Raw genomic sequence first — 288,358 nt, 5'->3', positions numbered from 1 at the left:
AAAAATGTCGGGCACAAACCCTCCTCTCAACACTTCGTTCAAAAGCAATTTAAAAATAATGCCCAAAAAAGGTCAAAAACACACATAAAACTCCTTAGGCAGTCCGTCCAACCCAGGTGACATGCGAGAAGGCGATCTGACAATAAGGTCCTAGACACTGGCACACTGAATAGCGTCTAAACACGCAGCACCATGAGCTGGTGTAAGTCTACGATCCAGAGCCTGAACAAATAATTTGGATGACGTAATGACAAGAACGGGTACCTCATACACCCCAACACAGAAGTGATGTAGTGCATGCAGTATGCCCTTTTATGCCGTCACAACATTGCCATCCTCTGTCTTGAGAGAGGTGATACCCGCAACACTAAACCACAGGTAGATCACTTATTATATCGACCTCTAAATGATAATAAATACTCGCTAAAACATTGTAAAAGCTTTTTGTATACTTTATATCTTTAAACGTGAAAGATATTGTGTTAATTTCGAGCAGACTTCACACATTTCGCAAGAATGGGCGGAGGATCATGGAAACAGGATATTTTAGAGAGAAATCCGATCGGTTCTTAACAAACGATATGTCGCAGCAAATTATTTTACAAGTGTAAAAGCACTAGAACGGCAACAGATAGAAATATATCTCAAGATATGTATAATGATGCTGTAAAAATGAAGGCCTATAAATTTATTGCTCGCATCTCGTGGTCGTGCGGTAGCGTTCTCGCTTCCCACGCCCGGGTTCCCGGGTTCGATTCCCGGCGTGGTCAGGGATTTTCTCTGCCTCGTGATGGCTGGGTGTTGTGTGCTGTCCTTAGGTTAGTTAGGTTTAAGTAGTTCTAAGTTCTAGGGGACTGATGACCATAGAAGTTAAGTCCCATAGTGCTCACTTGTCAGAGCCATTTGAATCATTTTTTATAAATTTATTTTGTTTTTCCTTTGCATCGTGTAACAGCTCTTTTTCTTCCAAATACGTCTACCATCTCCTCCCACATTTTCAGCTTGAAGGCTTCATATTCCAGATGGTTAGACGATTTTTCGTGCCAAAATTAAGCTTTACCATGTCGATATCCATAATGATTGTGGCAAAAGTCAGGCGCAAATGAGGCCACGTTCGGGGTCTCCCGTGGAAGTTTGTCGACAACCACATCACCGCGTAGTCTAAAAGTTTACCGCGAGCGATAGCGTTGGGCGTGAGCCCACGAGGTTAAGCGGCGTGAAATTAGGAGCCTCTTACCAGCCAACTGCCGCGGCACGCGGCCAGTGCCTTGTTGCCCTAAATGGCGCAGCCCACTGAAAAAATGGTGATACTATGCGTCAGATGTTTTAGCTCCTGTACCACCACAAGGCCGACTTATGTACCAAAAATCAAGGTAGAAATGAGGAAACGGAGACAATATTAAATTCGTGAACTTGATGTTTTCGGGGCGATAACTGAAATTATATCGCCAACGATAGTATTTTCGTATTGAAAGTACAAAAAATGGTTCAATTGGCACTAAGCACTATGGGACTTAACATCTGACCATCAGTCCCCTAGACTTAGAAATACTTAAACCTAACTAACCGGCCAGCCGGAGTGGCCGTGCGGTTCTAGGCGCTACAGTCTGGAACCGAGCTACCGCTACGGTCGCAGGTTCGAATCCTACCTCGGGTATGTAATGTCCTTAGGTTAGTTAGGTTTAATTAGTTCTAAGTTGTAGGTGACTGATGACCTCAGAAGTTAAGTCGCATAGTGCTCAGAGCCTAGCTAACCTAAGGACATCACACACATCCATGCCGGAGGCAGAATTCGAACCTGCGACCGTAGCAGCCGCGCAGTTCCGGACTGAAGCGCCTAGAACCACTCAGCCTCAGCGGCCGGCTTGAAAGTACCGTAATAACATAAATGAAGGTAGCGATATTGGAAACAGTCATTACTGGGTGGAATATTCTCAATAATGAAGGTAAGGTTGTAAGGATGTACCTTGAGTTGGTCATGTGGTTCATGTATCCATAATTGCTTTTACAAATGTAGAATAATATTAGCCTTATTCTCATTACATCCCTCACTGATAAAATGCTTTTTGGGAAATGTGTTAGGAAATTATTCCTACTTATCGTCGAAAGCACACGTGGCTCCAGATTCGTCGCACAATTCAGTAAATATACTGAGGCGAAAAAGTCATGGGAAGCCTCCTAATATCGTGTTGGACCTCCTTTTGCCCGACATAGTGAGGCAATTCGAAGTGGCATGGACTCAAAAAGTCTTTGGAAGTCCCCTGAAGAAATACTGATCCATGTTGCCTCTACATCCGTCCATAATTGCGGAAGTGATTCCGGTGCAAGACTTTGTGAGCGAACTGACCTCTCGCTTATGTCCCATAAACATTCGGCGGCATTTATGTCAGGCGGTGTGGATGGCCAAACCATGCGTTACACTTGTTCACACCAACTGCGAACAGCTGTTGCCGGGTGGCATGGCACATTGTCGCCCATAAAAATTCCATCCTTATTTGGGAACATGAAATCCTAAAAATGGTTCAAATGCCTCTCAGCACTACGGGACTTAACAGCTGTGGTCATCAGTCCCCTAGGACTTAGAACTACTTAAACCTAACTAACCTAAGGACATCACACACATCCATGTCCGAGGCAGGATTCGAACCTGCGACCGTAGCAGTCGCGCAGTTCCGGATTGCGCGCCTAGAACCGCGAGACCACCGCGGCCGTCATGAAATCCTAGAATGGCAGCAAATGGTCTCCATATAGCCAAACATAAGCATTTCCAGTCACTGACCGGTTCAGTTGGACCAGAGCGCCCATTCCATTCCATGCAAAGACATCTCGCACCATTGTGGAGCCACCACCAGCTTGCACTGTGCCTTGTTGATAACGTTGGTCCATGGAGTCTGTACCTCCTTCGAACCCTACCATCAGCTCTTACCAAGTGAAAACAGGACTGGTCTTACCAGGGTATGTTGTGCAGTTAGGTACACGCGTCGGTCGGCTGCTGCCAAATTGCATTAATGCGAAATTTCATCAGGCTGTCCTAACGGATACATTCCTCATGCGTCCCACATTGACTCTGCAGTTACACTACTGGCCATTAAAATTGCTACACCAAGAAGAAATGCAGATGATAAATGGGTATTCGTTGGACAAATATATTACATTAGAACTTACATGTGATTACATTATCACGCAATTAGGGTGCATACATCCTGAGAAATCAGTACCCAGAACAACCACCTCTGGCCGTAATAACGACGCTGATACGACTGGGTATTGAGTCAAACAGAGCTTGGATAGCGTGTACAGGTACAGCTGCTCATGTAGCTTCAAACCGATACCACAGTTCATCAAGAGTAGTGACTGGCGTATTGTGACGAGCCAGTTGCTCGGCCACCATTGACCAGACGTTTACAATTGGTGAGAGATCTGGAGAATGTGCTGGCCAGGGCAGCATTCGAACATTTTCTGTATTCAGAAAGGCCCGTACAGGACCTGCAACATGCGGTCGTGCATTATCCTGCTGAAATGTAGGGTTTCGCAGTAATCGAGTGAAGGGTAGAGCCAGGGATCGTAACACATCTGAAATGTAACGTCCACTGTTAAAAGTACCGTCAACGCGAACTAGAGGTGACTGAGACGAGTAACCAATGACACCCCATACCAACACGTCGGGTGATACGCCAGTATGGCGATGACGAATTCACGCGTCCAATGTGCGTTCACCGCGATGTCGCCAAACACGGATGCGACCATCATGATGCTGTAAACCGAACCTGGATCCATCCGAAAAAATGACGTTTTGCCATTCGTGCAGCCACGTTCATCGTTGAGTACACCATCGCCGGCTCTCTTGTCTGTGATGCAGCGTCAAGGGTAACCGCAGCCATGGTCTCCGAGCTGATAGTCCATGCTGCCGCAACCGTCGTCGGACTGTTCGTGTAGATGGTTGTTGTCTTGCAAACGTCCCCATCTGTTGACTCAGGGATCGAGACGTGGCTGCACGATCCATTACAGTCATGCAGATAAGATGCCTGTCATCTCGACTAATAGTGATACGAGGCTGTTGGGATCCAGCACGGCGTTCCGTATTACCCCCCTGAACCCACCGATTACATATTCTGCTAACAGTCATTGGATCTCCACCAAAGCGAGCAGCAATTTCGTGATACGATAAACCGCAATCGCGATAGTCTACAATCCGACATTTATCAAAGTCGGAAACTCGATGGTACGCATTGCTCCTCCTTACACAAGGCATCACAACAACGTTTCACCAGGCAACGCCGGTCAACTGCTGTTTGTGAATGAGAAATCGGTTGGAAACTTTCCTCGTGTCAGCACGTTCTAGGTTTCGCCACCGGCGCCAACCTTGTGTGAATGCTCTGAAAAGCTGATCATTTGTATATCACAGCATCTTCTTCCTGTAGGTTAAATTTCGCGTCTGTAGCACGTCATCTCCGTGGTGTAGCAATTTTAATGGCCAGTAGTGTATATCACGCAGTGTTGCTTGTCTCTTAGCACTGACAACTGTACCCAAACGCCGCTGGTTCGGTTGTTAACTGAAGGCCATCGGCCACTCCGTTGTCCGTGGTGAAAGGTAATGCCTGAAATTTGGTATTCTCAACACACTCTGTACACTGTGGATCTCGGAATATTGAATTCCTCAATGATTTTAGAAATGGAATGTAGCATGTTTATAGTTCCAACTACCATTCCGACTTCAGAGTCTGTTAATTCACGTCGTGCGGTCATAATCACGTCGGAAGCCTTTCCACGTGACTCACGTAGCTTACAAATAACAGCTCCGGCAATGCACTGCCCATTTATACCTTGTGTACGCGGCAGTATCGCTAACTGTTTCTTTGCATATCACTGACCCAGACTTTCTTAGCCTCGTTGTATTTATACTATTACGGATCAACTGCAGGTTAGTGGAAACGTTCATACATATTACGCTACATTCTAGCTATAGCCCCACTCAAGCGGGAATGCGTCAATGCTGTTGTTAAAACGAAATTCTCTGCCATTTACGCTGAATAAAGTCGGCTTTCGGTAAGTTCTGTAACTCATAGCTTGTCTGCATTTAATGTTAATTGCAAGTAGTTGAATTTGGCTTTGGAAACAGGAAACAGTTATTGTCCATTGTTAGCAGGGCTATTGCTTGGGATGCACCTTCATGGAGTTTCACGTTATTTCCACTTAACAAACAACCAAACAAACAAAAAATTCTGATACAGAACTCATCAAGGAAACACAATGAAGAATGCTAGACATACTTGATCCGTATTTTGTTTAACATGGTTCTTTTTGTATGTTACAAAATACTCCATTGTAAGAGACTAAAGACATGTTAATAATTAATAAAAACCACCTCAGCATCTTATTACACATTTATTGCGTTACGACCGGTTTGGTTTGTTGAACATCTTCATGTTTCCGAGCTGTGCGTAAGTGGTGATATAAAAGGTCTGATTGTCTTTAATATTAGCTGCGACAACTAGATTATTTTTGTGTCACAACTTTAGCAAAACTCGACAACCTGAAAATGTTCGATGAATGAAACCAGTTGAGGTGCTTTCTGTTAATCGTTAACATCACTGTCAGCTGTGATCAGCATGGTCAAGAATAAACACAGCTACTCAAAAAAAAGTTTCAACAAAAGATCATTACCCGAGGAAATGTTGAGAATTGTTTCATTCACTGTTTTGCGTGCCTAACGCAAATTTGACGGCACAGCAAGAAGAAATGAAAATAAATGCGTTTAATTTCGTCATCTATTTGCTGTCCAGTTCTTTCTAGGAACGAGTTTAATTCTTGCATTTGGTTAATGCAAATACTATTTACCGGATAGCCTTACGATGTACTATTATGCTGCGATCTACAGCGCTCGCAGTATGGTCTTGTGGCTAGCATCGCTGGTTCAAGCCCGGCCACCGGCTTTATATTTAACGTTTCTAGAACGTTCTTGAAATGTCTATTGCCTGTATCGTTGGTATATTCTAGAAAATCGGTGGTCCTATAAATACAAGCTTTCTAGAATATTAGATGTTTGTATAAATAACAGCTTTATCCACCCAGGACGTCTACTCTGTTCTAGCTGTATGTCGGTGTTAGTCATAAAAGCGCTTTCAGCTCTATACAATGTATTTCACTGACGATCCTGCCTTTGGATTCGGAATTGATAGTGATTTCGACGTGACGCTATTTGCTGGAGACGCCAGGTACTTCAAAACATCTACAACACCGTGACTCCAATTAGGCAGCATTGACGTAATCGCCTACACGGTCAGGAACCGGAGTAATAGCAGTCCGTCGTTCCTAAGATTCGTATATTCAGGAGACGGATGGATTCTGTAGCAGCTGGAAGTCAGCTGCACATCAGGCATTCACCAGTGATTCCCAAAGACGCTGGTCAGTATCCGATGAAACGCTGAAATGATTCTACTGAGTCACCAAATACAGCAGATTGAATGAAATAATGCGTCTGGAAAATATGTGCTTTTACTTCGACGGCACAGCTCAACAGTGAATCGATAACAACGAAGGAAAGTTTAATATCTGGAACAAATTCCAAGCCCAGGTGAAGAAAACACTTGCCAGAAACGAGCAACAAGTCCGCTCATCGGAAGAAAAGTTGAACAGGACCCAGCGTCACGGAGAAAAGACACAGGGATTCAAACGGGATATTTGGGCTATATGCCACATCGCGAATCCTAACAGGACAGAAGCCTACTAAATCTTTTAGTTGAAATGAATGGCAGAAATATACCAAGCCCTTCTGATGAAGGATGTCACCGTGATAGAGGAATTTGTCAAGTGACGAAGAATCGAGGAAATGCAGTGGAAAAGAGTTCGACGAAAAAGGTATCACCTACTACCGGAAGTTGTTGCTTTGGCAATTGTGGAAGACCACCATGACACGCCTCTTTTTCATACTCTACAGAAGAAGAGAAAAGATAGAGAAGCGTATGGCAACAAGAAATGGCTATGTACACAACAGGTAACAGCCTTGAATGGTGATCCGATACGTCAGGAGGTAACAGAGAATGTCGAAAGAGAGGTGTGTCGGTCTTTAACACCAATCTCCGTCACCAGTCGAATGCGCCAGAAGATTGGATTCGGCCAATTCGGACTTCCGCTACCTCCGTTAAACGACAATCAAGCATCAGGCCAACAGAGGTACAAAAACTTCTCCACAGAGTAAAACTCTCTGTATTACAGCATAAGGGTAGAGGACAACACGGCTTTCTCTTTTCACTGACGATGGCACGGACATGTTATGAACTACTGCAGAAAGAGATGACGATTGGGCCACGACTATTATACCACAAGACTTCAACCACAGCAACAGTCTTATTCACACCAGTGAACTGCATGTAATTACTGTAGAACTGTTGGCCGAAGCTCATCGTCGTAAGCTGGACGAGGTCGCTTCCCAAAATGCTGTAGCCATTCCTATTCGCCGCACAGAGGTAGCAGGTTCACCCAGCCGCCCATTTCAGAAAAGTGAGCGAAGTAAACATCTACGGAGGTGACACCACGGATGAAAATCCTCCAAGGACGACAGGTTCCAAGATGACAGAAAATCTTATTGCCGTCATGGTCGACGGCTAATCTGCCTGGGCGGTAGTCGACTCAGGGCCCCTTTTCTATAACGTCGGACGCCTGTCGTTGTCAGATGAAGAAGACTAAGTTCCTTGAAATGAAGGTGATTTGCTGAAAGTTGCAAATGCGAAATACGCCCAGGAACATGTACTGCAGGAATAATTGTCAATGAGAGATGCAGTACCTCGAGTTCGTCCTTGTAGCAGAATACAGTCATAATGTTATTTTTAGATGGGGCATTACAAGCCGTCATAGACGGTGGAAGACGAGAATTCCAGACTGACGAAGCCATTCGAAGAAACACCCATAGCGAAGATTCCTCTGAGCGATTGTTGGGGGGCTAAAGAAGCTTTTATACCGCTATCAACAACGAGAAAAGTTCTAGTCGTCAGTCGAGATGCTCATTTAAACTGTGGAGCTTTTGTCGACAGTAAAAAAGCTACTCAGTCTCACAAAATAAATGTACATGCCAGTGGCGATAACAAGCTTGTAGGTCATGAAGGATAAATTTGGATCACTAATTTTCACGAGCAACAACAATCTTCTCTTCAGGTGTGTGCTTACGGACAGTCGAAAAAACATCAAGGAAGAGCAGCTTATTGCCCTCGACAAATAATCGTACTCCACTGAGACTGCGAACAACGCATGGGAGGAAGCTGATGTCGAACTGAAAATACGATCTGGTCTGTCAGGAACTACGTCGGTAAATTCAAATGTTCAAATGTGTGTGAAATCTTATGGGACTTAACTGCTAAGGTCATCAGTCCCTACGCTTACACACTACTTAACCTAAATTATCTTAAGGACAAACACACACACCCATGCCCGAGGGAGGACTCGACCCTCCGCCGGGACAAGCAGCACAGTCCGTGACTGCAGCGCCTGAGACCGCTCGGCTAATCCCGCGCGGCACGTCGGTAAGTGATAACTGTTACGCGTCAATTTTCGGAGCCTTTGAGATCCGGAGTGGACAAAAGACAGACCCCACAGCCCATTATATAACACCGTATCAACACTTGCACTCTTGCACTATGTCACCAGCTGAACGATGGAACAACCTGGGACGAAGTGGTAGCGATGCAGTAAGCTGACATTACTGAACACTCGGACTGTCACTGGTCCTCTCTTATGATTCTTGTGAAGAACGTAGGCGGAATATAGATTTTCTGTCTCGACTACCGATGACTGCACAAAATCACAAAGGAGGAAGTATATCCATTGTCGCGCATTAAAGACACCATAAACTACTTGTAGGAACAAAATATTTCTCAGGTATGGGTATGCAGAGAGGCTTCTGTTGCGAACAGACTTGCTCGCTGAGGACAAACCTTGGTCAGCCTTCTATAACTTGTACCCCTCTCCCCCCCTCGCCCCTCCCCGACAAAAAGAAAAACTTCCGGCCATCACCTAATTACCATTACTTGATGTCTAAGTATAATTCTGTATTTTAGTCAAGTTGTGGCATAACTTTTTTCTCTGTAGTTCCTTTCATTGGATCCTCATTAGTTTATCCGATCTACCTGTCTAAACTTCACAATTTCTTTGTAGTATCACGTTTAAAAATTTCTGTTTTCTTCTTGTCTCTAACGATAACGTTTACTCTCCAGACAAACAAATTTGTAAAAGAATCTCTAACTTATAATATTAGACATAACGTACATAAATTTCTCCTTATACAGGGTGGTCTAATGATAGTAACCAGGCCAAATATCTCAGGAAATAGGCATCAAACGAGAAAACTACAAAGAACGAAACTCGTCTAGCTTGAATGGGGGAACCAGATGGTGCTATGGTTGGCCCGCTTGATGGCGCTGCCATAGGTCAAACTGATATCAACTACGTTTTTTTAAATAGGAACCCCCATTTTTACTACATATTCGTGTAGTACGTAAAGAAATATGAACGTTTTAGTTGGCCACTTTTTTCGCTTTGTGATTGATGGCGCTCTAATAGTCACAAACGTATAAGTACGTGGTATCACGTAACATTCCGCCAGTGCGGACGGTATTTGCTTCGCGATACATTACCAGTGTTAAAATGGACCGTTTACCAACTGCGGAAAAGGTCGATGTCGTGTTGATGTAGAGAGGGGTGACCGGCTACGACAGAAACGTCTTTTCATCATAGATAATTACGCTTTCGAATTTTTTACGACACATTATCCATCACCGTTACTAGACATTTGACACTGCATATGCACACCCCACTACCATGAAGATCACTAAGCATCGGCATGTCAAATGTAAAAATATGTACTAAAATAAAAATACCTATATTGCACCTATTGCTACAAGCTGACAGTGAACACGAACACTTGTAATCGACGCAATATACACAGACGGAAAAAAACGGAAAAAACATCGCAACACCAAGAAGGCATTTTGCGACATACACGAGACACGCTAGGCGTGTTTCTACATCTGAAGGACGATGTTTGTTAGGATTTCGCACCAGTCGCATGAGAGTGGCACTACTAATGTCACTATGAGAATGCAAGTGAGGTCTGATTTAAATACACACTGCAACGATCGTGAGCGTTAGTCACCTTTGAGATTGGACGTCGTGAGCTGACGTTTGTCCAGAATACCTTTAAAGCGAAAAATACGTCATTACAACACCTCACTGAGTTTGAAAGAGATCGTGTAACAGGGCTACGAGAAGCCACATGCTCATTCTCCGATACTGCAAAAGATTTGGCACGAATGTAGCCACTGTGCATGATTGCTGGCAGCGGGGGTCACCAGAATATCAAGCAAGAGATCATTGTTGGGCAGGATGGAGACCAGCTGTCTTTCCTGATAAAAGCTGGTTCTGCCTCTGTACCGGTGACGGCCGTGTGTTGGTTGCAAGGTCAGTTCAGGGCCTGCAACCAACCAGCGTCTGTGTCTGGGCACGGGACCTACACCTGGAGGTATGGTCTGGGATGTGATTTCGTATGGCAGCAGGAGCACTCTCGTTTCCCCACGCATCCCGACTGCAATCTTGTGATTCGACCTGTTTTGTTGCCATTCATGAACTGTATTCCAGGAGGTTTATCCAACAAGATAACGTTCGCTGTTGTAAACCAACATGCTCTACGGAGTGTCGACATGTTGCCTTGGCCTGCTCGATCACCAGATCTGTGTCCAAAGGAACACAGACAGGAAATCATTGAACGGCAACTCCAGCGACGTCCACAAACAACATTAATCGTCCCTTCATTGACCAACCAAGTCCAACAGGGATGGAATTCCATCCCACACACTGACATCCGGTACTTGTACAAAACAATGCATGCCCGTTTGGATGTTTGCGTTCAACATTCTGGCGGTTACACTGGGTATTAATGTTCCGCCGTTTCAGATTTGCAATGGCTTTTTTCGCGCTACCATTAACCAGTGATCTAGCAAGTGTTAGTACATTACATGTGTTACCCAGATAAATGCGTTCCCGAAATTTAATTACTGTACATTATTTATTTTTTGATGTTGCGATTATTTTTTCGGCAGTGTAGCTACTTTCCTGTTTCTAATTTTTACGTTTCATATGCCAATATATAGTGGTTTCTGTGCTACGGGGCTGTGAATATGCACTGTGAAGCGACTTGTAACACTGATGGATGTGTTGTAAAAATTCAAAAGCTTAAGATATAATGAAGGTAACACAGCGTTGTCAAAAACCGGCATTCAATAACATTATGAAACGACCCCTTAGAAAAATTATGAATTATTGTGCTACGTTATTTGATACAAAGACAGCTGAGTAAAACTGAACATACTCAGACAGTTCTCTCTTTACTTATTCTGATCATCACTAAACTGACACACATTATTATTATTATTATTATTATTATTACTGTTATTATTATTGCGCAACGCAATTTGGCTTTCAATAATCCCTACAAAAGAATGGCCCTGACTAACAATAACCTATACCTATCATGAATCACTTACCTTACAAAAATCTTCGTTACTCGAACTACTGCAATACAGCGAGCGCCACTACTGCCAGCTAAATAAAAGATTCTAAGGCACTAACTTATATATATATATATATATATATATATATATATATATATATATATATATATATATATATATATATATATATATATATATATATGGCGCTCGCTGTGTTGCAGTAGTTCGAGTAACGAAGATTTTTGTAAGGTAAGTGATTCATGATAGGTATAGGTTATTGTTAGTCAGGGCCATATATATAAATTTGTTTAATTGGATGTCACAAAATTATATATATATATATATAATTTTGTGACATCCAATTAAACAAATTTCCTTTTTCTGATGGACACACGTCCAGATCGTCCGCTCAAAACTCTGGCATCTCTCTCTCCAGATCCACCACTGCTGGCGTCTCACCTCCAACCGCACAACGCTACGCGCTATTCACATCCAAACTACCCAACACTACACAAGAGAATATTCCAACAATGAGTCCAGGCAGCCACAGACTGCACACAGCACAGTCAGTTTCATACAGAGCGCTACGTGGCGTTACCAAAACCTAAACAGCCTACTTACAAAAATGGTTTTTTAGCGATCTTTGTTTGTGAAGTTTTCTTCAGTTACCAAATTTCTTCTTATCTGTTATGCTTTTCTTGATGGTGATAGTCTATGTTTTACATGCTGCCCAAATAAACTGGCATAGAAAACTTAAAAACAAAAGTAAATTTTGCATGATTCATTACTGCCACGTGATATAAATCGATGCAGCTGAACCATCGACAGAAGGTACGGGAGCAATTAACTGAAAGAATGACACTTTTATTGAAAACAGTACTTACGATGAGGTCACCGCAAATTAGAATGGTCCACTGGAAGGCGGAAATTATTAATAGGGTGTGCGATCATGACGAACAGCAAAGCATGTCTCGTAGCGTTCTCACACAAGGTTGGTGAGGAGTTCTTGAGGTAGAGCGTTCCATTCCTCTACCAGCGCGGCTGACAAAAGCTGGGGGCTGGTGAATGTGGACATGTTGTACTACTTCTCCCCAATACATCCCACATGTGCTCGATGGAATTTAAGTCGGAAGAATGGAGAGGACAGTCCATTCGCCGGATATTTTCTTGTTCCAAGAGATCCTCCATCTGCGCAGTTAGATGCGGTCGAGCACTGTCATCCACAAAAATGAACTCATTATCGAATGCCCCCCTGAAACGTCGCATGTGGGAATTTTGAGGCCGTAGGCCCATGTAACATTATGATTCCACACATCGTAACACGTGGACTACAAAAACCATCGTGTTAAACAATATTCTGGGTGTTTTACATGCCCTCACTCTCGCCATGAGGGTACGACCAGAATCACTACTCAGACTGAACCTGCTCTCATCCGGAAAGAGCACGCGACACCTCTACTCATTGATCCAGTCCCTATGCTCTTGGCACCATCGTAAGCGGTGCCGACGATGTGCAGGCTTATCGATCATCGAGCAAAGAGACCGCCTCAGTGCAGTCGCCATGCCACTGTGGAGCCTGACATTGCGAGCCTTGAAGCCCTGTGAAACGTGGTTTCAATTACACACGCTATTCGACGAGGGCCATTGCCTGTGGCACAGCGAAGAAGCCATTTGCAGCTGTAGTTGACCGTGACTGACCCCTTCGCCGCGCGGGATTAGCCGATCGGTCTGAGGTGCTGCAGTCATGGACTGTGCGGCTTGTCCCGGCGGAGGTTCGATTCCTCCCTCGGGCATGGGTGCGTGTGTTTATTCTTAGGATAATTTAGGTTAAGAGGTGTGTAAGCTTAGGGACTGATGACCTTTGAAGTCCCATAAGATTTCACACACATTTTTGAACTGACCCCTTCTTCAGCAGTGCTAGTGTTTCGATCCGCTCCCTATGCCTGTAAAACAATGCTAAGAGCTATACCAAGCTCTTTTGTTAAATACCTGACACTTTGTCCTTCATAAAGGTTCCGAATGATTCTTTCCGGTAGTAGTCACCCGAAAGTCGTCGCCTGGCCACGTTGTAATTAAGTCACCAGCACAGTGCACCGTTGTTACTCGCTGATTGACACGCACTGCCTTTTCCCCTTCCTTCAACTGCCTCGAGCTGCAGGACCAGCTCCAAATGGCGATATAGTTGCGCTGACCTGAATGCCATGTGGCGTCTAACCTTCTGTGTACTCAGGCAACACGCTGCTGCATTTGCATTCATCTTTGCCCAGTAGTTAATATGTTATGTTACTTTCTGTATTTGCCCCCACGTTTTGCTGTGAAACGTAGCAAAACTCATCTGCTACTTCTACTACATTTAGTGTCTCATTTCCTAGTCTGTTCTCCTCAGTATCGCCTGATTTATTTCGGCTACGTTTCTATACCTTTGTTTTACTTATATTAATATTTCTTACTGTTACTATTTTATAAGGTACTGCACATAAACCAAAACTGTTCTTGGAAGTAATTTGCCGTGTCTGTCAGAAACAAAATCTCATCAGAAAGTTTCAAAGTCTGTATTCCTTCTAGCTAAACTAATTCCTTTACCTAATTGCTCCTTGGTTCAATTTGCTCACTGCCCAAGCTGAATAAGATACTGGATATGCGACGAAACCTGTCTCGCTCCCTTCTCGACAGCTGCTTTACTTTCATGGTTTCAGACACTTATAACTGGAGTTTGGTTCGTTTGTAGGCTGTAGATATCCATTCGCTCCCTGCACTTTTGCTGACATAAGGATTTCAAAAAGAATGTTCCAGTCAACGCTCCGTTCTCTGTATCTACAGCTACTACAATATTAAGTTTACATTTATTCATCCCGTTTTCAAAGATAGGAAATAGGGTCAGTTGACTAGTGAGCTCCTTCATTTACACGGAGACCCAAATTTACCTTCTCATGGTCGACTGCTACCAGCTTTTTTATTCTTCAGTAAGTAATTCATGTCAATATTTTATAACCAAAGCGTATTAAACTGATAATCCTGTAGCATTTCAGCTATCAACACCTTGCTACCTCGGCATTAGGTTAATTATATTCGTCTTGAAATCTGGGAGTACTTAGCCTGTTCCATATATCTCACGTACTAGGTGTAATATTTTTCTCATGGTGGCTTCTCCCAAAGGTCTTAATAATTCTAAGGAAATGTCTAACCCAAGTGCCTTGTCAGAGAATATCTTTTACTGTAGCGTGTAAATTCTCTCGCATAATATATCTCACCGTCTCGTCTGCATATGCTTCGTATCGCTTTACCATTCCACCCTTCTCATGGTCTTGTTCTTTGTACAACCATTCTACACGTACCTTCCACCTTCGGGAGTTCCCATCTTTGCGTAGCAGCAGCAGCTTGCTAGCTTATTTCTTGACCACAGTACAGCTTTTATTTTCCCCCAAGATGTCTTTCAATTTTCCTATAGGCGGCTTCTATAAATTCCATAGTCATGTTCGATCCTACAGATCTTCATTTCCCCTCTAGCTAGGCGTGCTTTGCAATGGACAGGAAAATTGCCTACAAGTATAGCCCAGTGGATGAGTTTTAGTGGAGTATGTTGTATACAAATAGCATATGGCAGTTGCACAAACTATAACTTAGTCGAAATGACGTGTTGGTAGTAGGATAATTAAGGAATTAATAAAACGATCCGAACAAAAATTAACTTTCAGATCATACTGTTTAAGTTCAGTTTCTCGAGCGGGACGTACGACAGGAAGACGTTGGACGTACGACAGGAAGGCGTTGGACGTACGACAGGAAGGCGTTGGAAAATACTGGTGCAGTGAAGGATACTGCAGCATGGCTAAAACAGACTATGTGTCCCAGAAAATCGAAAGAACTTATGTCCCTCCACTTCCTATTGAAAATACTAGCGCGACAGAGTTTACGATGAACAGCTACATCTCCCTTCCGGTGTGAATATCATGAGTATCTACGATTGGAGATTACTGTCTGAAGTTTTCTCCTGGACTAACAAACATATAAATCTGGCACGTCAAGTAAACTTCTGCTGCCTTTAGCTAACATAATTTGTGCGCTTCCAAAGAAAAATGGAGGAATTAGTTTATATGCTTTACAGTTAATCAACTGTGTGTGTCAGGCAGTTATGTACCGTAGATATCACAGTTAATCTAATTGTAATGGAATAGAATGAACTCTAATAATTCGAAAAACACTTCTGCCAATCTTTCCATGTAGTATCTTTAACTGCTTTATGGCAACAGTAAATACTATAGATATCCGAATGACTTTACTCACCCGAAGATATGATAAAAACCTGTAAACGGACATACTAACTATTCATGGCTTCGCTCACTTGCATAACAGTGGCTTGTGTTTCATGACTGTCCTTCACTTGTTTTCTGGAGAAGAGTTACTGACCAGAAAACCGATTTATATCAAAATAAATACAGCTTGTATACTCACATCTGGTGTGCTTTTGATAGTAAGTTGTAATATAACGTATTACATTTAACGCACTAAAAGCCGCAAAATAAATTTTTAAGACTACTGATAAACTATATTTTGTTGCTGGTTCTTGTGAGAAATATTTCGTATTTGTAGTCAGTATTTGTGGAAATTCTTATATCAACTGGGGCGTTATCACCAAGAAGTTTGTCAGAAATGGCGACATCGTTAGTTGGATACAGCGATCACGAATCTGTTTGTAATTTTCTTATTCGAGCGGAAAGTACTTTTATTAACGTATGCCAATCCCAGCGCCTTATGCACCATCATCAGAGGTAAAACTCTTGCCGGCGAATAGCACGTCAATGGAAACTGCAGTAAGATAAGCTGTTATTGAATAATGCATTGAAATCAGTCAAATGTTAATCAGAATATATCACGAATCATGAAATTAATCCACATTTGGTGAACAGGTTTTACCGTCAGACACTCGTGACAAACGAAAACTTGTACCAGACCGGGATTCGAAACCGCACCCTACTGCTTGTCATGGGCTGTCGCCTTCAGAACTTCGGCTATCAGAGCACGCCCCCACTGCCCCGGCCGGTAAAAAGCCCTCTATGTCATGCAGTTACAATCCAAATGCTCGCACATTCGTAAAACTAAGGATAGGGAGACAAATGTTACTTTTGTTTCGTCCTTTTAGCCAAACCAGGCGTGATTATAATCATTAATGGCGACAATGTCCGTGTCTACACAGCAATTGCATTTTATTGCAACACATTTAATTACTATAGAATACAGACATACATGTCTAAAGGACATTGTATTCTAATAGAGTATAGTTGCTGCATAAACAGACACTGTCGCCATCAATTATAGACTATATTGCGATCGAGACAAGAAAAACTGTTACTAACAATATACACACATCACAAACACTTTCGCCTCACCTTGAATCCGAGATTTCCGGAACCTGTACAGAAAATTGGGATAGATATCAACATAAACATCATTTCCGCCCTTACTGCTCATGAAAACCTCACATTGCATGTTATACCACCATACAGCGAGACCTTCAGAGATGGTGGTCCAGATTGTTGTACACACCTGTACTTCTAATATCTAGTTGCACGATACATGCCTGTAGTCGTCATGGAATAATATCCATAAGTTCATCAAGATACGGTTGGACCAGATTGTCCCACTCCTCAACAGCGATTCGGCGTGGATCCCTCAGAGTGGTTGGTAGGTCACATCGTCCATAAACAGCCCTTTTCAATCTATCTCAGGCATGTTCGATAGAGTTCATATCTGGAGAATATGCTGGCCACTCTAGTCGAACGATGTCGTTATCCTGAAGGAAGTCATTCACAAGATGTGCACGTTGGGGAAGCGAATTGTCGTCCATGAAGACGAATGCCTCGCCAACATGCTGCAGATATGATTGCACTGTCGGTCCGAGGATGACATTCGCGTGTCGTACAGCCATTACGGTGCCTTCCATGACCAACATCGGCGTACGTCGGCCCTACCTACCTCCACCCCAAAACATCAGGGAACCTCCACCTTGCTGCACTCGCTCGACAGTGTGTCTAAGATGTTCAGCCTAACGGGTTTGCCTCCAAACACGTCTCCGACGACTGTCTGGTTGAAGGCATATGCGACACTCATCGGTGAAGAGAACGTGAGGCCAATCCCGAGCGGTCCATTCGGCATGTTGTTGGGCCCATCTGTACCACGCTGCATGGTGTCGTGGTTGCGAAGATCGACCTCGCCATGGACGTCAGAAATTAAGTTGCGCATCATGCAGCCTACTGCGCAAGGTTTGAGTCGTAACATGATGTACTGTGGCTGCACGAAAAGCATTATTCAACATGGTGGCGTTGCTGCCACTCGAGTGGTTTATGCGTTACTAGTATAACATGGAATGATACATTACAACTAAATAAATTGTCTCCGAGACCTACTTATAATTCCTGCAATGCTAAGTAGCAAATTGGGCAACATATTTCCTCCATCGATCTCGATAAGCTGGCAGGTTTTCAGACTCCTCCCAGATTATCTCATTGAATTGAGGAGCCCTTGTAAACATTCACTTCCAGCTCTTGCTGTAGTTCTGTCTCCATCCCTTGTTTGCACAACAGTGCCGATTTGGAGATTCTTCCATCTTTCATCCGCAGAACGTACCTCGCAAGCCGGGGCCTTTTTTCAGCAGCGATTCTATACAGACTGCCTAGACACTTCCCTTCAGCATTTCATCATTTGAAACGTGGCTGCAATAACTTATCTTCAGAATCCGCCTAAAGCATCGGTGCTGATACACACTGAGCTTGACTGCCAATTTTACTGACGTTTTTAATATCTCACGCGCATAATTGTATATGGCCATCGGCAGAATGGCAGAACACCACAGCCGAGGCTTTACGGACATACGAATTGCATCCGTTGGAAGACTGCAGCATCTTTCTCAAATTTGTTGCTCAGATCTGAATCGAAGTCGCTATTATCACAGATACGGCTGCCGAGGTTTGGAATTCGGTCAACAGTCTGTGGTATCTTCTGTTGCACTATAATTTGAGCAAATACTCTTCCACTTGTTATGCGCATTGTGTTTCTCTTATCACCATTTACTCACAGACCTACAGAACTGCCCATTCTATCTAACTTGGGGGTCATTAGTTAGAAACTTTGAGCTCTGCAACATCCAAGTACTAATTTATATTTACGTGACGAACCCTATTTCTAGGGATATATTTTAATTTTGAGAAATGGATCTATGCCGACATTTGTAAAAACGGCGATGGTACATTAGTCCATACTTATGTAAAATTGCCACCTTCTGAAGAAGACAAATTTAAATTTGTTGAAACCTAGGTAAAGAATTCTTTATCCATTGCAACTGGTCGGCTGTTTATAATTTTATTACGTGGAACCGTTGCTGTTGTGCAGCTATGTTTAAAATACTGAAACTTTGATATTTTTCTGCCAGAAGAACAACGTCATCAGCAAAATCCAGAGTGTGGTCTTTCCGACGGGTGACAATTTTGGAGTTTTAGTTAGGTTTCTCCCTATGAAATCTATGACAAATATGAAAAGGGATGGTGACGTAAGCCAACCTTGTCCGACACGTGCCAAAATGTTAAAGAATCTTCTGTTCTTATGTAGCAACTAGAATCTAGACACAGGTTTCTGAAAAAAATCAACTAGACAGTCAGCAATTTCTTATAGGCTTACTACATTCCGCATTGATTCTCTGCGTGCACTGTCAAAATCAGAGAATCGTAGCAGTCTTTTTAGGTCGAAATTAAAAGAACGAGAGAATTTCGTAACTTTGCTGGCCGTGAGACCCCAAGGCGCATATTTTTTTCGTTCTCGCGCATTGGCCCCTTTCCTCACAGTGTATTGAATATGCTTGAATGTAGTCGATGTGTGCGTAGAGTGGTGTCATAAAAAAAAATACTTGTTCCCTCGAACAGCACCAATGGGACCGTCGGTTCTAACACCCAAATGTGATTGACGGATCCCCTCAACAGTGTCCTACACCTTAATTCCATGAGACATTGCGGAGGTGTTTGGAATTTAATGCAGGACATTGTCGCGAAGCTTGGTGATCACGCCACCATTTTTCCCACCCCTTGTTGGCGATGTGTAAGATAGCGAAGCGGTATTGTAATGCAATCTTTTATGGGTTATAGCTTAGTCTCTGAACTGCGTGTGTGCGTTCATGAATAAATGTTAAATCTTGATTCACTGACACTAAATCATAATTAATTGTGCCCATACACTATGCGGAATAATTATTTGGGTTACACTGCCACGCACACATTTAATTTATTTTCTGTTTAACTTAGCACAACCCCATGTGTTTTGTGCATCTCCAGATATGTAAACGTACAGGGGTACTGATTATTTAATGACAACATTTTTAAATTAACTTAAATCAGTACATGAATAGTATAGTTACACTTTCGTACACTGTTCTGCTGATGGAGAAGAAGTGGGATGATGGGCTCCGAAGGTGGTGGTGGGAAGAAGTTGATTAGTGGTGTGGGGAGTGGCTCTATTCTGAGAGAAAGCGTGGTAGCAAGATGTATCTCGATGTCTACTGAGCTAGAAAACGCAGAAATTTCGTCTTTCCTTAGCTACAGTCGCACTGTATTTCCTTCTTGTACACTAGCAATCCTATTTTGTAGCATCACACCATAGCACTGACACAGACTTTGATGTGTTTCTCTGCGCAACACGCATTTACATGAAAGTAATGCTTAATTTCATTACACACTTACATGGAAATGCACAAAACAACTTAGATGGAAGTAAACATTGGTCCCTTATAGCTAAATACACAACGCTCTTTTAGATGGAAGTACACATTACATATTTACAACAATATGGCGGCGTTGCACTATATTGTTTCAGAACACATCGATATTCGCGATGGTAACCGCTAGGTAGCCGTCAGTTTACTACTGGAGCTCTTAAATCTGTTGCACTAGAACTAGCTTCTTCACCTACACATACGCCGCTAGCCACCGTATGTGGCACAGCGGAGGGTTTCTTGTCATATCCTTTCCTGTTCTACTCGCAAATAGAGCTGGGGAACGACTTTCGATACGACTCCATAAGAGCGCTAATATCTCATATTTTTCTCCAAGGTCCTTAAGCGAAATGTACGTTGGAGGCAATAGAATCGTTCTACAGTCAGCCTCGAACGCCATGTAACACTACAATCAATATTGTTAGTAACATGTATTGATTAATTCTGCATAATGTCAAGTGTATATTCTTTACTATGTGATGTCTTTGATCTACTGTAAAGAAGTGGAAAGGTAGTGTGACATGTTCACTCTTTGCAAATTAAGTTCTTTGTATTATTTCGAAGGAAGTGGTATTTAATTATGTGTATGTGTCTTACTGGCAACTATGTAATAATTGGTTCATACATAGGGACTTCGTATTGTATAAAGAGAAAGAGATAGTAGTTCCCTTCTGCAACGGAAGTGGAAAAGGTGGATGTGGCGCTCAGTCTGGGCGGCAGTGAGAGAGTACAGTAGTCAGAAGGTAGCAAGTAACTTACGAGGAAACAGCACAGGTGCCGAGTGAGACTTACAGTATAGCAATTAGAATGGAATGGCCTTGGATTTAACACGCGGCTGTAAAATGATGCTCTCGATTTGGGAAAATCTCTAAAAATGATATTAACAACGCCAAGAAGAGGTAAATAGAGCTAATTATTGCCACTGGAGAGACCACCTAGCCACCACATGCTCGCCACTACGATTGCGCAACCAGTTCGTTACACATACGAAAGGTCAGAACTGTGTTACTGTATGAACCAGTAATGTTGTGTTTGGTTCTGTGAAAATACACTCCTGGAAATTGAAATAAGAACACCGTGAATTCATTGTCCCAGGAAGGGGAAACTTTATTGACACATTCCTGGGGTCAGATACATCACTTGATCACACTGACAGAACCACAGGCACATAGACACAGGCAACAGAGCATGCACAACGTCGGCACTAGTACAGTGTATATCCACCTTTCGCAGCAATGCAGCCTGCTATTCTCCCATGGAGACGATCGTAGAGATGCTGGATGTAGTCCTGTGGAACGGCTTGCCATGCCATTTCCACCTGGCGCCTCAGTTGGACCAGCGTTCGTGCTGGACGTGCAGACCGCGTGAGACGACGCTTCATCCAGTCCCAAACATACTCAATGGGGGATAGATCCGGAGATCTTGCTGGCCAGGGGAGTTGACTTACACCTTCTAGAGCACGTTGGGTGGCACGGGATACATGCGGACGTGCATTGTCCTGTTGGAACAGCAAGTTCCCTTGCCGGTCTAGGAATGGTAGAATGATGGGTTCTATGACGGTTTGGATGTACCGTGCACTATTCAGTGTCCCCTCGACGATCACCAGTGGTGTACGGCCAGTGTAGGAGATCGCTCCCCACACCATGATGCCGGGTGTTGGCCCTGTGTGCCTCGGTCGTATGCAGTCCTGATTGTGGCGCTCACCTGCAAGGCGCCAAACACGCATACGACCATCATTGGCACCCAGGCAGAAGCGACTCTCATCGCTGAAGACGACACGTCTCCATTCGTCCCTCCATTCACGCCTGTCGCGACACCACTGGAGGCGGGCTGCACGATGTTGGGGCTTGAGCGAAAGATGGCCTAACGGTGTGCGGGACCGTAGCCCAGCTTCATGGAGACGGTTGCGAATGGTCCTCGCCGATACCCCAGGAGCAACAGTGTCCCTAATTTGCTGGGAAGTGGCGGTGCGGTCCCCTACGGCACTGCGTAGGATCCTACGGTCTTGGCGTGCATCCGTGCGTCTCTGCGGTCCGGTCCCAGGTCGACGGGCACGTGCACCTTCCGCCGACCACTGGCGACAACATCGATGTACTGTGGAGACCTCACGCCCCACGTGTTGAGCAATTCGGCGGTACGTCCACCCGGCCTCCCGCATGCCCACTATACGCCCTCGCTCAAAGTCCGTCAACTGCACATACGGTTCACGTCCACGCTGTCGCGGCATGCTACCAGTGTTAAAGACTGCGATGGAGCTCCGTATGCCACGGCAAACTGGCTGACACTGACGGCGGCGGTGCACAAATGCTGCGCAGCTAGCGCCATTCGACGGCCAACACCGCGGTTCCTGGTGTGTCCGCTGTGCCGTGCGTGTGATCATTGCTTGTACAGCCCTCTCGCAGTGTCCGGAGCAATGATGGTGGGTCTGACACACCGGTGTCAATGTGTTCTTTTTTCCATTTCCAGGAGTGTATAATCCTAATGTTCAAAATGTGTTCGAACAATGTGTCCATCCTAAGAACTTATCCAAGTAGGATCCTCTCCTTCAAGTGATGAAATCCGAGAGTGTCCTTTGCATAAAAAGCATTAACAGCTTTGCAGTGCACTTTATTCATGAGTGGCAAGCTATGCCAGTACTCTTAGTGTACAGGGTAAAATTTACTTGTTTTTAATACACATAAAAGAGACTATTTATGTTTGAGTATTTTGAAACTTAACTAGAAAATGAACTTGAATAATAGTTTAGGAAAGAGTATTACTTGGAAAACAAAAGTGCTCTAATGTTTGTTGCTTTAAAGTTGCTTTCGAAACTACTTGCTTCACAAGAGGTATCATAACACTTCATATTGAGGTTACTTGAAGTAAAATTTTACTGGAGATTATCTCTGATTTGTAGAGGTTATTGTCAGGGTACAGAGTGTTAAATTAGTACAAACTTAATGATCTCAGATGAAATAGTAACCCTATTCTACCTTAATGCTACATAATTCTGGAAGTGTGTACAGCGTTGTTGCTACAGTAAAAGGGATAGTTTGTGGGACCATATTTCTATTGCATCATAACAAGAAAGGATAAATTAGATTAGTCAGTTTCTAGCTAATGATTCTTGAAGTGATTACTTAAAAGCAAAGGCAGAAGGTTTGTATGCTGTGTCTCCTTATTGCTTTTGTATAGTAAATGTGTGTATTAATTCTACTTGACTATTATTATGTTCTATCTTGTCTTGTGTGGGTTGTGAAGAGCAAATTTAGAATATATTACTTAAAGGAAAAAGTAATGATTAAAGTAAACAAGAGAAAGGGCTCATTTGAAAATCTTGTGACTGCTTTACTGCTAAAGCGACAACTGCTGTTATTCACTGTGTAATTGGTCCATTTGGGTGTGTTCGTTGCACTTCACAGAACAGTATTTAATGAAAGTTCGTTTTGAATTAGTAAAAATACGTTATTTATAAATAGTGTTTTTACATTATTATGCCTAATCAGGCTGGCGGCCGTATAACTATTTCATTTAACAGTAATCAGTTGCTGTTACTTCTTGCAAAATTATTTCTTTCTGCTGTCTACATACAGCTATTATTACGAAATTAAGGTTCGATACCAATCTTTCCTTTAGGTCAACTCGATCAATTTTCTAAACTTCTCTCAGAGGGTAACATTTACTGCAGGTTTATGCCATATTTAGCAAATTTTCTACCGCAATAGTGTTATACGTGGCTGACTTGTGACAGAAATAAGCCTTATTGTCACTAGGTAAACTGCATGCCAGTATAACGAGCGAAGCACTAGTGTTAAACGCGGCGCGTCGTGACAGGACGTTCGTTTTACTGTCAGAGACAGCAAAAAATAGAAGTATTAGGAGTATAACAAAGGCAGAACGAGTAAGAAACGTCCTGTGGCACAAGTCTGCAAAATATTAGAAGAAAGTGTAGATAGAAATCTTCCTAGAATAGGGAGATGAAGATGCCAATTTGCTACAGAATATAAAAGATGGACAATAGGGCGAAAACAGGTCAAGAGGAACGGGACGAGGCAGCACAGAATGCGTTAGGTGGCAGTTGGTCACTAGATCTAGTAGGTGGCCCCACAAGACACCAGCAAGCCTACACAGAATACCACACACATGTAAATGAGCAAATCAATATAATGAACGTATCACAGACAAACAAAGTAGGTAAGAGGACGTGAGTAAAGATAGTGGATGTATTGACGAGTCAATGGATATGTTTGATTCGCCAAAGGTCAAAAGAGAAGTGCGTGAATCATGAGAAGTAAAATTTGAAGAAGAAGACTTATCAGAACAGGAAAGCGAAAAATCACCAGATATGACAGAACTGTTACAAATGTTAGCCACGCAGATTGCAGCACAAGGCCAACAAATTAATTGCACGAATTGCAGGACAGGGTCAGCAAATTGAAATGCAAGGGTCCAAAACTAGTAAACAAATAGATGCAATAAATTCGAGAGTAGGTGTTGTGAGTAACGCTATCAAGGATTTAAAAAGTAAAATTAATGTTAGCAATGATAGTATCGCCAATGTACAATAAGAAATAAACGACATTAATGAAAGATCGGACACTGATGGTTCAATTCGCTCTGCGCACTTTGGGACTTAACTTCTGAGGTCATCGGTGCCATAGAACTTTGAACTACTTAAACCTAACTAACCTAAGGACATCACGCACATCCATGCCCGAGGCAGGATTAGAACCTGCGACCGTAGCGGTCGGGCGGTTGCAGACTGTAGCGCCTAGAACCACTCGGCCACACCGGCCGGCTTTGACACTGAGATAGTGAAGATTCACGTCCAAGTAGAGCCTTTAATAATAACCAAAGTTGATGAAATAGTATTCGGTCTTAAATCCGAAATATTAACCAAATACAACACCGAGTTTGCTCAAGTGAGACAATCGGTGACAGAAACTGAAAAAGAATTATGTTAACAGATAACTACATGCGAAAAAAGTGTGAGCATCACACTTTTCAAATCCAAGGCGAAGTATGCGACTTGGAAAGAAAAATGAAGGAAAGACCGACCAACGTTACGGAAAGAGTCATTAGTAGCAAACTATTAGAGGGCGAAGAAAGGTTAGACCCTACGAAAAGACACAGTGGATGGCATCCTCTTGATTTCGTAAAGGACTGAGAAAGGAATGTTCCTGAATATCTGACAGAACAGGACAAGATTAATGCAATTATTAGCGCCTTAGCAGACGATGCTAAAAGATGGGGGCTAAATTTGGAAACAGATAGGATGTCTTTTGATGAATTTAAACAGAAATTTGTCGAAGAATATTACTCTGAACAGAAGAACGACTATCTGTGGCGCAAATTTATAATGGCCAGGATGTACGACATCAGAGGCAGGCATTCTATGAAAGAATTCTGTGAGACCTGGTATCTAAGGCTGATCTAGACAGAAAAAATCAGAAATAATGCTAGGCGCAAATTGAGACGCGTATAGCACGTGTGACGTGACACGACACTACACCGCGACACGCACGTGCCGCACGAGTCGCGCGGGTGCAGCGCGTATTGCGACGCGTACACCATACTTCGCACGCGCCGACTGGCGACGCTCTGCGATGACAGAACCGAAGCGCGCGCAACCTGTTATCGTTCTCATAAGATTTTACAGAAACTATTCACTGAAAATATTTGATTTTTCCCTTACTTGTAGCGTTATATGTCAGCTTCGTGGCGAAGTGCCCATCATCTCGCTAATGACCATTCTTACTGTGATGTACACATTTTAGTAAGACCCTAAGCAAAACGCAAAAAGTTTGCAACGAAAATTAGGCGTTTGGTGGGTATTACACCATATGTTGCTGCGTATGAAATTTAGCTAACATGTTGAATTTTTGTTTAGACTTGGGAGGAGGTCTCTATCTGCCTCAGATCTCGAGAAAATGGATCCCATGCAGCGCGCTCACTTCCTATCTCACGCCCGCAATAATGAAATACTCGCAACATCTCTAATATCTCCTAAATCGCTAGAGACATCGAAACGAAAGTTTGGCGAATGATAGCACACAAGGAGGACAGTGTTTTGCCAATTCTTAAACACACGGAAGTTTCTTATCTAAGGTGATATATCAGTACTTATACATCCCTTTTTATTTATTTTACTCCAGTGACTGTAATTTTTTAAGAGTTATCGACAGCTAGCGAAACAAGAGCTTCCTAGTACGAAAATAAACATGAAATTACTTCTTTTTTAATGTTACTGAAAACCGACACTATGAGGTTTCTCGTAAGTTATTGAGCTCTGTGATTGCCAATTACTTGTTTAATGAGGCACTTCGTTTCGGAATTCTGTCGCAATAGCTGCTGTGAGATGAGTTTGGCAAATTACACTGTGACAAAGGAAATACAATTGAACAAGTCACCAAGATAAATGTGGACGTTACTCACAAACGGTGATGCTTCTTCGAATGAGAAAAGGTTAATAACTCACACAAAAATAGATTGCAAGTTCTGTTGGAATTTTGGTGGAATCCCCGTAACCCATCGTATTTTTAACACTGAGCGACTGGAATGGAAACTTGCCAGAGGATTTTATTCCTTCTCTTGATCTGAGCAGTATTAAAATAATGACGACCGTTCCTTCAGGCGGAATGATAGGCACATGCCAGACACTGGTTATTCACCTACGGCTTGCCAAACTGACAATGTGTGATCGCGAATAAAGTAGTTATTATCGAGAGAAATAAACAATTGATCTGTCGCACAACACAATGGTCAGTGCATTGTCAGCAGCGGAGGATTATTCGCACGACAGGAGTGCACAAGCTAGCCACGTGTACCTTGTGAGTTGGAGTTCGAAAAACATTGTCATGAAAGTAGATCTGCCTTTCTCAGCAGAACATTTCAAAAAATTAAATATATCTAATCATAACACTCTTTTAGGATATTCCTACTTTCGAAATAATACCCACCATTTTCTTCATTTGTGCAGCCTGTTGTATAATTAGTTTGTTAATGCTGATAATGTGCATGCAACAATTGAAATGCTTTTTCTCATCACGGCGAACCAATTAAAACATTGTTATTTGTGATCGCTTTTCGACTGTTTCTAGCTTGAAGTGGAAATGTGATGTTCACGTGGATGTAGTACAGTGTGTCGTATTACATTATTACATCCATATCCAAGTATTCACAGTGAGACATCTATACTTCAGATCTTGGACGCTTTTTACCAGGAGCACAAAGGAATCACACCTGTGGAGATTATCCCTTTCTAAATTTTTGTAACAGATCGTACGGATACTGCAGCATACTAGGCAGCGAGAAGATAACCTTGTTTTACTTTCCTGCCTCGCTTCTTAATCACATGATTTTATAATATTCCTTGCTTCCTTATTCACTACCCTCTGTCCCTTCTTGCGATCTGAAAACATCGTGAAGAAAGATGGAGCGTTTAAATGGCGAAAAACGAAACTCCACCCAAAGGCAATGAAAATTAGTACACAGTAAGGCAAAATTTATCGTATGGGCAATACTACCACTGCTCATGTGCGTCGTTCCGATGTGAGCATATGGCTGGGCTACTTTTCCGCTCCCCGCCTCAAATTTCCCACGGTGCTAGCGAGGCACGCGCGACGTGCGGCGCGAGAAACTGTGCCTCAACCACAATGCCGCGCGACCTGGCGCAGGCGCGTGTCGCGTCCCAGTCGCGTCGCGTCACAATTTGCGCGGTCTCATTTGAACCTGTGATGTTACAAAAACGCGCGCTGCGCTGCGTAGCGCCACACGCCTAGCCTAAGGCTAGGCGCAAATTGAGACGCGTATAGCACGTGTGACGTGACACGACACTGCAGTGCGACACGCACGTGCTGCACGAGTCGCGCGGGTCCAGCGCATATTGCGACGCGTACACCATACTTCGCACGCGCCGCCTGGCGACGCTCTGCGCTGACAGAACCGAAGCGCGCGCAAGCTGTTATCTTTTCAAACGATTTTACAGAAACTATTCACTGAAAATATATTATTTTTGCCTTACTTGTAGCGTTATACGTCAGCTTCGTGGTGAAGTGCCCATCAACTTGCTAATGACCATTCTTACTGTGATGTACACATTTTAGTAAGACATTACGCAAAACTCAAAAAGTTTGCAACGAAAATTAGGGGTCGCTATGATTTTGCGTTTGGTTCGTATTACACCATATGTTGCTGCGTATGAAATTTAGCTAACATGCTGAATTTTTGTTTAGACTTGGGAGGAGGTCTGGTCTCTATCTGCCTCCGATCGCGAAAAAATGGATCCCATGGAGAGCGCTCACTTCCGATCTCACGCCCGCGAGAATGAAATAATCTCAACATCTCTCGTATCTCCTAAACCGCTCGAGACATCGAAACGAAAGTTTGGCGAATGATGGCACACAAAGAGGAGAGTATTTTGCCAGTTCGTAAACACACTGAACATTCTTATTTATGGCGATATATCAGAAATTGTACTGTATATTTTATTTTTTGCACTCCAATGACTAATTTTTTTAAAGATTTATCGACAGCTACCGAAACAAGAGCTTCCTAGTATGAAAATAAACATAAAATTTCTTCGTTTATGTTACTGCAAACCGACACTATAAGGTTTTTCGTAAGCTATTGAGGTCTGTGATTGCCAATTACTTTTTTAAAGAGGCACTACGTTTCGGAATTCTGTCTCAATAGCTGCTGTGAGGTGAGTTTGGCAAATTACACTGTGGCGAAGGAAGCACAATTAAACCAGTCACCAAGACAAATGTGGCCGTTACTCACAAACGGTGACGCTTCTTCGAATGAGAAAAGGTTAACAACTCACACAAAAGTAGATTGCCAATTTTGGTGGAATCCCCGTACCCCATCGTATTTTTAACACTGAGCGACTGGAATGGAAACTTACCAAAGGATTTTATTCCTTCTCTTGATCTAAGCAGTATTAAAATAATGACGAGCGTTCCTTCAGGCAGAATGATAGGCACATGCCAGACACTGGTTACTCACCTACGGCTTGCCAAACTGACAATGTGTAATCGCGAATAAAATAGTTGCTATTGAGAAAAATAAACAATTGATCTGTCGCACGACACAATGGTCATTATATTGTCAGCAGCGGAGGATAATGCGCGTGACAGGAATGCACAAGCTATCCATGTGTGCCCTGTGACTTGGAGTTCGAAAAACATTGTCATGAAAGTAGATCTGCCTTTGTCAGCAGTACTTTGCAACAAATTGAATATATCTAATCATAACACTCTTTTAGGATATTCCTGCTTCCGTAATAATTTCGACCATTTTCTTCATTTGTGTAGCCTGTTGTATAATTAGTTTATTAATGCTGATAATGTGGATGCAACAACTGAAATGCTTTTTCTCATCACGGCGAACCAATTAAAACATTGTTATTTGTGACTGCTTTTCGACTGTTTCTAGCTTCCAGTGGAAATATGTTGTTCACATGCATGTAGTACAGTGTGTCGTATTACATTATTACATCCATATCGGAGTTATCACAGTGAGACTTCTATACTTCAGATCTTGGACGCTTTTTACCAGGAGCACAAAGGGATCACACCTGTGGAGATTATCCCTTTCTAAATTTTTGTAGCACATCGTACAGATACGCCAGCATACTAGGCAGCGAGAAGATAACCTTGTTTTACTTTCCTACCTTGATTCTTAATCACATGATTTTATAATATTCCTTGCTTCCTTATTCACTACCCTCTGCCCCTTCTTGCGATCTGAAAACATCACGGAGGCATATGTTACAATTCCAGCGGCCATTGGCTCATCAGTTACTGAAGTATGCATTTTTGTTGACAGAAGAAAAACAAAACAAAACTATACAGATATAAATAACAGAAAAGTATAATGTACTAACGAAGAAAGCCGGAGCGTTTAAATGGCGAAAAACGAAACACTACCCAAAGGCAATAAAATTTAGTACACAGTAAGGCAAAATTTATCGTATCGGCAATACTATCACTGTTCATATGCGCCGTTCCGATGTGAGCATAGGGCCGGGCTACTTTTCCGCTCCCCGCCTGAAATTTCCCAAGGTGCTATAAAGGCACGCGCGACACGCGGCGCGAGAAACTGTGCCGCAACCACAACGCCGCGCGACCTGGCACAGGCGCGTGTAGCGTCCCAGTCGCGTCGCGTCGCAATTTGCGCGGTCCCACTTGAACCTGCGAAGTTACAAAAACGCGCGCTGCGCTGCGTCGCGCCACACGCGCTATACGCGTCTCAATTTGCGCCTAGCCTAAGAGGTATGTGGGAAGCAATCATAAAAGCTTCTCGTCATTCTTAGAGAGGGTCGAAGACAAAGACCATTTGAAGGGAAATCGTGACCACCGTCCGAGTAATAATAATAGAATGACAGAAAGCCCTGATCAGTGTGAATGAAATGAAAATGAGAGATATTGCGGAAATTATATTAGAGCAAGGAAGAGGTAGAGGACGTGGGAGTGTTGCATTCCGTGACAGACGGTATGCAACCTCGAAATTTCCAACACAGAGACGACACAGTAGACTAGTGCCCGTGTGTATTATGGGCCAGATCTGCGCAGATAACGAAAGCGAACATAGAGGCTAAAGGGAAAGGTCCCGAGTTCGTGTCTCGGTCCGGCACACAGTTTTAATCTGCCAGGAAGTTTCAGTCCTACTCCCGTTATACCATTTTATGCTGCTGTTGATGTTATCCTTTACTCATCTGTCCAGAAATCCTTGCCTTCTTTACAACTTCACTGATCCCTACTATATCTAGACTGAGCCTTTGAATTTCCCATTTCATATTTTGTGGCATCCTTACCACGTTCAAACTTCTGACATTCCAGGCTCCGACTCGTAGAACTTTCTCCTTTCGTTGGCTATTCAATAGTTTCCTCACAGTCACCTCCTCCTTGGCAGTAATCACCCGGAAAATCGAATGCGGATTTAGTCCGGAATGTTTCGCCAATGGAGAGATAACCGTGACACGTTTTTAGTTACAGGCCACATGTCCTTTGGATACACATTATGTGTGGTGTCACCGCCAGACACCACACTTGCTAGGTGGTAGCTTTAAATCGGCCGCGGTCCATTAGTACATGTAGGACCCGCGTGTCGCCACTGTCAGTAATTGCAGACCGAGCGCCACCACACGGCAGGTCTAGAGAGACGTACTAGCACTCGCCCCAGTTGTACGACGACTTTGCTAGCGACTACACTGACGAAGCCTTTCTCTCATTTGCCGAGAGACAGTTAGAATAGCCTTCAGCTAAGTCCATGGCTACGACCTAGCAAGGCGCCATTAGCCTTACAGTGCTTGTATTTAAAGACTCTCAATTGTATCGTCAAGAGCGATGTACCACAATGATGGAATAAAGTTAAGTATTCGAGGAGCTACGTACTTTTCTTTATAGCATTCATTAAGTATCCTGTTTCAGACCTCACGCCAGCCGGCGTATGTGTACGCGTGCCTTTCGGTTACCCGTCACGTGGACTGGCTGTCTTGTCAGTCCACAACATTATGTGTCTTTAAAGCAGTGCTTTACGTTGCCTTATGCATTCTCATGCCATTGAGCATTGCCGATTCTTCCTCCTTTAGAGGCAGTTTCCCACCCCAAAGGCAAGAAGTGTCCTAAACCACTGTCTGCTCCTCCGCCCTCTTTGACAACGTTATTGTCTGAGTGAGAGTGACCGCTTCTCATGATGATCTTTATTCTAAATTGAAGCGGTGGCAGAGTTCGAACGCGGAACCGATGACACTTCCTTTTCTAGGTAAAAACGCTATTCGTAGAGCATCCGTAATTAATCTTTTTATGTCTGTCACTGACTGTGACTCTTATTCAGGTTTTAAATTCTCTTGGTTTTCGTTCTCTGCAGTGTTTCTTCTTTTGTTTTCAGCAGATAGAAAAGATGCGAAGTGTTATTTTTTGTCCCGTCGTAAACAGAATCGTCACAATGTTGACGACGATTCAGAATGTCAGATGAAGAACTGACAGCAGATGGCAAGTAATACTCTCAACGAGGAGCAGATATGCAGCAGATCCTGAAATAAATGGTTCAAATAGCACTAAGCACTATTGGACTTCAGCTCGTGGTCGTGCGATAGCGTTCTCGCTTCGTGATGACTGGGTGTTGTGTGCTGTCCTTAGGTTAGTTAGGTTTAAGTAGTTCTAAGTTCTAGGGGACTGATGACCATAGATGTTAAGTCCCATAGTGCTCAGAGCCATTTGAACTATTGGACTTAACATCTGAGGTCATCAGTCCCCTAGACTTAGAACTACTTAAACCTAACTAACCTAATGACATCACACACACCCATGTCCGAGGCAGGATTCGAAACTGCGACCTTAGCGGTCGCGCGGTTACAGACTGAAGCGCCTAGAACCGCTCGGCCACAAGGGCCGGCTCCTGAAATAACAAGATTATTACAATAATATGCGCGTGAACTTCTGTGAAGTTGGGAAGGCAGGAGATGAGGTACTGGAGAAAGTAAGGCTGTGATTGCTGGTTTCGAGTCGTGCTTCGATAACTTATTCAGTCGGTATAAGAAGAAAAATCTGAAAGGAAGTTTCACTTAAAACAAAAATTTCCGAAAAATTAAAACAATTGCAATAAATTAATTTTTTTTCTACAAAAACACATATCATTTGCAGACCTTTAACAAAAGGACTGACATATTATAGTGGTTACAAATGTAATTTAAGCATTGTTCGTTACCAGTTTCCGCAGAATACTGTCAGGTTTCAGGGACAGCAGCAGCACGTTCAACTGGCATACATAATACAACATCTCAAAATAGCACTAAGATGTTGAAATTACTAATACTGGCTGGCAAACAAAGGTTTCATAACACATGGAAGAAACTCTCTTTTTCTGCCGGCTGTTAAAATATCTATTGTACACTTCTAAACCTTTCTTTTCTTTGTCTAATGAACGACTCTGTAATATGAGCTATGATTATCACAGATTCGCTGAGTCATGTTTTATTCCGGAGACACCGATATAAAAGTTTTAGTGCACGATTCACATACACTGCACTTTATTTTTTTTTAAAAAAAGAAAAGAAGGCATTGTTCACTTGAACTAACATCACGATTCTCACAACAGTCACTCAATAATTTTAACTAACACCCACATTCAATACATGGATTCAATGTTTTTAATGAACTTCTATGGAAGAGCATTTCGCCCATGTAACGTGTCAGTGTGTCATGGGCTTCATCTCAATTGCAGTATGTGCCCCCAAGTCGGTCTTAGACTGGCGGTGATCTTGCGACAGCTGAGATTTTGCAATTGCTACCTGCGAAAAGAGAAACATTGGTCAACATTAGTAGGCGCCGATCTGCACAGGATCTTTGACGTAATTCTTAAATCCAATCACTAGAATATACATTTTTCTTAGCACTTTCGGATTTTTAATTACTAACGAATAGATATATTTAAACTGTCAGCTGATATGCGGTACATTGAAAAGGAGAACTTTGTAACGAAGAGTATTTACCGAACCCTCTTAAGTCAGATGCAGACACAGCTGATCGTCAGTAATCATTTACAATGAAACGAAGCCAAAAGCTACCTTCATGTAACGAATAAATAATTCATGTAGCGCTGTACCGACTTTCAGTGTACTACGAAGGAAGACATTTTAAAATTTCACAAACTGGCAACGAATAGAAGTAAATATGACAATAATATTAATACTTCCAGGGGGCACATTAAATGAATGCAGGGTTTCCTTGGGAATCCAGATTGTCGTACAACTTTACTGAAGTCTAAGGGGGAAGAAGACAATTTTCCTATAGGTAGTAGAGACGTACAATGGAAGAAAGTTTCTGTTCCAGACACTCCTCAGACAGATTTGAAGACTACTGAGGAAATTGGAGTTTTATAAATGTAAATAATGAAGGGATTTAGATATTCCAGTGTCAGACTTATTCTTTATAAGGGAACCCAAAGTCACACAGTTCACCTTTTATTGTGATTTGAGATCCTCCGTTGGTTTGGGATCATTATCAAGTCAGAGGAGGTGTCTGTGTCACTTAGCAAGGAGTGAGTAATGTTTCGTCCAGTGCGCTTATTTATACTGCTAGAAAGTGAGCTGGAACGAGAAAATTAAAGAACTTGTTCACAGATATTTTGTCGCTATCGATCATATTAATTTGGGAGTTTTTCATTTGAATGGGATGATGTGAACTTTCATGGGAGTTCAAGGCTTCTACACCAGTCAGAGATTAACGCTGCAAAGCATAATACATGAAAATAACTCAGTTGAATTTAAAAAAATCCCTGACCAAGAAGCCGCAAAATCTTAAAGAAAGACGCAATAACAGACCAGCCAAGAAACGTAGTTTACCAAAGTAACTTTTCAACAGATTGTAGTTGACTTAATCAGGAAATACCTGACCAAAATTAACAACATAGAGAATTTGAGACTTTCTAAATATTTTTGAGATAAATGGTGAACATTGTTACGTTAAGCCCATCATTCACCATTGTCAGTGACCATTGTCAGTTTTCGTCGGACATTCTGTTCTGTAGACATTACTAAACAGATCAGAGGTATCTCACCACTGACGAAAAAGCCACGTGATCAGTTCTCGTCGTTGAAGGAATTTTCTGGACCTATCAGTTAATATGCATGGTTGACTAAGAGCTTCGTACTTATGATCCTCAGGCAAAGGTTTCACATGAAGACGATGAGGAGGAAACACGTACAAAAGTTACTTCAATATCATTCATCTCTGAAACTCACCAAAAAACCCTCCACACTCAAATAACCGTGACGTCTAAATCACATAATAGGCAATTATTTCAGTTGATACTCAACTTCACATGCAAACTTTCATGAGTAACATAGCAGCTCAACTTTACCAATACAAATTCACTATGTTATATATCTTTAGTAGTGAGTGACACCATTGCTTATTGTTTCATTATGAAATAATGTAATTAACTTAATATGGACTCAGCAGGCAATACACATCAACAAAGTTTATGATGATCGGCACACCAACCACAAACACAAGCAAATAAAGGCACACATACACACACACACACACACAGAACGAAACTTGTCTAGCTTGAAGGGGGAAACCACATGGCGCTATGGTTGGCCCGCTAGATGGCGCTGCCTTAGGTCAAACGGATATCACCTCCGTTTTTTAAAATCGGAACTCCCAGTTTCTGTTACATATTCGTGTAGTACGTAAATAAATATGAATGTTTTTGTTGTACCACTTTTTTCGCTTTGTGATAGATGGCTCTGTAATAGTCATAAACATATGGCTCACAATTTTAGACCAACAGTTGGTAACAGGTAGGTTTTTAAATTAAAATACAGAACATAAGTACGTATGAACATTTTATTCCGGTTGTTCCAATGTGATACATGTACCTTTGTGAACTTATCGTTTCTGAGAACGCATGCTGTTACAGAGTGATTACCTGTAAATACCACATTAATGCAATAAATGCTCAAAATGATGTCCGTCAACCTCAATGCATTTGGCAATACGTGTAACGCCATTCCCCTCAACAGCGAGTAGTTCGCCTTCTGTAACGTTCGCACAGGCATTGACAATGCGCTGGCGCATGTTGTCAGGCGTTGCGATGGATCACGATAGCAAATATCCTTCAACTTTCCCCTCAGAAACAAATCCGGAGACGTCAGATCCGGTGAACGTGCGGGCCTTGGTATGGTGCTTCGACGACCAATCCACCTGTCATGAAATATGCTATTCAATATCGCTTCAACCGCACGCGAGCTATGTGCCGGACATCTATCATGTTCTAAGTACATCGCCATTCTGTCACGCAATGAAACATCTTGTAGAAACATCGGTAGAACATCACGTAGGAAATCAGCACACATTGCACCATTTAGATTGCCATCGATAAAATGGGGGCCAATTATCCTTCCTCCCATAATGCCGCACCATACATTAACCTTCCAAGGTCGCTGATGTTCGATTTGTCGCAGCCATCGTGGATTTTTCATTGCCCAATGGTGCACATTATGCCGGTTTACGTTATCGCTGTTGGTGAATGACGGTTCGTCGCTAAGTAGAATGCGTGCAAAAATCTGTCTTCGTCCCGTAACTCCTCTTGTGCCCAGTGGCAGAACTGTCCACGACGTTCAAAGTCGTCGCCATGCAACTCCTAGTGCATAGAAATATGGTACGGATGCAATCTATGTTGATGTAGCACTCTCAACACCGATGTTTCTGAGATTCCCGATTCTCGCGCAATTTATCTGCTACTGATGTGCGGATTAGCCGCGACAGCAGCTAAAACACCGACTTGGGCATCATCATTTGTTGCAGGTCGTGGTTGACGTTTCACATGTAGCTGAACACTCCCTGTTTCCTGAAATAACGTAACTATCCGGCGAACGGTCCGGACACTTGGACGATGTCGTCCAGGATACCGAGCAGCATACATAGCACACGCCCGTTGGGCATTTTTATCACAATAGCCGTACCTCAACACCTTTCCAGCAATTTGTAAACGGTGCATTTTATAGCGGGTAATGCATCACGAAGCAAATACCGTCCGCACCGGCGTAATGTTTCGTGATACCACGTACTTATCGTTTGTGACTATTCAGTGCCATCTATCACAAAGTGAAAAAAAGTGGTCCAAGTAAAACATTCATATTTCAATACGTACTACACGAATATGTAATAAAAATTGTGGGTTCCTATTTAAAGAAACGCAGTTGATATCCGTTTGACATATGGCAGCGCCATAATAAATATATACACTCCTGGAAATTGAAATAAGAACACCGTGAATTCATTGTCCCAGGAAGGGGAAACTTTATTGACACATTCCTGGGGTCAGATACATCACATGATCACACTGACAGAACCACAGGCACATAGACACAGGCAACAGAGCATGCACAATGTCGGCACTAGTACAGTGTATATCCACTTTTCGCAGCAATGCAGGCTGCTATTCTCCCATGGAGACGATCGTAGAGATGCTGGATGTAGTCCTGTGGAACGGCTTGCCATGCCATTTCCACCTGGCGCCTCAGTTGGACCAGCGTTCGTACTGCACGTGCAGACCGCGTGAGACGACGCTTCATCAAGTCCCAAACATGCTCAATGGGGGACAGATCCGGAGATCTTGCTGGCCAGGGTAGTTGACTTACACCTTCTAGAGAACGTTGGGTGGCACGGGATACATGCGGACGTGCATTGTCCTGTTGGAACAGCAAGTTCCCTTGCCGGTCTAGGAATGGTAGAACGATGGGTTCGATGACGGTTTGGATGTACCGTGCACTATTCAGTGTCCCCTCGACGATCACCAGTGGTGTACGGCCAGTGTAGGAGATCGCTCCCCACACCATGATGCCGGATGTTGGCCCTGTGTGCCTCGGTCGTATGCAGTCCTGATTGTGGCGCTCACCTGCACGGCGCCAAACACGCATACGACCATCATTGGCACCAAGGCAGAAGCGACTCTCATCGCTCAAGACGACACGTCTCCATTCGTCTCTCCATTCACTACTTAAACCTAACTAACCTAAGGACATCACACACATCCATGCCCAAGGCAGGATTCGAACCTGCGACCGTAGTAGTCGCGCGGTTCAGGACTGCGCGTCTAGAACCGCGAGACCACCGTGGCCGGCAGAGTATTCAGGAAGAACATATACGGAAAGAAATGAGACAGGTGAGTACTAAATAATGAAGAGATACGGCTGAAGCTCTCTGAGGCTACAGATTCTGTGACAATGCATATCTCAGCAGGGAGTTCAATTGAAGAGGAATGGACGTCTCTAAAAGGAGTAATCATACAAGGAAGGTAATGGCGCGAAAACTATGGGTAACTCAGCGTATTGGATGAAATTAAAAGCATGTGAGCTAAGACTGCGATGGTAATTCCAGTGTTGGATGCGGAAGAGAGAGTGAATGGGAGGAAAGAGTAGATTGAAGGGCTCTATGTGGTGGAGGACGTGTCTGTTGGCGATCTGGAAGAAGAAATAGAAGTCGATAGGAAAGTTAGACGGGATCCAGAATTAGATTTGGACTTCAAAAGAAGTATGGAAGACTCAAGATCTAATAAGGCTGGAGGCATAGATAACATTCCATTCAAATTTATAAAATTTACGAGGGAAGTAGCTACAAAACGACTGCTCACAATGGCACGTAAAATGTATGAGACTGGTGCCGTATCAGCACAATTTCGGAGAAACATTACCCACACAATTCAGAAGATAGTAACAGATGACAATTGATAACGTTATCGTCAAATTAGATTAACAGCTTACACATATAGCTGCTGACGACAATAATATTCAGAAGAATGCAGAGGTAGTTGGGGATCTGTTAGATGACGATCAGTTTGACTCTAGAAAAAGTAAAGGCACTAGAGAGGTAATTCTGACGTTGCAATTGCTAGTGAAAGCAAGACAGAAGAAAAATCAAGATGCGTTCATTGGATTTATCGAAATCGAAAAAGCGTTCGACAGTGTGAAGTGGCACAAGATGTTCGAAATGCAGAGAAAAATTAAGGTCAGCTATAGCCAGCCGGGTAATATGCGATATGTACAAGTACCGAGGAGGTACAACGTTAGTGGAAGACCAAGAACGTATTCCTCTGATTACAAATTGTGTAAGACAGCGATGTAGCCTTTCGCTCTTACTGTTCAATACGTTTATCGAAGAAGCAAAGATGGACATAAAATAAAGATGGAAGAGAGGGATTAAAATTTAAGGTGGAAGAATATCAATGATAGTACTCGCTGATGACATTACTGTCCTCAGTGAGAGTTGAGAAGAATTACAGGATTTTCTGAACGAAATTGACAGTCTAAGGAGTACAAATTAGGAATTGGGAGTAGATTGAAGAACGACGAAAATAATGAGAAGTAGCGGAAATGAGAACAGCGAGAAAATTTAACATCAGAATTAGCGATCACGAAGCAGATGAAGTTAAGGAATTCTGGTACCTAGATAGTCAAGTAACGCACGAGGGGCCGAGCGAGGAGGACATAAAAGGCAGACAAACACAAGCAAAAAGAGCATTTTTTGCCAAGAGAAGACTGCTAGTATAAACCATAGGGCTCGGTCTGAGGAAGAAATTTCTACGACCGTACACTTGTATGTTAGTGAAACATGGATTGTGGGAAAAACGGAACGCAAGACAATCAAAGCACTGAGATGTGGTGCCACAGAAGAGTGTTGAAAATTAGATGGATTGATACGGATTGAGGAAGTTCTCTGTAGGAGCGGAGAGGGAAGGAATATACGGAAAACACTGACAAGAAGAAGTTGCAGTATGATAGGACATCTTTCAAGACATCAGGGAATGCATTCCATGGTACTAAAGCGAAAAGTAAATAACTATGGACGTACGTAGGAACTGGTACTTTGATATTAAAGGGTTGGTCAGGGGAAGAATTCGTGGCTGGCCCCATCAAACCTGTCAGAAGAATTATGACACAAAAAGCTGGAGACTGGGAGGGGAGACGGTGGAAGAAGTGACGAAAGTAGTAGGTGGTTGTATGTGGCCTTACGGTAGTAGTGGTTTTGTTATTTTGTTCATACAGTACACAAATGTGTGTGTGTGTTTATGTGTGTGAGAGAGAGAGATAGGGAGAGAGAGAGAGAGAGAGAGAGAGAGAGAGAGAGAGAGAGGGAGGGAGCAGAGAGAGAGAGACAGAGGCAGACAGAAAGAGGAAAGCGATCGAGAAAGGGAGTGAAGGAGAGATGACAGTGTTTCACCAGATTGTGTCTAAAATAATTGAGTGATGAAAATACATGACTGGTAGTTCAAGTTAAACGTATGTTTCCTTTTGAATACTAAATTACGTTGTGATCTGGAAATGCGACAGACTTCACAAAGCTGTTCAAGGATTTTTCTGAGTATTACAATGGACGGTGGCTCGTTACAGAGTAACGCAGTTATGATTTTCTCAGTTGGCTAATCCAAATAGCTATGTTTCTGTGAAAATGCGTTACTAATAGTCGAGTAGCCTGTAATATGCAATTACCAAGATGTACAAGAGGAAACAAAGTAATGCAACAACCCTCAGACGATAGACGTGTCGTTTTGTCACAGTGCTTCAATCAGTTCTGTCAGTGTACAGTTGAGTGCGTAAAAAAATTAAGAGAGCTCTTTGTTATACGTAATGTTGGCATAACTCTGCTTTACGATATTTGCGATGTGGGGTCGAGAGTTGTGATGAACCCACAGCATCCACTGCCGCAGTTTTCCCGGAAGTGTCGCCTTAATTGCACGCCGTATTTTCTCCAGCGTTGCTCTGTACCTTTCCACGGGGATGGAGACACCAGTTTGTTTGAAGTCAGTAAGCAACAGGCCTCGGTAATTAGCACGTTGGTTCTGTTTCGACGCATTGGGTAATAACGTTGCCATTATTACGTTTTCACATTTACCCTACTCACGTCGGAAAGATGCAAATACCGCAATAATCACTTGATCACATGTCAGCGCTTATACAGGGTGGAGGACAAATGCCTCGAGGTCGGCATGCGGTTTCTCATCTAGATTCAAGACAAATGTTTATCTAGTGAAATCACATAGGGTGCATTTTGAAAACACTTATATGAAAACGAGGAGTTGGCAGAACTGCCGCATCGTTGCTTTATTTGAAAAGGTCAAACTTGCTCCAAAAATTGTACACTTTCCAATTACCAATTCCGTCCATATCTTCAGATCATAAAAATATTCTGGCTTGGTATTAACGTCATAATCTGCATACCTTCTACCACAGTAAGCACTTACCATGTACATAAATATATCGATTTTGACGTTGGTATCCAATAAGAATATTTTTATGATCTGAAAAAGGCACTGGCCGAAACCGGTAATCATGAAATGTACAATTTTTCCCTGCAAGGCGGATCTTTGCAAATAAAGTGCAATAATGTGATCGCGGACTCATCTGCATACTCTATGTGTTCAGCCGACTGTCGCATCGTGGAGCACATCGAAATGTACAAAAGAATGTGTATCACCCCGCACTATCTTACCAGACGTCGTATCTCACTGAATAGTATGCTGGAACGTCAAACCCACATCCACCATGGCGCTATGGTTGGAGCCCTTTTCAGGTTACTTTTTTAAGTCTTGAACATCCGTTCCCTAGTTCTCGCTGTTTATAAACACGACGTCGTTTTATCACACGACAATAGCCTACCACACGACGTTTTTAGTGCTGCGTGGATCGGACAACCAAGCTACTGCTGCTGCTCTTGCGTATGTTGCTCGGTAACCCCAAAGGTGCCATCGAGATAAAAATATTTCTCGTTGCTTGCACCAACGCTGTCGAGAAACCGGTAATCGTCGTTCACAAGTAATAGACAGCAGTCATCCAGGGACTAGACGTGCTCCAGAAACAGGAGGCGCGGTTCCTGAAAACAATCACTTCGGAAAAATGCCCGATATAGCAAGGCACTTCCAGATATCTCAAAAACTGGTTGTTGGAGTGTTGCACGATGAAGAACTGTATTCATATCATTACACGTTTGCTCAACGCCAGCGGCCAGAAGACTACATTCGATGAGTACAGTTTTGTGAATGGTTTTTGCATCATGTGGAAGATAACGAACATTTTATGAATTATGTGATAGGGACTGAAGAATGTAGATTGACTCATGAAGGTATTTTCAACATCCACAAAAGCCATTATGGTTCGGAACACAACTCACATGTCATCCTGTACATGGCTTTCAGGAGGCTTAGGCATTAACGTGTGGGCTGGAATAGTGGGTGGAGTGCTTTTCGGGCTTTACCTAATGACAGACAAGTCGAATGCGTCCCTGTATCGTACGGTTCTTTGCAACACTTCGCCCAACGCATTTGAAATCGTTCCGTTTGGTGTTCGATGACAACCATCGTTTCAGCATGACATTGCACCGCCATACTTTGAAATAAATGAAGCGTTTCCGGTCGTGGAGGTGCAGTGTTACGGCCTCTATATTCCGCTGGCTTAATCTACCAGATTTTAACTTGTGGGGACGCTTCAAGGAAAAAGTTTATAGTACTCCACCCACGGATGTTCGTAACCTAATAGTTTGCGTACATTACGCTTCGGCAATGGTAGCAGAAAGTGTGTTGCATAGGGTCCAGCCAAGTATAATCCAGCGAGTGGCGAAGTTTTACCAACGTAATGTGATCGCTTTTAACGTCTTCTCCAAAGTAAACGTTGCTCGTACGTGTACGAATCGGCTCTGTGAAGATGAGGCTGCACGGTAAACGTACGAAACGGAATTGTAGTGCGTAGCATAATGTACAATCCAGTGAAGCCTGCCTACTGTGTTTTGTACCTCACTGGATCCAGATGATGTTACTGTATCCACCATTATTTTCTGTTGGCTTTATATGTGGATCTTACTGTACCCACCATTATTTTGTGTTGACTTTGTTTGTGTCGTGGACGAAACAAAATGGTGTGTGTGTGTGTATGTGTGTGTGTGTGTGTGTGTGTGTGTGTGTGTGTGTGTATTGTACCAGGGACCTAGAAACGATGGAGAGGCTTCGTCCCGGCGTAGCCCTCAGACGTTCACAACCCCACAACTGGCCACTGCAGTCCACCCACCCCAGCTACCGACCCACACTAAACCCATTGTAGTTGTGCGGTTCGGTCCCCAGTAGACGCCCCCCCCTCCACCCCCCACTCCCCGGGAACGTCTCATACCTTACCAGTGTAACCCCAAATGTTTGCGAGGTAGAGTAATTATGGTGTACACGTACGTGGAGGCAGTTTTTGCGCAGTAATAGCCGACATTGTGTAACTGAGGTGGAATGAGGGGAACTGGCCCGAATTCGCCGAGGCAGATGGAAAACCGCCTTAAAAACCATCCACAGGCTGGCCGGCACACCGCACCTCGACACCAATCCGCCGGGGGGATTCGTCCCAAGCACCGGCACGCCTTCCCGCTCGGGAAGCAGCGCATTAGACCGCGTGGCTAGCCGTGTGCGGGCAAGCAGATTGGTAGTTTACATCCATAAGAACTTCTTATAATGTTCTAATGTTTAAATACACTCCTGGAAATTGAAATAAGAACACCGTGAATTCATTGTCCCAGGAAGGGGAAACTTTATTGACACATTCCTGGGGTCAGATACATCACATGATCACACTGACAGAACCACAGGCACATAGACACAGGCAACAGAGCATGCACAATGTCGGCACTAGTACAGTGTATATCCACCTTTCGCAGCAATGCAGGCTGCTATTCTCCCATGGAGACGATCGTAGAGATGCTGGATGTAGTCCTGTGGAACGGCTTGCCATGCCATTTTCCCTGGCGCCTCAGTTGGACCAGCGTTCGTGCTGGACGTGCAGACCGCGTGAGACGACGCTTCATCCAGTCCCAAACATGCTCAATGGGGGACAGATCCGGAGATCTTGCTGGCCAGGGTAGTTGACTTACACCTTTTAGAGCACGTTGGGTGGCACGGGATACATGCGGACGTGCATTGTCCTGTTGGAACAGCAAGTTCCCTTGCCGGTCTAGGAATGGTAGAACGATGGGTTCGATGACGGTTTGGATGTACCGTGCACTATTCAGTGTCCCCTCGACGATCACCAGTGGTGTACGGCCAGTGTAGGAGATCGCTCCCCACACCATGATGCCGGGTGTTGGCCCTGTGTGCCTCGGTCGTATGCAGTCCTGATTGTGGCGCTCACCTGCACGGCGCCAAACACGCATACGACCATCATTGGCACCAAGGCAGAAGCTACTCTCATCGCTGAAGACGACACGTCTCCATTCGTCCCTCCATTCACGCCTGTCGCGACACCACTGGAGGCGGGCTGCACGATGTTGGGGCGTGAGCGGAAGACGGCCTAACGGTGTGCGGGACCGTAGCCCAGCTTCATGGAGACGGTTGCGAATGGTCCTCGCCGATACCCCAGGAGCAACAGTGTCCCTAATTTGCTGGGAAGTGGCGGTGCGGTCCCCTACGGCACTGCGTAGGATCCTACGGTCTTGGCGTGCATCCGTGCGTCGCTGCGGTCCGGTCCCAGGTCGACGGGCACGTGCATCTTCCGCCGACCACTGGCGACAACATCGATGTACTGTGGAGACCTCACGCCCCACGTGTTGAGCAATTCGGCGGTACGTCCACCCGGCCTCCCGCATGCCCACTATACGCCCTCGCTCAAAGTCTGTCAACTGCACATACCGTTCACGTCCACGCTGTCGCGGCGTGCTACCAGTGTTAAAGACTGCGATGGAGCTCCGTATGCCACGGCAAACTGGCTGACACTGACGGCGGCGGAGCACAAATGCTGCGCAGCTAGCGCCATTCGACGGCCAACACCGCGGTTCCTGGTGTGTCCGCTGTGCCGTGCGTGTGATCATTGCTTGTACAGCCCTCTCGCAGTGTCCGGAGCAAGTATGGCGGGTCTGACACACCGGTGTCAATGTGTTCTTTTTTCCATTTCCAGGAGTGTAAAAGTAACAGTAACAGAAAGATACCGTACTGTGGAGGTGTAAATTAGATACAATTTGATGCCTTAACTGAAGAAAAGAATTTCGGCGTGAGCGCGGCTTGAACGTCGGTGCGTCTGATATCCCTTTTCCGTGGCAATGATTCGTCTCACCGAGATAATAGGACAGCTCTAGAACAGGGTAGAGTTCATGCTACCTGTACTTGGCCACGCTGCACGCAGTTACACCGTTGCCAGAGCCTCCTTTTTAAATCGCCTTTATGTTAAACCTATGTTTTGTTAGATATGATTTCGTCGTGAAATGGGTTGAGGAATCGTATGCCGACTGCCCAGTGAGTCTTTTTTTTCTTAATCCTGTATACCCGCATCGGAGTCGCCCTACGTTGCATATACGCCGCAGCAAAGCACTCAAGCGGAAACGTTTTGATCGCCCATTATACACCTGGTTCATGTTCACAGTAAATGAATAAATATGCCCAAGTCATTGTACTAAAAATATCCAAAGACCTTACATAACCGGCTCCGGACTGAGCTACACCCTCCAATCATTGCATGTATAACGCCTCTTTGGATCTTTGGTGATCTCGACGCCTTCCATCATTCGATAAGAGGCAAAAGTCGAGACTCGTCAGATCATGCCTCCAATCTGCTGCTGACGGGTTTTGGGTTTTTTTTTTTTTGCCACTTAAGACGTAGATCTTCATGTGTCACTCATAGAATGGGCTTGGGAGGTACCCGACCCCAAAACCCCATTGAACATAGTTCCGACGTTCGCTCGGAAACTGGTCGAGATGGGTCAGCATTCGCTAACAGCAGCAATTTCTGACGGATCTGTACGTTATCGTTCAAACAAATTTCGGGCTTGTAGCCTGTCATTGTTCAATACCTTCCACAGTATTTGAACTTCCCACCTGCCCGACGTCCTCAAGTGTGTCATCGATGATTTACGAACTACATTTGACAGTTTATGTTTCGAAAGACGACATCACAGTTACAGGTAGTCTGCGTAAACCAGTTCTTCGCCTCTGATGCAGCGTACATATGAATCGTCATAACCGCTTCAGCATCAACTAAGACCTGAAGATGGTGCAGTGAAGTGCCGAAACTGACAGCTACACAATAAATTACAACATAATGACTTCTGTAGGCGTTTTACTTTCTTACAAAAAGGAAATTGGTGCCATTCCATAATGGGCGCCTGGTACAGAAAGGTGTTATTAATTTATTGAAATAAGACGGTCTCGGTTGCAAAATCTTTTTCAGTTACAGAAAATGACGCGTTTTGCCCTTTTGGGCAACCAGACTCTTGTTGATACTACATCCACGACCTGCCTTAGCGGTTTTATGACACTGTTGATTTTAATAAAATAAATAACTATGAAACACGGACTAAAGTATCTCCCAGGTTATATGTCATATGTAACAACAGCATCTAACCAATAAATAAAGTTTTCAATTATGTTTCTGTCGAACTATCGAGCTTCCACTGAGATCTAGTGACGGCTGAGGCTATTGTCTTCAAGACGGGTATTGCCACTGTATTTTTTCTCGCAATACGAATTAGAGTCAGCTTACCGCGATATCGGCATTTAATGTTTGATTAATTTTCTTCATTGTTTCATCCGAATGTAGCAATTTGAAGTAAATCGGCCAAGAACTTTGAAGTAAATCGGCCAAGCACTTTCTAAATGTTTGGTAACAACTTTTCCCTATGTCCGACCATATGTTCATTAGGGCATCGTGCAGAAATTTGAAATAAATCTGCCAAGAACTTTTAGAGGTATCTGATAACAAGGTATCCGTTTTACATACTACATACATTTGTGTTTCAAGTCAGATTACAGAATCTTATGTAGACGGTTCAAGTGGTTCAATGCCTCCGAGCACTATGGGACTTAACATCTGAGGTCATCAGTCCCGTAGAACTTAAAACCACTTAAACCTAACTAACCTAAGGACATCACACACATCCATGCTCGAGGCAGGATTCGAACCTGCGACCGTAGCGGTCACGCGGTTCCAGACTGAAGCGCTACACCGGCCAGCTTATGTAGACAGTGATCTTCCTCTTGTCTTGAAGGGAAAATGTGCAAAATTTCATCAACATCGGAATAAAACTGTTTTGAAAACTGTAGATCTGAATGAATTAAAAACAAACATACAAACAGACAAATGGACACTGTTTCTGTACATATGAACCAGTTGTTACCAGTGGCTACACACGCATATGAGGAGTTTTGTTATAAAGAGTCTTAGTGAAGGAATATGTTATTGTATGTGCGGTAACGTTAGCTGCCCTCACGTGTCTGCCTATTTATGTAAGCAAGGATCATGATGTGCGTGGCCGATGCCCCTTCAAAAGCTGTCACAACGCACGGTGCAGCAGCATGTGCAGCAGCATGTGCAGCATCGCAGTCATGCAGTGCATACAGAGGGGCATGGGCAGGAGCATTCATCGATGCACTGTGCAACTGAAGTAGCTATGCATTGTGCTAAGTGTACATTATGTAAAAATTTTAATAATTATTTTAACACTGTTCGTGTTCACTGGTGTAAAGAAGAGATGCTCCATTCCCTATTTCATGCTTTTAGGGATCGACTGTTTTCTTTGAATTAGCCTATATCCTTATGTCCTTCCCCAGGCTTCAAGCTATCTCTGTACCAAATTTCAGGAAATCGCTTCAGCAATGAGCCGTGTCGGCTTCCTTACCTTTTACGAATTGCCCGCATCGTCCGTATGAGTTTGTGGGCGTGGTATAGAGTGCGCTGTTTCTATCAGGGGTCTTTGTGGAGGTGTCGTGTTCAGTGAAGCGATTCTTTGCCACAGGTAACAGTGAGCTGGAACCGGTGTTGCTTGGGTGACAACGTCCTCGTCTCTCGGTGTTAATGGGGTCACGTGCCTCGACTTTGTGGCGCGGTGTACTAACTTTGGGATGTTTGGGTGTGTACAACCACTTTCTTATTATAGAGCTCACTCAAGACTTCCGTGACAATTTTCCGTGTGGTAATCTAGTTGCACAAGGTAGCTGATTGGCAGCTGCAGAATTAAGTCCCATTGTTGCTTGTTCGCAGGTCCTTGTGGCCGAGCGGTTCTAGGCGCTGCAGTCTGGAACCGCATGAACCCTACGGTCGCAGGTTCGAATCCGGCCTCGGGCATGGATGTGTGTGATGTTCTTAGGTTGGTTAGGTTTAAGTTCTAGGGGAATGATGACCTCAGATGTGAGGTCCCATAGTGCGCAGAGCCATTTGATTTGTTGCTCGTCCCGCCTAGTGAGAATTTAGGATGCAAGGAACCTAGTTCTTGTCTGAGCGGCTAGATCGAACTTACACAGGTGAGCGTGATTGTTCCGGCCATGTAAAAGTCTCGCCACCACGCCTGTCCCGGTGCGACGAACCAAGTTGGTTTGCAAATTTCTTGTCATTTAGGTGTCTTAGTCCATGCTCGATAGTTTCTGGAATTTTTTTTTTATTCTACCACGTTTTGCGATACTCGCAGCGCTTAATGCTGTAACTGCGGTAGTGGTGAGCATGTAGTGGTGGCCCAGACTTAGACGGGCCTTTAGTCTCTGCCAGCAGCATGGACGGTGTGGTATGCCACCTTATGGGACTCTTGGACAGTAGTGCCTTCGCAGATATCACCCTACACGCCGGCCTGGCAGTTTTGTATCTTTGTTTTAATAGTCTAATGTGTTTTTAATCTTGGACAAGATTTTTATTGTTACTGGAAGCTACTTCTTTTATTAGCTGCCCATTCTTTTGGTTTAGTGTTTTATTTAATGCGGCATATTTGATGTGAATAGTGTTGCCTGCAAGAAAAAAAGCGTCAAGGAAATGAAAAGGCCACAGTGCCAAATACAAAATTAGTTCTTCACTCATTAATTTCTAAGATTAGCTATGGCGCCAAAAGTTTTTTTCTCGCTGGAGATATAGAGGCACCGCCTAGTCCTAATATTTCATGTTCGTTATTTTTCTTTTTTTTATTCTAAAATTCAGGGGATTGCGCCTTAGTTTCATGGTTGTTCAAATGGTGAGTCAGCCTATAAAGGCAAGTTTGTTGCCTCAAAAGTAACGAAAAATTGCATTTAAGTTGTTTTCACCCATTACTATTTTCCCATGATGTGCTCTGTTGGTATCCAGACTGTTGTTCCCTTGGTAATTACTGTTTACATTGAATGTTGCTGTTCTCTGTAATCGTTTCTCGTGGTAAATATATAGTGTTTTTAATGGTGATAAAGTTTGTTCAAAAATGTGTGTGAAATCTTATGGGACTTAACTGCTAAGGTCATCAGTCCTTAAGCTTACACACTACTTAACCTAAATTATCCTAAGGACAGACACACACACCCATGCCCGACGGGGGACTCGAACCTCCGCCGGGACCAGCCGCACAATCCAAGACTGCAGTGCCCTAGACCACTCGGCTAATCCTGCGCGGCGATAAAATGTGTCAAGTGGTGAATAACGTATGCTTAAAGCCCTGGCTCTGTCCTTTCAGGTTTTTATTTTGGTTAAGCAGCTCTCTGAAAGGTGGTATTTCACGCAGTTTAGTCGTGAAAATGTAACACGCAATGTTACTTTCGCATTTATAATGTTATGGATAAACTTTCAATTAAGATATCTTTTTTTCTGTGATTGATTTTTAACGGAGTTAAGCATATATGTCACACCAACACACACTCAAGTTCCTTGTGAAAACCCGGCGAAAATTCGTATAGTGATTTTGGAGATTGGCATTTTAAAACAATCAGACAGACATGAAGAAGTTCGATAAGAAATTTAATAGCGGTAACTGCTGTTTTCTTTTTCCGGTTTTAATGAAATGAAGCCTGTACGTTGACCCAACTACGCTCAAGCTACCTACGAAAACCTCTTGAAAATTTGTCTGGTAGTCAAACAGACAGACACGATTCTTTTACAGTTTTATTTTTAGTATAGATGATTTAGATTTCAGTTACTGAATAATTATCTTCACTGGTAAAAATACGAGAAAATATACAGGGATCAGTAATTGAAAGAGGTAAAATAAAACCACATTTTACATAGTAGCTACGAAGGTAAATTACCGTAGAAACCGAGTGATATGGACCCCTAAATCTTGTGACATCAGATGCTGCTATACGACTTCAGCATGTACAGGTCCTAGCTGAGGCTGCTATTTACAGAGCAGCAGCCAGAGCGTATCTCATATGGGTAGAGGAACACTCCGCACACCACTAATTATTTCTGTTACTGATTCCTGTACATTTTCTCCTATTTTTAGCATTGAAGATAGCTAGTCAATAGGTGAAATCTAGATCTGAATAAAATACAGATCGCATTCGTGACTGAATGCTGAAATTCTTTACCTTTTCTTGATACTGTGTGGGAGCTATGTCTAGAGCGATTAATAGCCGACCAGAATCAAAGGAACGGTCAGTAGAGTGAAAGTCGAAAGAGAGTTGGAAAAGTGGGTTGATGTGACATTTTCCAGACATCGAATGTCTGAGAATGAAGCTGTGGCCGATTTAAGGACTAAGAGTTAAAAGGCGCGACAAAGAATTTGTGATGGATAAAGCTGGGATAAAGACCGTATGATTGGAAGTAATGAAAGTTATTGAGATTCTGCAAACGATTTATGTGGTATGTGAGCTACAAAACACGGAAGAATGTGGTATTGTTAAGGACTGTTTAATCAGTAAACAATGCTTTCAGGTTATAGTTGTCGAACTTCCCCGGATGGGGCCTCAAGACCAACAATGTCACACGCTCATTTATATTTATTTATTTATTTTTTGTTTTAACTGTCTTTTCATTTAGGCCACTTTGAGGTCATAATTGTTTTAATTGGTCACTTTGAAAACATAATTGTTTTAATTATCTTGTTTCTTACTGATCAATATTAAGGAGTGTTTAATCAGTATACGATATTTTGAGATCATAATTATTTTAACTTTCTTTCCCCTTTGATTACTTTGAGGTCGTAATTGGCTTGACTATATTTTCTCTTTGATGTATGATTGCCCACCAACAACTATACAACAGGGATTGCGATTAAGTACGACAGTTGATTAAATATGACTGTGAGTAAATTGAAAATGTCAGTGTAATCTCAGTATACACTAATATATGGCTCTGAATATATTTTCTTTTTTCATTAAACCTATGTGATTCAAGATAGTTAGTTGCCTAAAGCTATTCATAACTATTTTAGTGTGTACTCCAATAACCGAGAGAGGTGCCACGCTATTTTGGCAAAATTAGCGAAGCAGAGACTTCAGTATCAGCCACCATCTGCATATGCCCTCAGCTGGGAGACAATTCGTTGCATATATATTTGGACAAAGAAGTAACTGCAAAGAAACCATGGGTAACAAAAGAAATACTTCATCTGATTGATGAAAGAAGGAATTACCAAAATATTCAGGGAAATTCAGGAATATGGAAATTCAAGTTGCTGAAGAATGAAATAAATAGGAAGTGCAGGGAAGCTAAGACGATATGACTCAGCATATAGGAAAGTCAAAACAATCTTCGATGAAATTAAAAGCAAGAGTCGTAACATTAAGAGTGCAACCGGAATTCCACTTTTAAATGCAGGCGAGAGAGCGGATAGGCGGAAAGAGTACATTCAAGGCCTCTGTGAGAAGGAAGATTGTCTGATCTAATAGAAGAAGAAACAGCAGTAGATTTAGAAGAGGTTAGGGGATCCAGTATTAGAATTTAAGAGAGCTTTGTAGGAATTAAGGGGTAGATAATATTCCACCAGAATTTCTAAAATCATTAGGGGACCTGGAAACAAAGCGGGTATTCATGTTGATGTGTAGAATGTATGAATCTAGCAATATACCGTCTGATTTTCGGACAAATATCTTCCACAAAATACCAAAGACTGCAAGAGCTGACAAGTGCGAGAATTATCGTACAATCAGCTTCACAGCTCATGCCTCCATGTTTGCTCAGAAGAGTAATATACAGAATAATGGAAAAGAGAATTGAGGATGTGTTACATGACGATCAGCTTGGCACTAGAGAGGCAATTGTGACATTGCGGTTGATAATGGAAGCAAGACTAAAGACAAATCAAGACGCGGTGATACGATTTGCCGACTAAGAAAAAGCATTCGACACTGTAAAATGGGGCAAGATGTTCGAAATTCTGAGAAAAATAGGGGTAAGCTATAGGGGGAGACGGGTATTATACTATATGTGCAAGAACGAAGAGGGAATAATAACAGTGGACAACCAATAACGAAACGCTCGGATTAAAACCTTGTAAGATTGGGATGTAGTCTTTCGCCCCTGGTGTTTAATCCGTACATCGAAAAATCAATGAATGAAATAAAGGGAAGGTTCACGAGTGGAATGAAAATTCAAGGTAAAAGGATATCGATGATACCATTCGCTGATGACATTACTATTCTGTGTGAAAGTGAAGAAGAATTACAGGATCTACTGAATGTAATGGACAGTGTAAAGAGTACAAAATATGGACTGAGAGTAAATCGAAGAAAGACAAAAGTAATGAGAAGTAGTAGAAATGAGAATAGCGATAAATTTAACATCAGGATTTATGGTCACGAAGTAGATGAAGTTAAAGAATTGTGCTAGCTAGGCAGAAAAATAACCAATGACGGACGGAGCCAGGAGGACATCAGAAGCAGACTGACACTGGCAGAAAGGGCACTCCTGGCCAACAGAAGTCTACTAGCATCAAACATAGGCCTTAATTTGAAGAAGAAATTTCTGAGAATAGGAGTTTGGAGCACAGCAATGTAAGTTTCGGAAACATGGAATGTGGGAAAACCCCAGCAGAAGAGAATCTAAGCATTGAGATGTGGTGATACAGGCAACTGGTTAAAATTAGGTGGACTCATAAGGTAAGGAATGAGGAGATTCTGCGCATAATAGAAGAGGAAAGGGATACGTGTAAAACACTGACAAGAAGAAGGGACAGGATGATAGGACATCTGTTAAGACTGCATGGGAACGTCAAGGCAGGCGTTCACCTCTTCAAGACTCCGTTCTACCACGTCTGACCATCACAAGGATGGCTGTATTGTGGAGAAAGCACATCGTAACCCATTCGCACCTCCGCCTGCCATCCGAGAACAAGTAATGGACTCTTTGCAACATTCTGTGTCATCCATTACCGTTGGTCGGAAACTAGCAACAGCCCCACGTGAAGTCTTCCATTAACCCACATTACGAACTTCTGAGTTTGGAATGATGCCGTGACTGTGAAAGATGCGCTTCGGATGACTGGCGTCGCACTGTTCAATGACGATTCGTGTTTGTGTGTCAACAGTGTTGACCTAAGAGGTCCCATTCTTCCAATGTTTTGGATGTTTACAACGGTGTTACTCCTGGTGTAATGGTGTGCGGAGCTATCGACTATGACTCCAGGTACTGACTGCGGTAACTATGATGGCAGAACGATACATCATGGACATAGTGCGTCCTCTTGTGTTATTTCTTATGCAACAGTATTGTGATCATATTTTTAAACAGGACAATGTCACGTGTGTCTATGAGGTGTCTGCGCGATATTGAAGTACTCACGAGGGCAGAAAATCATCAGATCAGTCCCCGATAGAAGGTGTGGGTCCAGCTTGGCCTGAATTCCGTCCATGTGCCAGTGTGCGGTATGTCCATGACAAGTTACACAGTTGTTGGACAGTATGCCTCAGAAGAGGTTACAACAGCTTTATGGCACCAGTCTGAACCGAATCAGAGCAGGCCGGAAGAGGCAGAGAGCCATGCTGATCACCGAAGTTACACTGCCGAGGTCTTTCGAAATTTGACTCGAATTTGTAATTACTAAAATAACATTACATAGCCTCTCCCCTGTCCGGTGCTTCACTTATTTTGGCAGGCATTGTGCCTATCGGCATGCAATATTTCAATTTTAGTTTGTAGAAACTAGGATAAAACAGGAAAAGACAGTCATACATGGAAGACGGCCAAAGACAGTAGTTCTCCAACTCCCCGCTTTAGAGCGCTGCCGGTCACTTGATAGTGAGTTTTTGTCGCGAGTGACGTATTGATGCTTCCTTTGATTCTTTATTCAAAAAAAGACGAGTATTTTTAATGGTTTAATACACCTTAAAACATACCCATACTTTTCGATATTTCGGTACATTAGACTGTTGGGTAGTTATGAAAACTTACATTTCAGGGCTCTGTAGGTCTATCTGCATCCATCACGTTGTTTCTCTTTGTGTTCACGTCCACTATGTCTGTTGACACGCTATGACCGTCTCTCTCCCTACCGATTGGGAGACGTGGTCTTACCATCTTCGGATTAGTTATTGAAGCCGTAAATCATTCTTCAGTTTTTAGTTTTGATGTGAATTCTTTTTTTTGGGGGGGGGGGCACGCCAAGTAAGCACGTTTCCAAGTAAGTACTTAAAGCAGACACAAAGAAAATGGTTTCTAATTGCTATAAGTAAAAAGTGACACTTATTCTGTCAGATAAGATCCTAGAGAGTTTAGCACTCCAAGGAAAAGAGCGAAAAGTAGAAACCACTTGCGATTTAAAAACTGCAATGGGTACAGGTTCTCATTTGTGTTTAGCCAAACAGGAACGACTCGCGTGATTTCCTACGATTTTCTCAACGAAACTTACCTGTAACAAGCAGTTCAATAACAGCATGTTAACATTATTAGGTGCTCTTTTAACACGATTTCCTCTTTGTTTTCAAAGTATTTTGCGAGCTGGACACCTATCCCTTGCGTCTCTGGCAGTCTAACCCTGACAGACAGGTGAGAAGGCCAAGTGTTACATTATTCTACAAAAAAAGAAGAAAAAGAAAAATCGTACTTAATTTGATATTTGATGTAACTTCCGAAACGAAGCCTTATTTTGACTTTTATTAATATTTGCACTGATGAGATAGAGGTAGTGGGATACCGGAATGCACTTTTACAGTTGGCAGTAATACCGCATCGACGAGGTATAAAAGGGCAGTGCGTGTGCGGAGTTGTCATATGCACTCAGGTGATCCATGTGAAAAGGTTTCTGATGTATTTTGTAGCTGCACGACGGGTATTAACAGACTTTGAACGTGGAATGATAGTTGGACATAGAACCATGCGACAACCCATTTTGAAAATGGCTCTGAGCACTATGGGACTCAACATCTTAGGTCATAAGTCCCCTAGAACTTAGAACTACTTAAACCTAACTAACCTAAGGACATCACACACCCATGCCCGAGGCAGGATTCGAACCTGCGACCGTAGCAGTCGCGCAGTTCCGGACTGCAACGCCGGAACCGCGAGACCACCGCGGCCGGCCTTTTGAAAATCATAAAGCAATTCAGTATTGCGAGACCCACCGTGTCAAGAGTGTGCCGAGAGTACAAAACTTCAGGCGCTGTCTATCGCCAGGGAAACGCAGTGGCCGACGACATTCAGTTAATGACCGCGAGCAGCGGCCTTTGTGTATAGTTGTCATTGCTAACAGACAAGCAACAATGCGCTAAATAACAGCAGAAATCAATGTGGGACGTAAGATAACCGCATCCGTTTGGACAATACGCCGGAATTTGTCGTTAATGTGCTATGGCAACAGACGACCCACGAGAGTTCCTTTGCTAACAGTGCGACATAATCTGCACTGCCTCTCTTCGGCTTGTGGCCATATCGGTTGGATCCTAGACGACTGGAAAATGTAATCTGGTCAGAAGAGTCCAAGATTGAGTTGTAAGAACTGATGGTAGGATTCGAGTGGACCCAAGTTGTCAACAAGGCACTGTGCTAGCTGACTGTGGCTCCATAAACGTGTGGACTGTGTTTACATGTAATGGACTGGCCTTTCTGGTCCAACAGAAGTGATCATTGACTGGAAATGGTCATGTTCGGCTATTAGGAGACCATTTGCCCCCATTCACGTACTTCATGTTCCCAAACAATGATGGAACTTTTACGAGTGACAGTGTGCTATGTCAACGGCCACAGTTGTTCACGATTGGTCTGAATAACATTCATTACAATTCGAGCGGATGGTTTGGCCACCCAGATCGCCCGATATGAATCCCATTGAAAATTTATGTGACTTAGTCGAGAGGCCATCTCGAGTAAGAAGTGCTACACCTGCAACTTTCGCTACGGTGGACGGCTATGGAAGCAGCATGGCTGAATATTTCTTGGGTGGTAAGAGGGGGGTTGGGGTGGGATGGGGGGGGGGGAACCACCAAAGACTTGTTGAGTCCTTGCCACGTCGCGCCGAGTTCCCGCACTACGCCGGGTAACAGCAGGTCCGACACCACACTCGGAAGTATCTCATGACTTTTGTCACCTTACTTATAAGTAGGCTGTTTAGGTTTTTGTGTTGGTAACGCCACGTAGCTGTCTGTATGAAAATCACTGACTGTGCTGTGTGCAGTCTGTGGCTGGTGTGCATTGTTGGAATATTTACTATTGTAGCGTTGGGCAACTGGATGTGAACAGGAGGTAGCGTTGCGCAGGTGGAGGTGAGCCGCCAGCAGTGGTGGATGGGGGAAGAGAGATGGCAGAGTTTTGAGAGGGGGCGATCTGGACTGGTGTCCGTCAGAAAAACGAAATTTGTAAGAATGGATGTCATGAACTGATATATATATATATATATATATATATATATATATATATATATATATATACTATGACTTTTGAACACTATTAAGGTATCTACATTGTTTGTTCTCCACCAAAATCTTTCATTTGCTGTTGTTGTTGTTGTTGTGGTCTTCAGTCCCGAGACTGGTTTGATGCAGCTCTCCATGCTACTCTATCCTGTGCAAGCTTCTTCATCTTTCATTTGCTAACTGTGCCTATCAGTAGTTAGTGCCTTCAGTAGTTAGAATCTTTTATTTAGCTGGCAGTGTTGGCGCTCGCTGTATTGCAGTAGTTCGAGTAACGAAGATTTGTGTGAGGTAAGTGATTCATGAAAGGTAAAGGTTATTATTAATCAGGGCCATTCTTTTGTACGGATTACTGAAATTCAGGTTGCGTTGCGCTAAAAAAATTTAAAAAATTAAAGAAAAAAGTTGTCTGTCAGTTTAGTGTTGATCAGACTAAGTAAAGAGAGAAGTTGCTAAGCTGTTTGAAAAACAAATAACGTAAGAGGTTTACCAGCACAGTAATTCATAAATTTTTCTAAGGGTATGTTTCATATAGTGTAAAGTAATACATGTAATTTTTCCAGTGTTTTTTTGTGTATTACGGTTTGATATTAGCATGTGAAAAGGATCGTGGTCATCTGTCCTTGTTTTAGCCTATAATTTTTGTGGAGTTTTCGAGGTGTCTAGTGTTGTGTATTCGTATGCATTTCGTGTCAGCGTGGTGAACGTGATTTAGCCGTCAAAATGAAGACAAATAGTATGCAAACTTTTGGAAGAGAAGAAGGTAAAATTGAAATAGACTGTATAGTTAAGGAGGACGTACACCACGTGGGAGGCAGGGGCTGGGGGCGTCTCCCAGGAGGCCGTGCAGGGAGCCGGCGGCGGCGGCGCGCGCCCGCCCGGCGTCGCGCTCCTTGCCGCGGCTGGCCGCGCCGTTGTTGTTGTTGGCGGCGAGGCTGAGCGACGTGCAGGAGGTGCGCGAGTAGCACGAGGTGCGGTGGTGCGCCGCCGACAGCCGGCCTCCGCCCAGCACGCCGTTCATCGCGCCGCCGCCCCTGCCGCCGCCGGCCCTGCCTCGCCGCCTCGACCACCACGAGCACGACTTGCTCAGCTCCGTCCCCACTTCAGCGTTCAGGAAGCAGTAGAGCAGTGCTACGAAGAAACCCTGAAAAATGGAGCATAGCTGTAGTCATCACTTAACTCTCCTATCAGCACCGAGGTCAGTATCACCCAATAGGCGCATCGGCAATGTGCAGGGTAATCAGAAACAATGATAATTAAATCGACACCCTAGCTGCAAGCAGGCAATGATATACCGGGGATCAAAAAGTCAGTATGAAATTGAAAACCGAATAAATCACGGAATAATGCAGACAGAGAGGTACAAATTGACACACATGCTTGGAATGACATGGGGTTCTATTAGAACCGAAAAAATACAAAGTTCAAAAAATGTCCGACAGATGGCGCTTCATCTGATCAGAATAGCAATAATTAGCATAACAAAGATGATGTTCTTTACAGGAAATTCTCAATATGTCCACCATCATTCCTCAATAATAGCTGAACAGCAATGTAAAGCATGTCCAGAGTTGTGGTGAGGCATTGGCGTCGGTTGTTGTCTTTCAGCATCCCTAGAGGTGTCGGTCGATCACGATACACTTGCGACTTCAGGTAACCCCAAACCCAATAATCACACGGACTGATGTCCGAGGACCTGGGAGGCCGAGCACGACGAAAGTGGCGGCTGAGCACATAATCATCACCAAACTACGCACGCAAGAGATCTTTCACGCATCTAGCGATACTTTCTTTTTCTTTTTGGTTCTAATAAAAACCCATGTCATTCCAAGCATGTGTGTCAATTTGTACCTCTTTATCTACATTATTGCGAGATTTATCAAGTTTTCAAATTTATACTGACTTTTTGATCACCCGGTACAACATTGGGAACATGTTGACAATGTGTGCCCCGACCGGGACTCAAACCCGAGATCTCCTACCTACATAGCTGATGCTCTATCCATCTGAGTCACCGAAGGCACAGAAGATAGTGTGCCTGCAGGGACTTCTCCCTTGCACGTTCCCCATGGTATCTGTTCTTTCAGGAACAAAAAATGGTTCAAATCACTCTGAGCACTAAGGGACTTAACATCTGAGGTCATTAGCCCCATATAACTTAGAGCTATTTAAACCTAACTAACCTAAAGACATCACACACATCCATGCCCGAGGGAGCATTCAAACCTGCACTTGATATCAAGGAGTACGGCGAAAATGATATAATATTATGGCGAAAATAGGTGTGTTCTTGTAATCCCAGAGTCTGGAGATGGGTGTAGAAAAGCAAGCAAGCAGGCAGTTCTGAAACTGACACAGTAGTGCATTTCTACCGAGGGGAAACGAGCCTGTCTTTGCACATAAGTTCTGAGAGTGATTCGAGTGAGTAAGGACTTTCTGATGTAAAAGAGGTGATATCTTAAGGTAAAGGATAGGAATTCAGGGTGCACTCAGCCCTTGTGAGGCAAACTGAGGAGCTACTTGATTGAGAAGTAGTGGCTCCAGTCTCGGAAACTGACATATGGCCAGGAGAGGGGTGTGCTGACCACATGCCCCTCCATATCCGCATCCAGTGACGCCTGTGGGATGAGATGACACGGCTGCCAGTCAGTACCTTTGGGCCTTCATGGCCTGTGCAGGAGGAGTTTTTTAGATAGGAATTGTATGTTTACTACATCGACACGATATGCGTTGATATATTGCTGAGTTGGAGATCGGTTTCACACACTAATATTCAAGCTCCTGGGACAAGTGGGAGGACAGTGTATATGAGTTGGTGTCTTTAGTATTTGCCAGTATGTATGGCATTTTGCGAGGTTTAGTTGTCGGTGCAATATGGCGAACAGTATAAAATAGTTTATTGCAGCTGAATGTCACGTCTGTAGAAAGAAAGAAAAGGTGGACAGTGCTTTCCAGGAGTGGGTAGCATCGTGACAAATAACCTGTGTGACTGTAGGCATATGATAATTTTTTTGGTGCTGTACAGATATAAAAGATAATTGCACTGTTTCTGCAAAATGTGTATATATTGTATTGTAAAGTTACTATCATTTATGTTATGACACGACTAGAGAGAATGACTGTGCATCCTATCATGAGGGACGTATAGATTCAGCACATCTATAACAGCGAGAGATTTTTTACATGGAAAATTATATGTGCTATAGATACTGAAGCAGAGTCATCAAGAGGAGACATTAACTGTACATTGATCAGTGTCAGACTATAGCATGAATAGTAATATTTAATTGTAGTTACACTGGTAAATATGTTCCTGTCTCCAAATATATTCTTGTGAGTCTAGGATGTATTTTATGATCTGTAGATCGTGCAGTTCCGGACTGAAGTGCCTCGAACAGCTTGGCCACAATGGCCGGCTTTTGGGAACAGATACTACCTTCATATATAGTTAAAATATGGCTACCCGGCCATTGACCTTCTTGTGCGAATGCACACGCTATGCCCCAACTCGTATGGGAGTTGGTAGATTAATCTCCTACAAGTAATGAGTGTGATGGGCTAACATCTATTAGGTGCACTACGGATGTAGCGGTGTAGGCATGCTGGAAATGTGGGTCTCACAAGGAGTGTGCAAAGGGTAAGTCCCTGCAGGCGCCTTATCCTCTGTGCCCTCGGCGGCTCAGATGGATAGAGCATCTGCCATGTAAGCAGGACATCTGGAGTTCGAGTCCTGGTTGTGGCACACATTCTCAACATGTCCCCAGTGATGTATATTAATGCCTGCTTGCAGCTTTGGTGTCGATTCAATTATCATTTCATTCTAGAGAAGCTGCACGCTCATCGATGGTGTCTGTTCTTTCGGGAACAGATACTACCTTCATATATAATCAGAAACAGTATGGAACGCTTCGGAGTCGTAGGGGAGTTTGTGCTAAGAAATAATTGTTTAAAAAAAGCATTCCGTACGTTGCACTGCTTCCAAATTAATTAGCATTGATGTTAGACTGTCAGGCCGCTGATCATGCAAATTCAAGCGGCCATACAGTTCCGACATGATCTTCATTTGTTTTTCTCATAACTAATAATGACGCAAAAATTTTACATGGGACGGTAGTAAGGATCGAACCAGAGCCAAATGCTGAGATGTTTCATATGCTGTCACCTACATTATAAGGAGAACTCACAGTAACTGTATCTGGCGAGCAGCTAAAAATTTCGCATGCAGGTGAAATAGCACCCCAGACAGTCACTCTGGTTGACGGGCCGTATGGTGGGTGAAAGTCAACTGCTTGTGGAGCGTCTTCAGACACGTCTTCGATGGTCATCGGTGCTCAGTCCAAAGCGGCACTCGTCACTGGAGATGATTCTACTCCAGTTAATGGGATTCCAGGTCTTGTCTGGAGACAACCCAGGGATGGGTAGGTTACTAACCAGTCCCCGCCGTACGACTGTACAACCTGGCGTGATAGTGTGGAGTGCCATTTCATTTCACAGCAACACCCCTTTGACTTTCATCCACAGTACCCTTATAGCAAACCGTTACGTCGGCGATATTCTAGGCCACGTTTTGTTGCCCTTCTTGGCAAACAATCCTGGGCTTACATTTTCGGCAAGATAGCCTAATACTGGCCTGCACACGGCGCGAGTTTCTGCTACTTGTCTTCGTGCTTGCCAAACCCTACCTAGGCCAGCAAGGTTGCTGGATCTCTCCTCAGTTGAAAATGCTAGAAGCACTAAGGCGGCGCCCTGCAACTAGCTCGGGATTTTGACGATCTAACACACAAATTGGGCAGAATGTGACACAATATCGCTCAAGGGGTACCCAACAACTCCGTCAATCAACGCCATGCGAATAACTGCTCGCATAAGGGCCGAAATGGACTAACTAGTTACTGACATGTGCCATTTATTTGTTAAGCTCTTTCTCTTGAAGAAATCATCCAACTACAACACATTGAAACATTCTCCAGCAGCAGCAGTAGTTTTATACATTATGGCGCAGTACCGTACCCGGAAAGCCTTTATGTCGACATTAAAACTTAATCACCGTTTTTGCACTTAATTTAAAGGTTTGTTTCTTGATTGCAACACTTATAAAAATAGAATGATGAATGTTCCGTTTGAGAAGCTGTTATAGGAAATGCAGTCCGAAAACAAAGGAAGTAGGTTACAGAACACTTGTTCGCCCACTGGTTGAATACTGCTCACCAGTGTGGGATCCGTACCAGATAAAGATGATAGAAGAGGTAGAGAAGATCCAACGGAGAGCAGCGCGCTTCGTTACAGGATAATTTAGTAGTCGCAAAAGCGTTACAGGAATGATAGATGAACACCAGTGGAAGACTCTGCAAGAGAGACGCTCAGTAGCTCGGTGTAGGCTTTTGTTGAAGTTTTGAGAACATACCTTCACCGAGGAGTGAAGCAGTATATTGCTCCGTCCTACGTATATCTTGCGAAGAGACCATGAGGATAAAATCAAAGAGATCAGAGCCCACACAGAGGCATACTAACAATCTTTCTTTCCACGAACAATATGAGAGTGGAATAGAAGGGAGAGCCGATAGAGGTACTCAAGGTACCCTCCGCCACACACCGTCAAGTGGCTTTCGGAGTATGTATGTAGATGTAGGAAACACCTGCAACAATGAAAATCTTGTTTCCTGGTTCTTGTTGCACCCATTGTTAGCGTTTCTTGCATCAGCTGTTGTACGAGGTGCATTCAAGTTCTAAGGCCTCCAATTTTTTTTCTCCGTACTGGAAAGAGATAGAAACATGCGCATTGTTTTAAAATGAGGCCGCGTTCATTGTCAATACGTCCCGGAGATGGCAGCACCGTATGGCAGATGGAATTTTACCGCCAGCGGCGAGAATGAGAACTGTTTTAAATACTTAAAATGGCGACGTTTTCCTTACTTGAACAGCGTGCAATAATTCGTTTTCTGAATTTGCGTGGTGTGAAACCAATTGAAATTCATCGACAGTTGAAGGAGACATGTGGTGATGGAGTTATGGATATGTCGAAAGTGCGTTCGTGGGTGTGACAGTTTAATGAAGGCAGAACATCGTGTGACAACAAACCGAAACAACCTCAGGCTCGCACAAGCCAGTCTGACGACATGATCGAGAAAGTGGAGAGAATTGTTTTGGGGGATCGCCAAATGACTGTTGAACAGATCGCCTCCAGAGTTGGCATTTCTGTGGGTTCTGTGCACACAATCCTGCATGACGACCTGAAAATGCGAAAAGTGTCATCCAGGTGGGTGCCACGAATGGTGATGGTCGACCACATGGCTGCCCATGTGGCATGTTGCCAAGCAATGTTGACACGCAACGACAGCATGAATGGGACTTCCTTTTCGTCGGTTGTGACAATGGATGAGACGTGGATGCCATTTTTCAATCCAGAAACAAAGCGCCAGTCAGCTCAATGGAAGCACACAGATTCACCGCTACCAAAAAATTTCGGGTAACCACCAGTGCTGAAAAAATGATGGTGTCCATGTTCTGTGACAGCGAGGGCGTAATCCTTACCATTGCGTTCCAAAGGGCACTACGGTAACAGGTGCATCCTACGAAAATGTTTTGAAGAACAAATTCCTTTCTGCACTGCGACAAAAACGTCCGGGAAGGGCTGCGCGTGTGCTGTTTCACCAAGACAACGCACCCGCACATCGAGCTAACGTTACGTAACAGTTTCTTCGTGATGACAACTTTGAAGTGATTCCTCATGCTCCCTACTCATCTGACCTGGCTCCTAGCGACTTATGGCTTTTTCCAACAATGAAAGACACTCTCCGTGGCCGCACATTCACCAGCCGTGCCGCTATTGCCTCAGAGATTTGCCAGTGGTCAAAACAGACTCCTAAAGATGCCTTCGCCGCTGTCATGGAATCATGGCGTCAGCGTTGTGAAAAATGTGTACGTCTGCAGGGCGATTACGTCGAGAAGTAACGCCAGTTTCATCGAATTCGGGTGAGTAGTTAATTCGAAAAAAATCGGTGGCCTTAGAACTTGAATGCACCTCGTACTCTTCCTAATACCTCTGGGGCCAAATAACCTCACAAGTTAACTGGAATAATAGATCTTCCCTTTTTCCCTTTTTCTTCTCCCTTTGAATCACTTGTATCTGGCGATACGTTGCTCAGTTTTATATTTACAATACAGTAAAATTTGTTAACGATTACTGTACTGAGTGTCACTGGCTGCACTAACATCCCAGTCTAAATTTCATTTTGTTTATTTAATGTAATACTGTAATCATAAAAATAGAATTATGATTATGACGCCGAACATCTGTAATGCCTGTTTTTATCTTACATCGGTAAAATACTGCCAATATATCCCCTGTAATCAACCTGGGGTGTTTATGACCACAGTGGTACTCAGTACAACCAAAGTATCTTGGAAGTGAGAGTGTTAGCCTTCATGTGCTACTGCCAGACCATTCTGTTGAGTTTGTAACACTACATGTCAGGACGCACTCGTGTCCGCCTGAGCTAGCCTCCAGACGAACAAATAAAATAGTAATAATAAAAAATTATACAATCTCATTACAGAATGAGATTTTCACTCTGCAGCGGAGTGTGCGCTGATATGAAACTTCCTGGCAGATTAAAACTGTGTGCCCGACAGAGACTCGAACTCGGGCCTTTGCCTTTCGCGGGCAAGTGCTCAACCATCTGAGCTACCGAAGCACGACTCACGCCCGGTACTCACAGCTTTACTTCTGCCAGTACCTCGTCTCCTACCTTCCAAACTTCACAGAAGCTCTCCTGCGAACCTTTCAGAACTAGCACTCCTGAAAGAAATGATATTGCGGAGACATGGCTTAGCCACAGCCTGGGGGATGTTTCCAGAATGAGATTTTCACTCTGCAGCGGAGTGTGCGCTGATATGAAACTTCCTGGCAGATTAAAACTGTGTGCCCGACCGACACTCGAAGTCGGGACCTTTGCCTTTCGCGGGCAAGTGCTCTACGAACTGAGTTACCGAAGCACGACATGTACATATACATGTACATCATATGACACTTTTGCAGTAAAATACGTTTTTATTCAAGAAAAAATAACAGTACAAAGAAGTAATACGAGAGTCATAACTTTTCCAGTTAGAGAAAAGGAAAGCACTACAGGTAATGGAATAAATAATTCTAACATAGGCGTACCTGGAATGAGGTAAACAACTGGTTTATAAAAAGTGCAACCATTTCTGTTGTACTTTCAGGTTCTGAATATAAGTGAAAGCCCAGGAATACTACGTAGTGCACTCCAAATAACGGTATAAGTACGAGTGTAGATTTCGCCAGACGTCTAGAAAATAAACAAAATAATGTTAATTAGCCTGTCATTTTATTAATACCGAATTAATTTGTAGCTGTAGCGCCAATATATAACAAACAAAAGGTTTACCTGTAGATTTTTGTCTCCTCACACACCGATGATCGCAGTTTCCTTAATATAACCCACACAAGGATTACAAATAATATGAAACATATCTGAAAAAAATGTTTAGATATATTATCACTGGATAAGTTTCTGTAGTTACAACAAATTACGATGAGGATGTTATACACAGTTGAGCTCTTTAAAACATGTGTCACTACTACTGCAGAAGCAGAGGCAAACTTATGGAGTAAGTAGAAAATACAAAGTATCTGGAAATAAATGTTTTAAAAATTTTCTTGTTAACTTATCTGAAAAAACTGAATTTTTTAGTGCAATAATGTAAGAAACAAGAATTAAGTGTTTCCTCTAACTGCAAACGAACTTTTAATTCGCAATGTGAACTTTATGCTGAGAGAGAGTTTCTCGTAATTAAATAATCATGTATGTAATATCATCTGAACATTTATTAACACGGAAGTATTGAGGCATACCCATGCAGACATGAATGTATATAATTAAAGTATATTTATTTCCTACTTACGATATTCGAGACTGCTATAGGAACAAATATTATCCCAAACACAATTTTATTTCTGTTTACAGTCCAACATAGATCATCCTCTATGTAAATCCTGCATACAATCCAGGGGATGACACAGAGGAGTGGCAAACCTGGGGACAAAGAGCAAAAATTAAGGCTTTCCATTTACTTTTCTCGCTAGTATGTTCGTTGTACATATAAAGTAATAATAATTACTGTAGTAGAAGAGAAATATGTGATACAAAAGCACACAGTGGGAGTAAATATGATATGTTCTTCAGCTTTTCTTTGATTCTGGAGTATTTCTCAGATCTCTGAAACATTGATGTGGCTTGTCAGATACATGGAGATCTTTCCTAATACGTACTGTTTACAACCCTACACATCTTATTTTTCTCTAGAATGTATTTGCATCTGATGGTGACTGGTACTAACCTTACAACCTTGTAATTCACTTAGATGCTCTTTTGTTTATTGATTTTGAAAGTACATCTTCATCTAAATGATTACTCTGATATTCACATTTAAATGCCTGGGAGAGGGTTCATCGAACCACCTTCAAGCTATATCTCTACAGCTCCCATCTCGAAGAGCACGCGGGAGAAACGAGCACTTGAATCTCTCTGTGTGACCTCTGATTTCTTTTATGTTAATAATGAGGATAATTTCTCCTTATGTAGATGGGCACCAATGGAATATTTTCGCAATCGGAGGAGAAAATTGATGATTGAAATTTCAGGAGAATGTCCTGCCACAAAGAAAACCCCTTTGTTTTAATGACTCTGTATGTAACATTGTTCTCTTTGTATTTATGGGACCTTAACCTTCTGCCTAATATTATGCTTCTATTGAATATATTTAGGCTCTACCACGCTTTTACATGTCTCATAAATTTACATTTTCGTGTTAGTCAGCTCCAGAAATGTACATGAATCCAAAACTTAAGTAAGACCAGTTCGGTGTAGTGTGAAGTCAGAATTTGAGTATAAATTCACACGGAAACCACAAAAGGCCCTTCTTAGCATGGATTCAATTTAGGTTAGCTGTGCCAGCAACTTAACACTCAGCCCTTATTGTACGAAATAATTTCCTTAAGTAATTCAGATTTAATTCACTTATGCCTACTTTTACGTACATCTGCCTACACATTGCATCAGTTTTAATACGAGAGAAACGCACTGTATTAGTAAAACCAAGCAGGCCACTTCCCTAACATCTGCATACTCTTAGACGCGCTGGTAAGACAATAACTGTGTGGCACATAAAATAAACTGTTACGAGCCGAGGTAGTATGGTGTCATAAATCCCCACAGCCGCGCATTTAAAAGCAAAGGCTGTAATATTAACGGTGCAATGGGAATTCAACTTTTAAGCGCAGAGGAGAGAGGGATAGGTCGAGAGAGTACAGTTAAGGCCTCTGTGAGGAGGAGGACTTGTGTTATGTGGCAGAAGAAGGTACAGAGCTAGGGGATCCAATATTAGAATCGGAATTTAAAAGAACTCTAGACGACTTGCTATCAAATAAAGCAGAAGGAACAGGTAACATTACACAGGAATTTCTAAAGTCATTAGTGGAAGTGGCAATACAACGGCAATTCACGTTGTTGTGCAGAATGTATGAGACTGGCGATATTCCATCAGACCTTCGGAGAAGCATCATCGACAATATTCCGAAGATTACAAGAGCCGACAAGTTCATCCAAGTTACTGAGAGAGTAAATTACAGAAGAATGGAAGATAAAATTGTGTGTGTGTTAGATGACGATCAGTGTGGCATTAGGGAAGTTGTAGGCACCAGAGAGGCAGTTCTGGCGTTTCGGTGGATATTGGAAGCAAAACTAAAGAAAAAAAATCAAGACACATCCATAGAATTCTTTTACGCGGAAAACGCGTTCGACGAAGGTGTTCGGAATTCTGAGAAAACTAGGGGTACGCTATAGGCAAAGACGGGTGCTATGCAGTAAGTACAGGAGAGAGGAGGGAAGAATAAGAGTGGAAGGCTAAGAACGAAGTGCTCATATTAAAAACCGTGTAAGGCAGAGATTTCGTTCCTACAGTTTAAGAAAGGTTCGAGAACAGGATTCAGATTCAAGCAGTGATAAGATTCGTTGATGATATTACTGTCATCAGTGAAAGGGAACATACACATTTGGTTTTGTAAGTTCATAATTCTAACTGAGAACATAGTTAGTATATGGCTCTGCGATCAGCAAAATCTGAGTACCTCCCTGGCAGGCGAAACCAACAGGTAAAGCCAAGACAATCTGTGCTTAAACTCACCGCCTGATCATCAGAGAACACACGATCAAGAGAATGGTTACAAAATAATCCACCTGCAGAACATAGTTACTCAGAATTACCATTAATTTCTAGAATCTAATATGGCAGATTAGTGCAGTAGATCTAAGCTCTACAAATAAAGGTTTGACCTTTTATTAGAAATTTACAATGGAAACTTGATCAAATTTATCACTTCAAGATGGAGCTTCACCATTAATGGAGCAATTATCTTGCTTTCATGACCATAATATGGTTGTATTATTATTAATTACAATAATTATCTAGCTTCGAGGAGGATATAAATATCACCCCGACTACCACATGATTTCCCATGGTTGACTTAATCAGAACAGTGACTCAAGAGGTTTTTAAAATTATCTTAGAAAGCAGCTGAGGAGTCAGAGGAAGTGTGCAGTGCAATGACAATGCTCGTCTACCTCGGACTAACATCACTGTAGCAGACACATAGGGTTGACTTTCTTTCAGTTGTGATTCTGAAGTCTGTGCTGCTCACTGTGCATAACAGTGTAAGTTCTTTGCTAGGACGACAGGACTGCATCGACCAAATAAAATGACTCTTCCATGATTCGCATTTTCGAAAATACTGGGTGGATCCAACGCAGGAAGTGATTTTCCTTGAGCGCATGTCCATATCACGGGAACTTATTTTAAGACTCGCTCACTCTACATTCCCCCTGAACTATATTACTTCCTCCTGAAATTCATAAAGATGCGTTATTCAGTGTAAGCTTAAATTTTACATAAATGTTATTTCATGACTGCAGTTCCACATCAAGATACATACTTCACAAGATCATATATGTGGTTGGGCGGAGAGTACCACGTACAAATCCCTACAAATGGAGCGAGGAAAAAACGACTGTCTCTGCTCCTCCACTTTCTTTTTGTCATCTGCCTTCTGACTGGTTTCATTTGGTCCGCCACGAATTCCTCTCCTATGCGAATCTTTTCATCTCAGAGTAGCAATTGCTACCTACGGCCTCAATTGTTTGTTGGATGTATTAAAATCGCTGTCTTCTTCTACAGTTTTTACCCTCTGCAACTCCCTCTAGTACCTTGGAAGTAATTCCATGATGTCTTAACACGTATCCTATCATTCAGCCTATTCTTCTTGTCAGTGTTTTCCATGTATTCCTTCCCTCGTTGATACTGGGGGAACCTATTAATTTCCTACCTTATTAGTCCAGCCAATTCTCGACAGTCTTCTGTAGCATCACATCTCAAATGCTTCGATTCTCGTCTACTCCGGTTTTTCCATACCCCATGTCCCACTATCATACAAAGCTTCATACTGACACCTATCTTCGATATTAGCATACTTCGTCGATTTTTCCAGTGCTAGTAAGTTTTTTTTTTTTTAATGTCCTCCTTCCTCTGTCAGTCATGGTTTATTTTGCTGTCTAGGCAGCAGAAGCCCTTAGCTTCATCTACTTTGCCCGCATCTCGTGGTCGTGCGGTAGCGTTCTCGCTTCCCACGCCCAGGTTCCCGGGTTCCCGGGTTCGATTCCCGGCGGGGTCAGGGATTTTCTCTGCCTCGTGATGTCTGGGTGTTGTGTGCTGTCCTTAGGTTAGTTAGGTTTAAGTAGTTCTAAGTTCTAGGGGACTGATGACCATAGATGTTAAATCCCATAGTCCTCAGAGCCATTTGAGCCTTCATCTACTTTGTGATCCCCAATTCAGATTTCGTCTTTCTTCATTTTACTTCCAATCCATATCCTATGGTCATTAGACTGTTTATTCTTTGTTTGTTTCGCCAACCAAGGATTCGTACAGATTGTGACCACTACTGAACAAAATCCTAACTATGTTCTCAATTAGAATTATGGACTTACAAACGTGCATCTTAGACATTACGTGTTTAAAAATACGGAACAAAGTTTAGAAAGTAAGGTACAGAATGTAGCAAACTTGCCTCAGACATTCTCATAGAAGGCTGTAATTAACAGTTCGTTTCAACAGCTAATACACGAGTAAATCATTTGGCGACTACAAACCCTTCTTAAATTCTATGTTATAAGGTTTGTATAACAGAGTCTGTCTTCACATTCCAGTATGTAACGTCTTGCATTACACTTTGACAAATGTGAAATGAATTCCTGCTAACTGCACTTCAAGAAAATCACAGTTTTCATTTACTTACCAGCATGGGAAAAATAGACATAATTTTTGTGAGCTCGCGTTTGTTCAATTACAGCAATAAAATCATTGCCTCTTTCATTTTCTAACTAATTGCCTGTTCATATTCTTCTCCGTTATGCATAAGTTGGAACAATGAGGCTTAGAGTGAAATTTTAATTATTCCAGCTGAGATTTTATGATGTTATTACTGTCAGAATACATACGACTGTTACGGAAAATCTGACGTCATAATTTGTTTTAGTTGTCCTTTATCCTAGTAATGTTACTTTCTGAACATTCTTCACATATTTACTACTGTTAGCAATTTAAGCTGTCATTGTACATACCCCAGCCTAGAATGATGTAAACCTTAATGCTGCTCCTATCTGAAAAGAGTGCGCTGAAAATAAGGTTGTGTAAATATAGCGCTTCCATCAAAATCCAACTGTAATTCGCCAGCATGAAATACTGCCATATGCTTGAAACTAGTTTACAGTCCCAGATAGTTCCCTGTGAAAGAAAAAGGCAGTATGTCAAATAAATTAGTTTTGTAAGAGACAACAAAGGGCCTGATTACAATCCAAGATAGTGACTACAAATATTAATTTTCATGACGGTTACCACATATTACAGTTTTATGAACACGGCAATTTATGAGCCATGTTTTCTAACTCTGACAAAACAACTGTACACACATTTTATCTTACTAGACACATATCCAAATTAATTTACATCAGACATTCGATACCTTCACAGTAATGATTGAACAACTGTGTCAGCAGTGGCCGAACTCCATTTCACTTCATTAAACTAATAACTGATTCGAATATCAGTACTGGTGGCAACTGGACTAATGTACGCTATTATCTATGAGCTACTACAGAAGAAGATGAACTGTGAGCGTTAAATCAGACAATGCTGCAGCTGTGCGACAAGTGGTACTCGACATGTTCACTGTTCCACAGAGGTGACAGGTGGCTGGCTACTTCCATCGAGGCGATTTGTCGAAGCAGTCGATAATATCCAACAAAGCTACTGTAGTATGGGTGTCTCCTGTTACTGAAATGAAGCTTTCATATGCGAAGAGTATCACCTCATCGTAACACATACTCCTGCCACAGAGCTCAAATGCCTAGTGTACTCGGCGCCAGACATCTGAAAGCATGGGGGATGTCACGTAGAGAACCGCAGCGAAACTCGATACAAGAGATGACTGACTGCTAGTACTCACCTTCAATCACTATAAGGCAGCTCAGTTATCCTTCCAGTTCTCCATCATCTTCAGAATGAGAAACACTGTAATCACTTTCGCAGTCACTATCTACGCCACATAAACGTATTTATCTGTTATAGACTTCATCGTCGAAAGAGGTTTCTTGCAGCATGTATTCTCGCTCAATTGTTAACGGGTTCACACAACGGACTCCAATTTTCTTTAGTCATTGAATTTAATTTCTCCTCACACAAATGGTTTGCAGACGTTATGTTATTAGAAACTACCCTACCTTTCACAATAGACCAAATATTCACTATTGGATGTAATTCCTGGTGGTACGTAGGAAGGGGTAAAGCAACGTGATATGCACTTTTGTAGAATCTTTATTTTACGGAATACTCGAAGGATCTCAGCTTGGTTCTTCAACCACCTCGTACAGAATAGGTTTCAGCATGTCATCTGAGAATGGGATACGTCGCTTCCTGGTATTGTCTTTATTGGAATTAGACGTTGGAGCTTTATTTCAACGCTACGATCTGGAGCAGAATCGAGAATTAGCACACAGTTAGGTTTTACATTCAGAATCACCTTTCGTGTCAAACACTTTTCACAATTTTGTTGGTTCGTTTGGTTGTGATAATCTCCCGTTGCTTGATATGACTTCCACATGACAACGGTCTTCTGAATACAGCCATTTCAATCGGCTCAGTGAGTTATTATTAGGCGCTGTCCCTTTGATACCGGTCTGAGGAGTGCAGTCACGTTTGATGATAAAATCAAAGTTTCGTAATAAAAACAGTATATATTTCTTCCTCCCAAATTTGTTAATTGCTTCAAATGTGCAATTATCTTTTATGGTCAGAAAGGAGAAATTCCGATATCTGGCGCATTCGGGCAGTGAAAGAAATCATTAACGACGAATAAAAATTTGTACGAAGCCCATGGTTCGAACCGGGGTCTCCTGTTTATTGGACAAAGAAGTTAAACTACTTGCGTGATCTTCGCAGAGTGATTGCACATTACTACAGACTTCCCAAGTACACGCCTCGCCCTCACCCAAACTCCCATTTTGTGCATGCTACCAACGTAGCGCCCCTTAGCCTTTTTTACTCTTTTTGCTCGTTGCATCACCCGGAGGCTCTCACGAGGTCGGATGAAGGGTATTCCGCACAATGAATATATTAGCCTCCACGGTGTATAGGTGAAAGGAATACAGTAGAAAACCAATAGGTGTCTTTAACAGATGAAATATTGGAGGCGTCAGAGGGTCAAATAGGTAAAAATACAAGGCCTAGTAGAAATCCCTGACTAAAACGAGATAGTGAATTTAAATGATGAAAGGATAAAATTTAAATGTAGCAGATGAAGCCGACGAAAGGGAATACAAACCTTTAAAAAATGAAATTGGCAGGAAGGGCAAAACTGCTAAGCAGGAATGGCTACAGGACAAATGTAAGGATATAGAAGCATATTTAATTAGGGAAAAGGCAAATTAAAGAGGCAAGCTGTACGAATATCAAGAGTTCAGTTCGTGAAAGAAGAGAAAGTTGAAAGGTGGAAGGCGTATATAGAGTGTCTATACAGGGGAGACGAACTTGAAAGCAATATTATAGAAAGGGAAGTGGACGTAGATGAAGGTAGGTGGGAGATACGAAACTGCGAGAAGGATGTGACAAAGCTCTGGAAGACCTAAGTCGCAACAATTCCCAGGGAGCTGACGACATTCCGTCAGAACTGCTGATAGCCTTTGGAACGCCAGCGAGACAAAAGTCTTCGGTCTGGTGAGCAAGGTGCATGAGCCATTAAAATACCCTCATACTGCAAGAAGAATCTAGTAATTCCAATCCCAAGGAAAGCAAATGCTGTCAGATGTGAAAATTACCGATCTCTCAGTATATTAAGTTGTGGTTGCAAAATACTAGCACGAATTACTTACGGAAGAATGGAAAAACTAGTAGAAAACACTCTCGGGGAAGACCAGTTTGGATTTCGGAGAAATGTAGGAACACGCGAAGAAATACTGACCCTACGACTTATCTTAGAAGATAGGTTAAGGATAGGCAAGCATACTTTTATAGAATTTGTAGACTTAGAGAAAGTTTTTGACAATGTTGGCCAAAATACTCTCTCTGAAATTCTGAAGATAGCAGGGGTACAATACAGGGAGCGAAAGGCTATTTACAACTTGTACAGAAAGCAGAAGTCAGTTGTAGGGGTCGAGCGGCATTAGAGGGAAGCAATGGTTGAAAACGGAGTGAGACAGAGTTGAAGCCTTTCCCTGGTATTATTCAATATACACACTGAACAAGCAGTAAAGGGAACCAAAGAAAAATTTGGAACAGGAATTAAAGTTCAGGGAAAAAAATAAAAACTTTGAAGTTTGATGATGATATCGTATTTCTGTCAGAGACAGCGAAGGACTTGGAAGAGCACCTGAACACAATGGACAGTGTCTTGAAAGATGAGTATAAGATGAACATGAACAGAAGCAAAACAAGGATAATGGAATTAAGTCGAATTAAATCAGGTGATGCTAATGGAATTATATTAGGAAAGGAGATGGGTTTCTATTTGGGCAGCATAATAACTGATGACGGTATAGAAAGTGCACGGGCAATGGCCAGAAAAGCATTTCTGAAACAGATATTTGTTAACATCGACTCCATATTAAGTGTTAGGAAGTCTGTTCTGAAGGCGTTTGTCTTAAGTGTAGCCATGTATTAGATAAAAAGAGAATAGAAGCTTTAGAAATGTGGTGCTACGGAAGAATGCTGGATATTAGATGGGTGGATCACGTGACTAATGAGGAAGTACTGAATAGAAATGGGGAGACAAAAAGTTGTGGCACATCTTGACCAAAAAAAGGGATCGGTTGAGATGAGACATTCTGAGACATCAAGGGGTCACAAATTTAGTATTGGAGGGAGGTGTGGGCGGGGAAGGGGGGGGGGGGGGTAAAAGTCGTAGAGGGAGACCCAGAGATGAATACAGGAAGCAGATTCAGAGAGATGTAGGTTGCAGTAGTTATTCGGAGATGAAGAGTATGGCACAGGACGAAATAGCATAGAGAGCTGCATCAAACGATTCGTCGGACTGAAGAGCACAACAACAACAACAACAACATAGGCACAGCTCATATAGATATTATTATTTTCTCAAATATCGCTTCTCTCCAATTGCATGAGCCTGCTTGATACTTTTTTGTTTTTAGCGGAAACCTAATTTCCTTAATAACCGCCTTAGTGTTGCTACTTCGAAAGTCTATAGCTTATTTCAACCTCTCTTTAATTGCTTCCACAGTAGACACTCGTTTTTCTGTCAAATAAAAGTTGTAGACAATTCTCGTAACAACAGACCCTTTAAAACTATCAGTGTCTCTGCAATTGTCTTGCATTTACTCTTTTTTTGTGGAGTTACGAATTCCCCCGCAAACTCCGATAGCCTGCCTTCCCTTTAAATTCTCCAGATACAGATACCCGAAACACCTGTGACCACTGGGCTCTCAAGTGAACCTGCTGCACCGGAATGTCCTATCGCCGAGTGGACACATCTACGATAAACATAAAACCGACTATCAAGTTTTCTGGCTTTCTGTTTTGAAGTACTAAGAAGCGTCATAATTTCCTGAGCTTCTCTGTCGTTAAGGAAGTAGAGATGGTGGCTACAATTACGCAGTGTTGTTAGTAAAGCAATATATCCACTTTTCCGTTTTACCATTGCAAATGGCGGGTATCCGTCTGCGGATCAAGGATCTCCAACAGACTTCGATCTCAGTCTGCAAAACACCTGATGACACGACAACAAAAAGCCAGCAACATTCGCTAATTTCATTTCTTTTATTTACTCGATGAATAATTTGGGACCGGAACCCGTTTTCAGATCATCACAACAGATAGTCAAAATGGTATTTCTGCAAATGTAAAAACCCTGTCAAAAATATATACTTGTTATGAAGTGCAAATGAACAGTTATTGCACTTTGTTATGATGATTTGAAAATGGGTCCCAACCCGAAACTAGTCATTGAGTAAATAAAAACAGTGAAATATGCGACTTTGTCCGGTTTTTCGTTGTACTGATCAACAGAAGTTGGTGACCTGCAGTTGCTCCAGCATGCTGGAAGTCCGTTCCAAACGATAGGCTTTACAACCAACATATAAAAACAAACGTTGTCTCCCTTGGAAAGTCCCTTCCCTCCTAGGCGACTTACGGCCAACATGCACTGTTAGGCTGTAGAAATGCCAATGTAATGGGGAAAACGCTAGTGGATGTACTAGATTTGGAAAAACCTTATAGTACTAATTGATGGCTCATCCACACGAATAGTCCGTCCAAATGAAGCTCCGATGTCAGTGGACCTGAGCATAGTACCCGCTGCGCTGTCTCTAGAAACGACATGGGAAGTGATCATCGATATTTTAGGTTCGGATCAGTTGTCCATTCAAATTATAATAAACGCACAACTTAAGGAAATCGTCAAATACACAATCAGCCGGAACTGAAACACAAACAAAGCCATCTGAAACCTGTACCAAACACTACTGGAAGGCAAAGAGAATTCGATCATCGGAAATGAGAACCCCGAAAAGGACTTGGGATCTTGGTATCGCTTTTCAGTGAAGTAGCGGAAGAACATAAGGGTGCTACTCAAATAATTTCTCTAATGATACAAACTTTCTTGCTCTTAAGGAAGCATAAGCGCCAACCAAGAAAATAAGCACTGCACTGCAGTCTGCAACGATACTCTATTAACCATGATCTGGAATGTAATACGGAACATTAAAATCGGTCTGACAATGGATACGCACACACCTCCAGCATCCGACGTACTTTTGGAAACTTTCTTGTGTATAATAGTTCCACCTGACGTATTGGACAAGAAAGACGGTGCGGAATATGAAGATGACAACAGTGTCATTACACAACCTTTTTCGCTGGAAGAACTCACGATTGCACTCTTCCAAGGAAAGGGTACTGCACCAGGCCTGGATTACATTGACAACCCAATGCTACGACATATCCCACACTCCACACTGAAGGAAAATGCTGTTGCTGAGAATTTACAATAACTTCTGGACACAAAAGATCAAAATCGACTTGCGTCGTCCCCATCCACGGATCAAAAAAAGATGGGATAAAGTAGAATCGTATCAGCCTGTCACCTTACTACTGTGTTCGGCGAAGGTAATGGAATACATCATTAAGAAGTGCTTAGAGTGGTGATGTGGAAACATGAAACTGGCTGTCGGGCCGTATGACGGATGACACTCAGGCTGGCGTCCACCACTGTCTAGGTCACCTCCAGACACTTCTTCGGCCTGGAATCTTATTGAATGGAGTAAAATTATCTTCGGTAATGATTTCCTCTTCGATGACCAAAGAAGACATGTCTGGATACCAATCTGACTGTCACACGCCATAGGAAACGACAACCAGGAGCGATGATCTGATGTCAGATGGTTAATACAGTACTGTATACATTCAAAACAAGTACGACATACCTCTGCAGGTACTCTGAAGTAATATCTGCCACTTCGTTCTACGAGGTTACTTGGAAGACCAACTCCAAGGACGAAAAGCACATCTTTTAACAATATTACAAATGCTCTCATAATAAATGAAGCAAATAGGTGCATGTGCAATATATTTCGTGGACATCGTAATGTTCTGGAAAACAGAAAACACAAAAATCAATGTATCTGGATCTAATGGTTTTAGTAAAATGTATTGCAGTGAAATGTACGTCACTTTTCTAATCTTCTAAGACATATTTCTTTTACTTTTGTAGTTCAACAAATTTCATTGAACAGTGTCGGAAAACTGAGTCTTTCAAGAACACAATTTGTATGATACTACAGATATTCGATAAACTCAGCAGTTAGAAACAACCTCCGAATCAACAACTGCAGTGTGATGCTGTACAATAAGAAAAACCTCAATTTATATTCTAATTAACTTTATATTAAATTATATAAAAATTTTGGTGAACTGAATGATAACTATTTAAATGTGTAAATTTAACGGATTTACATGATTTATGGTAAACATAGTGACATACCTCACAGAAGCCAAAATGGAGAAAGCAAGAAGTAGTGACAGAAGAGAAATGCTATACCCAGCTCTCGAAATATCAGTTACAACTGGCAGGTATGCCTGGAAAAAAAGACATATTATTGCTGAAGTTAATAGGATTCAAATTAAATATACAGAATGTCATGCATATTACTGTCCTGATGTGAAGCAAATTACTGTTCGCAAAAGTTTCGAATTCCCAACATCACAACTCCGGATATAAAAAAGATATACCCTTCACAAAAGACAAAATTTTTCGGTATCGTATTGCTTTGTGTCTGTTAATTTTTTTTGCTCTACACATTTTATTTTAGTAAGGGGGAAAAGAAGGTCTCTTGCTCATTACCCACATCTTCTTCCACGTCCAGCCAGTCGTCCCAACTAATTACCCGACTTGCTGTCACATCGGTTATCCTACCTTAGTGAATAGACAACACTATGTGTCATACATTAGCAGATGTTTTCGGAGTAAAAGTACCAGGTGGTTATAACTACAGTTCGGCTGCCAATAGAAGTCCAGTGTAGACTTTAATTGTTGTATGACAGCGAGACGTAGTACACAACCGATTTACGGAGGGAAAAAGCTCCAGTTTTGGCCACCAGTTGCAAATCTGGCTCTTTCACCCCAGGAAAAACATATAGAAATATTTCCATATGTAATGGATTAGGAATGGGAAGTGGACAGAAAAGGTCAAACAGGTGAGAAAGGCATAATGTTGATTTTGTCGTTATCTGTCGTTTGCATAGTTTGTTCATATGAGCACCGGAGACGTTAACGAAATGCTGCATCCGTCAAATGACGTGGTCAACAGTAGCTCGCTGCAGCTCTGGCGGAATCTGACTTAGGTGTTCCTGTACACTGGCCCTCAGATCAGGTAGAGATCGAAAGCGTCCCTAGTAAACGCATTTTTTTATATAACCGCAGAAGCAAAAGTCACACCGATTATGGTCATATCTTGCTAGCCATTCATCTGGAAATCCTCTGAATATACCACGTTCGTGGAAGGTTGCATTATACAGATCTCTCACTGAGTGAGCGACATGAGGCTGTACAAGGAGGTTCAAATGGTTCAAATGGCTCTGAGCACTATGGGACTTAACTTCTGAGGCCATCAGTCCCCTATAACCTAGAACTACTTAAACCTAACTAACCTAAGGACATCACACACATCCATGCCCGAGGCAGGATTCGAACCTGCGACCGCAGCGGTCGCGCGGTTCCAGACTGTAGTGCCTAGAACCGCTCGGTCCCTCCGGCCGGCTACAAGAAGGTCTCGATAACGGGCAGACACTTGAGAGGCCATCTGGGTATATTCTCTTCAAAGAAGAACGGACTGAGAAAAAAGGTGCTTGTGAATTCACACTGCACAATCACATAAGTCCCACTACTCTTCGCACACAACACGCAGTTTAATAGTACCCCAAATTCGCCAAATGAGCTTCGTCACTCCATGCAGTATTTCCCACACAAATATCATCAACTTCGACCCGCACCAGAAACCGAAGAGCAAATTCAGAATGTTGCTGCGGATAATGAGGCTTCAGTTGTTGCACCGTCTGGATCTTGCGTTGGTACCTGTGTAAAACAGACCGCAAAACTTTTAGTTCTGTTGTTGACCATGGGATGGATAATTCTTGTGACACTGCACTAACGCTAGAACAACCCGGGGCACGTGGTGCGTGATCAGTAACAGCAACAGCAACCCCGTCGATAACTTCCATCAGGATAGGATGCCATCCTCTTCCAGGTGTCACACCAAGCTCACCCTTGTTTCCGAATTTCATTATAATACCCTTTAAACAATCTGATGAAATCGGGCTTCTTCTCAGACCTTTCAGTCGGCAATACTCCCTCAATGCGGTAGTGTAACTGCTACCCTTCACATAAAACAGTTTCACTAACAGCGCACAGTCTCTCCTCTCGGCAGCCACACTGTTCATTCACATGTCAAATGACAAAGTGGATTAAACACCGTCACGCAGTGTACAGAGCTAGATTAGAGCCTTATGGCCACAACTGAAACTAATTTACTATCCAGCGTAAGTCGTTTTCACATTAGCGCATTAGCATATGTAACAAGTTTTGGTGCCATACGATAATTACACTCCACAAGCGACCTCTGTGAGTAGCTGCACTTTAATTATAACCACCCAGTTTGATTCGACCCCATGTTTGTAATAAAGTTATATTCGTTGTGTATTATACAAGCTGACTCGCACTCGATTGTGGCTGGCTAAATGGGTCATTTATACATTACGACTACAATAATACTAATCCCACATTCTTCGCTGTGCGATAGTTGTTAAATGATGGCTACAGCATAGACAAACCTCACGCAGACTAACAGTATATACTACATAACGACTATATCATACACGGGGATTTAACTGCTCCTAGCAATGGGTTTTATGCGCACTACAAAGCAAAATCCGCGCGTGAGATTTTAATATTCTCTCGATCACTACGAGCAAACAATTTGCCTACACCAAAAAAAGCACAGGACCTTTTTACAGCAAATTTAATGTAGTTAATTTTTATACTGGGATGTGTGTTCGTTAGAGACCGTAGTTTCTTTATTATTTAAGGGAAACAAAAGTGACCTGAAAATTGGTTTTTCTTCAATTACTCGAAAGCCATGGTCTCTAGCGCGTGCCAGTACAAAATTTAACGCAGATCTGAAGCACGCGACTCACTGATCGGTTTCTAGCACAATGCGATAGTATCATTATACTGGATAGAAATAAGTCTAGACTTCTGCCTGACACTGAGCAACACATTAAATTCCATCCAAAACACACGACCAAGCGCGATTTCCTTTCACAGAGACAGCAATTCACACTTTTACATATTAATAACATCCACACCGCCAGGGAACTGATCAACGCCTCGTATAATTGATATGCCGTTGACAAATAATTGGGAAGTTCTTGTGTATAAAACCTCCTGGCAGATTAAAACTGCGTGCCAGACCGAGACTCGAACTCAGGGCCTTTGCCTTTCGCGGGCAAATGCTCTACCATCGGAGCTACTCAAGCAAGACTCACGCCCCCTCCTCACAGCTTTACTTCTGCCACTACCTCGTCTCCTACCTTCCAAACTTCACAGAAACTCTCCTGCGTACCTTGCAGAACTATCTCTCCTGGAAGAAAGTAATACAGCGGAGACATGGCTTAGCCACAGCCTGGGATACGTTTTCGGAATGAGAGCTTCACTCTGCAGCGGAGTGTGCGCTGATATGAAACTTCCTGGCAGACTATAACTGTATTGCCCGTGAATGGCAAAGGTCCCGAGTTAGAGTCTCGGTCGGACACACACTTTCAGTACTGGAAACATCCTTGCGTATAGTTTTTAGCAGAACAACATCCTTGTTGTCTATAAAAGACTTTCAGATTATATATTTAGACCATGAAAATTTACACAATGACGATGTTTATAGATTAAATTTACCCTGTGAGTATACGCCTTACGCATTCTGTAGGAGACACAGATTTGTTAATATTACAAACATTTTAAAACAGGAGACAGTAACAAACTCTACGGCAAAGTTATAAAAGTATGGTAATTTATATTCAGAATGAGAGTTTCACTCTGCAGCGGAGTGTGCGCTGATATGAAACTTCCTGGAAGATTAAAACTCGGGTTCGAGTCTCGGTCCGGCACGCAGTTTTAATGTGCCTGGAAGTTTCGGTAATATATTGTTTAGAAATATGTATACTAAGCGCATGTAGCTGCGGAATTTGTAGTGCACATATTTTTAGTTGAACAGACTTTAAAGTGAGGCACAACTGCTTCAAACTCACAGCAACATTCTGTATCTAAACAGAGATAACAGGGATAATCCCTATATAGTTCAACTTTTAGTGGTTTTACATCACGTTCGCAATCTTTCAGACATTCCCTTCGAAAAAAAAACTGATCAGCACCTGCTTAACACTGTCAAAACGTGGGAGACTCACAGAACTGTCAGATATGTAATGGCAAGTGGCAGCAGAGGTAACCCAAATCATACCTCTGTATATAGACATGTGGTGCCTGATTTAATCGGCTTTCAGTACACCTAGACAGTCTTCCATAGAGTTTAAAGGCACACCATCCATCTCAATCTCATTCAATGTCGAGTATTACAGCTAAGACACTTAGGCCGGTAGTACATAGTTCTATATCATATGTAAGCGAGTGTTTGCGGTGTGAGAGTATAGTTATATGAATCGAATGAATATTCCACATACCCACGAGACACGGGTTGTAGTAATGAGACAGAACACTACAGAATTCGGAATCTGGTTAACACATACAGGGAGCAACCAGCTTGTACACAAATCATACTTCACTAATCTAGCAATAGCAATAAAACTACTCGAGGGAACTTAATTTGAGGTATAGCACGAAAAGTGCATGATTCCGTTTCAACAAAATCTCTCCGCAGCAAAACAATTGTAATTAATTACCTGTGGAAGACTGGCATAGCATCTGTTGGAATTCACGCGGCCTAGATGCAGATGTAACAATACATTCATCACTTAGCATTATTGACTAGTCTGCACAGAATATATATCTACCTGCCTTCTAAGAATGCCTACAGCCTCGCAAGGAATTCACAGCAGTGTGATAATACATACATGAATGAAGGCGTATTTGAAAATTATCTGTTGCCATAACGTCTGTAGACGCGCGTGCAAGGCGTCAGGTGAAAGCGGAAAACCTGTTACGACCACACACCTGCCTGTTACAGCCGCAAAGACACCAAAACGATGGAATCGTTTACAGTTCTCACTTTATTAATATCCATCTGATTTACACATGAAATAGATGCACTGATGGTGGTTCAGTCAGAAATTAAAATAGGCCTCCTAAACAAAAACAAAAAGTTTACATGCGTGCAAAGATCCAGAAGACAATCACGGGGAGTAAACAATCGAAAAACAGTAGCAACACTATTTAAGCTACTAAAACATCTAGGAACCATCCTCTATCATAACAACATTAGCAAGCACGCATACACACATCTACATCTACATCTACATCTACATCTATACTCCGCGAGCCACCTTACGGTGTGTGGCGGAGGGTACTTATTGTACCACTATCTGATCCCCCCTTCCCTGTTCCATTCACGAATTGTGCGTGGGAAGAACGACTGCTTGTAAGTCTCCGTATTTGCTCTAATTTCTCGGATCTTTTCGTTGTGATCATTACGCGAGATATATGTGGGCGGTAGTAATATGTTGCCCATCTCTTCCCGGAATGTGCTCTCTCGTAATTTCGATAATAAACCTCTCCGTATTGCGTAACGCCTTTCTTGAAGTGTCCGCCACTGGAGCTTGTTCAGCATCTCCGTAACGCTCTAGCGCTGACTAAATGTCCCCATGACGAATCGCGCTGCTTTTCGCTGGATCATGTCTATCTCTTCTATTAATCCAACCTGGTAAGGGTCCCATACTGATGAGCAATACTCAAGAATCGGACGAACAAGCGTTTTGTAAGCTACTTCTTTCGTCGATGAGTCACATTTTCTTAGAATTCTTCCTATGAATCTCAACCTGGCGCCTGCTTTTCCCACTATTTGTTTTATGTGATCATTCCACTTCAGATCGCTCCGGATAGTAACTCCTAAGTATTTTACGGTCGTTACCGCTTCCAATGATTTACCACCTATGGCATAATCGTACTGGAATGGATTTCTGCCCCTATGTATGCGCATTATATTACATTTATCTACGTTTAGGGAAAGCTGCCAGCTGTCGCACCATGCATTAATCCTCTGCAGGTCTTCCTGGAGTACGTACGAGTCTTCTGATGTTGCTACTTTCTTGTAGACAACCGTGTCATCTGCAAATAGCCTCACGGAGCTACCGATGTTGTCAACTAAGTCATTTATGTATATTGTAAACAATAAAGGTCCTATCACGCTTCCTTGCAGTACTCCCGAAATTACCTCTACATCTGCAGATTTTGAACCGTTAAGAATGACATGTTGTGTTCTTTCTTCTAGGAAATCCTGAATCCAATCACAAACCTGGTCCGATATTCCGTAAGCTCGTATTTTTTTCACTAAACGTAAGTGCGGAACCGTATCAAATGCCTTCCTGAAGTCCAGGAATACGGCATCAATCTGCTCACCAGTGTCTACGGCACTGTGAATTTCTTGGGCAAATAGGGCGAGCTGAGTTTCACATGATCTCTGTATGCGGAATCCATGTTGGTTATGATGAAGGAGATTTGTATTATCTAAGAACGTCATAATACGAAAACACAAAACATGTTCCATTATTCTACAACAGATTGACGTAAGCGAAATAGGCCTATAATTATTCGCATCTGATTTATGACCCTTCTTGAAAATGGGAACGACCTGCGCTTTCTTCCAGTCGCTAGGTACTTTACGTTCTTCCAGCGATCTACGATAAATTGCTGATAGAAAGGGGGCAAGTTCTTTAGCATAATCACTGCAGAATCTTAAGGGTATCTCGTCTGGTCCGGATGCTTTTCCGCTACTAAGTGATAGCAGTTGTTTTTCAATTCCGATATCGTTTATTTCAATATTTTCCATTTTGGCGTCCGTGCGACGGCTGAAGTCAGGGACCGTGTTACGATTTTCCGCAGTGAAACAGTTTCGGAACACTGAATTCAGTATTTCTGCCTTTCTTCGGTCGTCCTCTCTTTCGGTGCCATCGTGGTCAACGAGTGACTGAATAGGGGATTTAGATCCGCTTACCGATTTTACATATGACCAAAACTTTTTAGGGTTCTTGTTTAGATTGTTTGCCAATGTTTTATGTTCGAATTCGTTGAATGCTTCTCTCATTGCTCTCTTTACGCTCTTTTTCGCTTCGTTCAGCTTTTCCTTATCAGCTATGATTCGACTACTCTTAAACCTATGATGAAGCTTTCTTTGTTTCCGTAGTACCTTTCGTACATGATTGTTATACCACGGTGGATCTTTCCCCTCGCTTTGGACCTTAGTCGGTACGAACTTATCTAAGGCGTACTGGACGATGTTTCTGAATTTTTTCCATTTTTGTTCCACATCCTCTTCCTCAGAAATGAACGTTTGATGGTGGTCACTCAGATATTCTGCGATTTGTGCCCTATCACTCTTGTTAAGCAAATATATTTTCCTTCCTTTCTTGGCATTTCTTATTACACTTGTAGTCATTGATGTAACCACTGACTTATGATCACTGATACCCTCTTCTACATTCACGGAGTCGAAAAGTTCCGGTCTATTTGTTGCTATGAGGTCTAAAACGTTAGCTTCACGAGTTGGTTCTCTAACTATCTGCTCGAAGTAATTCTCGGACAAGGCAGTCAGGATAATGTCACAAGAGTCTCTGTCCCTGGCTCCAGTTCTGATTGTGTGACTATCCCATTCTATACCTGGTAGATTGAAGTCTCCCCCTATTACAATAGTATGATCACGAAACTTCTTCACGATGTTCTGCAGGTTCTCTCTGAGGCGCTCAACTACTGCGGTTGCTGATGCAGGTGGTCTATAGAAGCATCCGACTATCATATCTCACCCACCTTTGATACTTAGCTTAACCCAGATTATTTCACATTCGCATTCGCTAATAACTTCACTGGATATTATTGAATTCTTTACTGCTATAAATACTCCTCCACCATTGGCGTTTATCCTATCCTTGCGGTATATATTCCATTCTGTGTCTAGGATTTCGTTACTGTTCACTTCCGGTTTTAACCAACTTTCCGGTCCTAATACTATATGCGCACTATTTCCTTCAATAAGAGATACTAATTCAGGACCCTTGCCCTGGATACTCCTGCAGTTTACCAATATTACGTTAACGTTTCCTGTTTTTGGTCTCTGAGGACGGACGTTCTTTATCAACGATGATAATGTCCTCTCTGGTAAGCCGTCAGGTATTTTATCGTTTCGCCCAAGGGGGGGTCCCTCTAACCTAAAAAACCCCCGTGTGCACGCCACACGTACTCTGCTACCCTAGTAGCTGCTTCCGGTGTGTAGTGCACGCCTGACCTGTCTAGGGGGGCCCTACAGTTCTCCACCCAATAACGGAGGTCGATGAATTTGCAACCATTATAGTCGCAGAGTCGTCTGAGCCTCTGGTTTAGACCCTCCACACGGCTCCAAACCAGAGGACCTCGATCGACTCTGGGCACTATGCTGCAGATATTAAGCTCAGCTTGCACTCCGCGTGCGATGCTGGTTGTCTTCACCAAATCAGCCAGCCGCCGGAAGGAACCAAGGATGGCCTCAGAACCCAAGCGGCAGGCGTCATTCGTTCCGACATGTGCTACTATCTGCAGCCGGTCACACCCAGTGCGTTCAATAGCTGCCGGAAGGGCCTCCTCCACATTACGGACGAGATCCCCCGGCAAGCACACCGAGTGCACACTGGCATTCTTCCCCGACCTACCCGCTATTTTCCTGAGGGGCTCCATAACCCGCCTCACGTTGGAGCTCCCTATAACTAATAGGCCCGCCCTCTGTGACTGTCGGAACCTTGCCGGAGAATCGGCCACTGGGCCAACAGGCGAGGCATCCTGTGGTGGCTCGGAAACGATGTCATCACCACTAGGAAGCACCCCGTACCTGTTGGAAAGGGGTAAGGCAGCTGCCACGCGGCCAGATCCCACCTTCGCCTTTCGGCCAGGCACGCGCGAGCCCACCACTGTCCGCCATTCACCCTGGAGTGATGGCTGACCGGTAAGATGCTCACTGCCGGAAGACGCAGCGACATCAGGGGTTCCATGTGATTCCAAGGCCACCGAAGTAGGCATAGGTCTCACCACAGTTGCCCCAACGCCACTACGAGCCGACGCCTGCGCCTCGAGCTCGATGAGCCTAACAGACAAAGCCTCCACCTGCCCCCGAAGAGTGGCCAATTCTCCTTGCGTCCGCTCACAACAACCACAGTCCCTACACATGACTATGTTTACCCTACTCTATACGATGACAAATTCCCAAGATTATCTTCTGATGAGCTACTCTGATAATCAAGAAACACTCACTGAAATACGAGACGCGAAAACTACGCTAGGTTTTCCCAGAAAATCTATTTAAACGCTAAGCGCAGCAAATAAGTACAAAAACGCTTTATACAAACAGTACTCGCTGCTGCTGGTGCTCTCGCTCTGGCTGTCACAAGACAACTGCTGATTCAAGTGACTAGTGGCTAACGGCCGCGAAACAAACAAAAGACGGTTTTAGGGCGCTTTCTGTTCTAAACGATCAAGAAAACACTAAGAAATCTAACACGAAAACTACGTAAAGTTTTATCAAGAACTGTTAGTTACTATGCAGAGCAGATAAACACAAATAGAATCCCTTCCTTAGTGGAAGGTCGTAAACAAAATGCAAAATAAACGCTTTATACAAACAGTACTCGCTGCTGCTGGTGCTCTCGCTCTGGCTGTCACAAGACACCCATGAACATCCACTCTAATGTCAGAACTTCACGTCGGTAAACTATTATGATACCAGAGTCATAAGAAACGTTATGGCACAATAAATTTTCACTCGTTCAGTACACAAATGTAATGCTTATCTGGGTCATAATTTCTTATTACATATTAGACGCAGAGTTGATTCTGTGACTTTGTCTGTCGATACATATTTACTATTATGATAATGCTAATAAGCAATAATATCGGACCTAACAATGAAAGAGTATTAATCATCAATAAATAGAAGACAATTGCTGTGAATCTACTAGAGGTGTACAGAGATACTGTATCTAGTATTACATCAGTGTATGTGGTTCATGGGGAAGTCTCATGAGCTACACTGGAAGAATAATTAAATTTAGTAAAGGACTGTATTAAAAATGATTGCGACCGACCTATGCCAGGAAGCTGATGGCTTAATACAGATCTAGAAAACGGTGTCAATGAAAATATTAGGACAGGATCTGAAGAAATCACTCAATCAGTCAGTAACAAGCTAGTCCATGTTTCAACTAACTCTCTCTTTCATGCTCTAGCGGAACTTGGGTGTAGAACTTCAAGGCCAAAGCATTTAGACTACGAATGTTCATTAAATGTAGTTTTCCCAATGGTTTACACTTCTCTTACAACACAGCGTTTCTGTTTCAATGCAGTCACATTCAGCAGGTTTTCAGATGGTAAAGTTCTCATTGTCTCCAAACGTATATGTTTATACATAGATTTATGTCACTGATCTGCCCACGTTTACCCAACTACAACGCCACCAAGATCTGTATATTTGCTGTCACATTTTTAGTTAATAATCCGTACAACGCAGGTGTTTCTGTGCTACGGAACACAATACATTGCAGTTGCAATTACAAGTATGTCTTGTTCTAAAATCTCTATTTTTTGTAGTTGTACTGAATAGTCCTGTGGCACCGGGAGATATTGATACTACTTTGACTTGGATAAATTGTCATCGAAAAATACCTGGGACATAATGGAGTTTACAGCATCTGTATGCTTATTTGATATTGTTGCTGCAATTGTTTCGTTGTTTGTTGTTGATGATGGTGGAGGTGTTGACGATGTGTGAGCATGCGCTTGCGTGCGCCCGTGTGTGTGTGTGTGTGTGTGTGTGTGTGTGTGTGCGTGTGTGTGTGTGTGTGTTAAACAAAATGTACATCTAACTAAAGATTTAAAAGTCTATCGTAAGTTTAAGCTTCATGCTTTTTCTTACAACTAAAGTCATTGAATGAATATTTATCTGAATATTAAAAGTTGTGGAATGGAGTACTTCAAAATAAAAAGAGGTTCTTAGCTCACCTTCACTCTTTCATAGGCATATATATTGACAGCTTGAATCCAATATTAGTTTTATTAGCAGGATGACAAAGCTTCTGGGACTATTGCAGAGTAAATTACAGAGTATTTCTTCTAGGACTTAATAAAACGTTAGTACTGTGATCAGTACAACACATTTAACGGCTTAAAATCTTATAAGACACGAGTCTGTCTTAGATTCGTCTGACGAATGTAAAAAATTCTCCTTCAATATTGACAGCAACATCATTAGATACAATGAAGGCAGATGGAATTGAGTATTTTCCTGGGAAATGAAGCGAATGGTAATACTGCCGCTGTAATCAGCATTTAAAGATTTTCGGAACAATAGAGAAACAGCATCAGATCGGTAACAGTTTCCCATTGTCGTCCGTCCATGTCGGCTCCCAACATATTTTTCTTTATTAGTTGCAAATAGTTTCCTTACGTTGTTTTTAAAACTTACTGCATACGAGTCTCTGTGCACATGGATGCCAGTTATCTCTTTAGAGCTATCAGAAACGTACATAATTCCATATCTTGTAAAATTGTGTGTTGCTATGTAATACCCAATTCAGAGAGAATACCTGATATTCCTCCATTACTACTAAATTTTCAACATAAAATTTTATTAACGCTGTATGTAATCTAGTACAGAAGAACACAGCGAGTGTTATAATAGAAATACATTTGCTATTTTATTTTTTAATCCGTTAAATATATTTTACACTTTAAAGAACAAAAAAGAATTACGTACCGCTAGAGTAGAATCATTAAGAGCTCCCGTAAAAGGCTCAGTCACAGTTGCATATAAAGAATCGTAGCATTCAGAATAGTTACTCCATTGCATCCAGGTACCATTGTCGTGACAGAATCTTGTTGCATTTTGCTGAAAACATGAAAATTATCTTTAGGACCAGCTAATAAAGGAAATGTTTGTAGTCAATTTTGAATGACACGTTAATCATCAGGCAACAAAAGCAGTTTGTGAAGCGTAACTGATGCTGTAGCTTCAATATAATAATATAAGCTTATAAATGATCATCCGGTGTGACTGTCGTCAAGGGTAGAATTTATAGATAAGACTCTCTTGAAATGTATATGAGCTGACAGCCACCATCTGCTAAAGTAAGACAAAGGAACATAACTACTAAACGTTTTAATTAAACTGGAATCCACTAGAGAAGCATTTCTCTGCACTACAAAAATCATTCTAGAAACGTTTCATGTGAGCGTTAACAATTTGCTGTAGAATGAAACAACGAAACTAGGATGTAAGCCTTGACTTTTCGTGACTTCCTGAGTAAGATCTCGTTTTGAATCTTCATGAAGTGTCTCCTAATTCTGTCACCATATCCTACGGAATGATACTGAAATACGCTCTATGACAAAAAAAAAAAGCATTCATAAGACATAGTCGGATGTCAATGTAACTTCGTACGTGTAAACAGCTTCGGCGGGTAAGTAGATGATTACAGCTGTAATTTTCTGAGTCACGCAAAGGGCCTACCAGTAATCACTGGTGTTGTTCGTGTTTAGTGTTGTTACCTCGCCTGATAGGGTATACACGGGGCGTGAACAGCGTCAGATGTTAAGGACATGGTGTTGCCGCGTACTCCTGTGAGACAGCGTTAACAGCAATTAATACAATTTTAAGATGCCTCATTATGGATCTCTCTTTGGCCGGATAATCGAAATATGTAATATCCTGATTTGTGGTATACTCGGATGTGGCAGTGGCCTCATGTTGTACTGCATGGGAACGTGAGGGCAGACATACTAGTCGTCAAGGGTCTGGTCGACAACGTCTTATTACCACAATGGAGGATCGCCATATTGTGCAGCAAGCACATCGTAACCCCTTCATACCACCGTCTGCTGTCCGAGGAGAAGTAATGCGCTGCTTACAACGTTCTGCATCATCCAGCACCATTTGTCGGAGACTAGCAGCCTCCGATCTGGACACTTGCCGGCCCATGCATAGCCTGCTGTCAACGCCATGACACAAACGGATATGCAGTGACCAGGAAGCATTGACTACTGGGGAATCGCTTCCAATTCCCTGCGGTGATGAATCGCTATTGTGCGTTACCCAATGCTATCGTAGGCGAGAATGGCGGCCACATGGGGAAAGATCCCATTCTTCCAATGATTTGTAGACGCTGCTGGCATCATGGTGTGGGAAGCCATCAGATATGGCTTGAAGTCACGGCTGGTAAGGCATGAGGGACATGTCATGTCACAACGGTACATCACGAAAATCTTGGTCCTTCATGTCTTACCTGCCACGCGACAGTATTGTGGTGCCATTTTTCAGTAGGGCATTGCTCGCACACACATTACTCGAACTGTTAGCGTGATGTGACGGTAGTCCAGTGGCCAGCAGGATCCACAGGTTTCTCCTCGAAAGAACATGCGTGGCATCATGTCGGACATGAACTCCGTCCAGGAGCCTGTATCAAGGATATCATGGGCGCAATAGTTGTGCGCCAGTTTGCCTCAGGAGATTATACAACGGCTTTATAACACTTTATTCAACCTAATCAGTGCTTAGACCAAGGCCAGAGGCTGTGCAGCACTATGCTAATAAATAGGCACATACTGCCAATATATTTGAAAATTAGACTCGATTTTGCAACCATTGAAATAACATCACGTATCCTCTCAACTCGTGATGGTTCATTTCGTTTCCTATTCCCGTTCTGGATGCACACTTTTTTTGCAGTGTAGTAACTTCGGTTAGCTCGAGTGAAATATCTTTGGTACCAATCTTCTCCCAGGGAAAGGAACATGTCTGTATCTTATAATGCACATGTTGCATGTTAGAAAACATATACAAAACTATTCGGTAATAAATGTTTTCGGTGGGTAGGCGAGTTGTTAGTCAAGAAACTAATTAATGAGCAACTGGACGTCCACGTGAAACTCCTACAATTATTAGTCCAAGGGGACCGAATGACCGTGAAACAACTAGTAATCAACATCGAGGAGGAAGCTCTCAAATAATTACGCGGTGACGGCATTAAATACCAGTGACATAAAATTTAGCGACTTTATCACGGGTCCCGAATGTGAATTAATCTGTGTGAAGTTTAGCGTCCAAGGTCGGTCAACAATCGTAATCGAATATTTTTACAGGCCATCTGGGTCAGGAGTTGTAATGGTAGACCGCTTCATCAATTCTACATGATTACTCTGCAGTTCACAAGTTAGTGCCTCGCAGAGGATTCGAAGAACCACTTTCAAGCTGTTTTTGTACCATTCCACTTTCGAACAGTGCGCGGGAAAAGCTAATACTTAAATCTTGCTGTGAGAACTCTGCTTTCTCCTATTTTATTATGATGATCGTTTCTCCATATGTAGGTGGACACAAAAAAAAATACACTAACGGAAAAACGTCGCAACGCCAAAACGTAATTAATATAAACTAAGTGAATTTCGGAAATATATTTGTCTAGATAACATATATAAGTGATTCCCATTGCAAGCTCACAGGTTAATGTAAGAGCGAGATATGCCATTGCAACTGTGAAATGCTGATGTACTAATAACCAGTGTAACCGCCAAAATGTTGAATGAAAACGTGTAAACGTGCATACATTGTGGTGGACAGGTGCCGGATGTCAGTTTGTTGGATGGAGTTGCACGCCTGTTAAAATTGGTCAGTCAATACAGAGACGATTAAGGCTGTTTGTGGATGATGCTGTAGCTGTAGTCCGATGATGTGCCAAAAGTGCTCGATTGGAAACAGATATGGTGATCGAGCAGGCCAAGGCAACATGCCGACACTCCGTCCAGCATGTTGGATTACAGCAGTGGTATGTGGGCGAGCGTTATCCTGCTGGAAAATATCCCGTGGAATGATATTCATGGCCGGTCGCTGTGGCCGAGCGGTTTAGGTGCTTCAGTCTGGAACCACGCGACCGCTACGGTCGCAGGTTCGAATCCTGTCTCGAGCATGGATGTGTGAGATGTCCTTAGGTTAGTTAGGTTTAAGTAGTTCTAAGTTCTAGGGGACTGATGACCTCAGTGTTAAGTCCCATAGTGCCCTGAGCCATTTGAACCATTTTTATGATGTTCATAAATGGTAGCAAAATAGGTCGAATTGCCAGATTAACATACAATTTGGCAGTCAGAGTGCCTCGGATAACCACAAGAGTGTTCTTGGTGTCATACGAAATCGCACCCCAGACGACAACTGCAGTTGTAGGTCCAGTTTTTCTAGCACAAAGACATGTTGGTTACAGCCCTCAGCTGGCCTCTTTCTAACCAACACATAGTCATCACTGGCACCGAGGCAGAACAAGGTTTCATAAAGACCTCCAACCTGCCCTTCAATGAGCCCTCTCTTCATACAACTGAAGTCGCAAATGGAGATAGTTTGAGATCATTGCAATGCACTCGTAGTGACCGATTTGTAAATGTTCGTAGTGTCACTGCGGTGCCAACGTCGTCTCAAATTGCTGATGCAGATACAGTATACGTGCCAGAGCTATACACTGAACCGAATGATGTTCCCTCTCAGTAGTGCCACGTCGCCGTCTAGAGCCCGGTCTTCCTCCGATCAGACATTCTGGTGACCACCGCTGCCAACGATCATCTACAGTCGCTACATTCCTGCCAAGTTTTTCCACAACATCGCAGAAGGAAAAACCAGCTTCTCGCAGCCCTATTACTCGACCTCGGTCAGACTCTGACTTGTTGATAACGGCGTCTTTCACCCATTAAAGGCATTCTTGACCAATATCAACACGCAATGTACAACCTCAAAGGAAACTAACGCTCAAGTCCGTTACAGTGCGCATTTAAAGCAAACCTGATTTGGATCCTCATAGTGTCACTACTCTTGTGCGACTAGCACGAAATTTGAGTAGACATCATCTTTAGGATGTAGAAACAACCCTAACAACTTTCGTGTCTTTCTTCTTCGTGTTGTTAGGTTCATAACTTTCTGAAGGGCATGGCAGCGAGCTGGTATGACACGGATGTACAAAAACTGCCACAGCGTCTACAAAAATGCATCTACAGAAATGGTGATTATGTTTTAAAAAATAGCTAAATGTTCAAGCTGTAAACTAATGTAAACCATTGCAGAAATATACAGGTCTATATACTTATAAAAATACCTTACTTCTGGGGTTACCCTCGTATATAATATAAAGAGTTTGCACACATCTCTTACCATTTTTACATTATTATTTTTCGACCAAATACAGAATAAGCTCTCAGATGAATTTTGTATCTAGGTAACAAGTCCAAGGAATTTTAGGTACCAAATTAGATCTTGTTGCTATATGATATTGTAGATAATTATGAAAAAGTTTAAACGAAATGTAACAATATTCAAGAACCACAATGTAGCCCTATTTTCCGAAGAAATGACGTTATATTCAAGACACTTATAAATTTAATTGATGTGTAAGGTGTTAGGCAAATCCAACACCTTCCATGAAAGCCCTGACATGATAAGCAAATCCAGTAGTATGTCACATAGCTCCGAATAAATCGTGACATTAAATTAACCAAAGTAATACGAGTAACGAGTGAGCAAATGGGATACCACAGACTAACACAAGATTGCCTAAATGCATGTCATACCTTCCCACCGTGAGACAGAAGCAGTTCCGAGGGGAGAAACGAGAACAGAAACCGAGAGCAGAACCGTGTTAAGCTAGAAGGCCCTACCATAAGGGACGGACACCCGCGTCCCAGCTAACCTACAGGACCACCCCCCAGCCCATGTTAAAAGCTAGAGCCCTCCAGAAGAACAGTATAGATCTTACTATAAACATTAAAAGGGCCACACCAGCCGCAAGTTTTAGCGTGAGACTTTTTCGCGTCTCTGTTACGTTGCAAACGTTAAAAACATTGCCCCACCACGAAAAGTAACCGACAGGACTACCCCCTCCCCAGCCCATGTTAAAAGATAGAGCCCTCCAGAAGAACAGTACAGATCTTACGATAACACTAAAAGGGCCACACCAGCCGCAAGTTTTAGCGTGAGACTTTTTCGCGTCTCTGTTACGTTGCAAACTTTAAAAACATTGCCCCACCACGAAAAGTATAACGTTTTTCATTGGATGGACAGAATTTTTGTAGGCGGAGCTTAAGGTTAACATTGAGACCCTGATTGGTCAGATGAAAACACAGCCAGATAGTTTCTTTTTAAACCAACTTCGGTAAATTGTAGTAAGGAGAAGTTAGAAAAAGAGTCGCTTCCGAGACGGCGAGCTGGATGGAGCTGCGTGGCCCGACGCCCTCTGACACTGCCTAACCAACGACAAGGTAATGAACGCACGCGATGCCGCATAACAGCGCATAAAGCTTCACTCAGAACTGCAGAAGTCTCATCTCTTACACCCCCTTTTTGCGTAATACTAGTGTCGATCGTCAATTAAAGCTCATGGTGTTCACATATGCCACTTGAAGTAAAAGTCTGAAACGCGATGATTTTTCTTTTATATAGTTATTGAGAAGCCACATCAGGCACTGTAATTTACCACAAGTTAGATAAGTAATCAAAGATAATTGAGGGTCACAGTAGACCATTTTGATAGTTTTCTCTTTCGTGAAACTTAATTTAAACCTAGATTATAGATGTGATATGGCATAGGTCATCCTTCGATCCATTGTAGAACTTGGAAACCCATTCAGGGAATATTTTTCACATTTTTGTTGAAAGCAGTTGGTTTTTATCATCCTGTATTAAAACATTTCCTTTTATGAATAGTGCAATTTATAAACAATGTTTTGTGAGTAGAATAAAATTTCGAATGGTAAACTTAACTGCTTTTTCGACGTAATTTTACCAGCTAACTAAAAATAGGAAAGCCTTGAACCCCTTCCACTAAATTTAGTTAGTATTAAGATTCTTTTACAGAGAGTGCAGTGGAGCTGACGCTGAAATCATTAAGTATTTGGTTATATCATCGCTAGTCTCACTGAACTCTTCTGAACTCTACATGTCATGTGTAGTCTGGCGTCTCCTTACCAGCAGCAGGTCCCAGGTTCAAACTAGTCAATTCCCTAAAAAACACGCTCAGGTCGTCGTTGCGCGAAAGTGGTAGGGAGATACGACTTAGAACAACAGACACCACGCAGAATGTTAGAGATGTTACGATCCCAAAAATTAATTGTTGCCTTAATTCCTGAATCTAAATGGTATTCTGAAAAATATCTTTTAGCAATCAGAAGAAAGAACTGCAGATTCAAGTTTAAGAGGTCAACAGAGGAAACAAAAACAGAGTCAGTACCTTAGGATCAAACCCGAAGAAATATCCTGGGCATGGCAGAATTTGATTTTCCCCAGGCTCTGTCTCTGGCCAGCACAAAATTTGGTCCCATGTTGGTTTGCAAGTTCCTGAAACAAAAGAGAATAAATATCATCGTCAACAAGTAGATCATATTGTTACATTTTAAATACTTCTCATTATTTTGAGACAAAAAACATAAATAATTCAGAGTTATATCTTAAGCTGCTGACAGTAATTAGTGTAATGGGCTGGGGCACTACAAATGCAGTGCGTGGTCATTACGCTGGGAATGTAGGTCTCACGGGTAGCGTGCAAGGGATAAGTCCCTGCAGTCGCACTATCCTCTGTGCCCTCGGTGGCTCAGATGGATAGGGCGTCTGCCATTTAAGCAGAGGATCCCGGTTTCGAGTCCCGGTCGGGGCACAGATTTTCAACTGTCCCCGTTGATGTATATCAACGCCTGTCGGCAGCTTAAGGTCTTGATTTAATGATCGTTTCATTCTAGGGAGCTGCAGGGTCACGGTTCGGACATGTTCGAAAGAACAGATACCATCTTCACATATTCACATGTTACGTTGTTACGCGCTGACCAGCGACTTCGGGAAACAGGAAGCTTGGGAAGGCGGATCAGTAACAAACGAAGTCCTGAAAGAAGTGAGGAGACGCAGGTGTTTGTTTCAGATTCAATACACCACGATCCACGTGCCAACTTAAGAGACGTTGCTGCAGTCGCTGGTATCACCCTCACATTTGTGTGGCGTACAGTACAGGGTCAGAGATTTCACCCGTACCGCCTGTCACTGACCCAAGAGCTACATGGGAACAGTTTCAATCGCAGAGTTACTTTCTGTGGATGGACCATGCGTATTTTCACTCTGGACTCCTCAGAAAGCGTTTCATTTTATTGGTGAGCCCACGTTCGCAAAATTATGGTGCAGTGAACCGTCGTAACATGCACTACTAGGCCACAGACAATCCTCGGTGGTTGCGACCCATCGAATATCATCGTTGGTGGTCTCTTAATGTATGTTGTGGAATCCTTAGGGGTGAAATCATCGGGCCACACTGTCAGGTGACATGTATCGGGCGCTTGTAGTCGACAGTTTGAATGCTCTCCTTGAACATGTGTATCTAGACATCAGAGACCATATGTCGATGCAGCACAATGGTCACCAGCACAATCTGTTCATGTTGTTGTGAAAGAAATGAACAACAGGTTCCCTGGAAGATGGTTGGGGAGCCGTGGTCCTCATGAATGGCCTATTTAGCACCAGTAAATTTCTTCTTGTAAGAAAATCTAAAGAATCGTGTTTATGTCACTGAGGCCATTGCCCCAGATGATCTAAAACGGGGCATCGAGGAAGAGTGTCTCTCCGTGACAACGGCAACGTTACATCTCGCCCGCATATCCCTTAGAAGGCGCGTAGCGTTGTGGACACACATTTGAAAACCTCATTTAAATCAACATTCCGCCGCCAGAACATCAATCACCACAAATTCACGTATTATGTACAGCGTCCGGTATCCGCCCTTGAAAGTTTGAAGGGTTGTAGTTCCCGAACTAAGCGTGATAGAAATGTAATTTAAATTGATTTGTACACAGCTGATTCGAGTGCATCATAGAAGAAACTATTGCTCCATTTAAAAAATTGTATCTCTTTGCTGCAAGTCTTTGGGAAATAACACAATAAGCTATGTTCATAGCACCACAGAAAGTGTAACGTTTCTTATGTTGACCTGTCGCAATAAATTTTCTCGTCAGTTATTACAATGCAAGATACAGAGGCAGACACTTTTGCTGAAACACCCAGATATACAGCCTGTGTCCGTCTAAACGATTATTATAGTATAGTGTAAAACTTTGAAGTAAATCAGTTGATAACTTTTAGAAATTTATGTTAACAACTTTTCCCCATTATATGATACACATATTTATATACAACATATATTAACAAGGATATAGCGTATTTGGGTCCAAATGTTTGTTAGAGTATTGTGTAAAAATTTGAAGTAAATAGTTGAAAGACTTTTGGAGATTTCAGCCTATGCCTCTTGAAACTTCCCCTTTGAACAATTTTACATGTGAAACGTCCACTTAGAACAATTATACAAGACTGTGCTTAACCTGGCACACAATAATTTTTAGCGCAACGCAATCTGACTTTCAATAACCCCTACAAAACAATGGCCCTGACTAACTTTAACCTATACCTTTTACAAATCACTTACCTCACAAAAATCTTCGCTGCTCGAACTACTGCAAAACAGCGAGCGCCACTACTGCCAGCTAAATAAAAGATTCAAACCACTGAAGGTACTAACTACTGATAGGGATAGTTAGCAAATGAAAGATATTAATAGAGAACAAACAATGTATTTACCTTAATATTCATAATTGACATTCAGTCTTACAGATTATCAAAACTCTGCCATCTCTCTCCCCACGTCCACCACTGCTGGCGGCTCACCTCCAACTGCCCAGCGCTACGCGCTGTTCGCATCCAGCTGTAGCAGTTCATGACAACAATGGCAGACAACAATGCAAACTAGCCACATACTGCACACAGCACAGCCAGTGATTTTCATATAGAGCGCTACGTGGCATTACCCATATAAAAATCTAAACAGCCTACTTACATAGCCCCCATGCTCCCCACAAAAAATTTTACAAAATATTTTTGGGCAGTGGCCAATAAAGATTTGATAAAATTTTTCATAATTACAATAACAAAGATATCAAATGCACACACTTATTAATACAATGTTGGTCAACAGCTAAAATTTTCTCACAGTCCATAAAGACAGTCCAGATTGTTCATCATAATAGTAATTACAGTTTCTCATTAGTAAAAGAAATTGCACACAGAAGTAGTGGATTTCCATGTAGTATTGAAGAAGTAGTGTTGTCCTTCCAACGGAAAGACAGTGCTGACTCTTGAAATGCTGACAGGTAATGGGCCACAACAGAGCAAACCCACAGCAGAGTCAGTCGACGTGTTGAAGAATATTGGTAGGTAGGTCATCACAGAGCAGACCCACTGCAGTCCTGGTAGAGAGTATTGGTGGGCCACCAGAGGTGCAGACCCACTGTAGTCCTTGTAGAAAGTGGTATTGGTGGGCCTCCAGAGATGCAGACCCACTGTTGTCCTTGTAGAGAGTATTGGTGGGCCACCAGAGGTGTAGACCCACTGTAGTCCTTGTAGAGATGGCCAGCAGCCATCTGTTGCGACTGTGCAGGTGCACAATCACCATTGAAGAGTCTTGCAGATAATAGAGCAAGTCCATAACCACCACTTGTGCACTCACAAAGTTTTTGGAATTGTCCTTAGAACCAGCAATGCTGTTATCCAGTCCCTTGCTGAATTATTAACACACGTGCAAACACTATCAGTCCCTATTTCTCACATATTGTCCATATACTATGACCAACAGAAATGTGTGCAGTGAAATGAATGCTTACAAGTTATTTAATTTGATTAACTGTCGTCAATTACAATTATATAACATAAGAATACAATTACAAAGGTACAAAATACATCATTAAAAACATAACAATACAGATAACATTTGTAGTACAGGCTTTACAAAAGAATAGAAATAAACATATACATCAGTGTTGCAAGAATTGTGACATGAGTACAAAAATAAAAGATCAGAATCACTTTTAAAAATTCAACTTCACACATGAGCATGAAAACAACACAGAATAAATAATGTCTAAGCATCTTTACAAAGAAAATAACAGAGTATTAGAAAAATTCTACAGCATAGCTTTCATCAGCTAAACACATAAAGACAGGAAAAACACAAATACACACAGGTACCCAAACACATAGTGGGATAACACAAAAGGAAAGGACAGGGTTTGTTTTCAGTGTAACATTTGGTACTGCAGTCCACCCCACAACTTCATTCGATAGATCTTTCGTCTTATTTCAACATTTGTTTCCACCAAAAAAATCCTATCTAAGCATGCTTTCTGTATTTATATGTTCACACATTGCTTACCTCATCATTTATTTCCAAGAAAATCCTACCTATACCTCCTTCCTGTATTCTATTCATATTTCTTTCAAAATGATTATTTCTGATTGTACAACACTCATTTGGGCCCAAATCTTTTTCATGTAACCTTGCAATGCATACTTTACCTATTCTCCATAGTCAGTTTCTTATATAGTCTACCCCCTCTTAAGCTAACTTAAATCTACTGAGCTCAGATATATACCAAGGGACGAGGCAATGCAGCATCACAAAACACAGTTAATATAAACAGCAATGAAAAAAAACGCAGATTTGCAAAGCAAGCAGCATTAAGAAATTAGCAAAAGTCAAATTCAATAACACTATGCCTGGCAAACAGCAGCAACTTATACCTAAACATGACATAGCGCAAGCAGAAAAAATATTACACTAAAATGGCCATGTCTAATACCTATGTCACATCTTAACATTAGAGTGATGCATCACAAAAACTTACGCTAGTAGATAAGTTACCAAATCATAAAAAATAATTTATGCAATTCCTGTGAAGGGAAATGTCTTTTTGTGCTCCCTCATTTTTTTGGATAGATCATAAAATTATTTACTGGATCTGTAGGCATAAAATATTTATATTAGTACATATATTAAATTTTATTTTAACCAATGCTGCAGTGCAGCTAGAAACTTGATATTAAACAAAATATGTAAATAAATACATAAAGCAAGCCATATGGCATTTTTCTCAACTAGCAAGACAATAGCTGTGAAACGTTTCGCATCGTTTCATTAGGCATTTCAATAAATATCATAAATTACGAGCTCCACAGTATGCTTTCAGTAGCGCGTACAATGGCCTTCCCTTTCTGTTTTTTTCTACCTGTGCTTCTAACGAGGCACTCAAACTAATGGCTTGTTCTCCAGGTGTCTGACACAGCTGTGTGCCCACGACGCACATGCAGGTGGTCACTTAACATTCTTATGGAAATATTTACGACAGCAGTTTCCACTACAGTGACAGTCTCATATAAAAACATTTCACAGGTCAAGAATTTTATTGACATAAACATACCTCAACAGCATAATACACATCGTCGTCGTAAAAATAACATCATAACACCTCAGTCAAATGTCAAAAACGTCATAGCTTCCTCCAATGATTTCAAAACCTAAAGAAAATTCTCTGCTCATTTCGGTAGTGTCATCTACCTCAAACGTACTTTAAAAATTATGATCTCATACCAAAATACATCATTCAAAGCTCTCATAGTATCACAATGGTACCAAAAAAATATGAACAGTGCAAAAGGTACAGACAAAGTATAATTTCTTAAGTGTGAAGTAATCCAACTCTGTAATTGCGTAAACATGTGTCACTGACGTAGTAAAAGGATGTTTGTTTCTCTGTTAAATGATCAGATAGGTGTGTAATTTATGTGTTAGAGAAATATGGTACCGATGTGTAAAGTTGTATAAGCAAATACCATATTAGCTAGGGCTCCTTGTGCTTGCCAAACACATGGTACACAAAGTAGGCGTGTACCCCCCTGAGGTTTATTGTTATTATACCCTGAGGTGTTACAGATTACAGCAATGGAATGAAATTTATCACGGAAAACTTTCTTTGTAATTCAAAAATCTTTAAAAATAAATGTTTTAAGTACAAAATTAATCACTTAAGTACGTGTCCTGTAGCGCTAAATATGCGTCTTGCTGTAAGATAATCTCTGGGAAGTGTCGTAGTTATTGTCCTCCGAAAGCTAAGTTCTGCAGAAGTCAATGTACTTACCTCATGATACACAAAAGTGAAATGCTTTGCGTATAGATTTCTTAGTTATTACGCTTATTGTCGTGATAAAGAACGTACTGTGCTGTAACGTATTGTTGTCCTACGAAAAGGCTGTCTCCTTGTAGCAATAGCACAAAGGTCACCACTAAAACATGTCTCACTTTATAGAAGAATTCAAAAAAAAACTGTGCAGATATAAAACAGATACACCGCAAAAGCGACATTGTAAATTGTCACTCATTAGTAACATCGTGATATAATCGTGTAGCTGTCACATAAACTAACCACTGTGTCATCTGGCATTTCACATAAAGCACCTCAAATCCAGAATCCACTCGTAAGCAAACCAAAATGTTGCATGTTAACAGTTTCTCAGTGTGACAAATTGTACAAGTAGCGTGAAGTGAAAATTGCAAAGACTAAGTTAAAAAGCAGATTATCTGTCAATAAATGGTTTTACATGAGAAATGTGGTGTAAACCTTTACTCTTCCTAGTACGCAGAGTTTCAACTTCAACGCAATTATCATGTGGTATACGTCGGATTCTGTAAGGTCCATTGTAAACTAGAAAGAATTTGTGACTCAAGTGTTTCTTCTTATGTGACAATGAATGAGCTTTAATGAGAACTTTCTGACCAATATATAATTTCTTTGCATTTGCTTTACCGTGTAGTTTTCTCCTTTTGTCTGCTGCAGATTTTATATTTTTTAGAGCCAAATCAATTATGTCTTTGTGTCGAAGTTTACGTGTATTCGGGAAAGGTACAAGCTCTCTGATTCTGTTCGGAGGTTCTTCATTCTTCAGTACAAGAGTAGGTGGTACAGCAGTGGAATCATGAGGCATTTCATTCAGCACATTTTGAAATAAGTGTAAATATCTGTCCCAATGCTGATGCTTTCTGTGACAATAAAGTCTGCAAAGCTTATTGATTTCTTTCATAATCCGTTCAGACGGGTTACAGTGTGGTGAATACAATGAAATAAAAACAGGTTTGATTTTATGATTCCGAAGCATGCGTGACCAAACAGCAGATCTGAATTGCGGTCCGTTATCTGAAATGACTTTACTAACGTGTCCAACTTCACGTAAGAAATTTTTAACAAAGGCGTTGGATACAGACCGTCCAGTGGCTTTACGTAACGGAGTGAAAGAAACAAATTTTGAAGTAAGTTCAACAGCGACTAGAACGTACGAAAATCCATTCGATGTTCTGACAAGGGGTCCCAGGAGATCAACAGCAGCAAATTCTTTTAATTTAGAAGGAATGATAGGAAACAGCGGAGCACGATGCGAGACAGTAGATGGTTTCGCCTTTTGACAAAGTTTACAAATAGACAAGACTCTTCGAATTCGCTTTTCCATATTGTTAAAATAACAAGTCGTTCGAAGAATATGAAAACATTTTCGTGGGCCAAAATGTGCATAGCTGAAATGAATGTACCAAATGAGCTTATTAACAAAATCGTCTGGAATGCAAAGTACCCATAGCTTGTCATCAACAGTGCAGCGTTTGAAGAGTATGTTGTTTCTAACCAGGTAATAATGCCGAATCTGAGTGTGTGTCTTTTCATGCCATTTACCTTTGATGTCTTTCCAAATCGGATCTTTATCTTGTTCATGAGCAATGTCCTTTAAAGATGTGGTGATGAAGTTTTCAAAGGCGACTTTCTGAATGTAAAGAATACTGAAATTTTTCTCGAGGTTGCCTTCTGTGTTACTTTTCTCAAGCCCAGCCGGTGCGCGTGACAGTGCGTCCGCAACAATGTTCTCCTTGCCGGGAATGTAGACTATTGTGAAGCGGAATTCTTGCAGAAACAATGCCCAACGTTTTAACCTATCATGATTTAATTTTGAAGACATAAGAAATTGTAATGCACGGTGATCACTGTATACTTTTACGTGCTTACCAGAAAGAAAGAAACGGAATTTGTTAAATGCCCAAACGATAGCTAAAGCTTCTAATTCAGTAACGGAATAATTTTTTTCAGATTTTGTTAGCACTCGGCTAGCAAAAGCAATGGTTTTCTGAACAGTAATGTCATCTTCTATGGCTTCTTGAAATAAATGGGCACCAAGACCAACTTTGGAAGAATCAGTGCTAAGGCAGAAATCTTGTGACAGATCTGGATGAGCTAGTATTGGCGCGTGAAGTAACGCTTCTTTCAAAGAATTGAATTCCAACTGTGCTTGTTCGTCCCAGTTCCAAATAGTATTTTTTCCAGTGAGAGAACAAAGTTTTGGTGTAACTAGAATTTGCATATTCAGAAAACGACGGTAAAAATTTACGAGACCTAGAAAACTGCGGACTTGTCTTTTTGTGGATGGAACTGGAATGGCTCTGATTGCTTCTAACTTTTCAGGATCCGGCTGAATGCCTTCAGAAGAAATAATATGTCCTAAAAACTTCACCTTTGACCTACCGAATTCAGACTTTTCCAAGTTAACTGTAATTCCAGATTCTGCAAAAATACGTAACAAACTGTTGAGGATGCGGTTATGTTGTTCCCATGAGGCTTCTGCTATTAGAATATCGTCCACATATAAGGTGATGTGACGTTTTAAGAACTCAGGTAATATGGAATTTAACCCGCGAATGAATGCTGCTGAAGAAATGTTCAAACCAAAAGGAAGTTTCCGAAACTGATAACAAACGCCGAAACAAAGGAAAGCTGTGTATTTTCTACATTCTGGATGTAGTTCGATCTGATAAAAGCTGGATCTGAGATCAATGGAAGACAACACTTTTACACCATTAAAATTTTGAAGAAGTTCTTCCATCGTCTGCGGCCTGTCTGTTTCAGGAATAATGATAGTATTGATTTGTCTCGAATCTAAGACAAGTCTGATCGATCCATTTTTCTTCTCAACAACATGTAACGGATTGTTGTATGAGCTTGCTGCAGGCTCAATAATGCCCTCGTCAAGCATAGATTGTATTTCTGTTCTAACACGGTCCCTATAATGTGCTGGAATTACGTATGGTCTAACACAAAATTTAGTATGCTCACGAACACGAAATTGGTATTGAAATCCCTTGATTGTTCCTGTTTTGTGAGTAAAAACTGTGGAATGTGCTTGTAAAATCTCAAAAAGGTCCTGCCTATCAGTGTCATTACAATTCTCAATTGTTTGAATTTTATTCTGAATTAACTCATTAATTTCAAATATGCCGTCGATGTCATCCCTGTCAGTACTTGCAGAGTGATTGTTAGTGTCTAGTTCCGTAGAAAATTCCGAACTGTTATCTAACAGAAGGTAAAGCCGATTAATTTCCTCATCATGGTTTGAGAGCCAGTCTTCAAATTTCAAAGCTATTGACTTACCTTCTTTCTCTAAACTTATTTCAGCATCGTGAAAGCTTAAGATTGCTTTATATTCATTCAAAAAGTCTACTCCCAGTATAATTTCCGTCGACAATAATGGAACAATAAGGAAGTTCATAGAGAAGCTGTGGCTTTGACAAAAGAATTCTAAGTTGGTTTGTTGGCGTACATCTACACTTTTTCCAAAGATTGCACCTTGTAATTTAATCTTACGTAACGGAAGTGTGGGGCAATCGTTCGCTTTGTTGCATTTGCTAAAAGCTGTTTCGCTAATTACTGAAATGGGACTGCCAGAGTCAAGTACTGCCGTAAATTTTACGTCATTTACAGTAATGTGAATCACAGGATATGCAATGGTGTTACGTGTTACGTCGTGTTCCTGGAGTAAGATGTCCCTAATGTCTTCCATTTTTACGTAATTACTAGCTACGGCAGCTGCGTCATCAGTTTCATAAGTACGTCTTGTGGCTGCCAGTGGTGTGAGTCATCGCCTATTGTCTCTTTGTTGGCGCGCGTCGTTATTGGGATTTGGAGACCTAACTTCTACAAATTCATCGTGACGAGAGTGCTCTGCTCTGTTTAAATCTCGCCAGTTCTGATGCAATTCAGGTCTGTCGTTACGATCATATCGTCTGTCGTCATGTCGGTAGTTTCCATAGTTTCTTTCTTGTCGGTCACATGGTGGAGAATTTCTCCTTGAATCGTAACTACGCGCTGGACCGTTGCGTCTAAAGTTATTCTGTCTCCCTTGATAATAGTTATTTTGGTTCCCATATTGTCTGTTTCTCTGATTGTCTCTGTGATAGTCATTACCGCGGAAAGGTGATCTTTCCCTGTAACTATTACTCTGCCAGTGGTTATCATATGGGTGGTGTCTGTTTTGGTCACGATTTACGTTGTAAGAATAGGTTTGTCGTGGCCATTTATTGTTTCTGTCGTCACGGAATTGTGACGGATGTGACCTGTAATGATTGTTTTCCTGTTTTCGCATCCCGCGACTGTCTGTGTCAATTTCCAGTTCTTGTAACAGTCCCTGAAAAGCTTCAATGTCGTCTTTGCAACGTCCTGCTAAAATAATATGTCTCAAATGTTCAGGCAGTTTGATTAAGCAAATGCGGATGAGTTCTGAGGGGCTGTATGGGTTTGACAGGTATTGATTCTTGTGCAACATGTCTTCAAAATATTTCACAAGACTGGAAAATTCAGATTGTTCAAAGTGTTTCATCATCATGATGCTATGTTTTACGCGATCTTGTGTAGCTTGTGACCAATATGCTGAGAGGAACGCATGATAAAAATCTCCTTCACTGTGACAATCGTGAATGACCGATCGCATTCTCACAGCTGGTTCATTCTCCAAATAGCCACACATAAATTCTAATCTGTGTTCTAATGACCAGTTGGGAGGAAAACAATGAGAGAATTGATGGAGCCACGCTTGTGGATGAATGTCGTTGGCAGAATTCTTGAACGTTTTGAATTTACGTGTAGTAATGAACAGCTTATAGTCAAAATCATCGTGTCGGCGAGTAGCATATCGTGTCGGCGGTTCCATCTCAAAATTCGGTGTACCTTGCCAATTCCTTTCATAATTACCGAAATGCCCTGTGTTATTATTTTGTGGCTTTTCCGTATTTATATGTCCCTCTTCCCTTATTGGGGCGCGAGTGTCCTCTGAAATACGTAATTCTTGTATTACCTGTGTCAGCTGATCTTGTACTTCCCGCATTTCTCTTTTGTATTGCGTATTAATTTGATTCTGATTTTGTTTGAATTTTCTTATTTGTTCATACTCTTCTGTGTCAGTGAAGGCTACGGGTCTTGTGTCATTCAGATCATCATCTACCTTTGTAGATAAGTTAGTGACCTGATCCGAAAGTTCAGCTACTTTCTCCGATAGTGAACACATTTCCTCAGTGTGTTTTTCTGAACCAAGTTTCAGAGTGTCCATTTGTGTTGAAATCGAATCTACTGTGTTCTTTAAGTTGTCCTGAGTTTTTGCCAGTTGCGTAACCGAATCGGTAGATGCAACTGAGTCAATTTTAGCCCACAAGGTCTCGTGATTTTCATGAACAATGGTTTGCAGCTCTTTTATGGCTGCTTCGTGATTCTGTAATGCATTTTCATGCCGCGAAAAAATAGGCTGAAAATGCTCACAAATTTGTGTTTTTACGTCATTACAGACTTTTTGACATTTCGATTCAATGTTATGTAATTCAGTAGTTAAATCTTCACGTGTTTGTTCAAGTGTGGTGTCTAACTTCCGAAGATTTTGTTCCATTGTGTCTAACTTTTGCTGTGTTTGTCTCTGGTGTTGTTCCATTGTGTCTAACTTTTGAAGATTTTGTTCCACTGTGTCTAACTTTAGAAGATTTTGTCCCATTTGTTGCATTAATTGTAATAACAATGCATTAGTGTCTGGAATCTGTTCCTCTACGCTTTTCGGCAGTGCATTTGCACCAGCAACATTCACATTTTGACAAGCAGAAAATGTGTCTTGACTCATTTGAGAAAACGGTGAGGACGCAAAACCTGAATCTACAGTATTTGCAAAATTGTGTCCTATCATTTCGGATTCCTGAGGCGAGCTGTTGCCGACCGATCGATCGATAATGCTTCCCTGTTCACTACCTGTTTGACTGTCTACGCCATTGTTTGACGCCCGCTCCATTTCCCTATGCACAGTTACCAAATTACTACTTTGAACATTAGTTAACTCCTTACATGGTGGGGCCAACACACTGCTTTCGTCTTCACTGTCATTTCTCAGTTTACTTTGGAGTCGAGTGATACGTTTTTCACACGCCATTATTTTCACAATATTTCACACGATAACACAGAAAAGCACAACTTGAATAGCAAAAACAAGAGAACACATTAACATAGCACTGAAAATAATATCTAGTTAATTGCAGCAGCGAAATACTTGGCGCAAAGCTACATGCATGCCACAACTGTTTTACTGTACAACAATGAAAGACTGCAAGTACAAAGGAGATTCTCTCTACAATTACGCGCTAGCAATAAACAAAAGCTACACTAAATACACAAACTACAAGAAAAAATCAGAAGATTCCAGTGAGGTATCCTAGGCTAAGGGTCGACATATGAAACTTCCCCTTTGAACAATTTTACATGTGAAACGTCCACTTAGAACAATTATACAAGACTGTGCTTAACCTGGCACACAATAATTTTTAGCGCAACGCAATCTGACTTTCAATAACCCCTACAAAACAATGGCCCTGACTAACTTTAACCTATACCTTTTACAAATCACTTACCTCACAAAAATCTTCGCTGCTCGAACTACTGCAAAACAGCGAGCGCCACTACTGCCAGCTAAATAAAAGATTCAAACCACTGAAGGTACTAACTACTGATAGGGATAGTTAGCAAATGAAAGATATTAATAGAGAACAAACAATGTATTTACCTTAATATTCATAATTGACATTCAGTCTTACAGATTATCAAAACTCTGCCATCTCTCTCCCCACGTCCACCACTGCTGGCGGCTCACCTCCAACTGCCCAGCGCTACGCGCTGTTCGCATCCAGCTGTAGCAGTTCATGACAACAATGGCAGACAACAATGCAAACTAGCCACATACTGCACACAGCACAGCCAGTGATTTTCATATAGAGCGCTACGTGGCATTACCCATATAAAAATCTAAACAGCCTACTTACATAAGCCTATGCCTCTCCCCTTTATATAGTATGTAGGTATTTCTATACAATATAAATTTAAAAAAATGTAGTTTACGTCATCTGAACGTTTATTAGAGTATTGTTAAAAATTTGAAGAAAACAGGTCAAGAACGCTTCGAGTGCAAGCTTGTACATCATACGTATTAAAAATATATAGCTCACGTCCGTCGGAACGTTATTAGAGCGAATAACTTTTCGAGATATTTGGTAGTAATTTTACTCTACAATTTGTCTTCACACCCTTTATGCCACCCCCTGAAGCCTCTTTGTGTCGATACAGAGGAATGTCTGAAATGTTTTCCTGGGCCTCTCATAAAAATTCACGTGATTTCAACGGTGAGCGTCACAGCTCTCAGCGTCATCGCAGAGGCATCAAAAGAAGGTAAGATATACGTAAGAAGTGATGTGATGACCCTTCAGTCTCGCGACACGTCCACGGTGGAGCTGGACAGAATTGTTATGAAATTTGGTGCAACTGTGACAGCATCAATCCTCCTTAAAACTCACGTAAACTTCTGAACAGTGTTTTTTTTTTTCACCTGTGTCGACACCTTGCTGCTTGAAGCGTAACTTCGTGGGTGCCGTCACAGCGCACCGCGCTTTAGCGCATTTATGGAGGAAGGTTGAACACACCTTAATTAAGTGCACAACGAGAAATAAATTCATATCTTTGTTGGTCGACAAGTCATACAAAGAAAACGACAACATTATCACAAGAATGTGCGTTCATACGTGTACGGACGAAAGAATATGTCAGGGTAGACTCACCTGAATCATTTGATGGAGATGCAGTTGATAAGTTTCTGCATTCGCTTTCTTTCTGCTTCAAGATTCTCTTCTGCTCGTCCATAACATTCTGTAACAATGGAAACTTTTTTATTGTAGATAAGCCAGGTTTAATTAACACACAGTTATGTCTATGTAGCAAGTAGTTTAAATTTCGCATAAGTTACTTTACCGTCCAGTAGTTCGATAATACAGCTATCTTTATCTTTACACGGCAATGTCAAATTATAAAACGTCACAACTTTCTAAGATAGTCGGTTGCAATACGAAGAACGTTGATTCCAATTTCAAGCATTGTAAAAAATTTTTATCTTTTCATTTAGATATCCTGTCAATAAATAGCAGAATGTATTTATTTCTTTTAGTGAAATAGTCTTAATGTTGTTCGAAATAAGCACTGCATGAAAAGGAAAAGAAGCAGATTCCACATTATGTTTTTTTTATATAATGATACTTGGATGTAACCAGTAAGCTAACGATTCTTTAAGGTATTAAAATCCCATTTTCCAAACAGCTTAAAACGTATGATTTCTCTGTACATGAGTAAATGTATTAAGTACTTTGCTTTAAGCTTGTAAGCGAGGGAAAGTTTTGGAACATTTGTAATTACGCTTAAAGTTCATTGTAAGTCACTAAGTGCTCTCATTATGAAACACTGGCTGAATATAAACTCGGTAACTGGTGTGTCATTTCAAGAAAATGCTAGCTTTTCACGCATCTCAATGTTTATGAACTCGTATCTCAAGAATTACAGGTCGTACAATGATATAATTTTGCAGACGCATTAAGTCGTATATTTACACACTCTATCGAAAGTGTGTTTCGAATTGAGGTAGTAGAAAGAGGTAATAAATCAAAACTTCATACATGATGCTGGAGTTGGATTGTGTGAAAAAACAAAAATTTATCGTGTGAAAAACTTTTTTCTTTCATCATTTTGCGAGAGGTGTCAACCGAAAGGGTTGAAACAGTCACCCACCACGAAGGAATTATCTGAATGGAACGGAATTCGGTAGATTCAGTATACATGTACAGGAAAATAAATGAATACAGTTTCAGAAAAATTGGATGATTTATTCAAGAGAAAGAGCTTCACAAACTAAGGAAGTCAACAACATGTTGTTCCATCTCTGGCCCTTATGCAAGACATTACTCGGCTTGGCTGGCCATTGGGGCACAGTTCGGAGCGGAACTCTTCACCAAAGTCCGTTCTACTCCAGTTAATGAGATTTCAGACCGGAAACGTGTCCCGAGTCGCCCTGGACAGATGTGGGACATCAACCTGACTGTCGCCGACACACGGTCTGACAACAATGGGCGATAGTGTGCGATATAGCAGAGCTCCTTCAGTTGTTATCTGAGGCACCCTTACAGCATAGCAGTACGTCTACCATATCCTACGAGGCCGATTTATCCTGGGTTTACATTTCAAAGAGATAACGCCCACCCACAGATGGAGACAGTTTCTACTGCTTATTCTTGCCAAACCCTGTCTTGGACAGGAAGGTCGCCGTATGCCTCCCCAGTTAAGGAGCATTACGAGCAGGACCCTCCCAATAGTTCGGGATTTTGCAGTTCTAAAACGCAAACTGAACAGAGTTTTGCACGGAGTTCCTCAGGAGGACAACTCTATCAATCAATGAGAAGCAGAATAACTGCTTGAATAAGAGCCAGAAGTAGACCAGTGCATTACTGACTTGCTCAATTTGTGAAGATCTTTCTCTTAGAACAAAAAATCGTCAACATTTCTGAAATTGTAACAATTTGTCTGTCTGTACATGTACGTCACATTTACCGATATCCGTCTCATCCTTCGAGGTACGTTGATTTATTTTCCTTTTTTAGTTTTTCTAACGCTTACAGCGCTACCTTGTGCTGCTATTCACGCCGGGTGCTGGCCATGTCTGTTACCTTGCACGCAACGTAAATTTTCTTATGAATTTTTACTCTAATGCTGGTTGTTTGATGTTTGTGTATGAAACTCCCTACATCCTTCCGTACGTACATTTTAGTTTATGTTCTTCAAAACTTTCTTCAATTTTATTGTTTGGTAATTATTTAAGCTATGTTCCCCAAGATTTTTGTAACATTTCTGTACGTATTCTGAAGATAAATTTATTAACCCTCACTGTCTCCCCTTATTATGTTCTTATGTCCCCCCTTTGTATCGCCTTTTATATGTATCGTTTTCATCTTTTTATTAAATGTATCACTCAGCTGAAGAGCGGCGAATTGTGCCACGGACAGCCCTCCCCTGCGCATATGGACAGGGGAATGAAATCACAATAAAGGAAAAAAAATTCGAAACGTGTGTCAATAAAGCTAAGTTACTGAATATGAAATGCATGCATTCCTTTTGCAGCGACTATAACCGTACTGTATAGAATGTTCCATGTGTATACAACCTTTGCATGCCTAGATGACTGTATGTGGCAGTTCAAAAAGTATATTTTAGTTCAAGTAAAAACGACCAGTGCAGCAGATATTTGACATTCAAAATATTTCCATAAACATCAGTAACTCTGAAGTACCATAACATTTGAATTTGCTACTGGCCGTGTTGTTTTAATTATTATAGCTGATTACGTCATCCACTTTCGTGAGTTACTTACATTTGTAATTGCAAACAGACTGCCTCACCAAGAATGTGAAGCACCCGCAAGGGAGGACAAACGAAATCAAATGTGATGTTGTTTCAATATTTAATCCACTGCAACAAATTTACAAACAGCTTAGAAGTATGACGTTGCACCCCGCCGGCCGGTGTGGCCACGCGGTTATAGGCGCTTCAGTCTGGAACCGCGCGACCGCTACGGTCGCAGGTTCGAATCCTGCCTCGGGCATGGATGTGTGTAATGTCCTTAGGTTAGTTAGGTTTAAGTAGTTCTAAGTCTAGGGGACTGATGACCTAAGATGTTAAGTCCCATAGCGCTCAGAGCCATTTGCACCATTTTTTTGCACCCCTTCTAGCCTAGATGCAGTCGTTGGCTCGGTTGGGGTGAACTATCTAACAGCAGGCGCTAGCTGGACAGCCTGAGCTTTTAGAACTGCCTGCAGTCTCTCGCGTCTTCCGGTGGACGGGGCATTGTGGTGCTGCGACGACAGTGGGAGTTAGTAGTGGGCACGTGAGAACTGTAGTGGGTTAAAGTCTGTCGAGTGAAAATATAGTGAAAGAGCTGTGAATAAGAAATATGCGAAGCTGAATTATAAATACATAGTATAATAGCACTTTGATAGAAATATTTCGTTGCAAATACAGATGATGAAAAGTCTTCAAATGGCTCTGAGCACTATGGCACTTAACAAAATGGTTCAAATGGCTCTGAGCACTATGCGACTTAACTTCTGAGGTCATCAGTCGCCTAGAACTTAGAACTAATTAAACCTAACTAACCTAAGGAAATCACACACATCCATGCCCGAGGCAGGATTCGAACCTGCGACCGGAGCGGTCACGCGGTTCCAGACTGAAGCGCCTTTAACCGCACGGCCACACCGGCCGGCGCGGCACTTAACATCTGAGGTCATCAGTCCTCTAGAACTTAGAACTACTTAAACCTAACTAACCTAAGGAAATCACACACATCCATGCCCGAGGCAGGATTCGAACCTGCGAGCGTAGGTGTCGCGCGGTTCCAGACTGAAACGCCTAGAACCGCTCGCCCACGGCGGCCGGCGTTGAAAAGTCTGTCATGTGTTTGCTGTGAATGACCCTCTATAATGGCCAGTCTCATCAGAGTGAATGATTTGCCCTATTTTCCACTGTCTGAAGGCAAATAAATCAAGTGAAATCGCATTTTATTATTTCAGAGTAACCTTTCTCTTTCCCATAAATAATCTGGCAATAAATATTTACAGTTAAACCAAGTACAATTAGCTTGCAGTTCAGTATTTTATGTGAACATTGGCAGCCATCATGAAAACGCAGTCAGATCTCTTAAAATTGTAGGTGAGGAGGGGGTGGGGTCTGTTAGGGGAGGGCTTACGAACTGTTGTAACTGATCGGCGATTTCCTGCGCACTGGTAATGGGAAAGAGTTGACGACCGAGCTAGTCCCACACATGATACACCAGCTCTTGCTGTTCTCGGGAGCACGTCAGATTGATCGTAGAGACACGTGCCGTAAGTGGAGAGCACTGTCCGGTTGAAAAATGCCACCACGGTACTGCGCAGACGTAGCATGTCTATGACATACAGTTGTGCCGTAAGGGTTTTCTTAGTCACAATCAGCTGTGGTTTCAAATAATACTCTTTGGTTCGTCTCACTATTGACACCAGCATTAACACCGTTGTGCCTCTGCAAAACACTGGAATAAGGTGATCTGCCCAAGGCGCCACCATACCCTACAATGATGGCTATCCAGGATAGTGGAGAACACCTGTAACCAATGCGATGCCGTTCAGTAGCAGCCAATGTTTGCCGTCTTTGGCATATCTCCATCGCTGCCGTTTGTGTTGTGGAGTTAACGGCAGCCTACACATGGAGCGACAATTCCTCAGTTAGGCTGCTGCTACCGCCCAATGGTGCGGGATGATACAGTACGTTGCACGGTGTCCTTCACTTGCTCTAGGATAACAGAGACCGAGCGAAGTGGCGCTATGATTACAACACTGGACTCGCATTCCGGAGGACGACGGTTCAATCCAGCGTCCTGCCATACTGATTTAGGGTTTCCGTGATTTCCCTAAATCGCTTCAGACAAATGCCGGGATGGAACCTTTGAAAAGTCACGGTCGACTTCCCTCTCTATCCTTCCCTAATGGAATCAGACCGATGACCTCGCTGTTTGGTCTCTTCTCCAAACAACCAAACCCAGCCCTCGGATAACAGACGCGTATGTGAAGGGGTTACGATGTGATTGTGGCACGTTACCATGATTAAAGTTGCTTTCCCAAGCTTTGTCAACATATGCTTCAGTATATTAATGTCTGAATTGTTGAATTTCAGAGTGAAACACATGAATATCTTTCACTAAATACACCGCTTTAAGAAAAAAAGAAGAGGTGCTAGATAATAAAGCTATGTAGCTAAAAGTCGGTGAGAATGCGCAAATGTATGACGAAATTAACTGTTATAAGTTTCAACATGATCAGAGCAATATTTTGCTCAAAATCAATGTCTATACAAAAGAATTAAAGGCTCTAAAGATTAGACTTAGAAATATGAAACTTGTATGAAGATTCAGTTCGATATAAACACAGTAAATATGTGAACACATTAAGCTACCCCAAATAGTTTTCGAGTAATTTACTGAAAACCAAATTTTGAACAAAAACGACCTTATTTGTAATAGATTAAGTATCAGTTATATTAATGATATAAAGTTTTGATTACAGTACGTGATGAAACCCTTTAAATAATACAGCTATGACAAGTTTCAAGACTTTGATGTAAATAACAATCAATACAAGATCTCTTAAAGTGATAGTTCAGAGGTCATGTTCTACTGTCAGTTTCGTTCTAAAAATTCTAGACGAAAAATTTAAATGCAGGCGAACTAAAACTTTTTCTGTAATTAAAGCCTACTTAACTCCATTCATACAAAAATTACGAATATTTTAAACTGATTAATGACAGTGTTATAGAATACTATGTGCCCGAGAATGCGGCCACTTAGATGCTGCGACTTGGGGTAGAGCAGGTGACGGCAGGTTTTTCCCTTCGGCCGTCCGCTGCGCCCTTATATAAATACGTCCTGAGAGACCGTGACTTCACTTCGCTCGCACCCGCGTTAGTAAACGCCGGCTTACGCGCTGCCTCGGGTGACGTCACAACCTTGCTGCTACTAAACGCATGTTTTTAGTAATACTAGAATGTGCACTCGCAAAGACTGTGCACCATCGTGTAGCGCTTAGATTTCGCGGAAGTAACTGTTTGTGTGGCACCCGTAATATTACCAAACTGCGTGGCAAGCGGTGACTTCTGTAGCGAGCAATTAACTTTGATTATCAGAACTCAGGTCGAACGACCGTTTTATGGAAACCTACCGTAGCGGTCGCCGCTGAACTGCTCATGGTGCTGTTTATGACAGAAACACCATTATTATTATTATTATCAGGAATATTACTATGTTGTGCGTGTGAACGTTTATCAAATATATCAATTAGAACTCAAAATTTTCAATTATAATCATAGTTCCTGAACCCGCTGAGCAAACTGAGGGTCGAAATATTTCTTTCAGGAAACAAAAGAAGAATGTTGACTTGCAGACTGGAAACTATGATCAGTATGTTCTCCATCGCTTTCTGGCTGCCCGCAGAAATAGTTTCCAGGCTCTCGTTAAAGACGGCGAGCAATATATCCTATTTCTTATTTTTAACTCACCGCCCCATAAGTGGTCAGACGCGGGTTGACCGGAACTTTAAGGATGAGTGTGTCTGCCCACATGTTCTCATGCAGTCCAGCATGGGGCCTCGGTCACATCCGAATGCTCCACAAATCTGGTTATGCCCGCATCTCGTGGTCGTGCGGTAGCGTTCTCGCTTCCCACACCCGGGTTCCCGGGTTCGATTCCCGGCGGGGTCAGGGATTTTCTCTGCCTCGTGATGGCTGGGTGTTGTGTGCTGTCCTTAGGTTAGTTAGGTTTAAGTAGTTCTAAGTTCTAGGGGACTGATGATCATAAATGTTAAGTCCCATAATGCTTAGAGCCAAATCTGGTTATTTCACGATCCGAGGAGCCGCCAAATGAGACACAAAATAAGGCCCCTTTCAAACTCAGCAACGTAGTCTACTGATAACGCTGTCTCGTATGAATACGCGGAATATCCGTGTCCTTCACGGTCATCAGTCGACATCTAATGCCGTTCACACCCCTTATATACATACCAGGAGCCGGCCGCTGTGGCCGAGCGGTTATAGGTGCTTCAGTCCGGAACCACGCGGCTGCTACGGTCGCAGGTTCGAATCCTGCCTCGGGCATGGATGTGTGTGATGTCCTTAGGTTAGTTAGGTTTAAGTAGTTCTAAGTTTAGGGGACTGATGACCTCAGATGTTAAGTCCCATAGTGTCAGAGCCATTTAAACCATTTTGAACCCTACTAGGACTGGCAACAGCACTAAATACGAACAACAATATGGACTCTGGAGGCTGTTCTACTTGTCACAGAGAATTACAGTTGTAATCATTTACATACACGTCGAAGGCGTTTACTTGGACGTTGTTACATCGAAGTCTGACACTGCCTTCTTTCACTTTTTATGGGGCAGTGTATTTTTCACATTTTTTGATGACATAAAAAGAAGGTTTTCTACACTTGTATAATAAATTTTTCTGTGTAGTTAATGTTCCCAACATTATCAATAACTGAAATATTGGATAAATTCATGTTTTAAGAATGGAACTGTTCAGAGCAGCACTGGGAAGCCGTAGAAAGGATTATTGCAAATTCACGCTTTGATTAGATCTTTATCTTTCCGTTAATTCTGCTATCTTTAAATACCACTTGAAGCATACGTATATAACTATGTTCAGTTTCGGGTCGGTGCGAAAAAACGAAAAGCAGAATTTGACTTTCATTGAAAATCCTCGTATTTGTCGGAACTTGGAGTAACATTATTTGCTCAAATAATACAGCAGAAACACAAATCAAGCTAAAAATAGCTGTATTAGCACTAATTTCGTGCTGTATACCATCCTTTAGAAACTCTGATTACATTATTCATAAAATAAATCCGCAAATATAGGCATCATTGTCAGCCTTCATTCTTCTGAAGCATCTAGCCACAACAATGACAAAACTGCAAAATTTACCCACGGCACGTGCTAGCAAGCAACATCCAATTTGCGCTGCCCTTGCTGCTGGTGTGATTCTATTGTTTGCTGCTGCGACGAAACACAAGTCATCTCTCCTACCCTATAGACCCGTTAACAAAGGAAGAAAAGGCAAATAAATAACCGTATACCGCAATTTTTGTACGTCGGTAGGAGGGACTGCTATGATTAACATACTGGAAATCCTGAGCGGTGAGGGACAAGCGTGGCGGTCGTTTCAGGGTCACTGTTTTTAGGCTTTTCTTGAATAACTCGAAAAGGGCGGCATCTAGTGAAAACGTGTTACTCTATCAACTTGAGAGCATTAAGTTTCCTACAAAAAATGTCTTATTCATCTATAATTAGTGTTAAAGGAGTGGGTTAAGTAAACTGAGGTTTTAAAGTCATGCGATAGCGTTATGCACGTAAACACATGACGGTAGTGTCGCGTACACGAAATATAAAGTGGCAGTGCGTTGGTGGACCTGTCATTTGTACTCAAGGTGATTCATGTGAAAAGGTACGTGATTATAACTACATGATAAGAAGTAATACACTACTGACCATTAAAATTGCTACACCAAGGAGAAATGCAGATGATAAACGCGTATTCATTGGACAAACGTATTGTACTAGAACTGACATGTGATTACATTTTCATGCAATTTGGGTGCATAGATCCTGAGAAATCAGTACCCAGAACGACCACCTCTGGCCGTAATAATGGCCTGATACGCCTGGGCATTGAATCAAACAGAGGTTGGGTGGCGCGTACAGGTACAGCTGCCTATGCAACTTCAACACGACACCACAGTTCATCAAGAGTAGCGACTGGCGTATTGTGACGAGCCAGTGGCTCGGCCACCATTGACCAGACGTTTCCAGCTAGTGAGAGATCTGGAGAATGAGCTGAGAAGGGCAGCAGTGGAACATTTTCTGTATCCAGAAAGGCCCGTACAGTACCTGCAACTTGCGGTCGTGCATTATCCTGCTGAAACGTAGGGTTTTTCAGGGATCCAATGAAGGGTAGAGCCCCGAGTCGAAACACGTCTCAAATGTAACGTCCACTGTTCAAAGTACCATCAAAGCGAACAAGAGGTGGCCGAGACGTGTAACCAATGGCACCCCATACCATCACGCAGAGTGATACCGCCGTTCGGCGATGACGAATACACGCTTCCAATGTGCGTTCACCGCGATGTCTCCAAACACTGACGCGACCATCATGGTGCTGTAAACAGAACATCGATACATCCGAAAAAATGACGTTTTGCCAATTGACAGGCGCTCCTGTCTGTGGTGCAGCGTCAATGGTAATCGCAGCCATGGTCTCCGAGCTGGTAGTCCGTCATGCTGCAACGTCGTCGAACTGTTCGTGTAGATGGTTGTTGTCTTGCAAACGTCCCCATCTGTTGACGCAGGGATCGAGACGTGGCTGCACGATCCGTTACAGTCATGCAGATAAGATGCCTGTCATCTCGACTGCTAGTGATACGAGGCTGTTGGGATCCAGCACGGCGTTCCGTATTACCCCCCTGAACCCACCGATTACATATTCTGCTAACAGTCATTGGATCTCCACCAACGCGAGCAGCAATTTCGTGATACGATAGACCGCAATCGCCATAGGCTACAATCCGAAATTTATCAAAGTCGGAAACTCGATGGTACGCATTTCTCCTCCTTACACGAGGCATCACAACAACTTTTCACCAGGCAACGCCAGTCAACTGCTTTTTGTGTATGAGAAATCGGTTGGAAACATTCCTCATGTCAACACGTTGTAGGTGTCGCCACCGGCGCCAACCTAGTGTGAATGCTCTGAAAAGCTAATCATTTGCATATCACGGCATCTTCTTCCTGTCGGTTAAATTTCGCGTCTGTAGCACTTCATCTTCGTGATGTAGCAATTTTAATGGTCAGGATTGTAGATTTTGAACGCGGGATGGTAGCTGGAGCAGTGGACATTCCATTTTGGAAATCGTTAGCGAATTCAGTATTCCGAGATCCACAATGTAAAGAGTGTGCCGAGAATATCATATTTGAGGCATTACTTCTCACCACGGAAAACGCGGTGTCCGGCGGTCTTCACTTAACGACCGACAGCAGCAGTTCTTGCGTAGAGTTGTCAGCGCTAACAGAAAAGCAACACTGCGTGAAATAACCGTAGAACCTAATGTGGAACGTACGACAAACGTATCCGTGCTGTGATATTTGGCATTTACGGGCTATGACAGCAGACGACCGACACGATGGTATTTGCTAAGAGTACATCGCCTGCAACGCCTCTCCTGGGCTCGAGAACATATGGATTGAACATTAAACAACAGGAAAACCGTGGCCTGGTCAAATGAGTCCCGATTTCAGTTGATAAGATCTGATGGTAGGTTTCAAATGTGACGCAGACTCCACAAGTCATGGACCCAAGTTGTCAACAAGACAGTGTGCATGCTGGTGGTGGCTCTATAATTCTGAGAGCTATGTTTACTTGGAATGGAGTGGGTCATCTGGCGCTACTGAACTGATCGTTGGCTAGAAATGGTTATGTTCGGCTACGTGGAGACGATTTGCTGCCATTGATGGACTTCACGATAATGCGCCATGGTAACCGGCAAAAATAAGTTCCCGATTGGTCTGAAGAACATTCTGGACAATGTGCGTATGATTAGGCCGTTCATATATACCGACATGAATTCCATCTAACATATGTGGGACCTATTCGAGAGGTCAGTTGGTGAAAACAAAAGCCTGTAATGGCAACACTTTCGCAATTATGGGTGGTTAAAGAGGCCGCATGGCTCAGTATTTCTGCAGAGGACTTCCAACGACTCTTTGAGTCCATGTCACGTCGACTTGCTGCACTAACTGGACAAAAGAAGGTCCGATACTATACTGGGAAGTATCCCATAATTTTGTCATTACAGTGTGCAAAAATATGTTAACGACTTCTAAGCGCAGTAGAGCCGTATTAAGATATAAACTGTGTTCTGAATGTGTGACTGGATGAAGGAGCAGTGGATGGTAGCAGCGTGAGGGAGAGCAGGTCGCCAGAATGTAATCAAGTTCTTCCCTTCTTTGTGGGTCTGAAAAGCGGTGAGAGAGCAGGTGAGTCCAAAACTGCGTCACAAAAAGCAACTAAAGACCGTTTCACACAGTTTTACCGACCATTCCGAAGAACACTTTATAAATCGGTGGTGACGCAGTGCGCAGACACGCCGTGATTGTTTATCTATCGGAAACTGCATTAACAATACATGGATATTAGTTACTAATGACACTACGCAAGACTGTGCACCGCCAAAGGGAAAACATATGGTAAGTTCCTCATTAATTTCATTTCTACTGTTGTTGTTGTTGTTGTGGTGGTGGTCTTCAGTCCTCAGACTGGTTTGATGCAGCTCCTCATACTGGTTTGATGCAGCTCTCCATGCTAATCAATCCTATGCAAGCTTCTTCATCTCCCAGTACCTATGCAACCTACATCCTTCTGAATCTGCTTGGTGTATTCATCTCTTGGTCTCCCTCTACGATTTTTACCCTCCACACTGCCCTCCAATGCTAAATTGGTGATCCCTTGATGCCTCAGGACATGTCCTACCAACCGATCCCTTCTTCTAGTCAAGTTGTGCCACAAACTTCTCTTCTCCCCAATTCTATTCAATACCTCCTCATTAGTTACGTGATCTACCCACCTAATCTTCAACATTCTTCTGTAGCACCACATTTCGAATGCTTCTACTCTCTTCTGGTCCAAACTATTTATTGTCCATGTTTCACTTCCATACATGGCTACACTCCTTACAAATACTTTCAGAAACGACTTCCTGACACTTAAATCTATACTCGATGTTAACAAATTTCTCTTCTTCAGAAACGCTTTCCTTGCCATTGCCAGTCTACATTTTATATCCTCTCTACTTCGACCATCATCAGTTATTTTGCTCCCCAAATAGTAAAACTCCTTTACTACTTTAAGTGTCTCATTTCCTAATCTAATTGCCTCAGCATCACCCGACTTATTTCGACTACATTCCATTATCCTTGTTTTGCTTTTGTTGATGTTCATCTTATATCCTCCTTTCAAGACACTGTCCATTCCGTTCAACTGCTCTTCCAAGTCCTTTGCTGTCTCTGACAGAATTACAATGTCATCGGCGAAACTCAAAGTTTTTATTTCTTCTCCCTGGATTTTAATACCTACTCCAAATTTTTCTTTTGTTTCCTTTACTGCTTGCTCAATATACAGATTGAATAACATCGGGGACAGGCTACAACCCTGTCTCACTCCTTTCCCAACCATTGCTTCCCTTTTTATGCCCCTCGACTCTTATAACTGCCAGCTGGTTTCTGTACAAATTGTAAATAGCCTTTCGCTCCCTGTATTTTACCCCTGCCACCTTTAGAATTTGAAAGAGAGTATTCCAGTCAACATTGTCAAAAGCTTTCTCTAAGTCTACAAATGCTAGAAACGTAGGTTTGCCTTTCCTTAATCTTTCTTCTAAGATAAGTCGTAAGGTCAGTATTGCCTCACGTGTTCCAACATTTCTACGGAATCTTCCCCGAGGTCGGCTTTCATTTCTACTGTTACTCGTTAATTCCGCCTTTCTACGGTTTCCTCCTACTGCATTTATGTGCTCAGTAGAATGTTTATTCCAGTCTTTGTGTCCTGTGTATCTTCCTCGCTTTCACTGAGAGTTGCAGTATTATCAGCAAATCTTAGCATTGATATTGATTCATTCTAAATTAAATCGCATCCTGAATTCACTTTTTACTTCTGTCGTAGATTCTTCGATGAACAGTTGAACAGTTGGCGCCAATGACTGCATCATGTCTAGGTTACACCTTTTTTAATCCGAGCATTATTTCTTGATCGTCCATTTTCATTGTCTCTTCTTGATATTTTATACATATTGTACATCTCCAGCTTCTCCGTTGGCCTTACACTTACATTTTTCTAGAATTTCTAAGAACTTTTACCATTTTACAAGGTCGAACGCTTTTACTAGATCAACATATCCTTTGAACGTGTCTCAATTGTTTTAGAACCTTGCTTTCAACAATAATTGAAACCTCTAAACTGCCTCTATGCTGCCTTTACATTTTCTACCAAATAGATCGTCACCGAGAAAGAGATCCTCAGTTTCTATTTCTCATTTTTCTGTGTATTATACTTGTCAGTAACATTGGTGCATGAGCTTTTACGCTAATTATGCGACAGTTGTGGCACTTATCTGCCTTTGCTGACGTCGGAATTCTGTGGATGATATTTTTTCGAAAGTTTGATACTATGTCTCCAGTAACACTGATTCTACACACGAGCTTGTTGCCACTTCTCTCAATAATTTTTCAAATTTCGAAGGGTTATTATCTACGTCTGCGGTCTCATTTGATCACTATTGCAAAGCACATATCGCCTCTTTCACGTCAGTAGAGGGCTTCGATGTATTCCTTCTACTTTTTAACTTTCTCTCTCTCTCTTCTACTTTTAATATCTGAATTCGTCCTGCAGACTTTATGTTGACACATTTACTTATAGTTTCACTAAAGATTGTTTTGACTTTTGTATATAGTGAATCGATGCCTTTGACGGCACTTTATTTTCGTATTTAGTCATATTTATCCTGAAACCATGTCGCTTTAGGTGCGCTGAACTTTCACTTTGTTTATTTTTTAAGTGACTAATGTTGTTGTATCCCTGAGCACTTTTATACTTTCTTCTTTCGTCAGTCAGTTGAAGCATTCCTTCTCTTATGGAAAATTCTTCGCAGTTACCATTGTTGTACTTATAAGTCTGTCTTCTATGACTGCTCTTTTTATAGACTACTACAATAGGCAGTCGAGCTGAAGATATGTAGAAGTCATTATACGCAGTATCTACAACCTCAGAGAACTTCACACACACACTCATCTCTTGATTTTGTGCTTGTGACGTCGGCATATAAATGTGAATTGCTACTCTCGGTGTTGGTTTGCTCTTGGTTCTGATGAGAAACACCCTGTCACTGAACTGTTTAAACTAACTCACTCCCTGCCTTGGTCTCCTGTTCATAACAAATCCTATTCCCATTATGCCATATTCTACTGTTGCACATATTACCATATATTCTTCTGACCAGAAAATATTATCGTCTTTCAATTTCACTTCACTGAGCCACACTTTGTTAAGATTAAGATCATGTATTTTCTTTTTCGCTTTTTGTAGATTCAGTACCGCATTCATAGTCGTGACATTCCACGCTCTGACATTTAGAATGTTCTCCTTTCGCTCGATATTCAATCTTTTTTCGCAGGGTCACCTCGTCTAATCATTGCCCTTCCAGAGATCGGAGTTGAGAACACTTTGCCCATGAAATGACCATCATGACATTTTTTCAATTACAGCTCATGTGTCTACGGATATAAATCATGTCTCTTCATAGAAGTGTTTCCAATTGCCTTGTCTTCTACATCCTCATGCTGTTGATCATTTCTGATGTTTCTGTCTATTAGGGGACTCCTTCGCACCCCAAGGGCAAGTGGGTGTTCTGAACTGCCCGTTGCTTTCTGAACTACCCATTGCTCGATCCCCTTTGACAGCGCCGTTGACAAAGAGACGGTCCTACCTTATAACGGGAATATTCGGCCACTACTGTGGATGAAGCTTTTTCACAATTTAAGAAGTGGCTGAAATCGAGCCTTTTACACTTGATATTTTAAGTAGCAATCGAAGCTACGCCAAGACTACGGCGACTGTTCCTCACTATACTTCACTAGAGGCATGTTAAATAGGATTTCAATTTCCCCTCTACATCTATATCTCCGTCTATGTACATATTCCACAAGCGGTCGTCTGATGCATGGTGTGGGTTTAATGTACCACTACTAATCGCTCCTCTGGTGATACACTAGCAGATCGCCACCACCATGTGGTGCGTGATTGAAGGACCACTTACCACAGATAGCAGCTTCCTTTCCTGTTCCACTCGTAAAAGAGTGAAGGAAAAACAAGCGAATATACAACTTCGCAGGTGCCCTAATTTCTCTTATCTTTGTGGTCGTTACACAAAATGTGTGTTGGCAATCTTAGAATCGTTTTACAGTGAGCATGAAATGGCAGTTCTCTCCTTTTTCTCAGTTGTGTTCCGCGGAAAGAATCTCGTCTTTCCTCCAAATATTCTCATTTGAGCCCAGGAAGCATTTCCGTAATACTCTCTGGTTGATCGAACCTACCGGCAACAAATTTGGCGATCCGCCCCTGAATTGGTTCGACGTATTCCTTTAATCCGAAATGGTGGGGATCCCAAACACTCCAGTGTTCCATACACAGCCTCCGTTACAGATGAACCACATGCTCCTAATACTCTCCAATAGGCCAAAGTCGAGCATTTGTCTTCCCCACCACAATCCTCACCTGCTCCTTCCATTTCATGTCGATCTGTAACGTTACGCCCAGATACTCAATGACGTGAGTGTGTCAAGCAATACACTACTAATGCTGTATTCGAACACTAAGGGTGTAAGTAGGCTGTTTATGTTTTCTTATTGGCAACGTTACGTAGCGCTCTATATGAAAATCACTGGCTGTGCTGTGTGCAGTCTGTGGCTAGTTTGCATTGTTGTCTGCCATTGTAGTGTTGGGCAGCGGCAGCTGGATGTGAACAGCGTGTAGCGTTGCGCAGTTAGAGGTGAGCCGCCAGCAGTGGTGGATGTGTGGAAGGAAATGGCGGAGTTTTGAAATTACATATATTATGACTTTTGATGATATTAAGGTAAATACATTGTTTGTTCTGTATTAAAATCTTTCATTTGCTTACTATCCCTATTAGTAGTTAGTGCCTTCAGTAGTTTGAATCTTTTATTTAGCTGGCAGTAGTGGCGCTCGCTGTATTGCAGTAGTTCGAGTAACGAAGATTTTTGGTAAGGTAAGTGATTTGTGAAAGGTACAGGTTAATGTTAGTCAGGGCCATTCCTTTGTAGGGATTTCTGAAAGTCAGATTCGGTTGCGCTAAAAAATATTGTGTGTCAGTTTAAGCACAGTATAGTATAAATTTTTCAAAGGGGACGTTTTAAGGGAATATTATTCCTACTCAACGGCTTTAACTGTCATTTTTCTACATTTAAAGCAAGTTGCCATTCATAACACTAACTGCAGATTTTGTCAAAGTCGTCTCGTATCCTGTGACACAGCACCATCATCAGAGAAGATCCGCCGATTGCACCTTCCCCCGTCCTATAAATCGTTTATGTATATAGTGAATAAGAGCGGTCCCATCACATTTCCCTGGGGCTCCTGGTAATACCCTTGTCTTGGATGAACACTCGCCATCGAGGAGAACGTACTGGGTTCCATTACTTAAGAAGTCTTGAAGGTACACACATATCTGAGAAACTAGACTTTCATTAACAGTCTGCAGTGTCAAATGCTTTCCGGAAACCGAGGAATATGGAATCTACCTGTTGCCTATCATTCATGGTTCGCAAGATTTGCTGTATGAAAAGTGCAAGCAGAGCTTTCTAAACCAGTGCTGATTTGTGGACAGAAGTCTCAAGGAAATTTATCATATACGAACTGAAAGTGTGTTCAACAATCCTGCAGCATACCTATGTTACAGGTACTGGTCCGCGTTTTGAGGGTCCCTTCTTTTCCCTCCTTATATACAGAAGTCAGCTCAGCTTTTCCCCCGTCTCTTGGGATTTCGTGCTGGGCGAGAGATTCGCGATATGGGCCATCGCAGTAGAGTATTCTGTAAAGCTAATTATGATTCCATTCGGATCTGGCGACTTATTTGTTCTCAACCCTTTCAGCTGCATCCGTGCACCAAGGCAACCTATTACTATTTCTGCCACATGAGAGTCTGTGCGACAGTCGCACAACAGTATGTTCGTATCATCCTCCTGCGTGAAGGATATCTTATTGCGATGTTTAAAACTTCAGCATTTGTTTTGCTGTCTTCTATCGCCACGCCAGGCTGGCCAACGAGTGACTGGACAGTAGCCTTGGAGCCGCTTTGCTATTTTACGTATGACCAGAACTTCCTTTGGTTCTCGGCAAGATCTTTTGCTAAGGTAAGATACGACGATGGTAGCTCTTGTATTCTTCGAACATCGATCTTTTTACAGACCGTAAGACGACGCTTAAGAAATGCTAGGCCGCGCGAGGTAGCCGCACGGTCTAATGCCTCTTGTCACGGTCCGTACGGCTCCCCTCGTCGGAGGTTCGAGTCCTCCCTCGGGCATGTGTGTGTGTGTTGTCCGTAGCGTAAGTTAGTTTAAGTTACATTAAGTACTATGTAAGCTTAGAGACGGGTGACCTAAGCAGTTTGGTCCCATAAAAAAAAAGCTAAGGCGTACCGCCTCCTGAAACAGATGTTAGGGCGCTAAGCAGATTAGTCAGAGGTGAAGCATGACTGTAGGCGATGATCGGGAAGCCCGCGGGTGTTTTCGTTTCCGCCTTTTGGATAATCGAGTTGGAAATACCCACAACAGTTTCAACAACAGAGTGTAGATCAGACGTCTGTGGAAGACATTCGCGAAGCTACCATTTCAATGACGCAGATGTTAGTAAGACATACTTGTTCAAGATTCCAACAGAGTAGAACTGTTTCTGTTCTTCTCCAAGACCCTAATCAATATCACTCTCATCGTAGGCTCTAAATACAAAGAACTCTGTGTGTTGCAATGATGCCAACGGCCTCTCCGCAGTTGTAACACCGGCTCCCGTCAGATCACCGAAGTAAAGCTCTGTCGGGCTGGGCTAGCACTTGGATGAGTGACCATCCGGTCTGCCGAGCGCTGTTGGCAAGCGGGGTGCACTCAGCTCTTATAAGGCAAACTGAGGAGCTGCTTCTACATCTACATCTACATCTACATCCATACTCCGCAAGCCACCTGACGGTATGTGGCGGAGGGTAACTTGAGTACCTCTATCGGTTCTCCCTTCTATTCCAGTCTCGTATTGTTCGTGGAAAGAAGGATTGTCGGTATGCCTCTGTGTAGGCTCTAATCTCTCTGATTTTATCCTCATGGTCTCTTCGCGAGATATACGTAGGAGGGAGCAATATACTGCTTGACTCTTCGGTGAAGAAATGTTCTCGAAACTTTGACAAAAGCCCGTACCGAGCTACTGAGCGTCTCTCCTGCAGAGTCTTCCACTGGAATTTATCTATCATCTCCGTAACGCTTTCGCGATTACTAAATGATCCTGTAACGAAGCGCGCTGCTCTCCGTTGGATCTTCTCTATATCTTCTATCAACCGTATCTGGTACGGATCCCACACTGCTGAGCAGTATTCAAGCAGTGGGCGAACTAGCGTACTGTAACCTACTTCCTTTGTTTTCGGATTACATTTCCTTAGGATTCTTCCAATGAATCTCAGTCTGGCATCTGCTTTACCGACGATCAACATTATATGATCATTCCATTTTAAATCACTCCTAATGCGTACTCCCAGATAATTTATGGTATTAACTGCTTCCAGTTGCTGACCTACTATTTTGTAGCTAAATGATAAAGGATCTATCTTTCTGTGTAATCGCAGCACATTACACCTGTCTACATTGAGATTCAATTGCCATTCCCTGCACCATGCGTCAATTCGCTGCAGATCCTCCTGCATTTCAGTACAATTTTCCATTGTTACAACCTCTCGATACACCACAGCATCATCTGCAAAAAGACTCAGTGAACTTCCGATGTCATCCACCAGGTCATTTATGTATATTGTGAATAGCAACGGTCCTACTACACTCCCCTGCGGCACTCCTGAAATCACTCTTACTTCGGAAGACTTCTCTCCATTGAGAATGACATGCTGCGTCCTGTTATCTAGGAACTCCTCAATCCAATCACACAATTGGTCTGATAGTCCATATGCTCTTACTTTGTTCATTAAACGACTGTGGGGAACTGTATCGAACGCCTTGCGGAAGTCAAGAAACACGGCATCTACCGGTGAACCCGTGTCTATGGCCCTCTGAGTCTCGTGGACGAATAGCGCGAGCTGGGTTTCACATGACCGTCTTTTTCGAAACCCATGCTGATTCCTACAGAGTAGATTTCTAGTCTCCAGAAAAGTCATTATACTCGAACACAATACGTGTTCCAAAATTCTACAACTGATCGACGTTAGAGATATAGGTCTATAGTTCTGCACATCTGTTCGACGTCCCTTCTTGAAAAAGGGGGATGACCTGTGCCCTTTTCCAATCCTTTGGAACACTACGCTCTTCTAGAGACCTACTGTACACCGCTGCAAGAAGGGGGGCAAGTTCCTTCGCGTACTCTGTGTAAAATTGAACTGGTATACCATCAGGTCCAGAGGCCTTTCCTCTTTTGAGCGATTTTAATTGTTTCTTTATCCCTCTGTCGTCTATTTCGATATCTACCATTTTGTCATCTGTGCAACAATCTAGAGAAGGAACTACAGTGCAATCTTCCTCTGTGAAACAACTTTGGAAAAAGACATTTAGTATTTCGGCCTTTAGTCTGTCATCCTCTGTTTCAGTACCATTTTGGTCACAGAGTGCCTGGACATTTTGTTTTGATCCACCTACCGCTTTGACATAAGACCAAAATTTCTTAGGATTTTCTGCCAAGTCAGTACATAGAACTTTACTTTCGAATTCATCGAACGCCTCTCGCATAGCCCTCCTCACACTACATTTCGCTTCGCGTAATTTTTGTTTGTCTGCAAGGCTTTGGCTATGTTTATGTTTGCTGTGAAGTTCCCTTTGCTTCCGCAGCAGTTTTCTAACTCGGTTGTTGTACCACGGCGGCTCTTTTCCATCTCTTACGATCTTGCTTGGCACATACTCATCTAACGCATTATGTACAACGGTTTTGAACTTTTTCCACTGATCCTCAACACCATCTGTACTTGAGACAAAACTTTTGTGTTGAGCCAACAGGTACTCTGAAATCTGCTTTTTGTCACTTTTTCTAAACAAAAAAATCTTCCTACCCTTTTTAATATTCCTATTTACGGCTGAAATCATCGATGCCGTAACCGCTTTATGATCGCTGATTCCCTGTTCTGCGTTAACTTTATCAAATAGTTCGGGTCTGTTTGTCACCAGAAGGTCTAATATGTTATCGCCACGAGTCGGTTCTCTGTTTAACTGCTCAAGGTAGTTTTCAGATAAAGCACTTAAAAAAATTTCACTGGATTCTTTGTCCCTGCCACCCGTTATGAACGTCTGAGTCTCCCAGTCTATATCCGGCAAATTAAGATCTCCACCCAGAACTATAACATGGTGGGGAAATCTACTCGAAATATTTTCCAAATTATCCTTCAGGTGCTCAGCCACAACAGCTGCTGAGCCAGGGGGCCTATAGAGACATCCAATTACCATGTCTGAGCCTGCTTTAACCGTGACCTTCACCCAAATCATTTCACATTTCGGATCTCCGTCAATTTCCTTCGATACTATTGCACTTCTTATCGCTATAAACACGCCTCCCCCTTCACTGTCCAGCCTGTCTCTGCGGTATACATTCCAATCTGAGTTTAGGATTTCATTACTGTTTACGTCTGGTTTCAGCCAACTTTCTGTCCCTAGTACTATATGGGCGTTGTGACCGTTTATTAATGAGAGCAGTTCTGAGACCTTTCTGTAGACGCTCCTGCAGTTTACTATTAGCACATTAATATTGTTATTCCCTGTTGCATTTTGCCTACTCCTACCTTGCCGCGTCTCAGGAGGCGTCTTGTCGGGCCTAGGGAGGGGATTCTCTAACCTAAAAAAACCCCATGTGCACTCCACACGTACTCCGCTACCCTTGTAGCCGCTTCCGGCGTGTAGTGCACGCCTGACCTATTCAGGGGGACCCTACATTTCTCCACCCGATAGCGGAGGTCGAGAAATTTGCACCCCAGATCTCCGCAGAATCGTCTGAGCCTCTGGTTTAAGCCTTCCACTCGGCTCCAAACCAGAGGACCGCGATCGGTTCTGGGAACGATACTTAATTGAGAAGCAGCGGCCCCGGTCCCGTAAACTGACATACGGCCGGGAGAGCGGCGTGCTGACCACAAGCCCCTCCGTATCCGTATCCCGTGACACCTGTGGTCTGACGATGACACGGCGGCCGGTCGGTACCGTTGGGCCTTCCAAGGCCTGTTTCCATGGAGAGAGAGAGTTTTCCACGTGTTCCTCTATGTGTTCCAAGTTTTCTTCTACGAGGCTCCATTTGAACTGCTCAATCGCAACATTCTACTGTTTTTGTGCTTATGTTCCTTGGCTTGGTTTCATTGTTGGTCCATATCGTATAGTGATGCCAATGGATTGTAGCATTATAATCTCGTAGCTTGCACCCATTTACTGCGTGCCACTGTTTCCATCTCTCTAATAAATTCACACGGAAATACTGCGATCGCTATTTCCGTCTTTGGTTTCCATATGATTCTGAGCGCTTTCTAGCACAGCAGGATCCCCATCGACTTGCGTCTGAAGTGAGGCTCGTCAGCCCTGCCGCTGTCCCCCTCCGGGGATGGACGTTTCCTGTGTCCAAGCGGACAGGGGAGAGTGTAGAAACAACAGCAAGTCGTTTGCTGACAAACAACTAAAGGGATACTTCCGGGGATGCCTTCACTTCCAACGAACTACGATGGTGGACTGAATAGTAAGCAATACCTATAGAAATACGTGGGATCATGATGAAGCGTGACACACTGAAGAAGACAACAGCCTAATGTTTAAGAACTTGTGGAATCGAAAGCCCTCTTTCATCGCCAGTTTGTTCTATATCTATTGACTGCCTTCAATCAGTTAACTCATGATCACATTTGCCAGGATAAACACAGTATAAAAACTTATCACTTAGAGCATTATGACAGATTACAATAGTATTAGCAGCAGTATTATCGTTCATGAGCTCAGAAGCAGCTAAGAAGTAGCGTACCTATCTCCTTCAACCAGCAAAGAAAATAATTTTGATAAAATGGATGTGTTAACACTGTGACAGCCACCATGACCCGTAAAGTAGGGACAACATCAGCATATAACGCTTGCAGCTGCCTTGCCAGCAGCTTTAGAGGCGTCATTTTTTTTCTTTTTTTTTTTGAGTCATCGGTTTTCTAAATGGTTTGATACCGCCCGCCAAGAATTCCTCTCCTGTGCCAACCTCTTAATCTCAGAGTAGCACTTGCAACCTACGTCCTCAATTATTTTCTGGATGTATTTCGATCTCTGTCTTCCTCTACCGATTTTGCCCTGTACAGCTCCCTCTAGTACCATGGATGTCATTTCCTGATGTCTTTACGGGTGTCCAATCATCCTGTCCCTTTCCACATATTCCTTTCCTCTCCGATTCTACGCAGAACCACCTCATTCATAACCTTATCAGTCCATCTAATTTTCAACATTTGTCTGTAGCACTACATCTCAAATGCCTCGATTCTCTTCTGTTCTGTTTTTCCCACAGTCTATGTCTCACTAACATATAACGCTGTGCTCCAAACGTACATTTTCAGATGTTTCTTCCTCAAGGTCTAAGTTTGATACTAATAGACTTCTCTTGGCCAAAAACGCCCTTTTTTCCGGGGCTGGTCTGGTTTTGAAGTCCTCTTTGCTTCGTCCATCATTGTTTATTTTGCTGCCTAGGTAGTAGAATTCCTTAACTTCATCTACTTCGTGTCCATCAATCCTGATGTTAAGTTTCTCGCTGTTCTCATTCCTTCTACTATACATTACTTTCGTTTTCCTTCGATTTACTCTCAATCCATATTCTGTACTGATCAGACTGTTCATTCCATTCATCAGATGGATTCTTCTTCGTTTTCACTCAAGATAGTAATGTCATCAGTGAATCGTATCGTTGATGTCATTTCACCTTGTATGTTAACAGCACTCCTGAACATTTCTTCTGTTTCCATCATTGCTTCTTCGATGTACGGATTGAACAGCAGGGGCGAATAACTACATCCCTGCCTCACACTCTTTTTAATCCGAACACTTCGTTCGTGGTCGTCCACTCATATTATTCCCTCTCGGTTCTTGTACGTATTGTGTATTACCTCTCTCTCCTTATAGCTTACCCCTATTTTTCTTTTAAATTCCAACATCTTGAGCCAATTTACATCATCGAATGCTTTTTCCAGATCGACAAATCCTATGAACGTTTCTTGATGTTTGTTTAATCTTGCTTCCATTATCAACCGCAACTTCAGAGTTGCCTCTCTGATGCCTTCTGGCTTTCCTAAAGCCAAACTGATCGTCGCCTAGCACACCTTCAATTTTCTTTTCCATTCTTCTGTGTATTATACTTTTCAGCAACTTGCATGCATGAGCTGTTAAACTGACTGTACGATAATTCTGGCACTGGTCAGCTCTTGCAGTTTTCGGTCGTGCAGTGATTATTTTTTCCGAAAGTCAGATGATATGTCATCAGAATCATACATTCTAGACACCAACGTGAATAGTCGTTTTTTGCGACTTCCCCCAATGATTTTAGAAAATCTGATGGAATGTTATCTATTCGTTTTGCCTCATTTGATATAAAGTCCTCGAATGCTCTTTTAAAATCTGATTTTAATACCAAATACAGACTTTTCTACCTGATGAAGCATTTCTTTTGCAGGAACACAGAATTCCAGCATAGTGTTCAGTCATCCAGTAGCCGAAAATTTTCTCATTTGTACTTTTTAACTAACTATAATGAAGAAGCAGCTTCATCTGGAAAGCCATTTTAGTTGATTTTAGCAATTTCATTGGGTGGCGTTTCTGTTACACATCTTGCCAATAATTTTGTGACATTTGCGTTCGCATCACATTATGCTGAATATAGTGAAGTTCGTACAGGCTATCGTATTTACCTATAACATTAATTTTTCTTTTTGGCCTCATGAGTCAGCTACCGCCATCCTTGACAGCAAGTTATGTAGTGGCGTTCTACGAAGGACATGCCTCGTTCATCCCTAGGAACGGGTACACAATAGAAGTAATTAGTTCACTGCACAATTTAGTGTCTGCAGAAGCGATGTTTGCCCGATTAGTATCTCAAAACAGTATGCGTATAGGACGAATATTCCATTCTACCTCGGAGTGAATGATGCTATGAAATTTCCTGAAATACAGAACCATGTATCAAACCGAGTTACTGAGGGGACGTATCTCATGATATGCTTCTCACCTTATTTTTGACAGAATCTGTCTTATTCTACACGTTTTCTCTCAAGAATCCAGAACGGTATGGTGGAAAGTTCATGAGGAGTTATACTTTCTGAACAGAACTGCTAAAGGGTGAAAGCAGTGAGGCAATCGGGCGGGGTGATGGAAAACTGTTACGGTAAGAACAGTTCCTAGATCATTCAATAGCGATTGACGTAATGCAGTCTCCAGAATGAGATTTTCATTCTGCAGCAGAGTGTGCGCTGATACGAAACTTCCTGGCAGATTAAAACTGTGTGGTGGACCGAGATTCGAACTCGGGACCTTTGTCTTTCGCGGGCAAGTGCTCTACCAACTAAGCTACCCAAGCACAACTCAAGCCCCGTCCTCACAGCTTCACTTTTGGTAGAGCACTTGCCCGCGAAAGGCAAAGGTCCCGAGTTTGAGTCTCGGTCCGGCACACAATTTTAATCTGCCAGGAAGTTTCGAAATTCAGTCTGTTGTTAAAATCTGTAACTAATTTCGACATAAGAACAATGCCAGAAATTTATTGGTTCAAGTGTTCCTGTGTAGGGATTTGGTGCAGATTAATTATTTTAAAATTTCTCATCATTTACCAACCGATCCTCCGATTACGATCTAAACAACTGGAAGATAGGGGAGAGAAGGTTCCGAAGCCATAAATCTAACCCGTTATGAAACCATTTAGGAAAGACAGTTTGCGTTATACGGCCTAGACATGAGGCACCACTTTGCCTTCGTGCTGATCTTAGCACTCAGCAAGAAGCCGTTACGTCGCCGTACTCCGCGCGAGCGCAACTGCCTGCGGTCACCAGCCGAGGTTTCGCCACGTATCTATTTAATATTCATGCCTGCTCTCTTGCGTAACTTCTCATTACGAGCGGTAATGCTGCTTGGAGCACTCATTACGTGTTATGAGATAGTTAGTACTTGGCATCTTGGGTTCTCTCGTCTCTAACGTAACTTAATGAAGAACCAAAACTTGCGCACGAGCATCTTGTACAGAAAATATTCATCGCTAACATTCATTCACAAGTCAGCGCAAGAGGTTTCTCCCCAAACATCAGTCACGACATGGCATTATTTTTTACGAGGGTTATGACTACCTAGATTTGAAATTACACGGATATTTCAGTGTTTTCATACTTGTTGCATGAGATTTGAACAGACTGTATAACTGCTACTGCCGTAAGGCGTTCATATGTCTAACACCGGTCACCTCTTGAGGAATATCTGAACTGACTTGTACGTGAGAGGTCGACTTCATATTTTGTGCCTACAGATTGTAAGTAATTGTTTTTGGTTTATATAACAAAACTGACAAAATCTCGTAAACTGCAAAGTGCTGAACATTTTTTGGAAACACAGGAATTAGCACATAACAGGGGTTTCTTGGTTTGTAATTTGGGTATGGTTTAATAATGAATGTGGACAAGTATTTACGAAATCCACTGTGTGAGTGATCAAAGTTAAAGGAATGTGTCACGTAAGAAAGCGACATTACTTAGAGACAATCTTTATGCTGATTTATGTTTAAATTGTTTTATAAGCCATCAGAATTATAATTTTTTATACACAGGGTGTTTGTTTTAACTTGAGACAGTTAAATATTTCGGGATCGATGTGAACTCCGTATTTGTATTGTGTATTCGGATTCTACTCCATAAAATACATACAGTTTACTCAAACCATTGTTTCCCGTTCGCGGCAGATTGGACTAATATCAAGTGTGCCTGCTTTTGCAATTAATAACCGACGCATCTGATTCTACACTTCATATATGATGTAACTGTAAACGTCTGCGCTCAAACAGTTGAGATTTATGTTGAAACGTTGCTTGAGTCCTGCAAATGTGATTATACAGTACAAATAATATGGCTGGACATTGATAAGTAGCTTATTTACAAGGTAACTTATTTTTCTGCTCCCTACTGGATAAGTTGTGGTGAATCACCGAACAATTGAAATGCTTTATTTTGGTGGACACCCTCGAAACTCGGCCTCAGGTCGACTGATTTCGGTGTGTGTTTCCATCCAACCACCGTGACCCTCTTCCTGGCCGCTAAGCGGCTACCGGTGGGATGCAAACAACAACCATTTTAATAATGTGAAATGTCCATGAGTTGATAGTAACAAGCGCTCCTGTCATGGACGCTCACCGAAATCAAGCATTCTAGCGGCGAGAGGCACGAAAACTCACTGAAATCAAGCACCCCAAGGACGAGAGACAAGGAGACTTACCGATATCAAGTATTCCGGTTAGAACAGTAATCTATTAAATCAACGTCGTTGTTCCCGGATCACGCTATACGTAGTTTCCAACCAGAAACTGAAACGGCTAACAGTATTGTACTGTAAAATCAAATTTGCAATACCAAAGTAAATTTCGAGCCCCAGGCTTTACATTTATATCGCCAAAGAAATGTAAAATGAAATGCTTCGGTTCTTAATCGCGAAAGCAGACACACTTGATATTTTTAGATTGCAGCACTATCTACTACTATTGAAAGACAATGGTTTGAGAAAATCGTACGTAATTTTTGGGGAGAATACAGTTATGCTCTAATATGGAGGTGCTACTGTTTGAAAATGCGGTTTACCCTGCTGCTTAGCAGGTGGCCAGTAGTAGAAAACGAAGATGCCCCTTTACTAAAATTAACTTCGTAAATTTTTATTGTGCGATGCGTCGTTTTCAAGATATTAAGTTGCCTCAAGTTAAAACAGAGATTCCGTATATTGTGAATTAATACCAAGACTGTATTCTAATGTTGTAAAAGCTTGTGGGTGGAAGGTAGCAAGTCGCAGCAGCTTCTCTGAACTTCCATGTGCTGGAGTAAGCGACATGGATGCTAACGAACGCCTAACGTATCGAAGTTGGGGCTGTGCAGCCAAGGAACGGCCGTAACATAGAGTCGAGCATTGCTAGAAAGGGCAAATAATTCTGTTCCTCTTCTTTCTCTGTTGATACTCAGAATCAGGAGGGATTTTTCAGAAAGATGAGTTTTGGGTTCGGAATAGACTGAGTATCGACAGAGTATTATAATCTACGAGTGAATGATAATAGAAAAGCTATTGTCTATGGGATATATTTGGTACATCTTACTGTTTTCAGCAGTTGTATTCCTATTAATGTTGCTTTCAGTTTTTCGGTATCTCCACGTTTAGGAGAAAGGAGGAGAAACCGATACTCACAACATTAATATTCAACACGGGTACTGGTTTTCATTTTTGGGGTACAAATGTAAAAAATGTTTGCGGTTGCCTACGGAAGCATGATTTTACCCAAGCGTGCAACTCTGCGTCCGAAGCAAATCCACGGCCACGAATATCTTTCTTCAGCGCTCTAAAAATATGAAAGTTGCAAGGGGAGGGATCAGAATTGTATGGAGAATATGCAACGGCTTTCCAGCAAAACTTCTGCAACGTAGTCGAAACTACCTTAGCAACATATGGGCTTGCAAAACTTTTACAACCTCAGCGCGAGAATGAGCTGTGCAACGAGACAACAATTTGATCAACGAGTTCTGGTAGCCTAAAAAAACCACAAAGACCAATATGAGTATCCAATGCATACATTTTTCGGTCGCAAGGCTCACTAATACAATCCTAATAATGTTTGTCCCCACGTGTGTGTGTGTGTGGGAGGGAGGGGGATGTGGTTTGGGGTGTGGGCTAGGGGGTGAGATTGAGGGAGTGAAAAGACAGTGTCATATCAGCCCATCTCTGTAACGGTCAAAAAAATTTTTACTGAACTTGTCGCATGTGTCACTTGCAAACTAAAAAAAAAAAAAAAAACTGTCAGAGTAAGATCACCACAGTGGGGGTGGAAAGTGGTGAAGTAAAAGCATGACTCAGGGAGTTCTGTAGCAACTACAACAAAATCTGAGATTCGCATTAGTAATTTTTTGTACAAAAGTAATGTGGATAAGGTGTGGTGTAAAATAGCAGAAATGTTACACAGGCGAATGCAGGCGAAGCCGCGGTTAAAAAACTATTAGCAACACTGCCGCAGTTAACTGCCTTTTCCTACATAAATAGAAGTTCATTATTATTATGGGCAGCATTATTTAAATTGTTTGAATAGCAATTAAGAGTGGTTATTAATACCTCTACAGATTTATTAAGGAAAAAACGGAATGAGGTCGGACGTAGAAAGCTGAAAGAAGTTGTTGACGCTGCCGAATCACTGTGAAACCATCGCTGTGGCCGAGCGGTTCTAGGCGCTTCAGTCTGGAACCGCGCGACCGATACGGTCGCAGGTTCGAATCCTGCCTCGGGCATGGATGTGTGTGATGTCCTTAGGTTAGTTAGGTTTAAGTAGTTCAAAGTCTAGGGGACTGATGACCTCAGATGTTAAGTTCCATAGTGCTCAGAACCATTTGAACCATTTTTTTTATGAAACCATCACGAGCTGATAAGGCAATTAGTCGATACCAATTATGAGGGTATGAAATGATGCAACAGCGGTGCATCTGACACTTCAACAGCCATAAGTGAAAAAGGAAGACTGTTTTACTCACTGAGTTGCAGTTGAATGGTGGATGTTGAAATATTGAAACAGTAGTGCATTGCTCATCTTGTGGTGCTGCAGTTTTTCTTTTTATGTCCGTGCTTGCTTTGAAAATATGACGAGGAATTCTGCCTTGTGCCCGACACCTTTTACTGTTCTGTTTTACCTAGACGTTTTTCAGCACTTTTCGTGCTATCTTCAGTGGGTTATTTTCTATTTTCTTACTTATATGATGCTAATGGACATTTATGTTGGTAGCTATTCTGTTACACAATCTACAACTTCCCATGTTTTTGATATTGTAGTGCTTTCTCATGGCCGTCCGGAGTGGCCGTGCGGTTCTAGGAGCTACAGTCTGGAGCCGAGCGACCGCTCCGGTCGCAGGTTCGAATCCTGCTTCGGGCATGGATGTGTGTGATGTCCTTAGGTTAGTTAGGTTTAATTAGTTCTAAGTTCTAGGCGACTGATGACCTTAGAAGGTAAGTTGCATAGTGCTCAGAGCCATTTGAACCATTTTGATTTTGCTTTCTCATATGTTGTTGGCGAAGTGAATACGGTGATTTCGTAACCTATGGTCACTTGACACTACACTTTCTCCGCTTTTTCAAAACATAGGCCTATGTTTTGAAAAATCGAAGACAATGCAGTGTCAAGCCACCATAGGTCACGAAATCAGCTTATTAACTTGAGAAATCACTACGACATTAAAACCATGAGAAGTTGTAAATTGTGTAGCAGAATAGCTACCAACATAAATTTCCAGTAGCATCACGTTAGTAACAAAATGAATAATAACCCACTGAAGATAGCACAAAAAGTGCTGAAACATGTCTGGGTATAACAAAACAGGAGAAGGTGTCTTGTATAAGGCGGAATTCCTCGTAATTGTAGTGAATTCTTTGTAGTGGTGTAATTTAGAGATTAGTACCAGATTGTGACTAACAGTGGATTTTGGGTTATGAATCTGACGTGGTAGAAGTTGGGATGAATTGTATTTCATATAGAACAATTATTTTGGATTCGTGAATTAAAAAATAAGGAGGTGTTTTACTACGTAAAATAGATTAAAGTATTAAACATATCTTTCAGCGGATAATTGCTGAGCAACAAGACTTAAGCGGCATGAAAAAGGGGTATGAGGAGAAAAAAGAGGGAGGGAATACATTAAGAAATAGCTTAAAAGATATTTTCAATAGAACAAGTACAATAATTATGTTCACGTTCTGGAGAAGTTGTTTAGTTAAAAGACTCTCACGATGTACCTTAGGGTTATTGCTAAAAAATGTGACACAACAGAGAAAGGCGAAAAATGCAATAAATTAAACGAGAATATTAAGATATACAGGAAGGACACAAGGGAAAGATTTTGTAAATCGTTAAGGGTAGGAAATAGGTACGGAAACAGATTAAAAGTTTAGGAAATGTTGTTAATTGAAGGTTCGGGACGACAGGAGAATGGGTCGTTGAGAAGCTAAAGCAAATCAGTATTCCGCTGAAGGAAATTATTTTCTTCACTAAAAGTGGGAAATTTGACCTAGAAACCAACCAGAATGGGGAAGTACTTTATCACTCCAATTTCACGTAGTAAGGAAAAAGTAATAATCACTATTGTTATGGTGCAAATTCAGTCGGAAACAACAGGTCACACACTCCATGAAATAGAAATAATGATAAATGACTAGCAAAAATAAACTGAACTGGGTGGAAAACTAGGGGTCAGAAATAATAACTACTTACATAACTTTCTCCAGTTTATATCAAACAGCAGATTCTTTCGACTCATTTTCTTACATTCCTTACTCACGCCACGAGAAACGTTAGGTTCATGATTAGTCATCTAAATAGTAACGCTACCCAGTGGGTTATGTTTGCCATACATCGGTTTGCCATTGTTGAAATCTTTACCCAAGCCTTGAAGACCAAGTATTAGACGGAGAATGCACAGAGAAAACGAAAGCTTACATTGACCTTCAGGAATCTGATCATAACTTGGGCGGATACAGTAATTTTTTGGAATGCCACCTAAACCAAGCTTTGCACATAGATGAATCATTGGCTTTAGCTGGATGAAAAGGTAGAAAGGTAGAGATAGAGCTTTGTGACATTCCACACATAAGGACTAAGGAGCCTACAATGCATGTTAGTGGTAGCAGATATCAGGTTATGCGTGTTATTGGGTGTGGACTGATTGAAGAGTCATGATGTGTCGCTGTATTTACCAAGGGAAATGAGACGACAAAATGTAAATCAAATTAAGCGAAGGACAGTTCAGTGAGCGACAGAACACGTCAACCGGTGGAAGTTAAAAATGAAAGAGGGACTGAATCATGTCGAAGTGTTGAGGAGGAAGTGGAAAATCAATGGGAAGGTAAAATTAAATCTATATATAATGGATCGTTAGTATTAAAAGAGAAAGCTGGCCGCGGTGGCCGAGCGATTCTAGGCGCTTCAGTTCGGAATCGCGCTGCTGCTACGGTCGCTGGTTCGAATGTTGCCTCGGGCATGGATGTGTGTGATGTCCTTAGGTTAGTTAGGTTTAAGTAGTTCTAAGTCTAGGGGACTGATGACCTCAGATGTTAATTCCCACAGTGCTTAGAGCCATTTGATCCATTTTATTTAAAGAGAAGAAGAAGGAATACTTAACACAATTTTTAACGAATCATGCCCAGATTTTTAGCGAGAGACCTGGGAAAATCGAGGCTTACTAATGTAAATTAGAAATTGAAGATCTCCCAACATTTTTAAACCGCCTTATCCTGTATCAATGCCTGTCAGGGAGGCTGTGCGCAAGTAGATAAGTGGTATGGTCAATTGGAATATTACTGAAAAATCACATAGTGCATATTGTGTCCTGGAAGTCCCGATAACGAAGTCCAATTTCTAAAACTGAATGGTATTAAATGCGCAAAAACTTAATAAAATAATCAAGATAGAAAGAAGTACTTATGTACAATGTATTTGACATTTCGTTTTTGGCAGCTGCCTTTAAGCATTTTCTGTCTTTGTGGCGTACCCGATGAAGTTAAAGCAGTACCACATCCCTCCCCAGCTTTTGTAGAAGAGATATACTGAGAAAGAAAGAAGATATAACATACAGGACATAAAAAGATATGAAACAGCATGTTCTATTGCGGAAAGTACTGTTTAGGAAGGAAAGGGGAAGCAAACAGTACGACAATAGACCTATAACACACTGAAGAGCCAAACAAACTGGTAAACCTGGCTAAGGTCCTGTAGGGCCTCCGCGAGCACGCAGAAGTGCCCCAACACGACGTGGCAGGGGATCGACAAATGTCTGAAGTAGTGCTGGAGGGAACTGACACCATGAATCCTGTAGGGATGTGGTGTAGATATCATTGAAAGGCGTCCCAGATATGCACAATAATGTTCATGTTTGGAGAGTTTGGTAGCCAGTGGAAGTGTTTCAACTCAGAAGAGTGCCCCTGGAGCCACTACGTAACAATTCTGGACGTGTTGGGTGTCGCATTGTCCTGCTGGAATTGCCCAAATCCGTCTGAATGCACAATGGTCATGAATGAATGCAGGTGATCAGACAGGATGCTTACGTACGTGTCACCCGTCACAGTCGTATCTAGACGTATCAGGGGTCCCATATCACTCCAACTGCAAACGCCGACACCAGTGCACAGCCGCCACAAGCTTGAACAGTCTTCTGCTGACATGCACGATCCATGGATGCATGAGGGTGTCTCCATACGCGTACATGTCCGAACGCTCGATACAATTTGAAACGAGACTCTTCCGACCTTATAGCACTAGAACTCTGTGGCTGATCATACATTTTCTACGTCCTTTACAAAGTTTGTTTTATTAGTTGCGCTGAATTTTATTTTTGTAAATATGTTGTCAAGTTAGAAATGCTATTTGTTATTTTAGAAAGAGAATACGCATTCAATATTAACATTTGATAAGTAGAAACACTGGCCTATCAGGGAAAAGCTATTGTCAAACAGTATAATAAATTGTAAATGCATTATCTCTAGGTGTGCGAACCCGCCAAAAAAAGTAGCAGTTAGGAGTCGTGAGGAGAAAGTTGTTGTCGTTGATTGTATTAGCCGGTGTGGCTATGCAAAAGCGCGGAGATAAAAAAAGTCTGTTTCCGAAGTGCGGAGCAGTGATAACTGGAAAAGTTGTTTCGGCGGATGTTTAATATGAGCAAGCTATGTGTACGGCATAATTCACATAACATCAAAAGTAGGCCCTACTGTGGGCCCTTGTTATTGGCCATGGAATGGCAAGAAGAGCAACCTGTGCCCTATTTTACCGCTAAATGAAGCCGCTCGACAAACCAACGGCTTCATAAAGTGAAGTAAGATCTAGACATTTTATAAGTACAAGTGTAATAGGTTGAACAGCGTAGTTGGAATTTTATTGCTTAAATAACATTGTTTTCGTGCATATTGTCACGTAAATAAGTTTCCTAAGTCATCATCCAAGCTGTATCCTTCCGAGCCCTTTGTACGAACCGAGATAATCAGAAAATGAACTGAAAGTGAAGTGAACATTAATTTAATACATTATCAAAACATAATTTTTCCAACTTTTGAACAATTACGTAATAATGAAATGTTTGGCTGTAGTATGAATAATGTCAGAAATAGAATTATGCAAAAGCCAGTATTAATTCATTTTCTAAAAATAGAGTAACTTCCTTAACAAAAACTTGGTAGTAAAACTTCACGTAACGTGGACAATGAATTTCACTGTTAAAGCACAGTTTCTAATTTATAGCTTATGGCATAATTTATAACTTTTATTATAAAAGAATATCAGAGTAACTGCTAGTTAAATGACAGTCCTTACCAGTGAGTAAATTCAATCAATCTTCCTGCTTGCTACAGTTACTACAGTCAGCATTACGGTGAGTAACATAACAAAAAGTTTCTGTCCACAGCCAATAAATTATCTTACTTTAATTTATCTTTGAAAATTAATATAATATGTTGTATATGTTTGCTGTTTGACTATTATTTGACTACTGTGACATATATGGTGTGAAGTACTTGAAAGTGTGCGTTAAGTACTGCTCCTACGTCATGACGCCAATAACTATTTTTACGTAAGATTGCTTACGAGTGTAAAGTTCAGTTTCCATTTAATTATTCTTGTTCCAGTGGGGAACTGGCGATCGTTGGTTATTTTCGTTAATGACATACTTTGAAAACCTTTTTCCCAAATTTTCCACTAACTACTATTAATTAAAAATTAGTTTACGTAATAAAAATATAAAAGTTAACCGAACTTTTTTCTAATCGTCATTGCTAAAGTACTGAGCAGTAGTGATTCGGTTATAACTTCATCTACTTCTCATGGTTTTCCATTATTCTTCGGAGTAGTTGCCTTTTAGCCACAGATTAGGGTTCAAAATGGTTCAAATGGCTCTGAGCACTATGGGACTTAACAGCCATGGTCATCAGTCCCCTAGAACTTAGAACTACTTAAACCTAACTAACCTAAGGACGTCACACAACACCCAGTCAACAGATTAGGGACTTAAAGTACAAGGTTATATAGAAAACCCTAATTAGCCGGAGAGGTACATCTACATCTACATCCACATGGATACTCTGCAAATCACATTTAAGTGCCTGACAGAGTGTTCATCGAACCACCTTCACAATTTTCTATTATTCCAATCTCGTATAGCGTGCGGAAAGAAAGAACACCTATATCTTGCCGTACGAGCTCTGATTTCCCTTATTTGATCGTGGTGATCGTTTCTTCCTATGTAGGTCGGTGTCAACAAAATATTTTCGCATTTGGAGGAGAAAGTTGGTGATTGGAATTTCGTGAGAAGATTCCGTCGCAACGAATAACGCCTTTCTTTTAACGATTTCCAGCACAAATCCTGTATTATTTCCGTGACACTCTCTCCCATATTTCGCGATAATACAAAACGTGCTGCTTTCCTTTGAACTTTTTCGATGCACTCCGTCAGTCCTATATGCTAAGGATCCCACAAAGCGCAGCAGTATTCTAAAAGAGGACGGACAAGCGTAGTGTAGGTAGTCTCCTTAGTAGGTCTGTTACATTTTCTAAGTGTCCTGCCAATAAAACGCAGTCTAGGAACATTATAAACAGACAACATGTTACCAGTCATCAATAGTCCAGTTTCGGAGTTGCAGGCCCATGCAAGCCGTAAAGCTTTAAAGCTTTTTGTCGTGCAGTCAAGGGCACACGAGTGAGCCTTCGGCTCCGAAAGCCCATATCTATGATGTTTCGTTGAACGGTACATACGCTCATACATTTTGAGGGTCCAGCATTGAAATATGCAGCAGTTTGCGAGAGAGTTGCATCTCTGTCACGTTGAACGATTCTCTTCAATCGTCGTTGGTCCTGTTCTTGCAGGACCTTCTAACGGTAGCATCGACATCGGAGATTTGATGTTTTACCGGGACACTAGTGCAAAGGTCGTACGGGAAATTCCCCACTTCATCGCTACCTCGGGGATGCTGTGTCCCATCGATCTCGCGCCGACTATAACATCACGTTCAGATTCACTTAAATCTTGATAACCTGCCACTGTAGCAACAGTAACCTATCTAACAACTGCGCCAGACACTTGTCTTATATAGGCGTTTCCGACCGCAGCGCCATATACTGCCTGTTTACGTACCTCTGTATTTGAATACGCATGCCTATACAGTTTCTTTGCCTCTTCAGCGTAGAATTGTTTCAGGAAAATGATCGTAAGCGGGCTTGGTTTATGTCTCAAGTCCAGACAAGTGGTGAGAAAGAAAGAAGATTCTCATATTCCTGTAGTAAGGAAGGTAACGAAGAAGTAGGTCTAAGCGAATCAAGTAGATGCAGAGTCGGTACCATTTATAATAACTAAACTGAAGTATAAAAGATTGTTGAAAGCTCTATTGCTGTGGAATTGCAAGAAGAGAAGAGATCAGAAAGTTAGATGAGCTTTTCCACTGAGACTTCCATGGGAAGACTGGGTAAAGAACAGAAAAATAAGTGTTAAGAAGAAAAGAAAAATAAATTTAATAAAGGAGTTTGAAGAAGAAGCAATGGGGCCTCGCGCTCATAAAAAGCAGAAAGCCTTAAAAAAAGTGTTGCTCTTGGAAAACATGCATTGTGTCTCTGCTACTTGTTTTTCTGCGCTCACCTTCGTTCCACTATTCGACCAATACCAGTAGAAGTCACCTAGCGTTTGCGTGTCTTTGCCTCTGGCGGATGATCAAATGGGGTTGTACTTGTACACAGTAGCCCCTACGACATTCTGCATCCAGAAAGCAGGTAACGTTACTGATAATGTGTGCAGCCTGTGCAAGGAGATTTGATCGATACGTATTTAGTATGCAACCAGAGTTTGTATTTGTTATAAATGTTATGGTATCATGTATTTTATGGTAAACATTCCATGAGAAACTAGTAAATAAATTTAGTTTTGAGTCTCTCCCAGCGCATAAATAACTTATGAGGATAGAGCCAAAACCAAATTCTTCTAGATTTTGGTGTACAGAACACGCCATGTCTGTTCGCCATATTTCCGCTTGGCGATCGGCAGGCTGTTTGTGTTAATTGTTTCTAAAGTTAAATATGGCAACCAGGCCATTTATGTCATGGTGTTGGAACAACTTGGCAATATGATGATGTTGAAGAACGAAATCAATTATCACACAACAAATGTGTTTAAATACGTCTGTGATTGTTTTTACTAATCTTATCATATACAATATTTCTCAAGTCAATATTTGTTTTTATCGACACATACTGATCGAACAGTAATAAATTAGGTGTCGTTAGAAAGGTTTTTAACCTGTTTCTGTCACTGTATACCGATTTTGTGCTCAAACTTACTATTTGTGGAAAATGTTATCACAAAAGAGAGTTTTACATCTCAAGAAACAAGGGCATCATGTATGCCTACCTTCGTACCTATATTTTACGGAGCTAGCTTATTAATCACGAATGAGAGACTTCCTTTTCATATTATCTTATTACAAATACCATTGGATTTGTTTCAAAGAAATTATTAAGTGAATAATTTGTACACAGCATTGTCATAGATAACAACTGTGGCCGTTGTTGCAATCCATTATCTCTGCCTGTCCGTATAAGCTGACTTATGTAAACAAATATGCTTTCCAAAAACATCAGACATATTTGCCATTGTCTCCTTGAATTGTGATTTAGCTACTGTTGCTACATAGTAACTGCAGCTGAAAGTGATTGTCGAGTTGTACGTTATTTGACCCTAATGGCAGTCCCTGATCTCTGCCCGTCATACAAGCCAGGACAAACATTCCGAATGTAAAACATATTTGCCGGCCGGGGTGGCCGAGCGGTTCTAGGCGCTACAGTCTGGAACCGGGCGACCGTTACGGTCGTAGGTTCGAATCCTGCCTCGGGCATGGATGTGTGTGATGTCCTTAGGTTAGTTAGGTTTAATTAGTTCTGAGTTCTAGGCGACTGATGACCTCAGAAGTTAAGTCGCATAGTGTTCAGAGCCATTTAGAGCCAAAAAATATTTTTCGACATAGTGAATCGTATATACAGAGATGTATCATAAAATCATGACTATTATCCCACGTCGTACAGTTCATTTTTAAAAATGCTTTCTCTTCATTCCCTTATCCCAAAAAATAAACTTATTCCAAATCTTGTCGTTATCTAAAGCAACAAAAACGCATAAGTTTAAAAAAATGGTTCAAATGGCTCTGAGCACTATGGGACTTAACATCTGTGGTCATCAGTCCCCTAGAACTACTTAAACCTAACTAACCGAAGGACATCATACACATCCATGGCCGAGGCAGGATTCGAACCTGCGACCGTAGCGGTCTCGCGGCTCCAGACTGAAGCGCCTAGAACCGCACGGCCACACCGACCGGCCATAAGTTTCACACAGGTCCCCTGGTCATCAGTTGTGACGCTTAACGTGATCAATATAGGTAGTGTATTCTGCAAGTTGCAGTACTCGTTACAATAAGTAAGTCACGTATGCTGTGTATTGTTGTGGAAGAGATCTTTACATATTTTAACAAGTAATGCAGACAATGGTTTCTTTACAACACTGATTTACTTTGGCTCGAAGATCGATCTACAGTAGCGTTTTCGAGCCACGTACAGCTACCAATAAGTGTCACAGATGTTTTCTACTGTTACAATATAAATCTTTACTTATTCTGACAGTTTTGGTTTCCTTGAAGTGCTACTTTACTTTGGTGCATTATTTTGGTGCATTACTTTTACGCATTCTACTTCTGGCGCTACATGGCCTTCAGAGACCAAACTACGAGAATAAAACGTTCCTTGTGAGGTACAAAGTGATTGATTTTTTCATTTTTTATGGCAGTAAAATAATAGGTTCTGATGAGGAGAGGAAAACAGGTGTGTTGCCTTAGAAGTGCTCTGCGTGCCCTAAGTCCAACAAGTTGGCATGGTTTGGGAGGGAAAGGTAGTGATGACAGTGGGGGGGTGGGAAGGTGGCACGATGTCGTTATATATTTGCCCCATGCTCTGCCTTTAGCCAACCCACAGGTAAGGTCAATTCGCCTCTTGGGTTCCCATTGCATTCCTACTCTTCTAGCATTTCCTGTTGCTCACCTTTCAATAAACATGACCGCTCTCTTTCTCACAACAATCGGTTTTTAATGTTTGAAGAAAGCCATATTTCAGAACCAACAAGAGTTGCCGTTGAAATAAACATTTATTCGTTTCCCATTTCGGTCAAACGATCACCACCAGATACCATAAAATTATATGCATCAGTCTGCATGGTACTGACCTGTAGCGTCGAAAATTAAAATAGAAAACAATCCTGTTCTACTGAAACTTTCTTCTATAGTAAATGTATTAATGTATACATCAGTAATACAGTTAGTATGCAAATTGTAGAAGGAAAATGGAACCTGAACGCAGACAGAACATTAAGATAATTTAACTAAATTAATGCACTTCACTATTGCATTTTACGAGTAGTATCGCCTACAGTTTCTGTGATGCAGATTAGAGTTTTATTTTCTTTTCTTTTTTTAAGCCACAGTGAGATTCATATCATACAGGCTGATGAAGACTATTTTATGACTTGGTGAGGATAGGTTGATCAGAAACATGTAGTGAGTAAATGATTATTTCATCAAGCTCGTTTTGGATCCTAAATATGTCTTTCAACAAATATTCACGAGCTTTGGGGCACTAATTAACTGAATTTAACGTTTCATGAAAATTGTTTTCTAATTCTTCGGCTACGTTCTGATATGAAATATTGAATACACACTTAATCACCGATCGTTATTTGCTATATTGTGAAATTCCTCAGTGTTTATACCTTTGGATAGTTTTAAGACGACCTCCGCGCAAGAATCATCTTCAAAAGAATTGCCTAACTCTTAATTCTATTTGTTTCGAAAGTGTTGAAGAAGAAAGAGTTCTCTCGTGATATGGCTCCCGCTGTCGTTAGATATTTTTACTTTTGGTGAACCGACTTCGGTTGTACGCAGTCCAAAAAGGCCGAAATTTTTGACGGTACATTATTTCAGTTTATCGATCTGACACTCTAGGACACAGCATGTATAGAAAGCTTACTGACACGCATAGGTACTTAGATGCAACTTCGCACCATCACCCAGTTCAGAAGCAAGCGGTGCTCAACACGCTGTCTTCGCATGCCTTCCGTATCAGCAATGGCAACAGCGTGGAATCAGAGTTGGATTATTTAAAGAAGACAATGAAGGGCAATGGCTATGGCAGTTTGTCCACCGATAGCGATTTCATGCGAAATATTAATTATGCAGATAGGAAGGACAAAGAAATGCCTTCTCACTCTGTTAAGTTACCGTTTGTTTCTGAGACCACCGATCTCATAATGATAATTCTAGGGAAAATAGGATTCACATGCCTTTTTTCAGTTAATAGAAAGTAAAAGACTTCTTCCGACGGAAAACGGATTATGATGATGATGTTTGGTTTGTGGGGCGCTCAACTGCGCTGTCATCAGTGCCCGTACAGTGTCCCAATCTTTACACACTCCAGTTTTAGTCACGTTCACGAATGATGATCAAACCAGTTCACGGGCAGAGAAAAACCTCAACCCGGCCGAGATTCGAACCCGGGACCTCGTAATCCAGAGGCAGCAACGTTAGCCACTAGACCACGAGCTGCGGACAAAACGGATGACTGACTGCCTCCACTGCGGGCGTCTATTAACTGACGTATGGCTGTGGCAAAGCGTTTATAGGCGAAACGGGAAGATCTATTAAAGAGCGTTTTAAGGAACACGATCGCCTTCCACGGCTGAAACAAAGTACGAAATATTACGAGAACTGTGGCCTTGATATCGATTTTAATAACGTACTTGGCTAAGGAAATCGATATTTATAGAAGAAAGGTCTGAAAAGCGACTGCAATTTCTAAGAACGAATGTAACTTCAGGAGAGAGGACATCGTTGATCCCGCCATCAAGGAAGCGAATACGCGGCCACAGTGTGCAAGCAATACAAACAAAACCCTAGGAGCCACATCTGCGGACAATAATGTTTTGGGTAAACATTCGCCCCTCTCATGATTTGCCCTTTTTGCTTCTAGCCAACGATGTGAGCTCGATAATACCAGCGGGAGGAATTTTAATCAACAGCTGGTCTCCAGCACTGAGTGCGGATAAAACCTCTTTCTGACAATTATCGTCAACCACCAGTGGTAGTCGTAGGAGTTTTAGCCAATAGCCCTCTTCTTCGTCATTAACACGGGAAAACTTTTCTTACTGTCTAATGACGACGGCCCACCAATGGCAGCCCAAGAGGTTTTATCCAATTATCCCAACTTATCCAGCACATCTGCGGGAAAACTCCTCTTTATAAGAAAAAACGATACTAGTCTCTGACAGTGTTCAACATCCAGTGAACACCAGCAGATCCTGAAGAAGATCCCAGCTAAGGGGTCGAAACATCAGTTGTTTGAAGAAATATGACGCGGCCTAACACCCCAGACGATTTTAGCTTCAAAGAACAACACTTCTTCAAAAACCCGTATAAAAGTATTATCAGATATAAATGACGACTAATTTTTCATTGTTGCGGTACATAAGGCATTGATGTGTGAAGTATGACAGCGCACCACTTATAACAATATAGTATTAAGTGCTATTGTTACCCCCTTTTTTGTTTCATCATGATGTTGCTGCCACTCTGGGTACATCTTTGGTAGGCTTTGACAGGTAATATGGGCGAACGTGTCAAAACATACATTCCCGCACTGTATACTTAGTGGCCTAGTGTGCAACGTCTTTGTAGTTGACTTAGCAGGTGAAGCCAACAGCGTGTTGGCCGACCGCAGGGCGAACAGAGTCGCAAACCGCGGTAGAAGGTGCAGAAATGGCCGCCTATTGGGGGGGCTGTGTTGCGGTATGCACCTGCTGCGGGATTGTGTATCACAGGCGTTGCCGGCAACATTCAACGGAGGACTAAACGGCCCCCAAGGCCATGTGCTGCTGCTTATTGGTAAACGCCTGGGCTTACACCTCCAAAAAGCACATCGCACAGACTTTTTAGGTCTAATGGTATAAAGTGACGGAAAAAAATCGCGGTACCTAAAACGGATTGTGCGACCTCAACGAAAGTCGATAGGCGTGTTTCTGCTTCTCAAAGATAATGTCTCTTCATATTTCGCGCCAGTCACATAAGAGTGGCACTAATAGCGCCACTATGAGTAAGCAAATCACGTTTGCTTTAAATACACGCAATAACGGTAGTGAGCGTTACTTTCCTTTGATATTTGACGGGGTGAGTTGATTCGCCGGCCGTAGTGGCCCTGCGGTTCTAGGCGCTACAGTCTGGAACCTAGCGACCGCTACGGTCGCAGGTTCGAATCGTGCCTCGGGCATGGATGTGTGTGATGTGCTTAGGTTAGTTAGGTTTAAGTAGTTCTAAGTTCTAGGCGACTGATGACTTCAGAAATTAAGTCGCATAGTGCTCAGAGCCATTTGAACCATTTGAGTTGATGTTAGTCTTTTGAGGTGACAAAGAAGTCATTACCGCCGCCTCACTGAGTTTGAACGAGGTTATTGTAATAGAGGCACGAGAAGTTGAATGTTCCGTGTATCGCTCTAGCACAGCCTACTGCATCTGCAGCAGCAATCTAGCAGCATTTGACACCACAGCGACACAACGAATTGTTGCAAAAATGTTATTTCAAGGTCAGCTCAGAAGCAGAAGCTATGTAGCGGGCATTTCACTGACTCGAAACCACCCTTAATTGAGACTAGAATGCCAGCCGCTTATGCAGACGCTTCGCTCCGGAACCGCGCTGCCGCTACAATCGCAGGTTCGAATCCTGCCTCGGGCATGGCTGTGTGTGATATCCTTAGGTTAGTTAGGTCTAAGTAGCTCTACGTATAAGGCACTGATGACCTCAGATGTTAAGTCCCATATTGCTTAGAGCCATTTGAACCATTTTTGAGATTTGAGTGAGAAGGGCGGGATGGAGCTCTGTTTTGTTTTATCAGGAGAAATGTTTCTGCCTTGGTGCCAATGATGGTCACTTGGTTAGAAGGAGAAAAGTTGAGGGTCTGCACTCAACTTGCCTTTGTGCTAGACACACTAAACCCACACCTTGAGTAATCGTCTGTGGTGCGGTTTCGTATGAAGCAGGATCTCTCGTGGTTATTCCACGCATCCTGACTGCAAACTTGTACGTCAGTATAGTGACTCGACATGTCTTGCTGTCATCCATGAACAGCAGTCAAAAAATGGTTCAAATGGCTCTGAGCACTATGGGACTCAACATCTTAGGTCATAAGTCCCCTAGAACTTAGAACTACTTAAACCTAACTAACCTAAGGACATCACACACACCCATGCCCGAGGCAGGATTCGAACCTGCGACCGTAGCAGTCCCGCGGTTCCGGACTGCAGCGCCAGAACCGCTAGACCACCGCGGCCGGCGAACAGCAGTCCACGGGGTGTTTTCCAACAGGATAACGCTCACCCACATGCTCTACAGTGTGTCGACACGTTGCCTTGGACTGCTCGATTACCAGATCTGCCTCCCATCGATCATATTTCAGGCATCATCTGATGACAGCTCCAGCGTCATCCACAAATAGCATTAACAGTCCTTGTATTGACCGACCAAATGCAGCAGGCATGCAACTGCATCCCACAAACTGCCGTACGGCACCGGTACAACATAAAGCAATATATGTTTGCACGCTTGCATTCAAAATTCTGGCTGTTTCACCAGTTATTACTGTACCAGCATTTCACATTTGCAATGGCGCTTACAGCAACCTAAGAGTTTGCAACGTTAATCGTTAAAATGTGTTATCTAGTCACATGTATTCCCGATATTTCATTACTTTACATTAATAATTTTTTTCTGTTGAGATTCTTTTACGTTGGTGTATGCTGAAAAGAAATCACGTTACTTTGCGGTACCCTATACGAGTATGTAACACAACCCATCTCTCCTTCGGTTATGTGTAATTTAGTTTTCCTTTCTTAGTACCTTCCGACATTTCTCTCTCTCACACATAACGCATATCATTACAGTGCGGAAGCGCAGCTATGAATATGTATGAAAAATCCGAGAGGAGAGTCGCGGTCTGGGGGGACGGCTTGTGCTCGCTTCCTATTTGAGCAGCGAAAATCGGATAAAAAATTTTAGCCCGGACTAGCGGCCATTTGTATAGCCATTCGAGCATCTTTATTACAGTAGCTGTGTTACAGTATACTAAGCAAAAATTGAACAACGAACTGGAGCTGACGCCCTAACAACTTCTGCAGAAAATTTTAATTGAGCTGAAATTAATGCTCACCTAATGTCTACATTTGTACTCGCACCGTTCGAACATTCCATACAAGAACAACCCTCATTCGGATTTTATGTACAAAAACGGTCCTCTTTAAATAACTCCGGCATGTAGCGAGACTGATCGTTCAAATCTGGTTTACCAGCGTATAAGATAATTTATAAACGTTTGAAAATATCCACCCTCATTTGGATTTTCCGTAGAAAACTACGTTTTTCTATGAAACTTTTGAAGCGCTCCACTTCTGTACTTTAAGCTTGAACGAATCAAAGACAGATAAATAGATGCAGTGAAAACGATTTTTTTTCATCGAATTGTCGTTATCCGTCGTCGAGATATGATGGCTTAAAGTGGAGCTACATATAGCTCGTAAAATTCTTTCTTACGTGAAGTGAATGCGACGAAAGTTTCAAGCGAATCAAATTAAAAAAATGCATTCTTAAGATAAAATTTGAAACTCACTTTTAAAAATCAAGCTTCATTAGCATTTTACCTGCAGAAAACTAGTTATTTGTGAATTTCTTTATGCGTGTCACTTATATGTTCCAGGCTAGTGTGAATCGGTTAAAATTTTGTGAGAATCCGGTATTACACGAATGGTACGTGCTGAGTGGATATAACGTGATACATATGTTTCAAGTGATATATATATATATATATATATATATATATATATATATATATATGATAAAAATATATTTTTACGGGCATTATGAGAAGTTTTTGCAAGAATATTTTATCGTTCGCGTTGTACTTATGACAAATCAGCGATTACAAGTGAAATGGGTTTTGTCGCCATGTGTTGCATTTTAAGAACTGTATCTGGATATAATTAAGAAAACTGCTTATTAAAGTTGATAATCTTCCTGTTGATTGTACCTTTGAGATTTTATTCACCATTGGCTTAAAATCATAAAAAAAAGTCTTTCGACGTGCAAAACAATGCACGTACCAAAACAGAATTAGGCCCAGACCTCTACAAAATGATATGTTTGATCGAGCATTTACAATTTTGGCGATGACCACGCAGAAAATTAAAGTAAGCCGAAAACTGCAATATGCAAATGATCAGCTCCTTTCTAGCTCATAGAAAATTTTTTACTGCCTTTTCTTCAAAAACTACTATAGCGTCATGTACAAAATTTATTTTCGGGCAAAACTGGCCTCATTTCGTCAATTTTCGTAGAGGATAAAAAAACTGATGGTATTTTTGTGTGCATATTTTTTTTTTTTCAGTTCTGCTTGTTTCAACGAATCATACTCATACATAATTCGGATTGCTTGTTGCAACGTTTCGTGGCAAAAGTATTCAAGTAATTCGTTCTATTGGCGGTTTCTTAATTCTTGCACACTTTAAATAAACAACGATGGAATTACAAGGTAATAGATAATAAAAAGATGTATGTTTCTCAATAATTTATTATTTGTTCTGCGATGCGTTCAGCGTTCACTACACAGCCACCTTTGTCTTATTTTGTTTCGTACACATCTTTTACTTACATCATTCGCAAAATTTTCAAGTATTTCGGAACGATACGTCCCGTCAGCTGACAGATAAGTTAGATTTTTACCCACAGATTGTTAGGGTTCCCAATAAGTTGACCACATTTTGCTCCATCAGTTATCTGGTCAATAGGTTAAATCTTCAGCTAGTTAAACGTTCAAATAAATTGTCAGTTAGCCAAATTAATTTAACTGTCAATTGATTCTTCTTATATCTGAGGGCGCCTTTTCCCACTGGACGTCAAATCATTGGATGTAGAAGAGCCGTCTTTTTCAAGCGCATTGTTATCGGCATTTCGTGATTTTTATAACGGACCATCGTAACTTAGGCTGTGCACTATTTCGTATTGTTTCGTCACGTGGTTGGTGACAATGTTCTTGTGGGTTGTTTCACAACTGCTTTTAAGAAGCACAATATTGTACAGTCTCATGCTGCTATCAAATTTGGTGAAAGACGTTTGCCGTCCAGCCGTCATTTGACAGGTAACCTCAGAAACATCACTATGTGGACACCGAGAGATTCACACAATTTCATAAGTTTCAGACCTGCTACTTCACATGATCCATGTGACCACGTCCTCTTTTTGTTCAAGCATTACACATTTTTGCTCTCCATCGTAAGTTCATTATATGTAATATAGCCCTATAATATAAACTACTTAAACATATTTTTCATAAACTTTATACTTTATTTAATATTTCATCCAGAAATTACGCTTGGTGTTATTTTTTGCACTGTTATTAAGTAATTAGGCTATTTTTCATATGTGTGTAAGTACAAAAAGTAAAAAAATAAAAAAAATTAAAATTATAAAACAAAATAACAAGGGTGGTGGTGGGGGGGGGGGGGGGAGGTTCGGGTTCCGCTGAATAGGTCAGGAGTCCATTAACGCAGGAGGTGGCCACACGGGTAGCAGAGGCTGTCTGGCGTGTACTGGGCGGTTTTTTAGGTTAGAGGGTCTCGGGAAAGTACAAAAAGTGCTTCAGTCTCAAAGGCTGCAGTCGAACATAGAATGAACATAGATACACGAACCACCGGTATAACAGTTGTAAATTGTCGTAGCTGTGTTGGGAAAATACAAGAGCTACAAGCGCTAATAGAAAGTAGTGATGCTCAAATTGTTATAGGCACTGAAAGCTGGCTACAGCCAGAGATAAGTTCAGCCGAAGTTCTTGCGAAGAACCTAATGAACTGATGTTCAGAATGGATAGGCTAACCACAGTTAGAATTCTGGCTTGCTGGTCCACACGGGAGATACTGGCATAGGTTCTATAACTTCGGAATCCAAGTTCTGGAGTAATGGCACTGTACAGGAAAATGTGCAATTGCAATTGATATGACAACTAATCGATGAGCAGTTAAGGTATATTCACCAGAGACAGACTCTTCATAGCGACCAGCATTACAGAGGACAAGTCCCACATATTTACCACAATAAAACGCTTGAAGTTACCTGTCAGAGGCGTATATTCCTTCTCTCATTGCTCCATATGCAAGGGCATATAAAAAGGGAGTGACTAGTAGCGATGTAAGGTAAGCTGGCTTAGTACTCAGCCAGTATATATTCGAGCATTACGGTATCAAAGTCGTTAACACCACACACAGCACGCACCAGGAGTTGCACATCACACTTCTCATTTCTGATTAATTGGTCCGGTGTTTGTATGGGAAAGTGTACTATAATAATACAGGCGAACGAAAATTTTTTAAAAAAACTTTTTTTACTTTGATAGCTGATGTTTACAGACTTTTATGAGCTGAAAACAAATATAGCCTTACTTTTTTGTATCACCTGTAGTTTTCGAGCAATATGCTTTTATTGTGTAGTATAAAAATCCTATGCTATACGGTAAATGGGAAAATCAATGAAATGCTTTGTTACAACATAGGTATGGTTTGAATTTATAGTTAGCTACTTGAAACAATGATATGTATTAATAGAGTTTTCACTTGTCAGCTGGAATTGGTTTGTATTTTTCTTTCTCTTTTTTCTTTGAAGCTTCTCGTGTAGTTTTTTCTACGATTACTCGCTTGCTGAACTTCTCGGTGAAGTGACCAACAGTAGTCCCCCATCACGTTGATGTTCCAGCGGCCTTGGTAGCGTTTTCCCACCACTTTAATGTCCTGGTGAATCGCTCTCCTTGCCCCTCACTAACATCTGCCATAACGTTTGGGAAGTAATCAAGGTGACTGTTCAAAAAGTGAACTTTCAGGCTACTGAAGTTTTAAACTTCTTTAACATTGTAGCTATAACAGAAACATATTCTGGGCTTTTTTCATGTCCTAAGAACTTTGTAATAACTTGCTTGAATCATACCCATGCTTCTTTCTCATTTAAGGTCATTGTGGATCCAAAGTTAACTCAAACATCAATTTTCTAATGTCAGGTACGATAAAGACGCCTTCTTTTAGCTTAGCTTCTGAAAGGTGTGGAAACTTTTGGCAGATATAGTTAAAACATGGTCCATCTTTAGCCAAAGCCTTTACAAACTGTTTCATTATGCCTAACTTTATATGTAGAGGTGGTAGGAGTACTGTTTTTGGATTTACCAGTTTTTGCGTAGAATGTTCTTCTCACCAGGATTTAAAGACTCCCTCATAGGCCAGTTCTTTCTGCATCAGTGTTGATCCCTAGCCCTACCATCCCATTCACGCAAGAAACATGGAAATTTGGTAAAGCCACGTTGCTGACCAAGGAGCATGCATGTTACTTTTAGATCGCCACATATTATCCAACCATGATCCGACTAGCCTACTATATTTAGCACTATTTCTAGATTTTCATAGCTTTCTTTAATATATACAGAATATGGAACAGGTACAGATGCATACATTTGCCATTGTGTAATAAAACAGCATTTACACTAGTTTTGGATGAATCAATAAGACGCCCCCAGTCTTCCTTGTTGTATTCAATACAAAACTCATTCACCAGACTGGGAATGTCTGAGCAGTATACTAAATCACCTTCTTGTTGAAAACACTTGGAAAATTGCTTCTCTCTCTGGTTCCAACTGCAAATAAGTTCTTTCCTTTTAATCTAGAGACAAGCAATTCAGCTTCTTCTTTCGTTAAGCCCAGATCCCTAACGAAATCGTTAAGCTCGGTCTGAGTATCAATTTGGGCTCTAGGTTTTCTGTATTACAATGGAATTCATCATCATCTGATTCATGTAAATCAGACTGTACATCAGAAAATACTTCTGGTAGAATAGAATTTAAATCATCTGGTGGTTAAGGAACAGGCAAATCTACAACATGCCCTACTGGTCGGATGGTGGATGGAAAGTTAGGATAGCTTATCACTTTCTTGCTTTTCGATTTACGACCAGTAATATCAACACTGCAAAAGTAGCAATCATTGGAATGATTTCTTGGCTCCATCCATATCATAGGAACAGCAAACCTAAAGATGGTTTTCTCCTTTTTGGACGATTTTCTCTGATCGTCAACACTCACATAACATACCCTATGCAGCGCCCAAGTTTTATCTTGATCACCAAGTTCAGATCCGAAGTATGATAGATAAACCTTTTTCTCAAAATCTGTAATGTTTCTTTGGTGTTTTTTAATCACAAATTCACCTCAAATATAACAAAAACGGTCAGCAGAAGTTTTATAAGCACGATTAGACATTGTACTGAGCACATGTACACGAAATGGGAAAGTGAGGTTAGGTTGATAGTAAACAAAACACCAACTGTTAACAGAAAAATAGAATCGACCTTGAAACACGTATGTAACATAGCAGCGATGGTGAGGCACGTTAAAATCTTTGACCAGAGAGCCTATTTTCGCGGTTAGTCTGCGCTTGACCGCGCGAGTGTTGCAGGCAGTTGGGCAGTACTCGTCGAGTTGAGCGGTATTTGTCATGTAGAGCAGTTCAGTTGTAGTCGTCATGTAGAGCTGTACAGTAGTAGTCGTCGTGCAGTACGCTAGTAGTCGTCATGCAGAGCGGTCGGTCAGTAGTAGCAGCCCAGTGCGGTTGTGTGATGTAGTCTGTCGGCAACACTGGTCAAGAGGCTGAATGAGGTATATTGTTAATTAAGGTAATCATCAGATAATGTAAAATTTATTTATTGTAATTAATTTCCAACAAGTGCCCCAATAATAATTTTGATTTCAAAAGCAATTTTACAAAAAAAAATTTATTTAATTGAATTAACGATTTCATTCCACTTCCCTTAAAGACAAGTTTCAGTTAAATTACAAAAAAAAAGGAATGTTATTATTTGCAATGCAGTTCCTCCAAGCTGTGCGCAAGAATAAGAGCAGAAATTTGACTAGCAGTTACAATGAGGTAAGAATTTAATTCTGATTTGCACAGGGCCAAAGACCGATATTTCGGTTTAATTGAATTATCATTATCACTGAGATTTCATTAGCACTGAATTGTTTTTCATTATTTTTGTGGGAGCTTACACCAGAGTCAGATTGCTAATTTTTGTTTAATTGTCATTGTCAGTAAATTTCATTACGGGAGGTTACAACCTTCTTTTGCCAGCAAATGTTTTCCAGCAGTGCTGACAACATCATCTACAGTAATTACACCTCCATTTTAAATTATTTTAACTACATAAAAAGCTGCTAGATTCTTTAAAAATCGCTTAATTTGATAAAAAACTATAAAATGTGAAGAAATGGTGGGTGGTACAGTTTTTAAGTATCATATTTGGATTTCACAACCTAGAAAATATAAGATTGAGGTATCTTCAGCAAAAAAGGTTTTTCCATCGTTGTCTCGTGTAATTCATATGGATGTGGGGGTTGCTATGGTTCAATTGGTATAGTACCACAGCAGCATTTGTAGCATTAGATTCAATAGATTCCAACGGTAGGGCTCACAACGAATTTAGATTGCAATAGGTCCTCAACTAACTGTATGACTCTGAGTCAGCTATATCATAGCGACCCATACACTATTTTGATGCTTGGCAGTATAGATTTCTTAACTAACACCGATTTTAATTGTAGACATCATCAGTGCAATGTTGCCACATCTACCGCCATCACCTTGAATAAGTCTGGCAACAATGCAGACTGCACCAGCTTCGGCTCTGTTACCCTGCCGGTAACACACCTGTTAAGACACTACGAAATAACTTCAATGGTACTAGAGGGAGATGTAGAGTAAGACAGAGACTGGAATACGCGATAGATTTCCAATACAGCACATTATTCCCCATTCTTTTGGTTAGAAAGTCCTATTTTTCAATAATCTCCATTGAATCGGACGGCATTACGCCACATTACTTTGAGGGCAGGTTTGCCCGCACAGTACAGCTCTACTGGTCGACATCGGAGCCAACGTCTTATTGCATCAATAACCTCCACATCATCGCCCTAGTCTTTTCCGTGGAGTGCGTCTTTCATTGGGAGTCGGAAGTTGCAAGGTCCGGGCTGTAGTGTGGTTCAGGAAGAACAGTCCAATTAAGTTTTGTGAGCTCCTCTCGCGTGCACAGTGTTGTGTGAGGCGTTGCGTTCTCATGGAGAATGTGAAATTCGTTTGTACATTTGTGGCCACGAACACGCTGAAGTCATTGCTTTAGTTTCCTGATGGTGGTGCACTACACTTCATATTGGATCGTTGCACCACGAGGGAGGATCTCAAACAGAATGACATGTCAAACTCCCAGAAAACCTGGACCATGAATGTACCAGCTGAGGGTTCTGCATTGACCTTTTCTATCTGTAGCGGCACCACCGTTTAGGATAGGGAAAGTTAGTTTTGTGTAATATTCTGAGCACAAGTTACAGCTAGGTGCGGGCTGCATTGCAGTGAGTCATGCATACCAGCAGTTGCGAAGTAGAATAGAGGCCACACGGCCGTCAAATTGCTGAAAGAGTATACGTAACGGTTTTGCATGTCGCAAATCACAGACAGAAGGGCCCACTGCCCAACTTAGCATGTTATGAGTACGTGACGCCAAGTGGAGTGTACGAAAAAACAGAGGCTCACAGCCGTGTATAAATAGGTACAGGTTTCTAACGAGATTCACTCAAGTGTGGCAGCTCTCCTGGATGTCGGTGCGTGTCACACCACCAGCTACACACAGCAGCAGATGAGGCGGCAGCGTTCCACTCCACGGCGGGGTGTTGGTTTGACCCTCTGAGGCTGACGTGGGGACCGTAGCCAGCCAGTGGCTGGCGTCTCAACGGCACACTACCGCAGGCAGTCGTCCTGGCTTCCAACACACGCTGGAGGCATCCCGAGGCGAGGGCCCCAGATTCGGTCTCCGGATCTCAGGCGCCTGTTGTCGCTGTGATCTTAGCCACAATGGCGAGAAGTACGCAGCTGGCCGCCTGCGGCTGGCACCGAGCGGTGCTGGGTCAGCAGGGTCGCAGACCACTCAGTCAACTGCCGTCATCCTGACGACGCTGCAACTCCACTGCCATACAAGGCCGACCCAAAGCAGTGTGTGCACGGGTCACTGAGGCAGCCATTCCGCCCCAAGCCGTTTCGCAGACAACGAAGTGGTGTCCTGGTGGGACCCTGTGACACAGACCGAGGGGAACATGGCACTCTAGTTGGAAACAATTAATCACTTGGAAAGCTCGGACTAGTCTTAATACGGTGCCTTCTACCTCTTCCCACTACAGTTCGTCATCCTGATACATTCGGTGGCAGATGTTGCCACTACACTTCGGAGGAGAAGTGTGGAGCTACCACATGGATTACCGTTTTCTTTACAGTTTGAAGTAATGAAACCATTTTTTGGCGCCTGTGAGAAAGTGTGACAAAAATTGTTACGGTCAGCCTCATAGAGTGCAAGCAATTTTGCACAGATGTTCCTTCATTGCTCTTATGGTTGGCTGGCGGTGGTGGCGAGGAAACCAGCGGGCACAATCCTTTCAGTATTGCAGTTGGTGGAGGAGTGTGACAGCACTGTCAATAGAGACGTCTAGTCGAGTAGCGAGGTGTCTGACTGTGATCCGTCGATAACACTGAACGCGAGTGTCCGCATGTTCCAACGTTGCAGGAGCTGTGTGCAGCCGTCTGCACAGGTTTGTTCACCTTTGTTGCGATGACGTCAGACGTCTCGCTTTTGTTGACCGCCAGCTCTGCGTAGACATTCTGCAGGCGCCTGTGAATATCTGAGATTCTGTGGTTTCCCTCCAAATGAAACTCAGTGGCAACTGTCTTCTTGGAACGTACCTACGCTATAGGACCCCAATGTCAAGCATTTGCCAGGCTACGTACAGCGCAGAGCATTCCGCTGGAATTTTATGAAGCTTTAAGGGCTGAAGCGTGAATACTGAACGATGTCCTAGATAAACTGTGCATTTTTTCAACCGGAACTAGCCGGAAAAAACTCTGTTGTCATACTTATTGAACGCCATCGTGTGGCTCTGAGCGCTATGCTACTTAACTTCTGAGGTCATCGGTCCCCTATAACTTAAAACTACTTAAACCTAACTAACCTAAGGACCTCACATACATCCATGCGCGGGACAGGATTCGGACCTGCGACCGTTGCGGTAGCGCGGTTCCAGACTATAGCGCCTAGAATCGCTCGGCCACTCCGGTCGGCACACCATCGTAATTTGAGTGTTTCTACCGACCTATAAATTGCCTATTTTGTGACCCTTTCACGCCAGTTCCACGCCTCGAAACTCAAATAAAGTCGGATGACAGGCTTTGCTAGACTATTAGTCTTGGGATTCACACTGCTGCCGCCTGTGTCTGCCATGTGCCATCCATTACAGGGCATTGTCTGCATTCTCGCACCTCCATATGTGGCCGCCTCCTCCGCCGCCACCGCTGTTAATGTGCTGCTTCCGCAGCCGTCTCCCGGCGCCGGTGCCTCTGCACCGCCAATGGCTGCTCTACGGGGTGACTGCAATGACCGCAGCCACCGTCCATCTGTAGTTAATGGTCCTGGCCTCATTGTCTCTCTTCTACAGGCGTCATGCAAATTCCCTGCTACCTCTCCGTAACAGAGCCGCTTGCCTCCTAGGTTGGCTGCTGGCCAGCATACTTGTTGTTCAGTAAAGCAAGTGGTTCTAAAAGACGTTGCGCCTTTTTGATTGAGGCTGGACTAAGTAAGTTCGATATTCCAAAGAGTGGTGATATTCTCCAATATTTCGTTTCGCAGCGTGGCAGCAACCGCACGGTAATCCACGACCTACCCCGTACCTGGCACCAGGATAATAGTGATGTATTGTGTTCTGCAAGTGGTGTATGCGATTTGCGACAAATTAATGAGGAAGGTCTGTTCAACTAGTTCAGGTGGTGTTGGCTAACTGACTCTTTTGAAAAAATAAAAATTAATGAATGAATCAATGAAGCAGACTATTCTTGCCTGTAAAGTTACCCTGGAAGTTCGTGGCTTAGTTATGTCGCGAGAAGGGCCAGAAAGAAGGTCTTACGTCCAGGTCCCAGGCCAGCCCTACACGGCCCACTGGCTACGTCTCGCCTGTCACCATACATGGGGGCCTTTAGAGCCACAGTGCCAAGCCAATCCTAGCAGCTGCACACGTACGCCCACGTGAAATGTAATAATACTGTACCAACAGCCGCAATTTTGATGTTGTTTTATTAGACAAAGAGTTTCGACGTTCAGATCGCATCTTCAGACCTACACAATAAAGTTACAAGACAGTAGATAAACATGTAATAGAATGCCACATATCGTATAACATAAACAAAATAAATCGTACATATTAATGTGCATAAGTGAAACAAACTAGTAGCGAAATAAAATTTTAAGATTATAATGAAGGATATACGCACATAAAAAATGTTTTCCGTCACCTCGGTTCCGAGAGTTCCGGAGCCTGTACAGAAAACTGGAACAGAGATCAAGACAAACATCATTTCCGTCCTTTTTATTGCTCATGAAAATCACACATTGCATGTTGAACCACCATACAGCGAGGCCTTCAGAGGTGGTGGTCCAGATTTTTGTGCATACAGGTACCTCTAATACTCAGTAACACCACCTTTTTCACTGATGCAAGCCTGTATTCGTTGTGGCATACTATCCACAGGTTCATCAAGGCACTGTTGGTCCATATTGTCCCACTCCTTAACTGCAATTCGGCGTAGATTCCTCACAGTGGTTGGTGGGTCACGTGGTCCATAAACAGCCCTTTTCAGTCTATACCAGGCACGTTAGATAGGGTTCTTGTCTGGAGAACATGCTGGCCACTCTAGTCGAGCGATGTCGTTACCCTGAAGAAAGTCATTCACAAGAAGTGCAAGATGGGGGCGTGAAATGTCTTGCATGAAGACGAATGACTCGCCAGTATCTGCCGATATGGTTGCAGTATCGGTCGGAGGATGGCATTCACGTATCGTACAGCCGTTACGGCGCCTTCCATGACCACCAGCGGCGTACGTCAGCCCCACATAATGCCACCACAAAACAGTAGGGTACCTTCACCTTGCTGTATTTGCTCGCCAGTGTGTCTAAGGCATTCGGCCAGAGAAGATTGCCTATAAACACGTCTCCGAATATTATATGGTTAAGGTATATGCGACACTCATAGGTGAAGAGAACGTGGTGCAAATCCTGAGCAGTCCATTCGGCATGTTGTTGGGCCCATCTGTATCGCGCTGTATGATGTCGTGATTGTTAAGATGGACCTCACCATGGACGTTGGGAGTGAAGTTGGGTATCATGCAGCCTATTGCGTATAGATTGAGTAGTAACACGACGTGCTATGGCTGCACGAAATGCGTTATTCAACAAGGTGGTGTTGATGTCAGGGCTCCTCCGAGCCATAATCCGTAGGTAGCTGTCATCCACTGCAGTAGCAGCCCTTAGGCGGCGCGAGCGAGGCATGTCATCGTCAGTTGCTGTGTCTCTGTAAATCCTCCATGTCCGAACAACATCGCTTTGGTTCACTCCGAGACGCCTGGATACTTCCCTTGTTGAGAGCCCTTCCTGGCACAAAGTAACAATGCGGGCGCGATCGAACCGCGGTATTGACCGTCTAGGAATGCCTGAACTACAGACAACATCAGCCGTGTATTCCTTCCTGGTGGAATGACTGGAACTTATCGTCTGTCGGACCCCCTCCGTCTAGTAGGCGCTGCTCATGCATGGTTGTTTACATCTTTGGGCGCGTTTAGCGACATCTCTGAACAGTCAGAGGACTGTGTCTGTGATACAATATCAACGTCTATCTTCCTGACATCTGTGAGGCGGGGTGATGCAAAACTTTTTTTGATGTTTGCATTATGAGTGTACAACACGATATGCATCCTTAAAACAACCACATCAGTCACCTAACAGATATATCAGTAAAACAGTAGTTTCAATGCAATGCTGACGTTAGTCCTGTATATTCATTGTCTAAAAATATGTGATGGTATAAGACTCAAGGATCTATTTTTTATACGTAAAATAAACTGGAGAATAGCGCTAGATACCCAACTTAAAACTGTAAAAACGATAAACGTGCTAGCAATAAGAAGACAAATCAGTAACGGTGTTTGGTAAGTAACCATGTCGTCTAATAGCCGCCAAAGGCACTAAAGCAATGTTGTCATTAGTAGATAATATGAATAATAAACTTCAATAATTATTAGTGCATAAACCGTCAGAAGAGAATCAGAGCAAGTAAGTGTAAAAATGTGAACCCAGCGCAAGTGAAAGAGAAGCATGTGTGTAGATGTCTTGCAAACTGTAGGTGACTCCACAGATAAGAAGTAACTCATGAATTCAATGCGACACGCTAGCCTAAAAGTAACAGTGGCAACCTGAAACAGCGCCACCAAGGTATATCATATTCATTCGTTAATGGGCGAACGTCAGTAGAAAGGTCAATCAACAGATGAAAATAAGAATATAGACAAGTAGGGAACATTTGAGTAGCAAAAAATTTCAGTAGCAGTTGTACAGTAAATAGACAAATACACTACACAACTGAATTGACAGTATGGCTAAAAAACTATACCTGTAGGCTACCAAGTCCTGAAGTGAAATAAGAGTGCAAAATAAATGAAGTATCTTAAGTGAACTGAGATCGGCTTATGGCGAACCATAAGTAACGGTAATCTGTGTTAACAGGCATTCCTCAGATGTGACATAAAGTAAAAATGAATGTACTATTATTATAACGAATAATAACCGTACTCATTAGTTTACGGATAAATGGCTGGGTATGAACAGTTATACAGTATTTATACGGTACACAAACAACAGGTGTAACGATTGTGTGGAGGTTGGAGTTAATCTTTCTGTCAATTTTACCGCGGTTAGTTTATAAGAGTGATGTGCATACTTCATTTAGGTCATAAACTTTACGTTGCCGTTTGCCTATAACATTATCTGGACCCCTACATGTACTTCAGTTTGTTATTGCACTCTGAGGGACACATATAATTTTTATTGTTCATTTGTGGTTTTATCCCTTTTTTAGTTGAATGGCACGTGTGTTTGTATGTACGATACCCTGTAAAGGGACTACTGTATGGTTTCCTCCATACGTTACTACCCAGTGTCTCATTAGTAGGAATGTCATGTCTAAAGTCGATTCTGGTTCACCATCCTCTATATGGTGATGTTACAAAAGGTGATAGAATAATCTTCGTTGTTAGGCTCATGTTAGGAGTTGAAACACATATACCGGGTGATCAAAAAGTCAGTATAAATTTGCAAACTTAATAAACCACGGAATAATGTAGATAGAGAGGTACAAATTGACACACATGCTTGGAATGACATGGGGTTTTATTAGAACCAATGAAAAAACACCCCATATTGCTAGACGCGTAAAAGATGTCTTGCGCGCGTCGTTTGGTGATGAACGTGTGCTCAGCCGCCACTTTCGTCATGCTTGGCCTCCCAGGTCCCCAGACCTCAGTCCGTGCGATTATTGGCTTTGGGGTTACCTGAAGTCGCAAGTGTATCGTGATCGACCGACATCTCTAGGTATGTTGAAAGATAGCATCCGATGCCAATGCCTCACCATAACTCCGGACATGCTTTACAGTTCTGTTCCCAACATTATTCTTCGACTATAGCTATTGTTGAGGAATGATGGTGAACATATTGAGTATTTCCTGTAAAGAACATCATCTTTGCTTTGTCTTACTTTCTTAATGCTAATTATTGCTATTCTGATCAGATGAAGCGCCATCTGTCGGACATTTTTTGAACTTTTGCATTTTTTTGGTTCTAATATAACCCCATGTCATTCAAAGCATCTGTGTCAATTTGTACCTCTCTATCTACATTATTCCGTGATTTATTCAGTTTTCAAATTTATACTGACTTTTTGATCACCCGGTATATTAATTTATCCCTCTCTACTTGTCCCTTTTTGGTTTTGGTTTCCAACGTTCTTATGTACATGTGCAGATTCAGATATTTATGGCCTCGTTCCTCTCGGTAGGACACACGTCCGGTTATAAGAAATTCACATATTATCTTTTACTTGACTTCCTCATAGATCGTTGCGCTTTCATGTCGACCCAACTGATTGATATACTTTACGTACATACCGTCTGTTACTGGACGTTGTCTATTAGGTCGTATTTCACATGCTGATTTTTACTACAGTCGTAGGGAAATTCTTAGAAGGTTACTGTTTTCAGGTTACTTTAGTACAGTTCTCCCCCCCCCCCCCCCTGATTTATTGTTATTGTAGTTTCACTTAAACGTCACAGGATGGCCACAGGTCCATCACTGTTTCTTTTAAGTGAATTTATTTCACTTTTTTATACTGTCTTATTTTAGCGTTTTCATGGTGGTCTCTCTTTACAGACATTTTTCCGATGACTAATGAAAATGGTTACTATTCCTTACAGTAACAGTAAATTTATTTTTACTTTAAGCCCATTATCGTTACTTATGGCGACACTCTTGGCTGTTTGCAATATGCTGAAGCTACTTCACTTAAATACTTGATTTATTTTACCCACATCTTTTTTCAATTGATGATTTGGTAGCCTACAGTATTTGTTTTTTAGCCTTTGTAAATTCAGTTGTGTGGGACACTTTCTTTATACAGGTGCTACTCAAATGGCTCCTCTACGTCTGTATTCCTTATGTTCATCTGTTGATTGACCTTTTCACTGACGTTCACTCATCAACGAGTTAATATGTCTTGGTAACATTCTTTCAAATTGCCACTACTACTTTTCATCTAGTATTGAATTCATGAGTTTCTTTTTATCTGTTGTTTCATCTACTGGTTACAAGACATGCTCCTCTTTTTGTTGTAGTTGTTTCACATTTTTACATATCCTTTCTCTGATTGTTGTCTGATAATTTATGGCACTAATGCGTACTGGAGTGAATAATTCGTGTTGCGTAGTGATGACAGCTTTTGCTATACGATCTTTGTCGATTATTAGAAGTCCGGGCTATTTTTCGAAACGGTTATTAATTTTTAGTGTTCACCGTAGCACAATTATCGTTTCTTACAATTTTGCCTTAGATATCTTGCACTATTCTTCAAGTTTATTTTAGGTATAAAACTAGATCCTTATCGCTTATACCCTCACATACTTTCAGACAGTGGGTGTAAAGGACTAGCGTTTGCATTACAATGACACTATTGTTTTATTTTTATTAGATGACTGGTGTGCTTATTTTAAGGATGCTTATCGTGTTGTACGTTTAGAATACATATTTAATTATAACTTGAATATTTTACTTCACTTCTAGTTTCTCTTATTTACATGCCTTAATATGTATAATTTATTTGTTTATGTTACACTATCTGTGACATCCTATTATGTGTTTATATGCTGTCTTGTAACTTTACTGCATAGACCTGAAGATAACGTGATTGGAACGACTAAAATAGTTGCCCAATAAAAAAATATCAAAACAGTGGCTGTTGGTTTACTGCCGCTGTCCCTGGCTCTGAATCCAGGAAGGAGTTACATTTACGCCCACCTGAGTCTACATAACATTTCCGGCCACGCCTAAGCCAACACCCATCCTCAGGCTTCTTGTTTGTATTCTTCAACAATTCGTTCCTTTTGGCTTCTGTTTCTTACCCTTTCAGCAGCACTTAAATCTTTCTGTGCGAACACTGATTTATTTTATGACAATGATAATTTACCCCCATTTAGATGCGTGCCGACAGAATATTTTCGAATTCAGAAGAGAAAGTTAATGATCGAAATTTAGTAAAAAGATCCCTTCGTAACGTAAATTGCCTTTTTTTAAAGTGGTTCCCATCCCAACTCGTTTACCATATTCGTGACACTCTCTCTCCCACTTGGCGATAGTAAAATGGCTCTGAGCACTATGGGACTTCACTTCTGACGTCATCAGTCCCTTAGAACTTAGAACTACTTAAACCTAACTAACCTAAGGACATCACAAACATCCATGCCCGAGGCAGGATTCGAACCTGCGACCGTAGCGGTCGCCCGGTTCCAGACTGTAGCGCCTAGAACCGCTCGGCCATCCCGGCCGGCTGGCGATAGTAAAAAACGAGCTGCCTTTTTTTTTAACTTTTTCGTTGTCCACCGTCAATCCTGCCTCGAAAGTATCCCTCAGTGTACTGCAGTACTCAAGTACATGTCGGGCCAACATAACGTGGGCAGTCTCTTTAGTGGATTGGTTGTTACTTCCAAGTGTTCCGCCAGTAAAACCCAGTCTTTGGTTCGCCTTCCCCACAATATTATCTATGTGATGGTTCCAATCTAAATTATCTGTAGTTGCAATCCCTGGACATTTAGTTGACCTGACGTCTTTTAGATCTGAGTGATTTATCGAGAAATCGGAATTGAAACGTTTTAGTAGTCATGTGGGTAACTTCACACTTTTCATACAATACAGATATCTCGTCTAAATTATTTTAAAATTGGTTTTCATCTTCTGAGCACTTTACTTGACGAGAAATGATAGAATCATCTGCACACAATCTAAGTTGGCTGCTTCAGAATGTCTCCTAAATCACACCAGATGGCTGAACACTTCCTCAGGGAATACGACTCGTCACTTCAGTTTTACTCGATGACTTCCTGTCAGTTGCTAAAAACTGGGACGTTTCTGATAGAAAAGTTGTACATCTGAGACGGTACTCCACAGACACACAATTTGATTTAGAGCCGCGCGGAGTGGCCACGTGGTCTCAGGTACCCTGTCACGGAGTGTGTGGCCCCTCCCACCGGAGGTTCGAGTCCTCTCTCAGGCATGGGTGTGTGTGTGTGTTGTTCTTAGCATAAATTAGTTTAAGTTAGTTTAAGTAGTGTCCAAGTCTAGGGATCGATGAACTCAATAGTTTGGTCCCTTAGGAATTCACACCCATTTGAACATTTTTTTAAAAATCTGATTAGAAGTCGCTTGAGAGGGATGGTGCCAAAAGCCTTCTGGAAATCTAGAAATGTGGAAGCAAATCGAGATTTTTGACCTGTAGCAGCCAATATTTTATGAGAGTATAGAGCTTGTTGCGTTGCATACGAGTGATATCTTCTGAGTCCTTGCAGTGTGTCAATAGATCGTTTTCTTCGTTATAGTTCATTAGGTTCGGACACAGTGTATGTTATAAAGTCCTGTTACAAATTGACGTCTGTGATGTGCTTTTCTAATTCACCTGTTTCCTTTCTTAGGTACTGATGTGACGTGCAACTTTCCAGTCTTTATGTACGGATGTTGTCGAGCGAGCGGTGGTATATGTAGTATGGAGCTACTGCCTATCTAACTGGTATACAATCAGGATCGGAGACTTGCCTTTATTGATTTGTTTTACTTCACCGAAGATATCTACTTGTTGAGTGCTGTTCTTGATTCAAATTATGGAATGTTTACTTCGTCTTCTTGGGTGAAGGATTTTTGGAAAACTGTACTTAGTAACTCTGCTGTATTGGCACTTTCATCGGTAACATTATTTTCGCTATCGCGCACTGAAGGTATTGATTGTGTCTTCCCCGCTGGTGTATTTTGTATACGACAAGGATCTCTTCGGATTTTCTGCCAGATTTTGAGACAGAGCTTTGTTGCGGAAACTTTTACATCCGTCTCTCATTGAAATCCGCGGCAAACTTCGAGCTTCTGTGAAACTTCGCCAATGTTTGAGATTTTGCATTCTTTTGAATTCAGCAAGCATTTTGGTGCTTTCTGCAATAGTGTTCTAATCTGCTTCGTGTTTCACGTGATATCAGCTCCGTCAGTTATTATTCTATTTGGGACTAACGTCTGAGCTGTTCTCGACACTATTTCTTTGAATTCAATCCTCATCTGCTCTAGAATTACGTAGTTACTTCGCCAGGAGTGGAGACTGTCTCTTAGAAAGGGGTCAAGCGAGTTTTTATCTCTGTTTTTAAACACCGTATATCTCCGAATCGAAGGCGACTCGGAATAGAAGACGATCCCCCCCCTGTCCAGTTGTTCAAAACAGGTTTACAGAAAAACTTCCTTACACATATAAGGTTATAACAAATGATTGTAGCCATTTCATAATAAATCAACTGACATATGTTCACAGAACTCAGTACTCAGTTATAGAAAAACTCAAAAGATTTGTACTGCTGCAACAGCACTTCAGATTTCTGCCACGAAAGCACAGCAGTGAGCATTTAAGCAAGATGGCGACAGGCACCGAGGAAGCGTGTGTTGTGGATGAAATGCTCCCGATCTCAATCCCCGCCCCTGAAATTTCTTTTTATGCGGAGCTTCGTCTAACGTTCAGTGTTTACGACTCCTTCAGTAACAAACCTACGAGAACTGCGATCCCACATCAACAATTCTTTCGAACAGACTGATTGGGACATTTCGGCGACGAACGTGAGAAGAACTTGATTATCGATTTGGTATCTATGAAGGAAGGCACATATAGAACACTTGTAATATGCAGAAAAACTTTTTGAGTATTTCTATGTGTGCAATTCCCTGTGATAATACAGCAAACAATACAGCCACAGCTAATCTGTGAAATCAGTCATTTATAACAACCCTATACGAGATTTGTTTTGAAACCTTACAAATCGTTGTCTTATTACAGGTAACTGAAATTGACAATAAACGAATTGTTATACAGAAAATAAAATCAAGTAATGACGTCCCTTAGTCGGATACAGATGTCGCTTAATCCTCCTCACTTGAATGGTCTACAGAATCTCCCGTGTTACTGTCACTGTCATGGTTATCAAAAAGTGGTTCAAATGGCTCTAAGCATTATGGAACTTTACATATGAGGTCAACAGTTCCCTAGAACTTAGAACTACTTAAACCTAACTAACCTAAGGATATTACACATAACCATGCCCGAGGCAGGATTCGAACCTGCGACCGTAGCAGCAGCGCGGTTCCGGACCGAAGCGCCTAGAACCGCTCGGCCGTCATGCTTATCTTGCATTTCTACCCATAACAGATCGTCTTCACTCACATACAATGAATTTGTTACAGAGCACTTCTTACAACCGTTCACAATTGATGATCTGGACACACGTGTCCAAGCAGTATGGATCCATTCCGTAATTAATGATCTATCAACTTCCTGTTAGGAATCAGGGTTCGAACACTTTGAAGTAACCAACCGTTGTACAGTTCTTTACTGGCTTATTCACCACAACATTTAGAACTTGTTATTGGGAAGTCATGACAACAATATCTATTTTTAATTTAAGGATTTCTTCGTTCACTGATGGTGTTAGGTACCTCTTGAAAGCTTTAACGATCAACATCCCACGATTATTTAAAAGAGTTAATGGTCTCCTGCTCTACACTGTATGGCGCCAATGTTAAACCAAGTCACTGGACATCCATCCTTTTCCTTGGTAACGAAATATGACACCAGGCATCACCTTTTCCTTTGGCGTTGTTTTACGTCTGAGTACGACGAAGGGACGCAGCGGCAAGCACACAAAACACCACAGTAATTCGCGGCTTCTCATTGTCCGTATTGCGAACCAGTGCCATTCTCTTGAGCCACTGTACTGGGTAGCATGTCGATCGAAGTAATTAGGAGTCTCGTCAGTGCTTAGGATTTGCCGTAAGATGTAAACATGTTTCATTCTCAGTCTTACAACGTGTCGCTGATACTCGACCAACACTCTACTCATATGATGAAGGAAGACGCTTAGTTACGGATGTCGGACCAGCTGCCATTTGTAGTCAGGTAATTTCTGTGGAATGGTTTCCGATATGATTATAGCCACACGATGGGAATTAACAGACTTTGACCGCGTAATGGTAGTTGGAGCTAGACGCGCGGACATTCCTTTTCGCAAATTGTTAGGGAATTCATTATTCTGAGATCCACAGCATCAACACAGCGCCCAGAATAACGAATATCTGCCTCTACCTCTCACCATGGACAACACAGTGGCCGACGGCCTTCACATTACGCGTGGGAGCAGCAGTGTTTGCGCAGAGTTCTCACTGCTAACAGACAAGCAACACTGGGTGACATAACTGCAGAAATAAATGTAGCACGTACGATGAACGTATCGATACCGACAGTGTGGCGAAATGTAGCATTACTGGGCTATGGCAGCAGAGGACCGACGCGATTGCCTTTGCTAACAACACCACATCGCCTGCGGCGCCTCTTCAGAGTGCATAGGACCGTAGATGATTGGAAAACCGTGGCCTGGTCAGAAGAGAACCGATTTATGTTGGTAAGAACTGATGGAAAGGTTTCAAGTGTGCCGCAGACCCTACGAAGTCATGGACCCAAGCTTGCAAGAACTGTGCAAGATGGTAGTGGCTGCATTATGGTGTGAGCTGTGTTGACATGGACTGGATTGGGTCTTCTCGTCCAAATAAACCGTCGTTGACTGGATGATTCTGTCCCGTACTTGGAGACCATTTGCAGCCCTTCATGGACTTCATGTTCCCAAAGACCTATGCGCGGTGTCGCCGTGCCAGCCGGCCATTGTGGCCGAGCGGTTCTAGGCGCTTCAGTCTGGAACCGCGCGACCGCTACCGTCGCAGGCTAGAATGCTGCCTCGGGATTGGCTGTGTGCGATGTCATTAGGTTAGTTAGGTTTAAGAGGTTCTAAGTCCTAGGGGACTGATGACCTCAGATGTTAAGTCCCATAGTGCTCAGAGCCATTTGAACACTTTTTCGCGTGCCACAGTTGGTCTCGATTGGTTTGAAGAGCATTCTGGATGGTTAAAACGAATGATTTGGCCAATCAGATCATCCGGCACGAATTCCATATAACATTTATTGTATATAATGGAGGGAACAGTTCGACTTCAAAATCCTACATTGGCAATACTTTCGCGATAATGGACGTCTATAGACTGTGGCGTGTGGTGTGATTGTGTGTGTTCAGTTGTACAATTTCAGCAAGATTGCAATAAAACTAGTTACTTATTATTAATGTAACATGAGGTTTTATTTAATCACTACTTTTCCTGGCTAATGAACGTTACTTCTTTAAAGAACTCTCCACCTGGGAACGTATAGCAATGTTGTCTGTAAAGCAGTGTAAATATCACTAGTTCATTCACAAAAGCAATCATTTATAACCAAAAACAAGCTGAATGTATGATAAGTAATCTGAACTAAACAAGAGCAATGACTTTTGGTGATTTCAGTGCTGTCGTTTGAAAGACTCTTTACTAGTTACAGATCGTTTATCAAAATTAACGCTACTGTTATCTGGAGGTGGCAACACTTTTCTTTAAGCAAAATGAACAATTTCGTCACACTGTACCACACGTACACAACACTAATGTTTTTTCCTGTCGAAATATTTCATAAAAGTTGTTACGAAGTTTCTATGACGTAAGATGCTTTTTGAATCCATAGAAGTTCGATATGTTCGCAGTCTAACTGGAATTTATTAGCTCAGAGTGGGTCGTAGGCTACCAGTACGCAATTATTATTGGAATTATATCCAGTAACATTTATGTCTATATAGAAAATCGTTTTAAAACTGCTGCTGCGATATTTCACTAGGATGGCAGCTAACGTAATGCAGTCACTTATCGATTCTGCTTCAGGCTGTATTTTACTCGTAATAAATAACATATATTTAATCTTTTCTCACCTTCACTATGTGCATTAACATTCGAAATTATTTCTCAATGTTTCATGACACAGTAATATTCACTATTTACCAATAAACTGCACTGTAGATCAATAGCGCTAATGACTGCGCTCTTTGGTAGCTGAGCAGAAAACTTAACATTTCTATAGGATGAGAATTACAAAGAAATAAAACTTCAAACAAAGAAGATTCATTTCAGTAACACAGACTCTATTTTCAAATGTATGTCAGCAACATAACAATACCTTAGCACAGTTTTTTACAGACTTCCGTGTTATCAGAAATCAGTCACATCCCATAAGTACAACAGTTCGAACAAGAAGAAAGATTTTTCTACAAAAATCATTGAACAAAAGATTGTGATTTTCATTATCTTTTTACATGGGTGTTGACTGAAACATAATTTTTTAAAACATATTAAATTATGTCTTTGACAACAGTTATTTATTATTTTACTAACGATGAAGTCTCTTTTATCAGTATCACGAGAATACGATCAAAGTTCAGCCAAATTCCACATACAACGCTGTCGTGAATATTATTTTGAATAAAACATAGGAGTGGATTTTACATTTTCCAAAAGATTTATGCGCCGTGTCACTGTGTCACAGTTGTTCCCAACTGGTTTGAAGAGCATTCTGCATAGTTAAAACGAATGATTAGGCCAATCAGATCACCCGGCATCAATTCCACGTAACATTTGCTGTATATAATGGAGGGGCCAGTTCGTATTGAAAATCCTACATCGGCAGTACTTTCACAGTTATGGACATCCATAGACGCACCTTGGCTCAACAATTCAGCACGGGATTTCTAACAACTTGAATACATTTCACGTCGAGTTGCTGCACTACGTAGGGCAAAAGGAGATAAGGAGGTATCCGATGACTTCTGTCTCCTCAGTGGACTACTAGATCCCCAAAGTAAAAAATAAAGAAATAAATAAAAATAAAAAGTTTGCCGCAACAGACACCTTCTGCTATCGTAAAATATGCTCAAAGCTCAAGGGTACATTCAAGATGGAAGCGGTACGCCTGTCTGAGAGTAGAGTTATAGTTTAATAGAAGATCGAGGTTCCCCTTGTGGTCACCAATTACTCTGTCTCTCATGATGCTTCCTATTTTGTTCACGAATATTTGTTGCTAAGAGACCAGGTGTATTTCTTTTTGCAACTGTTTAAGCTTCGAGAGGTTCTTGATCTAGAAAGTCGGAGAAGCCATTGAGATGAATAATATCAAAATATCAAAGTTATTAATTTCTGAGTCTTGCTTCACATTGCTACGAGGGGTGTTCAGCTAGTAAAGCAGTACACTTTTCTTTTCTGAAATCAAGTTTGTTTTACTCAGGACTTCAGTACACCACATCATTCCCCACTCTTTCGGTTAAAAAACCCTATTTTTCAACATTATCTGCATTCACTGTGACTGCTTTGCGCCACCTTACTGTGAGGGCCTGTATGCCTGCAAGGTATCAGTATACTCGTTGATGCCGGATCCTGCTTCTTGCTTCATCAATAACCTCTCCTCCATCTAATAATTGCTTCTCGTGGAGTGCGTCTTTTACTAGACCAGACAGATGGAAGTCGGAACGTGCGAGTACCAGGCTGTAGGGTGGATGAGGAGGAACAGTCCAATGAAGTTTTGGGAGATAGTCTCGTGAGCACAGACTTGTATGAGATCTTGTGTTGTCATGGATACAGAGGATTTCTTTTTCCTTTTTTGTGGCGAAGAACTCGCTGAAGTCGTTTCCTTGATTTCCTGAGGGCCTGGGGCACGCGAGAGATCGGACGGATTTCTCGCTGATGACATGGTTCGCTCAACGACCCAGTTTTTATTCACTGCCAGGTGTTCGTAGACATTCAACAAGCGCCCATGAATATATGCAATGCTCTGGTTTTCGGCTAAGAGAAACTCAAGTACATCTCTCTACTTGAAACGCACATCCGATACATACGCTATTTTGAAGGCTACGTATAACACCGCCAGCTGTCGGAAATCCATGGAACTATACGGGTTGAAGTGGGAATATTTCACGCCGTCCCACAACAACTTCCGCATTTTATTCAACGAAATTGGCCTGGAAAAATTTTGTACACTGAATACTGAACGCCCCTCGTGCTTCCTTTGGTCAAGAGCCCGCTGCTGACACTGGCACTGGCGAAAAGGGTGTTCCTGGCCAAGACAAGTCTACTAGCATCAAACATAGACATTAAATGGAGGATGAAATTTCTGAGAATGTACGTTTGGAGGACACTATTGTATGGTGGTGAAACATGGACTGTGGAAAAACCGTAACAGATGATAATCGAAGCGTTTGAGACTTCGTGCTACAGACGAATGTTGAAAATTAGATGGACTGATAGAGTAAGGAATGAGGAGGTTATGCAAAGAATTGGAGAGGAGAGGACTATGTGTAAAACAATGAAAAGGGAAATGGACAGGATGATAGGACATCTTTTAAGACATGAGGAAATGACTTCCATGATAGCAGAGGGAGCTGTAGAGGGCAATAACTGTAGAGCAGGGCAGTGAGTGGAATACATCCAGCAAATAATTGAGGACGTAGGATGAAGAGAATGGCACAGGAGAGGAATTCGGGGCGGCCAGCATCAAACTAGTTGGAAGACTAATGACTGAAAAACTTATTACGCAGATACGAATCTCCGGCGCTACTAAGTTCTTTTCCTTAACAATAAAGTTCAGTGCTTTACAATTGTGTAGCTTCTACATTACCGCCGATAAAACACACAGTGTATTACATGACGTTAAAATCCTATAAATAATCATCAGCTCAACCCCTGTTTAAGACAAAGTACAGAAATAGTTCATCGCTTCATAATTGAATAATTTGAGGGATTCTTTCAGTTACCACAGTTAATTCTTGTTTTCCCAGAAGCCGTCAATGCTAGACTTCTTCATAGCACCTTCTTTGGTGAATACGCCCCTGTCAGTCGTACCTTTAGCCACAAACTTTTGCTTTCCTTTTCCTTTCCTCATGAAAAACAGAAAATGTTCTAGTTCGAGAAACTAAGGGCAATACTCTTTTTATAAGGGAAAATTTAATTTAGTCGTGAAAGAGAAATGAAAGATAAAATTTTATATTCATAACTGAAATAACATTCTTGATGTAAAACAATGATTAAATATATCACGAAATTCTTTTGGTATTTAGAATGCTTCTTTCAATAAAAATTCTCTTAGTTGACATATTGTGTGTAGTCTTCTATATATGAATTTCTCTTTATAACTGCATAAAATAGATATTGTCCAATGAGACAATTTTAACCGCTATGTTCCGGACTACGATATATATTATAATGTGGCTGGAGTACGTCTTTCATTACAATAAAGTTCTCGGAGGTTCAATAGATAATAGCCATTTTTTTCGTCCGCTTCTAGACCCAAATTTTTTTCTTTGAATATTAGGACATGTGCTGGAGTCTCCTCCAGTAGACAGGAGTGGCAATATGGAGTGAGTCATAGGTTTATTTTATGTAACTTGTCTCCTATGGGGACTTCCGCATGTACATCTTACCAAAGTGAGGTTATTTTGATCGTAAAAAGGGTGATTATTATTTTGCCAATTCTTTGTCCAGTTTTAACTTCATATTTCATCTCAGTTTTATTTCTAGGGAGACGTTTCGTAAGCGCATAGTCTAATTAAGGAGTATTAAGTTCTGAACATTTTCATGTATATAATATAGTGCAAAGTAATATTTTCGAACGTAACCTAGTTCCGGATTTATTCTTTAACATTTGTTAGAGCACGTCGGTCATTATGATATATAGCGGTGATATGCAAACCTGATTACTGTGTAATAATATGCAGGTGCGTTTGAGAAACATCGCCGTACGCTGGATATCTTTAACTGCCAATCCTCCATTCCGTGGCGGTAACGTGGCAGTTTGAAACGATACTTCGATAACTTTGCCCTCTCCAAACATACCACCCTGCAACCACCACGCAGTCGGTCGTGAAAATCGCTTAACCCCTAGTGGATGATAGTGCTTCGGAAATTCTGCAAGTCGATTTTCACGAAAATATTTGAGAATTTCATCGAACACCTTTGGGAGATTCATACTAGAGTTGTTCAAATGGTTCAAATGGCTCTGAGCACTATGGGACTTAACATCTTAGGTCATCACTCCCCTAGAACTTAGAACTACTTAAACCTAACTAATCTAAGGACATCACACACATCCATGACCGAGGCACGATTCGAACCTGCGACCGTAGCAGTCCCGCGGTTCCGGACTGCGCCTAGAACCGCACGGCTACCGCGGCCGGCACTAGAGTTGTGAACTTGACGTAACATACATACAAAAATTCACAAATATCTGAATTGTGGGTGGTCTCCTTGTGAGAAGAAAATGTATGTTCAGACGCTTATAGAACTTTATGAGGGAAACGTAGGGGTACCGTATTTATGAAGAATCGAGGTCGGGGTATTGTTGGCGTCTTCCTGCGGTAGAAGATCTACAATCTACATTATTAACAACACCTAAGTAATAATTCGTGTTGGGAAGTGGGAGACTCGACACGCCATAGAAGTCGACGTCTAGCACGTTCTCCAGGTCTCTCACCCATTGAAAACATCTGGCCGTGCGTTGCCGAGTGACCTGCCAGACACCACGGTTGGTGAACTTCGTCATACAGTTGAGCCAGCACAGAATGGCGTACCCGCATCCGTCAGTCGATCTCACAAGTAAATCTATCCAAGAGACATACTTTGATATTTTTCGGATTTTAATATCTTGTAATGAGAGCAAAATAAGAGGCATTTATCTTTTTATACTTTCCCAGACGGCCCTTAAGTGTGTGAAACATGTCCTTGAATAAACCTGAGTTTGATATTTCTGAATGATTACCCTCGAAACGGTACCATATGTAACAAAACTTAGGCTACAACAGTGTGTCCAATTTTGTCAAAAGTCTTTTCTTTCAAAATCGCCATCCCCTTCTATTTTATTTTTCAATTTGACATTTGCCTAATAATCAAATGTATAGCATCGTTAATTACATGTGCGATCGTATAAGACGAAGTGGTACTCCTGAGACGCATTTGTCAGAAGTAAGCTAGAAATGTCTCTATATCGCTGTAAGCGCGCCCGATATTTGTCCGCTTCAATGCCAGTTGTCATGGTGGGTTGTTTAATACGTCTTTCCCACATAAACATATTCTAGATTTATGTTAGAACATGTATTGTTCTGCACATACGCAATATCTTTGAATTTTATGAAATAAAAAATATCTTGTGTTTGTGTTTTCTTTTTACATTCATTGAATTTTTTTATTCATGTTGCCATCTTTTAAGATTTAATTATGTTGTATTTGAAACTGTTCGTATATTCTTGTTGTAACATTATTATAAATCTGTACAATAACTAGAAAGGCGCAGAACTGTTCGGCTCAATAAAATGCTGTATTCACTTCGATATAGAGATGCATCTCGCTTATTTCTGACAAAGGCAGCTCTATAATAACACTTCGTCAAATACGAATGCTATAAGTTTCTATACCAGTCAAACGTCGAGACGAAAAGCAAAATAGTGGAGGAATATGGATTTCGAAAAAAATGACTTGTTTGACAAATCTGAATACACCATTCCAAATCATTAAAATCCATAAGTGTTTCAACCCCTCAACAGATGTGTGGCCACATATAGAAAGATTCGTGTCTCTTATTTTGCTCTACACTATGACACTTTCAAAGCCATTCAAAATCGAAGTGCATTCCTCGGGTAGGTTTACTCGTTAGTTGCATGAGATGACCAGTCTTGCCAGAGCCTTCGTTGCGTTCCGAGACCGCAGCTCTGAGAACTAGATTTGTAATCCTTCATGCCCGTAAATCATCTAAAAACTTAATCATGTATTGTTCTTTCTATAAAGTATACAAGCGCAGCTAATTATCTTAAAAGGAAGGGCGTTTTATAAAAATATATTTGATGTCTCCAACCCACAGCGCTAAAAGTTGAGCAAAAACGTATCGTGTGTCCTTATGATCTGGCAAAAGTGAACCTACGCGCTACTGTGGGCCTAGATGAAAATTCCATAACGAAATTATAAAGCTATAACTGGGGCCGTGAATCGTCATTTGACGGACAAAAATGTCCCGCCGCTGCGGGGGCCTCTCATAAAACAATTGAAAACATTTATCGACGGAGTAAATAATTGTAGCCCAGCGCAGGATTTAGAAAGTGCACACTAACCATAATGATTTGGAAATAAATTACGTATACTTTCGTGTCAGATTTTTTGAAAACGAGACGACTGATTACTCCGACTAAATAAATTTCTTCAATAATTTTACTGGCACTGCGCCCCTTACAACTTCTTGAATCTATACTAACACTGTTAGAAAAAAAGACGCTCCACGAAGGATTATCGGAATGAGATGGAAATCGGAAGATGTGATGTACATCTAAAAACAACTGATTACAATTTCAGAAAAATTGGATAATTTATTCAAGACAAAGAGCTTCACAAACTGAGCTAGTCAATAAAGCGTTGAGTCACCTCTGGTCCTTATGCGAGCAGTTATCCTGAGAGATAATGGGCCAAATTCTGTCCAACTGTTGCGTTAGATCATCAAAATCCCAAGACTGTTGGAGGGTTCTGTGCATAATTCTCCAGACGTTCTCAGTTGAGGAGAATTTTCCGTCCTTGCTGGCCTAGATAGGGCTTGGCAAAGACGAAGGAAAGCGGTGGAAACTCGCCGTGTGCGAGCGGGCTGAAATGTGAACCCAGGGTGACTTGCAAATAAGGGCAACAAAACGGGGCGTAGAGCATCGTCGACATAATGCTGCGCTATAAGGGCGCCGCGGATGACAACAGAGGGCTCCTGCTACGAAATGAAATGGAATCCCAAACCATCATTCCTGCTTGTCGGGCCATCTGGCGCGCGACAGTCAGGTCGGTAACCCACCACTGTCCGGGGCGTCTCGGAACAGGTCTTTGGCCTGGCGTCCCGAAACGCGCCTTTGGCCTGGAATCTCATTGACTGAAATGGAAGTCGCAACGAGCAGCGACCTTTACTGCGGCACGGTTACGGCGCGACAGTACGTCGACGATATTCTACGCCCCGTCTTGTTGCCCTTCATAGCAAGCCATTCTGAGCATTCATCTCAGCAAAACAATGACCGCCCGCAGACGGCGAGAGTTTCTACCGCTTGTATTCGTACTTTCCAAGCCTGACAAAGCCACCGAATCTCTCCCTAATTGAGAACGTCTGGATTATCAAGGGCAGTTTCCTCAAACGAGGTAGGGATTTTGCCAATCTAGGGACAAAACTTGCCACGAATCCCTCAGGTGGACGTCCTAGAAGTCTATCATTCAGTGCCAGGCCGAGTAACTGCTTAAGAAAGGGCCAGGTGTGGACCAACGCGTTATTGAATAATTCAGTCTGTGAAACGATACTCTTGAAAAAAAAAAAAGAGCCAATATTTCTGAAACTGCAATTATTTGTTTATCCGTCCAGGCACATCACATCTGCGAATTTCTTTCGTGGTCTCTTTTTTTATCTTAGATTATATATTGTTTGCTATGGCTGGCTCTCTTCTGGGTTTTGGGTTGCACTATCAGTAACTTTCGCCTATAAATTGCAAGAGGCAGGTGTGCCTCCACCTTGCAGCTAAGAGAGCTCACAACGCTTTGGAAGTAGTCAACTCTTAAAAATGTGTCAAAATGTTTTGAAACCACCATGTAAGTGAAAAAACTAGTTCCCTTTTTTTCCATCTCAAACTTTGGCCAAGACATATTCGCGCTTTTTTTGTTCTATGATGGAGCATTTTTCATTCTGGTTCCCAGCTTTCACTCTACCGTAATTCTGACATTAGGCTTCCATAGCTTGTCAACAGATGAACATTTTTGTAACTCGTACGATGACTGATCCAGTACAAGTTTTGTCATTCGAACGATGTTGTTTATATCGTGGTGACGGATAAATCTTTCACGAAACAACAGGAGCACATTCTTACAAAATTTGATTCGATACGTGAGAGTTTGAAGCAGAGAAGCGGCGCTCGTAAAAAGAAAAATTAACAAAAATGTGGTTTTTGTATTTAAAATCCGATGAAGCCAAATTTTTGAAAGCGAGTTTTCGTTTGTTTCATAATAATGCATTTTCACTTATTTGATCCACTTAAAACCGTTAGAGCGCATTCAGTTCAGTCGACAACGAATTTTATGTGCTACTTTTAGCTAGATTTTAAACCGTCGTCTCTCAACGGATAAAGATTATTGGATAAAAAAATTAAATTTTGACTTAAATCATTTACCTACCTTCCTGGAAAGATAGAAATGATTCGTAGTAGTTTAAACTATAGAAGTTTCGCGCTTCAAAAATCTCCCAGAAAAACGTTTATTTTACGCGTAAAATAAACACGAAGTAAGATTTTTTTCAAATTCTTAAAAGATATCTTAGATATAGCTCCGATACACCTTTTGGACCAAATTTGAACCATCAGTCTCGCTCCAGACCCGGATCATTTTAGGGTGACTGTTTTGCACGTACAGTCCGAACGAGAGTGACCGTACTTGCACACGAAATCCGAACAGTGTACATAGAAATGGTGCCTCTATCTTAGCATTAATACAGCCCAGTTAAGATCTATTGCAGAAGGAACTAACCGATCCACACGATCTGTCTGAGTGCCAGCACCGGTTCATCGTTAGAATATTGCTTCACACACGGAAACATAGCGACAGTAAGACAGACGTTCGAGTGGCTATACAAGTGGCCTCTGGCCCTGGCAAAATACCAGTTTTCGGGGCTTAAATAAAAACCGAATCCCAAGAACCCCACCACCATGCCGCGATTCAGTGTGTGTCCTTTTCAGACATATTTTTTACAGTGCTTCCGCGTTGAAATATTGAGAAAATGACGACTGGTTGTGCATCTTGTACCTATTGAAACCGAACATTAATCCGTACCTCCACCGCAGTCACTTTTGACTACACGCCACACACCAGAAAGCGAAGTTGCTCTTATCTGTTCCCTCAGTAACCGTTTTAAATTCATAATTTTAATTATGTGTTACTAGAGGTTACTGTGGGAAGTTAGTAGGTAAGGTTTTAATAAGAAAAGCATGTCCGTAAATGTAGCAACAAAACGTGGGAATGACCAATGACAATAGAGTTTATTATTGACCGAAGCAAAGTTCAAACTGGAAGTTCTTGTGAAGTATCGTCTCATAAATTGTTTACGCTTCTGATGACTGAAAGAACAGGAAAAGTATAATCCGAAGATTTCAGAACATGTACATTTATTTGCGAGAGGAAGTATATACTTGCAGAGGCATCAGAAAACATGTAGAACGTAGTAAATAGCGCCTTTTTACAGTATCCTTTGTATTTTCTTTTCTTACTAATTGCCAAATAATAACGTAAATTATTTTTCTATTCCAATAACTTTGACTTTTTCACTGTTGAAATAATTTTCATTAAACACGTTAATCTATTCACGTTCTTTTTTGTGTGTAGTGTACGTTTCTTTTTCCTCTGTAAAACGTAAATACTTTTTGCTTCCAGATGTTACTCCTCTCGTGTGGACGAGATGAACACTAGTAGGAAAAAAAACACCAGGACCTAGTGTAACTTATCAATGTGCCACGGAAACGAAACAAACAACATAACAAAATTTAAGAAAACATGAAAGCACAAAATCAATTTCTCTAATAGGAGTGAGCTCTCGACCGGAACAGGTTATAACTTCCGATGTTAGCAGACTCCGTCACAGTCTCATGTCTCTGCGCATGTGCGGCATACTTGGAAATTTTAAACTCCACACTCGGCACGATCTATGGATCACTGGCGTCAAGGGCACACCCCCGACCTCAATAGGTACTCACTGGCGTGCAGGTACGAAGGGTGCACGGACTTCGAGCAGTCGATTTAGACCAGGACGCCTCCCGTGCATGATATCCTTAGACCCGTACTGGCAGTTATGAGCCGTGTGTCGATCAGCGGATCGATTCAACGAATTTTCCTGTAGTTCATGGTTCAAAGTTGATATATACGGCGAGGCGGTGCGTTTCACCTGCGCCAGCGAAATATTTATTCCTTGACTTAGCGTTGCTGTGGGAACTATAATGTACGACAAGATTGTATAGGACTTACAACATTTTGTGGTCGGTGTGTTCTGCAGAACCTGCTTCAATAACACAGTCAACAGCGTAGAGAATGTTTTCTCTGCTAAAACGAACTTATTTCACTCGCAGACAATCATCGGATGACCAAATGCGAATGTAAGTATCCCAATTCGAGAAGTTCCTATAGAAGTTTCCTTTCTCTTATATTTCAAGAATTTTACAGTCGACTGTCGGAGTCGGCAGCTGCTTCTACACCACGAGAGTAACATGTCTACGTGCACGAAATTACGTACGCTGTGGGAGTAGTCGACGCCGCCCTGGAAATTGATATTGTCCTTCACAGACATACAAACCCAGAAACTACAAACGAATTTAATATTACCAGCTTAAAAACATTAATTTCTTTCTTTGAGTTATAATATTATACGTGTGCCGGCCGCGGTGGCCGAGCGGTTCTAGGCGCTTCAATCCGGAACCGCGATGCTGCTACGGTCGCAGGTTCTAATTCTGCCTCGGGCATGGATGTGTGTGATGTCCTTAGGTTAGTTATGTTTAAGCAGTTCAACGTTCTCAGATGTTAAGTCCCATAGTGCTCAGAGCCATTTGAACCATTATACGCGAAAAACGTGCGTTAGTTTGTGAACGTACCAGTTACTTGTAGCCGTTGTTGCAGCCAAGTGAAACTTTATGTGATGTCATAAATACAAGATGGATTGACGACAGTGCCCTCTTCTTAGTTACAGTAGTGTGACACAATATATTTGACAGGGATTCGATCTTGAAAGGTATTTCCGGACATGGGTTCGTTATCAATATTTTCAGTACTAAGCCATATCCACAAGCCCTAGAAGCCTATAACAAGAATTGTGGAACACCCAGTACATAATAAATTAATATTGGAAGAACAACTTATGTAAGTGGCTTGTTACAAAATACAGTAAAAAAAAATATCGTTCTTTGTATCCGCTCTGGTGTACCAACGCCGTACGCCGTACGCCGTGTGGCGTACGTTATGAGCTACACCCCACACACATGATTTGTATTTATTATTTATAATAACGATGTAGGTGTTTATCTTCAGAAGTCTTTCTAAGGTAGATGCTTTCGTTAGCACTTTAACATTCCCGTATCTGTTTCTAGGTGCCGTAATACCTACGATAGGCGTAAAACTGTCAATTCACAGCTCCCAAGTTGCGAGGACAAAGAAGGATACAAAGAAACGTGTAATACCACTGCATCAGCAGACTCACCGATGGAGACAGTATCGTCCACGCGCATGAAGTATTTAGACCGTTTGTAAACCTCAAAGGAAAACCGCATTAATATTGCTACGAAGATACAAATGCTGAAAAACGTTCTGTGACGTTTGGACTCTTTCCTTAAATACGTAATGCACTCATTTTCTCGTTCTGAGCATTGCTCAGTAGATTAGATTACCTGCGTTTCGCTACGTTACTAATTTTACACTCTGAAGTTGCGCAGCGTAACCTCCTGATATTCTACAGAACTTCCTAAAACAGCGCTTGTAAAGAGAGCTCAACTGCGTCCATGTCATTACATAGTCAAGTTTAAAATTTATGTAAATTCCGAGTGAAACTGCGCATCAAAGCTATCAGTAAAAGAGGCACTTGCCAGCGTTCCATTTAAGCTGTAGTTAAAATTTAGTTTTTAACGGTGATGGAGTTTCGCGTAATTCAATTTCTTACACGAAACGTTGCCCGTAGAAACACAGCGCTCTAAATGTTCTACAGCTGATGATTTTACAATACCGCGAATAATGGGAAAATTTTTTCGTGAAATCACTTGGCTTGCAGCGAGTTCTGCTGTTTACATGCAGCCGGTACACATGATATTGACCCTCACGCTTTAGTCCGATATCAGCAAGGTTTACTGTCATCTACCATAAAAGAATCCTCAGGGAGTCACACCTAGTGATACGTGGCTGGCGACCACGGGGCCCCGAGCTGAGTCCTGGCATTGCTTCCACTTACTTATGCCAGGCTCCTCACTTTTATCTTTCCTATCTGGCCACCCTCGGTCAGCTCTTGTTCTTTTCCGACCCTGACGCTATTAGGTTTCGAGGGCTAGGGGTCTTTCATTTTCCAACCTATACTTCTCATGCAGCGTCTGACCCGGAGCGGGCGGCTGCAAAAGGCGTCTGTATCCCATGTTAGGGGCGGCCTCCAGAACTGCGGAAGGCAACGGAATACCACCGCAGATTTTCTTCCCTGCATAATGCAGTCTCCATTTTATGCACAAAAAATGGCTTCCTCTCATGTTAAATCAGTGTCCGGAGGTAAAATAGTCCCCCATTCGGATCTCCGGGGGGGGGGGGGGACAACGTGAAAGGAGGCAAAAAATCAAAACGAGAATTGGTACCTGGAATGTCAGAACTTTGCTGCAAGCAGGAAAACTAGAAAACCTTAAAAGAGATATGGAAAAGAATCATATGGACCTCGTAGGAGTTGCTGAGGTAAGATGGAATGGACATAGAGAGTTGCAGTCAGATGAATATGTATTCTACTACTCAGGAGGAGAAGTAAAGGGAATTAATGGAGCAGGAATGATTATGACAAAGGAATTGGCTAAATGTGTGGAATATGTAGACTATGCAAATGACCGGGTTATTGGTGTAAGGCTGAAAGGAGCACAAAAAGATTTACTGATTGTCCAGGTGTATACGCCAACTTCAGAACATGATGACCAAATTGTAGAGGAAACGTACAATGTAATAGAGAGAATAATGGACGAAAATAAAAAATGCTGCAAAATAGTAATGGGAGACTGGAACGCTATTGTGGGAGAAGGGAAAGAGGGAAACATAGTAGGCAGTCATGGTCTTGAAAAGAGAAATGACAAAGGTGAATGGTTAATTGACTTCTGCAGGGAAAGGCAGCTGATAGCGGCAAACACATGGTTCAAGAACCATAAGAGGAGGCTCTACACTTGGAAATCACCAGGGGATAAATACAGAAGCCAAATCGATTTTATACTGGTAGAAGAAAGATACAGGAATGGAATCAAGAAGGTGCACACATTACCAGGTGCAGATATTAATAGTGACCACAACTTACTTATGTCAGAAATAGAAATAAGAATGAAAAAACTGAAAAAGGCGACAATGGTGAAGAAGTGGGATCTAGAGAAGATAAGGTCCAACAAAGAACAAATTACAGAAATGCTGTCTCGGGACTTTCTAAACACATTACGAGACAAAGAAGCACCTGATAATGCCAACGAGTACTGGAATATGCTGAAAGAAGGGAAATATTAAAGCAGGACAGCAAAATATAGGATATGTAAAAGGGAAAAGGTCAAAAAAACCATGGGTCACACAAGAAATGATATCCAAGATGGAGGAGAGAAGAAAATTGAAAAACAAGAACACTGAAGATGCAAGAAAGATATACCGAGGGTTAAATAACGAACTGCGAAGAGAAACAGAGCAGGCTAGGAAAAAATGGCTAAAAGAGGAATGTGATGAAATTGAAGAACTGGACAGGAAGGGAAGATACGACTTACTATACAACAGAGTAAAGACTATGACATGGGAACAAAACAGAGCAGGAAGTGCTACTATGGAAATTTTGAGTAAAGACGAAGAGGTAGTGTACAAAGATCATGACGATGTCCTCCAGAGATGGGAAGAATATATAAAAGAGCTATATGACACAAATAGCAAACCAGAAACTCTGGAACTTGAATCACACAACAGTGTAAGTGATGAAGAGAAAGGACCGACCATCATAATGGAAGAAGTAAAGTCTGCCATTGCTGCAATGAAAAATGGCAAAGCAGTAGGTACAGATACAATACCGGGAGAAATACTAAAATGCTTGAACCACAATGGAATAAGAAAAATATTGAGGTTATGTAACAAAATATATGACAGTGGTGAATGGCCTGAGGACTTTTTGACAACAGTAATGATTCCATTACCGAAAAAACAAGGAACCAAGAAATGCAGCGAGCACAGGACAATCAGCCTCATTTCACATGCAGCCAAAGTGATGTTAAGAATAATTAATAAAAGACTTGAAAAAGTAATAGAGGAGAATCTCGGCGAGGAGCAGTTTGGCTTTAGACGGAATGCTGGCACCAGAGATGCAATAGGGCTCCTACGAATCTTGGGAGAAAGGTTTATTGAAAAAGGAAGAGACCTATATATGTGCTTCATCGATTTAGAAAAGGCATTTGACAATGTGGTTTGGGACAAGCTGGCGACTATTATGAGGGAAAAGAGAGTGGACTGGAAAACCAGAAGACTTATAAACTCATTATACCTTAATCAAAAAGTTTCAGTTAAAGTGAGAGGAGAAAGTACAAACTGGATCAGACTAGGGAAAGGAGTAAGACAAGGATGCTGTTTATCACCTACTCTTTTAAACCTGTACTTGGAAAATATGATTGACCAATGCTCATTAGATGACAAAGGAGTAGAAATTGGAGGAAGAAGAGTAGGGTGCTTGAGATTTGCTGATGACATGGTCCTTCTAGCCCCGGGGGAAAAGAATTACAGGATTTGGTGGACACCATTGCAACTAACGGAAAAAATTTGGAATGAAAATTAACACAAATAGAACAAAAGTATTGGCAATAGGATGAAATAAGGAAATAAAAATTGTGCTGAATGGAGAAACACTAGAACAGGTGCAAAATTTTAAGTATCTTGGAAGCAGGATAGACACCGACTGGAAGTGTACCACAGAAATTAAAACAAGGATAGCAATGGCAAAAGAGGCGTTTTATAAGAAAAGGAGAATCTTCTGCAGCGGTCTGGACAGAGAACTCAGAAAGAGACTCATAAAATGTCTTGTATGGAGTGTTCTTCTATATGGCGCTGAAACATGGACTATGAGGAAAAAAGACAGAGAAAGGCTGGAGGCTTTTGAGATCTGGACATGGCGGAAGATGGAAAGAATAAGTTGGATGGACAGAGTAAAAAATGAAGAGGTACTGAGAAGAGTGGGAGAGAAGACAGTTACTAGATGTAATAAAGAGAAGAAAAAGAAATTGGATTGGGCATATATTAAGAACGAATGACGGACTGATAAAAACAGTTTTAGAAGGTTATGTAGAAGGGAAAAGGAAGCGAGGAAGGAAGAGATTCCAGATACTGGATGACATGATGGACGGTACAACATACAGCAGCCTTAAGAAGGAAGCAATGGATCGCAGAAAATGGAGAGGCAAAGGACCTGCTAATATAGCAGATAACTGATGATGATGACCATAAAAGACCTGCTATTTAATTTCTCTGCTTTGTTTGCGTAGCGTACTATGGTTTCTCCTGCTCTGCAAAACTCCCTATGGACAGTGTACAAACACGGCTCAACCAACAACCACCGCCAGTAGTTCCTATTTCTCCCTCTGGAAGCGTTCTCTGTCGGGCAAACACTGCTCGTCTCTGTGGTTTTTCCTTATTAGACTCTTAACATACGACCACGCAGCTACTGTGTGTTTCTCTTTCGAAAGCAGAATTTTGTATCAGAGACAATCTTCAATATACGCCAATCAGTATAGCTATCGTACAGTGAGATAAGAATAAAGTAACTTACAGCTGTCACTAAGTGAGTGAAGTCATGCACATCGAATCCGAACTTTATTTTCCATATGTTTAACACTCTCGGCGAATTGCTACAGTAGAAAAATTCTTCAAATCAGTTAATAACGTAGGGATATATATCTCATTTTAAGTAGTATTTATTTCTTGGTAGTTCCTTTCCTTTATTCGCACTTTTTTCCTCAACAGAATTATATATATATATATATACAGGGTGAGTCACCTAACGTTACCGCTGGATATATTTCGTAAACCACATCAAATACTGACGAATCGATTCCACAGACCGAACGTGAGGAGAGGGCCTAATGTAATTGGTTAATACAAACCATAAAAAATGCACGGAAGTATGTTTTTTAACACAAACCTACGTTTTTTTAAACGGAACCCCGTTAGTTTTGTTAGCACATCTGAACATGTAAACAAATACATAATCAGTGCCGTTTGTTGCACTGTAAAATGTTTATTACATCCGGAGATATTGTAATCTAAAGTCGACGCTTGAGTACCACTCCTCCGCTGTTCGATCGTGTGTATCGGAAAGCACCGAATTACGTAAGGATCCTAAGGAAACGGTGATGGGCCTTAGGTACAGAAGAGACTGGAACAGCACATTACGTCCACATGTTAACACCTTTTTATTGCTCTTTTTCACTGACGCACATGTACATTAGCATGAGGGGTGGGGTAAACGTACACAGGTGGTTTCCGTTTTCAATTACGGAGTGGAATAGAGTGTGTCCCACTGGAAACGCGTCGACGTATGTGGTATCAGCATGATGGTGCACCTGCACATTCCGCAATTAGCACTAGGCTGACCCTTGACAGGATGTTCGACGGGCGTTTCATAGGACGTGGAGGACGAATAAATTGGCCAGCCCGTTCTCCTGACCTTACACCTCTGGACTTCTTTCTGTGGGGTACGTTAAAGGAGAATGTGTACCGTGATGTGCCTGCAACCTCAGAGGATATGAAATAACGTATTGTGGCAGCCTGCGGCGACATTACACCAGATGTACTGCGGCGTGTACGACATTCATTACGCCAGAGATTGCAATTTTGTGCAGAAAATGATGGCCACCATATTGAACATCTATTGGCCTGACATGTCGGGACACACTCTATTCCACTCCGTAATTGAAAACGGAAACCACGTGTGTACGTGTACCTCACCCCCCCTCATGGTAATGTACATGTGCGTCAGTGAAAAAGAGCAATAAAAAGGTGTTAGCATGTGGACGTAATGTGCTGTTCCAGTCTCTTCTGTACCTAAGGTCCATCACCGTTCCCTTTGGATCCCTACGTAATTCGGTGCTCTCCGATACACACGATCGAACAGCGGAGGAGTGGTACTCAAGCGTCAACTTTAGGTTACAATATCTCCGGATGTAATTACCATTTTACAATGCAACAAACGGCACTGATTACGTATTTGTTTATATGTTCAGATGTGCCAACAAAACTAACGGGGTTCCATTTAAAAAAACGTAGGTTTGTGTTAAAAACATACTTCCGTGCATTTTTTATGGTTTGTATTAACCAATTAGCCCCTCTCCTCACGTTCGGTCTGTGGAATCGATTCGTCAGTATTTGATGTGATCTACGAAATATATCCAGCGGTAATGTTAGGTGACTCGCCCTATATATATATATATATATATATATATATATATATATATATATATATATATATATATATATAGGGTGTTACAAAAAGGTACGGCCAAACTTTCAGGAAACATTCCTCACACACAAAGAAAGAAAATATGTTATGTGGACATGTGTCCGGAAACGCTTACTTTCCATGTTAGAGCTCATTTTATTACTTCTCTTCAAATCACATTAATCATGGAATGGAAACGCACAGCAACAGAACGTACCAGCGTGACTTCAAATACTTTGTTACAGGAAATGTTCAAAATGTCCTCCGTTAGCGAGGATACTTGCATCCACCCTCCGTCACATGGAATCCCTGATGCGCTGATGCAGCCCTGGAGAATGGCGTCTTGTATCACAGCCGTCCACAATACGAGCACGAAGAGTCTACATTTGGTACCGGGATAGCGTAGACAAGAGCTTCCAAATGCCCCCATAATTGAAAGTCAAGAGGATTGAGGTCAGGAGAGCGTGGAGGCCATGGTGGAGGGAAGGAACAGGTGGACAGAGAAAGTGGGTGGGAAGAGTTGTTTGCAGTGTGTGTGTTCAACGCATGCGCAGGCGAAGCCGCGGGAACATGGCTAGTGATAAGTAATTTTAACTTTGCGCCTGTGGAAATGAATCACTGGAAGGGAGTACACGTTAAGCGTAGAAACAATGATCGGAGGCTCGTACTTCTTAGTCAACAATGACTTGTTTGGAACTGCATTGCGCTGAAACAAAACACAAATTTTGACTTACTTTACTAATAATTTTTATGAAAGTTTCTAGTATTCTTTTAGGTGTTCAATAATACAGAAAATATAATTTACAGACACAGGTTTTCCAGCTATCAGTTCATAGTGACGTACTGAAATCTATTCAAAAGCTGCCTGTTAAGTCTACTAGCTATGAGAAATCCTACAGAGCAAGATGAACCTAGGATAAACACCTCTTTGATGAACAGAGTTACTGTCATCAGAGTAAAGTTATTCTGAAAAATTCATGTTTCTGTGAGTACAAAATAAAAAAAACTTTTTACCTTCCCCCGACGGACACGTTCGCTCACCTCCTTACTCAGGGATTTTCCGAAGTGACGAGAGGCTGTGGGAAAGTATATAATGTCGAAGCAGGAAGGACAATAAATGAACGACGAGAAGAGTACGAACGCCACACGTTTAAAGCAGATCGTTCAATCTGCGGTAGCGGAACACCGCGGGGTCCGTGGTTAGTATAAAGAAAAATTGTCACATAACCTACAGGAGTTACATCTACGCCTAGAGCACTACTCTGCAGTTCACGCTTAAGAGCCTGTCAGAGGTAGCACTAGTCAAAAGTATGAGAAACGTTCCGAAAATGATACCTGCAGTACATCTACATCCATACTCTGCAAATCACTGTGAATTGCGTGGCAGACCGTCCATCAAATTGTACCAATTATTAAGATTATTTTATACATCGAGATAGGGAATAATGACTGTTTAAAGACTGCTCAGCTCTCTGTAATTTAATCGTGTCCTCACGGTCTCTACGGAAGTGATACGTAGGAGGTGGTAAGACACTACTGGCCATTAAAATTGCTACACCACGAAGATGACGTGCTACAGAAGCGAAATTAACCCGACAGGAAGAAGATGCTGTGATATGCAAATGATTAGCTTTTCAGAAAATTCACACAAGGTTGGCACCGGTGTTGACACCTACAACGTGCTGACATGAGGAAAGTTTCCAACTGATTTCTAATACACACACAGCAGTTTGTAAGTAGGCTGTTTAGGTTTTTATGTTGGTAACGCCATGTAGCGCTCTATATGAAAATCACTGACTGTGCTGTGTGCAGTCTGTGGCTGGTTTGCATTGTTGGAATTTGCTATTGTAGTGTTGGGCAGTTGGCAGTTGACAGCGAGTAGCGTTGCGCAGTTGGAGGTGAGCCCCCAGCAGTGGTGGATGTGGGGAGAGAGGTGGCGGAGTTTTGAGAGCGGGTGATCTGGACGTGTGTCCATCAGAGACAGTAAATTTGTAAGACTGGATGTCATGAACTTATTTATATATATATATATATATATATATATATATATATATATATATATATTACGACTTTTGAACACTATTAAGTTAAATACATTGTTTGTTCTCTATCAAAATCTTTCATTTGCTTACTATGCCTATCAGTAGTTAGTGCCCTCAGTAGTTAGAATCTTTTATTCAGTTGGCAGTATTGGCGCACGCTGTATTGCAGTAGTTTGAGTAACGAAGATTTTTGTGAGGTGATTCATGAAAGGTAAAGGTTATTGTTAGTCAGGGCCACTCTTTTGTAGGGATTTTTGAAAGTCAGATTGCGTTGCGCTTAAAATTTGTGTGTCAGTCCAAGCACAGTCATTTATATTATTTCTAAGGGGACGTTTCAAGTTGACCGGCGTTGCCTGGTGAAACGTTGTTGTGCCTCCTGTAAGAAGGAAAAATGCGTACCATCACGTTTCCGACTTTGATAAAGGTCGGATTGTAGCCTATCGCGATTGCGGTTTATCATATCGCAACATTGCTGCTCGCGTTGGTCGAGATCCAATGACTGTTAGCAGAATACGGAGTCGGTGGGTTCAGGAGGGTAATACGGAACGCCGTGCTGGATTCCAACGGCCTCGTATCACTAGCAGTCGACATGACAGGCATCTTATCCGCATGGCTGTACCGGATCGTGCAGCCACGTCTCGATCCCTTAGTCAACAGATGGGGGCGTTTGCAAGACATCAACCATCTGCACGATCAGTTCGATGACGTTTGCAGCAGCATGGACTATCAGCTCGGAGACCATGGCTGCGGTTACCCTTGACGCTGCATCACAGACAGGAGCGCCTGCGATGGTGTCCTCATCGACGAACCTGGGTGCTCGAATGGCATAACGTCATTTTTTCGGGCGAATCAAGGTTCTGTTTACGGCATCGTGATGGTCGCATCCGTGTTTGGCGACATCGAGGTGAACGCACATTGGAAGCGTGTATTCGTCATCGCCATACTGACATGTCACCCGGCGTGATAGTATGGGGTACCATTGGGTACACGTCTCCGTTACCTCTTGTTCGCATTGACGGCACTTTGAACAGTGGCCGTTACATTTCAGATGTGTTACGACCCCTGGCTCTACCCTTCACTCGATCCCTGCGAAACCCTACATTTCAGCAGGATAATGCAGGATTGCATGTTGCAGGTCGTGTACGGGCCTTTCTGGATACAGAAAATGTTCGACTGCTGCCCTGGCCAGCACATTCTCCAGATCCCTCACCAATTGAAAATGTCTGGTCAATGGTGGCCGAGCAACTAGCTCATCATAATACGCTAGTCACTACTCTTGATGAACTGTGGTATCGTGTTGAAGCTGCATGGGAAGCTGTACCTGTTAACGGCATCCAAGCTCTGTTTGACTCAATGCCCAGGCGTATCAAGGCCGTTATTAAGGCCAGAGGTGGTTGATCTGGGTACTGATTTCTCAGGATCTGTGCACCCAAATCGCGTGAAAAGGTAATCACATGTCAGTTCTAGTATAATATATTTGTCCAATGAATACCCGTTTATCATCTGCATTTCTTCTTGGTGTAGCAGATTTAGTGGCCAGTAGCGTATATTCCAAGAATTATCTTTGAAGCAGGTCCAGGAGACATTGCAAGTAGGCTTCCACAGGACAAGTTTCGTCTACCTTCTAGAGTCTGCCAGTTCAGTTCCATCACCATCTCTGTGGTACACTGCTATGGATCAAACAAACCTGTGACCATTAGTGCTCCCCCGTATACGTTTAATAGTCTCCAAATGGTTTAAATGGCTCTGAGCACTATGGGACTTAACTTCTAAGGTCATCAGCCTCCTATAACTTAGAACTACTTAAACCTAACTAACCTAAGGACATCACAAACATCCATGCCCCCCGAGGCAGGATTCGAACCTGAGACCGTAGCGGTCACGCGGTTCCAGACTGTAGCGCCTTTAACCGCTTGGCCACACCGGCCGGCTAATAGCCTCCGTTAGTCCTACTTGGTACGGGTCCGACACACAAGAGTAATATTCTAGTATTGTTCGCACGATTGTGAGCAATTTCCTTTGTAGGCTGGATGCATTTGCCAAGTATTCTACCACATAAAACAAAGTCTGCCACATACTTTACCTACGAATAATCCTAAGTGATCGTTCTATTTCATATCCGTACAAGGTGTTACACTCAGGTATTTGGTACGAGTTGCCCGTTTCCAGCTATGCTTCGTTGAGGCTGTTGTCGTAAGTTACTACGTCTTATCTATTATTCAAGTGTACCGCTTTACCTTTTTGAACATTTTAAGTAAGATGCCAATCGTCGAAATCTTATCAATATATGACTGAGCAGCTTTTTTCAGACAGTACTGCACCATCTGCCGAAAGTCTGAGGCTACTGTTTATATCCTCTGCAACATCATTAGTACCCAGTGCGAGCAGCAATGTGAGCACACACTTTCCTTGGGCACACCCGAAATTACCTCCACCCCTGTATATAACTCTGCTTTGAAGATAACAGTTGCACCCTCGCAACTGAAAAATCCTCAAAACAGTCACAAATTTCGTTTGATACGCCATACGATCGTACTTCTTATAACGAGCGTCGATGTTATACATAGCCAAATGATTTTCGGGAATCGAGAAATACAGCACTCTCATGATTGCCTTCATCCATCGATTTACAGATGTCATTCGAGAAAAATGTGAGACATATCACACGTGATCGTACTTCTTGGAACACTTGCTTTCTGTCATGAAGGCTCATTATATGTTCTGTGAGTTCTACAGCAAATGGATTTCCAAGACATTGGACGGTAGTTTTGTGGACCACTTCTGCTACTCATCTTCTAGTTGGGTGTGCACTTGAGCTTTCCTCCAACTACTGGGTACTGTTTTTTGTTGGACTGATTTGTGGTAGATTATAGTTAAAAGAGGGGCTACGAAGCAGCAAATTCTGTACAGAATCTGTCAGCGACTCCATCGAGACATGGAGCATTGTCAAATTTTAGTAGTTTCAAGTGTTTATCAACATCACTGACATTATTCATCTTTGCGTTGGTTCGAGATTTAAATCTAGGCAATACCCGAGGACTGCCGCTAGTGGAATATTTGAAAACCGAATTAAGCGTCCTGCTTCCGCGATGCTGTTCTATTTCACTCCTTGCATTTCTATGTTTGTCAGGTCTGAGACTTTTGGTACCACTAGCAGCCTGTACACAAGACTAGAATTCGTCAGATACATATGTCCGGAAGTCAATACCTGTTGAGAATAGGCGAGTCCGTCCTCCTATTCTCATTTTTTTACGATGCTGTAGGCACTATATGCGGTGCTGCATTTTGAAACATTCTTCAGCTCTTCTCCGCATTAGAGGGCTGGGCTGTTTGGGGGAAGAAACCAAACAGCGACGTCATCGGTCTCATCGGATTAGGGAAGGATGGGGAAGGAAGTCGGCCGTGCCCTTTCAAAGGAACCATCCCGGCATTTGCCTGGAGTGATTTAGGGAAATAATGGAAAACCTAAATCAGGATGGCCGGACGCTGGATTGAACCGTCGTCCTCCAGAATGCGAGTCCAGTATGCTAACCACTGTGCCACCTCGCTCGGTCCCGCATTAGAGTACGCACCCTATCTACCACACCTGGCTCCAGTCTATCATCTGCACTGACCACATGCTGCACATTGTCGATGGACTGGGTGTACATCAACACCTTCCAATGCCTCCATAGCCAGGAATCTGATGACTTCAAGTCCGGTGAACGGGAAGGCGACGCTACCGACCTGCATCGGTCTCATCGGATTAGGGAAGGATGGGGAAGGAAGTCGGCCGTGCCCTTTCAAAGGAACCATCCCGGCATTTGCCTGGAGTGATTTAGGGAAATAATGGAAAACCTAAATCAGGATGGCCGGACGCTGGATTGAACCGTCGTCCTCCAGAATGCGAGTCCAGTATGCTAACCACTGTGCCACCTCGCTCGGTCCCGCATTAGATTACGCACCCTATCTACCACACCTGGCTCCAGTCTATCATCTGCACTGACCACATGCTGCACATTGTCGATGGACTGGGTGTACATCAACACCTTCCAATGCCTCCATAGCCAGGAATCTGATGACTTCAAGTCCGGTGAACGGGAAGGCGACGCTACCGACCTGCCCGACCAATCCACGGACCATGAAACGTTCTGGTGATGTTCTGTCGCACGACCAGTATAAAACAGCGCATCGCACATAGCCCGCAATTATCTTTTTGCAATGGTAATGTTCTTCGAAAACGTTGGTAATTCATGGGACAGAAGAAAGTGATACACAGTCCCTGTTATTTTATTTCGTTAATTGAACGGCCCTATGATTCTGTCACCAACAATTCCTGTCCATAAATTGATAAAGAAGCAATGCTGATTCCACTTGTCCATGACTGACCGAGAATTTGTATCTCTAAGCACGTACGTCTTGTGACAATTTACTGTGCCATCTCTTGTGAGGACCTTCGCCACCACATGCTACACGTTACTCGAAGCACGTAAAACAGCCCATTTCTAAACAGGCATTGATTTTACGACTTACAATTAAACGGATTTTTCTTGTGGTTTTGACTTCCTCCTGCAGGAATATGTGACTTTGTTTTTAAATATTCTATACGTTAATTACGTGCATATACCAAACATATAAAGAAACATTTAAAAAGGGAAGTCTGAGAAGCAATTGAGAAGAATGAAAATGATTTCAATAGAGATGATGGATATAGGCACTGGCTCCATGACTGTCAAGGAAGTGACTTCTAAGCCTTGGAGCCTGAGGAATGGAAACACAACGTGAACTCCATCATAGTGAGACAATACTGACGAAGATGCCCTGTTTTTCACTACCATTCGTCATGACTTTTCATCGGTGATGGCAAGTCAATAGTAGCCTGCAGAATGTCACTCAATAGATCCACTTCTTTGGAACAAGCACCAGAAAATTTCATTTTATAAACAAACTCGACACTCATTTTCTTGTACTTCAAAAAACTATGTCTACCTCAGTTCTATCTACATATCCAGCTGCCCATCCTATGTGACATGAAATTCCCTTACCTTCCATTCCACTGATCTGCCTGGACGATCTGTCCATTCTCCATTCACTCATATCGTTCAACCTTCTGATACGACTCAATGCGCCAAAGATATTGGATGCCTCTCCCTAGACTCTACTCCACTCTCCCTAGACTCCATCCTCCAGAAACTCCAGCAACTGGTCTCAGCTAGTTTACTTCCTGGTGCAACCAGTGGCTCTTCAAAATCAACCCTAAGAATAGGCAGAGAATAATACAGGAAGAATTACCAGCAGCCTCCAACTACATGACTTCTACCACACCATTCACAACCCTCCTAGACTCCACCCTCCAGAAATTCCAGCAACTGCATGAACTCTTTCGCAGCTAGTTTACTTCCTGGTGCAACCAGTGGCTCTTCAAAATCAACCCTAAGAATAGGAAGAGAATAACACAGGAAGCATTACCAGCAGCCTCCAACTACATGACTTCTACCACACCATTCACAGCCCTCCTCTCAGATTTACTGAAATACATTGAAAAAAAAAACATCTTTATTTCATCATCTGTACAACTGTGAGTTTATGTTGAAAATAAAAATTCGACTAGGGCTGGGCGGTGTTAAAAAATGTTCGCTAGCACTGAGTGAAGCAAGCTGCAAATTAATGTACACCTACCTCAGTACAGCGTTCGTTCACCATCCGTTGCTCTGCATTCGTAGGTACTACGCAGATGATGTTAAAAACAGCGTTGAAGAAAACCATCGCCCATACTTACGATTGCATAGTCCGCGTAACTCAGGTAACAAAATAAACCTGTATATGTCTAGTAATGAGCAAAAGTGGATGCTTCCTTCCTTCATTGCAAATGTCCGCTTCCCGATACTAATGTTTTTATTGTCTTTTAATTACGGTGTCAACAGGCCCACATTACGTCGATAGCACATCTACTAGTACATGCAGCTTACATCACACGCAAGACAGCCAGTAATGTTCTAAGTCCAACCCGAAATATTAAGAGATTAATACAGTCAATACTCCGCTACAAAATGAGTTTCACACTCAGTCCTTTTCGGTGCATTCATCAAAGGAAGATGCTCGCCAAAAAACGTTCTGTAAATGCATACTGAACACGCCACGCAGAATTCTTCACAAAGGCCGATAGTTTCACACGCAATTTTCTCTACAACAAAACAAAAGCTCCTAAACTTCACAGAACGGTCCGTAAATGCATCTGCCTGCACGACGATATAATCCGAACGCGAAATAACAGTCACTCTTTCATTTTACAAATACTTTTTCGGACACGTCTAACATGACCTTCTCGTCCGGCAGCTAGTCCACGACTAGAATGCCGTTGCTTTCAGGGCGTATAACTCATTCCAATGAGCGGAAAAGACTTTACTCTGATTGGTTGATCAAAACGAAAAGCCAATCAGATCAATCTTCCAAGATCATATTCGCGCTTAAACTGTTTTACTCCAATCAACATTCGCACATGCATTTAAGTCATTTCATGCTGCAAATATTAACAAAATGTTCCACCAAACCAAACCAAAGGAAAACTAAGAGAAAACTATGCTTGAAATACACTTTAGAACTCATTATCCTTTTATTACCTTTTTGGCTGCCTTATTACAAAAGCAAACACTCGTAGACATACGTCATTTGCCAGTTAGGGGGATTTACAGTTTTCATGACACCCTGGTGGCGTAACACTTGGTAGTTACATAAGGTGTAATACAATACAGAATTGAAATTTGACGTATGTTCCACATACATACTCACATTCACTCTCATTTACTCTCACCCTAACACAAAATATAAATATAACATTCAAACTGTTATTTTCTTTATGAAAGAAAAATTATGGAAAGTTTACAATTGAAAATCTTTGTAAAATAAATCAGCACAATAAGAGTGCTATTACTGTTTTCAAATAGCAAAAGAAATATGAACTGTTATTGTTCCTATCTGAATTTACTTTCTTAAGTATAGGTTAAGTACTTTTTAATGGAATTTTTTTATCTCCGAAACAATTATAGGTAGCGCTATCAAATTTTGACACAAAGCTTGTCTGAATAACAAAAGGTCCTGTACCCAATTTGAAAAAGAAAACAGATAATATTTAACATAGTTATTTAGTTTCCTAGGTGAGGTGAATAAGTGATTCTAGTAGGGGCCACAGTGAACATTCTCACTGTACACTTTAGCGACAGGTATGGCTATGAAGCATAAGACAGGCCACAAGTCGGTCGCCGCCGAATGCTACTATTCTGCAGGCTTCCAAAACAGCTTGCCATAACGTAACAAAACTTACTGCAAAAATCTGCAGTCGCGTAGGAACTACCACGCTACAAACTCTACAGTAGGTGGCACAAATATGCTTTTTTTTCTAAATATCTAACATGTGCAGACAGCCATCTACGAAAAGTTGTTCATTCACATACCTTGGACAAATGTTTGACTGTAAACTAAGACAGAAATCGCACTTAAACGACAGAACCACCTATACATCTTGATTGCTTCCCTCCACCAAATTTCTCACCCCAAGATGTACCATTCCGTCATTTTCTCCTACATTCAAGGAAATCAGTCTCCCTATTATTTCTTCTTAGTGTTGCCCTGCAGAAATAAATCATTGGCAAATGCCAAATTATCTGGAAGTTTTCCTTAGTCAGCACTAATCGAAGTCAAACCAGGCCGAGCTGCTGTGTAGCAATCAGAATGACAAATAGGCAGAGAGCTGATACAGCAAATAATATGGTACACCCCGAAAGCTATTGCTTCGCATCACTCGAGTGCCCACTCTGAATCATTAATTTAGCAACATGACCTAACTGATAGGGGATCATAATATCATTCTGACAGCACAGCACAATGCTACAAGAACGAGTAGATGTTCTGCAAGACTTTTGAGGACACATGGTCGTTATTGGCAAGACATAACTTCACTGCCCCAGATGGACAGCAGTAAAGGCTTTCAAGCCCATATGCAATGCAATTACAGTGAGTCAGCCGTGCTGCAGCCTCTCAGATGCGCTGCCTACCATTTGACAGATGTCTTCTACCTTAGAGATTGTTACCTGCCTAGTCTGCCTAAATTGGTCGCTGTGCAGTACCAGCATCTCATCTGCTTATGTGAAATCTAGGGACTTCTACCTCTGGCTTGCTGAGAACCAAGCTGATGGTGTTTGGAGAGCCCTCAATCTGTCACTGAATGTGGATGATCCAGTAAAGACTGCTGTCCCAGACTGCCATGTGTGAGTAGACACCAGCATTTATGGCCTACCTCTACTGGAGAGGTCAGGTATACATCTTGAACCCTTCAATGTTTAAGTAGGCTGTTTAGGTTTTTATGCTGGTCACGCTCCGTAGCGCTCTGTATGAAAATCGCCGTCTGCGCTGTGTGCAGTCTGTAGCTGGGACTCATTGTTGGAATATTCGCTAGTGTAGCGTTGTGAGTTGGAGGTGAGCAGCCAGCAGTGGTGGATGTGGGGAGAGAGATGCCAGAGCTTTGAGAAATTACTGTGAACGGACGACGTGGAAATGTGTCCGTCATAAAAAGGAAATTTGTAAGACTGGATGACATGACATATATATATACACTCCTGGAAATTGAAATAAGAACACCGTGAATTCATTGTCCCAGGAAGGGGAAACTTTATTGACACATTCCTGGGGTCAGATACATCACATGATCACACTGACAGAACCACAGGCACATAGACACAGGCAACAGAGCATGCACAATGTCGGCACTAGTACAGTGTATATCCACCTTTCGCAGCAATGCAGGCTGCTATTCTCCCATGGAGACGATCGTAGAGATGCTGGATGTAGTCCTGTGGAACAGCTTGCCATGCCATTTCCACCGGGCGCCTCAGTTGGACCAGCGTTCGTGCTGGACGTGCAGACCGCGTGAGACGACGCTTCATCCAGTCCCAAACATGCTCAATGGGGGACAGATCCGGAGATCTTGCTGGCCAGGGTAGTTGACTTACACCTTCTAGAGCACGTTGGGTGGCACGGGATACATACGGACGTGCATTGTCCTGTTGGAACAGCAAGTTCCCTTGCCGGTCTAGGAATGGTAGAACGATGGGTTCGATGACGGTTTGGATGTACCGTGCACTATTCAGTGTCCCCTCGACGATCACCAGTGGTGTACGGCCAGTGTAGGAGAACGCTCCCCACACCATGATGCCGGGTGTTGGCCCTGTGTGCCTCGGTCGTATGCAGTCATTGTGGCGCTCACCTGCACGGCGCCAAACACGCATACGACCATCATTGGCACCAAGGCAGAAGCGACTCTCATTGCTGAAGACGACACGTCTCCATTCGTCCCTCCATTCACGCCTGTCGCGACACCACTGGAGGCGGGCTGCACGATGTTGGGGCGTGAGCGGAAGACGGCCTAACGGTGTGCGGGACCGTAGCCCAGCTTCATGGAGACGGTTGCGAATGGTCCTCGCCGATACCCCAGGAGCAACAGTGTCCCTAATTTGCTGGGAAGTGGCGGTGCGGTCCCCTACGGCACTGCGTAGGATCCTACGGTCTTGGCGTGCATCCGTGCGTCGCTGCGGTCCGGTCCCAGGTCGACGGGCACGTGCACCTTCCGCCGACCACTGGCGACAACATCGATGTACTGTGGAGACCTCACGCCCCACGTGTTGAGCAATTCGGCGGTACGTCCACCCGGCCTCCCGCATGCCCACTATACGCCCTCGCTCAAAGTCCGTCAACTGCACATACGGTTCACGTCCACGCTGTCGCGGCATTACCTGTGCGGCATGCAAACTGGCTGACACTGACGGCGGCGGTGCACAAATGCTGCGCAGCTAGCGCCATTCGACGGCCAACACCGCGGTTCCTGGTGTGTCCGCTGTGCCGTGCGTGTGGTCATTGCTTGTACAGCCCTCTCGCAGTGTCCGGAGCAAGTATGGTGCGTCTGACACACAGGTGTCAATGTGTTCTTTTTTCCATTTCCAGGACTGTATACATTTTATGACTTTTGAACACTATTAAGGTAAAGCCAGCCGCTGTGGTCGAGCGGGTCTATGCGCTTCAGTCCGGAACCACGCGGACGCTACGATCGCAGGTTCGAATCCTACACGGATGTGTGTGATGCCCTTAGGTTAGTTAGGTTTAAGAAGTTCTGTTTAGGGTACTGATGACCTCAGATGTTAAGTCCCATAGTGCTTAGAGCTATTTGAACCATTTTTGAACTATTAAGGTAAATACATTGTTTGTTCTCTATCAAAATCTTCCATTTGCTAACTATGCCTATCAGTAGTTAGTGCCTTCAGTAGTCAGAATCTTTTATTCAGCTGGCAGTATTGGCGCTCGCTGTATTGCAGTAGTTCGAGTAAGGAAGATTTTTGTAAGGTCAGTGATTCGTGGAAGGTGTAGGTTATTGTTAGTCAGGGCCATTCTTTTGTAGTGATTATTGAAAGTCAGACTGGGGCACACTTAAAATGTAGTGTGTCAGTTTAGTGATGATTAGAATAAGAAAAGAGAGAACTGTCTGAGTACCATCAGTTTTGCCCAGCTGTTTGAAAATCAAATAACGAAAGAGTTTTTCCAGCACTGTCAATCATTACATACAAAGGCGAAGTTTCGAATGTCGACAAGTGTGCCCTAGTACCAAGCAGTTGATCTGTTGCCTGTTTTCCTGAATGACATCATAGTATTACGTTATCTGCTGCAGCAGGGAAACAAGCCTAGAGAACCCGTTTAGGTGGATGAGAATGTATGTTCCAAGTCTGTGTGATGAGTCCACTGTTTTCACCATTACCTGTGCAAGATGATTAAATCCTAACATTTAAATCACATACGTGTTTGTCTTGCTAATGCTATTTGATTAGTGCATAGAGTGCCAACTTGTATTAAAAAAATGGTTCACATGGCTCTGAGCACTATGCGACTTAACTTCTGAGGTCATCAGTCGCCTAGAACTTAGAACTAATTAAACCTACTTAACCTAAGGACATCACACACATCCATGCCCGAGGCAGGATTCGAACCTGCGACCGTAGCGGTCGCTCGACTCTAGACTGTAGCGCCTATAACCGCAAGGCCACTCCGGCCGGCCCAACTTGTCTTCACTATCACATCCGGCGCATCCCCATTCTGCATCTGTAAGGTTCTTAGCCCAGGCTATTACGAAAGTCTGTCAGTGGAATGCTTTGCTCAGCTTCCTTTGGTGTAGTGGTGCTACATGTGGACCATTGAGCAGTGTGGCGTCTGTTGTAGATGGCAGGTGCAGACGGCCTCCTTGATCAGCTTGCTAACAAGCGGCTTCACCTGGTTGAAACTTTCTCCACAAGCAGTCAGGACGCAAGCTCACCCAAGCGGACAACAAATTTAGTATTTTCCTGTTTGTAGTATTCTATGATTTCTTCTTAATAATGAGATTCTACGATTTCAGTTCACTTTGTTCCCCAAAATTTAGTTGAGAAGTTTGGAAATATTTTAACTACTATTTCTATCTTTCAACGTATACAAGTTTACTGTGCAAGTAACCTTATGATGTGTGAGGAGAGTACTTTGTGTAGCACAGTTCCAGTCACAAATGGTCTAGGGACTAACTTGCTATTAAGCCTCATGTAAACTCGAATCTGTCCCTTTATAACTTCATGGTATTTTCGGCAGATATATGTAGAATAATGCAACATGTCGCTTCTCTCTTCTGAGAATTTACGCTCTAGAAATTTTAATAGTAAACCTCAACATGGTGCACAACGCCCTTGGCACTAGTGCGCTTACTGATTGAACCTGTAAATAAACATGTTGCTCTTCTTTGTATCTTCTCTGTTTCCTCTATACACCTTCTCCTACACAGATCTGTTGCTGTGACGACGGTTATGTACGTTAACTCCTTTGTGACTCATCTGCATATCCTAAGGCGTCCCCCCAATGAATCTCAGACTGGCATCTCCCTTTCCTGCGGTTAGTATTAGTGCCACTTACACTTTAAATAGGTTCGTATGCATATTCTCAGATATTTGATGGATGTGACTGCTTCTGATTGTTCTGCAGTCGTGTAACCACACAATAATGGGTCTTTCCACCTATGTATACGCAGTACATTTGTTTATATTGAATATTAGCAGGTAACCCCTGCATCGAACGAGTTTCTACATTTCGCTGCAATGTTTTACCAGTGGGTCTTCATCGTATATTAACAGTGTCGTCCACAAAAACTCCCACGGAACTTCCAACGCTACTTTTGCGTCGGAAGAATTCTCTCCGTTGAGAATGACATGCCGTGTTCTGTTTGCGGCACACTCTTCGATCCAGTCAAATAGCTGGTTTGATATTCGTTACGAACGTATTTCGTTCATTAGGTGGCAGAATGGATTTCTATCTGGCGTCTTCGGGAGGTAACGAACGCAGTATCTACCACCTTCTGATGTCTTGGACGAGGAGGGCGAGATGGGTGTCTCACGATCGTTTTTTGCTCACCCCACGGTGATTCCTACACAGGAGAGTTTCGGTCCCCATAAGTGTCATAATAAGCGAGGACAAAACGCACTCCAAAAGCTCTGAAACATGCTGATGTTACCGATATAGCTCTATAGGTTAGTGCATCTTTTCGACGACCTTTTCCGCAAAACGGGAATGTCCCGTGCTTTTTTCCAATAACTAGGAACCCTTCGATTTTCCAGCGATCTTTTGTACACTGTTGCTAGAAGACTTGTGTCGAATACTCTATATATAATCGCGTAAGTATCCCATCAGGTCCAGTGGCATTACCTCTGCTGAGCGATTTCAGCTGCTTTTCTAGCCCATGATCGCTTATGTAGGTATCTGTCATTTTGAACTTGGTCCTATTTAAAGGAGGAAACTGCAGTACGATCTTCCCCAATTAAGCAATTTTAGAAAAAGAAGTTTGGTAACTCGACCTTCTTTCTGTCACACTCTGTTTCGATGCCATTTTAGTGATAGGTGGCCAAGATCCATTGACCCATTTAACAGAAGACCAAAACGTCTTACGACTTTCTGTCTTATCAGAAGATATAATTTTATCTTCCAGATCCTCACGCTAATTTTAGTTTCGCTTAGATTTTGTTTGTCTGTGAGGCTTTGGCTACTTGCAAGTCTATGGAAGAACTCTATTTGTTTTCGCAACAGTTTTCTAACATGGCTGTCGAACCACGGCAAGTCTTCCCATTCCTCACAACTTTGCTCCGCACATACCCGAGTGAGTCGTGACGTTCATTACTCTTGAATTTCACTTAACCTCTGCATTTTCAGTCCATTAATAAAATGAATTGTTCGCTATACGGTCTAGATGAAGGACCGTTATGTTGTTACGTTCTTGCAGGAAATAAAATAAATTTTGTTCAGCCAGCCGAGGATATACACTCCTGGAAATGGAAAAAAGAACACATTGACACCGGTGTGTCAGACCCACCATACTTGCTCCGGACACTGCGAGAGGGCTGTACAAGCAATGATCACACGCACGGCACAGCGGACACACCAGGAACCGCGGTGTTGGCCGTCGAATGGCGCTAGCTGCGCAGCATTTGTGCACCGCCGCCGTCAGTGTCAGCCAGTTTGCCGTGGCATACGGAGCTCCATCGCAGTCTTTAACACTGGTAGCATGCCGCGACAGCGTGGACGTGAACCGTATGTGCAGTTGACGGACTTTGAGCGAGGGCGCATAGTGGGCATGCGGGAGGCCGGGTGGACGTACCGCCGAATTGCTCAACACGTGGGGCGTGAGGTCTCCACAGTACATCGATGTTGTCGCCAGTGGTCGGCGGAAGGTGCACGTACCCGTCGACCTGGGACCGGACCGCAGCGACGTACGGATGCACGCCAAGACCGTAGGATCCTACGCAGTGCCGTAGGGGACCGCACCGCCACTTCCCAGCAAATTAGGGACACTGTTGTTCCTGGGGTATCGGCGAGGACCATTCGCAACCGTCTCCATGAAGCTGGGCTACGGTCCCGCACACCGTTAGGCCGTCTTCCGCTCACGCCCCAACATCGTGCAGCCCGCCTCCAGTGGTGTCGCGACAGGCGTGACTGGAGGGACGAATGGAGACGTGTCGTCTTCAGCGATGAGAGTCGCTTCTGCCTTGGTGCCAATGATGGTCGTATGCGTGTTTGGCGCCGTGCAGGTGAGCGCCACAATCAGGACTGCATACGACCGAGGCACACAGGGCCAACACCCGGCATCATGGTGTGGGGAGCGATCTCCTACACTGGCCGTACACCACTGGTGATCGTCGAGGGGACACTGAATAGTGCACGGTACATCCAAACCGTCATCGAACCCATCCTTCTACCATTCCTAGACCGGCAAGGGAACTTGCTGTTCCAACAGGACAATGCACGTCCGCATGTATCCCGTGTCACCCAACGTGCTCTAGAAGGTGTAAGTCAACTACCCTGGCCAGCAAGATCTCCGGATCTGTCCCCCATTGAGCATGTTTGGGACTGGATGAAGCGTCGTCTCACGCGGTCTGCACGTCCAGCACGAACGCTGGTGCAACTGAGGCGCCAGGTGGAAATGGCATGGCAAGCCGTTCCACAGGACTACATCCAGCATCTCTACGATCGTCTCCATGGGAGAATAGCAGCCTGCATTGCTGCGAAAGGTGGATATACACTGTACTAGTGCCGACATTGTGCATGCTCTGTTGCCTGTGTCTATGTGCCTGTGGTTCTGTCAGTGTGATCATGTGATGTATCTGACCCCAGGAATGTGTCAATAAAGTTTCCCCTTCCTGGGACAATGAACTCACGGTGTTCTTATTTCAGTTTCCAGGAGTGTATATAATGATAACCCAGAAAATTATGACCACTACCCACCGCCACGTCGGATGCCACCTGGTGGCGTGACGCGGTAACAAAAGTAAGTAAGCGGAGCAGACATGGACGGGGCATCATCGTGGCGAAGATATGGGCTGCAAATGGGGATAAACGGTCCTGACAAAGGGCAGATTATTATTACGCATAGTCTGTGAACGAGTGTCTCGAAAACGGTCAAATGTTCACTTGCTACTGTCGTGAGCATCTACGGAAAAAGGTGAAAGGACTGTGAAACTACCACTAAGCTCTAAATGGTTGGACGTCCACAATTCTTCATAGACTTAGGGTCCGGATGCTTGCCTCCTCTGTAAAGTAGGGTAGATGGTGATCTGTGGCACCTCTGCCAAAAAAGCGCTACGCTGGAGCGCGCACAAGTGTTTCGGAGCGCACTGTTCATTCTACATTGTTGAACAAGAAGCTCTGCAACAGACTATCCTTACGTGTTATCATGTTGACCCAGTGACATCCTTAATTACTATTGCTGTCGGAACGGACCATCGGGATTTGACTGTCGATCAATGGAAGCGTGTCTCTTCGGATGAATCATATTTTTGCTACACTGGGTCGATGGTCGTCTCCACAAACATCGTCATCGAGGTGAACTGCGGCTCGAAACGTGCAGCGCACCACGGACGCAGGCTGGTGGCAGCAGTGTTGTGCTATGGGGAACATAACATTCTCCTGTGTTTGCATAGGACCTTTGCTAGTAATCGAAGACACCCTGGCAACAGCGAACCACTTGCATCCCTTCATGATTGATGTCTTTCCCAACGGCGATGTCATCTTTCAGTGTCTCGGAGCCAAAACGGTGCTACTGTGGTTTGAGGAGCGTTATAGTGAACTCACAATGATGTCTGGGCAGCCAAATTCGCATGACGTAAATCATTTGGAACACATCTGGGTCGCTATCGGGCGCCATCACCGCGTACGGCACTCAGCGGCCCGTTATTTACGCGAATTACTTGGCATACGCGTAGACATCTAATGCCACATACCTCCACAAACCTACCAACGAACTGTCAGATCGCTGGTACGAAAAATCGGTGATGTATTTCGTCCCAAACACGGACAAACAAGCTGTTAGGCAGGAAGTCACAATGTTTTGGCTCATCAGCGTAAAGATTCTCAAAGAAGATCCCAGGTGAGGAATTGGAACGACGAATACTGAGGAAAATGTTTGGAGACGAACGTGTTTCTAACTAATAACTCGAAAGATTTTACCTTAAAATACGATTGCCACGTGATCTGCAGACACAGGTAGAAACAAATGTTGTTGCTATGTTGGAAAGACGACGGTCCTGTTGCTCCAGCCAACGCTGGTGACAACCTTAACGACACATAATCAGCCGACTTCAACCTTCCTGTTCATCGGTGCCAAACAATACATACTTTAAGTAATTTCTTGGCTTCATATCTATATGTCATTTTCACTACCTTTCAGAAATTCGGTGGCAGCTTTACAGCGTTAATGAATGCACTTTTTCCTGTTATCATCCATAGTATTAACAGCCAATTTGCTTAAATCGGATATTTAGATTTATTTATTTATTTATTTTAAGGTAGGCACAAGGTATAACGAAGCGAATGAATAGTAGATTGACGAAGGAATACCTACGCTGTATTCGAAGAGATTAGACAATACTGAAAACATGGGTGCATCTACCTGAACATGTTAATGCATGGAGAAGTTTGCAATTGGCATCTTACCAATAGTGTATGTTAGGTGTCTGATGATAATACATTTCAAAATGACTGAAAACTTCCTGCATTAACGACCAGAGCATGCACTTGTTTACCATAAAGACAAACTGTTACTCGTTATAACACTTAGGGGGGTGTGTTGTACCTGAAGGATCGAGTACCTAGGATCACATATTTCTCTTGGTCGGTGTTTCAGTCTAGTAAGAGATTTTAGAATCACATGAAGGAAACCGTGCTATAGACTGCCAAAAAGATGTTTCCAACATATTCTATTGTTTTTGTGTTTGCGAGGCATGATGATATGTTTTGTGATGCGTTTGTCATTATTACAATTTCCACAAATTTAAGTGCTGTATAATACTGTAATGCTACACTCCTGGAAATTGAAATAAGAACACCGTGAATTCATTGTCCCAGGAAGGGGAAACTTTACTGACACATTCCTGGGGTCAGATACATCACATGATCACACTGACAGAACCACAGGCACATAGACACAGGCAACAGAGCATGCACAATGTCGGCACTAGTACAGTGTATATCCACCTTTCGCAGCAATGCAGGCTGCTATTCTCCCATGGAGACGATCGTAGAGATGCTGGATGTAGTCCTGTGGAACGACCAGCGTTCCTGCTGGACGTGCAGACCGCGTGAGACGACGCTTCATCCAGTCCCAAACATGCTCAATGGGGGACAGATCCGGAGATCTTGCTGGCCAGGGTAGTTGACTTACACCCTCTAGAGCACGTTGGGTGGCACGGGATACATGCGGACGTGCATTGTCCTGTTGGAACAGCAAGTTCCCTTGCCGGTCTAGGAATGGTAGAACGATGGGTTCGATGACGGTTTGGATGTACCGTGCACTATTCAGTGTCCCCTCGACGATCACCAGTGGTGTACGGCCAGTGTAGGAGATCGCTCCCCACACCATGATGCCGTGTGTTGGCCCTGTGTGCCTCGGTCGTATGCAGTCCTGATTGTGGCGCTCACCTGCACGGCGCCAAACACGCATACGACCATCATTGGCACCAAGGCAGAAGCGACTCTCATCGCTGAAGACGACACGTCTCCATTCGTCCCTCCATTCACGCCTGTCGCGACACCACTGGAGGCGGGCTGCATGATGTTGGGGCGTGAGCGGAAGACGGCCTAACGGTGTGCGGGATCGTAGCCCAGCTTCATGGAGACGGTTGCGAATGGTCCTCGCCGATACCCCAGGAGCAACAGTGTCCCTGATTTGCTGGGAAGTGGCGGTGCGGTCCCCTACGGCACTGCGTAGGATCCTACGGTCTTGGCGTGCATCCGTACGTCGCTGCGGTCCGGTCCCAGGTCGACGGGCACGTGCACCTTCCGCCGACCACTGGCGACAACATCGATGCACTGTGGAGACCTCACGCCCCACGTGTTGAGCAATTCGGCGGTACGTCCACCCGGCCTCCCGCATGCCCGCTATACGCCCTCGCTCAAAGTCCGTCAACTGCACATACGGTTCACGTCCACGCTGTCGCGGCATGCTACCAGTGTTAAAGACTGCGATGGAGCTCCGTATGCCACGGCAAACTGGCTGACACTGACGGCGGCGGTGCACAAATGCTGCGCAGCTAGCGCCATTCGACGGCCAACACCGCGGTTCCTGGTGTGTCCGCTGTGCCGTGCGTGTGATCATTGCTTGTACAGCCCTCTCGCAGTGTCCGGAGCAAGTATGGTGGGTCTGACACACCGGTGTCAATGTATTCTTTTTTCCATTTCCAGGAGTGTATTTGGAGTACATTGTTAATTTATTTGCTACAGAGTTTTGTGGTGAGTATAATTGTGTATATTATTAAAACTGCTTACTTAAAGCGTGGAAGAGTAAGTCACACATCATCAGTAGTGCACCAGCTTTTGTCATGAAACTCGAGGTTTTCTACCATCGAATCCGTGGTATTTGCAGATGAACTGATTTTCTTTGATGTCTCAACAACTTTTCCTGTCTTGAAAATGGAAATTTGTGTTGGTGGCCAACTATTTCAAATTGATTTTTAACTTGTAGCTGGTTATTGACAATACTTTTTCTTAATTTGGTTTCACTGATTATTGCTGTGTACTAGAGTAATAATGCAACAATAATCTATTAAATAGAGTAGTAACAAGATTTTCTCGCCTGTAACACTTTTAAATTTCAATTGAATATTTCTTCCTAGGTACATATCAGTGTTGTAGTTTGGAACATTTTTTTTTCACGTTTGGAAAAACCTTATTTTTCCGAAGTAATTTTTTTTACTTTCAGAAAAAGACTGCAATACACATGTGGTGAATGCTATCATTTGAAAATGAGATAACAGGATATATTAAACTCTTCTTGCAGGGCTAGCTAGAGGTGAAAATTCGAGAGTGTTCCAAGGTTCAACAACCTCTCCTATCGACTTTCCTTAGTTGTGAAACTTCTGTATCGTTTTGTGTGTAGCTTGTCGTACAATGAGTGCTGTATGCAGTGCGGGCTCATTTACGAATGTATATGTGTACACTTCATATGCCGGAAACACTCATTTAACTGCGGTTTGCTCCAAGAACGCTAAATGATGGTTAACTGCACATAAATGGCGTGGATTCTACAAAGAGACAGTTTAATCATTTGTGTTTAGTGGTATTTTATAGTACAATTATTTAAGAAGTGGAAGAATTTTCTTTTGAGAGGGGATGTTGGTTTATTTCAGCGAATTCACAGCAAACGCTCGAGGTCGGGGAGTCACGGTAAGCGAAGTGAATGGTTCACGCTACGTGTTTGATTGCACTACGGCTCCCACTCTATGAATGACGATGAGTCGGCAATTGGGGATGTTGCAGTCGAGGCTTTATGTTTCCCCTGTTCCTAACGCTCTGATTGCAAGCTGGTCCCATACCAGCTAACTTCGTCCCCACCTGTATATGTGAGTCGTTAATAATTTGATTTTGAATTGTGTACCAACTCCTGATCGATGCGTGGTCTTCCCTTCTGCGAGTCGCCATGTGTTCTCCATCAATGTACCGAGGAAAGGAGAACCGCGTATCAGTGTGCGTTGTCCGCAAGTACTGTACATGGCGAAGCATTTAACGCATTTTGACACGCCATGGGTATTTCAATAAGCTACCATCATATTCCTGCGTTGCTTGTCTCTCTACCGTTATATTTTCTGCTACATACTCACTGAGATCTTGACGGACATCTAGTCATCCGCTATCATCATAAGTTTCTGAATGTACAGGCGCTATATTCTCTTTTATGCAACAGATATTCATTCCATCAGCAGTTAGTAACGTCACTAGCATAAAGCAGATACTGCGTCCTTTGGTGGCTTACTTCGCTGAAAATACCCAGTGAATTTTTAAACTTTTTATATGTTTCAAGAGAAGAGTAATGGCAAAACTTTGTTACTGCTGATCGGCTGCCACACAGTTCGCTTCCAGCCGTACAGTCTCTTTCTCATTAACTACTAACCTATTTCGTTACGTTATGCTTCGAAGAGCATATGTGCGATGACTTTAGTAATGCAGTCGAGTGAGTCAGCTTACAGGCTAGATAAGTTAAAGGTCTTTTTTGTGTTTTTTTATGAATATAACTACACTACTGGACATTAAAACTGCTACACCACGAAGATGACGGGCTACAGACGCGAAATTTAACCGACAGCAAGAAGATGCTGTGATATGCAAATAATTAGCTTTTCAGAGCATTCACACAAGGTTGGCGCCGGTGGCTACACGTCCAACGTGCTGATATGAGGAAAGTTTCCAACCAATTTCTCATACACAAATAGCAGTTGACCGGCGTTGCGTGGTGAAACGTTGTTGTGATGCCTCGTGTGAGGAGGAGAAATGCGTACCATCCCGTTTCCGACTTTGATAAAGATCGGATTGTAACCCATCGCGATTGTGGGTTATCGTATCGCGACATTGCTGCTCGCTTTGGTCGAGATCCAGTGACTGTTAGCTGAATATGGAATCGATGGATTCAGGAGGGTAATACGGAACGCCGTGCTAGATCCCAACGGCCTCGTATCACTAGCAGTCGATATGACAGGCCAGATGGATGTAACGGATCGTGCAGCCACGTCTTGATCCCTGAGTCAACTGGTGGGGACGTTTGCAAGACAACAACCATCTGCACGAACAGTTCGACGACGTTTGCAGCAGCATGGGCTATCAGCCTGGAGACCACGGCTGCGGTTACCCTTGACGCATCACAGACAGGAGCGCCTGTGATGGTGTACTCAAGGACGAACCTGGGTGCACGAATGGCAAAACATCATTTGTTCGGATGAATCCACGTTCTGTTTACAGCATCATGGTGGTTGCATCCGTGTTTGGCGACATCGCGGTGAACGCACATTGGAAGCGTGTATTCGTCATCGCCATACTGGCGTATCACCCGGCGTGTTGGTATGGGGTGCAACTGGACACGTCTCGGTCACCTCTTGTTCGCATTGACGGCACTTTGAACAGTGGACGTTACATTTCAGATGTGTTACGACCCGTGGCTCTAACCTTCATTCGATCCCTGCGAAACTCTACATTTCAGCAGGATAATGCACGACAGCATGTTGCAGGTCCTGTACGGGCCTTTCTGGCTACAGAAAATGTTCGACTGCTGCCCTGGCCAGCACATTCTCCAGACCTCTCACAAACTGAAAACGTCTTGTCAATGGTGGCCGAGCAACTGGCTCGTCACAGTATGCCAGTTGTGGTGTGACCGCCAGACACCACACTTGCTAGGTGGTATCCTATAAATCGGCCGCGGTCCGTTAGCATACGTCGGCCCGCGTGTCGCCACTATCAGTGATTGCAGACCGAGCGCCGCCACACGGCTGGTCTAGAGAGACTTCCTAGCACTCGCCCAGTTGTACAGCCGACTTTGCTAGCGATGGTTCACTAACAAACTACGCTCTCATTTGCCGAGACGATAGTTAGCATAGCCTTCAGCTACGTCATTGGCTACGACCTAGCAAGGCGCCAGTACCAGTTACTATTGATGCTGTAAAACATGTACTGTCAAGATCAATGTTCACCAAATGCATTAAAGTTAAGTATTCCAGCAGCTACGTACGTTATTGGCTATTATAATTACCTCGTCCTGTTCCACACCTCATGCCAGCCTGCATGAGCTTAAACGCGTGCCTTTCGGCTTCCTCCTAGTGGATTGGCTGTCTTGCCAGTCCACAACAGTTGGCCACGAGGCCAACTCGCGTTCGTAACTATACTGCCCTGATTTACTTGTGTTATGGCTTCGCCACCATCTCCAGATGTACTGTCCGAATTTTATCGCTTACAGAATCAGCAGACGCAGGCCTTACTGGATGCCCTTGGACAGCTCGTCCAGGGTCAATGTGCACTGCAAAACGATGCGGCAGCCGCCGCTCCACCGCTACCGCAGCCACATCACGCAGTTGCACCACCTTTTCGTCCTTTTGATGCTGCACTGGAAAGCTGGACGGAGTGGTCACGCCAATTTTGATTCCATCTTGCCGCCTACAGAATTCAAGGTAACGAGCGGCAGCCTTTTCTCATTTCTTGCGTCGGAGTGACCACATACCGTGTGATCGTCAAATTATTTCCCCGACGCGACGTAGCAACTCTGTCCTACGAAGAAATTTTATCTGCATTAGATGCATATTTCAAAGAATCAGTCAATGTAGTTGCAAAAAGGTATACCTTCTTTTGTACAAAACGTACGGCAGGTCAGACTAATAGGGAGTGGGTTGCAACCTTGCAAAGCCTTACTAGGGATTGTGCTTTTGAGTGTGAATGTGGACTCCCTTATTCAGATACTATGGTGTGTGATGCAATTGCACAGAACGTTTCTGATGTTCGTATACGTGAACAGAGTTTGAAACTAGTCAATCCCTCCCTTCAACAAGTGATGGACATATTAGATCGGCAGGACACACTTGACTTTGCTCAGGAATCATTTGGAACTTCACCACCCATGTGTCAGGTTAACTGGCCCGCCGGGCGAGCTGCACGGAACAGTAAACAGTCCTCGCACCTGGCCGCACCAAAGCCGCCTGGCTCTCAGCCACGTGTCCTGTGCCAGCACGCAAATGCAGTGAAATCATGCCCACAGTGTGCTACTAGACATTCGCGTGAAAACTGCCCGTCACGCCAGGCTATTTGCTTCTTCTGTAATAAAAAAGGACATGTTCAAAGAGTTTGCCAGAAAAAGCTCCGATCGGACGCTCAAAACCATTCCAGGCGCTTTGCTTCGCGCTGAAATCGAACCAAGGATACTCAGGCTCGTGAAACTTCGCCTATGGAAATTCAGGTAGTTCATTCCACTCCACCCAGTGCCAATCTCTCTCACAGTGACTGTGTTCGTCCCACAAATAGTGTGCGTCGACATCGCCGGAAATCCCGTCAAGTCGCAAGTGATTCTGTACCAGCGTCAGTTCACGTTGCACGAGACAGTCGCTCTTGCCATCAGCAGGACAATAAACTTTTTGTAGATTTGGACATTAACGGCAAAGTGATAGCGTTCCAGCTCGATACCGGAGCTGCAGTTTCACTGATCAATCACGACACGTACAAACAGCTGGGCACACCTCCATTGCGTGCCGCAAATGTTAAGTAGTTATTTAGAACAAGCGATCCCTGTGTTAGGACAGTGCAGCCTTCTTGCAACATACAAAGGACAATTTTTACGTCCTTCGTTCTTCTTCTGCAGTGAACTCGTTTGGTTTCGATTTATTTCAGATGTTTAACTTGTCTATAGTAAATCAGGTCCTATCAGTGAACCAGATTGTGCCTTCAGCCAGTGTTTCTCATCTATGTGAAGAATTTGCAGACATTTTCGCACTGGGCCTTGGTTGCGCTAAGAACTATAAACCACATTTGGAACTGAAAGTCAACGCGCAACCGAAATTTTTCAGAGCGCGCAATGTTCTCCACGCATTGCGTGATGAGGTCGCAAGAACATTACATGATTTGGAATCACAAGGTGTCTTTGAACGTGTGCAGGCTTCTCTCTGGGCATCACCCTTAGTCATTTTGCAAAAACCTTCCGGAAAATTGAGACTTTGTGTGGACTTCAAGGCAACAGTGAATCCCCAACTAGTGCCTGCAACTTTTCCTTTACCCTGCCCAGAAGATCTTTTTGATAAACTTTTAAGTAGGCTGTTTATGTATTCTTATTGGCAACGTTACGTAGCGCTCTGTACGAAAATCACTGGCTGTGCTGTGTGCAGTCTGTGGCTAGTTTGCATTGTTGTCTGCCATTGTAGTGTTAGGCAGCGGCAGCTAGATGTGAACAGCGCGTAGCGTTGCGCAGTTAGAGGTGAGCCGCCAGCAGTGGTGGATGTGGGGAGAGAGATGGCGGAGTTTTGTAATTTGTCATGAACTGCTATATATATATTATGACTATTAAGGTAAATACATTGTTTGTTCTCTATTAAAATCTTTCATTTGCTAACTATCCCTATCAGTAGTTAGTGCCTTCTGTAGTTTGAATCTTTTATTTAGCTGGCAGTAGTGGCGCTCGCTGTATTGCAGTAGTTCGAGTAAGGAAGATTTTTGTGAGGTAAGTGATTAATGAAAGGTATAGTTTAATGTTACTCAGGGCCATTCTTTTGTAGGGATTTTTGAAAGTCAGATTGCGTTGCGCTAAAAATATTGTGTGTCAGGTTAAGCATAGTCGTGTACAATTGTTCTAAGGGGACGTTTCATATGTCGACCCTTAGCCGAGGATACCTCACTGGAATCTTCTGATTTTTTCTTGTAGTTTGTGTAATTAGTGTAGATTTTGTTTATTGCTAGCGCGTAATTGTAGAGAGAATCTCATTTGTAGTTGCAGCCTTTCATTGTTGTACAGTAAAACAGTTGTGGCATGCATGTAGATTTGCACCAAGTATTTCGCAGCTGCAATTAACTAGATATTATTTTCAGTACTATGTTAATGTGTTCTCTTATTTTTTCTCTTCAAATTGTGCTTTTCTGTGTTATAGTGTGAAATATTGTGACAATAATGACGTGTGAAAAACGTAACACTAGGCTTCAAAGTAAACTGAGAAATAATAGTGACGACGAGCGTAGCTTATCAGCACCACTGGGTAGTGAATTAACAGACATTCGAAGTAGTAATTTGGTAATTGTGCATAGGGAGATGGAGCGGGCGGCAAATAATGGTGTAGACAGTCAAACAGGTAGTGAACAGGGAAGCATTATCGATCGATCTTTCGGCAACAGCTCGCCTCAGGAATCCGAAATGATAGGACACAATTTTGCAAATACTGTAGATTCAGGTTTTGCGTCCTCACCGTTTTCTCAAATGAGTCAAAATGTGAATGTTGCCGGTGAAAATGCACTGCCAAAAAGCATAGAGAAACAGATTCCAGACACTAATACATTATTATTCCAATTAATGCAACAAATGGAACAAAATCAGAGACAAATGGGACAAAATCTTCAAAAGTTAGACACAATGGAACAGAATCTTCTAAAGTTAGACACAATGGAACAAAATCTTCAAAAGTTAGACACAATGGAACAACACCAGAGACAAACACAGCAACAGTTACACATAATGGAACAAAATCAGAGACAAACACAGCAAAAGCTTCAAAAGTTAGACTCATTGGAACAAACTCTCGAACAAACACGTGAAGATTTAACTGCTGAGTTACATAACATTGAATCGAAATGTCAGAAAGTGTGTAATGACGTAAAAACACAAATTTGTGAGCATTTTCAACCTATTTTTTCGCGTCATGAAAATGCATTACAGAATCATGAAGCAGCCATAAAAGAACTGCAAACTATTGTTCATGAAAATCATGAGACCTTGTGGGCTAAAATTGACTCAGTTGCATCTACCGATTCGGTTACGCAACTTGCAAAAACTCAGGAAAACTTAAAGGACACAGTAGAAAGACACATGGAGGAAATTAGTTCATTATCAGAGAAAGTAGTTGAACTTTCGGATCAGCTAAATAATTTATCTACGAAGGTAGATGATAATCTGAATGACGCAAAACCGGTAGTCTTTAATGACACAGAAGAGAGCGAACAAATTAGGAAACTGAAACAAAATCTGAATTAAATTGATACGCAACATCAAAGAGAAATCCGGGAAGTACAAGATCAGCTGACACAGGTAATACAAGAATTACGTATTTCAGAGGACACTCGCGCTCCAGTACAGGAAGAGGGACATAGAAATACGGAACAGCCACAAATTAATAACACAAGGCCATTCTTTTGTAGGGATTTTTGAAAGTCAGATTGCGTTGCGCTAAAAATATTGTGTGTCAGGTTAAGCACAGTCGTGTATAAATTGTTCAAAGGGGACGTTTCAAACTGTGCCCGTGTAAATATTGTTCGAAGTTGGACCTATCAGATGCGTACTTGCAAATACCGGTGGACGAAGAATCCCAGCACGTCTTGGTGGTTAACACGCATCTTGGTTTGTATCGATTCAAAAGACTGCCATTCGGGTGTGCATCCGCCCCTGCATTGTTTCAGCAATATCTACAAACTGTTTGTGCGTCGGTCCCTACTGCAGCAAACTACCTGGACGATATTGTGATCTCTGGAAAGACGGAAGACGAACATATAGCCAATCTCAGAACATTATTTCAGGTCTTGCTACAAAATGGTCTTCGCTTGCGGAGGGACAAATGTGTGTTTTTGCTCGTGATTTGCCATATCTGGGACATGTACTTAATGCCCAAGGCATAAATCCCAGTCCAGAGAACCTCCGTGCCATACAAGACTTGCCTTCGCCGCAGAATTTGAAGCAGCTACAGAGTGTGCTGGGAAAAATCAACTATTGCCATCGCTATGTGCGCCACGCCTCTTCCATTTCAGCTCCGCTTCATCGCTTACGCCGTGAGGGTGTACCTTTCGTCTGGACGACGGAATGCGTACGCGCCTTTCGCCAGTTGAAATCGGCGTTGCTTTCCAATACTTGCCTTACGCCATTCGATACCCGGAATCCACTTTTGTTGATGGTGGATGCATCGGATTTCGGGATCGGTGCTGTGCTTGCGCACAAACATGGTTCGCACGATCGCCCTATTGGCTTTGCGTCCAAATTGCTCTCGTCTGCACAAAGACATTATTCACAGATCGAGAAAGAAGCATTGGCTCTCTTATTTGGTGTTACAAAGTTTCATGGTGTCTTGTATGGTCGTCACTTTACCATCATCACAGACCACCAACCGTTGACATCTCTTTTTCATCCGAACAAGCCTGTACCTCCACGTACGGCGCAGAAATTCATTCGCTGGTCTATTTTCCTCTCGCAGTACCGCTACGATATCTTGTATCGGTCCACTGCTAAGCACGGAAACGCCGATGCGTTGTCCCGTTGCCTGTTGCTGAGGATAGAGCATTCGATTCTTACGAACTTGCTTGCATGTTCCTTCATGCGGAAACCGATGACGTGGTCGAATCGTTTCCGATTGATTTTCGTCGTGTAGCTACAGCCACAGCTGCTGACCCTGCTACCGTTCTGCGTATTGTTGCTACGCAATGGCCCTTGTCAAAGTCACGGATCGGGGATCCGTTGGTTCGCCGACTTTTTGCTCACAAAGAGAGACTTTTTGTACGACGTGGTGTTTTGCTGTTGCGTTCTGATAATGATCAGTCCAGGGTCGTGGTCCCACGTTCGTTACAGTCCTCTGTCTTGCAGCTTCTCCACCAAGGACATTGGGGTAAAGTGAGAACGAAACAACTTGCTCGTCAGCACTGTACTTGGTTCGGAATCGATGCTGCGATTACGAATATGTGCTCTTCTTGCATGGTGTGTGCCGAACAACAATCCGCACCACCGCGGAAATTCTTTGCATGGCCAAAAGCCACTTCCCCTTGGCAACGCTTACACATCGATTTTGCAGGTCCATTCTGGAATGCTCGATGGTTGGTTGTGGTAGATTCATTCAGTAATTTTCCTTTTGTTGTCCGGATGACTTCCACGACGTCATCTTCCACCATCCAAGCGTTATCTGCTATCTTTTGCATTGAAGGTTTTCCACAGACAATTATTTCCGACAATGGCCCGCAATTCATGTCCGCAGAATTTCAGTCATTCTGCAAGGCCAATGGTATTCAACATCTGACGTCCGCGCCGTTTTCGCCACAGGCAAACGGTGCCGCTGAACGTTTGGTCAGGACTTTCAAGTCACAGATGTTGAAGTTGAAAGAGTCGCATTCTCGGGAGGATGTGTTATTGCTCTTTTTGTCCTCGTATCGCTCTCAGCCCCGAGATGGTCGCTCGCCGGCTGAGTTGCTTCACGGTCGCCCTCATCCAACCTTGATGTCTTTGCTACATCTGCCGCATCAGGTTCCTGTGCAGCGGCAGACACCTGCTTTTTCCCCAGGCGATCTTGTCTACTATCGCAACTATCGAGGTTCACGGCGTTGGCTCGCAGGGCGCATTCTTCGCTGCCTCGGCCGCGCGATGTATCTGGTTTTGGGGGCCTCTGGTGAGCTGCGTCGGCATCTCAATCAGCTGCGCCTCTGTCGTCGCACGGAATCTGCCGCTCCCCGTCTGCTTTCAGCGACGGTGCCGTCCGGTTAGCGCCCTGGGGACCCATCTACTGGCTCGCCTCAGCCCCAGGTGTTACCGACGCTTCCTTCCATTTTGCCCCATGGCGACGCGCCGCCGCCGCCGCTGCCGCCGCTGCCGCCGCCTGTTCTCCCGCCGGCGACGCCCGCAGTGGACGCGTCGCTGCAACCGCCGGGCGCCTCCCTGGGTCACGCGCCGCCGATCGCTTCCCGTGACCAGTTGTCCTCCGACATGGAACTCTTGCCCGCTCCGGACCATATGTCGTCTTCGCCCGTCGGGTGCCCCGTCCCGATGGAGGTCGACCCTTTGGCCCCTCCTGTCTCTCTACGGGCGCATACACCGCATGTTGGCGTGCACCCTGGCACAGGTTTTCAGGCGTTTCCTAGCTCTCCTCGGACCGAATGGCAGGGTGCGAGTGGCATAGCCTCGCCTGTTGTTAGGCTCCCCACCTCGTCGCATACGTCAACATGGGGTCCTCCCCACGGCGGGCGGAAGCCTTATGCCACAACCGTCCGCCGGTTTGCGGGGGAGGAATGTGGTGTCACCGCCAGACACCACACTTGCTAGGTGGTAGCCTTTAAATCGGCCGCGGTCTGTTAGTATACGTCGGACCCGCGTGTCGCCACTATCAGTGATTGCAGACCGAGCGCCGCCACACGGCAGGTCTAGAGAGACTTCCTAGCACTCGCCCAGTTGTACAGCCGACTTTGCTAGCGATGGTTCACTGACAAACTACGCTCTCATTTGCCGAGACGATAGTTAGCATAGCCTTCAGCTACGTCATTGGCTACGACCTAGCAAGGCGCCAGTACCAGTTACTATTGATGCTGTAAAACATGTACTGTCAAGAGCAATGTTCACCAAATGGATTAAAGTTAAGTATTCCAGCAGCTACGTGCGTTATTGGCTATTATAATTACCTTGTCCTGTTCCAGACCTCACGCCAGCCTGCGTGAGCTTAAACGCGTGCTTTTCGGCTTCCTCCTAGTGGATTGGCTCTCTTGCCAGTCCACAACACCAGTCACTACTCTTGATGAACTGTGGTATCGTGTTGAAGCTGTATGGGCAGCTGTACCTGTACACGCCATCCAAGCTCTGTTTGACTCAATGCCCAGGCGTATCAAGGCCGTTATTGTAGCCAGAGTTGGTTGGTCTGGGTACTGGTTTCTCAGGATCTATGCACCCAAATTGCGTGAAAATGTAATCACATGTCAGTTCTAGTGAAATATATTTGTCCAATGAATACCCGTTTATCATCTGCATTTCTTCTTGGTGTAGCAATTTTAATGGGCAGTAGTGTATATTCTGATCATTTTGTAGGTGCTGTACGGCACCATTACAAAAATATTGTCAATATTAAGGTAGCAGTCATTGTCATAGTGAATGCTACGCGTGTAATGAACTGAAAACTACTTCTGAAACTTCTAGAACGTCTATGCTCATAAGCATTACAAATTTTCAGTCTAAACACAGCGGTGACTTATTGTGAGGCGAAAACAACAAGAAGCAAAGAAGCACATACAGTAACAATATAAAGCTGCCAATGAGTTTGATTGAGTCTAAAATTGTTTATTTACATGAAACGTAGTGAAAATGACATGCAAATATGAAGCCATGAATATAAATTATTAAGGTAAGTATCATCTGGCACCGGCTAAGAGGAAAACTAAAATCGACGCATTGTGCGTCGTCGAGGTTGTCAACAGCATTGGCTGGAGCTACAAGCCCGTCGTCTTTCCTGCATAGCAGCGATTTTTGTTTCTACCTATGTCTGCAGGTCACGTGGCAGTCGTATTTGAAGGTAAAATCTTTCGGGTTGTGGAAACTTGTTCGTCTCCAAACACTGTACTGAAACGCATCATGAGGCGTAACTGCTCAACTTCAGCCTAAAGCAAATGGTTGCAGGTGCTTCCACAGCTTCCACAATTATTAATTGGGACCAGGATATTTTGCATGTTGAAGTGGGACAGCGCTCAAACACCTTCATGTCCACGGTGCGCGAAACATTCTGATGTTATTTGTGTCGGGGGTGTTGCAGGTTATGCTTTCGACAAAAGTACAGTTCACCTGGTTGAGTAGTAATAGTGAGTAACTGGATACAGTTGAACAAATGGTGGGTTCCTGAAAATAGTCGTAAGTGACAGACGATGATCGACATATTGGGGACTCCTTGACACCCCACGTGAGCAACTGAAACGCGACACTATCAAGAGATGACCAACTATTATCGCCACACCTGCGATATAGTAAAATGAAAATGTGTGGCCAGGGCCTCCCGTCCGATAGATCGTTCGCCTGGTGCAAGTATTTTGAGTTGACGCCACTTCGGCGACTTGCGTGTCGATGGAGATGAGATGATGATGATGAGGACAACACAACACCCAGTCCCTGAGCGGAGAAAATCTCCGACCCCGCAGGGAGTCGAAAGGGGGCCACTTGGCATGACATTCCGTCGCGCTGACCACTCAACTACCGGGGCGGACAGCGTTATAGCGATTACAGCCTAACCAGCCCTTGAGGCTATCATATTTCAATAGAAAGCATTAAATATAGTTGATTTGTGAATTTATGTGTGTTCCGGGAGCGGACGACATGTATCAGACAGACATGATACCACGGTGTAAGGTTATTGCTCTTATATTTTGCGGCTCGTGATTGCTATAAGGTGAAGAGTTGATAATTTTCGCCAAGTTCGTGCTTTACGTTGCAAGAGACCCCATTGTCCCTAGTTTGAATGGCCTTTCGCGCTTGGGTGCCTACGCCAATGGCGTAGAGAAGTGTGCATATTTTTAGAGCAAGGCATTGCTACCAAAACTAACTTCGTAGCTTTCCCAAAACTGTTAAAATGAACGCAAGCTCGCTATGAAAAGTAGAGCCATTGTGCAATCAGACGTTTTCGGTGAAATGCGAGTAGTTGAATAGCCTCAAAAGCAAGCGCTCTGTCTCATTCAGACCCGGGTTCTTCTCCAGTCTAGACATGTTTCTGTGCGTGTTACAGTCATCCCAAGGTACAGGGTCCTACCGCTGGGCTCCCAAGTGGAGACAGTTCACTGACAGTGGAAAATCCCTAAGTTTCAATAAACACAAGCTCGCTATGAAAAGTAGAGCCATTGTGCAATCAGACGTTTTCGGTGAAATGCGAGTAGTTGAATAGCCTCAAAAGCAAGCGCTCTGTCTCATTCAGACCCGGGTTCTTCTCCAGTCTAGACATGTTTCTGTGCGTGTTACAGTCATCCCAAGGTACAGGGTCCTACCGCTGGGCTGCCAAGTGGAGACAGTTCACTGACAGTGGAAAATCCCTAAGTTTCAATAAACTATCTTGTTGAAACGCGGCGGATGTTTGAGGGGGCAAAATAATGAAATATGATTTTTTTTTGCATAGTTTTACTTTCGAGGGACAAAACACAGCCCGGAAGGTAATACGGCGTATTAGGTTTGGAGGGAACAACTTTGATATGATTACACATAAAAAATGTTTTTCATATAAAAGTTGGTATCTAAGTAACATTCTTGAGAACCGCATACTCGAATTTCATAATAATATGAAACTTTGTAAAATATCCCACAACCATTAATTAATTTTGAAAAATAAAGACCTTCTTTACAACATACAGAAGGTTTGAAGCTACATACATACATGTGTATTACAGCTCGTTTCTGATATACCATTTTTGGAGAATAAGCAATTTACAATGTACCGCCAGAGTGTTTTCAACATAAGTAATTAGAATATTAAACATTTTCTGTCAGACTAGACAGTAATTTTACTTATACATTTGCTTTGTGATTTACGTAGTTACGTTAATTTTTACATTACTTTCTTCTAGTTTTAGTTTTCTGTTTCACTTACGTATATTTTAGTAAGTGAAAATAGTTAGTAACTTATTATTATGATAAAAAATCATTACAATAATTATAACCTGTAAAGAAGTGCATAAAACGTAACGTTCTCTTCCATCACGTACATAAAATTAAGGAAATTTTTTCACGTAATATACACGACAGAAAACAAAATGTAAAACGAAATCCAGCAGGAATTCAAACTGTCGCGGGAGATCTTTAAATATCCTGATTTGTATCGGGTACAGTTCAGTGCATTGCTAAGCCTTGGTGAAGAGGATTGATTATGTGCTGGTGACTGCAGCTTGATTGTACTGTTTCTCAAGAGGAGACTGACATCAAAATCATTCAACAGACCTAGACCTGAAAATCTTCTCCCAAAATTCTTCCAACATCGAAAGCCGTATTCCATCTCGCGACTGTAGTTGCCCCATCGAGTCTTTGGGATCACCAGATGACCATGTTCCTTGTACTCATATACGATGCTCTATACGGCTCTTTCACATTGAAAACTCCGATAATCTAACAATAATACAGATATTTTCCCCCTCACTATGAAAGGAAACATCTTTCAAATATCTTTTGACCTGGTCAGGTGTTTGATGCTTTAGGCCTGGTGGGAGTAAGAAGTATTGTATTAGGTGCTTGTTTCCAAGCAAAACAAGCGGGAACGCGATTCCGTCTTTTCACACTTCCCAAGCACTAGGATATTTTCACAATAATTCCCTTTTTGTTCCATTCTCGAAAACCACACGGAAAGAATGAGCACCTATCTCTCTGTGTAAGTTCTGGTTTGCCTTATTTTATTATGATGATCGTTTCTTCCTATATAGGTCGACGTGAACTGTTATGTGAGAGATACCTCGAGCCACGTTACTGCAACACAATCTTTGGTATGAATGGGAGTCGTTTGCCACGAGTGCTGTTGAGACCGTTTTTCTCGCTAGAAGCAGTTTGCGAAGCACCATGGACAATGCAGGTTTGTGGTGCAACGGGCCGGCTGTTTGTTCTACCGCTTGTGCAGCTTCCAAGTTCGTCTGGCTGAGCATCTTCTGGACGTGAGGGATCTACAACAGAAACGGGAGTGGGCACATTATTCCTTTGACGACCAGGTCTGGAGGCGAGTGATGGGTCGTTGACATCCACACACTTTCTGGCGGATCCAAGTTTTGCACTGTTTGTCATCGCACAGCAGCTTTGTATAGTCGGTGAGCTACTTTTAGTTCGTTACTTCGGTCCCAAGACAACGCGGTATTTTGAAGATTGACATCGCTCTCCGATGTAAGCTTGATAATTGTGACTGATTCGCTTCCTGCGCATGCTTGTGCCTTGCTGCTTGTACATCGAATGGGGTACAACCTTCTGTTGTTGTTCTCTTTTCGTGCAACTGGCCAGGCAATTTGAGGAGCGTCTCGCCTGTATCAAAAGATTGTAGCTTTCATTTCGTAATTGTCATGGACTTGTTATTTCAGGTTTTTTAAATTGCTTTAATGTTGGGTGCATTATTGTTTAGAACGTTCAGAGTATTTTTTGTCTGGTACTTTGTGCACATTCATTAGTCATTTGGAGCCTGCAAACCTAAGCACCTTAGTGGGGCAAATTTTCTTACATGTATTTTGGTCGGTTTTACTTCCAAGCCAACATTGTTTTACACTCCTGGAAATGGAAAAAAGAACACATTGACACCGGTGTGTCAAACCCACCATACTTGCTCCGGACACTGCGAGAGGGCTGTACAAGCAATGATCACACGCACGGCACAGCGGACACACCAGGAACCGCGGTGTTGGCCGTCGAATGGCGCTAGCTGCGCAGCATTTGTACACCGCCGCCGTCAGTGTCAGCCAGTTTGCCGTGGCATACGGAGCTCCATCGCAGTCTTTAACACTGGTAGCATGCCGCGACAGCGTGGACGTGAATCGTATGTGCAGTTGACGGAATTTGAGCGAGGGCGTATAGTGGGCATGCGGGAGGCCGGGTGGACGTACCGCCGAATTGCTCAACACGTGGGGCTTGAGGTCTCCACAGTACATCGATGTTGTCGCCAGTGGTCGGCGGAAGGTGCACGTGCCCGTCGACCTGGGACCGGACCGCAGCGACGCACGGATGCACGCCAAGACCGTAGGATCCTACGCAGTGCCGTAGGGGACCGCACCGCCACTTCCCAGCAAATTAGGGACACTGTTGCTCCTGGGGTATCGGCGAGGACCATTCGCAACCGTCTCCATGAAGCTGGGCTACGGTCCCGCACACCGTTAGGCCGTCTTCCGCTCACGCCCCAACATCGTGCAGCCCGCCTCCAGTGGTGTCGCGACAGGCGTGAATGGAGGGACGAATGGAGACGTGTCGTCTTCAGCGATGAGAGTCGCTTCTGCCTTGGTGCCAATGATGGTCGTATGCGTGTTTGGCGCCGTGCAGGTGAGCGCCACAATCAGGACTGCATACGACCGAGGCACACAGGGCCAACACCCGGCATCATGGTGTGGGGAGCGATCTCCTACACTGGCCGTACACCACTGGTGATCGTCGAGGGGACACTGAATAGTGCACGGTACATCCAAACCGTCATCGAACCCATCGTTCTACCATTCCTAGACCGGCAAGGGAACTTGCTGTTCCAAAAGGACAATGCACGTCCGCATGTATCCCGTGCCACCTAACGTGCTCTAGAGGGTGTAAGTCAACTACCCTGGCCAGCAAGATCTCCGGATCTGTCCCCCATTGAGCATGTTTGGGACTGGATGAAGCGTCGTCTCACGCGGTCTGCACGTCCAGTACGAACGCTGGTCCAACTGAGGCGCCAGGTGGAAATGGCATGGCAAGCCGTTCCACAGGACTACATCCAGCATCTCTACGATCGTCTCCATGGGAGAATAGCAGCCTACATTGCTGCGAAAGGTGGATATACACTGTACTAGTGTCGACATTGTGCATGCTCTGTTGCCTGTGTCTATGTGCCTGTGGTTCTGTCGGTGTGATCATGTGATGTATCTGACCCCAGGAATGTGTCAATAAAGTTTCCCCTTCCTGGGACAATGAATTCACGGTGTTCTTATTTCAATTTCCAGGAGTGTACATAGGTGAGGTTCTTCAGTCAGACATTCACATCTTCTTTCCATCTATATTTTCTGTCCCATGTGACGGTTAAATTATTACCGTTTCTGTGTCATGGCATGATTTGAAGCTGAATGTCGGTTGGCTGCTGACCTTCCTCAGTATCAGATGTAAGTGCGGGGTGGTAGCCTTGGCCAGTTAGGTTATTATCTCTTAGCAACTTTTGACAACAGTTTTGTCTGCAATTCCAGCATGTAATGGGATGACTCATATTTTTACTTATGTTACTTAAAAATTACTTTTCTGTTTATGAGGCTATGTTGGTGCCTTGAGTTTATTCCCAATGGTTTCTTAGAAATGGAGTGTAGTGAGCAGTGTACCAGGCCTGCCCTAAGTAATTTGAGGGGCATCTGTCTGGACCACATTGCCCGATGTGTGGTGGTTTCGTATCAAGGAAGTTTAGTTGTTTTCGTTCCCTTTTAATGAACCCTTTTTATGTAAGCCTCAATTATTTGTTGTATGTTAGTCAAAAAAATTCAAGAAATCTTTGTGGACTACCTATTTGAGGACTTTTTCTCAAAACCTTCGAAGATATTTTTTAGTAACTTCAGTTGCTGAAATACTATCTTGCCCCTCTTTTTAAAATTTGCTGTAAGTAATTCAACAATAGTAACCAATGCCATACAAGATTTGTATTTTTTTTTTTTTGAGGGGGAATAACATTTGTTGTAAATGTAATTTTCAGACTTCATGTTTCCATGAATGACTTGGATAGCTGAGATCAAATACTTGAATTAACACTATAATCTTTTGTTATTTGGTCTCACTAAAGTGTATGATGAATCAGTGATCGATTATCAGTAACCGTTTTTAAGTAACTTTGTTTAAATTTACAGTTTTGTATTAGTATGTGAAGGTCCTACTGCTCTGATCAGTAAAAGTATATTGCTGGCAAGTCTGAATAAAAATCTTCATATGAATGAGGTTCAACCCTTATTTGGCCTCGTCCTCCCACTCTCAGGCAATTTTATGCCAATAGTGCGCACCTTTCTTGTAGCAGAACGTGGTTGTTCTTGAATTACATTGGGCATATACATTTATACTTTTATTCCATCTTGCTAGGCACAATATATTGTCTTTCGGCGTTGGGTTACAGGTACTTTGGTCTGTTATGGAGCTTCGAGTTATGGTGGGAGAGGGCTGCCTTCCAGGTGAGATACAAGAATAAAATCCGGGGATTGGCAGTTTTTGGGGACATCGCCGAACTACTGGCACTTCTTCGCACAGCTATGGGGCCTCTGGTGCAGGTGACAGCGGAGGAAATGGGTCACATAAGTATGGTCTTCGGGCACTGCGTCACTACCCTGTCACAGATAGAGCAGACCTTAAAGGGTCTTCAGTTTAGTTCTCCATCACGTGCTGAGCTGTATCAGATGCAGGCGCAAATTATGCACTGGTTGTGTAGAGTTAAAGACCTGGTTTCACAGTTCAAATCTAAGGCTGATCAACTACATAACACAGTGGTAAATTTGCAAATCAGTTTGAGTGCCTTAGAGTAGGAGAGAGATTAGGAGCTTAATGAGTTGCAAAATCTGGTGTTTACCGAAAGTGAAACCGTTTCTCTGGGGCCCAGAAGGGGCGATATAGAGAAGCTGCAGACCAGTATTGCTAAATTACCTTATGCATTATTGAATGAGCTGTGCAGAGTAGAATGCCCTGCTATCGGTACTCGAAAGAGGTTGGTTAAATTTTTATTGTTTGCTATTATCTTAGAAGAAGAGGTTAACGCTTTTAAAATGTCATGGGAGACCGGTTTTCAATTGACGTATCCTTTGTGTCAAGGGTCCGTGGCCAAAATGGTCATTGAGATTTAAGTGAGAAAGGGCTGTTTAAGAGAACTGTGCGACCACGTGCTAAGAGAGCACCTGTCTGCGAGAGTTAGGAGGGAGCTCGTTAACATTTTTTCCGTGTCTAACACGCTTACGGGAACCTAGTTGAGTATACTCGTGAAGTACGCACGACAGCCATGGCTTTTGACCTAGAGTTTTCTGCGTGAGGTTTTTGACACCATCTTGCAATGGATTAAACCAAAGGATTGTTCAGGGCATAGTTTTCTCTCTGCCCGTGGACTGGGTGTTTGTGTTGTCCTCTTCATATCATCATCATCATTCGTGATAGTGGCTAGACTGGACTGCGTAAAACATTGGATTGTGAAAATATTGGGACTTTCTAAGGGCGCTGATGATCGCGCAGTTGAGCGCCCCAGAAACCAAACATATTCATCATCAGGGTCTTGTTTGTCGAGAAGCCGACTACCTATGGTGACTTGCATAACCTGTGAAAAGGCGTTACCTAAATCTCACACAAAACCTTCCTTGACAACCTTTTCCGCTATTGAGACGAAGTTCTCCCATATTGTAATTATGTATGACAATTGTGTTATTCATTGTATTGAATAATAATCATGTGTTATTTATGGTTGTTCAAAACAGAGATACGGCAGAAAAATACATAATGACTTATTACAGGTTAAGTGAACGCTTTAGAGCCTATGAGACGTTAAGCCACAATATTCGGAATAGGCTACAGTCGAACAAGGAGACGGTGACCAACGGAGTTTGTGCAGCAGCTGTCAGCACTTCGATAGATCAATGACCGAGCAGATGGGCAATGCGTTCAAGCAGAACAACGACCAGCGCACTTGACACATCAGTGGTCAATGCTCCAGGAACTGTCATCAAACTGAACTCACATGCATGACGTATCTAGCGATGCGGTGGAGGACGACAGGGAAATGACCGACCATTCCAGCATAGCGGTAAAACAAGGGAACCCGGAACGTGTGTCGACATTGGTCATGTTTCTGCCCAGCGTGAGAAGCATAGATAAATGACTGAAGGATCAGTCGCCGCGCTAGAAACTTCGCGACATTGGCGAAAACAGCAAAGAAGTTCCTTCTACATACGGGCATGAGGTGGCCTTTCTAGGGGCGAGAGAAGGGAGGAAGAAAAGTCGCATGGATGGACGGACCGATGGTCAGTCACCGGACGTCATACTTCGCTGCAACGACTTAGCCATTACGCTGCTCGATAGAAGAAGATGTCGGTACCACGCCAATGGGTTAACGCAGATATCCCATCACAGATGTTACCAGAAAGAAGATCGTGTGGTACTTACCCAGGGGGCTGGTGAGAACGAAGGGACTCATCAGCCCCTCACCAAATGGGTCACCTGTAAACCTGGAGGTTGATGAGCTCCGCCAGAAGACGCCGAACGTGAGAGTCGTTGGTTCGATTCCAGGACGGAGCACTCTTCGCGACGCCGTAGCCGCTTGTTAATAACGCAACGAGCGAATTCACAAGGAAAAGCAGTGGGTCACACGAATACGCCGCCTGGCGCTCCGCTGCAACACGAGCCGTCCCCACATCAGCGGTCACTGGAATGTGCACACTACGACTCCGAGCCGCAACGCTGCCGCTGGGAATTGAGTGAGTTAAAACACAAAGAAGTACTTTGATCGTTTAAAGGGTCTTGTTTGTCAACAAATGACTGATAGTGGAACCGCCATTATTTCACTCACACCTCACCCACTGAGCCAAGGAAAGAACACATTCCACCGCCCATAAATGTCACTTTCCCTGCCATCCCTCATAAAATAATGACTTTTGCTCTCCGCTCTCACTGACGCCCAATATCTAGTGCCAATAAACCCCAGCCTGCTGCACTAGGTAAGGGCATTTTGCTCGCCCGTGCGAGGTCAACAGAAAAACACGTTTCGATAGCTAACACCATAGGCAGGGATGGCGTGGCGCCTTTTCCGTCTGTTCCAAGTAATAGAATAAAAGGGGTGACCCGTAATCCTCTTGCCTTTTTGTGTGCATATGTCCGTCATGAGCTACTCTGTGCGATACTAGGTTGTAAAATGGTTAATGGTCGAGCTCTTCCTTTGAAGCCGGCCAGAGTGGCCGAGCGGTTCTAGGCGATACAGTTTGGAACCGCGCGACCGCTACGGTCGCAGGTTCGAATCCTGCCTCAGGCATGGATGTGTGTGATGTCCTTAGGTTGGTTACGTTTTAGTAGTTCTAAGTTCTAGGGGACTGATGACCTCAGCAGTTAAGTCCCATAGTACTAAGAGCGTTTTGAAACATCTTCATTTGATAGGAACCCTTGTGCAATTTTCTTGGCCCATGGAGGTATTGGAGATGAAGATTTTAAGTACCGACCTACTCTAGGGGTGAGTGTGTGTGTGAATTCCTATGGGACCAAACTGCTGAGGTCATCGGTCCCTAGACTTGTACGCTACTTAAACTAACTTATGCTAAGAACAACACATACACATCCACGCCCGAGGCAGGCCTTGAACCTCCGGCGGGAGGGACCGCTCAATCCGTGACATGGTGCCGTAAACCACGCGCCCTCTCCCCACGCCATTAGGAGTGTGATTTTGTAAGTAAAACGGGATTAGTTTTGGATTATGTGTAGCGGCATCACCGTTTAGGATAGGGAAAGTTACTTTTGTGCTATATTCTGAGCACAAGTTACAGCCAGGTGCGGGCTGGGTTGCAGTAAGTTACGTTGACCAGCGGTTGCTAGTGGAATAGAGGCCACAGAGGCCATCGAACCGCTGGAAAGTGTAAACGCAGTGGTTCACATGTCGCAAGCTATAGGAAGAAGGTGCCCACTGGCGGAAACATGGAGTGGGGCTTACGTGACTCGGAGCGATGCGTTAGTGAAACAGAGCCATGAAGCTGAATAAATAGGTGTTGTTTTCTAACGAGTGTCATTCGAGTGTGGCAGCTCTCCTGGACGGTGGGACGTATCACACTACCGGCGACACACGGCAACAGATGGGGCGACAGCGTGACAGTCTACGGTGGGTCATTGGTTCGACCCTCTGAGGCCAATGCTATGTTTGCAGCCAGCCAAGGCGGGCCAGTCTTTGGGTCGCTACCGTGGACAGTCGTCTCGGCTCCCAACAGACGCCGGGGACCTAAAAACAAGGCGACGGCCGCAGGTTCGGACGCCGGAACGGGAGCGGTCATTACCACCACGTTCCCAGCTACACCAGCCCAGGAAGAAGCAGCAGCGCGGCCAGCCTATGGCTCCCGGCAGAGCAGTGCTGAGTCAACAGGGACGGTGGCCGCTGAGTCGGCTACTAGCGCAGCTATTCTGACTTAAGGTACGTTGTCCAAGACGCGACGCACACTAGCGACTGGGACGGGTCGCTACGTGACGTCAGAAGTTGCTTGCTGGCGCATGCGCAGTTCGAGTTTGGGATGCGACGCGCGACTGTTGCGGCAGCTGCCGCAGCACTGCACCAGTGAGCAGTGTTGCGACGGAAGTCGCACGACACAAAGATGTACGGCTGCCAGAAATATGTCGAGCCAGTCAAGGAAAACTGAAATGAGCCACTCACAGGATGTGATTCTCTGTGAGCTGGTCTCGCAACATCCTTGCCTTTACGATTTGAAGAACCCTAAATATAGAGACACTACGTTCAGAGACAGAATTTGGGAAGAAATTGGTGCACAGTTGAAACTGGCAGGTGAGTGAAATATAGAATATCTTCCCACTAATGCAAATTTTTCAGGCCTGTTATGAAAATCAGTATAATCCATGCAGATGTAGAATTAGAATGATGACAATTAACTTGAAGGTCAATTTTAGCATTACTCTTTTTTGTGACGATAAAAATTGAAAACAGCAAGTTCATTATAAAATGAACAATCTAAATTACAACGAGAAAGTTACATTTTACAATACCTTCACTTTGAAAGTAAACGGTATATTGGTGTCTTGATGATACCTTTCTAGTTGTGAAAAACCACCACCAGATTGTTGTATAGCTTTCTGTAATCAGTAGATTTTCGTTTTTGAGGAAGGCGTTTCTCAACAGATTGCGCAAACAGTATGCTGCAATAAGTAATTTGTCACATTCACTTCAATTCATTGGTAGAAGATGGTGCTCAAAAAACTTGTGCCAAAAATGCACTACTGTTTTACAAGGCCCTTCTGGTCTGACACAGTTCACAATTGAAATTCGTCTTTTGTAAATCCTGGAGTCATCTTTTGAGTGCAGCTTGGCAAGATTAAATGTTCATGTCATCCATAACGATGTATGCTGTCAGAATATAAGAATATGGAAGTTCATTTGGATGGGAATAAAGATTCAGTCGGCTATGAAAGTTGGCTTAGCTTGTTCCAAAAGTTTCTGCATGGGAGAAACTGACAGGTATGATTTGGGGAAATTTTGTGAACAAGCACGGATATTATTTCTTCCACATTTCTGCCAATGAATACTGTAGACGTTCAGAATGAAAATTCTAGAAATTTTTAAGGTGTAAACCTATCTTGTTGTCAAGAACTTGAAACAATGCAATGACGCAAGCGTGCGCTTATTGTTTATAAACTTATCTTTCATTGGAATTTTAGGTGAAATGTGCAAAAACAGATGGAGGAATATTCGGCACTCGTATCAGAGAAATAAACGAGAAAGAAAGCTTGGAACAGGTTCAGATGCCTCAGCAAAACCACGAAAATGGGTTCTGCTTGATCACTTGGGTTTAACAAACCTACATTTCGTGGCATTTTAAATGAAGTTGTCAAGAGCATATAGAGAAATATTAGTAATCCATACCGGAGAAATATGACATAAAATGGTTTCATTAGGTCCAAATGTGTCAGCGAAACAAAACAAATGCATTCTCTATCGTGTGATGACCACACGATTCTCGTTGCGCGTCGACAGAACTGGCGGCTAGTCGCGACGCTCCCGGAGATATATGAGCCCAAATCTCGGAAACGGAGATCGATATCATTCTGATCTCAACTTTAAAAATAATTTCGATATGTTAGCTTCTTTTCATCGGCAACGATGTATGACCTAACGTGAACCATACGTAAAGTAGCCAGCGACCACATTTTTCACTGTACACAATTCAAATTTTATGCAGTAGGTTACTTGTAAATTAAGTATCGGAATAACTGTGACGAATATCGGAAAAATAGACACCTCATTATCAAGCTGTGATGTGAAACTGTAAGATACGCAAACATCAATTTTTTGTGCCTTTTACTTTCCTCACAATTGATAGAGAAGTAATATACAGCGAAAAAAACACGCAAAACCGGAAGAGATACTTTTCAATTTTTTAAAGTAAAAGGAGAACCTGTATCTAAAAACTAACTCTGGGAGCCTATGTAACTTTGTTGCATTAACATACAGTATTTTTTACAGCAAGAAAATCGGAATTCTAATTTTTCTATGTATTTGAATCCACCGCCGCCGACCGGAGCTTGGGAAACAGCGACGACTCCAGTCGTGTTGCGGCCGTGCCGCCGTCTGCCAGGGTGGGAAAAGAGGAGGGGGCAGCGTCGCAGTCGCAGCCAACTGTCGCGTCTTGCACAACGTAACTTTAATTGGAACTCTGCAGCTGGCGTACAAGGCCGGCTTGACACAGTGCATGGCACAGGCCGCTGGGGTGCTAACTCAGCAATTCGGGGCCTGTGATGCGGACCGAGGTCAACGAAGCTCTGCAATGGAAAAAGTAAATCATTTGAAAAGCTCAGACGAGTTTTAATATGGCACCTCCTGGCACCCATCCACAACATGTGGTGTCATTACGCCACATTCGGCGTCTGGTACCACTACAATGACCTTGGGAAATTCTGTTCTGGGTTTCGGCGTGACGTGAAATTGCTCTTGTGCTGCCATTTTAGGGGGTCACGTCTCTGTAATGCTGGCGTTCGTGCGGCGGAGTTCGATGCTGCACTCGCCTCCTCAGCAGACTGGGGCTCCCCTTCAGATATCGCGGCTTTTCCCCGAAGTGTTGACGCATAGATTAGCTGCGACTAATCGTAATGAATTCCAGATTTTAATATCTGACTATCTTCCAGTTAGGCAATAACCGTACCACCTACCTCCATCTGACATGAAGGTATTGCGTGAGTTGGTAGATAGAATGGTCGCTGAGAGAGTTATAAGGCCTTCCACATCAGTGTACTCATCGCTGACATTTGTGGTGCCTAAGAACAACTGGGGCGGTCGAAGTATGGGAGGGCGGTTGTGGCAGGGTGTTTCAGACCCGTTATGGGCTATCATGTCCTTAATCAGAATCTTGGAGTCTGTCCTTCTTTCTCATTCACTTGGGTCTTTTCATGGTTTCCCGTCGCCCACAATTTTTCCGATTTCTACCTTAACCAGGCGTTTTACCAGATATTCCTTACCGAAGAGTCCAAGGCGGCCACTGACTTTCGCACTGATTGAAACTTGTATGAATTAAATCGGATGCCTTTCGGCCTTTCTAATGGGGTGGCAGTTCTTTCTAAGTTACTTGATTCCATGCTCGGAGAGTTGTCATTTAGAATGCCACCTTCTCCGAGAATTTAGAACATTTGTGACATTCTGGACCGTCTTAGGCAAGCGAGCGTAACCGTGAAACACTCTAAAATTACCTCCTTTCTGAGGCATTAAATCTCGGCCGAGATCTTCAGGATTGATTGGTGTAGGACCCGTATTTGCAGTTTCTACTCTTTTTCTTCCGATAATTCTCTCCGTTGTGTGCTGAGCTAGCCGCTCCGTTATAACTGTTTGTTGTGAAAGATGCGCGAACTATTTGTCTGAACCGACAGCCAACAGGCTGCGTTTGATTCGCTTAAGATCACTTTGAGTAACACCCTTGATCTTTCTCTTCCTGACGCCAATAAACCTTCCTTCGTCGTCCAGACAGGCGCCTCTAACTCAGGTGTTGGCCTCTTGCTGCTTCAGGAGCACGGTGACGAGCGGAGGCCCTTAGCCTATGTCTGTAGATGCCTGTCTCCAGCTGGGAAGAAATACTCTACTTACGAGTTGGACGCGCTGGCTGTCCTCTTCGCGGTAGAGAAATTTACACTCCTGGAAATGGAAAAAAGAACACATTGACACCGGTGTGTCAGACCCACCATACTTGCTCCGGACACTGCGAGAGGGCTGTACAAGCAATGATCACACGCACGGCACAGTGGACACACCAGGAACCGCGGTGTTGGCCGTCGAATGGCGCTAGCTGCGCAGCATTTGTGCACCGCCGCCGTCAGTGTCAGCCAGTTTGCCGTGGCATACGGAGCTCCATCGCAGTCTTTAACACTGGTAGCATACCGCGACAGCGTGGACGTGAACCGTATGTGCAGTTGACGGACTTTGAGCGAGGGCGTATAGTGGGCATGCGGGAGGCCGGGTGGACGTACCGCCGAATTGCTCAACACGTGGGGCGCGAGGTCTCCACAGTACATCGATGTTGTCGCCAGTGGTCGGCGGAAGGTGCACGTGCCCGTAGACCTGGGACCGGACCGCAGCGACGCACGGATGCACGCCAAGACCGTAGGATCCTACGCAGTGCCGTAGGGGACCGCACCGCCACTTCCCAGCAAATTAGGGACACTGTTGCTCCTGGGGTATCGGCGAGGACCATTCGCAACCGTCTCCATGAAGCTGGGCTACGGTCCCGCACACCGTTAGGCCGTCTTCCGCTCACGCCCCAACATCGTGCAGCCCGCCTCCAGTGGTGTCGTGACAGGCGTGAATGGAGGGACGAATGGAGACGTGTCGTCTTCAGCGATGAGAGTCGCTTCTGCCTTGGTGCCAATGATGGTCGTATGCGTGTTTGGCGCCGTGCAGGTGGGCGCCACAATCAGGACTGCATACGACCGAGGCACACAGGGCCAACACCCGGCATCATGGTGTGGGGAGCGATCTCCTACACTGGCCGTACACCACTGGTGATCGTCGAGGGGACACTGAATAGTGCACGGTACATCCAAACCGTCATCGAACCCATCGTTCTACCATTCCTATACCGGCAAGGGAACTTGCTGTTCCAACAGGACAATGCACGTCCGCATGTATCCCGTGCCACCCAACGTGCTCTAGAAGGTGTAAGTCAACTACCCTGGCCAGCAGGATCTCCGGACCTGTCCCCCATTGAGCATGTTTGGGACTGGATGAAGCGTCGTCTCACGCGGTCTGCACGTCCAGCACGAACGCTGGTCCAACTGAGGCGCCAGGTGGAAATGGCATGGCAAGCCGTTCCACAGGACTACATCCAGCATCTCTACAATCGTCTCCATGGGAGAATAGCAGCCTGCATTGCTGCGAAAGGTGGATATACACTGTACTAGTGCCGACATTGTGCATGCTCTGTTGCCTGTGTCTATGTGCCTGTGGTTCTGTCAGTGTGATCATGTGATGTATCTGACCCCAGGAATGTGTCAATAAAGTTTCCCCTTCCTGGGACAATGAATTCACGGTGTTCTTATTTCAATTTCCAGGAGTGTATATACCACGTGGAACACCGGTAATTCACACTGGAGACGGACAACCAGCCCCTTGGTTGACTACTGGCTGGTCGACATAAAACTGGTCGTATTGCAAGATGGGCTGTCTGAATTTCAGCCTTCCTCTTCAACATTAGGTGGCGCGATAACGATGTAGCCGGATACATTGAATAGAACGACCAAAGAGGACGAGGAGGGTTCGTCTCCCACTATACCTACGTAGTAGAAGATCTTGTTAATTCAGTGCTTATCGCCGGCCGCTGTGGCCAAGCGGTTCTAGGCACTTCTGTCCGGAACCCCGCTGCTGCTCCGGTCGCAGGTTCGAATCCTGCCTCGGGAACGGATGTATGTGATGCCCTTGGGCTAGTTAGGTTAAGTAGTTCTAAGTCTAGTAGACTGATGACCTTAGATGTTAAGACCCGTAGTGCTTAGAGCCATTTGAACCATTTTCAGTGCTTATCGAGGTTCCGGCATTATCTCTGACCTTGCGCAACAACAAGAACAGCACCCCAAGTTGGGCTCCATTAAGGACTTTCTCTTTTGCTGCGGGCGCCGCGTTAAAGAGCTTAAAACTTGTCTTCCTATTGCGGTTGCTTAGGCTGTTTTCAAATATTATCATAGTTCTGTTGAGCAAGGGGCGAGGGGGGTCATCCGAGGTATATAAAACCACCCACAAGATCCGTGAGTGTCGGAACTGACCCTCCCTGTATCGCTATGTTAGAAAAATGGTTAATTACTATCGGCAATGCAAGATGGCTACGGTGAATTCCGATGAACTTAGGGGGTTGCATCAATCCAGTCGGGCAGACGTTCCCCTGGGGCGTCTTTTTATTGATAACGTGGGTCCTGTTCCACGGAGCTAAGATCGGCAGCGGTATATGCTTGTGGTCGTTGACGGTTTTACTCAGTTCACCTGGATGCTCCCAGTTTTAGTACTACTGCCAGATAAAGTATTAGGCATTTGAATATGATTCGGTCCTTCGAAGATTATAGTCAGCGATAATGGCACTTGTTTCTCTTCGAGGGCGTTTCCGAACTTGTATTTCCAATCTTTCATTATAATGGCTGATCCTAGCGTATCACACCGGCAAATATAGGGTGCACAGCGCCACCCCTACTTCTCTCATGTTTACCTATCTCTTTAATTCCCCTTTATCAAATATCTGATCCACAAAAGATTTGTTGTCCGATGATATTAGTCCTGAATTAATCAAGGATAATTGGCGTAGAGCTAGGCCAAATTCTCAGAGCACCGAAAAAAGTAAGCGGCGTGGTACACCACGGCCGATGACCGGCGAACATTGAAGTCGGAGATTTAGTCCACTGAGAAATTTTAGGGATAGGGACTCTGCGAGTAAGGCGTCCCAAAACTGTCCTGTGTGAGCCTGCCCCCCCCCCCCCCACCCCCCCTCCACCCGCCGTCGGGGTTCTTGTTTATTTCATTTTGATGATCATTTTTTCCTATATAGGTCGGCATTAACAAAATATTTTTATATTCGGAGGAGAAAGCTGTTGGCTGAAATTCCGTGAGAAACGAGAAACCACTATGTTTTAACGGTGTCGATCCCAAAGCCTGTATCATGTCCATGACACTCTTTCCCATATCTCCCGATGATATAAAACGTGCTGCTATTCTTTGAACTTTCTCGATGTAATCCGTTAATCGTAACTGGTACGGATCGCGCACCACACTGCAGTACTCCAGAAGAGAATGGACAAGCGTAGTGTAGGCAGTCCTATTAGTAAGAACTGTTGCATGTTCTATGTGTTCTGTCAATAAAACTCCGTCTTTCGTTCGCCTTCCCCACAACACTTTCTATGTGTTCTATACAAATTAAGTTGTTCCTAACTATATTTTCTAGATATGTAGCTAACTTTATCGCCTTTAGATTTGATTAATTTATTATGTAAATTAAGTTTAACGAATCCCTTTTAGCAATCATATGGATGGCCTCACGCTTTGTCATTACCTAGGGTCAACTGCCAATTTTCGCACAATACATTTATCTTTCCTAAATCGTTTTGCAATTTGTTTTGATCTTCTGATGACTTTACTAGAAAGATAAATGACAGCACCATCTCGAAACAACCTAAACCGGCTGCTAAGACTGTCTTCTAAATAGTTTGTATAGGTAAGGAACAGCAGAGCGCCTATAACACTACACTGGGGAAAGCCAGATGTCACTTCATTTTTACTCGATGATTTTCCATCGTTTACAACGAACTGTGACGCTTCTGGCAGGAAATCAAGAATCCAGTTACTTAAATGAGATGATATTCCAAAAGCATGTAATTTCATTACACTACAAGCTGCTTACAAGGTACGGTGTCAGAAGCTTTCTAGAAATCTATAAGTATGTAATCAATCTGAAAGCGCTTGTTGGTAGCTCGCAACACTTCCTGTGGGTAAAGGGCTAGTTCTGTTTCACAAGAACGATGTTTCCTAAATCCGTGTTCATTGCGTGTCAACAGACCGTTCTCTTCGAGATAATTCATAATTTTCGAACACACTGTATGTTCTAAAATCGTTCTCCATATCGGCGTTAGTCATATGTGCCTGTAATTTAGTGGATTACTCCTAATACCTTTCTTGAATATTGGTGTGACCTACCCTACTTTCCATTCCTTGGGTTCATATCTTTCGTCGAAGGAGCTGTTGCAAACGATTGTTAAATATGAAGCTATTGCTTCAGCATATTCTGAAATAAACCCAATTGCTGTACAGCATGGACTGGAAGACTTCCTTTTATTGATTTAAGTTACTTCACTACTCCTATGGTATCTGCCTCTACGTTACTCATGTTGGCAGCTCTTCTTGATTAGAAATCTGGAATGTTTACTTCGTCTTCTTTGGTGAAGGAATTTCGAAAAGCTCCTTTAGTAACTCTGCTTTAGCAGCACTGTCATCGACAGTAATACAGTATTTACATTGCTGTCGCTCAAAGAAGGCATTGATTGTCTCGCCACTAGCATACTTGACGTATGACCAGAACCTCTTTCGATTTTCTGCCGGGTTTCGAGACAAAGTTTCGTTGTGGAAACTATTATAAGAGTCTCGCAATGATGACAGTGTTAAATTTTGAGTTTCTGTAAAAGATGGCCAATTTGGAGATTTCGCTTTCATTTACATTTGGCTCGTTCTTTTCGTTGTCTCTAGAACAGTGTTCTGACTTGTTTCGCGTCCCATGGGGGATCAGCTCTGTTGTTTGTCAGTTTATTTGGCACAAATCTCTCAATTTCTGTCTTTTAATGCAAGCCACATCTGGTTTGCAGTTAAACTGCTAAATTGGAAGGATTGGAGATTGTCCTTCAGGAAGGCACTAAGCGAATATTTACTAGCGTTTTTAACTAGATATTATTTTTGTTTGTTCTTGGAGAATTTTGGAGCTATGATATTCAGTCTCTGTGCGACAACCCTGTGGTCACTTAATACCTATATCCGTTTCAACTGTCGTTATAAACTCAGGATAATTTGTTGCAAGGAAGTCAAGTGTATTTTCACAACCGTTTACTATTCGAGTGGGCTCATGAACTAATTGCTCGAAATAATTTTCAGAGAAACCGTTTAGATTAATTTCGGCTGATTTTTTATGAGTGACTGCGGATTTCAACATATATTTTCGCCAACATATTGTGGATAAATTGAAGTCATCACTAAGTATAATTGTATGAATGGGGCACGTGTCTGAAACTAGACTCAAGTTTTTTTTTTTAATTTATTTTTAACGTTTCAGCTATTGTACAGGGTGACACAGATAAACGGGGACATTTCCACAATCCAATAAAACTAGAAGTGATGAAGGAAATAAATTGCATTCGCAGTAATTGAAACCTTACAACTTTGCCATTTACGAAACATTGATGGCATTTATCATTTTTTACCAATTACTTCTTTAAGGTGACGTCCTCCTGCACGAATACATTCGTGAAATCTGCTGTTGAGATTCCTCACTGACCGCCGCAACGTCTCAGCTGGGATACTTTGAATTGCATCCCGAATTCTCTGTTTTAACTCATCCAGGATTCTTGGTCGAGTCGTGCAGACTTTGCTCGTGAAGCAGCCCCACAAGAAAAAAATCACAAACGGATAAATCCGGTGATCTAGGGGGCCATGGAACGTTACCGAATAGTGAGATCACACGGTTTCCTAACAATTCTCGAACATTTGCCATTGACTGCCGTGCAGTGTGTGATGTCACTACGTCCTGTTGAAACCAGGCTTCTAGGCTTCTTGAACGTTTGGAAAGTTGTTCAATGCAGGTGTAACGAAAGTTCGTAACATCTGAACGTAACGATCGGTATTGACAGTTATTACGTTTCTCTGTTCATTTGCGAAAAAATATGGTCCGGTAATCCCATTTGATGAAACACCACACCATACTGCCACTTTACTAGCCTGTAAAGGGGTCTCATGAACGTCATTAGGATTTGTGTTTGCCCATTAACAGTAGTTCTCTTTACTCACATAACCTGTAACATGAAAATGTGCCTCATCAGACATCTACAACTTCTTTTTAAATTCATTGCCATTATTTATTTTTGTTATTACTTATTAACAGAATCTTAATCTTAAACGGTAATCGTTGTCTTTCAGTTGTTGCACCATCTGTAGTTTGTACGGATGACATTTTAAATCAAAATGAAGAATTCTGCGAACACTCTCCCGGGACATTCCAGCCACTGTTGCTTGGCCACGAATTGAACGCCGTGGGTTCCGTAAGACAGAAATGGGTGAAATGGTTCAAATGGCTCTGAGCACTATGGGACTTAACATCTGAGGTCATCAGTCCCCTAGAAATTAGAACTACTTAAACCTAACTAACTTAAGGATCACACACATCCATGTCCGGGGCAGGATTCGAACCTGCGATCGGAGCGGTTCCAGACAGAAGCGCATAGAACCGCTCGGTCACTGCGGCCGACTCCGAAAGACAGACTCGGGTACAACATCAATGTTCGCTGGAGAACGCAATCTTCTTGGTTGTCCTGTTTGTTTCTTCTTGAGGGCAGATTAAGTGTCTTCAAAGTTATTAACCCAACATTTTATCGCGTGTTTCGACAGAACAACATCGTGACTTCCTAAATTATAAAAACGTCGACAGTTCCTCTGCGCCGCTACCAAACTATCATTGTTTTTATAAAACATTTTTATGGCTAATGCACGCTCTTGTCCGTTCCACCGATCCATATTTACTGAAATGGTGAACTGTTTACTCGCTAACTGACACGAACCCGCAGTGCTGCCACGTGCCCATGGCTGCCACTACTCATTTCAAACTTTCCCATTATTCTGTGTCACCCTGTATCATCTGAGATGGGAGGTCGATAAAATGATGTAATTATTATTTTATTCCGTTTGCCAGAATGACCTCTACCCAAACTAACTCACATGAGTTATCTACTTCAATTTCGCTACAAGATAAACCAACAGCAACAAACACGCCACCGCCAACTATATTTATTGTATACTTTTTGAACACTGTTAGGTACTTCACAAAATTTTGACTGAATTGATCTCTGGCTTTAGTTAACTTTCAGTGCCTACAGCAGTTGAGTACCTAAGCTTTCTGTTAATGCTTGGAGCTTTCCTGATACAAATACGTCAGTTTACAATGGTTACCCCAGTGCTTCCTGGATCTACGTTCTTTCTTTGTTAAATCTGCACCTTTTAACACTGAAGCACATTTATGTTTCCCTGAGACCCTCTATCCTAACAAACCACCCGTTCAACGTCACACAGTTCCCGCTATCTGTGTAGACGCCTCCCGTGTGTATTGGACTCCTGAAGTATTTAGCAGATCCTCAAACCCAACCAACCTACGGCGGAAGTCGAGGAATCTGCAGAGTAGATGGTCGCAGGAACGTCTGAGCCCAAGATTCAGACCTCCACTAGGCTCCGTACCAGAGATCTGCAATCGTTCCTGTCTACTATGGTGCAAACTGTGGGCTCTGCTCTCATCTCGCAAGCGAGACTGGCAGCCTTCACAACTTCTGACAGCCGCTCAAACCTAGAGAGAATCTCTTCTGATCTAAAATGACAAAACATCATTGGTACTGACGTGAGCCACTGGCTGTAGTTGGCCACATACTGCGCTCTTCATGGCCTATAGAAGGACCTGTTGCACATCTGGAATGACTGTACCTCGTATGCACACGGAGTGCACATTGGCGTTCTTCCCCTCCTTGGGATCAAAAAAATGGTTCAAATGGCTCTGAGCACTATGGGACTCAACTGCTGAGGTCATTAGTCCCCTATAACTTAGAAATAGTTAAACCTAACTAACCTAAGGATATCACAAACATCCATGCCCGAGGCAGGATTCGAACCTGCGACCGTAGCGGTCCTGCGGTTCCATGCTGCAGCGCCTTTAACCGCACGGCCACTTCGGCCGGCTCCTTGGGATCCATGTCCCCAAGGAGCCCTACAACACATCTAACACTGAAGCTCCCAACTACCAATAATCCCACCCTCTGAGATCACCTGGATGTTACAGGCTGAGAGGTTTCCTCTGAATCAAGGCAAGAGACTGCATCTGGCTGAGGGACAGTGTCGGCCACAGACAGCTTCTGGAACCTGACTGTCAGACCAACAACGTTCGGCCCCTGGGAAGTCTTTCCCAGCCTGCCATGCCATGAGGTAACCTCCCACTTAACCACGGCTGAGGGTACAATATCCTGGACTGCCCACTGGTGTGGACCAATGGGCGGACGCTTGGGTCATGCTGGACGTCCTTTGGATCCCCAAAGATGGCCCACAACAGTAACGCCCATCCCCTGCAGCCTCAGGCTATGTAACCGAAGCCAGCACAGCCTGAAGCTGAGAGCAAATGTGACAAACTCGTCCCACATACATACACAGCAATCACAGTCCGCATCCACATTAAAAACTGCAGAAAACTACACTACACAGTCAAACAAAGAACTATCGGCACGCTCTATGGATATCTGTCTGTGAAACTGTGCTAATAAATGAGATTAGCACGCAGAAACTCAAAAACCTAAACTACCAAAGCACACAAGAGGGACTAAGTAATTCGCTCTTGTTTAGGAACTTGTAATATGTTACAAAATCAGTTAACTTTCTGACAACACACGAAAAAATGGGTACTGCATCTAGTTAATATTAAATTAACACGCAGGAATTCAAAAAATAAACTGCCAAACCACATAGATAAAACTATATAACTCTCTGTCGTTAGGAACTCGTAAAATGTCAAAAATCGGTTACTTTCTGTACCTGCTTGTGTTTTGCTGCTGTGTGACTTGTGTGCTTCTAGTTATCTTTCAATTTGTATCCAACCAAAGGTCTTAGAAGTTTTATTTATTAGCCTTCAAGTCTCTGTAAATGTTTCTTCATTATATTCTGTACTTTAGCTTCATACAGTAGCAGTCACAGTATTACAAAATTTAACTACTGTGTCTTTCGTAGTTTTATTCAGGAGCATTCACCTAATTGTACACAAAATATGTAAGTACCTTCTAAGTTCCTTTTCAGGGTCATTATCATAAGCATAAGAGACATCGCAGTACAAGTAGTTGAAAATACGTACTTGTTCCAATACGTTATTCTCTATTATGATTTTAGTTACAATATTTTCTTTTTTAAAAAGGCTATAACTTTTGTTTTCTTTGTGGGTATGGTTAAATTATATTTTTTCCATTACACTGGATGTAAGGACCATGCATATTATTGAAGTTTAGCATTCATATTTGCGAGTATAACCTGGTCATGAGTATACAGGAGTGAGTTAAAAATTGTGCACCTCATTTGTTATTAGTGTGGGTGATAAAGGACACCCTTGTCTAGCCCCTTGTAGGATTCGTCTCGCTTCTGTACCTGTGGGTGAGCCGACACGCATCTTGAGACTGTAATCAGCATAAAAACTCTAAATTGACGTTATTACATGCTGAAGTGTGCCATACCCTTAAAATTTGCCGTAACAGAGAACCCACCACCCAGCAGATGGCCTTTTATGATCCAAAAAAGCTATATATGTCGGAACATTAAGGGAGAAGGAGGACAATAGTGTTTAACGTCCCGTCGACAACGAGGTCATTAGAGACGGAACGCAAGCTCGGGTGAGGGAAGGATGGGGAAGGAAATCGGCCGTGCCCTTTCAAAGGAACCATCCCGGCATTTGCCTGAAGCGATTTAGGGAAATCACGGAAAACCTAAATCAGGATGGCCGGAGACGGGATTGAACCGTCGTCCTCCCGAATGCGAGTCCAGTGTGCTAACCACTGTGCCACCTCGCTCGGTCGGAACATTAAATTCTACGTTTTTCTATGAGGGGAGATAAAAAAGTTTCCATTCGAAGGTCGTACAGTCCAGAATCCGTATGCCAATCAGGCAAAATCTCCATGAGCATTCAGGAAATCAACCCATCGACGCACCAGGTTTAAGACACCCTTACTGTAGAACACCGTGTCCTGCTGGGAGAGTAAATTTACGTCCGACAGGAATAGTCGGTCCTTAATGGCCTTTCTAAGGGCCCAAAGTCGACATAATTGCATAGGGAAGGATAGGGCCCGTAGGGTGTATGCTAGACTGTCTCTTACTTGTCCATAATGGATAAGGCTGCTCTTCCGGATCGACAGATATCTTTAGGAACTGCGACAAGCACGAAATTTGGCGCACTATTCCACAACGGTAGTTTTCGACAAGCATGCTGCCCTATGCACATTCTTCATTCTCTGATGAATGTCTACCGATGTCTGCCCTTAGGCATCCAAGAAAAGAATAACACTACGTTCGTTCTATTTGGACGCTTTTGGTAATAATGTTGGCATAGTTCACGTCTTCGCCTTTACTGTAGCCGCCCCAGAAGGGAACGAAAGCCACACTATTCACTTGCCTGCACGTCGGTGCTTATATACCCGCATAGGAGTCGGGCTACGTTGCGTATACGCTGCAGCAACGCCCTCAAACTGAAACCTTTCGATCACGCATTATATTATCTGACTTTTAGAGAAAACGCCATCTATATCTAATCTACCAAGCTTAGCATCAAAAGCCGAGGAAGACAGAAGAGAAGGCACACGTCAGTTTTATCGTTCTCTGTAGCCTGTGGTGGATCAGCTACATAATTATAAGCATATAATAATCGCTGGGAATTTTAATGGAATGATAGAAAGTACATCATCAGAAGGGATAGTTGGGATTAACAGAGAAGATTACAAGAATTGGAATGATGAATTCCGCAACATTTAACAATCTGGTGAAAATAAATCGCTTTTACCGACACAAAACTATCCATAAACTCCCTTTGTGCGCACATCAAAAATTGTTACATCCTCATAAATTACAGAGCCACAACTTCAGTACATGTTATAAGAGTACAAGGAGAATACAATATGTGGCTGGACCACTTGCATTTGGTATCTAAATTAAAAATTCCACAGTGTAGTTCTGACTATAAAGCTTATAAACCCGGTGATAAAGTTAGGCCGTGAACGGCTCGTGTTCATGCCGTTTATTGTTTGTCATCTTCTATTACGGTACCGCCGCCTCGTTTTCTTATTCTATTTACTGGCGTCTCTACCTTCCTGCCTCACTTGCCCGTGAGCGACAGTAGCAGAGCGTATCAGTAAGTGCACTGTCGTACCACCTCTGGAGAGACCGATAGCATTTCCGGGTTGTTGTGTGTCTGGCAGTCAGTTCGGAACGGACCAGCACTGCAGTCAGGATGCAGCAGCAGTGAAGTCGGGAACGGAGTGCCGGTGACGCGCCGGCAGCCAGTGCTCGCCGACCGCTGGTGACACACGTGAACCGTCCGAAGGAGAGAGATTGGAGCTGGACGACCATTGGTTGGGCGTTCGGTTGGTCGTCTCATCGGCCGACGTATATTTCGTCCTTTCTCCGTTTCCGGGCCTGGGCAGTTGGTCGGTTGGCGTGAAGCAGCGTGGAAATCTCCGCGGCGCGTAGTTGGATGGGCCCGCTGGCGGCCTCTACGCGGTGTCAGAGTGTGTGCTGCTGTTCCCATTGCTACGAGGTTCGTGGCTCACCGATCCTGAACATGAAAGTTGAGTTTTGACTTAATCTACCAGCGAGTCACTACTGTTCACATTGTGTCGTTTGGAGTTCGTTATCGGCTGTTGGGATACACGCGCGAACAACAACGTGCGTTTCCAAGCTGGTAAATTTTAGCCACCCTCTGGTGGAGTTCAGGTTATCTTGTCAGTGGCTCCGTTGACTGTCTGTCGGTTGGGTTGTCGTCGGATCGACAATAGTTGAGCCGACTGCCTGTCTCACCTAAGCGAGCGTCAGTGTTTGAATTCCAGGCTGACCCTCGGAACTTCTCAGCGCCCTCTTCTTGTTTGTTCTTGTTGTTTGTACTTGCATGGGTTCTAGCCGATTTTTAGATTAAGGTTTTGCCTCTAATGCGTCAGATGGTTTGGGCCTTCAGCCTATTTAACAAGTGTTTTATGTAAAGCATTTTTAAAATTAATGATATTGAGTCTTAAGGGTTGGGACTTCAGCCGATTTTGAATTTAAGTTCTTTGCTCTTAATGTATCTGATTCTTTGGCCCTTCAGCCTTATTAAGAAACGGTTTTAAGATAAGGCTTTGCCTTTTAAACTTCTTATTTTGGTTTAGCTTTAAATTATTGGCTTTCAGCCGTTTTTAAATTAAAGCGGTCTTGCCCTTAAGGCATGGGATTGTACGGCGCATTCAGCCGCTAATTAAGTTCCAAAACTAAAGCTGTGTTGTTTTTTTTTAAAAAATTCTTGGCTCTTATAATGTTTGATCAAATAAAAGGTTGTATGTTCGAGTGCAACTGACAGCCACTTATTTCGATCCCTTTCCACAACTTGAACTACCTATCCTGTCCTGCGTGTTTAGCAAGGCGTCTCAAAAGTCTTCCAAATACCAGGTGGTTATAATTGAGCTTTCCCTATTTAACACGTTATAACACAGAAACTAATTACCATACGAGCACCAAAATTTGGTAGCATTAATGTCCAAACTAGGGGTGCGTGATTTCCATGCGCCACAGCGCCACCGTCCAGTTCCAACTATGGCCACCAGGTGCCGTGATCTGTCATCGTGATTCAAGGTCTCATACACGTGACCAGTCGCAGTGCACTTGTTGACATATCAGTATGAGCTTGGACAAAAGGATCGGGGCATTGCTGGTGAAGCTCTGTTATCAAAACAACACTAATTCTGCAGCACAGTTCGAGAATATCGCCGGCCGAAAGGATTACGGAAGGGCCTCTTTCCCCATCTGCTGTGCGGAGCGTGATCAAGTTCAAATCAACTGGAGAACTGGTCGTCGCTCCGGGAAGAGCCCGACGATCGGTTGCATCACAGGTGGTTGATGAAATCGCTGTTGCTATGGCAGTCAACGCAGCGCGTAATTCCCGATAATCAGGTAATATGCGTGCTGTGTCACGACAGTTGAACATCCCGTGGTCCACTATACAGAAGATGCTCCAAACCAATCTCAAATGATATCCTTACAAGATCCATATCGTACAGCAGCTATCAGCACAGGACGCAAAACGACGTGTTGACTCCGCTCTCCACTTTCTCGCAAGGACTGAAGTTGACGGGATCTGGACCTACGGACAAACGAATCTCATTTTTCTCTGACGGGTGAAGTGAACACACAGAGTTGTCTAGTGAGGACATCTTCATTTCCAGTCACTGTGCATGAAGTTCCTCTGTATGGTGAACGTGTCCCCGTATGGTGTGACTTCACGGCCACGTTCATCACCTGCCCATTCTTTTTTGGACAGTCTGGCGCTCAAGGACCAAAGACGTGCAGTGTGACTGGCCAGCGTTACTGCGATATGTCCCGCCAGCATGTCATACCCGTCCTACAGGAGAGCCACGCACTGAACTCAACAGTTTTCATGCAAGATGGGGCACCACCGCACATCGCTCGTAAAGTTCACCTGCTTCTCCGGAACACATTTGGAAGCGTTCGAATTATGAGCTGATCATTTCCAAATGCCTGGCCGGCACAATCACCTGATTTCGGGCTGCGGAGCTAGCTGAAGGACAGAGTTTACCAGGGGAACATTCATATATGCTGAAGCGCAGCATATCAAGAGAAGTAGCCAGCATACCTATGGACATTCTTCGTTCCGCTGTGCAGAATGCAATCCTGCACTTTCAGATTCTTCTGGACACTTTTGGGAGCAACCATGTTGTAGCAGTAATGTTACCGGTATGTAATGTTATAATGTACCGTAGCAGCACAGTAAACGTGTTTCAATTGAATTGATTCTTCATTTTTTCTCTTCCGCATGTCCTTGAAATTAATGCTACCAACTTTGGTACTTGTACAGTAATTAGTTTCCGTGTTGGGAAGACGAAGAAATATTACAACAAACGAAGGCTCCCTGTCTGGAATAAAGACATAGCAAAGATGATTCGAGGAAACAAGATGCTTATGTAAAATATATCAGTCTTTGATTAGTGTTATTATTTTATACATGGTGTCCCAGAAATGAGCTGACAAACTTAGAGGCGTTGTGGACGATTTCTTGAAGAACAAATCAAGCGTAGGAACCAATGTGTGGAAACGTCCTCCATCGACCACAACGCCACCCCATCGGCAGCAAACGTGACTTTGTACGGTGATGGGCCCTAGGTGGAACGACTCGCAATGTTGTTTGTTGTTCTTTGATCGCGACTGATTGCCACGATCGCCAGTGGAAAATATGGAGCGAACTTCTATGTAGAAAGCTCTTTTCTCATACGAATTCGATGCTCTGTTACGTCGGTTGATAACACTGCTGGACGCAAGTTTCCATCCACAGTTTATTTTTCTCCTGGAAACCTCTATAACCTCCAGTGTTTTCCTATATGCAGAAGAAAAATAAACTGCAGCCGGAAACCCGCGTCCAAAACCGCCATCCACCAAGGCAACAGAACATCGAATTCATAGGAGGCGAGACCTCTCTAAGCACCAGGTAACTCCAACTTCTCCACTTGCAGTTGTCTAAATCAGTCGTGATCACTGAATAACAAACAAAATTGTGACACATTCCGCGCATAGTTCGTCAGCGAAGAAAGTCACGTTTGCTGCTGAATGGGTGGCCTAGTGGTAGGAGCCGGCGCCTGTACCTTCAACACACTGTAACGTCGTTTAATGACGTTTCTGGACCCGGGTTCCTATCTTTGATTTGTTCTTCAAGACACCCTTTACAGCCCCTCGAAGTTGTCGCAACATCCCTGAGACATTTATATGTACCATGATGCACAGTAATAAAGTAATAAATGATAATGTGTACAGCCAGTCCGATAGTTCAGGTAACCGTGACCCTGCCTCGTAGTGATATTTTCCGACGAATGACGATTTCTGTGTCCTTTACATACAGTTATCAGAGGTACCTGAGTGGCCACACTGGTTGCTGTATGCCTTGGCAAGGAATATGGCGTCTCATTGGTTGTTACGGTCCAGTACAATATAAGAAGCGCTCTATCCCAGTGTGGCTTCTGTATCCACAGTCAGAGTCTGCTTTATTAGGCAGGAGCCTGTGTCATCAACAAGTTGGTTGCCATGACAACTGACTGTGATCGTGGTGGTTTTATCCGAATCGATCTGCTGACTGGACACTTTGACGATGTTCACATTCACATGTTGCAGCACCTTTCTCTTGCGGGCAAGCACTTTCTCCTTCTTACGTACAATCCTATTTGGGCATATGGCACGTTTCCCAGACGCTGTTAGAAGCCACTGTCATACCCAAACCTAAACGAAGTAATTACAAACACCTTCCTACTAGCTACCGCCCCATTTCTCTCACCAGCTGTGCTTGCAAGGTTATGGAACGTATGATTCATGGCCATTTGGTACGGTAGCTCGAATCTCGCAATGTGGATTTCGACCGCGTCGTTCTGCAGTTCTCGTCACTTCATCAACCCATGTCATGAAAGGTTTTCTGCGGAAATACCAGACTGTGACCGCGTTTTTTGATTTAGAGAAAGCTTACGACACCAGTTGGAGGAATGGTATACTCCAGACCCTATACACGTATGGCTTCCGAGATCGTCTGCCCATTTCCTTCAGGAATATTTAAAAGACGTTGTTTTCAAGGTACGTGTGGGTTCGGCCTTGTCGGACACTTTTATCCAGATGAACGGAGTGCCTCTAGGCTCCGTCCTCTGCGTCGTCGTCTTGATGACAGCCAGTAACGTTATTATCACTTGTCTCCCGACGGGCATCTCCGGCTCCCTTTTGGTCGATGACTTTGCGATCTATTGCAGCGGCGTCTTCAGCGATGTCCCAATAGTCTTTACTCTCGGAGCGTCGACAATCGCTTTCACTTTTCCAATGACAAAAACGTTCGTACGAACTTACGGCAACGCAAAGGATTTCTTGCACTGTCGTTTTGTCTTGGGCCTGTTGCTCTTCCGTTCGTTGAAACGATGAAATTCCAGGGGCTCATGCTTGACAGAAAACTTTCTTGGTTCTCCCAAATGTCTTACCTGGCCGTACGCTGTGCCCAGTCTCTCAAAGTCCTACGTGTCCTAAGCAGTACTCCTTGGGGAGGGGATCGGGCTACCCTCCTCCGTTTGTACCGATCCCTTGTCAGTTGAAACTAGGCTATGAGTGATACGGTTATTAATCTGCACGTCCGTCCACCTTTCGCCGTCTTAATACAATCAACCATCGTGGAATACTTTCGGCCAGAGGCGCCTTCTACAGTCATACTGGCGTGGTGATCTCCTCAGCAGACACATATGCCGTTGGTCTGGCATGCCTCCTTTATCGATTCCTCCCTTAACCGCTACTATGTGGCGAGTCCCTCTTCATTGTTACCTCCCGGGGTTTGCTTTCGGCTCCTTCTCCGGCAGCTTAACTTCATGCTAACTGCCACGCTGCAGATGGGTGTGAAACCTTCACCACTTCGGCTTCGTGTGGCTGCCCGTGTTTATTTTGGACTTCATTCACTTCCTAAAGCAACAGCTCCGGATTCGATCTATCACAATAAGTTTCTCTACTTTCGTTCGCAACTTAGCGATAGCACCTTTGTGTACACTGATGGACCTAAGACGGACCGTTGTGTCGGGTGTTCCTCCGTCATTGACACCGACCATTTTTGGTATCGGTTTTTGGAACACTGCTCAATATTTACAGCAGAGCTCTTCTCCATCAGGGTACCTACTATATCCGCCACACAGGCCTTCAATTCTCTTAATGCCCTTCAGAGCATGTGTGTGCTGTGCATAGTCCATCCCTTAGTGCAACGTGTCCAGGGAAGCTTCCACTTGCTCACTGTTGAGGAAACCGCTGTGAGGTTCACGTGGGTTCTTGGTTACGTTGGTCTGACGGGAAATGAGACTGTTTCCAAGGCTGCAGTCCTGCTACCTCGGTCGGCTAGCTCCTCCATCCCTTCATCCCTTCGGATGATCGTGTCGCCGTCTGTCAGCAGTCGTTGTCACTTTGGCACCGCCACTGGTCTTCTCTGCATAGGAACAAGCTCCGTGAAATTAAACTTCTCCCAGCGGCTTGTCCGACCTGCTCTCGGCCATCTCGCCGAGATTATTTTAGCTAAGTTACGCATTGGGCATTGTCGTTTTAGTCATTGCCATTAACTTGTGATCCCCACTACATTGTACTCATTGTCGTCAACTTCTGACGGTTCTCCATTACCTTACCGATCGCCCTTCTCTTTAACCACTTACGTTCTAATGCATGTTTGGCATCTTAAGTATGAGACATTTTAGTGAACGACGCGCGGGCTGTCGAGCGCGTTTTACTTTTATCCATCGTGCTAATGTGGCGAAGTACATTTAATCTTTGGTTCGCGATCTCTGCTGTCTTGACAACGTAGTTTGTGGTCATTTCTCCAAGAGGAGCTCCTGGTTCTTACCTCTCTTTCCTTCCGTTGATTTGGCTTAACCTACGGTCCGTTTTAAGTTCTTTTATGTCTTGATAATCTAAGGTTAAGACATGGGCGCTTATAACTTCAGTTGTTTTTGCGCCCTAAAACGAAACAAAAAAGGAAAACCTTCTTAGCACAATCAGTGATATATTTTCGGCTGCCTCAGACTTCCACCTTTACACTCACGTGATTTGCAGAAGAACCACCGCTTCGTCACGCACTCACTATGCTTCGTGCAGCTCTCGTCTCTACGGATTGTAACTCAGAAGGTTATCTGAAGACTTAATCGTGATTGTATTGGGAATAAATAATTACAGCAGCCATAGTAATAACGCTCTTCTTAAGTAAGTAAAAATGTCGTTCTTCATAAAGTTATAACTTTACGTTTAAAATTTCCTTTGAATTTCAGTTTATTGGTAAATCGACTACAGATTGTTGGAGCTACTTTTCTCAGCCAGTGGCTGCTTTAGTGACAGTCAGTGTAGGCAGTTTCTATTAGTAGTGCTGTAATTGTAGACTTAGCTACTCGATAGTAATTTCGACTGATTATTTGTGGTTAATTTCTGTTGCGTATATATTTCATTAGAGCAGTTGAAAGCTGTGGCCCAGAGGTTCTGGGCGCTACAGTCTGGAACCGAGCGACCGCTACGGTCGCAGTTTCGAATCCTCCCTCAGGCATGGATGTGTGTGATGTCCTTAGGTTAGTTAGGTTTAAGTGGTTCTAAGTTCCAGGGGACCGATGACCTCAGATGTTAAGTCCCATAGTGCTCAGAGCCATTGGAGCCATTTTGAGCAGTTGAAACAGAGATAACTTCATCGATTTTAACGGAGGTCTCTATTGTTAAACGCGGAACTCCAGCCTACAGCACAATATTTCCTGCGTAAGTTAACACTCTACTGAAACGCTGAAGGAGGGGAATCAAAGCCTCCTCCTGTCATCAAAATTTACATGTTCCGTTGTTTCATTAAATTGCTTAAAACAAACAACAGACAGAGTCCGTTTGTGTCCTCACTCGTCCTCACTGCCCGTCTCTAATGACTTCGACGTCAACAGCATGCTAAACCCAAATCTTCCTATACTTCCTACGCCCCTTTTGCTATAGATGCCATTCGTAATCAGTGCTAAGCACCCGCAAAATATGTTTCGTGAATGCATCAGCGTCCACTGTTTGCTTTTGTTATTTCAGCGTCGGTGAGATCCATTCCGTCCAATACGGCCATTAACAGGTGCAAGATACCCATTAGATGCGACTCGCTGTGTGTGTGTGTATGTGTGTGTGTGTGTGTGTGTGTGTGTGTGTGTCTGTGTGTGCTTTATTGATGCTGCGCTGATCTAGCTCTCCCGTGGAGGCGCTTGTGCAGCTCCCACTGCATAGCTGTCCATGCCGAAACAGATCTATTGACCGACTTCTCTTTTATGAGAATGAAACGTATTTTCCACGCAAAGGACAAACCACATGAAAACAATTCATCGTAAAATGTACGATATTGACAATTTTGGTGAGGATCGATGTTTCAAAATGCGTACACCTACACTTAGTAGTAGATCATGGCACCACTTGAAGGCCTGTGTACTGAATCACTTCAAATACATTTTTCGACATCCCGTTAGCACCATCAAATCGTCGGAGCCGTGCACGATTTGTCAGCCACTGCCCCAACGGCCAGTGGTGCTGGCTTATGTCGATGTCACTCGGTTGTTCCAATTTTGACTTTTGTCTGGTGTCGAGCTGCCCAGGGAAAGCTCACAGCGGCGCTGCTGCTTTTGCTGCTTGTACACCGTCCGACGAACACACTTACTGGAGACCGAGCGCCAGACTGCGCTGCACTGCGTGGGGATGGCGGTTATCGCTGAAACTACCGGTTTTCGGTTACATCCCTTTTTTTCCACGTCGATGCTAAACTGCTTGTTAAAACTGCTCGAAATAATCGGTTTCTTAAGTGACGAATTTTCTGTTTTTCATTACTATTAGTCCCTGTAATAAAATAAAAATCGAACTATTTGGCTCACTCTCTTTCAAGATACATAGATGTAAAATATAAAATTAAACAGGCAAATAGATCGAAACGCACTCCACCCACATTTCGCTCTTTTCTCTAAAAGTGCTAAGTGTCTGAATAGTTAAAAAAATTTCCAATATTCTCCAATTGATTCTAATTTTTTGAAACTCTGCTCAGAAATTGTATTTTAATCGGGTATCACACCACTATTTTGACATTACAAACAGTCAGCGCTAAAGAGTGAAAGCCGAGGCTGAAGAACTCTGTTTTTCGTGTTAATCTGTCCGTCTGCAACGGCTCCAGATAAAGGCGTATTATGTAGACACAGTCAGTAGATAAGCTAGTTTTAAATTTTATTGTTAATTATCAATGACGCTTACCATAATATCCTTCTTCTTTTATTATTTCACAGAAATGGTAGACAAATCACTAATCTTTTAAAGCAAATGAAACACTGCGCTTCACTGCTACGTCACTTCATAAAAACAGTTGCAGACTACGCTTGGCGCTCTTCTGCAATACAACGGATGTCAGCCGACTACAGCGAGAAACTACTGTATAGACCAGGAGGGGGCAAGTCTTGACACAGTACATAGGCGCGTAAATTACGGCATGACACTCGGCAACAGACACACTCGCCGAGAAGGACACTGTTGTCTCAGCAATGCTGTACCAGTTCTTATCGAATGCGCCTGTTGCTCGTTTCTGTCGACATTGTTATTAATACCTCACTGATTGGTTTTCCAATTCTTTTTAATAACACAATATTTCAAAACAATGCACATTCTACGAATGAAAATTATTCAATTCCTAAAAAAGCTCTTATTTGTGAAATTTAAAACTTACCCGGCGTACATATTGTCCCACAAAATTTCGGGCGAACTGCCGAATGTTTGTAACTTCCTGCCACAATATTTCGGCGCAGAGTCTTCTGAACATCTTCGGGTATCGCCTGAAGTTGGCCAGAAGTCTCTGCGCCGAAAGATTGTGGCAGGAAGTTACAAACATTCGGCAGTTCGCCCGAAATTTTGTGGAACAATATGTACGCCGGGAAAGTTTAAAATCTCACATCAAGGATCTCTACGGAAAGGAACTGATGCAGTGTATTCGAAGTTTCGAGAAGTTACGTGAAAAAAGAGCGAGGCTACTGAGTTCTGATATTTTTATTAAGTTGCAGAGACAAGGGTATTATACCAAAGTTTGCAAAAATAGTGCATTTGATTGATAGCGCCGCTGCAAATAACATCAAGTATGGCATTAGTGAGAGAAAGGATTCGTTTCAGTGGGCGTGTACTGGACTCAGTATCGAAGGACATGTATTACCAATATCTTCATTTAGAATTGGCAGGATGACTGTCTACGTTGTCTTGGGACTGGGTGGATGGTGTGACTTGGGCCAGAGCAAACTGGAGCACGATCCGTTACTAACTTGACGGGGTAACCTATAGATGACACGCCTACGTCTGTGTTAGCAAGAGGTCTCAATTTTGCTCATACACGTGTTCCACCGCCACTGCTTGACTTCGTCAGTTGCACTGAAGAAGCTGTGCGCCGTCTTGCTAAAGATGAAGCTGAGGAAGTGCGCCATGAGTCTTGTGTGTTGACAAGAGCTACACTGCCGAAGAGCAACATCTCGCCTATGGAGAGTGGAACGATTTTACTTAACACTTGTTTTGTTTAACCTTTAAAGGGGGTGGAATGGCTGACCCAATAAAATGAACATTTCAATTCCAATGGGTTTATTAACTGCCCAAACCAATCCCACATAAAATTTGACAGGCGCCACTCGGGCAAGATTTTTTAAGAGACATCCATTACATGAAATCATAAGCAAGTTAATGAATCATAAGCCAACATCGAGAACCGCCACTCAGGTAAAATATTTAAGAAACTCTCATTACGTAAAATCGTAAGCAGGTTAATAAAACATCTCCCATAAACATTGAGAACCGCCACTCACGCATAATATTTAAAAAACTCTCATTGCATAAAATCATAAGCAAGTTAATAAATCATTAGCCCACAATCTCCCACCAAAACTGACAAAAGCCGCTAAGGCTGAATTTAACCATAACTTTAACAAAAAAAACCTCTAGTTAAGACACATTTTTTAAGACCGTTTCAATCCCAAAATTTAACATTACATGTAAAATAACAGTTGAAACACAGCCTCAACTTAAACACGAATACTTAAAACATATTTATTAAACATAACTTGGGCAATGTTGCAGAGAGAACCACGAAATTATTCAAACGTACATTGACTTGTAAGATGGACCTTTGGGGCATAGAAAGTTATAACTTCGTATAATCGTAAATGTGTAACAACAGAAGCAAGGCCCAAGGTTGTAAGGCCGAAGCTTAACCACGAACGGTGGAACCGACTGAGGGAAGTAATATTTAACTTCGAACCAAGACGGCCGGACGGTGTGGCCGAGCGGTCCCAGGCGCTACAGTCTGGAACCACGCGATCGCTACGGTCGCAGGTTCGAATCCTGCCTCGGGCATGGATGTGTGTGATGTCCTTAGGTCGCTTAGGTTTAAGTAGTTGTAAGTTCTAGGGGACTGATGACCTCAGATATTGAGTCCCATAGTGCTCAGAGGCATTTGAATCATTTGAACCAAGGCGTGGCTCCGTTTGCAACCCCTCGTCGAGTAAACCACCAAATTTTGAACCAATCAAATGCTAACGAAGAGGAACTCACGAGCTCAGGCGAAGTCCACCGCTCGTGAAGCAAGCTTGTAATCTAAAGGGAAGCCGTGTGCTTCGGTTGCCCATTGCCTCAGCTCACTGAAACAACCCACACCCTACAACAGGAGGCAGAAAAACTTTTGTTAAGTTTAATATTTAAGATTTAACAGTAAAATAACTCTATAAAATCAAGGCTAAACAACAACTAATTTCACTCGGAAGTGCTTCCTTTAAGTGAAGCAGTACTTGATAAACAAACACTAACAGTGAGAACTGAACTGGCTCACGAGAACCGACACTAACTAGAACTTGATGACACACATCTGCAAATACATCAATATTATACGGAAGCAGAGCACACGTTTAGTAAGAGGCCTCAAATGAAATCGAAAAAACAAAACATCACACGTCTTGCAACGTCTTACTGTACCAAGAGCGACCACAATCGCAGTTAACTAAGCGCTCTTAGTAGTCAGCATACTTAACTGGGTGTCTAGATGCTGGGGCGATTTTGCAAAGATGTCAGACCATCACTTCGCAAGACCGTAATAGCGGGTCCCTCCAAGGAAGCAGGCACATCGACAGCTCACGAGGTTGCCGGAGAATGAACAGCGCCGGCCAACTCCCGCCGACTCTAGTGCAACCACGTGACAACCGCCGCCCGGCCTCAGGCAAGCCGTCTTCGCTTCTGTCCGCCAGCCAATCGCCGACTCGCGCACCGCCGCGTTCCGCTCTCAAAGCGTTGTCCTCTCTCTCTAATCGCGGTCGGCATTCCCTTGCATCTCGAGCCGGCGCAAGCCCAAAGACAAATCTCTGCACTAGGAAATCGATGGTACTCATGTCAGAGATACTACTGGGGCCGGTCCCGCCACGGATCAGAGGGCAGCCCTCCGGAACTTGCGAGAAGACCCGGATACAGTGGTGCTTAAATCGGACAAAGGTAATGCTACTGTTTTAATGCTGCTGGAGGACTCTATTAATAAGATCAATGTTTTATCAAGCGACTCAAAATATCGCAAAATCGGTAAGGCTCCTACTAATCAAGTAATGCGGAAAACAGCAGAACTTCTCACAGTTCCTTACCAAAGCAGGTAATTAAGAAATTGAAACCAAATAGCCCAGGCTTTATGGATTGCCGAAGATACACACGGATAACGTTCAGTTACGTGTAGTTGTGAGTAATATTGTAGCAGCCATCTACGACTTAGCGAAGTACTTGGCGTCTTTGCTCAAACCAATGGTAGAAAAGTGTCCACATCACATAAGGAATTCTAGTGATTTCATCAGCAGACTTAAGTTATTACAGGTGCAAAGTTATGACTTGTTGATCAGTTTTGATCTGGTTTCACTTGTTACAAATGTACCTCTTGTGGACTCACTATATCTCATTGACAATAGGTTTGGAGCTGACATTACAGCGCTGTTTGAGCACACACTCTCCTCTACATATGCCTTACTTGACAACGACTTTTATGAGAAATCAGACAGTGTCGCCATTGCTAGCTCTTTATCTCCCTTGGCGGCCAATCGTTTTATGGAAGATTTTGTGGAGCGAGCACTCGCTTCGGCCACTTTCAACCCTCAGTATTTTGGCGATATTTTGACGACACTTTTATAGTTTGGCTTCATGGTTTGGATCGTCTGCGAGAGTTCTTACAACATTGAACTCCATACAGGGAAACACAAAATTTTCTATGAAGTTGCAGAACGAGGGCTGCCTGCCGTTTATAGACGTCTTGGTGCCACGAAAGAGCGATGGCACACTTGGTCATTCAGTATATAGAAAGCCCATTCACACAAACCTTTACTTGCAAGCCGCTAGTTACCACTATCCGGCAAAAACGATGGGTGTTTTGAAGACCTTGATTCACAGAGCCCACGCCCTCTCTGATAAGGATAGTTTGCAATCGGAACTGGAGCACCTGCAGACTGTGTTTCTGAAGAATAGGTATTCGTCACAGCAAGCGGAGAGAGGGCTGCAGACCTGTAAGCGACAGAGCAAAGAAGACGAGGAGGCCTTTAAAACGACTGCCTATTTACCATATATTGGTAATATCTCAGCGCAAATAGGCATAATTCTAAGAAAATATAAAGCGAAAGCAATCTTACGCCCTTCTGCAAAAATTTCGTCACTGTTGGGATCTGTCAAAGACGACCTAGAGTTGCGCAAGTCAGGTGTTAATAGGATTCCATTCAAAAATGGCTCTGAGCACTATGGGACTCAACTGCTGTGGCCATAAGTCCTCTAGAACTTAGAACTACTTAAACCTAACTAACCTAAGGACATCACACACATTCATGCCCGAGGCAGGATTCGAACCTGCGACCGTAGTGGTCGTGCGGTTCCAGACTGTAGCGCCTTGAACCGCTCGGCCACTCCGGCTGGCTAGGATTCCGTGCGAATGCATCTTATAAAGGGCAAACAACGCTTACTGTGCAGGATCGCATTGTAGAACATCGGCGGCAGACTCGTCTCCTTCAGCTTTGTAAGTCTGCCATCGCCGAACACTGTATTTCCACTACTCATGTAATGTAGACTGGCAATGGCAAGGAAAGCGTTTCTGAAGAAGATAAATTTGTTAACATCGAGTATAGATTTAAGTGTCAGGGAGTCATTACTGAAAGTATTTGTATGGAGTGTAGCCATGTATGGAAGTGAAACATGGACGGTAAATAGTTTGGACAAGAAGAGAATAGAAGCTTTTGAAATGTGGTGCTACAGAAAAATGCTGAAGATTAGATGGGTAGATCACATAACTAATGAGGAAGTATTGAATAGGATTGGGGAGAAGAGAAGTTTGTGGCACAACTTGACCAGAAAAAGGGATCGGTTGGTAGGACATGTTCTGAGGCATCAAGGGATCACCAATTTAGTATTGGAGGGCAGCGTGGAGGGTAAAAATCGTAGGGGGAGACCAAGAGATGAATACACTAAGCAGATTCAGAAGGATGTAGGTTGCAGTAGGTACTGGGAGATGAAGAAGCTTGCACAGGATAGAGTAGCATGGAGAGGTGCATCAAACCAGTCTCAGGACTGAAGACCACAACAACAACAACATGTAATGAATTACAGTGCGACAAAAATTGTGGTCCATACAACTAACTTTTGGAGTTCTGTTAGTAATGAATCCGTGGAAATGTGTCTGTCTGCCAGTGACTCTGATATTAATCGAGACGGCGGTTTTCAGTTGAATTCAACATGGAATATAATCGTTGGAAAACTTCGTGTCCTCCGTAGCCGGCGTAGTTCTGTGATGGAACCGCGGGAAGACCATCGAATTGAAATCGATGCGGTGAGTTTTCACCACAAAGGGCGCGCGGCGCAGCAGAATCGAACGCGCTCAAGTAGTGCACGCGCAACACCAAGTGAATCCACCATGCATGTTCCGGCGGGGCCTTAAATACCAGAGCTCAGTGCGTTTTCGCCAGTATCACCGGAAGATGGCCAGAAGACTCTGCGCCAAAATATTGTGGCGGAAGTTACAAACATCCGGCAGTTCACCCTAATTTTGTGGAACAAGCTCTTATTTCATAAGAGAAAATTTTAGCGCTGCTGCTGCGGCTAATTAGTATTTCGGTTTCATTACTCGGTTATTAGTAAAAAATAAAAAAGTCACCTTTTATAAGCAAAACCAAACAAATACCAAAAAATATCGGTTATTCCGAACTAAAATACCAGTATCGGTTTTAACCGGTCGGTTTTTCCCATCGCTATGTCGTGGCTCGCTGAGCGGGAGGCAAGGCAAACGTACCGCAAAATTAAATTTTTCGGCATGACGTTGATGGCCGTAGCTCAGAGGATTAGCGTGTAGTGTCGCACGTTGTTCCGAGCGAACGTTTGTTTTAGGATAAAAGCACTCTGTCTTCAGGCCACGAGTGGCCTACCGGGACCACCCAACCGCCGTGTCATCCTCAGTGGAGGATACGAATAGGAGGGGCGTGGGGTCAGCACACCGCTCTCCCGGTCATTATGATGGTATTCTTGACCGAAGCCGCTACTATTCCGTCAAGTAGTTCCTCAATTGGCATCAAGAGACTGAGTGCACCCGGAAAATTGCAACAGCGCATGGCGGCTCGATGGTCACCCATCCAAGTGCTGGCCATCGCCAACAGCGCTTAACTTCGGTGATCTCACGGGAACCGCTGTAACCACTGCGACAAGGCCGTTTGCCTTTGTTTTAGGATAGCTTACTATAAGTAACTTTGGGGGCTGACATCTAGCGGCCTACCCGGGAGACACACGTGCATCTGTCACTGCCTGCCACAGGAAAGTTATTCAATGTCTCTTATTGAACACGTACATTCACCACCTATAAGAATCTAAATAATGGATAGTAGGTTTCGTTTCATGGCTTTCAAAATTTGTATACTGCACTTTTTTTATTAATAGTAAGGTGGTGTGAAAATATTAGCTTTCTAGCAGGCATATTTTCCGAGATAGAAAAATTAACTCTAAAGTTAGAAAAACTACACTTAAGAAAGGAAATTCACCTGGGAACATTTATGACTTGTTTTTGGTTGCCATTTGTAGTATTCATCTGAAGTATCAGGGTTAAGAATTATTTAATTTAAAAATTTCAAATACCTTACACGTTTCGTAGTATGAAATCTAGAATTACTTCAGAAAGAACTAATAAAATCATTATTTATTTTATTATGTGTTATGTGAGCCTGTGAGTAAATGAGAGTTTGTATGTGGGACATTCATCAAATTTCAATAGTGTATTGTATACCATCTTAAGTAACCTGCAAGAGTTACTCGAGCCTGTCGTGGGAAAACGATCCTATGGGATTTACCGACTTTGCTCATGTATGTCTAGGTGTGAGTGCTATTGTAACAGAGCAGCCAGAAAGTTAGCTGGAGTAAAATCTGTATCTAAAGAATATTTCCAGAATTATTGTCTTTTCGTTTTCGTTTAGTAAACATTACTTTAATACATGCATGTCAGACTGACGCAAACGCGTCTGCGTATAAGCATTGGTGCAGACCAGTTTTGGCGCGAGTATGATCACGGGCGAGTATTTTGATCGGCAGTCAGTATGGTGAGCCAATCAGAATTGAGACGGTTCCTGCTCGTTACGTGGTAATTATACTGGAAGTGAGGCTGGAAGAAGGAAGTGGCTTGCTAGCTTTGAATGCGGATGGTCGTGTTACTAGTGCCAGTAAAAGTAATATGTAAGATGAAGAATTACTTAGTTTTTGATTTATTGATGAGCTAAGTCGATAGCAGTTGTTGTTGAGGACTGCTTGGCGAAATTTCGGAGATTATGACTAAATCTGTTGGACAGATATACGCGTGTGAAACATTGGCCTCCATAGAATCCGTGTGGCATGTTTCAGTATTCAACTACTGAGCATATTTGGCGAGCAGTTTCTTTTTTATAAATCCACAAGATGGACCGAATGTAATAACGCATATTAGTGGTGGAATTAATGACTGTGGAAACGTTGTTTAATTCGGGTCGGGTTTGGACAGATTTCTGGCCGCTGTGAGTGTGAAACGTGTGTATGAATCGTGAACTGGAAGGAAGTAGCCAATATTTTAAATGTGGACTGAATATTATCTTTTATTTGGTTATCAATAACAAAATAAACATTATTGTGTGGAAATTTCGGACATTATTTTCCAGAAGCCAGTCCATTTTCTTACTGCCCGATAAAATTGGATGACAGTATTACTACAGAGCTTTGTTTCATAACTAGAGTTGCGCGGCCTCAGTTATTGTAGATATTAGGTGGTGTTTTTTTTTATCAACGCTGCTTTCACTTCATCTTGTAGGTATCTATGCTGCCAAGTGAAGGGTCATTGAACAGACGCCGTTCTGAGGTAGGTGAATTTTAAAAAGCAGTCTGCACAGTGACAACGACGCAAAGAAACGAGAAATTAAACCCCGACCCGCTGCAAGCGCACTCACAGCCTTCAGCATGAGCTGGACGAGCGCCGCATTTCGTTTAAAATGTGAAGATAAAACATACAAACAGAAGAACCTCTTCCTGTGGCACACTCCCCTCTATGAGACGCGTTACTGACCATGTAGTCAGGGTAAAGCAAAGTAAAGTCGAATGGCATGAATGGCTGGGAGACAACTAAGGGCAGGTTCAGCCACCAAATTGGAAATATTTTTTCCCTATCCTTCGCTCTCCCAGGCAGCTTTCCTTCGAGAAGTACGTGAACTGTGTGCGTAAATGTACCTCGCAAGTGTAAATGACTGTGTCGGGTGTGCGTGTCATGTAGTGTCATGTTCGTGTTGGTGATGATGAGACAAGGGAGAGGTTGAAACAAGGTGTCGGAACTTAGCGTACTCGTCTAGAAGAGCACTAAAGGCGCCGCCCAGCTTCTCCATTCTGCAGGAGTATGAGAATGCGGTGAAGTCTATGCTGGCGAAACCAGGAAGCCGATTAACAATGACGTGTCGGAACGGCTGGGGCAACACAACAAATCAACTATTGCAGAAATCCACCAGGACTGTGGTCTGTCTATTAATTTTCAAAAATTTCCTGTGCTTGCTCCGCAGCCATAGGTGCAGCAGAGAAATGTAATGGCACGTTGTCACCGTACAGGAACTTGTTCAGAAGTACACTACGATTCCAATTATTTTCATCGAGAAATGTTGGATAAAATAGGTGAGAGTTTCTGTGGTCTTGGTATGGACAGTACGTTTTCGTACTTTTAAACAGTGTGTACTCGCCAAATATATTTGTCAAAAAGAAACTAATACGTCAAGATTATACCTCATTGGGTTGTGGAAGAGTGGCATTTCGTGTCACGGTTCCTGATATGTCTTTATAGCTCCACCCACCTCTGCCGACTTATGATTATTCTCATTAGCGATGAATGAAGATGCTCTATAGTCGCGGTAAGAAGCTATCGCAAATTACTAGCTTCCAGTCATTGCGCTACTTACCGAAATTTGGCTTAATTCAGAGCCCATGTGATTCGAAGCTGAGTGTTCGAAGATGCACGAAACTCATGCCATCTGGCTGCTGCATCTGCAAGCAAATTAAAAATATAAATTCAGGATAGTTCTTCGAGCATTCCAACCAATAATGCTCGGATACATATTTCAATAATCTTCACCAAATAGAATTCTACAGCATACTTTAATATTAAACATTTAGCTGCAGCACTATATAATCGTTTCCATACAAATTGACCTTTGTAAAAGCGGAGACTACTCTTCCTGGTTTAAAGTAGGGTATCTTCGTCAGTCACCAGGTGGAAATTAACACAACGTAGTTCTATGCCGCACATTAAGTTAATAACTGCTTAACTCCTTTTCTTAAAAAAAATTTAAGTGGTTTATCAAATTAAATTGTCTTTCATCTCTCGGCGTTTAATATCACACAAAAAGTCTAATGAATTGTAACTTATATCTCGTACTTATTCGGTGACAGACTTTTTAAATATTTGAAGAACGTCGTTAACAATTTCCCTTTCGACATCATGAAAGTCATCAAATTATCTCTGCTTCTTGTAAATTGAAAATTAAATGATTGTATGGCATCACTGGCTGGGAGTCTCCGTCTGGGGTTGTTTGACCGCCTAGTACAAGTCTTTCTTGCAGAACTAGCACTCCTGAAAGAAAGGAGCTCCTTTCTTTCAGGAGTGCTAGTTCTGCAAGGTTCGCAGGAGAGCTTCTGTAAAGTTTGGAAGGTAGGAGACGGGGTACTGGCAGAAGTAAAGCTGTGAGTACCGGCCGTGAGTCGTGCTTCGGTAGCTCAGTTGGTAGAGCAATTGCCCGCGAAAGGCAAACGTCCCGAGTTCGAGTCTCGGTCGGACACACAGTTTTAATCTGCCAGGAAGTTTCACCTTGTTATTCGTTTATTTATTTATTTTCCCAAAGTAGTTTCGTCGACGAATATCACCATCATCAGTGTTTTTTTTTTTTTTTAATTTAAAAATGTGGACATACGAACTTCACATTTTAGTATTTTGTTTACTAACAGCCGCTCACACAGTTACAGATGACACGATGTTCGCTGAGTAAAAATTGGAAACAGACAAAAAAGACAAATAAAGCGCACAGAAAAGATGTCGCAAACAGCGTCAATAATTCTCAAAACCATGCTGTAACATATAATAAATAAGGTAGTATGAATGTGTATCCACAGAAAATTATGTCTCAAAATAATGAATAGTAAAGATGTAATAATGTGCCACTGTGTTTGTATAACCATGCTCTTTTCTGCATATTTTAGATTAAAAAGACCCATTGATGATGGTGATATTTGTCGCCGAAAATAGTTTGGGAAGATAAACAAATAAACGCATAACAAGGTGTTTTGCATCAAGGTGGACTCAATTTCTAATATTGTTGTGTTTCACATATCTTCAGTTTATAATATTACCTTAATTTTCCGCCGGTGTGTAGCATAACATGACAACGATATTAAAAAGGAAATCACTTCCTAACATTCTGCAAAATTAGGCTCATTTGGTCACGAACCGGTTTTCGGCTTCTCGAGTCATCTTCGGGTGACAACTGAAGATGGCCGAAAGCAGGTTCGCAACCATATAAAAACAATTTTGCAGAATATTAGGAAGCGTTATTCCTTTTCAATATTCATATCCACTAAGGAGTACTTCGTTTGCGTAAAAAATTAAAAAGTATCGATATGAGTAGGTACCGATACTGTTGGAGTACACAAATGAGTAGTATCGCAAGACGACTTGAGTACCACTCACGTATGTATCGATACTTTGGTAGTATGGGAACATCTGTAGCCATAAGGGACACTACGGCGTGCTGTCAGTGCCACTGGAGGAGCGGCTGCAGCAGCCAATAAGGCCCGGCTCTCCGGGACGCATTCCGCTGCCGCCCGCTCCGCCACCGCCGCTTGTCAGGACGCCGTGACAAGCCCCACGTACTGAGGAATGTTGACCGATCCCACAGGCCACGGCATCTGAATCCTGCATGCTAATGCTGCCGCAGACCAGGAGTGAATCTAAAGTGATTAAACACTCAACAACCTACTAGGTGTTATAAGTGGTTTGAATATCGTAAGGGTTACGTCTAGCAATAGGATCATAAATCGGCAATATGTGCTGCGGATTAACTTTATCCATCATGTTTATTGTAGAATACGTGACTGTGTGTTAACCAAATTTGTCTAGATAGGTATGACCAGCTACTTACGAAATATTTATTTCGATCAACTACTTTTCAAGTTATTCAAGCTTATACTCAGAAGGCATGTGTAGAAGTTATTTGTTCCTATGTCCTTCAGAAGCCACGAATCACAGTCATACACAGAAGAGCACCGTGCTGCCTGGTACTCAGGTGCTACTGAGTTAAGGCTATACCCTACAGAGGGTGCAACAAGATGAATAATGGCGTGTGACGAGGGCCTCCCTTGCAAGTCTTTCGATTTGAAGCCACTTCGACGACTTACGCGTCGATGGGGATGAAATGATGATGGTTAGGGCAACACAACACCCAGTCCCTGAGCGGAGAAAATCTCCGACCCAGCCGAGAATCGAACCACTCAGTTACCGGGGGCGGACTGCAACAAGATAATCCCTATGTTGTGCTTCGGCCATACGTCGCTGAAATACACTACGCAACAGAATTAAAGGATCATTTCTTCGAAGAACCGTAACTGCTACCCGTTGCTAAACATAACGCTGAAATTTAGCTCAAAAGTGCCTACATCCTTCCTCTGTTATTTTGCCAAAGTATAGTGCTCAGTGACGTCACTCTCGGGTTCTGTGACGTTTCAAACACAAAGATTCAATACACGCGGAAAGAACGCCACAGCTCGAAAGTTCATGTGAGACGTGAGAAGGGTTAATGATGCCACATAGGCACCAAATTTCACCACAATTTTGCCCAACGCCACCGTGGACGTGTCACACGGAGATAAGGTCGTCACAGACCCTGTTACTCACATTTCAACCCCTTATTTTGACGTCTCCGCAATGAACATCAGAAACCTGGCTTTTTTGTCATGCGTGGGCGAGAAAAACGTTCCAGACACTCCGCCACCAATAACCGACGCAAAATACCCTCAGGGGATGGTATTAAGTGCGTCAGTGAAATCACCGCTTTCCCTGGGCGATTAATCCCACGCATTTAGAGGTCGAAAACGACAATTACCCAAACCCTTCGACACATACTGGGTGCAGTTAGCCTATTTCTTGTTACTAGAGCAATCACTATGCTGAAGTACTGTCAAGAGTTTCTGACATGTACATCTGGAACATGCTCACAGAAGTTGCGTCGTTGACACCGCGGACGTTGCCGAACTGGAGGGGGGGTGGGGTGGTAGGAGGGGGGGATTCCTTCGAGGGACTCCTCGCCGTTTCATTCACGCACGTGTTAATGTTGCACTCCCGGGTGATAACGCCACAGGAGGGAGCAAAATTCCCGAGACTGGCTAAGTTTCACGGAAACTCGAAATTTAGTGCAGACGTCAATGCGAGATGCTTTTAATAGGTTCCCTAAGAAACATTGTCTCAAAATATGGTAGAGACGCCATAGAGATTCTGATCGTATGTAAAGTACACCAGTGGCAAAAAAACAGTCAATACCGTCACTGCGCGATAGCGATGGAAATGTTACCGATGATGGTGCCACTAAAGCGGAGTTAATAAATACAGTTTTCCGTAATTCCTTCATGAAAGAAGACGAAGTAAATATTCCAGAATTCTAAAACAGGTCAGCTGTTAGCATGAGTGACATTAAATTAGATATCTTAGGTGTTGCGAAAAAACTCAGTCAAGATGGGCAAGTCTTCCGGTCCAGATAGTATACCAGTCAGGTTCCTTTCAGAGTATGCAGAGACAATAGCGCCTTTCTTAGCAATCTTATACAACCGCTCACTAGACGAAAGGTCTGTTCCTAAGGACTGGAAAGTAGCACAGGTCACGCCAATATTCAAGGAAGGAATAGGAGTAACCCAGTAAATTACAGACCCATTTCACTGACCTCAATTTGCAATAGGATTTTACAGCATATACTGTACTTGAACATTATGACTCACCTTGACGAAAATGACTTATTGATACGTAACCAACACGGATTCAGAAAATATCGTTCTTGTGCAACAGAGCTAGCTCTTGGTTCCCATGAAGCAATGAGTTGTGTCGACAAGGGATCTCTGATCGATTACATATTGCTAAATTTCCAGAAGTCTTTTGATACTGTTCGTCACAATCGACTGTTAATCAAATCTCGTACATATGGAGTATCGTCTCAGTTGTGTGACTGGATTTGTGATTTCCGTTCAAAGAGGTCACAGTTCGTAGTGATAGACGGTAAATCATCGAGTAGAACAGAAGTGATAAATGGCGTTCCGCAAGGTAGTGTCATAGGTCCTCTGCTGTTCCTGATTTACATAAATTAACTAGGTGATAATCTGAGCAGCCCCCTTAGATTGTTTGCAGATGACGCTGTAATTTACCGTCTAGTAAAATCATCAGATGATCAATTCCAACAACAAAATGGTCTAGAGAGAATTTCTGTATGGTGCAAAAAGTGGCAATTGGCACTAAACAAAGAAAAGTGCGAGGTCATCCACATGGGTACTGAAAGAAATCCGATAAATTTTGGGTATACGATAAATCGCAGAAATCTAAGGGCTGCCAATTCGACTAAATACGTAGGAATTACAATAACGAGCAACCTAAATTGGAAATATCACGTAGATAATATTATGGGGAAGTTGAAACTAAGACTGCGCTTTGTTAGCTGAACACTTAGAAGATGCGACAAACCTACTAAGGAGACAGCCTATATCACAGTTCTCCATCCTCTGCGGAATATTGCTGTGCGGTGTGGGATCCTTACCATGTAGGATTGACGGAGGACATCGAAAAAGTGCAAAGAAGGGCAGCTCGTTTCGTTTTATCGCGCAATAGGAATGAGAGTGTCACTGATATGATGCGCGAGTTGGGGTGGCAGTCACTGAAACAAAGGCAGTTTTCTTCGCGGCGAGATCTGTTTACGAAATTTCAATCACCAACTTTCTCTTCCGAATGCGAAAATATTTTGTTGACAACTACCTACGTAGGGAGAAATGATCATCGTAATAAAATAATAGAAATCGGAGCTCGAACGGAAAGATTTAGGTGTTCCTTTTTCCCCAGTAGAGTAGTATGAAAATGGTTCGATGAACCATCAGCCAGGCACTTAAGTGTGAATTGTAGAGTAACCATGTAGATGCAGATGTAGAACAGGAGGGCCGAAAAATCATAAGTACCCTTTGCTGCTTCGTATCACGTTCGGGTTTAGCCGAATGGTTCTGAAAAATCCGTACACGACAGCAAAAATTGCTGTCGCTCTGCATTCCAAGGGAGTGCGATCACGTACAACGGGGATGCCGGACAATAATGTCCTTAGAGAAGGGTTGTAACATCCGCAGGATCATCACTCAGAGATCTGCCGTTTTCGACAGCGAAATGTGTGGAAATAACGCCCCAGGGATAGGGATGGTTTCATTGACGCACTTAATGCCACATAATGAGGCGTCTTTGTGCGGATTCTGTGCGTCAGTGTGTTTCAAATGTTTCCCTCGACCACCCATAACAAAATCACATGATTTCAACGCTGGGTGTCGCATTTCTGATGTCCATCGCACAGACATCAAAAGAAGAGGGTGAAATGTGGGCAAGAGCGGCTGTGACGATCTACTCATTGCGTTAACTCGTCCACAGTCGCGTTGGGCATAATTGTAGTGAAATTTTCCACCAATGTGACATCATAAACTCGAATTACAGTCCATATTAACGAGCCCTAGAGAATGTTGTGGGGCGTCACGTTTTTGCACCGTTACAAAGGAATGTAATATAGAGAATTATATGTTTATAGTGAATACAAATACATATAACTGGGACAAGTCATTTAAAAATTGAGCCAAATTTAAAACATATGCGTCGCAACGGGAGACAGTTACGGGTTTCTGCACAGTTGCAGAATGTGGCTTCGAAGGCAGATCAGTTCAAGTAATCACTGAATTTTTTCTGTGTCCAGTCTCGATACTCACGCATACATTTTATAAGGTTTCTATTAATAAATTATTGCAAATAGTTACTAATCTGTGTTGCTTAACCGTATTTGGTCCTGCGACAAGGCTGTGTAATTGCTGTTTGTAAGCAAACCGCCAATATAACAGAGCAACTACATTCGGTGGTGGTACGACAATTCCGTTCGTGCCACATTATTACGAGTATGTTCGACGCCAAATGTATTTGATGAATACAACACCTACTTATTTTTGTGTCAAGATTCTGGATTATGGTTCTGTCACCGTGTCACCGGAAGGTAGAAAACATTTTAATGTATCGCCTCTGTTGTTAGTTACATTGTAAATACTATCGAAAACCTAATTTCTTACTGCGTCAGTGTGGAAGGTATCTTTATCGTTCTTCAGCCGCACCTTCCATCTTCATTAAAATCAGCCACAGAATTACTCTCCGTGTTTATAGTGAATACAGATACATGTAACGGGGACCAGTCATTCAATAATTATTAGTTTGTCTTCATAGTCTAGATTTCGAGATTTTTCAGACTTATCTACAGATGGAGTATGCAGAAATTACGTATTTATTATGCATGCTACTGGCTGTATGATAACAAAATAAAAATCAGCCAACTGCTAATACATTATTTAATTTGGTATTTCCCATATTGTGACAGAATGCGCTGGGCCCTTTGCTGCGATGTATACGGGAAAGAATGTTTCATCACGCTTCAGTAGTTATTAGTCATAAAGTTCCGTAACGGGTATGCCAAATAAAAATATTTGACACACAGTGACTATATTTCCCCTGATTCAACATTGCCTTATCCATTTCATCAAAGTGGAGATCAATAATGATAAACTGTTCAACATTCATTTGAAACCAGTAGGACAGATCAGTTGGACGCCTTGCAAACTTCAAAAACTTAACAGAATATACCTGTACAATGCACCACTTATCATCAGTGGCTACCATCATATGCAACCATCAAAATTGAGCTGAAACAGAAACTACACAAAATTTTTCATTCAAAAAGATACAAAATTACATACAGTTTGAGGGCGAAAATTTATGCGTTTCTGACGAATCAGACAATACTGTATTAGTAGTTCAGTTGAACCAACAATGGCAAAAACAATAATTTTTCACTGACTAGGAACAACTAGGCTATTTGTATCTCAGTCAATTCCGTTTTGTGGCTACATTTAATTACAAAAAAGAATGATAAGGTGAAAAGGCGATAAACTATGTTAAATGCAGAGCCTACTAACGAATTTTTAGAGCTAAGTACATCGAGAGACGTCTGGGTCAAAGTGAAAAGAGAGACACAAGTGACTACAAATGAATTTATTTTCCAATAGTGCCGCTCTAACTCAAACATAAAAATTTTGTTAGTTCTAGGATACTACTCAGTTTATCTCAGATCTTTGAAACGCAAGGAAATATACGCAGTACTTGGTCGTTTATGTATTACAGCATCATAGCACCCTGATGATACAGTGCAATGTATTTATTCTGTCATACTTTGATATGAGCTGTACATTTTCCAATAGATATCCCCTGCTATAGAAAGAGCGTACAATCAAATAACTCTCTCAATGGGACAGTTAAAACGACTGCTAAATGAAATGTAATCAACTAAACAGATGCATTAATGTTCAGTAACAACACCTGAGTATATTTTTCAGTTTGGTAAACAGTAATTAAAAAGTCTTTTATGATTCCCTACTACATGATCACCTCACACAGTGCAAACTCAATTCTTTTTATTTTTCACACATTCCGCTTTACATATCGCCCATCATGGTAGCCAATTGTGCTGTTTTCTGTGCTTTGCATTTTGCACAAGCTTTATTGCGAAAATCCTCTCGAATTGCTTTATCGCTTTCATATCGGCTGTATACACCGTTTGTCATCAGGATAATTGTACAACACGTAGAGACATACTGTGCTTGAAAATGCCTTGCAAGTCTAAAATTTAGCAATCGTGATAGATATAATAAAATGAATCATTGTGAAAAACAGACTAGATGGAAAAATTTAATACGACCTCTAACAAATATATGGCTATGATACCTCACATGAAGAAAATTATTTAAACAAATGTTGATTTCGAATCTTTGACCTTTTCTCGTTGTCTACTGTTATGATGGAGGTAGCCTTAACATTTTGGATGACAAAAGAAAGTGACTTCCAAGTATATTGCTCCGATCACAAGAAAAACTTCCAAAAATCTGCAAAGATGCACATAACGCAAGGCGCTATCAGGTAATCAGGTACTCTACTTATGTAATAGTTAAAAATACTGCAGCAGATTTACTTTAAGTTTATATTTTCAATACAGTACATACGTATATTCTTTCATTTGCTTTTTCAAGGATGATCAAATTTTTTTTTTAAAAAGGTGATTAATTGGGCACTTATCTACCTGGGCATGTATTAAATCATTCAGTACTTTATTAATCACCACTACAGTATAATCACCACTACAGGACCATGGCATTTTGCAGAATATCTCAGTGCTGACTTTCGCAAATAACGCGATATGTATAATCCTCTGAAGAAAGGCGCTGAGTGCCCGAAACAGGTAAAGAAATTAAATTTCTTTCTTACAACTGGTTGCTAATAATTTCAGTATCTAAATCCTTATCTGCTCTTACATCAGAACGGAACATCCAAACTAACACCCTGATATTAAAAGAGATTAGCTTAATACTAATAATGGAAATACTTGTGAAATACTGAATTCGAATGCATGTGACCTTTCCTTTTGTTATTTGTAAACATCTGTTTTTGTTAATATAATAAGTTAATTTTAAAACGATTCGTAAGGCTGATAATCCAATTGCGGTTGTGGATCTCTTTTTATCTGCGTGGATTTCAGCATAAGGAAGATGCCGCCTTCGAAACTCTTGTAACAGACATTTTGTGATTATGTAGTACAAATAATGCTAGTAACCTTACTGAACTGCTGAACAGCGATATTAATGCATAATAAATACTGCACTTTGAGCAAGTAGAAAAGGAAACATTTGAATCAGACTTTAAAGTTTAAAACAAATAAAAAGCTTTGAGGTGTGCCGATGACATTGTAATTCTGTCGCAGACAGCAAGGGACTTGGAAGAACTGTTGAACGGAATGGACAGAACCTTGAAAGGTGGATATAAGATGAACATCAACAAAAGAAAGACACGAGTAATGGAATATAGTCGAATTAAATCAGATGATGCTGAAGGAATTAGATTAGGAAACGAGGCAATTAATGAACTAGAAGGGTTTTGTTATTTTTGCAGAAAAATAACTGATGGTGGCCCAAGTACACAGTGCATAAAATGCAGACTGGCAATAGTAAGAAAATCGTTTTCAAGAAGAGAAATTTGTAAACATCGGGCATAGATTTAAGTGTAAGCAAGTATCTTCTGAAAATATTTATAAGGATTGTAGCCATGTATCGAAGTGGAACGTGGACGACAAAAAGTTTAGACAAGAAGAGAATAGTAGATTTTGAAATGTGGTGCTACAAAATAAAGTTGAAAACTAGGTGCATCGATGAAGTAACTAATGAGAAGGTACTGAAGTGAACCGCCGAGAAAAGAAATTCCTGACACAGCCTGACTAGAAGAAGGGATCGGTTGATAAGACACATTCTGAGACACAAAGGGAAAGGATTTTAACCAACATGGCTGAGAGTGTCAGCGATCTTACTTGTGATAGTTACTTATGAAGAAACAGTCACGATAGCAAAATACCATGTATTTAAAATGACCGGTTTTGGCAGATATAGTAGGGCATCTTCAGATTGATTGCACCTTCTGCTGGAGATGCTGACGTGCTGAGCAGCTGCTTGTTGTGAGCAGTTATCGTCTCGACAACACACAGCTGCCCAGCACGGCACCAGCTACAGAAAATGCTGAAATCAATCTGAAGATGGCCTGCTGTATGTGCCGAAACCGCTCACTTTAAATAAGTAATATATTGCGATCGTGACTGTTTCTTCATAAGTAACTAAGCGATAACCAATGTAGTATCGGAGGGAAGGGCGTGAGGTGATTTTTTTTTTGGGGGGGGGGGGGGGGCGGGCGTGGTTAAAACTCTAGAGGAGACCAAGAGATGAATGCAGTAGGCTGATTCGGAATCATGCAAGTTGCAGTAGTTATTCGAAGATGAAGAGGTTTGCATAGGATGGAGTAGCATGAAGAGCTGCATCAGACTAGCCTTCTGACTGAAGACTGCGACAAGAACAGGTACTGTGATATTTACAAGGTTGTAAGCACGTAGAATAGAATAACTTAATTGAATAATATTCAAATAGTTAAAACAAAACCAAAATAATAAGTAATCTGCCTACCAAAAACAATATAGTTCAAATCATGAGTTAGGCCATAAAATTAATCGACAAGTCTCAATATTTAGAGCACCTGAAGACAATGACTGGGTGGACAGGAAAAGACATCACAAAAAGAGCAAAAAGAAGCAGGTTCCTTTGGTATAATCTACTACTTACGGTGCTCAAAATTATGCTACCGATGTGTCTAAAACGGAACCCTCCATTTAGGAACCTATCTGAGCGACCCTCTTATTTTATTTCGAAATGAGGTTGTCGCTTATCTTCTAGTAAATTCGTCGAATGGTCAATAAGAATTACAAAATGATTTACAAAACAAATCTCTAGGGTGCGAAAAGTAGCTATTGATCCTCAACAATAAAAAGTGTGTGATTCACCAAGTGAGAACTAAAAAACCGTCCGTTTAGCTTCGTGTACACAATAAATCATACAAACTTAAAAGCTTTCGATTGAATTAAATACCGAGGGATTAGAATTAAGAACAACTTAAATTGTAACTCTCAAGTAGGAAATGTTGTGAGGCAGACGAAGTAATAACTGTATTGTATTGTCATTATCATTAGAAGGTCCAATAGATCTGCTAACGAGACTTTTACATTACGCTTGTCCGTCCTCTTGTTGAGTATTAGCAGATATGATAAGCGAGTTGGGTTGGCAATCACGTAACGAAAGGAGTTTTTCTTTGCGGTGAGAAATTTTCACGGAACTTCAATCACCGACTTTCTCCTCCGAATACAAACATTTTTTTTAATTTCCACCCACGTAGGGAAAAAAGACAATCATGATATTCGAGAGTGCAACAGTAGAGAAGCAGTCTGTTTGTGGTTCAAGGAACCCTCTGCCAAGCACTTAAATGTGGACTGAAGAATACTGCAGAATAATAATTTACATGTGCATGTAGATAAGATGTGTATTATCCTTTTTGATTATAGTAGTGAGAGCCGGCCAGAGTGGCCGTGCGGTTCTAGGCGCTACAGTCTGGAGCCGGTCGACCGCTACGGTCGCAGGTTCGAATCCTGCCTCGGGCATGGATATGTGTGATGTCCTTAGGTTAGTTCGGTTTAATTAGTTGTAAGTTCTAGGCGACTGATGACCTCAGAAGTTAAGTCGCATAGTGCTCAGAGCCATTTGAAACATTATAGCAGTGAGACATGTGCTCTTAATGTGGAAACTATACCAAAAATTGTGATCAATGGAGCGTTGCATGTTGAGGTTTACTAAGAGGGACACAAAAACAAATAAAATGATCCAGAACAGACTGGAACCAGGGGTGTGATTACGACTGCGGTCAATACGTAATGGAGGTGGCCGGGGCTTGAATACTGTGGAATGGACCAAGCAAGTTGATAAATTTGAAGAAATCTAAGGGCTTAGAATTGAAGACGAGGAAGTGACACGAGAAGATGCGCAGGACAAACATGGACGTGAAACGCTGAAGAATGTGAAAGGAGGTATTTACCCAGCATTTGTCCTCTAGACTCTGATGAGGGAGACAGTTAAAAGTTGTGGTACTTTTTTTTAAATGAAATTATTGTACTTGCAAAAGAAAAATATTTCGTTTTCACAGAGATTACTTGAATTGCCAACAGGCCCTGTGGCGACTAAAATGGTATCTCGTACTCTTACATTGCTTCGCAGAGATTACGTTGTGGCGAGATGTCAGTAGAAATAACGTTGTGGCGACTTGAAGTTACTTGTAGTTACTACAGACCCGAAGAAAAAGAATAAAGAATGTTTTAAGTACATCTGGAACACGAAGTTTGAAGTGATCGACAGTAGTGCAAATTTTCACTGAAATCTAGTTATACAATCAGTTGTGCAATCATTTTCCAAAAAACTGAATTCTCTTATGTCTCCAGACAGTGCACAGATTACGCTTATCGCAAACACTCTATGTAGAAATGACTTAGTAGATATCTTGTAGAGTTCCTGAAAAGCCAAAGAAAACAAACAATTATATCGCATTTTCATATGAAACGCTAAGTGTCAAGTGATCGATAGTATTGTAGATTAGCACAGAGCCCAGTTATACAGTTAGTTGTACCATCTTCGCAAAAAAATATTCTTATTCTCTTAATAAATAATGTCTACTACATGAATTGCGAATCCTACGCTATGTGTTTGTAATGTGGGGCTTGGTTTCCGCCAGCCACGGTATCGAAGTTCTTCAGTTGGCAGAATTGTAGGAATTCGAGAACCCCTTCAGAGTGTTTTGCATCATTACCTTCTTCTACCCAATGTAATGGACGCAGTTAGTGTTGGAACATTATGTTGACTAACAACAAAATATGTCGTTTTAGAAAAGTAAGCAGAGGACTTGGATTTAGATCAACAAACGTTTCAGGTTGACATCAACTCCTATTAACCACTGCGGTGTCATATACCAAGTGTTGGATGGCCACGAAGGAACATACAAGAAAGAGAAACGACTTTTTTCCGTGTACGAATATTAGAAGTCGTCATAGGATTCTTTGAGTCGAAGAACGTACGAGCAAATCAGATCATTATCTCAAAGTACTGGCAGGCCATACTGGAAATACGGAGCCCATCGTACGACCTCGCTGCCTTTTTGGGTGAGTTGAGCTGTTGTGAAGGTAACGGGTTTCTACCCGAGTGAGTTCGTCGAAATTGTGCCAGTGACATTACATCAGTGACTTTCATCGTAACGTCGCGTTACTTCAACGAACTCACTCTTCTGGATATCAGCAAACCTTACCTGAATCCAGCCCATCAGGTTACGGATCATGAAAATCTGAGCAACGTGACAAGGTACCTACCTCACTTAACAAGTGGGAAATACTTGGCACTGTTGCAGCACGGAACACATCCACACCCAAATGTCAACTGCAGTGTTTACTGGCCGTCACTGGTTTATTGTCACGCGCAGCGCGGAGCTGGCCAGTAATCACTGTGGAACGCGCAGCTGTTTACTGTGGTGTCAGTTGCTGCCGCCGCTCTGGTCGCTGCTCCACGCTAGACTGCAGATAATCCCAGCTGATCCCTGACGTCACGACAGCTGCTGAGGGACACAGGGCTCGATGACGGCACGTTACTAGCGACTTCTGGCTGAATAGTCTTTCATATCCCTGAGTGCTTCGTGGAAAAAAATGGCTCTGAGCACTATGGGACTTAACATCTGTGGTCATCAGTCCCCTAGAACTTAGAACTACTTAAACCTAACTAACTTAAGGACATCACACACATCCATGCCCGAGGCAGGATTCGAACCTGCGACGCTTCGTGGAAATAAGTTATTATTTACGAAAGTTAATAGGTAAAACATTGACGGTTTTCGTAGTAAGTGACAATAACTCGTAGTTCCATTGGCCCTGTACGTTTCGATGATGTAAGGAATGTTCATCAGCACTCAAACAACATACTCCACTCCTTCGTCACACAGACAACACAAATAGTTAATAAGATACACGCCACACATGTCGACGATATACAGAGTGATAGAAAAGTCATGTCTAATAGGACAAAGTCTACATTAGTGATTAAATAGCACTATCCCATAGGATAAAGGCATATTCAGGAGTATGACTGGAAAGATCTTTCGAAGCAGAAAAGTTCAGTAAACATGGGTTCTAAACCGTGTAACTTAATAGCTACGACATTTGTTCAGTAGGAGACATACGACCCACAGTAGCGACTATGAACCACTGTACATAGCTAAAACTTCCTGGCAGATTAAAACTGTGTGCCGGACGGAGACTCGAACTCGGGACCGTTGCCTTTCGCGAGCAAGTGCTCTACCAACTGAGCTACCCAAGCACGACTCACGCCTGGTATGATAGAGCACTTGCCCGCGAAAGGCAAAGGTCCCGAGCTCGAGTCTCCGACCGGCACACAGTTCTAATCTTCCAGGAAGTTTCACATCAGCGCACACTCTGCTGCAGAGTGAAAATCTCATACTGTACATAGCTCTTAAAGTACGCACTTTCTAATCCATGTTCACTGGATATTTTTTTCTTATTTTATCCATATTACCATTTGTCGAACTACAGAAAGCAAAGAGTTGCAGTAGAAGAGATTAGTTGCACAGTATCGAAGTAAGGAAGTGCTCATAGCTGTTAAAATATGCGTTTTACAGCCCATGTTTACTGCATTTTTTTTTTTTTTGCTTCACATGATCGTTCCTGTCGTATGCCTTAATACAACTTTAATCTATGGGACAGTACTATTGAGTAACCATTGTAGACTTTTGAATGAGCTTGTACATCCTTTCTCCATGATATATTTAACAAGCAGATGGTAACCTCTAATGGCAGGGGCCACCCTATCATAATACGCCACACATTATCTGAAACGACCTGTCTAAGGCAAAACCACGTGATGTACAGGAACTACTGTTGCCATAAAGCAGTATATCAGCAAAGTTACGTCTCAGGAAATATATGAGTTATTCCGGATGATGCTTAATCGTTGCCGAACCTGTCTACAAGCCAATGCTCATTGGCCAATGTTTCTTAAAAGGTGGCAACCAATATTCGGTGTAATGTGACTTGTACAACGTCCGAGAAGTTTTTTTTTAAAAAAATCACATATTTTATTTAGAAACATAATCGAGAGAGCAATGAAGTTGACTAACTTTCTTGCTCTGCTACCGTTGAAGAGCATTCTGACATAGAACGGTGTGTGAAAGACTGCATCATCCCAATTCTTCCCCTCCTCGTTCCCATGCGCTCCTTTAAATCATTTATACAAGCGCTGAAAAAAAATGTTTAAATGTGTGTGAAATCTTATGGGACTTAACTGTAAGGTCATCAGTCCCTACGTTGAAAAAGACATAGAAGTTATAAGAATAATTTACTTAGATGGCTCTTGATAACTGATTTGTCAACAGTTGCCAGTATTTTACTTCCGTCTTATCTGAAAGAACAGGCATTAGTGACGATCCAAAGTTGTACGAATTAATTAAAAATTAGTTCACTAACTGCAAATTCTTTGGCATGAATAGTATTAGAAATAAATGTATTATTCATTAGCGATACATGAAAATTATAGGACTCGAACCCGGATTTGCTGCTGATCAGGAACAATCTCTTTACCACCTGCACTAGCCGTGTAGACAATGCGACCTATGAAGGTCAGCGAGAGAGCACGGATATCCGAAGCGGTTAAGGCAAACGCTCTCTATAAGCGAAAAATCTGTTCACCTGCAGTCGTCATTCCTACCAGTAATGGAGAAGTTTTACACAGCACGAGTATGGGAATCCCTAACTGTATGATATTATTCCAGTTATATGACATCAGCGTGCTGCCTTTCAATGACAGCTCTACACGAACATTTGACAGGCTTTCTTTTTCTTAAGTGCAGGCAAACGTTACATAGTTTTTAGCCTGCTTTTTACAGATTTATGCCTCCCGTCTGACGTCTAATCTGGCTCGGTACGTTTTATTTAGTCTCCGTGCCCTTCTGCCGGCCCTTTCAGGATATGTTACAGTTTAAGGGTGCTTGCTGAGCGGGAAAATTTGCCTATTCAGTCTGGTGAGCCACGTAAGAGAAATGTGCTACCCTGTAAGTTACCTTTTGCATGGACGCTTCGACCTACTGTTTGTAAGCACAGTCGTGGACAAAACGAGCGAGACCCCTCGCCTTTTCGTTATGGTGATGCGCACAGCTTTAAAGTCTGTTACACAGCATAACAGGCTAGGCGACTAAGTACTACCAACATACTACGCACAAGCGTGAAATTGGAAAACTATCCGAACTTTTTCAGACTGTTTTCAATCATGATTAGTGTGTTATACACAACACATAAATACAAGATATAAATAAAAGAAGAAACGCTAATTAGTATGAACTGTACAAATGAAAATTAATTTCATCTTATCGAGATAACATAACAGTTTTAGTAAGTCAAAGTACCCCAGATCGTTACGAATTAGCAAAATATTATGCTCATTCGGCCGCGAAACGGTCTGTGTCAACGTTCAGACCAGTCATACTGGATTACCGTTGCTGACCTACCATGAAAGTGTGGAAATTTAGCAATGCGTGAAGATTCGTAACGAAATTCTGCTAAAATCATTCAGTGTCACACTTAAGTCAATTCAATTATTGAGTGAAGCGGAAAATGTAGGCAGTAACAAGTATGAAATTCTACAAGAGTTTCATATTGACATCCACAGGGCGCTGGTAGAGAATAAAGGTAGCAATAAAACGTATTGGAGGCGCGAGAATTTCTTAAAATTGGTTTAATGATAGTCTATCTGCCTCCATCGAGATTAGAACCGAAAACAAACCAGATCGTTTAGCGTGTAAGGATTCAATTGAAGAGGTGGCTCAGCTGCTAAAAGGTATCTACACTACAGCAACTGGGCATTGAAAACTTTGACCGTCGTTTTCTCAGAAGCGGTCGAGTGTTTGCAGATTAGCCGAGACACGTGTTCGCTTATTTTTGTGCCCTCTTTCACAGAGCGAAGCTTCAGCAACATCGCGGTATGACACTTGGCGGGTCCCCTCGCAAGTGCAGTGCGTTGCGATTCAGTAGACAGAATGCGTCTACTTTCCTCGACTACTCATTGACACGTTTGGAAACTTTCGTTCTAGTAGTGGCAGTTGGCATTATGAGGGCAGCTTTTCCTGATAATGATCTACTAACGGACTTTGCTCCTAATTTACGTAACTGTCTAGTAGACCTACTGCAACCACTTGAACCGGAAATGTATGTTTATTTGGATAGTCCGCTTCTTAGTTGCCATATTTCGTTATAATTTTTTCCTTTGTTTCAAAACGGTAAGTTTAGATGACCACTGCAACTTGGTGACATCAGTAACTATTTAATACTTTGAAACAGTGACGTGTGGTGTACGAGGGGCGTGTTCTGTTGAATGAGGAACACATTAAACACAAAATCTGCGTCCAGTAACAATAATTAACTTTCGGTTACAGGACAAAACACAAGTCAAAATACTGTCTACTCATCTCAGTACCCAGTAATGCTTAAACTGGAACAATCTCCAACATACTTTTGTGGAGTAGGCAAACGAAAGACTGCGTTTCATTCGCCGCACGCTAAGAATACGCAACAGGTCTAGTGAAAACGCTGCCTACACTACGTTTGTCCGTCCACTGCTGCGTTATTCAAGCGCGGTATGGGATCCTTGAAAGACGTGACTGACGATGCACGCCAAAAACGTCCTAGGAATGGTAGCACGATTTGTAATGTCACGAAACAGGGGAGAGAAAGTCCCAGATTTGATAAGCGAGTTGCGGTGACATTCATGAAAACAAAAGCGTTTTCCGTTGCCGCGAGATCTTTGCACGAAATTTCCATCACCAACATGTTTCTGCATGCCAAAACATTATTTCCTCGGGAACGTACACAGGAAGAAATGATCATAGTAATAATGTAATTCAGGGCTCGTAAGAAAACTTTTAAGTGGTCTTTTCTACCGCACGCTGTTAAGGAGTGGGACGGTAGTGAAATAGTCCGAAGGTGGTTCGATGAACCATCTGCCAGGCACGTAAGTCTGGATTGAAAAGAAATCCTGTAGATGTAGTCATGTAGATGTAACAACGAAATTATGTTATAATATGCTACATGTGAGTTACGTTTGATTTGAACGTCGAAATTATTTGCTGTTTATTTATTTATTATTGATTATTTTCAGCCATAGACAAAACCTAGGTGCGTTAAATTGATACTGAAATAAAGTGTCACGCATGGACCAATAACCATAAGTTAATTACCACTTGTTGTGGCACTGCTGTATCTGCCAGTGTCTTCAGGAGTGGATATCGCATACGACGTTCCTAAGGTGTTTATAAGTGGATATTGCAGACGACTTCGAACAAAATTTGAATGTAGCTTCGTAAATGTTCTGTAATCAAACGATCTGAGTTGCTGGCGAATAAAGTTTATCCTCACTAGACACTATATATTACCATTATACATGAGGTGAAAAGGGTTTCGCTGGGTGCGGTGGCCGAGCTGTTCTAGGCGCTTCAGTCACGAACCTCGCGGCTGCTTCAGTCGCAGGTTGGAATCCTACCTCGGGCATCGATGTGTGTGATGTCTTTAGATTTGGTAGGTTTAAGTAGTTCTAGGTCTAGGGGACTGATGACCTAAGCAGTTTGGTCGCATAGTTCTTAGAGCCATTTTTTGACCTTTCGCGTAAATTTTCTTTATATAAACGGCCGTATCTTTAGATTGCGTTGAAACAGAAGCTCACTTCTTTACACCACCAAGGGACCGTATACCGCAGGAAGTGCGAAACATTTCCGCTTATTATGTCTACTCGCACTCGAGGTAAGCGGGTTTTAAGGGTTGGGTAGACAGACAGGCGGTCAAGAAAGTGAGACTAGTAGAATTCCATTTTTACCGATTTAGGTGACGAAATCCTAACAACGAAAATAGTTACAACAGTTACTGAAGATGAGGGCCACATAAATAATTCCCCCTACTTTTCGTTCAAATGTTATAGCTACAGTACATAAGTCAGCATATTAATCGTAGCTACGATTTCGATCGAAATCACGTTTACAGGAATGCAAATAAAATCCATTTGCCTACACACTTGGTAATTCGGATCCCAGTATTAATGCCACCGCTTTTTAGAAGTACGATAATTCCCATTGCTAGCTAGGTTTTCTGGCTGTGGAGAGTCTAATGCAGAATTCGAAACATTGTAGAATACGTTTGACAACTATGTCGCCGTTTATTCCCTAGGGTGGTGCAGAATTATCCTACTAAATTTACTCGCTAATAACAATATTTTGTTATTTCCATAAACATTCCGAATGATTGTCACATAAGCGGTGACATAAAGGCAGAAAATTCATGCTTTTGAGTCCAGGAAGCTCTATGCAACAGAAACTGCAGATCATTTTGCCATTTTCACTGCGAAATTGCCGGATTAATCATGTCTGGGGTAATAATAGAGGGCTGTTTCCATGGGTGGTCTGCTAAGTAAAGCAATTTTAAGATATTCTCGCGCCCCAATACGTTTTATTGCTACCTTTATTCTGTACTGGCGCCCTGTGTAAGTTAATATGAAATTCTCGTAGAATTTCATATGCCTACTTTTTCCGCTTCACTCAATAATTGAATTTACTTAAGTGTGACACTGAATGATTTTCAGCTGAATTTCGTTATGAATCTTCACGCATTGCTAAATTTTCACACTTTCATGGTAGGTCAGCAACGGTAATCCAGTATGACTGGTCTGAACGTTGACACAGACCGTTCCGAGGCCGAATGCGCATAATATTTTGCTAATTCGTAACGATCTGGGGTAGTTTGTCTTACTAAAACAGTTATGTTCTCTCGATAAGATGAAATTAATTTTTATTTGTACAGTTCATACTAATTAGCGTTTCTTCTTTCATTTGTATCTTATATTTACGTATTGTGTTTAACTCACTAATCAGCATTAATATAGTCTTACACATGATTGAAAACAGTCTGACAAAGTTCGGATAGTTTTTCAGTTTCACGCCCATGTGTAGTATGTTGGTAGCACTTCGTCGCCTTGCCTATTATGCTGTGTAGCAGACTTTAAAACTGTGCGGATCATCGTGAAATGGCGAGGGGTCTCGCTCGTTTTGTCCACGACTATACATCTGAATGGAGAGAATTTATGTAAGTGTGTTTTTCTCTATTTGTGAAGTAGCTTAAAGACATTGTTATATTTCAACTTACAGATACACCTAAATATGGGGCTGAGCCCCTGAGAATTGACAGTGCAAAGCTTTCAGTCAATAAATAACAACACAACTGTAGCGGATGCTTTAATCACGAACATTACATGTACCAGTTGTGAAAGACCAACTATCAAAAATTTATGTCAGTTGGTACCTAACAAGGGTGTCAGAACCGATCTTACTTATACGACCTAAATTGGTTAAGTGTTATGCTAACATAAAACTTAATAAGAAATGTTTGTAATATGAGAGTATTCCAAAGTACTGTGAATACTATGTTTAGACCATCCAATAAACAACAACCAGTGTACCCTAATAACATTACGTTATGCTACTTACATAGAAAAATTAACAAGCTTTATAGGAATAAAATTTTTGTTAATGGAATACTCTATTTAGCAAACTTACAATTACCATCATTACTTGAGGATAATACTTTTGATGAAGTTATGTCACATATCATTTGTGTGATAACACAATTCAAAGAAAATATTTACAGCAGTTATGAACGCCAGTTCCAGGAATTAGTGGCGGGGTTGGTTACTAAAATAATTTGCGGCGTCCCCTAAATCTTTTCCCAATTACAAAATCATAGTGATATACAATTTAATGATCTGGAAGTATCACATAAAACAGGTGCTCGTTTTTAGTACTAATAAGCAGTTCACCAAGGAAAAAAAATCTTAGTGTCTTATTGCTCGCACTACAGTGGCGTTAGATCTCTCTAAAGCTTTACCGATTGAGGAAAACAATGTTGCTGTAAAACTTAATAAAAGCATAGTTTCACATGATATAGGTAATAGGGTGGGTAAAAAAAGTAGTGAATCATAATTTCATTAAGAGCATTAATAAAGAATTGATCGGTAATGAAGCTCGTACAACATGTACGGATTAAAGCAAAACGACTGTTCTCCGAAAACAAGCCGAACGTAAACAAGAAGTTGAAAATTTCATTGTTAGTAATGACACTGCGTGATCAGAGTTGATCCTGTCAATGAATTTTAGCTGAAATTCAAACTATGTTTAAGGGCGTCAAATTATCGTTGAATCAGGAACAAGGAAGAAAACAGACTGCTATGTATGAAACCAAGCAATGCCCTCCTATTAGGTCTGGTATTAATTTGACAAGAAGACCGGGCCATGAGCTTGTTATATATAGTGTACATAACCAGCCTTACTGTTAACCTCAACATGACATGGTTATTAATCTGAAGGACGCTATAAACAGCCTTTGCAGCTGGATATCCTAAGGACGCCTCGTAAGCTTCTTCCAATATCGAAAGTATGTTTGCGTATTTGCGTAAGTGCGGTCATGTGTTTGACTGACAGTAACTTACGAGCATTTAGTAATTTGTACAGTGTGTATACCAACCAGGTTATGAAATCGCATGTAGTTTTGCTGAAATACAATTATTTCAAGTTTGGGGAAGATATATGACAGAGAATACAGGTTCAGCTATGGGCTCCCTTTTAGCCACTACATTAGCGGTATGTCACACTTAGAGTAAAGCATCTTTTGTCAACAACCCCAATATTCAGAGACATAACTGTGGTGTATTTGAGATATACTGACGACGCAATTTTCATTTGTGATGGGGACAAGGACGAAGTCTGGATACGCACAAAGTGCTGGATAAGCAAGCATTTGAGTTCCCACAGGTTGGTGCTTTACACTATCTAGACTTGTTGCCTGCATTGCATGCCCTCAGCATTTACTGTAACCAATTACGACTGATGCTTTGACATTTAACTCTACGATGCACGACACAGCTCACAAAGTGGCGACCTTTAGGTCCATGATTCACAAGCTACAGGTGGTCCTGCTTAATAATGATTACGCTAATTAGGAAAGGGACCCTATAACACTTTTAACAGACGTGAATGGTTACCCAGTTAAGATTGTGAAAGATATAGAGTGATAAATGACAAAAAAGGGCAAGAACGATAGGCTTACAAGAAACACTCCCGTTGCGCGAGGTATAGGGGAGACGAAATAGTTAGTTACGGTTCCCCATTATGGGAATATTTCGAATAAAGTGGGTAACTGGCTGAGGGTTCTAAATATTATACCTGCATTCTTTACTCTTAAAAATAATGGACAACATTTTATACGACATGAAGTAGGAATCCATATCCGCATACGTAATATTGTTCCAGTTACACGTTATCAACGTGCTGCCTCCCAGTGACAGCACTACATAAACATTGATCGCAGGGTCTTTTCGTAAGTGCAGCTACTCATTACATAGCTTTTGGTCAGCTTCCTGAATCCCAAAAACCGCTTAATCTGGCTCTGTTGGTAACTCTGTCCCATTTCGCCGGTGCTTTCAGGAGAAGGCTGACTTCGTCAGTTACTGATGAAAGATGCTTGTCGTGCGGGCACTTTTTTTCCTCTTTTACTGCTAGCTTGTTTATGGTCTTGAAGTTTAGAGGTATTGTTTTGTTTTAACTTACAGATACATCTGAATATGGGGCCTAGTGTCTAAAATCTGCTAATATAAAGACTTCAGTCAATAAATGGTTATACGACTGCAGCGGATATTTTAATCAGGAACGTTACATATTCGAGAGTGGAATGGTATAGAAATACAGTGACAGTAGTTAGATGAACCCTCTGTCAACTGATTAAGTGTGTTTTGCAAAGTAGTCGTGCAAATGTAGATAGAATTGTGGATGTCCCACCAGCAAAAATAAATACGTAACTGTTCCTAATTAGCAAGCCGAAGAAAACATGCGCATTGCCCACCATCAGTGATGCCTTGTTGTTTAACATTCGTTCAAATAGGATTGTCCATGAGACAATGTGTCACTGTAAGTTTTCATTTTGCATCGCTTCCATGTTGTTTTGGTGATCATTATTCATGGCTGAGTGGAAGGTTACTATCTGCAATACAAAGCGAAGTGCAGTTAGTTCAGTTACTGCGCCTTACCAATAGACTGGTTGCAGGCACCTTCCGTTGCCACTGTATTCGCAATGTTATTAACGGAGTAAACATGTAAGTCGGTGTTGCATGTTACGAGAAGAGTTCCGAAGTCGTCGGAGGATGCCAATAATCGGCCTGCAGTTATCGCAAGCCATGCAACTTGCAGCAACACTGCTCCCAATTTCCTGTCTGGACTGCGGCCAAGCACTGGAGCTGAAACTACGAGAGGAAACGACGCCATAAAGCTTCCGACAGATAGCATCTTGGCAACAGCAAGTGCCCAACAGTGCCCGAAGCCACCTGTGTAAAATCCACATC

General features: G+C 42.6%; 1 protein-coding gene across 1 annotated transcript; it reads right to left on the bottom strand.

The window, feature by feature from the left end:
- Positions 1–57,283: 57,283 nt before the first annotated feature.
- On the bottom strand, positions 57,284–278,374 carry LOC126163015 (parathyroid hormone/parathyroid hormone-related peptide receptor-like; the record flags this gene model as incomplete). Its single annotated transcript, XM_049919886.1, has 12 exons — positions 278,242–278,374; positions 265,063–265,147; positions 108,457–108,544; positions 94,882–94,988; positions 88,386–88,517; positions 76,880–76,974; positions 76,323–76,488; positions 69,954–70,116; positions 65,188–65,318; positions 64,671–64,756; positions 64,427–64,571; positions 57,284–57,406 (listed from the first exon to the last, which is right to left on the bottom strand). Coding segments are annotated over exons 2-12 (1,263 nt in total), but the record flags the coding sequence as incomplete, so codon positions are not given.
- Positions 278,375–288,358: the final 9,984 nt, after the last annotated feature.

This window comes from Schistocerca cancellata, chromosome 1, assembly GCF_023864275.1.
Source record: "Schistocerca cancellata isolate TAMUIC-IGC-003103 chromosome 1, iqSchCanc2.1, whole genome shotgun sequence".
In the NCBI taxonomy this organism is placed as follows: Eukaryota; Metazoa; Arthropoda; class Insecta; order Orthoptera; family Acrididae; genus Schistocerca; species Schistocerca cancellata.
Note: the sequence above shows the minus strand (reverse complement) of the source record. Positions and strands in the feature narration are given on the sequence as shown.